The sequence below is a fragment of the Spodoptera frugiperda genome, chromosome 11 (assembly GCF_023101765.2).
Source record: "Spodoptera frugiperda isolate SF20-4 chromosome 11, AGI-APGP_CSIRO_Sfru_2.0, whole genome shotgun sequence".
Taxonomy (NCBI): domain Eukaryota; kingdom Metazoa; phylum Arthropoda; class Insecta; order Lepidoptera; family Noctuidae; genus Spodoptera; species Spodoptera frugiperda.
This window is the reverse complement of record NC_064222.1, coordinates 3,909,143-4,195,570: the sequence shown is the minus strand read 5'-3', so window position 1 is coordinate 4,195,570 and position 286,428 is coordinate 3,909,143. Positions and strand designations below refer to the sequence as shown.

General features: G+C 36.8%; 35 protein-coding genes across 56 annotated transcripts in view; 19 read left to right on the top strand and 16 right to left on the bottom strand.

The window, feature by feature from the left end:
- Positions 1-2,456, bottom strand: part of LOC118275060 (pupal cuticle protein) — an 8,652-nt gene extending 6,196 nt beyond the window's left edge. The window contains exon 1 of the mRNA XM_035592910.2: positions 2,291-2,456. Coding sequence (XP_035448803.1) covers positions 2,291-2,302 — 12 coding nt within the window. The 5' untranslated portion in view covers positions 2,303-2,456. The remainder of the gene's footprint in view (positions 1-2,290) is intronic.
- A 42,924-nt stretch (positions 2,457-45,380) lies between these two features.
- Positions 45,381-68,945, top strand: LOC118274604 (uncharacterized). Its single transcript, XM_035592219.2, has 2 exons — positions 45,381-45,432; positions 65,269-68,945. The coding sequence occupies exon 2, from the start codon at positions 65,278-65,280 to the stop codon at positions 68,818-68,820; it is 3,543 nt and encodes a 1,180-aa protein (XP_035448112.2). The 5' UTR covers positions 45,381-45,432; positions 65,269-65,277; the 3' UTR covers positions 68,821-68,945.
- Positions 46,693-64,991, top strand: LOC118274608 (uncharacterized). The gene is made up of 2 exons (XM_035592224.2): positions 46,693-46,964; positions 58,501-64,991. Exon 2 carries the CDS (start codon positions 58,510-58,512, stop codon positions 61,885-61,887), a length of 3,378 nt encoding a protein of 1,125 aa, XP_035448117.2. The 5' UTR covers positions 46,693-46,964; positions 58,501-58,509; the 3' UTR covers positions 61,888-64,991.
- Positions 51,016-54,414, top strand: LOC126911214 (uncharacterized). Its single transcript, XM_050696921.1, has one exon. It carries the CDS (start codon positions 51,199-51,201, stop codon positions 54,004-54,006), a length of 2,808 nt encoding a protein of 935 aa, XP_050552878.1. The 5' UTR covers positions 51,016-51,198; the 3' UTR covers positions 54,007-54,414.
- Positions 54,264-57,923, top strand: LOC126911240 (uncharacterized). Its single transcript, XM_050697111.1, has 3 exons — positions 54,264-54,341; positions 54,421-54,716; positions 55,881-57,923. The coding sequence occupies exons 1-3, from the start codon at positions 54,264-54,266 to the stop codon at positions 57,823-57,825; spliced, it is 2,319 nt and encodes a 772-aa protein (XP_050553068.1). The 3' UTR covers positions 57,826-57,923.
- A 2,692-nt stretch (positions 68,946-71,637) lies between the features above and the next one.
- On the top strand, positions 71,638-87,610 carry LOC118274606 (uncharacterized). Its single transcript, XM_035592222.2, has 2 exons — positions 71,638-71,789; positions 83,872-87,610. The coding sequence occupies exon 2, from the start codon at positions 83,880-83,882 to the stop codon at positions 87,333-87,335; it is 3,456 nt and encodes a 1,151-aa protein (XP_035448115.2). The 5' UTR covers positions 71,638-71,789; positions 83,872-83,879; the 3' UTR covers positions 87,336-87,610.
- Positions 71,753-82,385, top strand: LOC118274605 (uncharacterized). Its single transcript, XM_035592221.2, has 2 exons — positions 71,753-71,915; positions 78,604-82,385. The coding sequence occupies exon 2, from the start codon at positions 78,613-78,615 to the stop codon at positions 82,099-82,101; it is 3,489 nt and encodes a 1,162-aa protein (XP_035448114.2). The 5' UTR covers positions 71,753-71,915; positions 78,604-78,612; the 3' UTR covers positions 82,102-82,385.
- On the top strand, positions 71,788-77,672 carry LOC118274607 (uncharacterized). The gene is made up of 2 exons (XM_035592223.2): positions 71,788-71,919; positions 74,048-77,672. The coding sequence occupies exon 2, from the start codon at positions 74,057-74,059 to the stop codon at positions 77,471-77,473; it is 3,417 nt and encodes a 1,138-aa protein (XP_035448116.2). The 5' UTR covers positions 71,788-71,919; positions 74,048-74,056; the 3' UTR covers positions 77,474-77,672.
- An 854-nt stretch (positions 87,611-88,464) lies between the features above and the next one.
- LOC118274465 (uncharacterized) lies at positions 88,465-93,595 on the top strand. 3 transcript variants are annotated; one of them, XM_035591946.2, is made up of 2 exons: positions 88,465-88,922; positions 89,868-93,595. In XM_035591946.2, the coding sequence occupies exon 2, from the start codon at positions 89,881-89,883 to the stop codon at positions 93,394-93,396; it is 3,516 nt and encodes a 1,171-aa protein (XP_035447839.2). In that variant the 5' UTR covers positions 88,465-88,922; positions 89,868-89,880; the 3' UTR covers positions 93,397-93,595. The 3 variants fall into 3 exon arrangements, with proteins under 3 accessions (XP_035447839.2, XP_050552876.1, XP_035447840.2); XM_050696919.1 differs by having other exon boundaries at positions 88,493-88,647; XM_035591947.2 differs by having other exon boundaries at positions 88,501-88,748.
- A 336-nt stretch (positions 93,596-93,931) lies between these two features.
- Positions 93,932-98,789, bottom strand: LOC118274466 (chromobox protein homolog 1). Its single transcript, XM_035591948.2, has 6 exons — positions 98,631-98,789; positions 98,029-98,138; positions 97,757-97,880; positions 97,467-97,613; positions 95,642-95,871; positions 93,932-95,425 (listed from the first exon to the last, which is right to left on the bottom strand). Exons 2-5 carry the CDS (start codon positions 98,116-98,118, stop codon positions 95,693-95,695), a joined length of 540 nt encoding a protein of 179 aa, XP_035447841.1. The 5' UTR covers positions 98,119-98,138; positions 98,631-98,789; the 3' UTR covers positions 93,932-95,425; positions 95,642-95,692.
- Positions 98,790-99,891: 1,102 nt separating this feature from the next.
- Positions 99,892-116,355, top strand: LOC118274521 (serine/threonine-protein kinase Tao). 6 transcript variants are annotated; one of them, XM_050696802.1, is made up of 21 exons: positions 99,892-100,127; positions 100,488-100,574; positions 101,526-101,755; positions 102,357-102,474; positions 105,944-106,207; positions 106,343-106,465; positions 106,636-106,876; positions 107,168-107,304; positions 107,815-107,909; positions 108,584-108,861; positions 108,992-109,107; positions 109,243-109,413; positions 109,751-109,962; positions 110,155-110,305; positions 110,504-110,616; positions 110,841-110,967; positions 111,083-111,184; positions 111,320-111,454; positions 111,622-111,780; positions 111,860-111,978; positions 112,148-116,355. In XM_050696802.1, exons 3-21 carry the CDS (start codon positions 101,532-101,534, stop codon positions 112,269-112,271), a joined length of 3,009 nt encoding a protein of 1,002 aa, XP_050552759.1. In that variant the 5' UTR covers positions 99,892-100,127; positions 100,488-100,574; positions 101,526-101,531; the 3' UTR covers positions 112,272-116,355. The 6 variants fall into 6 exon arrangements, with proteins under 6 accessions (XP_050552759.1, XP_035447935.1, XP_035447934.1 ...); XM_035592042.2 differs by having other exon boundaries at positions 108,539-108,861; XM_035592041.2 differs by having other exon boundaries at positions 106,624-106,876; positions 108,539-108,861; positions 109,246-109,413.
- A 63-nt stretch (positions 116,356-116,418) lies between these two features.
- Positions 116,419-119,520, bottom strand: LOC118274524 (protein NipSnap). The gene is made up of 6 exons (XM_035592045.2): positions 119,371-119,520; positions 119,109-119,291; positions 118,464-118,632; positions 117,652-117,785; positions 117,432-117,565; positions 116,419-117,336 (listed from the first exon to the last, which is right to left on the bottom strand). The coding sequence occupies exons 1-6, from the start codon at positions 119,424-119,426 to the stop codon at positions 117,188-117,190; spliced, it is 825 nt and encodes a 274-aa protein (XP_035447938.1). The 5' UTR covers positions 119,427-119,520; the 3' UTR covers positions 116,419-117,187.
- Positions 119,514-164,746, top strand: LOC118274520 (rabankyrin-5). The gene is made up of 21 exons (XM_035592038.2): positions 119,514-120,136; positions 120,243-120,548; positions 120,698-120,878; positions 121,186-121,286; positions 122,276-122,412; positions 152,554-152,780; positions 152,971-153,114; positions 153,334-153,703; positions 153,798-153,982; positions 154,135-154,322; positions 154,661-154,814; positions 155,257-155,419; positions 155,836-155,912; positions 156,284-156,452; positions 156,950-157,186; positions 157,413-157,630; positions 157,981-158,180; positions 162,436-162,548; positions 162,659-162,781; positions 162,858-162,982; positions 163,089-164,746. The coding sequence occupies exons 1-21, from the start codon at positions 120,133-120,135 to the stop codon at positions 163,216-163,218; spliced, it is 3,552 nt and encodes a 1,183-aa protein (XP_035447931.2). The 5' UTR covers positions 119,514-120,132; the 3' UTR covers positions 163,219-164,746.
- On the bottom strand, positions 124,657-131,847 carry LOC118274526 (uncharacterized). Its single transcript, XM_035592048.2, has 3 exons — positions 131,509-131,847; positions 128,893-129,042; positions 124,657-126,282 (listed from the first exon to the last, which is right to left on the bottom strand). Exons 1-3 carry the CDS (start codon positions 131,552-131,554, stop codon positions 126,023-126,025), a joined length of 456 nt encoding a protein of 151 aa, XP_035447941.2. The 5' UTR covers positions 131,555-131,847; the 3' UTR covers positions 124,657-126,022.
- On the bottom strand, positions 135,548-149,792 carry LOC118274525 (uncharacterized). The gene is made up of 5 exons (XM_035592047.2): positions 149,540-149,792; positions 144,512-144,683; positions 137,479-137,652; positions 136,439-136,595; positions 135,548-135,964 (listed from the first exon to the last, which is right to left on the bottom strand). Exons 2-5 carry the CDS (start codon positions 144,564-144,566, stop codon positions 135,841-135,843), a joined length of 510 nt encoding a protein of 169 aa, XP_035447940.1. The 5' UTR covers positions 144,567-144,683; positions 149,540-149,792; the 3' UTR covers positions 135,548-135,840.
- LOC118274523 (uncharacterized) lies at positions 137,856-143,256 on the top strand. Its single transcript, XM_035592044.2, has 2 exons — positions 137,856-141,101; positions 141,181-143,256. The coding sequence occupies exons 1-2, from the start codon at positions 139,840-139,842 to the stop codon at positions 141,947-141,949; spliced, it is 2,031 nt and encodes a 676-aa protein (XP_035447937.2). The 5' UTR covers positions 137,856-139,839; the 3' UTR covers positions 141,950-143,256.
- A 62-nt stretch (positions 164,747-164,808) lies between the features above and the next one.
- On the bottom strand, positions 164,809-166,626 carry LOC118274527 (cytochrome b-c1 complex subunit 6, mitochondrial). Its single transcript, XM_035592050.2, has 3 exons — positions 166,545-166,626; positions 166,344-166,432; positions 164,809-165,176 (listed from the first exon to the last, which is right to left on the bottom strand). Exons 2-3 carry the CDS (start codon positions 166,425-166,427, stop codon positions 165,003-165,005), a joined length of 258 nt encoding a protein of 85 aa, XP_035447943.1. The 5' UTR covers positions 166,428-166,432; positions 166,545-166,626; the 3' UTR covers positions 164,809-165,002.
- A 294-nt stretch (positions 166,627-166,920) lies between these two features.
- Positions 166,921-182,757, top strand: LOC118274518 (histone-lysine N-methyltransferase SETD1). Of its 9 annotated transcripts, none has more exons than XM_050696795.1 (30): positions 166,921-167,049; positions 167,539-167,778; positions 168,238-168,487; positions 168,840-169,034; positions 169,325-169,473; positions 170,247-170,405; positions 170,817-170,916; positions 171,650-171,760; positions 172,474-172,607; positions 172,983-173,134; positions 173,381-173,520; positions 173,651-173,815; positions 173,978-174,125; positions 174,425-174,549; positions 174,809-175,039; positions 175,240-175,449; positions 175,540-175,655; positions 175,911-176,025; positions 176,410-176,454; positions 177,539-177,620; positions 177,872-178,020; positions 178,252-178,370; positions 178,532-178,796; positions 179,124-179,274; positions 179,530-179,656; positions 179,744-180,035; positions 180,202-180,397; positions 180,600-180,706; positions 180,991-181,185; positions 181,387-182,757. In XM_050696795.1, exons 2-30 carry the CDS (start codon positions 167,540-167,542, stop codon positions 181,558-181,560), a joined length of 4,641 nt encoding a protein of 1,546 aa, XP_050552752.1. In that variant the 5' UTR covers positions 166,921-167,049; position 167,539; the 3' UTR covers positions 181,561-182,757. The 9 variants fall into 9 exon arrangements, with proteins under 9 accessions (XP_050552752.1, XP_035447926.2, XP_050552753.1 ...); XM_035592033.2 differs by having other exon boundaries at positions 166,923-167,119; positions 174,824-175,039; XM_050696796.1 differs by having other exon boundaries at positions 166,923-167,119; positions 174,809-175,024.
- A 281-nt stretch (positions 182,758-183,038) lies between these two features.
- Positions 183,039-201,374, bottom strand: LOC118274719 (citron rho-interacting kinase). 4 transcript variants are annotated; one of them, XM_035592396.2, is made up of 31 exons: positions 200,998-201,374; positions 200,306-200,403; positions 200,074-200,217; positions 199,660-199,856; positions 199,393-199,570; positions 198,498-198,613; positions 198,140-198,320; positions 197,810-197,945; positions 197,356-197,449; positions 196,998-197,180; positions 196,520-196,784; positions 196,238-196,303; positions 194,968-195,189; positions 194,732-194,848; positions 194,195-194,347; positions 193,701-193,952; positions 193,488-193,556; positions 193,000-193,247; positions 191,732-191,888; positions 189,317-189,418; positions 188,986-189,153; positions 188,240-188,449; positions 188,055-188,171; positions 187,748-187,854; positions 187,024-187,104; positions 186,901-186,948; positions 186,753-186,812; positions 186,398-186,542; positions 185,939-186,128; positions 185,361-185,632; positions 183,039-185,054 (listed from the first exon to the last, which is right to left on the bottom strand). In XM_035592396.2, the coding sequence occupies exons 1-31, from the start codon at positions 201,203-201,205 to the stop codon at positions 183,984-183,986; spliced, it is 5,655 nt and encodes a 1,884-aa protein (XP_035448289.2). In that variant the 5' UTR covers positions 201,206-201,374; the 3' UTR covers positions 183,039-183,983. The 4 variants fall into 4 exon arrangements, with proteins under 4 accessions (XP_035448289.2, XP_035448290.2, XP_035448291.2 ...); XM_035592397.2 differs by having other exon boundaries at positions 199,435-199,570; XM_035592398.2 differs by lacking the exon at positions 196,238-196,303 and having other exon boundaries at positions 200,998-201,373.
- Positions 201,375-203,448: 2,074 nt separating this feature from the next.
- LOC118275108 (alpha-tocopherol transfer protein-like) lies at positions 203,449-213,372 on the top strand. Its single transcript, XM_035592969.2, has 5 exons — positions 203,449-203,877; positions 211,445-211,604; positions 211,777-211,957; positions 212,033-212,224; positions 212,718-213,372. The coding sequence occupies exons 1-5, from the start codon at positions 203,730-203,732 to the stop codon at positions 212,958-212,960; spliced, it is 924 nt and encodes a 307-aa protein (XP_035448862.2). The 5' UTR covers positions 203,449-203,729; the 3' UTR covers positions 212,961-213,372.
- A 1,347-nt stretch (positions 213,373-214,719) lies between these two features.
- Positions 214,720-217,523, top strand: LOC118274459 (transmembrane emp24 domain-containing protein 2). The gene is made up of 4 exons (XM_035591938.2): positions 214,720-214,959; positions 215,514-215,695; positions 216,346-216,495; positions 216,797-217,523. The coding sequence occupies exons 1-4, from the start codon at positions 214,818-214,820 to the stop codon at positions 216,944-216,946; spliced, it is 624 nt and encodes a 207-aa protein (XP_035447831.1). The 5' UTR covers positions 214,720-214,817; the 3' UTR covers positions 216,947-217,523.
- A 227-nt stretch (positions 217,524-217,750) lies between these two features.
- On the bottom strand, positions 217,751-224,551 carry LOC118274458 (gephyrin). The gene is made up of 10 exons (XM_035591937.2): positions 224,339-224,551; positions 223,378-224,134; positions 222,493-222,647; positions 221,430-221,571; positions 221,193-221,272; positions 220,797-220,903; positions 219,697-219,856; positions 219,265-219,376; positions 218,718-218,923; positions 217,751-218,384 (listed from the first exon to the last, which is right to left on the bottom strand). Exons 2-10 carry the CDS (start codon positions 224,123-224,125, stop codon positions 218,247-218,249), a joined length of 1,848 nt encoding a protein of 615 aa, XP_035447830.2. The 5' UTR covers positions 224,126-224,134; positions 224,339-224,551; the 3' UTR covers positions 217,751-218,246.
- Positions 224,552-225,161: 610 nt separating this feature from the next.
- Positions 225,162-236,333, bottom strand: LOC118274979 (DNA replication ATP-dependent helicase/nuclease DNA2). Its single transcript, XM_050696789.1, has 23 exons — positions 236,021-236,333; positions 235,297-235,942; positions 234,742-234,905; positions 233,895-234,031; positions 233,317-233,527; positions 232,769-232,999; positions 232,370-232,508; positions 232,066-232,225; positions 231,661-231,776; positions 231,293-231,413; positions 230,740-230,928; positions 230,407-230,507; positions 229,922-230,057; positions 229,437-229,571; positions 228,956-229,122; positions 228,200-228,305; positions 227,716-227,851; positions 227,433-227,522; positions 227,249-227,352; positions 226,628-226,811; positions 226,107-226,295; positions 225,654-225,842; positions 225,162-225,496 (listed from the first exon to the last, which is right to left on the bottom strand). The coding sequence occupies exons 1-23, from the start codon at positions 236,045-236,047 to the stop codon at positions 225,296-225,298; spliced, it is 3,879 nt and encodes a 1,292-aa protein (XP_050552746.1). The 5' UTR covers positions 236,048-236,333; the 3' UTR covers positions 225,162-225,295.
- Positions 236,334-236,578: 245 nt separating this feature from the next.
- Positions 236,579-238,207, top strand: LOC118275219 (probable 18S rRNA (guanine-N(7))-methyltransferase). The gene is made up of 6 exons (XM_050696793.1): positions 236,579-236,743; positions 236,834-236,871; positions 236,954-237,132; positions 237,222-237,415; positions 237,595-237,784; positions 237,948-238,207. The coding sequence occupies exons 1-6, from the start codon at positions 236,705-236,707 to the stop codon at positions 238,136-238,138; spliced, it is 831 nt and encodes a 276-aa protein (XP_050552750.1). The 5' UTR covers positions 236,579-236,704; the 3' UTR covers positions 238,139-238,207.
- On the bottom strand, positions 238,130-238,875 carry LOC118275220 (ATP synthase subunit C lysine N-methyltransferase). Its single transcript, XM_035593116.2, has one exon. It carries the CDS (start codon positions 238,806-238,808, stop codon positions 238,215-238,217), a length of 594 nt encoding a protein of 197 aa, XP_035449009.2. The 5' UTR covers positions 238,809-238,875; the 3' UTR covers positions 238,130-238,214.
- Positions 238,876-239,146: 271 nt separating this feature from the next.
- On the top strand, positions 239,147-244,270 carry LOC118275218 (ATP-dependent RNA helicase Ddx1). The gene is made up of 13 exons (XM_050696790.1): positions 239,147-239,728; positions 240,019-240,136; positions 240,462-240,628; positions 240,776-240,907; positions 241,204-241,393; positions 241,481-241,668; positions 241,845-241,969; positions 242,153-242,290; positions 242,453-242,667; positions 242,913-243,028; positions 243,147-243,254; positions 243,589-243,723; positions 243,974-244,270. The coding sequence occupies exons 1-13, from the start codon at positions 239,279-239,281 to the stop codon at positions 244,076-244,078; spliced, it is 2,187 nt and encodes a 728-aa protein (XP_050552747.1). The 5' UTR covers positions 239,147-239,278; the 3' UTR covers positions 244,079-244,270.
- Position 244,271: 1 nt separating this feature from the next.
- LOC118275217 (histone-lysine N-methyltransferase PR-Set7) lies at positions 244,272-255,012 on the bottom strand. 2 transcript variants are annotated; one of them, XM_050696791.1, is made up of 6 exons: positions 254,658-255,012; positions 253,094-253,196; positions 252,346-252,766; positions 250,370-250,560; positions 249,582-249,830; positions 244,272-248,857 (listed from the first exon to the last, which is right to left on the bottom strand). In XM_050696791.1, exons 1-5 carry the CDS (start codon positions 254,665-254,667, stop codon positions 249,623-249,625), a joined length of 933 nt encoding a protein of 310 aa, XP_050552748.1. In that variant the 5' UTR covers positions 254,668-255,012; the 3' UTR covers positions 244,272-248,857; positions 249,582-249,622. The 2 variants fall into 2 exon arrangements, with proteins under 2 accessions (XP_050552748.1, XP_035449006.1); XM_035593113.2 differs by having other exon boundaries at positions 249,618-249,830; positions 254,658-255,010.
- Positions 255,013-255,507: 495 nt separating this feature from the next.
- LOC118274727 (histone deacetylase 8) lies at positions 255,508-258,063 on the top strand. The gene is made up of 8 exons (XM_035592410.2): positions 255,508-255,744; positions 255,828-256,017; positions 256,253-256,394; positions 256,488-256,594; positions 256,674-256,866; positions 256,951-257,123; positions 257,273-257,473; positions 257,885-258,063. Exons 1-8 carry the CDS (start codon positions 255,664-255,666, stop codon positions 257,911-257,913), a joined length of 1,116 nt encoding a protein of 371 aa, XP_035448303.2. The 5' UTR covers positions 255,508-255,663; the 3' UTR covers positions 257,914-258,063.
- Positions 258,064-258,108: 45 nt separating this feature from the next.
- On the bottom strand, positions 258,109-260,714 carry LOC118274732 (ubiquitin-conjugating enzyme E2 L3). The gene is made up of 4 exons (XM_035592416.2): positions 260,459-260,714; positions 259,912-260,007; positions 259,139-259,325; positions 258,109-259,056 (listed from the first exon to the last, which is right to left on the bottom strand). Exons 1-4 carry the CDS (start codon positions 260,483-260,485, stop codon positions 258,902-258,904), a joined length of 465 nt encoding a protein of 154 aa, XP_035448309.1. The 5' UTR covers positions 260,486-260,714; the 3' UTR covers positions 258,109-258,901.
- Positions 260,715-261,471: 757 nt separating this feature from the next.
- Positions 261,472-266,454, bottom strand: LOC118274724 (eukaryotic translation initiation factor 3 subunit C). Its single transcript, XM_035592405.2, has 7 exons — positions 266,287-266,454; positions 265,998-266,114; positions 264,832-265,249; positions 264,292-264,680; positions 262,923-264,206; positions 262,545-262,838; positions 261,472-262,332 (listed from the first exon to the last, which is right to left on the bottom strand). Exons 2-7 carry the CDS (start codon positions 266,088-266,090, stop codon positions 262,162-262,164), a joined length of 2,649 nt encoding a protein of 882 aa, XP_035448298.1. The 5' UTR covers positions 266,091-266,114; positions 266,287-266,454; the 3' UTR covers positions 261,472-262,161.
- A 260-nt stretch (positions 266,455-266,714) lies between these two features.
- LOC118274726 (gastrula zinc finger protein XlCGF26.1) lies at positions 266,715-268,209 on the top strand. Its single transcript, XM_035592409.2, has one exon. The coding sequence runs from the start codon at positions 266,874-266,876 to the stop codon at positions 268,098-268,100; it is 1,227 nt and encodes a 408-aa protein (XP_035448302.1). The 5' UTR covers positions 266,715-266,873; the 3' UTR covers positions 268,101-268,209.
- A 332-nt stretch (positions 268,210-268,541) lies between these two features.
- LOC118274728 (synaptosomal-associated protein 29) lies at positions 268,542-270,496 on the bottom strand. Its single transcript, XM_035592412.2, has one exon. The coding sequence runs from the start codon at positions 270,284-270,286 to the stop codon at positions 269,480-269,482; it is 807 nt and encodes a 268-aa protein (XP_035448305.2). The 5' UTR covers positions 270,287-270,496; the 3' UTR covers positions 268,542-269,479.
- A 258-nt stretch (positions 270,497-270,754) lies between these two features.
- Positions 270,755-272,411, top strand: LOC118274731 (mediator of RNA polymerase II transcription subunit 31). The gene is made up of 4 exons (XM_035592415.2): positions 270,755-270,959; positions 271,048-271,137; positions 271,219-271,388; positions 271,559-272,411. The coding sequence occupies exons 1-4, from the start codon at positions 270,944-270,946 to the stop codon at positions 271,703-271,705; spliced, it is 423 nt and encodes a 140-aa protein (XP_035448308.2). The 5' UTR covers positions 270,755-270,943; the 3' UTR covers positions 271,706-272,411.
- Positions 272,412-272,571: 160 nt separating this feature from the next.
- Positions 272,572-277,540, bottom strand: LOC118274725 (pickpocket protein 28-like). 3 transcript variants are annotated; one of them, XM_035592408.2, is made up of 14 exons: positions 276,678-277,540; positions 276,469-276,552; positions 276,250-276,389; positions 275,845-276,045; positions 275,223-275,343; positions 274,828-274,976; positions 274,568-274,680; positions 274,395-274,483; positions 274,128-274,312; positions 273,789-273,874; positions 273,450-273,524; positions 273,212-273,353; positions 273,045-273,136; positions 272,572-272,719 (listed from the first exon to the last, which is right to left on the bottom strand). In XM_035592408.2, the coding sequence occupies exons 1-14, from the start codon at positions 276,747-276,749 to the stop codon at positions 272,586-272,588; spliced, it is 1,683 nt and encodes a 560-aa protein (XP_035448301.2). In that variant the 5' UTR covers positions 276,750-277,540; the 3' UTR covers positions 272,572-272,585. The 3 variants fall into 3 exon arrangements, with proteins under 3 accessions (XP_035448301.2, XP_035448300.2, XP_035448299.2); XM_035592407.2 differs by having other exon boundaries at positions 275,839-276,045; positions 276,469-276,549; XM_035592406.2 differs by having other exon boundaries at positions 275,839-276,045; positions 276,678-277,539.
- A 619-nt stretch (positions 277,541-278,159) lies between these two features.
- On the bottom strand, positions 278,160-285,924 carry LOC118274730 (pupal cuticle protein). Its single transcript, XM_035592414.2, has 2 exons — positions 285,757-285,924; positions 278,160-279,173 (listed from the first exon to the last, which is right to left on the bottom strand). The coding sequence occupies exons 1-2, from the start codon at positions 285,766-285,768 to the stop codon at positions 278,442-278,444; spliced, it is 744 nt and encodes a 247-aa protein (XP_035448307.2). The 5' UTR covers positions 285,769-285,924; the 3' UTR covers positions 278,160-278,441.
- Positions 285,925-286,428: the final 504 nt, after the last annotated feature.

Here is a 286,428-nt window from a genome sequence, read left to right as displayed (position 1 = left end):
TGTGCGTCTCTGTGACATTTGTTTGGGCGCGAAAACTACTTTTACAATCTGTCAAACTATTTTTGGTGTTTTAGGATCTTTATTTCTTATTTTCTCACAACTTTGATTAAAAATATCTTATCATTCACAGTTCAAATTAATGTTACGGAAATATGCATTAATGATGCACCTACACTTTAACTTGATGCTCATTGTTTTTACGCGTTACCAGATTGTAACATGAGATTAGTTAATCAAGCATTGAACAACAAAATAATATTCAAATATTTAACGTAGGCGAGTTTAGAAAATGGTTACACTGTATTAATCATCATTTACATTGTCTTACACGGTCCTTGACATAATGAAACTATGTTCTGCACCTCTTTGGTATCGACTATAAGCCTGGCCGCAAATGTAATTTGAACATTTCACATTCGATATTTAAACAAATTGACTTATGTCACTTTATTTTTTATTTTTCTAGTAACAACCAAGACCCATTTTTTTCTTTCGAATTTTCTATGTGAATGTTTTAACAGATTAAAGACTTGTTTCACAATGACGCTATGTATCAGATAACTTTAATTTAAGAACGTAATTTGTATGTAGTATCTGTCACATAAGTTTATCGGGCACTTGTATGAAGGTGGTGAAACGGGTGCTAAATTTTCAATAGTAGTAATGAGTTTACTTGTTGGTAAAAAAAGAAAAAAAATAGATGTCATTATAGAACTATTTTTGGTACATAACATGGGTTTCGTTCTCTTGCATTAAATGTTGTATCGATCAAATTAATGTTATTCAAATAAAGGATGTATTTTCAGAGGGACAAGGTTTAATATCTATTGTTTTACTGTACTCCATTTTTAAACATAATGCTTTACCAATGTTTATGCAAATTAATGTGCAGTTCGACAAGCTATGAATTAAATTTACTATAAAAGATTAAGAGAACTATGAAAATGAAAAAATGAAATCCAGCTATCACATTTCATTTTTAATACCACGACAAATTATGTTATTATTGTTGTTCCAATTTTTTACATAAGAAATCATTATTGAGAATTCAGTTTCAATTTAGTACACCATTTTTTTGTCTACACGCCAAATTGAAAGCAATTGCACTTTTTTTAGGTAATAGCAAAAACTGTTTCAGTTTCTCATATTTGTTATATAACCGAATCATTTCAGTTTGCCTTATTATTTGTTAATTTACACTGAAAGACACTTTTTTAGGAGCTAAGATGGCTTTTTATATTTGCTGATTTTAACGACTTTGGTAATTTTAGTGACGATATAATCCCAATCTATAGTCATGCGTATTTCTTTTTTACAAATTAGCAGTTTATGAAGCTCTTTTTTTGAGGGGCAATAAACATCAACGTCAGACTCTTACTGACTAAAAACCACCCCGTTCCTATTCCTGATTTAAACCGGAGCCCCGGTAAAACCCTTAGGTTGCTTATGTGGAAGTTTATGAAGCTTAGGATTCAAACATAATACTACACCTCACTAGGTATACTAGCGATATAAACAAATTAAAAAACAAAGATTAGCCACACTTAATCTTGGAATTTCAAGGCATCGAAATGTACTTTCCAATACACTAACAAAACAATAGCTTATCCTTGTTTGGATAGTCCTTCAATGCAAATAAAAAACAATTGAATGTCTAATGAGATGTTCCACCAATTTTACTCTCTAGTAAATTAACTATACATGGTGGAAGTTTACAAAGGAAATGTTTGAAGTGCCGGGCTATTGTATAGCTACTGGTACACAGTAGTGTTATAAATATGTCTTATTTGTTGTGAAACGAAGGAAGTTAGACTTGGACTTATTTAAATGATCTAAAAGGTGAAAGTGCTAAGAAATAGTTTCCTTCAAATGAATTTATTAGTGTTTTTGTTAAGAGATTTATTACTGTTCGTTTAGTTAAAGGGAAAAGGGATTTATGGAGAGAGAAATGGGATATTGATATATGTAGTTTTTAGATATTTTAGGTTAATTTTACTATGTTGTTGTAAAACAAATACTTTTTTGGATTCAATTATTAGTAATAAATAAGATTAAGCGACAAAGTAGGGCTTTGAAAAAAGGAAAATTATATTATAATTTTGGATTAGGTTCTGACAAATTTTAAGTAAATAAATTATATTAAATTTTGAAAATGCACTCGAGATATTAGAATATTATTGAAAATATGAATTTGAAATAGGCACGAAAATCTAAAAACGAATTTTGAAAAAACCAAAACGATTATTTTTCAAAAATGATAAAACAAAAAAAAAGAAAACAAAAGACTCACCATAGACTGCATGATTACTGTGTGTATATCTAAGGTATAGAGATCTCAAACGAACTAACTTAAGCGCTACTGCTGAACAGAACTCGCTTAGAAATTTTCGCCTAAGCGACGTGTGAATGCAACCACCTTCCGAGTCGGAATGCCGATTGGCTACAGCACGCCCCCTTATATATCGAACACCCCGCTTTAGCGGTTCGTAATTGGAAACAATTAAGTTGCGAGCAAGTGCAATGCTGTAATTTTTAATTGTAAGATGCGCATACGTTTTTCCGGCGGAACGCGTTTCGAAGAATATTAGATGGCGTTTAGTCCCGAATTTTTTCACAAATGTTGGCCCAAATGTTGGTCATTAAGTCGGTATTTCGATACATTTGTTCTGTCAATATATAACATAATGGAGATAAAGGACAGCTTAAGCACCCGTTGAGTAAGATAATGGAGCGCCCCTATTATATTGCCATTTGTTACTCGTGTTTATATTGTCGTTGCTACACACAACTAGATACGTTTTGTGGTTAGGAAATGTATAGTTAAAACCAATATTGTACATTAAGTGTTGGCCTATTTGCCACGAATAGAAATTCGATCAAACACACTATTAATGTTTGATGAAAAAAAATGTGAAATTTAGCAATTGTTGTTATCATGGTATCGCGAGTTCTATTTAAGGAAATTATCAGTGGAATTTATCGGCATTAGGCTATTTTACTAGTTGGCAAGGCAAGGTAAACGCGGTAACAATGTAGACGGTAATCGACACATACCTTAAATTAACGGCTAACATTTCGGTCGAGTCTTTATCTCGATAACACGTTTATGAAGTCGAAATTTCGAGAAATTATGTCGGAAAGATGATAATTATGATTTGTCGAGTTTCGTTATTAAATAGGATAGTTAAACTAAGAACATTTTTGTTTTACAAATATTTTATAAAACGTCACAGCTTAAGTAAAACCGGAAATTTCGAGATCCGGATTGAACTACTTGAACTTGAATACTCGGCCAATTACGTGTTTGTATTGTCATATTTGTTACGTTAATGGAACGTTGATACTTCGCGGAAGAATTCTATTAATTCTATTAGCGACATTTATTATTATAAAGTTTCTTGTAAAAAAGCATATAGGTTGTGTATTATACACAACTTTATTTAAGGTGAGAACAAAAATCCATACAAGTTTGAAAAATGAATTCAATCGTGTTACGCGTTGATGTCTTTTGTATGAAGATTTTTAGTTTGTTTTTTTTTTTATTATAGTTGAAATGGATGGGAATGAGACGCTTCCAAGTGGCTGATCTGGAAATCATTGGAGAAGCCCTATATTTATCAGTAGACGACATGTGGCTGTTATGATGATGATGATACCATATTTGATTTTTGCGAAAATTCGGTAATTAAGAGAAACTACAGTAATAGTTTATTACGTTTTCAAAATAATATGATTCTATTGAGAACCGGTTTCAATTAATATCCGTCTTGGTTTGTACCATTAAAGTTTTGATCTGAAACCTGAGATTTATAAAAAAATCTGGTCTAGACAAAGTCAGATACCTATTTTCAAAATGAGGTTACTTATGCGGAAAGAAGTAATTTACGAAACAAGTTAGGTACGGTACCCACTACCTGGATATTTTACTTTGAGACAAAGATGGAAATAAGTAAAAAAAACATACCAGCCGAATTGAGAAACTCCTCCTTTTTGGGAAGTCGGTTAAAAAATAGCACAGGACTATTATTATAAGAGGTTTCCTTTTAAAATGGTGGTGTCTATGAACTTATCCTCTGCGCGTGGAAAACACGATTATATTCTACTACTTCTTCTGTTACTGAGTGACTGAGTGACTAACTTTAACGGGAATCTTCCAGCAAGAAGCTCATCATCATCATATCAGCCACAAGACGTCCACTGCTGAACATAGGCAGAGGCCAGTTTTATATAATGTGAGACTCATCACATAACTGACGAAAACAGATGCCTAACACTTTCGGGAATAAAAGGCTTAATGCAGTATCACTACATAGTACAAAACAACGTCGCATTCTCTGTTCCTATGTCCCTTTATATGCTTAAATCTTTAAAACTACGCAACGGATTTTGATGCGGTCTTTTTTAATAGATAGATTAATTCAAGAGGAAGGTTTATATGTATAATACATGCATTATATATCACCATTTCACCCATACGAAGCTGGGGCGGGTCGCTAGTTATTTAATATGCCATTCAACTTCTTTTTCTTTACACTAAACTGTCCGTAGTTAATTAGCATCGCGTCAGTTAGCAAAAGATAGTTTGAGATAGTACCGAGTGCCACACGCTGAACATTGCATGTACTTCACCCAATTACACTTTCTATTCATTATTAGATAACAAACTCTTTAATCACCGCCTCTTATTGTCTTTGGTGCCTACATTTTAATTAAAAACTAGTAAGTTACATAGACAATATATTATTGCTTTTTTTTTAATTATTATACTCGTTATTATTGTGATGACAAGCGTGTCTAATGTATTGTACTGGATTTATTGGCGGACTTAACTTATAAAACAGTGTTTCGACGACAGAGTGAAATACAGTTTTGTCTCCACCTCTACTCTTACCGCGGCTATGGTGAGACATATTTGACTTAAACATTCTATACTCCGATCTCAACCTGCCAGCTAAGGGTGGTAAATATTGTGAATCGTTTTATTCTTTATCTTATATACGCCCGTAAACGAGCATACGGATAACCTGATGGTAAGCAATCGCCGCCGCCCATGGACACCCGAAACACCAGAGGCGTTTCAAGTACGTTGCCGGCATTTTAGGGATTAGGAATTTAAGAAATTTGGGTTATTGGAGAAATCGGGTTTGGGAAGATTAGGAAGGGAGGTAATTGGGCCTCCGGTAACCTTACTCACACACCGCAAGCGTTGTTTCACGTCGGTTTTCTGTGAGTTCTGTCTCGTACAAAGGAGATTTATAGTCCAACGGTGGACTGCCATTGGTAGTTTTATGTAACATAATTATTTTCAGAGATAACGACTACCTATATGAAAAGAATGACACAGTTGTACCATGGTGACACTTACCTAGTAAATAGTCATCAATGCACTTGTTATGCCTGTGATGTATCAGGTATATTTAGGCTACAATTGATATATTGGAAAACATAAAAGAATCACTAATCTAAGTTACAAGAGACACTGTTTAACATTAAACTTAATCCACACTTAAACTAAGTTAAGCTATAACCCAATGCTTAAGTTATGGCGAGAATAATAAGCTATTGCTTGATCTGCTTAAATTCAATAACATACACATTTACATTCATTCGATAAATGAATTCACTAACTTACTTGCAATATTCACTTAAATCAACTGAATTATTATATTAATAACTAGCTTACTGCATGCGACTTTACTCGCCAGGAATTTTGATGATTCCTATGAATTTTGTTATATGTCCTCCTAGTTAAGAGAGATCTTTTTTTTAAGGGAGGAAAATCATCCAATGATTTCTCCCACCTTGGGCGAGGCGAGAGGGAATGTCAGACTCTTACTGACTAAAAACCACCCCGTTCCTACTCCTGTCTTTTAAGCCGGAGCCCCGGTAAACCGCTAGGTAGTCCGCAGCTCCGGTAGTTAGGAGAGATCTAGAAAATGATCATAACTAATAAACCCAAACTCGTTTCATAATGAAACAACAATGAAAAAGGTGTGTTATTCAGATTCTTATATTTTAATACAACGTCGTACAAAGTAAAATTAAATAAAGCGTATTAAAAAGCAGCTTACATCACTCTCTCTAAAAAAAAGAATCCTAATAATGAAAGAATATTTCAAATCAATTCAATATTCAATGCAAACAAACAGATAATCAAATCTTTTCTTATTATAATATTAGTATAGAGGTATTGTATGACATAAATATTGTAATGCATACAGTCTCAATACGAAATTTTACAAAAAATATGAATAATTCATACAATAATGATGAATGCTAGCTACGCCGTGAATTCATTGCATTATATTAGCAGGTTCTTATGGTAATTATAGAAAAATGTAACTTTGATATTTTGTTGTGCCAATTTTTTTATTAGCTATTTATTATAACGTTTCTACATACTATATTATTAGTAGTATTCTCTTCAAAACGCAAATACAATACACTCCACGCCCGCAATAATTCAAATCTATAATTATATCATAGTGATCCAAACGAAAATCGAATCCACTACCATGCTCTGCGCTACAACCATCTAACCACGAAATCGTACACCAATTTTATACAATATAACGAAATCTTCATTGTGATTAGTTTTTTATTCAATAACTAGCTTCCACCAGCGTCTTTCCGCATTCCCGTGGGAGAAAAAGTGTCCTATCACCCAAGTCAGCTCATAACCTGTCTATATACCAAATTTCATTAACATCCGTTCGTTAGTTTTAGCGTGATTGACGGACAACACAAACAAACTTTCACATTTATAATATTAGTGTAATACCTCTTAGGTATAAGAATAAATACTGTTATGCTAAGTATAACAGTATGTAACTAAATTAAATTTAGTTCGTTTACTCTCCCCAGCTTGCACCGGACGCACATTTAATTGCTGTCACCCAGCAGGGGCTCACTCCATTTCCTCTTCTATTACATACATACTTACATAGCAGACAGAAATATACCTAAATGAATATACAACGTCACGTTTTATCCCCGAAGGGGTAGGCAGAGGTGCACATTACGGCATGCCGCTATACAATGTACACCCACTTTTCACCATTTGTGTTATAAGTCCCATGTAATAATGTATGAGCCTATTGTCATATACTGGGACATGGGACATGTAGCGGATTCATCCACAAAATCATCGTGATCCACAAATTGTTGTTTCGAGTCTGGATATCATGTGTATGTGAAATTGTATGTTAGTAAACGCACCGGGAGGAAATCCTAGTGGGATCATGACTTTTTATTTTTTTTAAACTAACGATACTAATGTCATAGTGGCATTAGGGTTAAAGTACCCGCTTCTGAAGCATAATAGTGCGACTGCAAAGATGGAAGTGTCTACAGAAAACTTTAAAACAATGATTTGTTTAACCCTTTGTGCCGAAACACGTAACAGGAGACACAATGTGTTTTCCAGTGTTGTCTTAAATACCGATTACGATACGAGAGGTTAAATCTTGCTATTAATATTTTATCATCACAAATCTACAACATCTTTAGCTAACATAGCCTTCATCAGAGTTATTCCCAACGACTACATCAGAGAGCCACGCCCCAAAGGTACCTTCGGCGAGTGACAGCGCGACCGATACGTATCAAGAGTGGGTGGCCCCAAATATTTAGTCTAATTGTGCTGCGCGTGCGCCGATATTCCGCTCTATTGTGGCGCGGGACTCGCTGACGTAGGATCTATCTCGCTATCTATTGTGTATCACTCAACAATGATTACAATTGATTAAATAAAAATATGAAATGCAAAATTGTTTATACGATCAGAAATCATTATCGACTGCACTTATTTTGATTGTGTTTTTATATTGGGTTGATTTTACTGCTTTTATTTGGCTGGAAAGTGCAGGTTCGATTTCCGGGTCGGGCTAAGAGTGATTGGGTATTTTTTTGGTTTTTCGAAAAAATCTCAAAAATAGCACGGTGTCTGGAATAAAATTGTGCCCAGTATATATGACAACAGGCTCACTCTGATTACATGGGACTTTTAACACAAAGGGTAAAAGAGGGTGTACATTGTATAGCAACATTACGTTTCATAATGTGCACCTCTGCCTACTCCTTCGGGAATAGACTAGAGGTGGCAGTTTGGTTTTGATAAAAATTATATGAAAGAAAAAATGTATTTACTGGGTGAGGAAAGTTGTTAAGTCAGTTCTGGGCTGGTTTATAGAGCGGCTTATTCCAGTACCCCGCTGGCTTATTATTTGCAATGCACGACCTACTTGTTTAAGTATTTCAATTATATGTTTAGCAGTTTCATAACGTTCCTGACACGTTATCAATAATCTAAAAAAAACATTGGTCAAATATTCTAGGTATTAAAAAATCTTATTATACAAAATTAATTATTATATTATCGGCTTACTCACGTAACTGTTTGACGAGGAACTCGACTAATTTCAAGCCATGCTAGAGGTTCATATTCATGAGCAACATTCCGCGATAGAGCGATTGTTGCTCTGTTATACTGCTAGTAGAAGTCGAGTTCCTTATCAAACAGTTACGTGAGTAAGCCGATAACATAATAATTAATTTAGTATGTCTCACGAAAGTTATAATAAGATTTTTAATACCTAGAATATTTAAACAATGTTTTTTTAGATTATCGATAACCATTATAAGTATTAAAAATCGTCAAAGGTTCTAACAGATTGTTTTTCGTCTATATCGATTTAAAGCCTAGATACCTTCAAAGACGAAAATCTTTACCTAATGAAATAGAATCATAAAATCTACCTAATCTCCGACCTTTAAGACCACACCAAAAATGCAAACAACCGCAGACACACAACAAAAAGTGTTACATTTAATTTATTTTGAACTTCGGCAATTACACACAAACCCGGAAGATTACCCGGAAAGATCATACAAGCACATCAAGCTACACAAAACCAGTATATCATGGTCTCTCGTTGTATGATCTTCTCGCACTTTCCACGGTCAGTTTATACTGGCTGTGTATACCTCCATATGCAGCCGCATGTACAGATACGTATTTATTCGGAATACTGGTTATTTTTGACAGTCCCACGTAATTGGAACAAATGTCAAATGATTACAAATTAACATATAATTCACATTAAATTGTATTACAAGTATTTCTGAGTAATTATTCTCGTCTAATTGATTGGCCCTAAGGCGGTAGTTTAAGGATTTGGTGCGAGTGTCGCACCATCTTTAAAGTTGATAAATTATGTAAAAATATTGATGATCTTGGTTTTAGACGTCGAATAGATAAATCGGTTTATATTTTGCCCTTTAACTATAACCTTGAAGTATCTTTTTAAAATAATTCAAATAATTCTTCGTCAGCTACTGTTTTTGTTTGATTTTATAATCATTCGCTATTTAGGTATTCATCGATATCCATTCATTAATCCAGGAGTGGTCAGAAGACCATTACAGATGGGGCCCATCAGGTCTAATACCGACCCGGAGTTGCGGACTGCCTAGCAGGTTACCGGGACTTCAGCTCGAAAGGCAGGAACAGGAACAGGGGGTTTTTAGTCAATAACAATCTAGCATTCACCTCGCCTCGCCCAATGCGGGAAACGTCATTGGATGGATTTTCCCCCTCAAAAAAGTGGACAAAAAAGATGGTGATAAATTGATACATTCGTTTTTTTTTTTTATGGTAGTATAGGTAAGCACTTCACTATCTTGTTTGATGGTAAGCGACGACAGCTTGCAATGGTACTCCATTGTCAATAGAATTCACATTGAATAATTTTGGTTTATATTCAAAAGATCCCCTGAAGATTTTAAACAGCTCTATGTTATGTTTTATATATAAATAAAATGTTTTTTTGATTCATTTGCATACTTCGCTAGCTTAGCACAACCTCTTTCCGCTAACCATGTCAGAACACCCATGATACAGACAATTCAATAAACAAAAAACTAACAAATGTACATGGTTAACATGATAACAAAAAATCGATTGTATAATACAAACAGACCTGCCGGTCATTAGACACGAGCAAACTGACACGCCCTTGATTTTTCCATTGCATTACAACTACACACATACGAATGTTCTAGATCTCCACGCAACTAAAATGGCTGCCAAATGTCAAATGTTTTCTTGCAAATCGTGACTGTTTTGCGTCTGATTGTCTACGCTAGATAATCTTGGATTGTGTCTGTGTCAATGGTTGAGTGCTCGCAAGTGCCACTGCCGAGAACGACGTCTCCGGTCCGAATGTCCGAATCCCAGGTCGGGTAGAGTATTATTTGGTTTTTATTTTCCGCAAGTAAGGAGTTTCTGGTTCGATTTCCAGGTTGACTTAAGTTAAGGGCTTTTACTTTCAGTGACAGCAGAGAGTCTGTGTGTCTGTGTAATTGTGCCGTGAGATATGGCAATAGGCTCGATCCCTATTATATAAATCTCAAAATCGATTTTGATCACGGTGGCCAAACTATTGTAGTGCACAAATACAGGTGCAATCTCTGAACCCGATGGAACGGCAGACTGACACTATGGCTTTACATGCTTTCCGAGGTGGTAAAAAACGACCGGACTTCCTGACTCCGAGCTAATAATGGTGATTTTACTCAGAAAATAACGTTAATACTTTTTGGCTGGCGGGAGAATCGAACTCACGACACGTTGCTTAGCAGGCGGTCATCCAACCACTGCGCCAATGGTGCAGTTCCCTGTTACGTGGGATAACATAAATGGTGAAAAGTGGGTGTTATATTATGTACTATGTATGTGCAACTTTAGTCTACTCCTTTGTAGATTTAATAGCTCCATTATCTATATGTATTAACAGGCAACTTTAACTAAAAATATTACAAGAATAAATAGTTTAAGTTTAGTTACCTAATTTTACGCGTTGTTGAAATTAACGCGTTGTTTAGTGTTGCGAAAGTTACACGAGTTAATAAGTTTTTTTTTTGTAATCTGTAGAATGTCTAAATAAAATAATGTATTAGCGTTGTTGTAATTTTACAATATGAGTGTTTGTGTGTGTGTGTATTTTTGTAAGTATACCAATTGTAAAATTATATTCTGTCTTAATAGATATTTTTCGCTTAATATGTGAGTGACGACCAGTCAAGCAGAAAATTAGATTTTAGGGAGATATATGTACCTAAATAAGCTTTAAGCATGTAATAAGATTTCTTTCAAAAACACTTTTATTACAAAAATGTAGAACAATGGTTGACAATGGTAACAATTCAGATAAAAGACAAATGACCCCACCTTTGACCAGATTTAGAACTTAATCAAAGACAGAATAATATTATTCATATACTAATAGTATGTACTTTATTTTATATATCTACTCAATAAATTAATAGTTTACGATAGAAGACCTTAATTATGCCACTAAAAATTTAAATATAAATTACTACTTCGTATTGATGTCGTCAATTTGCACTGATTGCGCGTGAATGAGGTTCATAGAGATATAAAAATAAGATTTAAATATTAAAATAAAAAATATATTATTTCATGCGACAGTTTTCATCTAACATCTAATCTACATGTCGTCCTAGTTCCAACAGTTTCGTAGTTCAAACTAATACATTGTTACTAGTTACACAATCACCTGATATAATTATTCTAGGCAGCTAAACATAATGTATCATTAAAAATATAATATATACCTAGTCGTAATATTTCGATTGTTATCTAAACCGTAGTTTTACGAAAATAGAATAAATATAAACAATTACGTACGCTATGGTGTATAATAGAGTTGGTACAGTTAGCGACGAAAACGTTAGACATTCCTTTACAATTTATTTGTGAACTAGTTTCTGCCTACTGTTTCGCCCGCGTTTTTGTGGGATAAAAAGTTGCCTATGTGTTATTCCAGACCATAATCTAGCCCTATTCCAAATTTCATCCCAATCCCTTCAGCCGTTTTGACGTGATTGAGTAACAAACGTACACACAAACACACCAACACATAAACTCACCAACTCGCATTTATAATAACTAGTAAGTCACCTAGTGGCACGATAGATTCGACCATATATGATGTGCTAAGTTACAATACCACTTAGACGTACGTTGACAGGACTAATTCTTACCTTAATTCAAACTCTTGGATATAACTTTTTCATATGAGACGCGAGAATTAGTTCGCTCTATAACTTTTGTCATACGACTTCATCTAGATTTTTTTTTTATATATTGTGCTCTTTTGTAGCCCATTTTTATAGAAATAAATTTATGTTTCATTGTTTAACTAGAACGTTCGACAAATATTTTGTCGCCGACTGTACAAAACAGCAAACTAATTCGTTCATTCAACTTTTCTTTTTTGATAGCTCTAGCAAAGTGGTTTTGTCAGTCCATTGATCGATTACTGTGTCGCCAGTCGGTCAGCTAATTTGCCGAACAATTATCTGCATTATCAATAGAGACAGATCGACTATTCGTATTTGATCGATCGTGTGAACAATGTTATTAGTTAAGGGCATTATAAAACCTTGAAGGCGTTGGGAGTGGAAACTACTGTTTGTAGCCAAGGACTGTCGCTAGCTGATGTGAAGATAAAGGGATCTGCGCCTTTGGATGTTTATCCGTCTTTTAAAGGGCGTCATGCGTCATTAAACAAATTTTAGTATGAATGAAAGTAATTGGTAAGATTACGAAATGTTTCTATTTTTCCTGAGAAATACAACCCGGGTCTGTTCAAGGTCAGAGTAAATAGGTACTTTCTAAGTCTGTGTGCTCCATCTTCGGCCACATCTTCGCTTCGCCGTCCTGGCAGTAAGCGGGTTGGTGGCCAAACGCAGACTTATTAACGTTAAAAAAATATATATAGAAATGCTGTTTTTTTTATGGAATAGGCGCAAACGGGCAGACGGATCACCTGATGGTAAGCGATCAGTAAGTACCGCTCATAGACACCCGCAACACCAAAGGAATCGCAGGTGCGTTGACGGCCTTTTAAAAAAAGGAGTACTCTTTGTCTTGTTGCTGGTGGATCTGATCTTGATTGATAGTATTTCATCAAAGGAATTCTAAAGAATTTAACCAATTATGACTAAAAAAATATAGGGAAAAAGTAAGTATATGATAATGTAATGAAATAATGATTTCTGTGTAACCATAAGGAAAATAAAAACCGTTGGTAATATACTTAAATGCACCCAATGTAAAGCTTCACATAAAAAAAACATTAATTAATTATCTGTAAGCAATCAAATTAACATAATTAAAATTACATACTTGTAATCACATCATTTCTTTCCTACCAGTACCTTACCTACTTTTTTAAACAGTTGTAAGAGTAAATAAGGTAGTATGTAGTAGGTAGTTTATTTTATTGCTACTCCTTAACGATCCAATAAAATCGTTCGTCTTACTACGAAGCATTGAGAAACAAAAGACAACTTCATCAATTTAAATGCAAAGGCATTCCGATTACGATCGATAAGAATTGTGAATTAAATTCTTTATTTTAAAATGGAACGTTTAATTTTTTTTAAACTAGCTGTTGATTACCGTGCTTGCCTGTGTATAGTGACGTGATTTTTCTTGTTTTTTTTTATAATATACATATAGGCACTGATATGGGATTTAGACAACTGTATATGTCGTCCATAAGGATAGGATCCGACGTATGTAAGTCCTATTCGCAAATAACTGGTTTTATTTATATTCTATACTATGTTATATCTATGGTAGTGTGAATATTTATACTTTTACTATTTTTCCAAACCATTTTTTAACCATTAATTCATGACAACTATATAAAAACTTATTCTAAAGTTTAAAATATATGACCGGAGCTATGGACTGCCTAGCGGGTTACCGGGGCTCCGGCTCGAAAAGCAGTAGTAGAAATGGGATGGTTTTTAGTCATTAGGGGTCTGCCAATTCTTCTCGCCTCGCCCGAGGCCGAAGAAGTCATAGGATAATATTACCCCCTTAAAAAAATATAGAGTAGTTGTAACCTGCTTCACAACGCGACGATCTGCCTTACTACAAAGAATAATAAAACAAAAGACAACTTCCACTATCAAAACCACTACCCATTAAAAGCATCCCAGACAGACAGACAGCCAGACAGATTTACAACTACTAACATAACGAATACGGTCGACATAACAATTGACCGTATACACGTTTACAGTTTCGCCTTCGATGCGGAGAATGCGCCAATCGCCATGACTGTTGACATTCAGAGCACCTGCCCATCGTGAGATAGTCTGAAATGGATGCAAAGTGTCAAGGGTCGCCCTCTACCGACCACTGACCGGTCCGATATAGGGCTTTAATAATTCTGAGAAGTAATGAGCAAGGAGGCTTATCAAGTGTTTATTGTACCAGGAAAAATATAAAAAACCTTTATCTTAGGTTGGTACTTAAGTGGGTATATGTTTCTACTCAATGTGTGATAAAGTTTCAGAATACACATCAATAGTCTATAAGTGGCCACTGCTGACTAAAGGCCTCTTCTCGCACGGAGAAGGTTTGAGCATTAATCACCACGCTTGCTCAATGCGTGTTGGCGATTACAAACTTATAATTAGAAATTATAAACTCAATTTACTTCACACAATTGTTTACTTCACCGTTTTTTTGCACTCAGCGGGCAAACGAGGAATCTGATGTTAAGCGGTCAGCGTCGCCCATGGACACCAGCAACACCAGAGGAGTCACAGGTGCGTTGGTGACCTTTTAAAAGGAGTACACAATACGTGCGTTTATCAGTGGTGTCCAACAAACTTAGAAAAAGTGACATTGCCGTTAGTAGGTTTTGAACCCTCCGAACTATACCAGTAAGTATCTGGTACAATTTTAATATGATTAATAAGTACCTCTTACATGTATGTTCCTGTATAATTTTCACGCGTTGTAACAATGCCGACGTCCATCGCAACTTATTAAATTAAAGACTGGAAACCGCCGCGACCATCGCTCTGTTATCTCAATTAAATGTAATCAGACATTTCTCGAAATTTTAATCTTGTTACTCTTGATGAGGATGGCCTTACATTTGCGGGTAAATCTCATAATTAAAGAGCAGTTTTAACTGTTAATGAAGTGAGATGATTTACGAATTTCTTGCACGCCCTTTGTTTCCTTGACATTTTTCTTTGTCTTAATTTCGTGTTCTTTCCTTCTTATATCACACAGACAGACAGACAGATTTTCTTTTCAGCAGCCTTTTTATATTTTTATGGCATCTAAGTCTCCAATGCAATTTTGTCGACTTTACTCCCAATGTCGAGATGTGATGACAGATGAATGAACCATTGAACTTAACTATATGGTAGTTAGAACTTACCTATTTAGTTGTAGTTTGTTAATAGGTCAAAGTAGTACTTTTGGTGACATTCGACAAATCGTATCAAAACTTGTGTACATATGTATAAGTGTGGGAGAACCATGCACAGGCTCACAGAAAACCAACGTGAAACGACGCGTGCGTTGTATTTCGTTATGTGAGTACCGTTACTGGAGTCCCAATTACGCCACTTCCCAATCCCCGATTTCCTAACAACCCTTAAATTCCTATCCCCACAAAAGTCTGCACTTATTTGCAACGTCTCTGATGTTTCGGTTGTCCATGGGACGATTGCTTACCATCAGGTGAAGCGTCTGCTTATTTACCGACTTATACCATAAAAAAAACCTTTAAAAAAATATACACAATGTTAGTGTAATTACTTCTAAAGGCTAGCTCTCACGATTTGAATCACAGCAACTATAGCACTATAGTGCCACGCGGATATAAAGCTGATTGCACACGTAATAAGCGCTGCTTACGTCACAACAATGTCCTATTACTGAGAGGAAGTGCTCGTTTGTAACCAGCTTAAAAAACCGTAGCGTTTACTCCATTGCATAGGTTTTTACGCAACTGTTGACGCATGTAAGATAAAACATCTCATGGCTTTGTAGAGCAGAAAGTGCAATGGATGTTGTGCATTTAAATTAAATGTATTTATAAATAGATATTATGTTTCATCAGTACTATTTTGTTAATTGATAAATAATCCCTATGTTAAGACAAATAACTGAAGTAAAAAACAAAGCGTTTATTTCAATTTATATCATAAATTAGGCACTTTTGAAACGTCAAATAGAATTGTCTGACAGTTTGTCTGTTAGTGAAGCTAGGAAGCTAGCTAATTTTTTTAAAGAAAATCTCGCCATTGGAAAACCTAAACCTAAATACTTAGTGACCTCATTATTGACTCCTGTTTCCCAATCCATTCGAAGCAAGTCAACACTTTTACCACTTTTTAAAAACCATAGCTCGCAATAAAAAGTGCTATCTTTATGTACAAGTCGTTGTCATTTTAATATTTTTCACAAAATTTCACGGAGCGATGAAAACACGCTAACACGAAACACTCGTTTTTCTTTAAACTCTTTTAACCCTGAAACATAAAACAGCATACATACATATCATATAATATTACGAAATTCACATTCCAATATTCATACGTCTAATCGGTTTTAATTAAAAATCTTAATTATAAAGGAATGGTAATTGTATCCATAGGCCACTTGTTGCATATTCCACTTACATGCACTTTGGCAACGGTGGCATTGCGTCCGAACTACGTCACTATTATTTACCAACCCATTTACTTATAACACATGCGATTTTCAGCCTTATACCCTTGAAATAAAGTGTATATGAACCGCAAGTTAAGTTTGTCTATCGGTCTAGCCGTTGTATCAAGTTGTATGCGTGTGAGAGCTCTTTGATTTCTCGCTCCATTTATTAAAGAGCCATTAATCAGTTTTAAGCGTTACAACAGTTTTTTTGTTACGTTTTGCAAATAATTTTCCTGTCGTTCGATCGAAAGTGAAGTTTTCTTCCGATTTTTCTTGTCAACCTGAGTTTAAGTATATTATCCATGCAATTATGTGCAGAACAAAAGTACTTAAAAGAATACGAACCGCCAATTTTTGTGTATAATAAAAAATATTATATAAATTACTTTACATTTAAAAAGTACCAGCTTTTGCCAGCGGCTTCATCCTCGTTTCCATGGAATAAAAAGTATCCTATCACCCAAGTCAGCTCATACCCTGTCTGTCTACCAAATTTCAACAAAATCCGTTCAGTAGTTTCAGCATGATAGATAAACAAACTTTTACGTTTATGACGATTAAAACACTTTTACACAGATACAAAACCAAAACATGCGAAAAACTCCTACACCAAACCAATAAACCAAACCCACCATTAGAAGTAAAAAAAGCACAACTAAAAACAAAAATAAAACGCGACTACCAGTTGTCATTATTTAATACCGGAACCGCCAATCACGAAGCTCGAACCGGCTACGGATAACACTTAAAATAACAGATGATAATTACTATGCACTTACTGAAATTAAAACGTTGGTGATAATTATGTACGTAGCAGCTTATCTCTTTCAATAATCGACTGTAATTAGGCAATTTTGCTAACTAGACCACAAATATAATTGACTGAACGTAAAAAGTTCGGATACCTATACCGAATGGTCTTGCCACACCCTTATGTCGAAATGCTGACAAAAAAGTGTTTAGGTATAAAAAAAAATTGGGTCACAACCTAATAAGTTTGTAGCAAGGTCATGGTTAGTGAAGTTTACGTAAGATTTCTAATTAACGCGGATTTGAAGCGTGATTATAGTGCGAGTTCATTATTAACTACATATCTATTTACAGTACTGAATAAGATAGGAAAAAAATGTAGCATAAATATTCATGTTAAGTTAGGAAGTGTATGCAACTAAAAAAACTTAATTATGCTTATTACTTTTATTAGTAAAAATAGCAATGATTAAAGTACTAAAAATATAGCTATCTATGTTGCTTGCTATACATATTTATATGTATTGTCCACCGAGTCACATGATGAAAACCAAAACTCTGAAGAAAAGTAGACAAATAAATAATGTGGATACATTACCTAGTAATTTTTTTAGGGTCCTTTCAAAGATTTTCTATGAGGAATATTTTCCTAGCGAAAATAAAACCCTTTACAGTTTCTTTCATTATGAAGGGACCAAACCATCATCGTTTAGACTGCAGCGTTTTCTAGTACTTTTTTATTTTCCTGTTACTAATTCCTAGTAACTTACTTAGTCCGACCATAGCCGCCTCTGAACAGTAGTTGCGCCACAGTTCTTACTCTAATTCAATTTTACCGGATCTCAACGTATCCTTATAGGAGCGATTATGCAGATATCTATATAATTATAAAACACCGAGTAACATGCTAATTGTATACGTTCGCGTACATTGCTTACTGGTCAGAATTTATTTGTAGGTATTGCTTTTATTTGAACTTTCGTTAGGTATTTAATATGTTGCAAATTTCTAATCATGTTCATTGTTCTGAGAGCTAATATCGAATAGTTACAAGTTGTTCTTTAGGCACCTATATTTAATCAAATGTTGTGATTCTTCCAAACACAAATTCTCCATGAAAAGCGTCATAAGCCGAGAGAATATGTTATTATAGTTTCGAATTAATTATTATGATATTGTGCATTTTTATTAAGCTTATTTTTATTGAAAACAGTTACTTTTTGTCTCAGTTGTAGATATAGACATGCTCACCATTTATTTTTACAGGTATACGAAACAACGATATTAACGCCTCTACCGGCAAGATCTTTAGGTATCTCCATCTGACAAAAAGTAACCGTTTCACTTTACTTTCAATCAATAAACTATATTAAAACAAAAAAGGAGTAACTACACTAGAATAGACTTTAAGTAAAATGATTACTTAAAGACTTTAAGTAAAGTGATTACTTAAAATCTATTCTAGAAATGTCTCTAAGTACGGCAGTTAGGTTTTTATGAAAAGTGAACATACATACTGAAAATTAGTTAGACATCTTCTGATCCAGGTTTTAATAGTCTTTAAGTTACGTTGGATCCTTGTTTTTGAGATACAAATGCAAATATCTAGGACATGGAAAACAGAAGCAAGAAATGCAATTGTGGAGTGGAGCGACCTTCCATGCGTCTGTAATTGTGTGTAATTATGATATTTACTGGAGCTGTGGGTGTGGCAGTAATAACATCTGCGATAGTGTGTCGGTGACTAATATGATCTAATTATTGCAGTACTTGTATCCAGTATCGCGAGATTTGAATAGTGAAGTATTTTCAATAGTAAAGAACAATTTATTTTTCAACGTAGTTACCTTTTAATCATCCAATGACTTCTCTCGCGAGGGCAAAGCGAGAAGGAGTGTCAGACTCTTACTGACTAAAACCACGACGTTCCTACTCCTGCTTGTCGAGCCAGAGCTCCGATAAACTCGCTAGGTAGTTTGCAGCTCCGGATCAAGCATCAGCCCTACTGGGCCCCATCTGTGGTGGTCTGATGGCTCTTTTTTTGTTTTTCTTCCCATCTTTCTACCCTAGAAAGCTAGGTGCCTTTTGTTGGTTTCCCCTTATCATAAAATAAAGGTACTGGTTTTTCTTGTGTAGCAATTTTTCGCGGTGCTAAAATATTTTGGCAGGCAGAAGCTTGCTCTCATGTAATACCTATAGACAAATAATAGTTGGATGCATGTTGCTTCCAACCGGCCTATGTTCAGCAGTGGACGTGTTGTGACTGATATGATGATAATGAATAACAGTGCGCAACATAACTTAAACTTCTATTACACCCATCTATGCATTTCTTCCGAGCATCTCTTTAAAACAGATCAGAAAAATCGTATTATTATGTTCTCCCAGAGTGTTACAAAGATTAGATACATTTTTCACTTCAAAACATACCATTATTAGCCTTAGGATTAGAACTAGACAAATTACCGAGTGACAATAATCTAGATCACAGTCGACATTGTTCTTATCCCTGCATTAGTGACTAAATTATTCCTTCTAGATAATATTTGGAAATGTCAATCAATAAAAGTGAGACAGGCGTGACCCAACACTATAAGGTATCTATAACTACAGGCAAATGAAGTACTGTCATTAAATGTAGCCCAGAGGCTACATTAGTTACAAAATGTTAAACGAAACACTATTTAGTTATTTGTGGTTTATTTAAGCTAATATCGACCTCATTAAATTTTAAATTATTATAATTTTTTGCTGTAGTTTTATTTGCTGTCTTGTTAGTTTTGATTTAAAGTTATTCTTATTAAAAAAATTACAACATTACTTGTGTTATCTAAACACAAAATTGAAGTTTAGGACAAATTATAAATATCAAAAGTCTAAACGTTTATTTAGTTATAAGAAATAAAGAAAAGTTTTAATGCGAAGAATTCAGTAAAAAATGTCTGTAGGCCCTTTAGTGAAGCTACCCCTTTCCAGATACTGAAAGACTTGTAAGCTTGGTAGTCTGCAGCTTCGAATCAAGCATCAGCTCTACTGGGCCTGCTTGTGATGCAGCCCTACTGGGCCTGCCAGCCTATCTGTGATGGTCAGATGTCTCATTGTGGCGCGCGTAGATCGCGTTCGCACGGATCTGGTTCTGGTCGGGCCGAGCTCAGATTAGGCTGCACCTGCAATGCTTCCGAATCGATGAGACTTACAACCCTTCAAGAAAAGAGGCCGCCAACAAACTCCTTGACTTTGTTGTTGCGAGTGTCCATTTACTTGTTTGTCACCTGTCGTAAAATAGAATAGTTCTTACATTATTGTTAAAATGGGTAGCATAAATAGGTACCTAGAGATCACAGCGTCAGTCAATGACAAATTCCCAACATTACCTTTACCTACAATCAAATTACAAGATTGTAATGAAGCATTAATTCTTTGTCACTCGTGCGAAAATACTAACGACCATAAATAAACGCTATCTCAAAGATCAGGTGTTTATCACAACATGAATATATAATTATTTAGTTATTTATTTAATGTATAACGAAGTGGATAATCAGTTTAGTACGCCCAGCGTCGAATGAGACGTGCTGCCCAGTAGCATGTTGTCCATACTTGTTCTCATGTTAGAGCAGTTTATATTATCCGGGCTCTTGTTCCATTGGCAAATTGTAATTTATTATTATAATACATGATAGATAGTCCTACTTTAAGTAAATAATCAATGTGAATTTTAATAGAATATGAATGTTAAGTCTGCATTTATTTGTAACGTAATTCGGGTGTACAGGATGAGAGAGTGAATGAGTTTGGCAATAGACATAATTCTTTATTGAATTTTCTGCTATCATTCAATGACGACCAACCACCTATATAATAATTTGCATCATACTAGAAAATAAAGGATTTAATTTAAGTAAAAATATAGGTAAATATGTACTAACATTAGAACTTAAGACGGGATATTTACCGGTTTATTTATATCTATGAGTTTCCGATATTTCGGCACTGTTGCAAGCGCCATGATCACGGATGACATGATATCGGAAACTCATAGACATAAATAAACAAGGTAAATATCCCGTCTTAAGTTCTAATATTAGTGACCGTGTCAGTTTTAAAACAGGTAAATATGTACTTTATTAATCACAAATCACAATTACTATAATATTTTCGTTATCTAATATCTAATACTATTTTGAAATATTTATTCAGCAGAATGACATCGCTCCACAAACTAACGACTAACTATAAAAAAATGGCCGCACATTTTTACTGCACACTGCAATGTCTTGAGTTCCGTGTGTCAAATTTAAATGAGTGTGTTTAGAAATTGTCGCAACAGCAATAAAAGTAATAACTGTAATGAGTGCAAGGTGAACTGCTAAATATTTAATTAGCTTTTTAGGATTTGATTTAGTACTAGTATAATTGTGACACGGACACTACATCAATTTACTTGGCTGCTGATTGGCAGGCATGGACATCGTAAAGCTTAACAGGACTAGACATTTAACAGAGACCTAGAAACAGCTGCTGCTACCCGTCCCTTGATTCCTTGTTTCATACTGATAATGATCATAATGATGACTCCTTCAATGTTCCACATTATAATATAGTCTCGGATAGTCTCTGGATAAAATATAGGTAATGATCAATGACTTCCTTGACGAAGACCTTCGAGTTTCTGATATAAGATCATTTAATAATGTTTTTAAGGGAGGGAAATCATCCACTAGCTTCTCTTGCCTTGGGCGAAGCGAGAGGGAGTGTCAGACTCTAACTGACTAAAAGCCACCCCGTTCCTACTCCTGCTTTTTGAGACGGAGCCCCGGTAAACCCGCTAGATAGTCCGCAGCTCCGAATTTAATAATGTATGTACCTGCATTGTGCTTGTATAATTTAGTCCTCAATTTAATTCGAAGTTTAGCATATACATATAATAATCTTGAAGCCTGCATCACAGACTGTGGGAACACCTAGATACTGCCTTACATACTACATTTCCTAGAAGACAATGCGAGTCACTTGTCAAACGCTGAGCGGGCCACATACCGCGCAGTTACCCCACTTATGTGTTACATAATACATTTTATTAGCAGACCAATGAAATGCCGACGTATTGTAATGTTTAATTAGATAGTAATTTGTTTCCTGATGGTGGCCAACTATGAGTTTTGATGGCAGGGTCGCGATTTCACCTAATATATTAAGGTGAACTTCCAATGTATATAGAATGTCTTACACAAAAGCACTTTTACCCTTGTACTTAATAGCTACTTATAAAAGTGTTCTCTCTGGCTATACAAGAGTACGTTCAAATTGTATTAATTTTATTAAATTAATGTTTGATGGAGCAATTATAACAATGTCTGCAGACCGTTTTCTATCTTGGCAGTTCGGACTATGTAACTTCTGCCTTTACAACTAGCTAGAAATCTATTCATGTGGAACAGTCATTATACTAGTCTTATATTAAGAAATAAATCAGTATTATACGTTAGACAGCCCATAATTTTTTGTCCTAGAGATTTGTATTGATATATAATGGATGATTCCAAAATGATAATAATGAGTTCTCATACAAATTTCCTTTGAAAATTACAAGGATCGTATCGTTTCAACATGCCAATAATGACCACCGTTGACCGCTCAGAGCTTAGAAAGTACATATAATTTGGTAAAAGTCATATGTCTGCAGACCGTTTTCTATCTTGACAGTCCCCCACTATGTAACTTCTGCCTTTAGAATTAGCCTAGAAGTCCCATCTACTAGTCTCATCTTAAGAAATAAATAAGTATTACACGCTAGACAGTCCGTAATACGAGTCCTTTCTCTATATTATGAATAATTCGAAAACATTTGTACATATGAAGTATTCTTTCTGAAAATTTCCAAAATCATGCAACTTTATCACCCGGGAACCCTTCTTCATCACGTTATTACCATTTATGGTCAGTATTTACATTAGATATACAAGTACACGGCATATAAAGCATAATTAATGAGTGTAATGATAAAGGGCATGCTCCGATTGTTCGTGTGCCAACCTCGGAGGAAGCAGTGGCGAAACGGAACTATTTTAACATGCGAAATAGGAAATAACTAACTAATATCAAGATCTAATGGAATTTTGGATTGAGAAATTAATAGTTTGTGTTTCATACCTAAAGCTGTTGCTTCTAGACTTGACCTCTCTCCAGTGATAACTTAAGTATCGGGTTACGTAACTAAGGGTTGAAAGAAAGGTGAGTTGCATCTTTTTGGAGAGGTAAAACAAACAATAGTAATACATTTACTCTTCAGGGTGAAAAATCCTCGCCTGGCCCTACAAACCTAAGAATGACGAAAAAGATTGTTAGAATTTTTGTGACTAAAGTCCAGTTGCTCTGTCTTAATTTGATGCTTAGATTTCAAAGTATTTACATTATTCTGCAACACATGTAATTTAATTACTCTTATTAAAATTAGTTCTCGTTGTTGGCTATTGGGTTATCATATTAAAAAGAGAAAACACATATTATAATACTATATCTGTATTTTTACATGGAATTTTGTTACATACTCGTATATCGTTATCGTATCGCCTCCGTGTCTCCACATATAAACACTAGACACTAAGCTATGCGTGCGACAACCTACGTCAGTCCGACACAGGATCGATTGAGCCGTGCTGCGTTCAAACGCCCTAATAACTCGCCCGCCACTTGTAAGAACACTCGAACGGTATGCGATACAAAAGGTTCCCTCTGATTATCTTGTATTACGTTTTAAATGCCCCAATTTACTTGACCACTTAAATTATAGAGAATACAACATTAAAGTTCGCCTGAGGTTACCGTTTATTGCTTTTTAGCAAATCTGATTCGTATTAAACAATGAGAATGTTGAATGTTGTTCTGTTCTCAATAGTAGTAGACTAGTAATACGTATTTGAGTAACATTTTATGTGGGTTCGGTTTTCGTTTTGATATTTTACCATGTCTTGGCAAACGTACCTATTGTGGTGGGGCGTTCTCCAATTAGGTAGGCTGACGATGTCCTCAAATCTCGTGCATTAATCAGATATTGATAATCAAAGATAAAGATATTGATAACGTCAGATACCAGACCAATACCAGTTAGAATGAAACACAATATGAATTGAAGATATCATAACTCCAGTCCCAGATGTTTTAAAATTTACAGAGCTTACTAAGATGACTGTCGTTTTCTGGAAGCAGGTTAAAACAAAGTAAATACTATGGAATATAAACAATAGCTATCATAGTTGGCCTGTAAATATAACAATCTAATCAAACCTTAATTAAATTAAAGTACTTCTGAATTAATTGAATCCAAGAAGTAGGTATATTACCTTACGCAATAGGCGTTCCGTAATAAATTGTATAATTATAATTGGTCGAAATACCACCAATGTAACAAGGTACTAACTCACACACTGTCATTTTCACGTAAATAATATTCAGTTCAAAGGGACACAATAATTTTTACTACATTTTAATATTCATTAGGTCTTTTATTATTGAATTGTTAACCCGCCGACACACAACAGGCTTGCCTTTAGTAAAAGGGACTATAAATAGATACTGTTAACAATCGATTACAAGGAAATCAATTAGTTCATTGACTTCGGCTATCAATATTACTAACTACGAAAACATTCGCGAAAGTATGGGCAGAATCTTACCGATCAGACTGGCGATTATCACCTACTCTAGTAAACTTAACATTGTATCAATTATTACACAATACTAATTAGTAAAAAAACCCCAAAAGAAAGTTCCATACTCTGTGACACTGCTGATAAAAGATGAAATTGCGAAACGTACAATAAAACACGTCTTAATAGTTTGTCCCATTGCAGAAACGAAAACCACAGATCAACTAACAGCCCTTCTAGATACTTCTTTAGCTTCTATCGCATTCATACTCCCACCCTTACAGTAGAACGCCATTGTGTCCTAACAGAACAATTCGCAAAACACTGCTTAGAATTTGAGACAAAATTTCTAGAACCGAGAGTCAATCAGCATGTAAAGACAGGCGCTTAGATATCAGTCATTGATAACCAAATTGATTACAACCATTAGCTGGAGGCTGTTCCAAGTCCGTTGATCGATTATTATGATTGATAGCAGGCCATAACACTGTGTTATTAACTCACTGATAATGTATCTGGGGTAACTATTTCACTAATTTATTGTCTTGACGCTGCATCGACAGCTAATTGTTTGGAGTTTAACATTCTTAGCATAAGTGTATGTATAACGTAGGATTTTCGGTAACTAAAATTGAATTGAAAATCATACTGCCTATAAAATATACTTATTTATAGATAAACGATAGAGAGAGAGAGAGAGGTAACTCGATACGGGTTACTTCTATCTTCCGAGTTAGAGAGGGCATTATGATAGTCATTCGAGCATAAAATGTCAATAGAGGTTAATATCGAATGCAGAACCGAATTAAGCTAGTTAGGAAAGATCTGGAGTAAGAAAAAAGGAATAGGGGGATAAGTACGTAACACGATTACTATTCTGTGCTACGAAAATGAAAAAATATATCCCCTCTCCTAAGAGATCGATTCTAAAATCGATTACTGAAATAAGTACTGAATCACTGCCGGTGATCCAAAGTTATAAAAACTGCAACACTGTCTTTATGAAACGTGTGGTGTAAGTAGGTTATCAATACAGGACGTCTCTAGACAACTTGGATAAATAAAGCACACATAGCTGCAAGATCCAGAAAACTTCAGAAAGTTTTAATAAGTGGTACTTACTTTTTTGAGGAGGGAAAATCATCCAAAGACTTCTCACGCCTAGGGTGAGGCTCAGGCTCTTACTGACTAAAAACCACCCCTTTCTTCTACTGCTTTGAGCCAGAGCCCTGGTAATCTGTTACGTTGTCCCCAGCTCCGGAGAATAGGTGGTACTAAAGGCTCTTATCAAGATAAGTTGATCTAAAGTTATTTTTCCAATGTCCAAACAACACAGGTTTGTCAAAACACCTTATAGAATACAAGTCACAACGAAAATTCTGGTTCCAATTATTTGACAAGTGACAATGTAATTTGTAGATTGTATGGCACGATAACAGAGTAAAGTAATTCCTACCTATTTGTATTTAGGTAGCGTTTGTTTTGACATGTGTATGTGATAATGACTGTTTAATAGTGTCACTGTCAAAGTTAATTGTTAGGGAACTTGTCTTGTAAATAGGACAGGGTTTCGCCTGTATGACACACCGTAGATTTAACCTCTACTGATGTCGTAAAGAGAAAAGATTTGATTGTTTGTAGTTTTGTATAGAATAAGTTCTGAAATTACTGGACCTGGACTGGATAAGTATTATTTACTATAAAACTGTAACTAATTGTATGACAAAGGCACGGACTCGAGTCTTGGAAAACAAAACTATTTTAATACATAAAAAAACTGTTAGATCGATAAAAAATACACTATCAAAATGTTTGTTTTTCAGAGAGACTAATGTAGAGTCCCGTCCGTCCCGAGTCTATCCCGACATTCTTTTTTATCCCTAAGAATCTCACAGGATTGGTATTGGTAAAAGTCTTCTAAATTCTACACGAGTTAAACCACAAACGGATTTAATGATAATGAGATAACTCAATAAGGTACTAAACAAAATACCTAACATTGATTGAAAAGGTGTTGCCGCCACTAAATAGATTTAAGTGTAAAACAAATAAAGCAAGTCATGACGCGTTCCTTTGTAAACACCAACTTACGTAATCAATCTTTAAACAGTTTCTCAGCAAATAATCGTAACTCCCAGCTAATCTGTAGCTTAGACATTTTTCGCGGCTCCAGACTCCGAGACAGATAAAATAATGATAATACCTAATCAATGGTGTCGGGCGAACACTTGAAGTATTTATTACCCAACAGTTTCGTTTCAATTGGAGAATATTAGCCATTGTGAAATACAGGGCAATCATTTACATTTTGACTGCTTTAATAAATTTATATTCTGGCTTACTAAGTTATTAGTTTGACATTGACATAGTAATGGCATCCTTTTGGGTGCATAGCTTTAAGATGCAATATTTGTTTTTATTTTGTACAAATCTGCATGATTCACTAAGATGTAACAAGATTTGTACGCGCAAAGTGTTACACTAGCATTTTTTTTATTTTTAGAAGGGAAAATTAAATCATCTTTAAAGGTAAGCGTTTACAGGCCCGCGAGGTACGCATCAAACGCAAAGGATTTTACTTTGTCTAGTATAAAAACCCATACAACTGCGTCCATTAATCCGCATTGCACGGACCGCATCATCGGCAATGCCTACATGCGATGCGTACTAATAACGACATATGAAATGCGTACGATGCGTAAGATGCGTGCCTCTGAACCCTTACCTTTAATCATCCCTCCCGCACAGGGTGAGGCGAGAGGGAATATCAGATTCTTATTTATTAAAAACCACCTCGTTCCTACTCCTGCTTCGAGCCGGGATCATGGAAACTCTAGTGGTTCTCTACAGCCCTGGTATGTTACACTTACCATCAGGTGATCAGGTGATGAGTTTATTTGTTTGCGATATCCCATGAAAAGCATATCCTTTTAAAAACTAAACACAATATGATGAATACTTAAACTAAATAAGTTAGGCGTCATTAACACACTTCTATCAGTTGTAGAACTACTGCAAATAAATCAATATACATTTGTCAAAATCAATCAGTTTGATAATGAACAGCCACGAGGCAACGTCCATATATCATTCAATTCACACATTGCGGACAGTTGTAAAGTACTTCGGATAGATACGAGTGTTGCAATGTATGTGTAGTTACATGCCGAAAGGTACCTATCTCAAATATGTTACAAATAAACTGTTAATGCTTCTAAAATGGTTTAACGAGAGAGAAAAAGCTTTCGATACACTGTAATATAGGTAAAATAATTAACCCTAACCTAACTCACGCAAAATCTCTTTAAATGGTGTGGACGATAACCTCCAGACATCTAAACATGTTTACATATTGCAGGCTACTATTTTTGAGACGAAAAAGAGGGTATAAATTAAGATGGCACAAATTCATCACATATACATATATATTGAAAAAATGAATTACATATATTACAATTTACAATTACATATATTGAAAAAATGTATGCCAATGTGAGTTTCGATCTAATAAATATCCGCATAACACTAGTTTTTCTAACAAACAAATATAAAAACTAGAGCACTAACAAACCCAATACAATAACTTACATAATAGATGTTTAAAATTAACAAGTCGCCAACTATTAACGAGGGAATAAATAGCAGCAGCCATTACTGCGTACGGATAGCGCATAAAATAGCAATATCATAATTTAAACTTTTAAGAGTCTCATTAAAATCCGATTGGCCGCAGGCGCAGTATTCAACATGATCTAACGTTCTACTGCTACAATTACGACAAATATAAGGCAATTCTTCAATCATACATTTCACAAATACCAATCAAATATCAATTATATTACAAGTATCGAAAGATACAAATATAGTCTATAGCATGATGTATTTTCAAATTGCGTAGGTATACGTAGTGTGTCGTTGAAATTTTAGCCGTTTTATTATTTTTATGGTATAAGCCAGTAAACAAGCAAACGGATCACCTCATCATCATTATCAGACGAGAGACGTCCACTGCTGAACTGCTGAAATCGAAAATCCGAAAAAAAGCCCAGTAATACTTTGCCCGACCCGGGAATCGAACCCGAGACCCCTTGCCCGGCAATCGCACTTGCGACCACTCGACCAACGAGGCAGTCATAATCTAAAAATAACCTTTCACAAAAATAGTTTTATTTCCAGATTTTATCAAGTTGTTCATAATTTGATTCAACCTCTAGATTATTATCTTTTTAATTGCAGACTGTTTCAACAAGTAATTAAACACATATGTACTAACTAATGTAGATTCACTTATTAATATAAGATAGTAAATATTACACCAGTTAAAAAAGAAGCAAGAAACATACATTTTTCATTTGTTATAAAAAAAAAACAACTGAATTAATTACACCAGTTAAAAAAGAAGCAAGAAACAGCATTTTTTCAATAAAATTAAAATAAATTTAAAGAGGTAGGTACCTACAAACATTCGTAATTATAAGAACTTTAATAGCTCCAATTTTAAAGTTGACCTAAGAGTCGACAAGCAAACAAACAAGAATGCTCCTCATAAAATAACCCTAGTCAGCTTTCAATACCCATAGGAAGAACTGAGGTAGAGACTGATGATATTGTCTCTATCGTGGTCGTCACACAGGGTACTTGGCATGTAAAATTGTTTGTTTGGATGTTTGTCTGTCAATCACGCTGAAACTATCGAAAGGAATTTGACTATGGTATACAGATTGGGTGATAGGATACTTTTTATCCTCCGAGATAACAAGCGAAATCGCTAGCAGAAGCTAGAACATAAATAATACTATGACAATTACTAATTGATACTTAATCAATGATATTTGCGTTGTTCCGTAGACAACTTCCGAAAATGCCTCGTTGAGCGCCGTATAGGTAATGCTTATTAACGTTTTTACTAATTACGTCTAAGTCTAAACTAAGTGAAGCAGAACAATGCATTAAATATTGCAGCTTGTAGCTGCTTAGTTCAGGTATAATTAGCCACTTCAGTTAGTACGGTTTTCAGGCCATTAGGAAATGTCTAAAATTCACTCAAACTTAGTCTATTTCTGACACGATTATTGGTGTCTAATTACTTTTAAATTGGTTTATAAAAGAGCGTACAATATTCAGTAAAATAGAACGCTAGTTGCCTGATATATAGGTAGAAAAGTTTATAAGGACAAGTGTTAATTTTCCATACATATAATTGGCAAGCGTAAATAATTAATTAAAATAGTTTGTGAAAGAATGACGTACTAACATTAAAGTTGCATAGCATGAAATCTGTTTTTTTTTTTTTGATAATCCAAATTAGATCTAATGACTTCTCCCACCTTGGGCGAGACGAGAGGGAATGTATCCCACTAGGCAATCCGCAATTCCGGGTCAGCATCAGCCATAATGGACCCCATCTGTGGTGGTCTGAGTTCTCAGGTCGGGCGGTGAGCTACCCTTGCTTGCCATCCGCAGGCCCGCACTTACGGTGGCCGGAAATCATCCCGCGATCCCCAACACCCGGAGTGTCGCGACTGCTGAGGCGCAACCCGTGTAATCACTAGGACTCATAACATGCTGCATTATAGATAGGTATATCCGCACCTCTGCCAACCCCTTTGGAGATAAAATAGCGTAATGTTATGTTATTAAACTTAACCTACTTAGACAAAACCTTGAATACTTACATATAGAATAAAAAATATTAGACATTAATTAAAAATTAAGATTACAGCACATCTCAACATGGCTGAGCTCAGTGCGCGAAACAGCCTCGACGGCTGTGTCGAGGTCGCCGGATCAATTCCCGGATGCGCATAAAACAAGAGCGCGAGTATCGAGCTGGTTGTCCATAGGGCTGAACGAGGTTTTAATGTGTAATAAATAATAATTTATTCATATAGGTATATAAGGATGTGTGTCCATTGTAACTGAAAATAAAATCATAAAAAAAAACTAGGTATAATTTATCAAAAAATTACGCTTACACATTTCAAACCAGAAACCTACAAAATATAGCCGATAGGTAGAGTTTTTCTTTTAATAAGAGAACAATTCAACAAAATGGATAAATTATATAAAAATAACAGACATTAATTACCTTTTCTGAAAGCAGCAGTGTCAGCCCTGTAAAGGCGTGTACCTACTTATACTTCTGTAAATACCTAATAACATGTTTACATGCACATAACTGTAATGTTGTATGGCTTTACAATGCAATATACATACTATTGTTTTTCTATTATCAGAACAACACGGAAAACATTTAACTTTAGTCGCGAGATAAAACTATTTGTACAAATTAAAGTCACTGTTACATTATTTATTCATTAATAAAGGACTGAACAGTGTCATTATAATTTTATTCTGTACCTTTATGTTAAATGTTAAATAGATTATAAGAAATAATACAATGTAATCCAAAATATTCCAACTATACCAATAAAAGTTGACATCTCAAACAGAAATATTTTGAAAAAGTTTATATGCAAATAATGTAAAAAATGCAAGCCGACAATAAAGAAAATAAATCTTGGATGCCTTTTTGCTATGAAGAAAAATAAAAGGAAAAAATCTATATGGCATCCGAAGATTTTCTATAAAAATTGCCAGTAACTGAATATTGTTCTAAAAAGGTTAGATTATTTATAAAAAAGTACCAGTTTTGCAGAAAAAAATAATAAATGCCATTTGCGCAAATAAAACAATAATTAAAAAGAAAACTTTAATGGCCTTTGTCATTTTTTTATTGTGATATGGCCAGTACCTACCTAATATAAGAAAAAAGGTTTTATAGCAAAATAAAAATTTGGAATATTTAACTGATTTTTATAAAATCGTTGTAAATGAGTATGTTGTTTATAACATAAATATAAATGCTACAAAAAATATAATAAAAACCAGTCGAGTATAAAAAATCTGGGCGCAGTCAAAGTATGTGATAAATGCAGTAGTCAAGTTCAATTACTACACTTAAATTCAAATCAATCTTAATGACTTTAAAACGTATAATTTTTCACACTTTTAATCACATAGGTACATGTGCTAAGTTATTTTTACGACATACGTGATTGATACTTGTACGTACAATAATTATTCATTAAATACTACTTCTAATTCTAATGCTGTAAGGGCGTGGTTGCCACTAAAACCAAGGTGATGGACAACTTCTCAATATGTTGTAAATCTTGTTAAATTAAGTGTTTCAAGTTTAGCTTTAGCTGCGTATCTTAATAGATTCTAGTCTTTGAATTAATTACAATATTAAACATGCTTCGTACTCTTTGTTTCTTTGGGAGAAACTATAAACTAAAACTTCATTGGTGGGCGAACATAAAATATCATTATTAAATACGAAATCAATTCTTTAATAAATAAAACTGATATAAGTCAATCGATCGACAATTTTCATTAAAAGATAACACTACGGATCACCTGATGGTAAGCAATCGGCGCCGCCCATAGACACCCGAAACACCAGAAGAGTTACAAGTGCGTTGCCAGCTTTTTGAGGGTTAGGAATTTAAGGATTGTTTGGGAAACGGGGTTTGGGAAGATTAGGAAGCGGAGTAATTGCACCTCTAGTATGAATGGAAGTGCGTGCCTCATCGAGTCGTAAGATGATACACTGCGCTACGCACTGCGTATGCGCTTATAGGCAATAGGCTTATAGGTAAAATGTTATACGATTGGTTCGCGTGTTCAATTAGTCATTGCATACTCGTTCTAGTAAGACAATAAAATTTTATTTACTAATTAGTAACAATATAAGTGCACTTATACATATAAGTTATACACATAAGTGCACTTATATTGCCCTGTATATAGCTGTATATAGGTGCACTTACCTATATACATATATTATGTAGGTACTGGGAATATACAACAGTCGTAATGTTTGACTTAGTTTTGTAATCCTTTTAGTACATTGTTACTAATGTATTTTAGAAACTCCTAAGTATTTTACAGGATCCGGAAGGAATAAGTAGGAAAATGCATTATAAACCATTGCACACTTCCTGACTTTCATAGACTTTGGTAATGATTGACTTACCATCAGCAGATCCGTGAAATTGTTTGGTAAACCAATGATATGAAAAAAAACTATCATCCGAACATGGTACATAAGTCGGTAAAAATTTGAATACCGTATTTATAGACATATCGTCATTATAAAAAGCTCCGTATTGAATACGTATTGACAAGGAAAACTACCTTCATAGGACAATAATAATCCAGAAATCGTTTAATATTCTTCCCGCTTTGGAAATTTATTCTTATTAGAAAGGTATTTATTACTAGGTAATTATGTAGCTCAAGCTACAGCTAGAAGTCCGGAGCTGCAGACATCGTAGCAGGTTACCGAGGCTCCGTCTCAAAGCAGGAGAAGGAACGGGGTGGTATTCAGCCAGTAAGAGGAGAAGCTGTCACTCCCTCTTGCCTCACCCAAGGCAGGAGAAGTAATTCGATGACCTCTCAAAAAAAATAAGCTATAACAAAAAAGTAATTAATAAGAAAAAGCCTAGTTTTTAAACTGACATGGTCACTAACACTATCATTAGAACTTAGACGGGATATTAAATTAAACATAGTAAATATCCCGTCTTAAGTTCTAATTATAAGAAAAACCTAGTAACAATCTGAACAGCTGTTAGATACATTACATTTCTCTCTAGTTACGGAAACACATTTATTATACGCTACACACACGCATTTTTATATAATAAAAAGTAAAAGTTATTATCAAATATCATGCAACATATGGTCGAGAGTTTTCACTAATCTCAGATCAACACTTCCGAATTTCGTAGCTCATAAAACTTTTAATATACTTTATATCAGTTTTATTAATTGGCCTCACAAATTATAATTGAACTATAAAGTTTGTTTATAGACTGTATGTATGAAGTGCTTGCTCACCACCAAATAAAAAAAATAGGGATGCCTCTACGTAAGCACATAATATGTATCTACTTGATCTGAATTGGGGATCTTAATTCCTAATGTTTGAGACGTTCCCACTCATCAGTGATCCAGAAAAGCAGGAGTAGGAACGGGGTGGTTTTTAGTCAGTAAGAGTCTGACTCTCTCGCGGCCAAGGCGCGAGAAGTCATTGGATGATTTCCCCCCCTAAAAAAACCCCCCACTCAACAGTCTCGATTGTTTGTAATCTAGAATTATAAAACCTAGCTACTAACGTCATCTAATGTCATTGTCAACGTTAATCAAGCTTTGACGGGCAATTTATTTAGCTCGACATGTAGCCAGATATAATAGACACATTAACAAGATAAATTAAAGTAACACATGACTGTGATATCTCATTTAGTTGCGTATGTCTCGAACTAACTGTTTCCGCATACCGACCAACTTCTACTGAATGTTACGCCTCCATTAAACAAGGTAAAACCGCGGGCTTAGTGCCGCCAACTTATCATTGCAGGTGGACAAAATTGGAACTAATGAATCTGTACTAATATATAACCCTTTTTTTTTGAGGGGGAAGAACGCATCCTATGACTTCTCCCACACTGGACGACTGGAGGGAGTGTCAAACTCTTACTGCCTAAAATACCACCCGTTCCTACTCCTGCTTGTCGAGCCAGAACCCCGGTAAACCCGCTAGGTAGTCCGCAGCTCCGGAATATATAACCATAAACCCTAAAGAACATGCTATCTCCGAAACTACTGGTTCAAATTATATTTTTATAATAACTATCGTGAAACAGACTCGAAACTAGTAGAGCTTTTCTCCATTAATGTACGTAAGTAAACCGTGATTTTTTAGTTAATTGAATAATTACTTTTGTGTTGCATAGTACCTTCATCGAGGAAGGCTACCTATATGCTATAAAAAATCACGCTATGTTTACATACCTTTACAAAACTATAACTTGCAGTTGTGACAAGGAAACTAGCGCCATTTAAAACTGTAAATTGAAGTTGGTTTTAGGTACTACTACAAAGGTTAGTTCTAAATAGAAATGTTAGCGGAATTGTGACAAAATGCTAACCCGATTAGTCAATAATGCAGTGTTGAATATTCATGGGGTTGTCGTAAATTGAAAGATTGCTTTGGACAACAGAGGTGTGATATTCGACTTAAATACTAAATGTTACTGTTTTTCTTAAACCATAGTTAAATAACATTCTACCTGTTCTATTCTTGACATACATATCTATTAAACATCAGATGTCTACTGAGTTCATTAATATCGTAAAATCGTTTATAGGGTCGCTTTTCAATGATATGTTATAATAATTCCCTTTGTAAATGCAGTATCTTATACATATATGAAATATACTCCCGCGCGATGTCAGCTGCATTGACAGCTCAGCTTTTATAGATTGTAGCGTGATGTTTTATAGCCTTCTTCGATAAATGGACAATGTAACACAAAAATTTTTAAAGATTTTTTTGTGCATATAGTACATATAGTCTAATTATTTTTGTCACGCGATCACGCGATTTTGTACAAAATCTAGCGAAAAAGGTACCAAGCTACCTCCCAGTTAATTGAAATAGGTATTAGCATTATATAGACAAATCAATTAAATTAATATCGGCCTCACAAAACTTGGACCACCTTTTTTTTGAGGGGCACTCACGACTTCTGCCGCCCTGTGTGAGGCGAGAGAGAGTATCAGACACTTACTGACTAAACACCACCCCGTGCCTTCTCCTGCGATCAGCCAGACCTGAGTAGACTTGTAATTTGTAGGCGGCAAGTCACAACATCCTCAAATATAAAACCTTTTATGTTTAGTTATTTAATTAATTTTCATAGGTAAGTTTAATATCCTCGCTAGCATTGCGTGCGCCGTGCATCAGTGCGCATGCTCGTATTTTTGTTAATTGGCTTATGACATCAACTTTATTTGAAGTCAATAAAAACGTCTTCCTTAAACATTACTGTTATCTGATCATGGCCGATAAATGTCGACTCAATACTAATATCTACATAATTGGACCAATGAAACATTGTAACCAAGAATTGTATTGTGAACCTGGTTGAAAAAAAAACTCCATAGGTATATACTCCATTTCTTGGTCGTTCTTCCTGAACGAATATATTCGCTTTGACGTTCAAAGCTGCCTTCCCGGTCTATTTGAAATAAATAATTTTGACTTTGACTACTTAAGAGAGACGAAGAGAAGAGCACAAAGTTACATTTTAAGTCATTTTCCGCGGAAAGAGTACTGAAAACAAAGTCCACCTGTCTCGGTCAATTAGTCAAGAAATATTCAATGAATCAGATAAAAGTATTGCGTACACCTTGCAGTACTTATTGTTGCGACATTGTAAATGGACATTAGTATAAATAAGTATAAGTGTGCAGTTCTTCGATCCGAGCCGCGCCCACTGCGCCGCTTGCGTACAATCGTGGGCGAAAGTGTTCCACAATGAACAAATATTTCGCCCGGCCAAATTGACAGCTTTTGAATTATGTTGTTGCTTGAATATGCACCCGGTGGTAGCTTAATTGACAGTCTAAATATTAAATATGCGCATATTCACACCTTGTTATGGAATTGACTAATTCAATTTGGACTGCACTAGCACTGTAGTCTCAGCAATTAAGTTACGTGCGTTTAATTAAGCAGAAACTGTAATTATAAATTAATATGATTTATCGAGTGTTAAATTTTACCAACGTAAACAAAAAACTGAACCAACGTTAATTCTTTAATAAAGAACAGCAATCTAAATAATTAACTTATAAAAAATGTATCAGCAATATCCTTTTTGTGCGGATCAATTATAAACCGAATTATAACATAAGTAATTTTGTTGTCTGAACTAACTGAGTTGCGAGGCATAGTTTTTTTAAAGAATGTTTTTGATGGGATCCTTCTCTCTTCCTAAAGAGATAAGAAAGCAGTTTTACCAGTTCGCCCTTTATATATCATTATGTGCTGTCATTTATAACCGGTATCTCATAAGTACTACCATTGGGGAGGTTAGAATCCCACACTTCTTAATCTTTCTCCCCTAGAGCTAGACGCCCTTATTCCCTCAAGTTGTCGCTCCAATTTCTTTATTGAAATACTGGCTTCCGCCAGCGGCTTCGTCCGTATTCCCGTGGGGTAAAAAGTATCCTAAGTTTTATTCCAGACCATAATCTCCCCCCAAATGTTGGTCCCATTAGCCATTTTGACATGATTGAATAACAAACATATACACAAATACATAAACACACTCATAAAAATTCGCATTTATAATATTAAATTAGTACCTAAAGATGAAAAATGATAAAAAAAAACTAATTAAAAAAGGTCTATACAATATTGTTGACATTTCCCATAAATAGTTAAAACATTTTCGTGTGCGACGTTACGTTGTCCGATATCAAACACAAAGCGTTATTGTAACTCGGCTGGCGGGCGGCTAGATAAGGGTTATGTAACGCACGCAAGGTAGCTCCACTTTCATTCTCCAGCTGATACAATTTCACTGCTATTTGTATACAAATACATATTTATATACGTATCACGGCGTAGGTCTGTTACTTTCATGGTCTTTTGATTACAATTATGTATAAATAGCTTCTGCCAGCGGCTTTACTCCCGTTCCCGTGTGATAAAAAGTGTCCCCAAGTCAGCTCATACCCTGTCTGTATACCTGTAACTTTCATCAAAATCCGTTCAATAGTTTCAGCGTGATTAACGGACAAACATCCACACAACTATCACAATTAATAATATAAGTGTATACTTCTCTTTTTACTTTCAGGGGTCTGTCTGAAAAGGTAGATATAATAAATCTTCCTTGAAAAGATGTAAAGTTTTAACTAAAAATATGGAGAGATTGTGAAAAGATAGTTGTGTGTAGTATGTGTCAAGAAGAAAAATTAATTTCAAATGGAAAAAGTAAAATAACCCGCTGGTCTATATTAATATCCGCGATTATACCTCCAAGCCAATTCACCTATGCATTTGGCTATTATCATTCTTCATTCTGTACTATCACCACATACCAAAGCTTATAACTACAGCTTTTAAATATCAGGACTGTCATCTTAATCACAAATACTTATCATTCTCTATCACTAATCCAACAACGTATAGGGCAGGTCAACCAATAAACAGTGACACTGTGACACGTAGCGTTTAATTCTCTAAATATCATAAATTCCGACAGCCAGAGATACAGGCACACTTGTCGGTGGCCGGTGCGTGATACCCCGGTATAAATTACCAAATAGCCCCCTTGCCGGCGGTCGGTCAAGACTATCCGACAGATATTAGGGCAAGAACGCGGTGTATGGGCGTGGAGCCTGCTACTGAGGTAAAGTGAAAACTTTAAGTTGTTACTCGTACATTGCTTCGTGACAATAGATGGTTGGTAAATAACGTAATATAAATTAGAATATCGTTTTTTTACTCTCACCTTTCTGTCTATCAATCTAATAAATTCTGGCAATCTGAAAATATGGCCACACAGGCCCACAGCCGTTATAGGATTGCCTGTAATGAGTCCATTTCAAAAACACAAAAATGCGACTAAGTGCAAAATACCAACTAAGTTAGTCAAATTACGACGTAATTCGTCCTATTAATTATATTGACGAAAGGATTATCTTAAGTATTAAGCAACTTTTTTTATTATAACTTTCGTGAGATATACTAAATTAATTATTATGTTATAGGTTTACTCACGCAAATGTTTGAATATGAGCCTCATGGTTCCTACCATGGCTAGAAACCAGACGAGTTTCTCGTCAAGCAGTTACGTGATTAAGCCGATAACATAATAAATATAGGGTAACAGTTAAATATGGACATGTATCTCATTTAGGTTGGCTGCGTCAACCAATTTTTATCCAAATTGTACGTTACCATTAACTATGTGATATCCAACAATACATCATTCGAACTGCGGTAGCCGCCGAGTCAACACCTCATAAAGATGGTCCGTAAAGGAGCGAAACGGATGCGTGTGTGATTTGTGTTGCACCTCTGCTGCATGAGCATTTAATTGCGGGCGGGAGGGTGGTGCTGCACACCGCATGCTGAAAATACATCTACAAGCGGAATGAAAACTAAAAATTTATTGTATTGTTAGTCTTAGCTCTTACTTATGTTTTAGTTTATCCTTGTTACAGCAACGACGATACCAACTGGCAATGTATACAACACATCGTTTAATACTCGTATTACTTCACAAATACTTACTGTCCACTAATACCAACTGCTGAGGTTAATATCGACGCAATTTGTCCCAATATAACTAATAAATATCATTTGCTTTACTTTATCTTAAATACCTAGCCCGTACCAGAACTTTTTACTCTTATCTTCCACAGCAGGATATAGTCAGGTTTGCATTCATTATTATAAATAAATAATTACGCCTTATACCTAATGTGCAAATTATTTTACAGAATTTTTTTTCATTGCATGAAGTTTGATGTTGTGCCCAGTAGGGGGCAGTAGATATATAACTAAAAGTCTGCCTCTATTAAATGGAACTTAAAAGTAACTAATGAAAATAGGTTATAATACATGTACTAGCAGTGTGCACCTCTATCTACCCGTTCGGGTATCAAAAGGGGCCTACATTATGCATCCTCGGATTCCCATCCAATTTGATTGATAATTTGACTCCTTCCACAGCAGTAACATTACTTATTTTATGTTAAATGGGCCGACGTTTGGCCGCTATCTCGCCTGATGGTAAGTGATGATGCGGCCTAAGGTGGAGTATGTCTCCCCATAAGCAACCTATTCACTCGGGCTTTGACAAAAAGACATTTATGTATTTACTGAATATAATGTTGTTCTCCTTCATACATTACATAGGTAGACTATCAACAATTTATAGGAAATATTCTAGTTCATTTATAAAACTGTACAGCATTAATTTACAATAAAAAATGGTAATTAAAACATGCTTAAGATTGTTCCAATTGTGATTATTATCTCGAGATAGCTTAATTAAATATAGGAATTGAGTATTATTAAGTAAAGGGTGTCCCAACAAGATTTAAATTTTAAATAAAACGCAGATATTTTTAAAAAAATCGTGAAAGCTTTATAATATCGTAAAGTAGACAGTATGAGGTTATCTATGGAACAATATATCGGGCAGATGGCTGCCGCTGGTTTGCTGAAACATACGCGATCTTTCAATGAAATTTTCAATGACCGTTTTGCATTAATGTTGCGGTATTTCATTAATACAGCGTCTAATTTCCTTTTAAGGCTTGAGTCGTCGTCGGCTTATTCGCATAAACCATCGACTTTAAGAAATCCCAAAGAAAAAAGTCTAATGGTGATAAATCACATGATCTAGGCGGCCAATTCTGGTCTCCAAAACGTAAAATAACACGACCGGGACATGACTGATGCAGCAATTCAATTGTTTCTCTGGTTGTATGACATGTGGCGCCATCTTGTGGAAACCACATGCCTTCCAAATCCATTTCTTCAATTCGAGGTACGAAAAGACTGGTTATCATTTTACGATACCGAACACCATGATTGACTGTTTGCGCTTGACCTGCCTCATTTTCAATCGTGTAGCGCTCCATTTTTACTAACCTCGTACCTTATACTAACAAAAAATAACACGTGTTCAAATGTCAAACAATGATACTTCGAATGCCGCCAAATTTAAATCTTGCGTTCTTATTGGGACACCCGTTATATATGTCTGTCGTTATATTCTTTGATGTCTATTTCAATTGTATCAACTTTTCTGTTAGTTTTTTATTTGTACTTTATCAGGAAGTTTTTCGAATATGATGTATAAACATAAGCTTACACTTTTATTCCCCTAAATCGTCTTTTATAGCGTCCATGCGAAAATCTAAATACAGAATCATACTTATTTACCGACTAGAAACCTTATCTCTTAACGAACACTAAAGTCTGATGTGCAAAAAAGTTTATTAGTAAAACTATCTTTTGCCAGCAGCTTCACCCGCGTCCGCATAAGATAACAAGTAGAAAAGTAGCTTGGAGACACCTATTCCAGACATTAATATACTTCTGATCCAAATTTCATCCCGATCCCATATTGACGTGATTGAGAAAGAAACATACACACAAACACATACACTTTCGCATTTATAATATTAGTAAGATAATAAGACTAGGTAGTAATCGTATCTAAGACAATTTTAATTATATTTACACCTGCAAAAAGTACGTGGATATACAATAATATACATACAGGGTTAAAGGGTAAGTCGACCTAAATCCTTTAAGACGTGATAGTTTACATCATTCCTGACTGATTTGACCATGGGACCCCATATCCCAAACTTAACTGTTTTCAAATTATCGGCATTTTTAACTTTTTTGATAAAATTTCCCATTTTTCTGGCTATTTCTCCCTTGTTTTGTCTTTGGTGGCTAAATTTTGTTTTGTTTTTGCTTTTTTGTGTAATAGATTAGTTGCTTTATTATTTAGAAAACTAAAACTGTAAATAACTGTACCAACTGAGTCGTAGCAGACGATCGAATGTAAAAAAGTAAATAAATTTGTGATAAGTTGTTTTTCTTTGTAAGATATTTAAAAAAAAGTCTATGACAACTGTTCTGCAAATGTGCGTTAAAATATCTACAATTCTTCAGCTTTCTGATAAGGTATAACATGATAGGGAATAATTTGAATTCTTTGCCAAAACATCGATGAAGTACTACAAGGTAGTAATAAGAATATCGATATTTAAGCTTCAAATTTAACTTGAGTCAGATAAAAAAATAAAACAAACTGGTTCAGTTCACTTCAGAAGGAGTGTCAGGGAGTGGCTTTTTTTTTGAGTGGAGAAAATCATCCAATGTCTTCTCCCACCTTGGGCGAGGCGAGAGGGAGTGTCAGACTCTTACTGACTAAAAACCACCCTGTTCCTTCTCCTGCTTTTCGAGCCGGAGCCCCGGTAAACCCGCTAGGTAGTCCGCTCCGGATCAGGCATCAGCCCTACTGGGCCCCATCTGTGGTCTGATGGCTCTTTGAGGCGCACACATAAAAATCCATAGGGGTCAGGTCTAAACTTCTAGCTGGCCACGGTACAGGTCCGCCTCTCCCGATCCACTTATTGGGATAATTAGTGTCCAGTGCGGGTCTGCGGACGGCGAGCAAGGGTAGCTCACCGCCCGAACAGAACCAGACCCGTGCGTGCGGCGCGTAGCGTTCCGCGCGCGCCTCAAAGAGCCATCAGACCACCACAGATGGAGCCCAGTAGAACTGATGCCTGATCCGGAGCTGCGGACTACCTAGCGGGTTTACCGGGGCTCCGGCTCGAAAAGCAGGAGAAGGAACAGGGTGGTTTTTAGTCAGTAAGAGTCTGACACTCCCTCTCGCCTCGCCCAAGGTGGGAGAAGACATTGGATGATTTTCTCCACTCAAAAAAAGCCACTCCCTGACACTCCTTCTGAAGTGAAGTGAACCAGTTTGTTTTATTTTGTTATCTGACTCAAGTTAAATTTGAAGCTTAAATATCGATATTCTTATTACTACCTTGTAGTACTTCATCGATGTTTTGGCAAAGAATTCAAATTATTCCCTATCATGTTATACCTTATCAGAAAGCTGAAGAATTGTAGATATTTTAACGCACATTTGCAGAACAGTTGTCATAGACTTTTTTTTAAATATCTTACAAAGAAAAACAACTTATCACAAATTTATTTACTTTTTTTATCATTCGATCGTCTGCTACGACTCAGTTGGTACAGTTATTTACAGTTTTAGTTTTCTAAATAATAAAGCAACTAATCTACTACACAAAAAAGCAAAAACAAAACAAAATTTAGCCACCAAAGACAAAACAAGGGAGAAATAGCCAAAAAAATGGGAAATTTTATCAAAAAAGTTAAAATGCCGATAATTTGAAAACGGTTAAGTTTGGGATATGGGGTCCCATGGTCAAATCAGTCAGGAATGATGTAAACTATCACGTCTTAAAGGATTTAGGTCGACTTACCCTTTAACCCTGTATACCTACGTTTATCAATCCCGGAACTTCTTTAGTTCCAATATGACTTTGACTAAATCGCCCTTAATTCGTTTGAAAGGCATTTATTTACCTACAATTTGATCGATATCAGTAGACTCGAGTTATTGTACCAAATTCAATAGAAAGGTACTTCATTAATTATTATGTTATCGGCTTACTCACGTAGTGTTTTGACGATTAACTCGACTAGTTTCAAGCCATGCAAGAGGCTCATATTCATGAGGAGCATTTCGCGACACACGACGCGGCGATTGTCACGATGCTACTGAAGCATCGTGACAAGCCGATAACATAATAATTAATTTAGTATGTCTCACGAAAGTTACAATAAAATCAGGTACTTCATTATAAAGCCCAGTAGGTAGCTCAGCATTCAACAACGACTGTTCAGTCGCAACAACGACTGTTTAGACGCAATAACGACTGTTCAGATGTAACAACGACTGTTCAGTCGCAACAACGACTGTTCAGTCGCAACAACGACTGTTCAGTCGCAACTACGACTGTTCAGTCGCAACAACGACTGTTCAGTCGCAACAACGACTGTTCCACTGAACAGTTGCCACTGCAACAACGACTGTTCAGTCGCAACTACGACTATTCAGTCGCAACAATGACTGTTCAGTGACAACAACGACTGTTCAGTCGCAACTACGACTGTTCATTCGCAACTACGACTGTTCAGTGACAACAACGACTGTTCAGTCGCAACTACGACTGTTCAGTCGCTACTACGACTGTTCAATCGCAACTACGACTGTTCCACTGAACAGTTGCCACTGCAACAACGACTGTTCAGTCGCAACTACGATTTTTCAGTCGCAACTACGATTGTTCAGACGCAACAACTGTTCAGTCGCAACTACGACTGTTCAGTCGCAATAATGACAGTTCAGTCGCAACTACGACTGTTCAGTCGTAACAACGACTGTTCAGTCGCAACAACGACTGTTTAGACGCAATAACGACTGTTCAGATGTAACAACGACTGTTCAGTCGCAACAACGACTGTTTAGACGCAATAACGACTGTTCAGATGTAACAACGACTGTTCAGTCGCAACAACGACTGTTTAGACGCAATAACGACTGTTCAGATGTAACAACGACTGTTCAGTCGAAAAATCCTTTTTAGTAAAACTAAAATCTTTTTTTTCTAATTTAAGAATGACGCAGGCGAGTGTAACCACGGTACAGAGTTATAGAACATTTAGGACCAGCATTCGGCCTTTAGACGAGACTGGCCTACATTTTGACCTTTTACACCACACCCTGAACTATTGATGGTGATTGCCTGATTGGTGTAACCTTTGTACCTACTTATTAATCTGGTTAACGCGATCGTATTCAAGCAACGTTTCCCGAATGGTGAATCGAGATCTGTAATAGCCAAATTCTAAAAATGACGTAGGTACGAATAAATATTCCTCTACCATTAGTTTGATGCAATAATATTTGTCGATAGTCGTTAACGACGAAATTTTACAACGCCTCTACCGGTCACCGGTGGAACTAAAATTTGCCATACAAAAAATTACGTCGTCGCTAGCGACTATCGACAAAAACTCATATTGCTATTGCTTTAAACTCATGGTAGAGGTACTGGTCCGTTTTCTTTTAATTACATTATTAGACAATGGATTGTTCCCATACTCCTTAGTTTATAGAATAATTATCTACCTCATTGTTATTTACTAGTAGGTATCAATCAATAAGTTCTAAAGAATAATTTCACATTAGAACGCAAGTCTGTGAATATTATATGAAAAAAGTACAAGCTATCTTTTGTAGATAGAACACGCGTTGCTATGAGAATTTTAAACAATCAGTCAAAGTTTTCAAATCAGATACCTACTTAGTAGGTGCTTAGATATCCACGGGTGAGTTGCGTAGTAAGAACTAGGTACCTAGGTACTTTGACATCTTCTTCTTCTTAATATAAAAATCAATTGCTGTTCGTTAGTCCCTATAAAACTCGAGAATGGCTGGATCGATTTGGCTAATTTTGGTCTTGAATTATTTGTGGAAGTCAAACCTTCCCAGAGGTTTAAAGGTGATAACAAAATGTTTGATGCGGTACGAAGTTTGCCGGGTCAGCTAATTTGTCAATTTTTATTGTCTTATCTTCATAATCTTATCTTCCTTTGGCTTAAACAATCTTCAATGAAAATAAAATTATGTATGAATCATAATCAGTAAAATTACCTATCATTTGGTAATCACTTAGCAACTTCTTTATTACACAATATTTATTTTCCTTTTGGAAAAAATAGCTAAATAACTTAACAGTATCTATAGGGCCAACAAAACAAATGTGTATCATTGTAATCAATAATCTTGAAAAGGTTTTGTAATTTATTTCACGTTGCCTACACCAGGTATAGGCATACAATATCGGCATGACAGGCCTTTTTTACGGTAAATGAATCACATCGGATCGATAAATGTCTAAAAATAACATTCGTTCATCATTTGTTTAGTAGTTAGTTATGTACATAGAAACAAGCGAAGTCTGAAGGTATGTACCTAGCTACAAAACTAACTATGTTCCAGTCCGTCTCACGATATTTTTTCTTCTGAGTGATGTGATGGTAATCACACTTGTGTTTTTTAAGTCAAAAGCTGTTTTTTGTATCATTTTATGGTGTGGTGTTCCAACTTCAAATAGCCGGTCATTCGTAATACATTTTGTTGTCGAAAATTGAAACTTAGCAACTGTTACCTACTCGTAAATAAAGAGTAGTGTGTAACATAAAAACCGTCACTAACCGTTTAATAACCGTTGTTGAAATTGGTTGTATACTACTTTGATAGCTCCATTAAGGCAAATTATCTCTGCGTTGTTGTCGGTTTCTATTATTATTGCTCAGAGTCGTAGGATCCCGATAACTTACGACTAGGACACATAGTGGGGACGTAGTTATTCTATGTTTACCAAATAACCACGTCTAACATAGCTACCGTCATTGGTGCGATGCTCTGTCCAGTGTATTCCGAGCATTTTCCTCCAACACCACATTTCAAAGGCAACTTCACCTGGCAACGGTCAGCCTGCTGCCAGAGAATATGAGGGTGGTGACGAGCTTTCTTTTGGTCTTGCGAGATATGTTCCTGTCGGCTCAAACGCGGTTCAGCTGTGACATAGCGCTCTTTGCAATGCATCTTGTTATGTCCTGCTCACATGACCCATTGTTGGTTATGGTCGAATCTAGGTAGACAAACTCATTTACTGTATCCAGGTTTAGTGTGCCAGACATAGTGAGACTTGCTACGGTCTTGTAGCAAGCCTCGAGTGGTCTTGTCTTGAGTCGGTCTAAAACCAATCTATATGGAGCCCTAACTCCATACTGACCCGCTCCAGTCCCGCCAGCAACACCGATATCTCCTCCTAGCGGCAAAAAAAAATTGTTATTGATATGTCAAATTTATTCTAAGAAACACTGTATTTACTTAAAGAATTTCATGGCTTAAAAATAAATTATATTTGTGTTATGTTTGCATCATTTATATTTTCTATATTTATGACAGATGCCTGTATCACCATGCAAATGTAAGAGGTATAAAACACCTCATAATGACATAATACTGTATTTAATAATAAAAATAACGTTATCACAATCAATACTAAACAGATAAATAAAACGGTATAACGGTTAGGCTTCCTTGTTACTCGTTGTGTTAGAACTAGTTATCGTTGCGGTTATAAATTGAACTTCCCTAGTAACGAAAATAACAACATGAAACGTCAAATGAGTCTGACAATCCGGTTGAATGAGCAACGAGCATAGTCGAAATTTGTATTCTAACTGGAGGTGATAAAGTATAAAATTGAAAAACATGTGTAATGTTTGTGTTTATCAAAACATACCGGCCACCCAGCGACCCCCTGCCGCAGAATGAGTCACTAGATTGTGTTTTGTATTTGGGATTTCACCATTTTTTGTAATCTAGCTCGCACATAGTCGGCGGCTAGTCAGGCAGTACAGCTTTGTCTGTCCTATTGATAAGTTGAGTGTAATAATATTTACAGAGGAGCATAATCAAACACCGGTAAGTACATTAGCTTTATATTTTTTATTAGAAGTTACAGACATGGCACAGATGATAAACGATGGTGATATACGGAGTAAACAAAACCTTATTTCAATGTGTTATTGACTCAAGCCTTTCTGTTCATTTACATAATATAAGTAATACTACAAAGGCCTAGAGATCCATATAAATATTCATCATTTGGTACTCAATAGGTAGGTATTAATTGCTATTTATCATCAATGGTCATAACATTGAAATGTGTGATAAATTGATTTATGTTTTATTATTTTTAAATATAGTTATTCAACAATGTGTGATGAGCACAGTAATCAAATACCTACCTATGGAATATGGATGATGTGAAATAAACATATTACATCTTTCATTGAAGATAATATTGTGAAATTGTTATCAATAACTAGGCAACATAACATAAAGCTATTAATTTAAAGATTAAGATTAATATAAATATAAATATCTTTCAGTGTTTAGCAGTATTCTAAATATAAAGTAAATAGTAAATATTCCATATCATTTCCTTAGTGGAAAAATAAACAACTGCCTGCTAGAGAATACTATAGTAAATTTGAAAAACACCAAATTATTTCTAATAATTACTTTACCCAAACCTGGTTTCAAACCTAAACTTGTCAGCTCTCCGTCACCAGTTGCATAAGTTGTGTCATCTAGTGTAAAGTGCTGCATACTTCTAAATATAATTGAGTTACTTAATCATATTTAAATAGTTACTAAAGTTAATAAATATGACCAATATTTGGTGCCATACAATAATTTAAAAAAGAAACTGGTTCCTTAGTTTGACCTGTATATATGTTTGTGTGTGATTATCTCGCGTTTGGCTGAACCGATTTTGATGAGGTTTTCAGCATAGCATTTTTCAGACTTAGGAAAGGTTTTAGTGATATTACCAGACTTAGATGGTTCCATTTTTTATTTTAAGTTTTATTTTGTGATCTATAGCCTATAGGTAAAGCTTCACCAATTGAATTATTACTTTACTTAACCCAGGAATCATATCTCAGCCAGTCAGCTCCATTACATACATACTATTATGTACCAGTGACATAAGTTGTGTAATATTTAAAACTATTATGCTTGTGTTATTATAATTCACATTGAAAGCTTAGATGGAATAAGCTTTAAAATAACTTATTTGGTTAATAGATCCAATGACTTAATAATTGAAATAATAGTGTATAATGATTTTTTACATCAAATGTCATGCTAAAATATTATGCAATGAGTTACAATTTTTGTTGTGCAATGTTTATTTATTTGCTTTTACCTAGTTTTACTTACTACTTAGGACTGCTTTTGACTCTTTGGACTCTTTTTTTTAGTAAAAATGACCTCTACTGACCTCTAGTGGCCATACAATAGGCTCTCTATGACATGTAATTCACACCCACAACACAGGTGAATATACCACTTAGTACAGGGTCAAGTCTGGCTCTAGATTGCCAAGAGGACACCAGTGCCCTCTCTCACTCACTCCTTTATAGACCTTATTACCAATAGTTAGGGACTACTTTTGTATGAACAAGGGAATAAGACAGGTTTAACCTTTTCCAATCTGTCACACCTCTTCAATAGATTTTGAACTTTACTTTGGAAGTAATAAAGTTGAAAATGCACTTAAGAAATAAGATTCCAGTTGATTGATTTCAATTTGTGCAATGTAGATCTGTAGATGCGTTTTTCACTTTAGGAAATTTCTGACTTTTATATTTTTATTCAAAATTGATACAAATATTTCCATTACATTATATTTTATTTTATTATGTAGGTAATAAGGTGCATATTGATGTTGGCTTGATAAAAATTAGATTGCAAGTTCCTGGATTATAAAGATATGCAATTAGTCACCTAATATTTAGTAGTTATGTAACTGATTGTATTTTTTTAAACGTTGCCCCACAAACATGCAATTCCACATACACATGACACCCAGAACCGCAACAACAATTTGCGGAACACAACAAAGAGTTGCTCCGTGTGGGAATCGAACCCGCTACCAGGTGCGCAGTAGCCGGTTGCCCTGCCACCGCACCAACGGTATAGTCGAATAGCAAGTTACTACTGAGTAAAGGAAGTATACTTACTTAATTAAAGTTGGAGGTTTTTCGGTAAAACAAAAAACAACTTCACGGAGCATGAAATTGTGTCCGTTGTATGGACAATAGGCTCAACCCTGTGTTACATTACATGGGCTTCATAATAATTACTTTTTAGTGAAGTGAACTGTCCTAAAATCAGGCAGGTAACATTTTTTTTAAACGTTGAAACACACTAAGATTTTCTCCTGTATCGTAGGTGCGTTTATAAACTTACAATTTCACGTACACATGACACCAAGACCCGGAACTTGTGCATCACACAGACTTGTTTGTTCTGTGCGGGCGTCGAACCTGCGACACGTTTCGCGGCATCCGGTTGCCTAGCCACCGCGTCAAATGTGCCAGTCATATTTAATAATCAGCACCTCTGTTTACTTACCTAAATATATTTTTAATGAAAGTTACCAACATACACGTACTTACTGCATTCCGCTCAGCCTACCATAATTCATACCTTCATATTATGTAAAAAATTATCGTAATGAGTAATTACTTAGGTACGAGCTATTAATATTCATAAATATACCTAACGTGGAATTTTCCTTAAACTTATCAGTTTTAAAAACATTTATCAATATTGAATCATATTTTACCTGATAGATGTAATGATAATGCGATTTACTGGTAACAACAGACAACACAATCAAATAGATTAGATATACGGCGACCCTCAATTTAATAGATACCTACCTATAGTAGGTAGGTATTTTGCATTAAATTTAAGTGTCGGAGAGCCTTATTTCGGTACGAATGGGCCGGCTCGACCGGAGTGATACCACGGCCTCACAGAAAACCAACGTGAAACAATGTTCGTCGTCGTTGTCTTTCGTTGCGTGAGTGAGATTATCGGAGGCCCAATAACCCTTAAATTCCCAACCCCCAAAAGGCTGGCAACGCCAGTCTGGTAACTGAATAAGTGTTTCGAACCATTCAGCATCATTCGCATTTTCTCAATGCGTTTCGCCGGTTTGAATCTTCCCAGCGTCAAACTTAATCCAAATATCATAAAAACTACGCGTTTAAGAGTGTGTGAGTCACAAGTTCACAAATTGTGAATTAAGGTGGCTAATCTAAGAAACTACTGAACCTACTTACCTACTTTAAAAAATCTTCGCTCTTAAAAAGCTACCTACTTTAGTTATTATTGTTTGCTATGGGGTAAATATTTAATTACTTTCGTGAACAAATTTTGTTAAAGACACGAATTGAGTATTTAATAGATAATATAAGAATCAAATTAATCTAACTCAGTGCAGACCCACGAGCTTTCCTGTCATTCCAATCGGATGACTCGTGTAGTTTATACAATTAAGCTACTAAGCTCACTAACATTCTCTATAATTCTGTATAATTAAAAAAACACAAATATAAGAACACAAGATATTACAAAGGCTCGATCCTTTATTACTTACTAAAAGTTTCAGTCGAAAACGAACTAATATAATTTTCACGAAGCAAGCACGAACTTCAAGTTAGTTCAGAAATAATAAAAAAAATATCGTTTGCAGCTGACCATCATGTCGTCAATAACGCTAGAAGGAAACACAGTCGGCGAAAAACGCCGACACTTCAACAAACTCGTCGCGGACGCAGTCGCTAGCAAACATTATGAACTAACGCCGATTGGTGACACAGACAGCGACATAGACAACCTTCTGAAAATAGAAATCGCGTGTAAAGCCAGAAATGTAGACTACGTCATCGAAGTAATGAAATCCAAAGACATGCTGTATGCGGCGACAGCTATTAAAAAGTCCACGTGGCTAATCACCGACCCGCAGTACGCACACATCATCAACCCTGAGTACCTACACACACAACTAAAACCTTACATGACCACCAAAGCATTTAACAAACTCATGCTTCACGTCAGACTCAATCTGAAAGATGAAAGTCGAGTCGAAGCCTTTTATAAATATCTTAAAGGTACTCACAGCGATTATAAATGGCTGCAGAACTGTAGTTTGTCTTTCGTTTTTGATTCCTTAACATTTGGTTACATAACAAATGATTTGGTTTTGATACGTCTGTACAAAAAATCTACTGTCAGAGATACCAATTCCGAATTTCTCAAATACTGCCGTGAGCACCATACGCGGTTATTGTTGTATATGTTAAAACCATGTACTAAAGATGTTATGAAAATAATAGAAGAGCAAACTTACCCTTATTATGAAAAAATGGGAAGACGAAAATCAGAGTTTCTAATGAAAACACACCCGCAGAGAGTTTTAGATGATTTCGAAAAGTATAAAAACACGATTGACCTGTCGGTAGTAGCAAAATATATGAACAAAAAAGATATAAAAGCGTTTCTATATAAATATTCAAACACATTAGATATTTATAAAGATTACAATTTATTGACCCATTTCATAAAAAATATGGAACAGAATGAAAGAGTAGAGTTAGTACAGAAATGTTTTATTAATCAAACTGAAATGCTATTTAATAAAAAAGATATGAAGTGGATCAATAGTTTGGTACGCACTTATGAGTGGTACGAGTTAATTCCGTATGACTTAGCATTTCTTGAAATTAAAAATCTTATACTCAAAGAGAACTCTCCGTCAGAACAATGTGACATGCTATCAGTCTTAATAACTAGTGCAAAAACGAATACAAAACATATTAAATCATTCCTCACGTTCTTAATGGAAATACACATGAATATTCCCTTCAAATACAAGATTGAATTTGTAAATAATCTACTTACAAACGTGTCTACTCACGAGTTGGATGAGGCAACTTGGAACCTTTTGGATCAAATATTTCACAGTATGGATGTATACATTGACACGGAGAACGATGTACAACTGTGTCTGGAATCTATAATTGTGCGTAAAGTTTTGAATGATGAAGCTGTGCCAGAAGTCATCGAGCAAAAGTGCTCTTTCGGTTCCTTTAAAAATATTGTATTATCTTTGAATGAGGAACAAAAAAATAAATTATTTATTTATGCTCTCAATTCCTTGGTGTCAAAAGTAAATACTGAAAACATTGTAAATAAATCTGATTTTGACGGAATTTTGGACAAGTTACAACGTGTTCTCATTTTACTAAATGATTGGAATAAACAATTATCTGATTACCCATTTATTTACGAAACAATAAAAACCCTAATTAAAACAAAAGGAGAAAACGAGTGGACCACAGACCTATCATGCTTATACAAAGTGAACAAATCGTGGCGCAAGTACATGTTTGAGGAGTCGCTGTCGCTCTCTCTGTGCGAGGAAACGTGCCTGAACGCTCTGAAGCACAAGCCACAGCTGCTGACGCGTCACGACAAACAAATACACACGTTGCGGACTGACGACGCGGTCTCACTGCGGCGTGTGCTCGCGAAGCTGCGCGTCTACTGGCCGGACTCACTCGCCCGACACTGGACAGAAGCTTACATGCAAAGTTTAAACGAACTGACAGGACATAAAGCTATCGTGGAAGGCCTTTTCATGCTATTATCACAAAGCCAAGTCATAGATTTGGCAAGGAAATATGTTAATGACAATTTTAAAATTAATTGTAACCTCACTGACCAAACTGAATTCAGTATTCGGAAAAACATAGCAAAACAATTGCACGTAGCCAGACCACTAGTTCCTTTGGATACAGTATATTGGTACACTAAAGGAGAATACGCAAAGTATGCAGTTCAGTCGCACAGTGCTATTTTATCAAATTTAGGTGAAGTTGACAGTCGCGAGTATTTACTAAAACTTCGTAATGTACCGGTGGTTTTACTCAAATTCGTACTAAATCAAGCTTTCGCGAAATTAAAAATAAGTGAAGTTAAAAATGTATTTTCGAATATATGGAAGTCTGCTAAGGATCCTACTTCCAGATCCGTTATTTACGAATATATTTTCAATCGTATTTCATATTTTTTCAATGAAAAATTCCAAGATGATGAGTATCTATGGGAAATATTAAACATTTGTCTAGATGACTTAAGTGTAGAAGGAGAAAGTACAAATATTTATGAAAAATTAATGGACATCGATAAAGTTCCTTACAGTAAACAAGCTCTGTATTACATGAAGAGTTACCGCTACCTTGCCTCGTTGCCCGATGAGCTTGGTTGTGCAAAATATGTAAATGAGTTATTTAACTGCGCAAATAAAATAATCGGTGAATTAGACAACGACTTTATCGTTAATATAGTATTGTCTTCTATAAAAATACAATTCGGTTCGAGTATGTTTTGTGATTCGCTTGCAATGTTCGTACTATATTGTGATAGTGAAGAGAATCAACTTCAGAGATATAAGAAAATTGAACCAGCAATCGAGGAAACGTTTAAAAATTGGAAAACTTTAGCTTCATACAGACAGAATTTCATATTATTTTTAGATGCTCTGGCGCATTTTTTAGTTACAGATTATAGCAAAAAAATACCAATTCCTGTTAAACTGTTTACTGAGTTACAAAATAAAATGCAAAATTGTTTATCAGTGTTAGAAAACTATGAAATGCATACAAGCTGGAAGCTTCTTATAGAGTACATCAAATTGTTAAGTGAGTTATGTGTTAGACAAAAAGATAATCGTCCATATAACTATTGGAAAGTGGCTTCATTCGGTCCAATCCTATTAGAATATTTAAAAGAAGACGTTGACAAGTACAGTCCGATGATACACAACATGTTTGCTACCGCCCTAGACAAAATGTTTAAAATGTTATGGCTACGTGACTACATAATAGTAGATCATTTGAGACTCATGTTAAATGAAGATTTTGATCCCGCATATCTCGTCGTTTCTAAAATTATGCCCCAATATACATCCCACAAAACAAAATACTTACAAACACAAATACTCAAAAAGTTTAAATCAAATCTATCTAAATCAGTACAGGTGCAATTTTACAATGAATTGTTGAAATATCCAGAAGTGCATAAACTTTTCATGTCAATTTAATTTGAATCTGTTAATATATGTTACTATAAAAACCCGTATACGAGTTAATATTAGGTTATCCCTGAAAATCTTAGGATTTACTTTAAGGATCGATAAAAATGTAAGATTATTTTCGGGCTTTTGTCATAAGAATTTAGTATAAGCGTGAAATCGCCACTGACAGCTGGTAAATATTAGTTTTGGGAATAAAATAATGAGTAATTCTTAATAATTTATGTCGGTCAAAACCTTACTTATTTTTATGTTGGCGGGGACGAATGCCGTCCGGCCTCTATCATATTTGTAGTCCCTTAGTCAGCAATTATGCCATCCGCGAGAAGAGCATGTACCATCAGGTGACTCGTTTGCTCGTTTGCCTCCTATTCCATAAAAAGAGCAAATAAACAATTATAACAAAAAATGTTACGTTTGCAGCTAACCATCATGCCGTCATTGACGCTAGAAGGAAACACACTCGGCGAGAAGCGCCGACACTTCAACAAACTCGTCGCAGACGCAGTCGCTAGCAAACATTATGAACTAACGCCGATTGGTGACACAGACAGCGACATAGACAACCTTCTGAAAATAGAAATCGCGTGTAAAGCCAGAAATGTAGACTACGTCATCGAAGTAATGAAATCCAAAGACATGCTGTATGCGGCGACAGCTATTAAAAAGTCCACGTGGCTAATCACCGACCCGCAGTACGCACACATCATCAACCCTGAGTACCTACACACACAACTAAAACCTTACATGACCACCAAAGCATTTAACAAACTCATGCTTCACGTCAGACTCAATCTGAAAGATGAAAGTCGAGTCGAAGCCTTTTATGAACACTTAAAACGAACGAGAAACGCCGATAAATGGCTGGAGAACTGTTCCATAACTTTCATTGAAAATGCCATAAGCTTTTGCGTATCTGTACGGCTTTTCAGGCGTTTGATTAAAAAGTCTGCTCATTTTCTTACATTCGACACGTTAATTGACGGCCGCAGAGCACAACGACAAGCTGCATATCTGTTCATGTTAAAATCGCGAACCGCAGACGTATTAAATATTTTGGAAGACACGTCAAGAAAATTATTTATTGTTGAAATGGGGAAAAAAAGAACGGAATTTCTTATGAAAACATGTCCTCAAAGGGTTTTAGATAATATCGAAATGTACCGCTGCACGATCGATATGTCGGTAGTAGCGAGGTATATAAACAAAAACGAAATAAAACAATTTCTTTGCGAAAAAGGACCTAATTTGGGATATTATCGAGAGTATAAAATATTGGCCGACTTCATAAAAAACATGCGGGAAAAAGAAAGAGTGGAGTTTGTACAGAAATCTTTTATTGATAGAACTGAGATGTTAGTTGATAAAAATGAACTGAGCTTTATTGATACTTCTATTCACGCTTATCAATGGTATGAATTATTGCCATTTGATATTGCATTTCCCAAAATTAATAACCTCATGCGTAAAGAAAACACACCGTCTGAACGATGTGCCATGCTTTCAATTTTGATAAGTAGTGCAAAAAACAATAAAATACATATTAAATCGTTGCTCACGTTTATAATTGAAAAACACATGAATATTCCCTTGAAATACAAGATTAAATTTGTAAATAATCTACTTTCAAACGTGTCAACCCACGAGTTGGATGAGGCAACTTGGAACCTTTTGGATCAAATATTTCACAGTATGGATGTATACACTGACACGGAGAACGATGTACAACTGTGTCTGGAATCTATAATTGTGCGTAAAGTTTTAAACGATGAAGCTGTGCCAGAAGTCGTCGAGCAAAAGTGTACTTTTAATTCTTATAAAAATGTTATCAAAACTTTAAATGAAGAGCAAAAATGTAAATTATTTAATTATATCCTAAATAGCACGATGGCGAAAATAAAGCGCACAGGGTTTGATAATGAACCTGCTTTTAGTGAAACTTTACACGTGGTAGAGAAGATGCTTATTTTGTTAAAAGATTTTAATAAAACACTCGCTGATTACCCATCCATAATCGAACAAATCCAAGAACTAATTAAAACAAAAGAAGAGAACAAATGGACCATAGACATGTCATGCTTATACAATGTGAACAAATCGTGGCGCAAGTACATGTTTGAGGAGTCGCTGTCGCTCTCTCTGTCCGAGGAAACGTGCCTGAACGCTCTGAAGCACAAGCCACAGCTGCTGACGCGTCACGACAAACAAATACACACGTTGCGGACTGACGACGCGGTCTCACTGCGGCGTGTGCTCGCGAAGCTGCGCGTCTACTGGCCGGACTCACTCGCCCGACACTGGATAGAAGCTTATATGCAAAGTTTAAATCAATCAACAGGACATGCCGCTATAATCAAAGGTCTTTTCGTGCTTTTGTCCCAAAGCCAAGTCATAGAGTTGGCAAAAAAATATGTCCCAGAATATTATAAAATAAATTGGGGTCGTACTGACCACGCCGAAATTTATATTCGAATAAATATCGCAAAATATCTACACCTAGCCAGACCACTCGTTCCTTTGGATACAGTACTATGGTATGCTAATGGTGACTACGTACAATACGCAATTCACTCGCATATTGATATTTGGTCAACTCTAAGTGAAGTAGACAGTCTGGAGAATTTACCAAAACTTTACAATGCACCAGTTACTCTATTAAAATTCGTACTTAAGCAAGCATTTTTAAAATTAAAAATAAGTGACGTCATAAACGTTTTTTGGAAAATTTGGAAATCTACTAAGATTTCAGCAATCAAATCAATTATTTTTGATCATACTTCTCATGAAATACAAAACTATTATGACAATGAAACAGTTCAAAACGAATTGTGGAAGTTACTTAACATGTTTTTAGATGACTTAAGTTCAGAGGGTGAAAATACAGACATTTGTAAACAATTAACTAATTTTGATGTAATTCCCTATGAAAAACGACCAGAATATTACACGAAGGTTTGTCCATACCTAACATCGTTACCCGATAGTGAACAATATTTAAATGAATTGTTGTACTTCACATTTCGTCATATAGAATTGTTGGATGAAGACATAGTTTTTAATTTATTATCACCCGTAGAAACCAAATTTTTTTCTTCCAGTACTTGGATGATTGATTGTTTTGTTAATTTTTTATTATATGGAAAAAGTGAGGATAATCAGCTTGAAAGATTTAAAAAGGTAGAACCAGCATTTGATAAAGTGTTTCAGAATTGGTATATCTTAAGTTCATGTAAGGAAAACTTTAATACTTTCTTACATACTTCTACTCGTCATTTCGCAACAGATTATGGTAAAGTAATACCAATACCTGCAAAACTGTTTGCAAAAATAGAATCTAAAATGGCCAATGGCTTGTCAGTGTTAGAAAACTATAAATTGCTAACTAGCTGGAAGCTTATAACAGCTTATGTTAGAACATTAAAAGATAATGAACAATGTGTTGAAGAAGCAAATGATAGTCATTATACTGATTGGGATATCTCTCTCTTATTTGGTCCAATAATCTTACAATATTTAAAAGAGGACACTAGCAAGTATGGTCCAATGATACACAATATGTTTGCGTCTGCTCTGGAACAAATGTTTCAAATGTTATTCATACGTGATCATGTAATAACGATGACTTTGAAACACATGTTGAGTGACGATGATTTCATTCCTGCATATTTAGTTGTATCTAAGATTATGCCTAAAAATGCGTGTGAAGAGACAAAACATGCACGATCAGAAATATGTCAAAAATTTAAATCGAACGGTTCGATATCAGTACAGGCCCAATTTAACTACGATTTTCGTGAGTACGTGGAAGATGAAGAGCATGATAACTAATTGTTGCGTTAAATAAGCACTAAAATAAAAATATATAACTTCTTTATAACCAAATGATGAATTGTATAATTCTTTTTATATTGAATAGTCCATTAATAGAGGAAGACTATAATAAAACACTACTGTTAATAGCAACGGATGAAACGCCGCAGGAGTACCTAGTAAATTATCTGTGGCAAGCTATTAAAACATAATTTCACATCTGATTCATTGGTTTGCAAAACTCCAACTTATTTGCCAATATCGAATTGTAACGATACTTTTCTAGGGAACAATCAATATAAACTTCATTTCCACTAATCTTATTATAGTAACTGTATTGTGTAACAGAATACTCTGCAACTTTGTTGATCTAGCAATATATTCTTGGGTTAAGTAAAGTATTATTGGTTAATTTGGTTTTAGAAATTTTAGATTCCATGTCATTAATACACTAAATATGAACGAATGCCGTAATTATGTGAATATTTACGAGTAATGAGTCGAGTGATGAAACTCGGGCCTCGTTGGTCATACATAACACAATTGGTGAAATGTAGAGCTTTATACATATTTAACAAAAATAGCCAAAATTACACATCATAATATAATATTAGTACATTTCTGTTAAACACTTTAAGGTAAAAAGACGTGATGTTATTTGTATATGTATAAGATAAAACATTACATTTACAGCTGACCATCATGTCGCCGCTAACGATAGAAGGGGACACACTCGGCGAGAAGCGCCGACACTTCAACAAACTCGTCGCAGACGCAGTCGCTAGCGAACATTATGAACTAACGCCGATTGGTGACACAGACAGCGACATAGACAACCTTCTGAAAATAGAAATCGCGTGTAAAGCCAGAAATGTAGACTACGTCATCGAAGTAATGAAATCCAAAGACATGCTGTATGCGGCGACAGCTATTAAAAAGTCCACGTGGCTAATCACCGACCCGCAGTACGCACACATCATCAACCCTGAGTACCTACACACACAACTAAAACCTTACATGACCACCAAAGCATTTAAAAAACTCATACTTCACGTCAGACTCAATCTGAAAGATGAAAGTAGAGTCGAAGCCTTTTATGATTACTTTACCGAATATAGTACTAAAGAAAAGTGGCTGCAGAACTGTTCAGCGCCTTTTATTGAAAACGCTATAAAAGATTACGTAACATTACGGCAATTCAAACGTCTATGCAAAAAGTCTAATCACTTTCTCACATGTACATCGTATGTGGACGGTAAAAGAGAAAAACGAGGGGCTGTATATTTAACGATGTTAAAATCTCGCACTACAGATATATTAAACATTATAGAGGACCAAAATTCAAAACTGTTTATAACTGAAATGGGTAAGAAAAGAACAAAGTTCCTTATGAAAACATGCCAACAAAGGGTTTTGCAAAATATCGAAATGTACCGTTGTACGATCGACATGTCGGCCGTAGCAAGATATATGAACAAAAATGAAATAAAACCGTTTCTTCAGAAAAATGCAAGCGATTTGGCATTCTCTCAGAATCACAACATTTTGTTCGACTTTATTAGAAACATGCCGGAAGAAGAAAGAGTAGACTTCATTCAAAAATCTTTTATCAATAGAACTGAAATGTTGTTTGATAAAAATGAAATGAGTTTCATTGATCCAATTCGTGCTTATCAATGGTATGAGTTTTTCCCTTTTGACATTGCATTTCCCAAAATAAGTAACTTTATACAAAATGAAAGCTCGCCATCTGAACGATGTGCTATGCTTTCAACTTTGATAAGCAGTGCAAAAACCGACCCAAAATACATTACATCGTTGCTAACGTTTGTAGCTCAAAAACACATGAATATTCCTTTCAAATTCAAGATTGAATTTGTAAATAATCTACTTACAAACGTGTCTACTCACGAGTTGGATGAGGCAACTTGGAACCTTTTGGATCAAATATTTCACAGTATGGATGTATACACTGACACGGAGAACGATGTACAACTGTGTCTGGAATCTATAATTGTGCGTAAAGTTTTGAATGATGAAGCTGTGCCAGAAGTCGTCGAGCAAAAGTGTACTTTTAATTCTTATAAAAATGTTATCAAAACTTTAAATGAAGAACAAAAAAGTAAATTATTTAATTATATACTAAATTGCATGATGGCGAAAACAAAACGCACAGGGTTTGCTGATGAACCTGCTTTTAGTGAAACTTTACACGTGGTAGAGAAGATGCTTATATTGTTAAAAGACTTTAATAAAACACTCACTGATTACCCATTCATCATCGAAAAAATCCAAGAACTAATTAAAACAAAAGAAGAGAACGAATGGACCACAGACATGTCATGCTTATACAATGTGAACAAATCGTGGCGCAAGTACATGTTTGAGGAGTCGCTGTCGCTCTCTCTGTGCGAGGAAACGTGCCTGAACGCTCTGAAGCACAAGCCACAGCTGCTGACGCGTCACGACAAACAAATACACACGTTGCGGACTGACGACGCGGTCTCACTGCGGCGTGTGCTCGCGAAGCTGCGCGTCTACTGGCCGGACTCACTCGCCCCACACTGGACGGAAGCTTACATGCAAAGCTTAAATCAACCAACAGGACATGCTGCTATCATCAAAGGTCTTTTCGTGCTTTTGCCCCAAAGCCAAGTCATAGAGTTGGCAAGAAAATATGTCCCAGAAAACTTCAAAATAAATTGGGGTCCCACTGACCACACAGAAATTAACATTCGAATAAATATCGCGAAACGTCTCCACCTTGCCAGGCCACTCATTCCATTGGACTGTATACTGTGGTATACTGAAGGTGACTACGCACAGTATGCTACCCAATCGCATATTGCTATTTGGTTCACTCAGAGTGAAGTCGACTGCCGAGAGAATTTGCCAAAACTTTACAATGCGCCATGTTTATTAAAATTCTTACTAAATCAGGTATTTTTGAAATTAAAAACTAATGAAGTCGTTGATGTTTTTTGGAATATCTGGAAATCTACTGAGAATTCAGTAATCAAGTCAATTATTTTTAAACGTACCAAGTATGAAATGCAGAAGGCTTATGACAATGAAACAGTTCAAAACGAGTTGTGGAAGTTACTAAACAAGTTTATAGACGACTTAAGTATCGAGGATGGGAGTACAAATCTTTATAAAGAATTAATTGATTTTGATGTTCTTCCCTATGAAAAACAACCAGAATATTACATGAAAATTGTCCGTTACCTAGCATCGCTACCCGATAGTCAGAAGTATATAGGTGAAGTCTTATACTTCGCACCTCGACAAATGGAATCGTTAGATGAAGACTTCGTTTTCAGTTTATTACTTTCCCCTGTAGAAAACATATTTTATTCTACAAATAATTCTGTTCTAGATTGTTTTACTCATTTCTTATTATATGGTAAAAGCGACGAAAATCAGCTTGAAAGATTAAAAAAAGTGGAACCAGCATTTGACAAAGCGTTTCAGAATTGGTCTAATGAAAATTCATGTAAAGAAAATTTTAAAAGATTTTTAATGCTCGCTACGCTTCTATTTAATGAAGGAAATTGGTATGGTAAAACAATGCTAATACCGGACAAATTGTATGCAGAAATAGGATGTAAAATGGAAAATAATTTGTCAGTGTTAGAAAACTATAAAATGCTTACCAGCTGGAAGCTTATTACAGCTTATATCAAAATATACAAATCATATAAGCAATCTGATCAAAAAGAAAACGCAGACTCCGATCTAGATCTTTCGCTTTTATTTGGTCCAGTAATATTACAATATTTAAAGGAGGACACAGACAAGTATGGTCCCATGATACACGATATGTTTGGGGCCGCTTTAAGCAAAATGTTTAAAAGGTTATTCTTACGTGATAATTTAATAACGGAGATCTTGAAATACATGTTGAGTGTCGATGATTTCGTTCCTGCATATTTAGTTGCATCTAAGATTATGCCTAAAAATTTACGTGAAGAAATAAAACAAACTCAATCAGAAATATATCAGAAACTTAAATCGATTGAATCGATGTCAGTACAGGTACAATTTAACAACGACTTTTGTAATTACGTGAAAGATTGACACACAGGTCCGCAAAGCTTGTTAATCCATTATCAATTGACGCATGTACTTCTATGATAGATTATACAGGGTGTATTTTTAAAAACGAGACGCATTCAAGGAGGTGACTCGGCTACCGATTCTGAGTCCAAATCAATAAAAAAAATGGGATTTTTTTTTTTATTTTTTTGGTAAAATTCGCAAATCCGTAAGTGAGAACTACGCCTATCACATTTCGAACGTTATGTAACTAGCTTAAAACGCGGCATTACACGCACACAAACTCAAACACGTATTTGACATTATTACCAATTCCCTAAAATTCCAATAAGAAACGCGAACGCACCACAAGCTCCGCCCCCTAGCACCCTCACCCTGTGGCGCGCACGCACACGCATTCAGTTTATGTTTTGGCACTGCCGGTGGCAGTCGCTTGCGAAATTTCTTATGCATGACCTTGAACTTCCGTCTTATTAATTATCAAAGTTTAGTGTTTATCATGATAACAGACACTTAGTCTAGGTAGTTTACTTTCCCGCCACCGGTAGAAAAATTATCCGTCGAGTTATTCAAATGTTCGTCTTAACCAGAAAATACCTACACAGGCATGACAATTACGTATGCTGACTATTACCCAGTGACTGTAAGAAGTTTAGTGCTTGAAACACATTCAAAATAAGTGTCTTAGTGTTACAATAGTCAATCAGTGACGTAGTGCATACCTATGTTACTGTGCATAGGTAGATTACGAAGACGAACAAAATCTCCGGACTCCGAGTGACACAGGTAGATATTTATGTAATTTATTTACTTGTACATTCCGTCCCTAAGGATACCCACTGGCCCATTACTAAGTTTGAAATTGTTTATTAGTTACACCAATAGGAAACGCATTTAGTATGTACTTATTACGAATCAGCTGATCAGCTGGTAACTATCGTAGGTATGTATGCGGAATATCAATGCATAAATAGGAAAGACAAATCCGCCCCTAAGGCTACCCACTGACCGACAATTTTATAATCCACCGATTTAAAACACGAATAAACATTTGGACACTTACCTACTCGTACAATGCGTATTTTGATATTAACTTTCAAATTACATTAGTAGTTTTGGCTCTCTAAATATCAATTTTTACATAACTACTGAATTCACATAACTACGTCTCACCCAGACCCGATACAACAAATTGTGGATTAGGTACTTATACAGAGTTGTTCCATGCTGGAATCGAACCCGCGACTCGTTATGGTATCGGTTGTTGCCCGCCACTGCGCTATTCTGATTAAATAGCTAGACCGCTAGCAGAAACTAGTTTATTTTAGATCGGATTAAGAATGCATCAATAGGATCGATGAATTTAAAGAAATTGTTCCAACACACAAAATGAAACAAACAGCTGAGCGATATTCAGCAGGATTGCAATAAGACGTAATAAGTAAATCATTACTTAACTAGTACCTACGATGAATCAGCTGATAACTACCGCAGGAACATACATGAAATGATAATAAGTAGGTAAGTAGTATACTAATTGTTAGAAATTAGTTAGGCAATAACAAACTAACAATAAAGTAGGTGATAAGTACGTAGTACGTACGTAGGTTATGCGGATGAAACCATTTTTAGATTTAAAACTTTGAACTGAATGTATCTAGGTAGACAGAATACGTTAGTAAACTACTTATCTAACATCACGCCCGCAAACAGCTGAGCGCTTGGACTACCTACTTACCTATGTGTGTTTATTATCCCGATCTTACGATTCTAAGTTTGAAATTGGTTGTTTTACGTATTCAGCAGGATGCCAATAAAATTTAATTAATACATCATAATTTATTACCTATTATGAATCAACTGATAAATACTGTACCTATGGCGCAGAATAATAAGTAAACTTATAGTCAGTTACTAATTAATGGTTAATAGTAACGACTTAATTCAAATAGGAAACAAAATTTTACATCATTCGATTTAAAACACGAATAAAACTTTGGGTTGAATTTACCTACGTACAATGTGTTTGTTGATATTAGTTAGTAGGTAGTGGTACCTAAGATTATGCTCGCAAACAGCTGAGCGTTTGGATTAGATCCCTACCTACCTTTTCGTAGCGATGTGTTTTCATAATTCAGACCTTAAATAACTAAGTTTTAAATTATTAGTATCCAACAGGATTGCAATAAAACGTAATAAGTAAATCATTAGGTACGTAGTGTTATGAATCAGCTGATACCTACGTTTTCTTTGAAGATACGAGTACTACTTTTTTATTGATTGTTTCTGCACTCTAAGATTATTGAAAATGTGTTAACAATCAAATCATTAATAAATGTTGGTGATTATTTTTCTTTTCGCTTTCTAACTGCCTACTCGCGCGGCGTCTCGCGTAGCCCCGCCCACTGACCTTCGACGCTGTCTTGTTACGCTGTGTGCGTGACATGTTGGGCGATTCTGAAATATTCAGAATCGCCGGTGACGAATAATTCTGAAAGACGGCCAATCTTAAATAATTTATTATAGCTGTGTTTTTAACTATTGGCCAGAAACCTTATTTTAAATTGAACATTTTTTACTTCCGTAACATGCTCCCGAGTTCTGTCATGGTTTCAAATCTGCACCCTGTATATACGGGGAAGCTAGTATACTCGTATGGAATCCAGAACACAACTTTTAATGACATATTTAAGTTTATTTGTAATTAATGTTTGTGCGCGTCTTTATAATTTATTCTCTTTCTTTTGTATTTTTTTTTTATTTGTATCCTACTCTATTGGTAAGGCCTAGTTGTCGATAAACACACTATTTTAATATTTTTCGTTACGTACTGGCTTTTATAATGTATGTATAATATAATTTAATTATAACACTACGAATGATAATGTATACCTATACTTGTTTACATTTGGTTTCTATTGATTTACAAAAGGTTTTCGACACAATCTATCCGCACCTACTAGTAGATAAATTAGAAAAATGTGTAAAAGAAGATACATTTTAGGTCTCTCGTTATTCCTTCGTTATATCTATGATTAATTATGTGATCTAAATGTAATATTAATATACCTAATCTTAGTTTAAAGAAGTGTTACTTTAGAAAAATAAATAATTGAATATTATTATGTCTGTTTATTTCATTTCATGGGACCCTTACATACTATAATTGGGCACCCTAAGGAATCCATAACAAAACATATATCACAAAAATAGTTGTGATTTTTTTACGTGGGGATCCCATATAATAAAAGTAATGTAATAAATATACGAACAGTGGTTTTATATTATATATCACATTTTTTCCCGAATTTGAGAACTTAAACTAAGGAATCGCATACTCACCACAACAAAACCAACAAAAAACAAGTTGAAAAATTCTAACACAAAACATTACGTTTCCAGTTCATCATCATGCCGGAACTGACGCTAGAGGAAGACACACTCGGCGAGAAGTGCCGACACTTCAACAAACTCGTCGCAGACGCAGTCGCTAGCAAACATTATGAACTAACGCCGATTGGTGACACAGACAGCGACATAGACAACCTTCTGAAAATAGAAATCGCGTGTAAAGCCAGAAATGTAGACTACGTCATCGAAGTAATGAAATCCAAAGACATGCTGTATGCGGCGACAGCTATTAAAAAGTCCACGTGGCTAATCACCGACCCGCAGTACGCACACATCATCAACCCTGAGTACCTACACACACAACTAAAACCTTACATGACCACCAAAGCATTTAACAAACTCATGCTTCACGTCAGACTCAATCTGAAAGATGAAAGTCGAGTCGAAGCCTTTTATGAACACTTCAAAGATACAGATAGCGGCTGTAAATGGCTGCAGAACTGTTCCATACCTTTCATTGAAAATGTCTTAAAAAACAAAGGCCTCATACCAGTGTGGCTTTTTAAACGGTTATGCGTGAGATCTGCACGATTCCTGTCATTATATGCGCATGTAGAACCGCATGAAGGCGATGCTGAACAAGCCAGTAAATATTACACATATATTGCATTTATGTTAAAGTCACATACTGAAGATGTGCTTAAAATGCTAGAAGACCAGAGGCATGAACATTTACCCAAGTTAAGTAAAAAGAAAACTGAAATCCTAATGAAAAAATATCGTCAAAAAGTTTTAGCTAATTTCGATAGGTACATTGGATCTCTTGACTTGGCCGTGTTCACAAAATATTTACAGAAAAATGAAATTAAGACATATCTTTATAAAGCAATGAAACACCTGGGTGAGGAGGATATTTGCAAGCTTGACACATGGAAGCATTTTCTAAACAACATGCCAAAAGAAGATAAAAGTAAATTTATTAAAAATACTTTAATAGATCAAATTGAAATGGACTCGTTACTTAATGGCCAACAGCAATATGAAGTTAACAATAAGATTAAAAATCATCAATGGTACGAATTTGTCCCATTTGATGAGGCGTTTTCTGATTTTAAAAACAAAATGTCTCAGAAAACCAAGCCGTCAGAACGTTGGGGCTTGTTATCAACTTTGATATTATGTGCTAAAACCAATATAGAAAACATTAAGAAATTGGTTAAATATGTTGCGGAAAACCACATTAATGAACCTTTTAAATTCAAAAAAGAGTTTGTTAATACTCTGCTATCAAATGTGTCTATCCATGAGTTCGATGTTGAACACTGGAATTACTTGGACCAACTGTTTCACAGTATGGAAGTGTACGTCGAATCAAAAAAAAGAAAGATGCAATTGTCTCTGCAAGCTGTTATTTTGTACAATGTATTGCACAATAAACCAGTACCGGAAATAGTAGAACAAAAAAATGCATCTCATGATTTCACAAACCTGCATAAAACCTTAAACGAAGAACAAAAAAGCAAATTATTCACCTACATCTTGGACACCTTATGGGTAAAGATTAAAACCGAAGATATTGAAAATCAATCTGATTTTGACGACACTTTACACAAGATAGAGAATGTGCTTATTTTGTTAAAAGATTTTAATAAAACACTCACTGATTACCCATTCGTGATTGAAAAAATCCGAGAACTAATTAAGATAAAAGAAGAGAACGAATGGACCACAGACATGTCATGCTTATACAATGTGAACAAATCGTGGCGCAAGTACATGTTTGAGGAGTCGCTGTCGCTCTCTCTGTGCGAGGAAACGTGCCTGAACGCTCTGAAGCACAAGCCACAGCTGCTGACGCGTCACGACAAACAAATACACACGTTGCGGACTGACGACGCGGTCTCACTGCGGCGTGTGCTCGCGAAGCTGCGCGTCTACTGGCCGGACTCACTCGCCCGACACTGGACGGAAGCTTACATGCAAAGTTTAAATGAAGCTACAGGACATAAAGCTGTAATTGAAGGTTTATTCGTCCTTATGTCCGAAAGCCAAATCAAAGAATTTTCAAGTAAATATGTTCCAAATAATTACAAAATAAATTGGGGCCTTACAGACCACACTGAAGTTAACATTCGGAAAAATATCGCAAAATATTTGCACATAGCCAGGCCCCTCGTACCACTGGATGTAGTGTTGTGGTACGCTAAGGAAGATTATTTACAGTTTACGGTGCCGTCCCTGAATGCTATATTATCCAATCTGAGTGAAACTGAGAGTCGAAAATATTTGCCACAATTCTTGGATGCACCTGTTTCATTACTAAAATTCGGACTTCTTCTAGTGTTTTTAAAATTTGAAGCTAGTGATCTTATCAACATATTCACAAATGTCTGGAACACCACAAAGAATCCTTCGTTGAAGTCTGTTATTTTTAAACATACTTATAGAAAAATTCGCGATGAAAAAAATATTTCTGTTGTTAAAGAGCTTTGGAACTTACTAAATACAATTTTGGATGAGTTAAGTTTTGAACAAAAAATAAATATTTATAAAAAATTTAATAACATTGAAACTGTTCCCATCAGTATACAAGCTAATATGTTCATGAAAAGTTATGAATTTTTTACTTCACTACCTGATACACATGACAATGAGTCATTTATTTACAAATTATTCCAATGTGCGCCAAAAGTAATGGGATCACTTGATGAAGATTTCGTCGCAGAAAAGTTACTATCACCAGCAGGCTCAAAATTCTGTACAAACAACAGTGTGTATATTGACTCATTTGCATGTTACGTCTTATTTGGAGATAGCGAAGAAGACCAAGTTCTGAGATTTAAAAAAGTTTTGCATCCAGCAATGGAAGAAGTTTTTAAGTGTTGGAAACAAGATTTTTATGGAACTTTTTACGTTCAAAAGCAATTAAACCAGTTGTTGAATTCCTTGGCCTGGTATTTCAGAGTATATTTTACTTTAAATAAGGTGCACATACCCACGCAACTGTTTGCAGAAATTGAAACAACATTAGAACAAGGACTTCCAGCTATAAAAAGCTATGTAGTTTACACGAGTTGGAAACTTGTGACGGAGTACATTAAATGTCTGAAAGAACATAGCAGCGTGTCTGATGCCTTTAAGATGAGCAATTTTTCTTTTTCACATCTTACTCAACGCGAAGCATCTTATTCCGAGCAACAATACATGTCACAAGAAGCGGAAAGTATTTGGAAAGATATTCATCGCAAATTGTCACCCACATTTGGACCAAAGGTCGTGAACTTTTTGAAAGAAGACTATGAACGCTACAGCCCTACTATATTCAATCTATTCACGGATGCTTTCGAAAGAATGTTTGAAATCTTGGGTTTCTATAATAGTGACTTTGTTCTAGAAACCGTAAAATATATGTTAGATGACCAAGATTTTATTCCTATTTATTTAGTTGTGTCTAAAACCATTGCTAAATATTGTGATCCATATTATAATAAACCGTATGATAAATCTATGATGACAGAAATACGTGAAAAACTCAGAGCAAATCCGTCCGAGTTAGTGAAGGTACATTATTGTAATGATTTTAGGGATAGACTAGACAAATAGTCTTATCATCTTATTGAGAGGATTGAAATTATATTTTACAATAGTAGTAGGTAATAATAACCTGTTTTACATGCCTGTTTGTTACCTATCCAATTACATTTTTATTAAAGTGTTTGAACAAGTTATTTTTTGTATTATTTGGAGTAGGTACATACATAACTTCACGCCTGTCTCCCACGAGGGTAAGAGCGGCGCCGGAGCGGTGTCGCTGCGTCGACTTACATAGAAATATCTGTGGCATGTCTCACGATGCGCTCCGGCGCCGCACTGGACTTGCAACCACCAAGACGACCCGGGGAGGGCTAAATGCATTGCGACGTCGAAGCAGCACCGCTTAATTGTTTTGCGTCACAAGGAAAGTTTCATTAATAGACTGTTCAAAGCTGGTACGGCGCCGCTGCGACATAACATCGTTGCGGCGCCGCACCGTTCGTGTGCCTACTGACACGGTGAAACGATTGCGAAGCGGAACGCATCGTGTGCCCCTGCTCTAATTCATGGTAGCCACATCCGTTAAAACACCGGAACAAGAAATCCGGCGCAAATAAGAGACATTAACAACAATCTTGGATCCCGCATCGAGTTATCATTAGGCTGATGAAGGTTAGCATTTCTCTAGGTATTTTCGCTCAATTTTTAATACCTATTTTACGCGTGTACAGCCGCGGACAGAAGCTAAAAATTTGACGCTGTTAAGCAGAAAATGATATCTGTTGATACCTATCAGAGTACTTACCTATCTAAGACCTACGTCTATCTCTTAATTATATAATTTCCTTAATTCATGAAAATTCAAAGAGTAAAATAAAATAAAAAATCGTGGGTTCGATTCTCACGTTGAACAATAGAGACGATGATTCTTTTTTGTAGGTACCTAGAGGTAATTTAAAACATTTTATATTTACGGAAACAAAACCTTGGACGATATTAGGTCCGTCATGTTTGAATGATGTCACGCGCAAGTCGCTTTTGTTTTTGAAAGGGAAAATCATCCAATGACTTTTCTCGCCTTGGGCGAGGCGAGAGGGAGTGTCAGACTCTTACTGACTAAAAACCACCCCGTTCCTTCTCCTGCCTTTCGAGCCGGAGCCCCGGTAAACCCGCTAGGTTGTCCGCAGCTCCGGATTAGGCATCAGCCCTACTGGGCCCCATCTGTGGTGGTCTGATGGCTCTTTGAGGCGCGCGCGGAACGCGACGCGCCGCACGCACGGATCTGGTTCTGGTCGGGCGGCGAACTACCCTTGCTCGCCGTCCGCAGGCCCGCACTTACGGTGGCCGGAGATGGTCGCGCGGTTCGCGACGCCCGGAGTGTCTCTCGCGACGGCTGGGGCGTGAGGAGGTTCGTTCTCTCACGCGCCCCGCCTCCTCCTTAGCTAGCATGACTGCTTCGCAGAAGGAGGAGACGGCATCCCAGTCCCCCTCGCTCCGCACCATGGCTTGTACCAATGCCGGACGCGAGAGGTCGCCGTCGCTGACTACATCCCTGAGCACATGACGATGCTCAGCCCATGCAGGGCACAGCGCCACCGTATGTTCCACTGTATCCTCAGGACGGTCCTCGCAGTGATGACACCCGGGCGTTTCCTCCCGCCCAATCAGAAACAGGAACCTACCGAAACTTCCATGTCCGGTAAGCACCTGCGTCAGGCGGTAGGTGAGGACGCCGTGGCGTCTCTCAAGCCACTCCTCAAAGAGGGGACTTATCGCTGCAATGACAGCGAGCCTAGTTCGGCCTCCGCTAGGATGCGATTCTAGTATTATACTGAGCGGTGACGTAGCCAGAGTTCCTACAATTATACTTAAATTCGTGTTATGTAAGTATTTGAACATGCAATGGCTTAGCGTGGCAACCACTTTTTACATACCTATGTGAGATTATTTAGGTACCTAATATAATTTGGAATGAAATGATTTTGAGCGTCGCTCGACCATTATTACTAGCATAACAACTTTAAACGACGAAAGATGTTCGGAACGGAATTGTTTTATGTCATCATCATCAAGAAGGTATTTCTTTATCTAAGGGTATTTATTATACATCGGGAATACGAACATTTTTTTAGTTTAGATGATATGACTGGATTCGGACACGGTAAAAAAACCTTTTGACAATTTATTTAGGTAATAGGATGCCTGCGTTCCCGTACGATAAAAAACTAACTTATGTCTTATACCAGACCATAATCCACCCCTGTTCCAAATTTCATCTAGATTCCTTCGGCTGTTGAGAAGTGAAAGAGTAACCAATAAACATAAATTTTCGCATTTATAATATTAGGAGAAAGTCCTGGTAATCTGAATATTCCGGTGAACAGCTGGTCATGGTATCTACTTATAGCTACTACGGAGGTGATATTTAGATTTTTACGTACGATTTTTACGTGCTAGTCGCTAGTCTAAACTAGTATAACCATTGTACATCCAATTTATGCCGTCTACTAAGTATCGAGGATAAAAATCGGGAGGAGAAAAGAAACAAAAGAGGAATACGTTGAAAAATTCTTCACAAGTAGTACCTACCTATTCGTTCCTCTTCTGTCTCTAATATTCCTCTCAATTTCCAGTCACTAGTTTTACCAAATTTAATAAAATTAAAAGAACCGATATTTATCAGGTGTGTAGGGAATTATTTATTTTATAATAACGCTTTAACTGAGTTTATAATGTTGTTGTCTATGAATTGGTAAATTGGTTTAGTGTAACAAATAAAAAAGCAAACGTCAAGTTGACAGAAGTAAAGTTTTGTCATTGTCATCTTCGTGGTCAAGCCGTTAACGTCAAACAATGCTGTACCAAATTGTACTCTAAACACCGAGGCACAAAGTTTATAATTGGATACCGAAACATGTAATGTTTACGGTTTTTACCGGCACGGCAACACACAGAGTGCGCTAGTCTGAGTCATGTAATGTTTTGAATTTGGATTTCATCACTTTTTGTAATATGCTGCAATCTTGTAACTATCTATGGTGAGTAATAGTGGTGCAGGCAAAAACGTTTGTCCATTGTCTTGTTCAGTTTAGCTGAGAGCGGTACACAGTAACATATTTGAGAGCTAGTGAATGTTCATGGGATCACTTCGCGCTACTTAAGCGGTAAGTACGTAAAATACTTATTTATTAAATTCTTTTACAGGTCGTTAATGTAATCACTTCTATAAATTCTATATGGGCACTATACCATGGCAATATAACTATGAATACCTTCAGTTTAGTAGGTGGAAACTATTTGTGTCCTTGAAATGAGGCTACATTTATAGTTTCCCATAGATTAGGTGATGTTATGCCATTGTGTTTAAACAAACTAACATTATCCACCTCAAGCGGTACAAATTACAGAATATAAATACCTAGTAGTTACAAATTACAATATCCAAGAACACATCCAACTGAATCATTATTTTATTCTTCAAGAATTTAATTATTCCATCAATGCAATAGAAAATCAATCATAACATCTGATTTTGATCTAAGCTATAAATCTGTCTACTTTGATCCTAAATTAGGACAACTTTAACTAAAAGTACATGATTTTTTTTTTTATATTTGGAATACAGTGATTAAGTAGTTGCTGTTTGAACTAGATACATAATATAATGTCCTCCAGATCTAATGTATTGGCTTAAGCTGTAAAATTTTGCATGTTTTTCTAAATAAATAAATCTAATGTCATGGGGTAGCCTTGATCCCTCAACTGGTGCTAGGAAGTTATGACAATAAAAGTATGTTATCTTGCTTAGAACTGCATTCTGATACTAGAGTTAAGTTTATACCAAGCTTACCAAACACCTACGGTAAGGTCTTACATTGAAAATATACAAATTTTATATGTATAAACAAAAAGTTGTGTTAAATATTTTTGTCACTATTATTTAGGTATGTTGTGTACAATGTACCTATATATTGTACTTTAAATATTTCTTTATGACAATTTTTATAAGTATCATAGCTGACCTCCCAAACTATTTTTTTCCTATCATAAGAAAATTGTCCTTATGAAAGGAAAAAAAATATTAAAAAAAAAAAGAATTAGAGAAATTGGTTCAACTGTTCTTAAGATTTGCGCTTAGATTCATTTTTATATGAAAGATTAGACTCGTCCTTTATTTCAAGAAAAAGGATTGTGTAGGACCTAGTTTAATGAGTTGCAGTGTAGATAAATAATTATTATAATTGTGGCATTTACCACAACTGATAAAGATATTCACACAAGTGGATCTGATAAGATTAAATTTTAATGATAAAGTGTAACAAACACTTGAGGAAAATATAGCAAATAAGCCATTATCCTTGAGCCTTAAAGTGAACTCAACATGTAGGTATGTAATTTACCTTGAAGCTTATTTACTTATGTACCTTATTGAAACTGAATATGACGCATATAATGCAATGAATGTTCAAAACTAAAATTTTACACAGAGACAATAGTTGTTAACTACTTCACGAGTAGACCAGTTTGACTCTGTGTATCCACACTCATATACATGGTTTCTTTTTGTTATTGTATTAACAACTTGCTTACTCTTAATGGATTTTAACTACTGGTTCCAGTATGATATTTATTTTTGTGTTGGATAATCCATTTATTAAGGAAGTCTATTAGACATCACACTGCGATCAATATGAGCAGAACAGCAAACAAAACCGCGTGGGATTAGCATTTTAAAATAATATAAAATTAAAATCTTTAATTGTTAATCTATTTTTATTGATAATATTTTTTCAATGAAATGAAATTAAACACATAACAGCCCTCTGCTTTTTACGCGCAGAAAACCTTTTCCTCTTTTCCCATTTTTCATCAGCTGTACCTTGTCTGTCTGTCACTCAATCGGTATCAGTAACATAAGAATTTTAATTAGCTTTAGAATGTAAATAAACAAGATAGCTAAATAGTAAGAATCGGATGCCACGTGTGTGTACGAACAACATAATGTTACTTACAGCTAGCGATTGATCGCAATTAAACTCAAAAAAAAACACTGAAAAAAAATGTATAAGCACCTACTTCAAACAATTTTCTTAAGATACCTTATGATTTAAGGTACCTATTTTATTTCAAGTAAATAGACTCACAACTCATTGACCAACCACCTAATCGAAAATAAGCAAAAAAGCGAACGTAATACGGTGCTATATCAAAATAGCCAATAGGTAACATACACTCGTTTATTGATTTTAGGACAAATCAAAGTGAAAATCTGTAATAGAAAATATTACGTTTGCAGCTGCCCATCATGCCGCCATTGACGCTAGAAGGGGACTCACTCGGCGAGAAGCGCCGGCACTTCAACAAACTAGTCGCGGACGCAGTCGCTAGCAAACATTATGAACTAACGCCGATTGGTGACACAGACAGCGACATAGACAACCTTCTGAAAATAGAAATCGCGTGTAAAGCCAGAAATGTAGACTACGTCATCGAAGTAATGAAATCCAAAGACATGCTGTATGCGGCGACAGCTATTAAAAAGTCCACGTGGCTAATCACCGACCCGCAGCACGCACACATCATCAACCCTGAGTACCTACACACACAACTAAAACCTTACATGACCACCAAAGCATTTAACAAACTCATGCTTCACGTCAGACTCAATCTGAAAGATGAAAGTCGAGTCGAAGCCTTTTATGAACACTTCAAAGATACAGATAGCGGCTGTAAATGGCTGCAGAACTGTTCCATACCTTTCATTGAAAATGTTATTAAGAACGAACGCTGCGTCCCAAAGTTGCTCTTCAAACGCTTATGTGAGAGATCTAGTAATTTCATTGCATATACTACACGTGTTGAGGTATACCCCCACGATCGAGGAGAGTTAGTTTTTTTTATGTTAAAGTCCCATACTGATGACGTATTAAACATATTAGAAGACAAAACAGTATCAGAATTCGGTATGCCAGAATTCGGTAAAAAGAGAACAGAATTTCTATTAAAAACATGTCCACATAGAATATTCGATAATATAAAAAAATACGGCTCATCTATCGACACCACTATGCTTATAAAACATATTAACAAAAATGAAATAAAAACATTCCTCCACAAACATGCAAATGAATTGGGATACTGGTGGGATGTCGATAAATTAAAAGATTTCATAAGAAAAATGGATGAAGAAGAAAGGGTAGACTTCATAAGAAAATCTTTTATTGACAGAACTGACATGATATTTGAGAAAGCTGACATGAACTGGTTCGAATCTATGATTCATTCTTACCAGTGGTATGAGTTCTTTCCATTCGATATGGCATTTACCAAAATCAAAAACCTTATACGAAAGCAGAACTCGCCATCAGAACGATGTGCCATGCTCTCAGTTTTGGTTAATAGTGCAAAACCTAATGCAGAACATATTAAAACTTTGCTCACATATGTGTTTGAAAAACACATAAATGTTCCTTTTAAATTCAAAATCAAATTCATAAATAATTTACTTTCAAACGTTTCTACTCACGAGTTGGATGAGGCAACTTGGAACATTTTGGATCAAATATTTCACAGTATGGATGTATACACTGACACGGAGAACGATGTACAACTGTGTCTGGAATCTATTATTGTGCGTAAAGTTTTAAACGATGAAGCTGTGCCAGAAGTCGTCGAGAAAAAGTGCACTTTTAATTCTTTTAACATTAATGTTAAGACTTTAAATGAAGAACAAAAAAAGAAGTTATTTACTTATGTGTTTGAATCCTTAATAAAAAAAATAAATCACAAAACATTTGAAAATCAATCTGATATCGAAGAAACTGTTAACAAGTTACAAAATATACTTATGTTATTAAAAGATAAGAATAAAATACTCTCTGATTATCCTATTGTGCATGAAAAAATCCAAGAACTAATTAAAAGAAAAAAGGAAATGAAATGGACTACAGATTTATCATGTTTATACAATACGAAAAAGTCGTGGCGTAAGTACATGTTTGAGGAGTCGCTGTCGCTCTCTCTGTCCGAGGAAACGTGCCTGAACGCTCTGAAGCACAAGCCACAGCTGCTGACGCGTCACGACAAACAAATACACACGTTGCGGACTGACGACGCGGTCTCACTGCGGCGTGTGCTCGCGAAGCTGCGCGTCTACTGGCCGGACTCACTCGCCCGACACTGGACAGAAGCTTACATGCAAAGTCTAAATGAACTTACTGGACAAAAAGCTGTTATTAAAGGTCTCTTTGTACTTCTTACTGCAAAACAAGTTGTAGAACTTTCAAAAAAATATATTCCTAACGATTTCAGTATAAACTGGGGCGACACCGACCAGACCGATATTATCATGCGAAAAAATATTGCAAAGCATCTATACATAGCCAGGCCACTTGTACCATTGGATACAGTATTGTGGTATGCTAAAGGTGATTATTTGCAGTATTCAGTACCGTCGCTTAACGCAATGATACCCAATTTGGATGTAGTAGAGAGTGAGGAGTATTTACCTAAATTATTAAATGCTCCAGTATCCTTACAAAAATTTGGTCTTCATCTAGCATTTCGCAAATTCAAACCCAATGAGCTAAAAAGTATTTTTTCTAACGTTTGGAACTCCTCAAATAATTCATCAATCAGAGGCGTTGTTTTTGAACACACCTACAATCAAATATGTATAGTCAAACATGAATCTACTGAAAAAGATTTATGGCAGTTATTAAGCATGTTTATAGATAACTTAAGCTCAGAGGAAAGTGCCGCAATTCATAAAAAGTTAAGTGAAGTTGCAGGTGTCCCTGTAAGTATTCGAGGAGATTATTATATGAAGAGTTACGAGTACTTAACTTCATTACCCGAAAGCGCCGACTGTAAAAAGTATGTGAATAATTTACTGTCAAATGCACATATAATAATGGAGTTTCTGGACGAGGACTTCGTAGTCAATAAATTATTGTCTCCTGCAGTATCAAAATATGATGCGTTATATGAACACCAGTATGTTAAATCACTTGCGTGTTTCATATTATGTGGTCGAAATGAGGAAAATCAAGTTCAGAGATTTAAAAAGATTATACCTGTAATAGACGATTTTTTTCAGAATTGGGACAGTATCGAATCAGACGACAGCTACCAAACAGGTTTTGACCAATTTTTATCATTTATGGTTAATGACTTCATTGATTACTTTGAAAGAAAAAAGTTATCATTCCCTATTCCTGCAAAAGTTTTTGCGGAAATACTTAGTAAAATCGAAAATGATTTGTCTGTATCTGAAAACTATGACATATTTACTAGCTGGAAGATTGTAACAACATACGTTACATTATTGAATGAATTAATATGTCATGAAACAGACAATGATTGCCAATACAATGATATGAGACTATTTCCTTCATTCGGTGTAGCTGTAACACGACATTTGAAGGAAGACTCTGATGAATACAGTCCAGTAGTACATCACCGTTTCGCAACCGCTTTTGAAAAAGCTCTTTCAATGCTACGCATACATGATGACAAAATGAAACTAGAAATTTTGAGACATATGTTAAATGACGATGACTTTGTTCCTGCATATCTAGTTGTCTCCAAGATTATGCCAAAAGATCCACAGGATGAGACAAAACATTTACAAACAGAAATACTTCAAAAACTTAAAATTAATCCATCGCCAGTGGTACAAGTACATTTTCATAACGATTTTTGGATATATCCGATAGATTAAGAATGATGTTTTCGTCTGATGTAATATTAAAGTATTTTGTATATGAATAATTAAGATAAATATAATGATTTCTTAGATGTTGACTGTATACTATGCTTAATTATGAACCTACCTATGTACATAATTTATCAATCTACCATTGTGTCATTAACTTAAGCTATAATTGTTTTTGCAATCAATAAAACTATTAATCGTTCAAGGAATTTTATTTATACTAAGGGCCAGTTTATGCGGCTGCCAAATCTAAGAGCATCTAAGCTAAAATTAAGTCACAGTGAATACATAACAGTTACATACCTCGAAAAGAAAAAGATACGAGGGAATTTCCTCGCATGCAATGCAATGTGCTCCAAAGACCACGGTTTGGATAAATTTCCGTTAAGATGCGCTTCGATCGTGCGCTTGTATAAATTGACCTTAAGCAAAAGCAGCAAAAGTGTGTAAATTATTACAAACCTATGTTGCCAAGGCATGTTGATGATAAAGAAAAATGTACCTGAAAGAACGATAGGAAATTGGTTTCTTATTAAAGGATTTTAAGCCCTCTGGTAATGGCTCTAGTGGTGTGGTATAGAATAATCGATCTGTTTAATCTAACGGTACGCACAGCAGTCACATATCCTTGACATTATATAATTTTACGTTTGCAGTAGGTACACTGCAATGCCTCTATTTAAGCTAGAAGGAGACACACTCGGCGAGAAGAGTTACTACTGCATTTAGAGACATTTAACGATTTTTTTTAAAATATTCTATAACCTTTTTTCCCAAAGAGGTTTGTAGTTTCAAATGCATATCTTTCCCAATATTTTCGTATGATGCTGATTGCTGACGTCAAGCTATGACATAGACAACGTGACAATTAATGACCCAGACATTGTCATAGATACTAACCGCTCGCGCTGTACTCAGAGTCATTTAATGGTTACTTAGCTCAGTCCAAATTGTTTTCAGAACAAAATCTGGCTGGCTGGCTATTTGCCGATGCTTTTTTACGTATAAAATATATATTTAGCTTACCCAATAAGCAGAGATGGCTTTTCAGATAAGTCGAAGCTAGGACTGGATTACAAGTTTATACATCTATTTATTTACCAATTGTTTGAAGATATATATTTTTTTAATTACAGTTGTCCATCATGCCGCCGTTAATGCTAGCAGGAGATACAGTCGGCCAAAAGCGTTGGCACTTCAACAAACTTGTCGCGGACGCAGTCGCTAGCAAACATTATGAACTAACGCCGATTGGTGACACAGACAGCGACATAGACAACCTTCTGAAAATAGAAATCGCGTGTAAAGCCAGAAATGTAGACTACGTCATCGAAGTAATGAAATCCAAAGACATGCTGTATGCGGCGACAGCTATTAAAAAGTCCACGTGGCTAATCACCGACCCGCAGTACGCACACATCATCAACCCTGAGTACCTACACACACAACTAAAACCTTACATGACCACCAAAGCATTTAACAAACTCATGCTTCACGTCAGACTCAATCTGAAAGATGAAAGTCGAGTCGAAGCCTTTTATGAACACTTCAAAGATACAGAAAGCGGCTGTAAATGGCTGCAGAACTGTTCCATACCTTTCATTGAAAATGTCATCAAAAACGAACGCCGTGTTCCAGTAGGGCAGTTCAGACGTTTGTGCAAGAGATCTGCACGTTTTCTTTTATACTATACACGTGCTGAATCTCGTTGGGGTACTACAAAAGAAGAAGTTTTATTCCTATTGAAATCACACACTGAAGAGGTAATGAACATGATTGAAGACCAGAAACATAATCACATACCTAGTTTAGGAAAAAAGAAAACAAAAATCATAATGAAAAAATTCCCACAAAAAGTCTTAGACAACTTTGATATGTACCATGGATCCCTTGACTTGTCTGTTTTTGTGAAATATTTACCGAAAAGTGAAATTAAAACATTTCTCTGCAAAGCAACGCAATATACCTTTAACAACATGGACACATGGCGATACTTCCTCAACAATATGGAACAAGAAGAAAGATTTAAATTCGTTAAGAAAACCTTGATCGATAAAAATGATTTTAAAATCTTATTCGCAAAAGATAAACAAAGTTTTTTAGAGGGGATAAATACTTATCAGTGGTATGAATTCCTTCCATTCGACGTAGCATTTTCTGAATTAAAAAATCTAATTCGGAAGCAAAATGTACCGGCGAAACGGTTTTCCATCCTCATAGTTTTAATTAGCTGTGCAAGAAAAAGCCCTGAGCATATTAAGTCATTACTTAAGTATTGTTATGAACAACACATCAACGAACCCTACAAATATAAGATTCAGTTCGTTAACGCTCTGTTGTCGAGTGTATCCGCTCATGAGTTCGATGTTGAAACCTGGAACTATTTGAATCAATTGTTTCATAGTATGGAAGTGTACATCGAATCAAATAACGACGTACGGCAATGTCTTGAAGCTATAATCCTGTACAATGTATTACATGATAAACCAGTACCAGAAATAGTGGAACAAAAACAATCATTTAACACTTTCCGAAACATAAGAAACAGGTTAAACGATGAACAAAAAAACAAATTGTTTACGTATCTGCTGAATTCCGCATGGTCAAAAATTAAAACTGAAAATATTGAAAATGAGTCAATATTAGAAGTAACTTTGAATGAACTGAAGAACGTGTTGATGTTGTTGAAAGATTGGAATAAAACATTCAACGATTACCCATTTATTCTAGAAAAAATTCAAGAACTAATGAAGATGAAAGAAGAGAATAAATGGACCACAGACATGTCATGCTTATACAATGTGAACAAATTGTGGCGTAAGTTCATGTTTGAGGAGTCGCTGTCACTCTCTCTGTGCGAGGAAACGTGCCTGAACGCTCTGAAGCACAAGCCACAGCTGCTGACGCGTCACGACAAACAAATACACACGTTGCGGACTGACGACGCGGTCTCACTGCGGCGTGTGCTCGCGAAGCTGCGCGTCTACTGGCCGGACTCACTCGCCCGACACTGGACAGAGGCTTACATGCAAAGTTTTAATGAACCTACTGGACAAGGAGCTGTTATTAAAGGTGTCTTTCGATTGTCTCCTGTAAACCAAGTCATAGAACTGGGAAAGAAACATGCTCCTACCAGTTTCAAAATAAATTGGAGTGAGAGCAATCAAGCCGAAATAAGCTTACAGAAAAATATTGCAAAACATCTGCACGTGGCCAGACCACCCGTTCCTTTGGATACAGTGTTATCGTATGCCAAAGGTGATTACTTACAATACGCAGTACCGTCGTTAAACACTATTCTGTTAAATCTTAGCGAAATTGAGAGTCGTGAATATTTACCAAAGTTATTGGATGCTCCAGTATCGTTACAAAAATTTGGGATACGTCAGGCATTTTTAAAATTTGAGATTAATGATTTGATAACTATAGTTTCGAATATCTGGAACACTACAAAGAATCCTTCTATTAGATCCATTATTTTCCTATGCACATATGATAAAATTTGTAAGATTAAGAATCAGTTCAAAGAAAAATGTCTTTGGAAATTGTTAAGTTTATTTTTAGACGATAAAACTTTTGAAAAAGGTGTAGGCATTTATAAAAAGTTAATTGACGTCGATACTATACCGAGCAGTCTACAGGGAGAATTTTTCATGAAAGGTTACAGTATTTTGTCTTCCTCACCTCACTCACCCGATAAGGAGTCGTATTTAAACCAACTATTACAATGCACGACAAGGGTAATGGATAGACTCGATGAAGATTTTGTCGCAGATAAACTACTATCGCCAGCAGGAACTAAACTCTGTTCGTATGACAGTCAGTATATAAACTCATTTGCATGTTACGTGTTATGTGGTAACAGTCAAGAAAATCAACTTCTAAGATTTAATAGAGTTTTGCGTCCAGCAATGGAAGAAGCTTTTCAACGTTGGGATGATAATAATTCAGGGTCTTTGTATGTAAAGAGTCAGTTTGAAAGGCTATTGGAATATTTGGGCTGGTATTTTATAGTATATTTTAGTTTGAATAAGATACCTGTGCCTACAAAACTGTTTGCAGAAATCTTAAAAACTCTGCAGAAAGGTTTGCCTGAAGTAAAAAACTATGTTTTAATCACGAGCTGGAAATTCGTGACTGAATACATACAATTAATCGGAGAACACGAAACTGTATTAAATGCATTCAAATTGTCAAATTTTACAATTTCCGATTTCGTGGAAAGTACAGACTATGTTTATATGGGCGAGGAACCGGAAAAAAATTGGCGAAACAATCATAAAAAATTATCACCATTTCTAGGTCCAAAGATAGTATTATTTTTAGAAAAAGATTGCGAGAAATACGGTCCTACAATATACAATCTGTTCGGGAGTGCTTTAAAAAATATGTTTAAGATGTTGACATTTACAAGTGATTCGTATATTGTGGACACTCTTAAGTATATGTTGGTCGATGAAAACTTCGTTGCCAGCTACTTACTCGTGTCCCTATGCTTGCCTCAACATTGCAGCTCCTCGCTTAAATCTGAGGCGTTAGAATTACGTGAAAAACTTAAATCAAATCCATCTAAAATTGCAAAGTTGCATTATTCTGACTTGCCATCATCAAAATCGTTATTAGCATGGCAATAACCAGATTTGTAAGAAATAAAATAAACAGTGTTCGTTTTAAGTGCATTATAATTAAAGAAACAATATTCATAATAGGATAAGTTAATTTTATTATAATTAGATATGATAGAAGGCAAATACCTAAGTGTTAAGTGCAGTACTATAAAATAGATTACTTTTTGTAACCATAATAAGCAAATAAATGAAGCTTTACAACTGGAGTTAATAACTAAGTTTTATATTTATAATCATTGTTTTAATATAAATATTTTTATTTTATTAAACTTTTTTCAAACAATTACATACCCAATTGTTTTATTTTTGTTTCAAAGCTTAGGTAGTAAGTTACCTATATTTAAATACCACCTAGTGCGAAGAAAAACGTGATTCTGAATATAGTAGATATTCAGAATCACGTTTTTCTTCGCACATTTTAAGCAAATAAATGGATTTTGAGTTACGACAGCCTTGTAGGTACTAAAAATAGGAATTTCAGTAAAGAAAGATAGAACTTGATCTCCTTAGGGTCAGTTTATACTAGCGCAGAGTCGAAGCGCATCGAAGCGTCTTCCAAAACTGAACGCACATATTACTTCTGAGATTTTAAAAAAGGTGCATGCGCACATTCTTCAGAATTCGCGCGTGAATGCGCCTTTTTTCCAATCCAATTTTTAAAAAGATTTATATCTCATATAAAAATTATATTAAAATATTACCTGTGAGTGTCACTCACCTTGTCAGCCATGAATACAACAACTGCACGGTTGGCGAGGTGGCAGGGCAACCGGCTGCCGCGTAACATGGCGATTCCTGTACGGAGCAACTCTTTGTGTGATCCACAAATTGTTGTCTCGGGTCTGGGTGTCATTTATATGAACTTGTATGTTTGTAAACGCACCCACGTTAGGTCCTGACGCAGGTGCTTACCGGACACGGAAGTTTCGGTAGGTACCTGTTTCGGATTCGGCGGGAGGAAACGCCCGGGTGTCGGCATTGCGTGGATCACCCGGAGGACACGGTGGAGCATACAGTAGCGGTGTGCCCTGCATGGGCTGAGCACCGCCGTGTCCTCAGGGATGTGATCAGCGACGGTGACCTCTCGCGTCCGGCTTTGGTTCAGGCCATGGTGCGGAGCGAGGGGGAATGGGACGCCGTCTCCTCCTTCTGCGATCATGCTAGCTAAGGATGAGGGAACGATCCTCCTCACAGCCGCCGCAGAAGACACTCCGGGCGTCGGGGATCGCGTGACGATCTCCGGCCAATGCGGGTCTGCGGACGGCGAGTGTAGCTCTGCGTACGGCGCGTCGCGTTCCGCGCGCGCCTCAAAGAGCCAGACCACCACAGATGGGGCCCAGTTGGGCTGATGCCTGATCCGGAGCTTAAAAGGTTGTCCGGCTCAAAGCAGGAGAAGGAACGGGGTTTTTTAGTCAGTAAGAGTCTGACACTCCCTCCCGCCTCACCCAAGGCGGGAGAAGTCATTGGATGATTTTCCCCACGTTAGGTACAGGAGAAAAGCCTAGTGTAGGGCAAAGCCTTTTTTTAAATAAAAATAAAGAAATAAATACAAGAATAATGTTCTTAATGCTCCTATATTTTGTTTTTATTGATATGTTCTTGGAAGAATACAAGAACTGGGACTGATATTTCATAGTAACTGATTTATATTTGTGGTTTGTCTCACGACAATTCAAAACAAGGTCCAGATTGTACATTTTGACAATATTGTAATTATTATACATTATATATTGTTTGAAGATAGTACCGTACTTAAATGTATTTTTTCATTTACAGGTATCACCATGCCACTAACGTTAGAAGGAGAAACACTCGGCAAGAAGCGCCGACACTTCAACAAACTCGTCGCGGACGCAGTCGCTAGCAAACATTATGAACTAACGCCGATTGGTGACACAGACAGCGACATAGACAACCTTCTGAAAATAGAAATCGCGTGTAAAGCCAGAAATGTAGACTACGTCATCGAAGTAATGAAATCCAAAGACATGCTGTATGCGGCGACAGCTATTAAAAAGTCCACGTGGCTAATCACCGACCCGCAGCACGCACACATCATCAACCCTGAGTACCTACACACACAACTAAAACCTTACATGACCACCAAAGCATTTAACAAACTCATGCTTCACGTCAGACTCAATCTGAAAGATGAAAGTCGAGTCGAAGCCTTTTATGAACACTTCAAAGATACAGATAGCGGCTGTAAATGGCTGCAGAACTGTTCCATACCTTTCATTGAAAATGTCATGAAAAGCGAACGCCCTGTACCAGTGTGGCTTTTTAAACGTTTGTGTAAGCGATCTTCCAGATTTCTTTCATATAATCACAAAATCACAAATATCAAGCCGTATTCCCGCAGCCTACAGGCTGTTCTGTTTATGTTAAAGTCGCAAACTGATCACATACTGAACATGATTGAAGATAAGAGCCGTAAGGGTTTCCGTAAAATAGGCAAACATAAAACAGAATTTTTAATGAAAAAATGCCCCCGAAGAGTTATTGAACAATTTGAAATATATGGTAATTTCGTTGACATGTCTGTGGTGGCTAAATACATAAAAGAAGAAGAAATGCAGTCATTTCTTCACAAACACGCTAACTATTTAGCATTTAAGATACACAATTGTGAATCATGGGGATATTTCATTAACAGGATACCCATACAAGAAAGATTTGATTTCGTAAAAAATACTTTTATCGACAAAAGTAATACAGGAGTTGCCCTTACAGAAGAAGTCAGAACAAAAATCGAATTTAATGTGAAAACGTATCAATGGTATGAATTTGCACCATTTGATATCGCTTTTACTGAACTGAAAAAACTGATACGCAAAGAAAGTCAACCAGCTGATCGACACGATATACTTTTGGTTTTGATCTCGTGTGGTAGCAAAAAATCACAACATATTAAAACGTTGCTTAAATATTTAAATGAAAAACACATGAATGAGCCATTCAAGTTCAAAATTAAGTTTATTTGTAAACTTCTGTTCTCCACGGCTGTTCATGAATATGATATTGACACTTGGAATTACTTGGATCAATTTTTCTACAGTATGGAAGTGTACACTGAAACAGAAAAATGCGTAGAAGCTTGTCGTGCTTATATCATATTATACAAAGTTCTACACGATGAACCAGTACCAGATATTATTACGAAACAGGTGTCAGTTGAATCTTTTCGAAACATTCAAAAGACACTAAACGCACAGCAAAAATCCAAATTGTTTACATATCTCTTAAACACTCTATGGGCCCAAACAAACAGGGCGAGTTGCGTTACAAATGAATCTGATTTCAGGAAAACTATTCTTCAAATGAGTCGTGTTATCACGTTGGTAAAAGATTGGAAACAAGAAATTACTTGCTACAGATTCATACTTGAAAGAATTCAAGAACTAATTAAGATAAAAGAAGAGAATAAATGGACCACAGACATGTCATGCTTATACAATGTGAACAAATCGTGGCGCAAGTACATGTTTGAGGAGTCGCTGTCGCTCTCTCTGTGCGAGGAAACGTGCCTGAACGCTCTGAAGCACAAGCCACAGCTGCTGACGCGTCACGACAAACAAATACACACGTTGCGGACTGACGACGCGGTCTCACTGCGGCGTGTGCTCGCGAAGCTGCGCGTCTACTGGCCGGACTCACTCGCCCCACACTGGACAGAGGCTTACATGCAAAGCTTAAATAAACCTACTGGACAAAAAGCAATAATTAATGGTATTTTCCTGATATCCCCTATTGATCAAGTCGTACAACTAGCAAAGAAACACGTTCCTTCTGATACTAAAATAAATTGGAGTGACTCTAATCAAGCCGAAATTAGCATACAGAGAAATATTGCAAAACATCTTCACGTAGCTAGACCACTCGTTCCTTTGGATACAGTGTTATGGTATGCTAAGGGTGATTACTTACAGTATGCTGTTCCGTCCCTGAGTGCTGTTTTATCCAATGTCAGTGAAGTTGAGAGTCGCGAATATTTACCTAAACTGTTGGATGCACCAGTCTCTTTACAAAAGTTCGGACTTCGCCTAACATATACAAAATTCGAAGCTAGCGAAATAAAGCACGTATTTTCAGATATTTGGAAAATTACGAAAAATGCTACTATCAGAGCCGTTATTTTTGAACAAACTTTCAATCAGTTGTGCAGTTCTAAAAACCAAAACATTGAAAATGAACTATGGGAATTATTAAGTTTATTTATGCAAGACTTAAACTCACAAGAAAGTTCAAGTCTGTATAAGATATTAAGCAAAGTCAAAAGCGTTCCTATCAGTATACGTGGAAAATATTATATGAAGAGTTACGAAATTTTAAAATCTTTGCCAGAAAGCCATAACTGTGTGTCATATTTAAAAAAAATTATTGCATATGCAACACATGTCATGGAATTACTAGACGAAGACTTTGTCGTCAATAAGTTACTTTCCCCAGTAGAATCAACATTCTGTAAACATAATGGGATGTATTTGGATGTATTTGCATGTTTCTTGCTTTGTGGTGAAAGCGAAGAAAATCAACTACAGAGATTCAGAAGGATAGAAAAAGCAATAGACGAAGCTTTTCAACGCTGGTACGATATACATTTAAATTGTTTCTACATGAAAATGCTGTTTGATAATTTTTTAAAGTCCTTAGTTAAAAACTTTGAGGAATATTTTGTTCGTAATAAAACACCCATACCCGTCAAATTGTTTCAAGAAATCCAAAGCAAAATACAGAAAGAATTGCCCCTGGTAGAAAACTACGTACTGTTTACAGTTTGGTCACTAGTGACAGAATATGTTAAATGTATGAATGAACACGCTTCTAACATCTCTAACATTCTTAAATCGTCAACATCTGAAAATGTTTGGAAATATATTCATTTGGAGGTGTCTCCCTCTTTTGGTAAAAAGGTCATTGGGTATTTAAAAGAAGATACGGAGAAATATAGCTCGGCTATACATGATTTATTTACCGAAGCTTTAAATCGAATGTTATATATATTTAATTTTGAAGATGTTAAACTCGTAGCTCTGTCACATATGCTTTATGATCGAGAGTTTATTCCCAGTTATTTAGTAGTTTGTAAATGCATGCCGGTATTATGTTTGGAAAACGATGAAACGAACGACGACGAAAAATCGAAACGATTCGAAATCCTTAACCAAATTAAATCGCATCCATCTCCCTTAGTCGGGCTGTATTACCACCACCATTTTAACATCAGACCTCAGTTCTAAATACTTTATTAAAATAAGAATCTTCCTGGAGTGTATGTGTAAACACACGGTTGCATCAAAAATTAAATAACACCGATTGATTTTTTTTCTAATCACGATATGATTTTAGGGACTTTCAAGATTAGATGTTTTGAAAACGTATTTTATTTGTAAACAAATAAATCTGTACCTTTGAGGACGTTATCATGTGATGTCGTCAAAAAAAGGGTTTAATTAAGTGGGTAAGTATGTTATTAGTATAGTTTTTTATTAAATATAATAAAATGATGTATCAATACTGGCGTTTTTATTTTATACATATGTATATGTAACCTATTTTACTACACCTCAGTTCCCTGTCTCTCTTATGGGTCCCTTCATCCCTTGTAGAAGGAAGCGAGCTTATTGCCATATACCGGGGACCAATAAAATTCTAGAATAAGTTTTTTTTAACTTCATAAGATTTACTTTGTCTGACTCTAGAATCGATATTGAGGCTCCATGCATGGTAGTCACACCTGCAACTAACTAGAGACAGCCCTTTCAGACATTTTTAAGTTTTTTTTTTATGGGATAGGTGGCAAACGCATACCATCAGGAGTCATCTGATGGTAAGCAATCGGCGCGGCGCCATGGACAATTGGACACCCGCAACACCAGAGGAGTCACAGGTGCGTTGCCGGCCTTTTAAAAAGGAGTATGCTCTTTTCTCGAAGGTCGTATCGGTTCGGAAATACCGCCGACGACAGCTCATTCCAAAGTTTTCCACATTTTCTATTACTTGTGAAAAATCTAATTCCAATAGTGGCATTACGTTAGAAATAAAGAGCTTAGAGCCTCACCTCAAATCATGAGCCAACAACATGTCATCAAAAAACGATCTGAGGTGTACCTCAGATTCTTTTCCATACACGGTGCACCTTTACTGACCCCTATGAAAATGAGACACATTTTACTCAACAGCTAATAAAAATAAAATCATTAATTATATCAAATGGGTGAAAAACAACAATTAATTAATAATTAAAACAAAACAGCATCAAACCATAATAACCGTTTTCGGTAACGTTCCAAATAAACGCAAACGTTATTCAACCGATTTTTATAGAGATACATTATCTGTGCGGTGTTTGATTCCGTCAGTTGTCAAACGCCAAATAATGTCAGAGTCAGACGCGTAAAACTTGACACTGACATTTAGGTCCGGTGCCGTGTGTGACTTTCAGCACAGAACTTTATTCTGAATACCATAAGTATTAAAATTGCTTGTCATGAATTGTTATTCATATTATAAAAATATGAATGTGTAATTGTTATCTAGATTAGACAGTAGGTACGTACCTATGTACAGAAAGTATAAAAGTATTTTGCCAGATATTTTGGCTTCCTCCTTTCCTCAAACCGGCTGGACTATTTGTGCACTTAGAGCTATAGGCAAGTATCAGTGAAGCGGGCGCGCCCCGCCTACCTATTTACTGTTGTGTCAACTTGTGTCGGCTATTTCATTCGCAAAAACACTTCTGGTAATTCGCACTAGAATAGTTTACTTCAATCGTTACAAAGGAATTACAGTAGTAACCTAAGAAAAGCTACGCATATAAAACGTAGGTAAGTAGCCTCAACATATTTTTTTTCTGTATGATGTCATGGCATAATGGCACTGCGTAAAACCTTCGATTAATGACATTTTGGTAATGTTCTAAAACATTTTGAATAATATCGTCAATTGTTATCTATTTACTAACTTGTGGGCCCCATTATTTTCATTTTAGAAAGATCGAGTTTTCAGACTGGTGTATATTCGGGTATTAGGTCATGATCATTAGCTCGAAAAAAGCTGTGAAATCCCGCTAAGAACGTATCTAATTAATTGTGATTCATTTGGTTTTCATACACCCAAATCTTACGTCACTAATCACTACCTACCTAATATAATATGTAGATATTTATATTTGCAATCATTATAATCGCAAGGAATGTTACTTCTTTACCTATGTTATCCGGTCGGTATTAACCTTTATTATTAATTAGATATACGCAGACTTATCAAAAAAATATTAATATACTTTATTTAGGTAAACACTTCTTCATGAACTCTAATACTCTAATGACCTTGACTTCCTGAACGAATTCCTGCAGGTTTTATACCTTTACAAATGCGATTGTAACCTCGGCGCAAAGAGTGCCCTCCTCCAATAGAGTAGGTACCACTACTCTGCGGAAAAACCTCTACGCAACATGCAATTTAGCCACAAGGTCTATAAATAGATTACGGCTGTTCAATATCTTCTAAAAGCTATTTCTGTCAAACAGCCTAGCCTTGGAGAAATAGGTAGACTGTATCATAGATACCTATACTGTATCAGAGAAATACACAGTTAGGTGAATAGGGTTTTTGCTTTAATTTAAGCGCAATTGTACCTACTACGTATATTGTAAGAATAGGTAATCTATTAGCACAGTATAAATTTATTTTTATACTGTGGTATTAGTAAGTACCTTATCTACAACTTTTAAGCGTATGTATTTAATTACTTTTTCCTTTAATTTCAGATACCTAAACATCATGGCGCCCCTAGACTTAGAAGGCGGGACTCTTGGGCAGAGACATAAACATTACAACAAATTACTCAAAGAAACTATCAGCAGTGGTCAACCAGTTTCAGCCTTTACATTAGGCGATAATGATGTTGAAAACTTACTGAAGATAGACCAAGCCTGCCACGCCAGAGACATCGACTTCATCGTCAGCGTGTTCAAGTCTGGTGACATGTTATGCGTGTCTCGCGCACTTGCACGGTCTCCTTGGCTAGTCACCGACTCACAGTATGCAAACATTATCAATTCTGACTACGTACATACACAGCTGTTCCCATATATGAGTACTAAAGCATTTATTAAGCTTATCAAACACATAAGACTTAACATACAGGACGAAGTGCGCGCCGAACAATTTTATCTTCATGAAAAAAAGGATACCGACGCTTTGAGATGGTTACCAAAATGCTCAGCCAGTTTTATTGAAGCCAAGATTGAGAAGCATATTGATAATATGAAAGTAAGAACATTCAAACGACTCTGTGAAAAAACTAACAAGATCTTCGAGATTGTTTTGGATAAAACTTGTTATTACGAGAGAGCGAGATATGCTCAAGTTGCAATGTTCTTATTAAAAGTCGATGTCGATAAATTCTTAGACGTCGTGGAAAAAGACAGATCTAACTACATACCGAAATTCAATGATAAAGCTACTGCTCTCATCATGAAGAAATCTCCGAAGAGAGTGATTGATAAATTTGATCGCTATGCAACATCTATCCATATACCTACATTTTCGAGATACCTCAAAACAGACGAAATTAAACCATTTTTATACGCACAAGCTAAAAAAGATAATGATAAAAACTTTGAATATTATAATTTGCGAAACTTCTTCAGATATGACACAGTAAAATACTTTATAAAAAGATTGCCGAAAAATGAACAATTTGAATTTGTGAAGAAAGTATTCATCGATAAAGAAATTGCTGAAGCCGATGAGGAAAAATTAGCAGCCGGTACCGAGCAATACGACATGAGGAAGCTGTATATTATTGTGAGAACACCTAGTTATATCTGGTATCGCTTTGCTGATTTTGAACGTGCATTTAAAGATATAACGGAAAAAATATCCAAGGATTTGGATAACTACGACATAGTTTCCATGCTGGCTGTACTAATGTCTTGTGCTCAAAATAATTTACAGCACATACAAAAGTTAATCCAATATTATCTTGACAAACATAGAACTTTAGACTCTCTCTATACTTTGAAATTCACTGCCAAACTTTTAGATCGCACAAATATTTATAAATACGACGAGAAGACGTGGAATTTAATTAACGAATTATTTAAAATTTTAAAAATATATGATGAACCGAATAGTGATTGGCAAAACACGGTAGCAATCATTGAGTCTGTAGTCGTTTACAACATTGTACACGATCAAATTGTTCCTGCAAATGTACAGCAAAAATTCTCTTTTAAAACTTTGAAAGAACATGGGAAGAAATTAAACGAAGAGCAGAAAGAAAAAGTATTTCGTTATTTATACGATTTGTTAATCAATAAATTAAAACCCATTACGAAAGAAGACGAGTTCAGTGACACACTTACAATTTTGTCGCAGATTCTAGAGTTACTTCGCGATTGGAAAAAAGAACTTACAGATTACACACTTGTAACTGACAAAATTAAAGAGTGTGTTAAAATTAAAAGGGAAAATTCTTGGAAGGGGAGTTTGTTGCATTTATACAAGTTTAAGAAGTCATGGCAAAGGCTTATGTTTGAAGAATCTGTAGCGATGAATCCGGGTGAAGAAGTGTGCTTGAATGCTCTGAAACATGACCCTCTATTGCTGGAGCGCCAAAGTAAAGAAGTACAATCTTTAAGATCTAATGACGCTGTCTCGCTGCGACGTCTACTTGCTAAGTTACGTATCTACTGGCCTCAATCTCTCGCCACACAATGGGCCAATGCATACAAGGAAAATTTAAATAAAACCGATGGTCATAAAGCTACTATCCGCGGTCTCTGCACATCATTGTCGCAGAAGCAGTTGCTTGAATTAATTGACAAATATAAGCCAACCGACGCTAAAATTGATTGGAGTGCAGTTGATGATCGTATTCTTAGTATTCAACGATTCATTGCTAAAAATATGCACATCGCACGACCACAGCCTAGTCCAGAAAGTATACTGTTTTTCGCTAGGGGTGACTACTTACAGTATGCTCTTCCATCGCTACTGGCAATATTTTATAATTTGAACATTACAGAAAGTAAAAAATATATCCCAAAACTTTTAGATGCCCCCGTATCTGTACAAAAACATGGCATTAGACTAGCATATAAAAAGTTAGATCACGAAACGATAAAGAAAATATTCTTCGATTGCTGGAAATCCTCCAAGAACGTAAGCATCAGAGCGATAATATTCAAATTTACTTTTGAATTGTTATGCAATGAAAAAGACTCCGGTAAAGCTGTGAGCCTGTGGGAAATGGTAGAATTATTTATTGACAACCTTACATTCGAAGAAGATAAGAAAATTTATGAATTAATGTGTCGCGTAGAACAAGTTCCACGAAACGTTAGAGCAAAGTACTTGATCAAGGTTTACGATTTTATGAAAAAGCTGACACAAAAAGTCAAGGAAGAAGATCGCGATAATTACAAAAGGCTAACGGCACAGTTGGCAGAACATTCACGACAAATTATGGACGACATGCCCCCAGAGTTTGTTCATGGCGTAATACAAGAATTCATCGATAAAGACTTTTTCGGATTTGAAGATAACTTTGGATCAATTCACTCTGGCGGAATAATATCGGTAATTTCAGCATATTTACTAAACGCTAAAGATGAAAACGTCCAAACAGAGAAATATGAAAAAGTATTTGTTCCCATTATGAAACGTGCTTTTGAAAAGTGGTCAGAAAAAAAGAACGGCAATTTTATAATCAGAAGCAACTTTCAATATTTACTATTAAAGCTTTCTGATGACCTAAGAGACTACGTCGTTGAAAACAAACTGTTGTTGCCTGTTAAAATGTTTTTAAATATTAAAGAAGAACTAGAAAAGTCTATATCGATCTCGGAAAATTATATGTTGTTAACTAAGTGGAAATTGACCGTAGCTATAGCTAAATTGGCCAAGAAACCGTATTCGGAAGACAAAAATTGGGCGGATATTACTGCTGAAATAGCTCCCGAATTCGGTAAAATTTCTTTGGATTATTTGAAAGAAGATGTAAAAACGCATTTCCCTTGTATTTACAAACTTTATTCTAAAGCTCTTAACACTCAGTTACAACTTATTACCGAAGAATCCAATAAAATTAAAATTTATAAATGCTTCTTGGCTGAGAATGACTTCATAGAGGGGTACTTAACTGCTATAGAAACCAGCAAAGACGCATACTTATATAACAAGGACAGCTATGCAGATTTGTGGAACCAAATATCGGAACATCCTTCTGTGGAAATAAAAATGCATTATTATTATAATACTAACAATGATTACAATGGATGTTGCTACTGATCAAGTAACATTCTTTACAAGTAACTAAACTAACGCTTGCGTTCTTTTTTGTATTTTTTATTACCTACCTAAGTGCTCGTACGTAATTTATATAATGCATAAATAATATTTGTTAATTAATTAAAAACTGAAAGTATTTTTATTTTTATGGCTTACTTATTATATTTTTAATAAAAATAAATTTTAAAGAAAAATAAAACTCGTTTTATTATTTACGCAGAACCTCTGCGGTCTGCATACTTACATAGTGCGCTTCACTACTCGCACTAAATCAATATCTCTATATACATTGCACTGATTCATTTGTTTACCAAAAATTAAACTTCTTTTTGTATTTTAAATAACGTTTTCCCGCAACACACAATTTCACATACACGTAACGACTAGGTACAATCATTTGTGGATGACACAGAGTTGCTTCGTGCGGAAATCGAACCCCGCTACAAACCTATTGCGCAGCAGCCGGTAATCCAGCCATCGCCAGTCAGAACATTCACCTTTAATGAAGTCAGTTTATGAGTAAATAAAAGTCATATTTGATTGTCCTTACATTATTTTAATGTAGACCTTTATTTTCTAAGTCGCACTTAAAATATTGCCAATCTTAGAATACCTTAAACTAAACAAAAATATAAAGTTGGCAGAAAACTTGGCCAAAAGTTAGAATATGTTACAAAACCCAATCTGACCAGAATTTTTTGGGGAGCAAATTGGCAATTTGACCTTCACTTGTTTTCTAAGTGTTTGCATTCAAATATGAACCTATCTAATAGGGTTTTGTTACATATGATATATCATTTCGCTAAAACATTATTGTACTTTTCCATAGTTAAAAAATAATAAAATTTACAAGAAATATGCACAAATAATGTTTTAGTGGTATGAACATTTTTCGGTATGACGAAAATCACAGTGGAATAGTAATGAGGACTACCGTATACAAATTCGTCGCCAGAGGCGCTAGTGAGGTTTGAGGTCTATTATGTCGTATTGTTATTGACAACACGTATTGTACCTGGAAGGTTGAAGTCTTGAAATTTAAACTAAAAAACGAGGAGAAAGGAAAACTGTTAAGAAATGAGATGTCATTGCATAGTACTGCACAAAGGCATTTCACTAGAAAATTAAAATTAACCAAATGATAAGCAATAGAATTACCATTCGGTATAAACTAGCAGTGAAGATCCACATCATAAGTGTTTGAAGAAACAGAACCTCGAACTACTTTAGCGTCATCTGGTGAGTAAAAAACGATAGTTCTCATTGAATCACATTCGTCTAAGTCAAGCTTAAAATAATTCAGTAGGCTAGCGGAAGTAAGACTAAATATGTCCCGAATTGCAAGCTACTATATTATACTGCTAGGAGTTATTTACCGGACATTTCATGACACACTTTCATACTCTTAGTATTAGTATCAAGAAATGGTCAAAAAACAAATATAACTAATGTAGCTATAATTGTACAATGGTGATTGCAATATGTATGTTCTTGTCGTAGCATTATGACCTAGCTAAATGCTTGTGAATCTGTGGTGATAGATGAATATCAAGGCCAAAAATTGTTTATGAAGTAATAGTGAACTCTACCGCAACTACTAAATAATCAGCAGTGACAATCTGTCTAGCAGTTAACATAGTCACAAACTTAAAATTTACAGATATTATTTAAGTCATTTTATGATTAATCTTACACTTTAAATTTGATTAAGTAAAATGAAGACAATATTTTCATTTAAAATATCATGACTTCACAATGGAATAATCTTATCTAACAATACATAATAATTGTTGTTTCTCCTGAAAAGTACAAAACATTATGAAGACTCCCTGTTACTTATTTATAATTAGAGAGTTATGTATCTACAACAATAACATTTAATCCTATGTCACTAAGTATTAATATTAAAACAAAAAATTAGCAATATGAGAACTAGTATGGTCTGATTCAAACTATTTTAAAGTGGATATAACAAAAATGTTTTCATTCTTTCGTGTTGAGAATAATTTCATATTTTCGGAGATAAAATCTGAAACAAATTAATAAAAATTAAATTAAAAACGACTAATAACAAATATTAAAAAGCATGAATCAAACCCTAAGCATAAGCTATTATTTTACCTATTTTTGAATACCATTATAAAGAAACTTAATCACTTCCTACTTTTATCTCTGCATTACCTAAGGTTGTCAGGGAAACAAAGCTTAAGTTGTGAGTAACAAAATTATAAAAGACATTAGTTACCTTTTCTCCATAAAGCAGTCAACCTAAGTAGAAATCATGTAGTTATTCCTTCTAGTCATCGGCGCCAGCTTCATCGGGCGCCGGCGTGTGCCACGTGAGCCTCTCCTCGTAGAATTGGATCACCACTTGAGGGCACCTTACATTAGCCTGCTTTGCTGGTACCAGGTCTGCTTCATCCGTGCCCTGCCACTTCATGAGGAACATCAGCTCTCCACTGCTATCAGTAGCACCTAAAATATTTTAATTACAGTTTGTATAATTGAATAAATATTATTTATAATATCTGTGTGAATAATCTGAAACAAGACTTTTTGGTATGAACTTAAGAATAATAACAATTTTATGCATCACTTAAATTAATTGCCACTGCCATGCAAGCTTTGAGAGTTAGTCGCCATAAGCATATAATATAGCCAATGTGCACGATACATTATATCTAGAGCCCTATAGCATCTGCAAGATAATTAGTATGTATACATGTATACATCCCCAAATGTAGGTATGCACATACCTACATTTGGGGATGTAGAATACAAAAATCAAACTCATTACAGTAAGCCACTGGATCAATGACAGAATCAAGTCAAATAAAAAAGCATGCAAACATGACAAATAATATAACCACTCTAACGTCCGGCCCGCGCGACCGTTTATCTCTCTAACGTCCAGCCGCGCACGGCATCCGAACCGCGCGCGACTCGCAAGTTCGTCGTAACAAAAAACCTATATAGCTACTGAACCGTAATGCCTAGAATAAAGAAAAGAATACCAAAAAAAGATTGAAGAATACTGATCAATCTTAACGATTTTTTTTAATCTTTAGTTAATCTTTAAAATACAATAAAACGGGTTAAACATGAAACACAGAAAAAAAACAGAATTATTTCTACCTTTTTAGAATATACGGCACAACTATTGCATATTTTATCAATAAAATATTTTTACAACAAACTAGACTCATTACCCTTTCTTTTGATGTATACATGATTATATTCGGTTAACTCTAAGTATTGTAATTAAATCGAAAGAAAACACTACTCGTAATTTTACACATCAAAAAACCTGAGGAACACATTGACATTATTATGGAATCTTCAATGAATTTAGTATATTTCTCTTTGAAAAATGTATTATTTTGCTTATTACGAAATGTATTTCGATATTTTATATACTATTGTAATGCAAAGTATGTAATATATGTATAAACAAAACTAAAAGTGGCCAACACCAGACCGGCCATTTTTTTCGAAACAACAATCGTTTGAAGTTAAAATTAGACTAGATTTATCAGCTAAAACTGTGATATTTACACATCATCGTAAAGCACAAATCTTCTAGTTTATTTTGATGTATAACACTTGCAAGATAAATTAAACAAAACTGTAGTATTTACGACATAATTGTTGGAACTCACAAAAACACTTCAAAAACGAGTCAACTAACTTTAAAAATTTATATTTTGTTTGTCAAAGCATATTATAACGCCATGTCTTATTTTTTCGTCGAACAATTTATTCAGCTGTATAGATAATCAGTCAAAACTCACCAAACAAGACCGTATTTTAAACTAGAGGGAGTTAAACAGAACTCGTCACTTTGGAAACTATAGTATCCATGGACGTATGACGCTCCTTTTTTTTGGATACCGTGCTATCCATGGACGTTAGAGTGGATAAAAATTGGAATAAAAATCAAATAAGTATATTCACTATTAGTAAAAAAGAGTTTCAAATGTGCAAAAATAATATAATAATATAAAAAAGAAACGCAAGCAGTGCTAGTAATATGCCAGTCATGCTGTTTATGAACTAAATTATATACGCACCTATAATCTTTTCAGGCTCTAGTCCACGATCAAAACCTGACGCCTTTTTGTCATCACTCTTAGCCTTCTTTGCACCTTTTAAGTCTGGAGTTGGCACAGCAGATTTACGCTTCTTTGCATCTTTATCTACTTTGACAGTTTTACCTTCTGAAAGTAGAAACAAAAAACATATTTGACTTATGTTTTAATTAGCTCTTTAACTTTTACTCAAAGCTTATGAGTCCATGTTATTATAGGATTATCAGCATAAATTAATTATGTTTGACTATACAGATTGTAACAATTCTTACCAGCTTCCTTCTTCTTTCTTGCTTCCTCAAAGGCTGATATGAGATCTGGGCAATCCAAATTCTCTTCTGGTTCCCAGGTATTGTCCTCGTCATTGTAACCTTTCCATTTTAAATAGTATTCAACCTGGAAATACAATTTTTCTTTTTTAGAAGCTTGAATAAACAATAAAATAACATGAATTTGACTTCAAGGTTCAGTAATGCATGCATAGAACGCGCGTAGGAAGCTATGGTAATACTTGACAAATTAAAACAATAAGTCACTATTTTACCTTTCCATTTCGTACTCGACGGTCTAGCACCTTCTCGACGGAGAACTCCTCCTCTCCCTCTGGTTCACCTTCCTTTTTCTTGTCAGCCATTGTTTTGAAGAACTGAGGAACTGCAATGTACGAGATATAAACATTAGAAACATGTTACAGCTTCGTTTGTTTGTTTGCTCTTCGACATTATCGCGGCACATACATGCTCAGTAACCAAGAATACAAGAAATACATACAAATGCCCAACTATGCAACTAATCCCTGTTTATACCTACAGTGCATACTTGCATAGTGCAGCAAGCGTCTGCAGATAACCTATACTGTATACCAAATGTACTTCTAAGACCATACACGCCATATTTTTGCAAAAGTATATAATATTTCACTTGTGTCTACATATCTAAGTATTTTATTTGTTATCATAGCAAAATATTTATAGTTGTATACAAATTGATGCCAACATCGTGTCCCGCCATTTTGACTAGGGTTAATACCAAATTGTTCAGTCCTTCTATTCATATTTATATACCGTAAGGTTATTATCATTAGATAATTATCATAATTAGCACGATAATAATACAAACTAAACAAAACTTCTCAAATTAACACACCTTTTCACTTTCGATCGCGATTCCCAAAAGTACCGGCGTATGTACAACTCACGTTTGATTTGAGATTTGGATTTTAGATTTGTTGTATGTATTGATTAGGGTTGCCAACTACTAGATTTACTATTTGCCTACTAGATGGACTCCTGTAAGCGATGCATAATGACGTCTATCATACAATCAAACGATCATATGCTAATTAGGCAAGTGTCAATCATTTATATTTTGTACTCACTAAAGTTGTTATTTATTTATAACAATATAAAGATATGAATAAGTAACGTCAAATAAATGATGTCACAATTCATAATCTCGTACAATATTCATAGACAACTGTAGTTCTTGACCAACCTTGATAAGCTTTCAGAACCTACTGGTTTCCAGGAGAATATGATATTTACCACTTCTTCATAAAATTGAGAAGTAAAACCAACCCTATTTATAACTCAATCGGTACCTGATCTGTTTTGTCTTTGCACCGGCGACAAGTCGACTGGCGGTACGTTGCGTCAAAGTACTGATATAGAGTATAGAGAGTATTTGTATGTATGACGATGCTGCAACTATGAGGTTCTAATGTATAATAATATTACAACTCAACTGTTAGAATTTCCAATGTTTGGGGGTATATTTTTGAAGTTTGGAACCCTGTAATTATTTTTTTGTGAAATGTCAAATTACATGTTAGCCAACTGCAGAATGAGTAAAAAACAAGGAACTATAAAAAAGAAAGTTGGACATGGAGTATAGAGACTAGAGATAAGGATTACCATGGAATAACCTATGGACATCCTATGAAATGAGAAAATTAGTAAATCATGGGGTCATGGGGTTATCGCGAGGCGCCACGGTGACGCCACTGTAGGAAATTAGGAATGAAGTGACATTATGTAGTGAAGTGAATAGGTATACAAAAATATACAATAATATGTATAAATTTTGTATATAACATGCGTGAAACAAATAACACAATATTTCATTTCTACATATTTTCTTTCAGTTTTAAAATATGAAATTATAAAATGTAAATATATATAGATCCTTTTCTGTTGTAAATTATATAATAAAATAAAGTAGACATAGTTAAATTATTATAGTATCTAAAATAAAAAATAATTGATAAATAATTTAATTATAATTTATCAACGAATTAAAACAAATTAGTAGATTTAAAACTCATTAGTATCAAAATAAAATATCGACTAAGACCTGTGGTAAAGTAATCGATACAACTAAACTCGATTTTTCAATCGTTCTACATATGTAATATATTTATCTGTATATGTCTATGTATGTCTCAATACGGGAAAGTTGTAAATAATTTTCATTAAATTTTTGACGAAGCTCCTCAATTAGAAGCCTAAGTTAAATAAAAAGTGACCTAATGATTACAAAGTGAGTTCTGAAAGTGATGGGAAACCGTAAATGGTGTGCCTTATGAAACAAAAAACTATCATTGCGCACGATCCCCCAACGCCATTTTGAAGCGAAATTTTGTATGTAAGTGCCAAGTATTTCGCAATATTTTCAATCCTCACCCTTGTTGAGGGGGTGCGTTTGATAATTTTTGATACTAGTGAATGTGAAACACACCTACGAACGTGCCAGTATGTGATCAAGTGCATTGACGGATGGTCAGAGTCAGTGGTTGCATCGAGGTGGGTTGCGGCGCCGTTTATCTGGAGCTCGCATTAATTAAATTATTAGTGGTATATTGAACTGACAAATTGTTAGCTAACGATGTTTTCAGTAGTCATCAAAGTGTGCAACATTTGTGTGATATTCGAACAAAAGTGGTGACAACAGAGTAGTGTATTTCGGCGTGGCGAGTGTTATCGGTGGCGTTTCCGACTGTTGCAGATAGCGGGTGGTGCGGAGGATGGCCCGACCCAACGGGAGCGCTCTCAATAACTGACGGACGCTGCCGGCTTCCAGCTGGCGCAAGCAGTATGTTATATACCTTAATTTTCACCAATATTACATGACAAGATACATAACTTTGACATTGATTTTTCAACAAATCACTTTAGGTCAAAATCCTTTTTTTACTGTTCAATGGGCTAAATGACTGCATACTGTGATATTCATAACAATCTGATATTCCTTTGGATATTCTTAAGTTTTGTGGCACAACAGAGTCATAACAATTAAGTTCTTGACATCTGCACTATGATATAAGTCTTGAAGTCTTGTTAAATTACCTATGTTTTGTATCCTAATAGAGATGGAACTGAATGAGCTAGTAATTATAATTTGTTTAGTATAGAATCACCAATCTGATTTGTAACTGCAATTAGGTAATCCTGCAGCTGTAAGAGAAACAGCAATTAAAACTACCAATTCATGAATCACCATAGAATGTATCTATTAGAACTTTTTAACATCCATTCAAGGATTGAGATTAAGAACAATAACAATATTTTTTTTACACTTTGTTTACTGGTTTATATGTTTAATTGTAACAATAAGCTCTGTTACAAGCTTTTGTAAATTCTATTCATTATCATTACCACAATAGTTTGTGTAAAGTATGACATTTGGATCAATAGCCTTAGAGGTTATGTCATTTGCTTATAAAGATTGTAAATGTCAAACATAATAGTGCTCACAATGAAAAAACTGAACTCATCTCATGAAAACAAACACCTAAGTTAGACAGTATGTTCAATGAGTTGACTTAAATGAAATTTCAAATTACAAATAATGATTTCCATCTTTATAAACCTTGTTAGCTGACATTGGCTTACATTGTACCAATAAACAATATCTATACATTAATAACAAAACAAGTCTTAATATCAAAACTCTTCTTATATTACTCTTCAAAAAAAAAAAATTCTATTTCACAAGAAACAGAAAAAGTATAATTTGTTTGACTTATTACATAAAATGTTGCAGATAAAAATGCCACGACCTGGCAGTCTAAAAGACCCAGACATTGCTGAATTATTCAGTAGACATGATCCGGAGAAGATCTTTGAGGACCTTCGTGAGATCGGTCATGGGTCCTTTGGGGCAGTCTACTATGCTCGCTGCAATCTCACAAAAGAGATTGTGGCAATTAAGAAAATGTCATATGTTGGTAAACAGAGTGAAGAGAAATGGCAGGATATCCTAAAAGAAATTAAGTAAGTAGTTTGTTTTGTTTATATTTGTTATCTGTTTGTCATGGTTTTGATAAGTTTCAACACTGCATTGACTTACCTGAACCAATATAACATTTAACATCTTCACAATATTGTTTTGATTGTAAATTGATGAAAATGTCACAACTGATAATGTAAAATAGGAGATATTGATCAGGTAATAACAATTTACTAAACTCTGAGTCTCATAAAGGCTGGTAATAAAAATAAAGTATAATTTTGGATAGTAGTGTATAAATATACTGTATTGTATACTTAGTACTATTCACATATAGATTGATAATGTTTTTACATGACCTTATTATACATAGATTTTTGTATTTGTAGAATACAAATATGAAAGTCTAAATTGTAAATAAGTAATGTTTATTTTTGTGAGCAGTCATTCATTTAGTAACTTCGTAATAATTTGATTTAAGCTTATTTACCTTGTAGATTTAAATGGTCTATTTAAATATAGGTATACATTGATCTAAACAAATGAATAACAATTAGGGTATGTTGTGGTTGTATATTTAATATTTATTGAGTTAGTACAAAACTTGTAGGACATTTATAAAACAATAATTCTTTCCTGTTTTAGATTCCTCAAACAGCTGGAACATCCAAACACTATAGAGTATAAAGGGTGCTACAAACGAGAACATACAGCATGGCTAGTGATGGAGTATTGTGTTGGTTCCGCATCAGACATCATAGAGGTAATGATTTCTAACTTATTAATGATTATAGTAAGCTATGAAACCTTTTAAGATATGACAAGATGGTATCTTACACTGTTATGTAAAGCTGAAGAGTTTGTTTGTTTGAACATGCTAATCACTGAAACTACTGGTTTGATATGAAAATTTGTTTTTGTGTTGGATAGTCCAGTTATCGAAGAAGGTTGGTTGAATAGGCTATAAAAAAAGTCACGCTACGATCAATAGGAGCCGAGCAGAGCGGGTGGAACCGCGCCCGATTGCCAACCCTTATGCTGAGAGCTATAAAACTTGTAGAACATTAACATTTAATCATACATTTGGCTCTGGTATTTTGATGGTATAGGTAACTCACGCCGTTATCTCAATGGGGTTAGAAGAAACTAATATATTTTTACAATGAACTATGAAAAAGACTATTAAAAAGCATTGTAAAAAAAGTGTAAGGCCTGGTCCACCTGTATTTTCTGCATTTTGTTAATATGTTAGGGGTCACTTTAGTAATAATAGGATGCACATACACAACCTAATTTTGAAATCATAAATTGTACCAATAGTAAAACAATTTACACTCATAAAATGTAAGAAGTATATGTACTTCCAATTAATTAGTTGAGACACTGCAATCATCATTCCAATAAAATGGTACTAGGAAAATGAAGGTTACATAATCAAATAGTCTTCATATTAGACACATGTGACTATTAATTGGAAGAAGTGTTTGTTATTGAACAGACAATTTATTCTTTGTTATGGTTTGATATTCATACAATTAGCAACAAGGTGTACTCAATTACTAAAGTTTATTTTAAGGAACTATGGAATGATATTACCAATAACATAATATTGAGGAAGGTTATGTGATAGGCGTCACATATTATTAGATGTCATGTTTACTACAATGTATAGGAGCATTGGGGATTGCAAGAAATTGAATAATGAGTAGGGACTGTTATTCACAGTATCTATGACATTAGGTCTCCTGTTATTGTGTGTTTAAAAACTATGGACACTAAATAGGCTGTTTTTCGCAGAGATTGGCTTTTAGTTCCTAACAGTAAATGGTCATACGGGTGTCATCTTAGCTGTTTCATAGATAGGAACGTCCTTCTCATCTCATTCACTAGGTTCACATTCGCGATTTACAAAATGATTCCAATGGTATCATTTATTATTTATTCCAGACCAATTACATGTTAATTTTCTCACAGGTTAATTTACAATCTTACTTTTATATTGTCAATATGTATTATTTAATCATTTTAATGTGAAAGAGTAATTAGTAATTCTCCATAACCGCCAATCCCTTACTCACGTTTTCGTTTATAATAATACACAGTAGGATAAATTATCTTTGAAGATAACAGTATCTTGACGAAATGTATACAATTTTGAATGTAGTATTATATGTAAACCAATTGATCCGACACAGTGATTTTGTAATAGGTGTACATTATAATCGCGATGTTTTTACGCCTGTTATTTAATCATCATCATCATATCAGCCTATCGCTGTTCGTTGCTGTTAATGTCTATAGTGATAATTCGTAATATCGAGGAATGAATGCGGGTTTTACAAATAAATAAATTAGTTATTATTAAAAATGCTGAGTTGTTGACCCTCCTAGTTAAGATCTGATATCTTGTAGGAGATTAAAACTGTAGAAAAACGTCAATGATTATGTTAATAACTAGTGTATCGTAAATTACCTAGTATTACCTTACCAAGAATAATAATAAAATTTCATGGAATTCCATTTCACTAAGTACAGTTTATCGTAGCAATGAGGAAAAATGTTGCATTATCGTGACTACAGACTTTAATTACCTTATCCTTGACCTAACGTTACCTTTTAAAAATATTTCATTGTACCGTTTGTAAAGTGGTTGTAGGCGCGCCTGTTAAAGTGAAGTCTTGAATTCGAGCAAAAGGGGCGTACCCGACTAATTACTATAAAATAACTGGTAGCTACATATTTCACTTTTATCTTATCCACGAGGAAATTAAAAACATGATATTATTTTCTATTAAATCAGTTGTTAATCTACTTTTCTTTCTATAATTTATACGGATTTGTCCATGAGGCGAGCTAACATCTTAGAATTTTGATGAGTCAGTCAGCCGAGATACTTGTCTTTATAATAAGTCAGTGACGAAATGTTTACGTATGAGTTAATGACGCGAGACGCAAGTTGTGTTGTGGTCGAACTGTTTCATCACTGTGACGTCACGCACGTCACACTCCCAACGCAGGTCACCCGTAGCGCCATACGTTTTTAAAACAGTGATAAACAGTATATTCCTAGTTATTATAGGATTTGTAGCTTAACTCTTGACGCACATCACTGGATGAAACGTCTTATGGCTGATCTAGGTCCGTCTGAATGCCAAATTCCGTTAATATCCACGTGTATCGGATTGTTCAATAGTTATACGAGAAATACAATAATCGTATCTTCACAAACACATATTTATTACAGTTTTACTAATACTGATATTAAAGTTACTCAATGAATGAAGACCTAATTCTCTCATCAGTCTGTTCAAGCAAAAATTGGTGGTTGCAACAAATGTTTTCTGACACACTCAGTGTTCTTAGAATTTGAATGACTAACTGTATTCATGTGAACAACTTACATACGAAAACTTTTATTCTAACGCTCATTTTGTTGCGTACTATCGCTTATCAGCTTAGGTATTTTAAATCTGCATTTAAAATCACCAATATTTTATCTACGGACGTATATTCAAACATATTGCCGGATTCCTTTTTTGATTTGACGTATATTACTTATCATTCTCAGAAAATAATTTATATTCACTCCGTTTCATAGAATTATCTCTAAATAAGAACTCTTATATGACTAGACAAATAATTCATTCGATTGGATACACTCAGATTCTTTATTTTTGTCAGCTTATGAGAAAATCAAAATCATACTGTAACGTACCTGTAGTATTATCGAATACTAGAAATGTGTCGGGCCGTGTCACTAGCAGAGTAATGCACGTACGCCGCATGCCGACGCGCGCCACATGCTAATTAAATAAATATGATATAATGTCATATTGTTTCCTGTTTTCGTGTTACATAACATAATACAATCTGACTTCCGACATCGTGGATCGTGCCTCACTTGATACTCATTGCTTTCGTGCAGTTGGCCATTGTTTATGGTGGATACATTTCGATATTCATTGTGGAGCATTCTTATGTAACATGACAGCAATAAATCTCTATTTATTCTCAAACACAAAATGAACGCGTCTAGCATTGAACTGATGTTTTACACAACATGAAGTCTGCCACTTGTAACATTTTGTCGTGTACGTACTAGCACTAATTAAGACAAACAATGCATTCTGTAAAGTATACATAATGTTCTCTACCGTTAGTCTAATAAATAACAACAATTACGCACTTAGTAGTTACCTACCGCATTACACAATGTTACGCTTGGTCCCCAGGTGCACAAACGGCCACTACGCGAGGAAGAGATCGCGGCGATCTGCGAAGGAGTAGTGTGTGGTCTATCGTACCTGCACAGCCTGGGTCGCATCCACCGGGACATCAAGGCGGGCAACATATTACTCACTGAGAATGGCACGGTCAAGCTCGCCGACTTCGGCAGCGCCAGCATCAAGTGTCCCGCCAACAGCTTCGTCGGCACTCCGTACTGGATGGCGCCTGAAGTTATACTCGCTATGGACGAAGGACAATATGATGGAAAGGTTGGTTCACTTGATATCTCTCATACTTACCTGTTCTTACAAGTGGCTCGTTGTTGCGGAATGTAATACCTTGTAATATCCATGAATGTTCCGATTCTATTGGAAATGTATAAAATCGTACATAACCACTTTCAGGTGGACGTTTGGTCACTGGGCATCACGTGTATCGAGCTTGCAGAGCGCAAGCCGCCGTACTTCAATATGAACGCTATGTCTGCACTCTACCACATCGCACAGAATGATTCCCCCACCTTACAGGTAACTATAGTTTAGTCATTAATAAATATAATAAATATAAAAAAAAATTAAACTTTATTATATTAATTACAATCTTTTTCATGCACACAAACTGGAAATTTATTTTGCGTACACTGTTTTTATTTGATTTCTAAAGCTAATATTTATATACAAAAAAGTACGTATTACAGGCGCCGGAATGGACGGATACGTTCCGGTACTTCGTGGAGGCGTGCCTGCAGAAGAACCCCGCGGACCGGCCGTCGTCCACCAAGCTGCTGTCGCATCCGTTCATCACGCGGCCGCGCTCACCCAACGTGCTGGTGGACCTCATCCAGCGGACCAAGGCCGCCGTGCGAGACCTCGACAATCTCAACTACAGGAAGATGAAGAAGATACTGATGGTCGACGCCGATAACGAGAGTGCTATAGGTACGTACCGATACCTTATCTCTCATACATATTTAGAAACACTTGACCGACTTTAGTGTCGCGTATTTGACCTTTTTATCGTTCACAAAAGATTGACACTTGTTACATATCTCGTGTTTAATGTTTTCGTATTGTTTCAAATGCGTAATATTACTTTTTTTTATGTTATCTTGTTTGTGCCATAGGGAAAGATAATGTCTCGAAACATATACTCGTAACAGTAAATGAAAACCGTCTGATCCAAACGGAATACCAAGTCTCAGAAGTAATGTTTGTGTTGTCTGTGTGCAGGGGACAGCGAGGAGACGGCGGAGGAGCGGTCAGGCGGCGACAGCTCGAAGTCGAACTCGGCCACGTCGGAGCACAGCGCGGCCGGCGCCTCCAGCCAGAGCTCGTCCTCCGGCAGTCTGCGCCGCCGCCCGCACGCGGTCAGTACGCTACATGCGACATTTATACAACGCTTTTATTACACCTGTAATGGCCTATCACCTATCTCCCGAATACTGAAATTCTACTCAATATTAAGTTGTACTTAAATATCGTGCTATCTCTATCATTTTATAAAGAATTGATAAGGACAGAACCAGTTTTGAGAGCGTCTTAAAATTGAGTAGCGTTTGAGTATTCGGACTTTGCTACACAATCTAGGAGTCTGAATTAGATACCCTACTAATTGTTGTATCATCATGAAACTTGGCATTTGTATGTAGATTAGATGACTATACAACATTACCGTGCCATTGACCAGCTCTGCTGGAATTAGAAGGTGGTTCATAGCACCTTGGACTGTCTGTTGGGAAACATATCGAGTTTGGGCTCTCTTCTTTAGTCCATTTCTTATAATAATGAAGTCATAGGATCGAAAGCATTAGAGTGATTATAGCTTTCAAAAATAATAATATTGTAATAGTAACAATACTGTATGTTTGTGTTAGCAGCAGGTGAACGCGAACCACCACGGCCAGGCGGCGGCGCCGGCGCAGTACAGCCATCTCAACCACCAACACTCCGCGCACTCCGCCGTGCCCGCCAGGTACACTATCATTCTGTTCACTTAAACTATGTCAATCAATAAGGAAATCAACATTACTATGCATTTACAAACTAAGTCAGCTGTTGATATTTATAGAAGAAATCTTCTTCTACTAAATTCTGCAACTGTTTTTTTTTTCACAATTTCTGCGTGTTGACAAGATGATAATATATCATAAGATTGTATATAAATATGATTATAAGTAGTATTATTGTTGCATCCAATCTGTGAAACAATGTAATGCATGCATAAAGTACAGTTCAGCTTGTATCTGTTGTAGTCAATGTTGTATGTCGTAGTTATCTTGTATGTAGTTTGCTTTAGTTTTATTCAATGGTGCAGTAGTATAAATGTAGTATATTAGCATGGCAACTTGTCTTCACTGTAGAATGTAGTCTGTATGTACATAGAAATACAGTATAAAGATTTATAGAGCTGGTCATTGCATGTTGATGTTGTTGACAAAGATGTCAACATATTTAGATGAAGGACAACAGTTTGAGTATACATATTTGAAGGCTAGCTGCATGAATGTTTAGACTGAGGGATCAAGACTTAGTAGTAAGCACGTACACGTAGAGCTTCCGTATGCACGTCCCGCACTAGATAGAGCCGCACTTGCGTTTCAGAGCACGCAAGAGCTGGCTTTTCTCATGTTGCTGTTTCGTACGCAGAGAGAGCGAGAGCCCTCTAGCGGGGGCCCACGACGACTACGTCAACAAGGACGCACTCAGGGACTACGCCAACCGCGACTCGCTGTGTGACGACTACGGCGATGACTACGCCAACCGCGACGCCATCCGCGAGGCGCGCGACCGCGACCGGGAACGGGAGCGGGAGCGCGACCGCGAGCGGGAGCGGCCGCCCAGCGACTACCGCGAGTACGTCAACGCGCCCGCCTGGCACGACGCAGACGACAACCGCAACACGCAGCGCAGGCAGACCGCGCGCAGTACGTACCACCTACTTACTACTTTATTAGCCATGCCGCACGTCAAGTAAACGTTGTTATGGCGATCATTTACTATTCATTCCAACGCCTCCAAGAAAAATCGCTTTAATTTTACCGTCTTCTCTCACAGGTATAAGCAACAATGTGTCGGCGGCCATGTCGTTGGTGTCAGAACACGGTGCCAACAACTTTGCCACGATACGAACCACCAGCATTGTCACCAAACAGCAGAAAGAGCACAACCAGGTAGACATTTAATACACAGTACACATTTGTATATTATAGAATATTGAGTTAACATCATGTGGAGAGGATGAGAAAAGATATGTTAATGTATTAGTATGTGTAAGAGGATGGATAAGCAGGAGTCCTTGGTTCCAGGAGATGCACGAGCAGATGTCGGGCTACAAGCGCATGCGGCGCGAGCACCAGGCGGCGCTGGTGAAGCTGGAGGAGCGCTGCAAGGCCGACGTGGACGCGCACAAGGCGCAGCTCGACCGCGAGTACGAGGCGCTGCTGCAGCAACTGTCGCGCGACCTCGAGCGCCTGCAGGTACGTACTGGCTTATGTTACTAGCCTCTAGCAGACTCAATATCCGATAAGGCCCCGGTCCCACTTGTCTGTTGCGCTGCATTGCCTCGCGACGACGCAACGGATAAATGGAGCATGTACGACGTTGTGACGACGCAATTATTGCGTGTTATTATGATTGAAAATTACTAGAAATCTATCTTGTACAGTTATTTATGATTAATTATACTAAGCCTTCTGTGGAATCAAGCCTAAAATTACTTAACCAATATTACTTGAAGCAGACTAACAATGTCCCCATGATTGTACTTCCATATTTGTTTACAATATGTATAATAAAATGTATATTTCCTTTCAGACCAAGCACTTGCAAGAGTTGGAACGCAAGCAGAAACAGAATGCTGCAGCCGAGAAGAAGTTAATAAAGGACATTACAGCGAGACAGGAACAGGACAGGAAGGCGTTCGAGACGCAACGCAAGCGCGAGTACAAGGCCAACAAGGAGCGGTGGAAAAAGGAACTCAGTATGGACGACGCCACGCCGAAGCGACAGCGGGATGCTACGCTACAGTATGTACCTTTTTTTTCTATTGAATTGATTGACTGACGATTTTACCTTCGTAGGTCAAAAGAGTCCAAGTTTATATCGGTGTTTCAAACTAGTCAAATCCTTATTTTTACCCAAAAAAAGCTCCACTTTAATGTTTACAAATGATAGACTGCCAAGCAGTATGGTTTAACCACAATGCGTGTGTTGTCCAGGTCTCAGAAGGACAACCTGAAGCAGGCGGAGGCGGCGGAGGAGATGCGACTGGTGCGGTCCCAGCGCGAGTACCTCGAGCTCGAGCTGCGCAGGTTCCGCCGCCGCCGCATGCTCGCGCTGCATCACAAGGAGCAGGAGCTGCTGCGGGAGGTACTGTATTGTGTCCACCTTACTCAGCCTTACAACTAAGTATATTAGTAACGAAACAGACGCTGGGCCACCCACCACCACCAAAAACATTGTATACAACTATTTCTAAAGTGGCGCATAATAATTTATGCTCCTGACGTATGAATATCTCTTCGGTATTACGCCACTGTATTCGACTATAATTTGAACGATTTGCAGGAGCTGAACAAGCGACAGAACCAGCTGGAGCAGGCGCACGCAATGCTACTACGTCACCACGAGAAGACGCAGGAACTGGAGTACAGGCAACAGAAAGGAGTACACGCGTTAAGGTAGGTCTCACCGAGTCATGTTATTGCGGAAATATGTAATTTGTTACATGTTTATTATTACTTGCTATTACTTGTATGAGAAATATTAAATTAGTGCGTTCAAACAAACAAACAATCAAACAAACTCTTCAGCTTTATAATATTAGTATAGATTATTATTTAATGTAAGTCAACTTTAAAAGGTGTACTTGTACTGGTATAATATGGTTGTATGGTTAATGCAGGGAGGAGCAGTTATCGAACCAGCACGGCACGGAGCTGGCCAACCAGCGCGACTACATGCAGCGCGCCGAGCACGAGCTGCGCAAGAAGCACGCGCTGCAGCTTAAACAACAACCCAAGAGCCTCAAGGTAAGCCCTGTACTCATGTATTTATGAAACACTTTATTGTACAAGCCTTATATCTTTAGGACTAGAACAAGTTGTACTTACTGTTCGAACTAACAATTTGTAATTTTGTTTGCAGCAAAAAGAAATGCAAATCCGCAAGCAGTTCCGTGAAACGTGCAAGATACAGACTCGTCAGTACAAGGCGCTCAAAGCGCAGATACTGCAGATGACTGCTAAGGTAACTATACCATTTCAGTAAATGTTGCCAATACTTGAAATATTGCACAATCTGTGCTCATAGTTTTTTAAAGTTGTTACATGTGATGCTCTAATTTTGTAATATTATGAAGTAACAAGTTTGTGTGCATTGTAGGAGCATCAGAAGGAAGTGATAAAAACGTTGAAGGACGAGAAGCGTCGCAAGTTGGTGCTGTTGGGCGAGCAATACGACCAGAGCATCACTGAGATGTTGCAGAAGCAGACCGTCAGGCTAGACGAGAGTCAGATGGTTAGTAACATATTTTATGTTAACTTGTTGTATACTATGAATGCTGTTTATTCCACCCTTGTAATTTGGGGGGGGGGGGGGGGATAAATGTGTGTGTTGTTTCTAATTTAAGGGAGACTTCCTTTCTTGTTTATTGACGAAAAATCGTTGTTTGTCTGTGTTTGTAGATGGAGTGCCAGCAGCTGAAGATGCAGTTGGAGCACGAGCTGGACATGCTCACTGCCTACCAGAGCAAGAGCAAGATGCAGGCCGAGGCACAACGCAACCGGGAGCGGCGCGAGCTAGAGGAACGGGTCGCCGTCAGACGCGCGCTGCTCGAACAGAAGGTACGGACCATACAAGGCCTAGCCAGCTGTTGCCGCGTGGCGAGTGTCCCCGAACTGACGGTGGCGGTGTTGTCCCCAGATGGAGTCGGAGTGCGCGCAGTTCGTGGCGGAGCGCGCCGAGCGCACGCGCCTGCTGCACGAGCGCCACGAGAGGGAGCTCGAGCACTTCGACAACGAGAGCGCACGGCTCGGCTTCAGGTACTGTCGCTATACCTTCTTTTGTATTCTTTAAACTCAATTAAAACATTTAGTATTTTCACGAAAGATCTTCGATCTTTCGGCAGTAGTTGTCGCTATATTTATTGGTACTGTAAAATGCTCTATATATGATATACTCTCAAGATTAATAATTGTTGATGGCCTGCAGTGCGATGGCGATCGCGGAAGGCAGCCGGGAGGGCTACGGCGAGGAGGAGCAGTCTCTGTCGGGCTCCATGTTGTCGCTGGCACACAGCAACTCGTCCGCCAGCTTCGCGGCCGGCTCGCTGTAGTGGCGCCGGCCCCGACCCGCGGCCGAGCCGAGCCTGCCGTTATCGCCTAATGCTGTTGCCAAACTACTCGCTTATACACGTTACGTGTACGCTTTACTAGATCATGCTTGTCGTATTCGTGATGGAAAAGTTGATTGTAATGACGCTCGGCACGCGATTCCTTCACCGTTCATCTTTGTGAGTCGAGCCACTGTGATAAGGCCGATCACTCTATGACATGATGTAGGAATCGTATTCCAACGGCGTCGTCGGTACAACGTACACTGCTGTATGACCACAGAAATATAGAAAAGGATCGAAACGTGAAAAATATTAACATCGTTTTCGCCAGTGGCGTATACACAAATACTATAATGTTTGTGTGAAGTAACAAATATTCTTGATCTGATTAACAATTACTTTATGCTGAAAAACCTTAGGTTTTATTTTGACTCGATATCTGTAGAATAAATGTTTGCTCAAAAATAGGGCGCCCCTGCCCTGACAATGTAATATTTCTATCCTTTTTTATATTTTTTGGTAATGACGTCTGCCAAATTAGTGGACCCGGGTGTAAGTATTGTAGATGGATGATTCACCGAGGATGTTGAAGTGTCACACGCTCATAGCGCTCTCTAGTATTCAGAGCGGTTACATACAATCGATTGTTGTTATTATCGTTAGCAATGTTCACGGGCTACCTCATTAGACTTGTTACGAAAATTATATGTGTTGATTGATTGAATCGTGTGAGTACATTGTGGTCCGCAGAAGTATTATTTCCGAGTATGGGCACGATACAATGTTTTGGCACCAGCATTAGAACTCCACGACCCATTCTTATTACTGAGACTGTCTGCCCTCCCGCGGTGTGTAAATTCATGTTATTTGGCAACATGTTATTATTAAAAATACTGTTGGACACTGATATTAGCCTAATTTTTATGTATTTTTGTTACGTCTTCCAAAGCGAAAGTGTAGCCGTTTCTCTAGCGGCTCGGGAGGGCATTTCCTATTTTATTACACTATTAAGTTTATTGCACTCCATATTTAATTAATTATCTCTTAGCTACAGTCGAGTCGAGAGTTATTGGAGAGTGGCAACCCGCAGTAGCGGCTGTTGCTAGTGTGGTCAATATTGCGCGTTGCGAGGAGCCATAAACATTATTCTCGACCCACTTGTTAATGCATTACCGTGTTTCTGGTGTTTTGACAAATTATGTGAACTGAACACATCTACACTTGTACATACATAACATTATGTAGGTTTCAGTTATATTTTAGTTAGATGGATCAATGTAGAAGTGAATAATAATTTATTGTATATCTTTATGTACCGCATCCTTATTTTAAAATAAAATTTATTTTGAAATCCTAGATGTTTCAGCCATCCATTGAAAAATGTGCCTAATTCTGCCTAAACGATTTATCAAAATATCGGAAACAGTAAAGTTGTAATTGTAACAAAAAGAGGTTATACGCAAGTCTGCCTGTATATGTCTGAGGTTATTTAAATGATGCATCGATGTGAGAATGAGACGCTTCTTTTCTATTAGATTTACTCACGGTACGACACTGTTCCGTTGGCTTGCCAGCCCTCACGGCCCTAGAACTTTAACGAAACATTAGTTGTAACGGAGAACTCGAGTAAACGTACGCTGTCAAAGTACTCTCACTACACTTACGCTACTACATTGTTGTCACACGATAATTAAAATTAACACTTAAATCTAAAACTTAATTTATTCGCGTCTGATATTCGATCTCTTAGACATAAGAAATTTTTATCATCTCTAGAATATTATTAGACCGTCCATCGTTGAACCGCAGCACATGTACAACAACGGAACAGTGTCCAGTAGAGGGCATGATTATATTTAAAAATGTAGTATTCCTGATCCAATCTTGTATAAATAAATATGTAGTTTATCGTAAGTTTCCACAGTGGTTCTAGCTGATTTTTCATCTTGATGCTCTGATGAAACAAGATTGAAAAATGTCACAAGTGATTACCACGAGCACGTCAAATGCTAAGTTAAGGTAAACTTTGTAGTGCATCCCAGGAATGTTGGTCCTCAAAGTGTATGCTTAAGATGTTTGACAAAAGGCATTAATTAGATGAAGTAGTCAGAGACGAGGCACCGAGCCGCGACCACCCCGCCCCACCTCACTGTTCACAGAGGATCTTATTATTTACAACATTAGATAGACAAAATTCTAATATTCATATCATTAGTTTTTACTTTAGGAACCATTTTTGCATATGTTATATTAATGTAAGTTGAATTTTTTGAAGAGCGGACTGACGGTATTTGTTTATTGGCCTAGTATTGAGTTTATTAAATGTTTAAAAAGGTTTTTTAACGAAGTCGTATATTATTATGCTTATTTTAGATCATTTTTAGATTTTAAAAGGATTGTAACACGCTTTACTAAATCATAATAACAATGTGCAGGTGCCACTGCCGGTTCGTTGTGTAAATATAAAGTGTATGTATTATTGTGAATATGTAGCGAGCACACGATTTGCCTTACGGGCGGAGGGGCGCGCCGGGCTCGGCGTTATGTATATAAAGAACAATAATTTAAATATTATAAATAATTTGTTACTTTTGTAAGGTGCGAGTGCGGTTTTGTGTACATTGGAAGTGCGACGCGGCGGCCCCCTGCGGGGCCAGACTATGTGCTATTTTCTTTATTTAGTGTCCTAATACCCTATCGTATTGTGTACTAAGCTTACCAGTCAAATATGTATAGCAAATGTATTATTTAATTTAAAATGGATTATAGTCATAAATACCCAAATTTAGTTAATACTATTTTTAAAGTATTTTTTATTATTTTTATTAATATTTTTCCTAAAGCATCACATGATGTGATCGTATTATTTGAGTTTGTTGGAAGATTCCTGACGGATTTCAAGTATCGCAGCCTAAGTCGATTAGGTATTAAAAATATTTACAAAACATTTGACAAAATTTAGCTATTTTATGTGAAGATATTTACACAATGCCATTTATCCGAATCATATAATATATAAAAGTTGCTTCGATTTCCTAGATAATGCAAGTTGTGGTAAATGGCTTTGTGGAATAGATTTCACCAATTACTAGATTCCAGATTATCCCCCTCCTAAACTGACCAAATATAAGACAATAATCTCTAGACACAGCCTAACTTGAGTTGTCACCCTGTCTCTGTACATATATGTAAAATGCGAGCGCGCGAAGTGGACCTAACCGTTGGAAGTACTAAGTGCTGTTATGTATATAATATTGATTCGGTAAACAAATCTATAAACTCTGTAAACTTCGCCTCACTGTAATGTACCTGCTAACAGTTATCTTGATACGAAACTACGCCTATCTTGGCGTGCGTTAACGAGCCATCGTTAACACAATTTTCGTATTGAATACAATTTTCGACAAAATGGCGAGCGGTATTCCGCTGCGTTACGTCCACTCTTCGATCTCATCAGTTTTGTAGCTAAAGCTCGAACCGAAGCACTAAGGAATTGAACTGTAAGCTGTAACTTCGCTTGCGTGCCACAGATGATCGGTACTTAAAGTTAGGCGCGTAGTATTTTGCTCGCTGTCTTAGTCCTCAGCCCGACTGTCGGCGGATTCTACCGCCGGCCACGCGGCACGAGTGTAGGGCGTAGGCGCGTCGTTTTCCTATTCCAACCTCCCACCACTTAGCTGTTCTAGAGTTAGATGTTATCAGTTATCTGTCACCTTTCAACGGTCACGATCTACAGATTAATTATTATGAGATAGAAGTACCAAACTCGTAGTTAGCGGTCACGTATTTTGTAAATTGTAACTATACAATTTTTATATTTTACCATTGTATAGTCTTTTATCACAGATAGGTAGTTAGCAATATTGTGACCGATGTGACAAGGTGCGCACGCGCGGCCGCCGGTTATTGATTATAGTTTGCGATTGTTTGCGGCTCGCTCGGTGCACCGTTGTTTTCTTTTATTTTTTGTTACATAATATTTAACAATGAATTTCTAGATTCTAACTATTATCACTAATAATACTGTAATATAATCTGGTTCATGAAAAATCAAACCGAAATAAATTAAATGGAAAGAAAATCACCATCTTGTATTATTGAAAACACCCCCATATCATCTCCTAAACACCCAAATAAAAGTTAGTAAAACTGTCTAAAAATCTATTTCTGAACTAACATAAAATGTGAAACAAAAACAAGGATATACAATAACAATACCAAAGTACATTATTTCAGATGATTATCTTGAATTAAGCCTTAAAATTGATCTTAAACATAAATATTACGGTTTCGTTTTTCATAAATGCTATCAAAAATAAGAAAAAATAAATCTAGTCTCTGTACTACTGTAACTAGTGCCGCGATTCCCTCGTATAGTGTTGTAGTTACTGGATAATATAACACATAGCTTAACGTATAATAAGTATAGAAAATGTTGTGCTACTATTGCAGACCAGTGCATACTAGTCTCAACACAATAAATAACAGATGATGATATCTGTCTTTTACCAATATCAACATTATAAGTTTAATTTGTAGTTGAAAATGATATAATTTTATTTAGTTTTTGATGTTAAATATACACATATCATCTATTCACATAAAATTGATCAATATTTCATATTACTTTCACTAAATTCAATCATCATCTACAAAGCTTTTCGTTTAAATCTTACAACAAATATAACGTCGTAATGAAGCATATCTGGTCATAATCTGATACTTATGAATATAATTTATGCATTCATTATTTTTTAAACATTATCATTAAAAACATCTAGCGTTTTAAAATAGGGCATTGTTTACGATTGGATAGTGACCCTCGAATTCTTTAGAAAAATATTTTTAGATAAAGGCAGTTGTTTCTAGAGGATTGTAAATGCGGTCGTCGAAGGCAGTTCGCAAAGTGTAGTGGTTTACTGCGTGGGGGAGAACTGTGTGGGCTCGAGGATACGGCAGTGCATCTCGCGGATGAGTGGCACTGTGTAGGCCACGCACTCGTCCCAGCCAGGGTTGCGCCACGTGCTCTCACGTGTCTCACGACGAGCCTGAAGGTCTTTGTAGCCTGCAAAGCACAATATTCAAGTTTCAGTTTTTCTGACCTATAAACCCCTACATCTCCCTTCCTAGCTGTTATTGCTTGAATGAAATTAAACTTACACCAAATGTGATGAACGTTGTAAAGTCGTCCAATTTGCGAGAAGTATCCAGCAAAAGCTTCGTTCTGTGAGCGACGGTAAGTGAGACCGCGAGCCCAGTTGTTGCCCCACTCGATCATAGTGCCCGGCTTCAGACTGAAGTATCACAAATTAAGATATTGTACATTAAACATTTTTACTTGAATCAAAACTCATAAACTTGAAACACATTTCAGACAAACCTGTAGGAACGAATCTCATAAATGTTGCTGGGCGCGCGAGGTTCTCCATTGGGCCAAAAGCTGAATGCCAGCAAGTATTGCAAGTGTCGGGATCTCACTAAGCTACCGCGCTCCTTTTCTAGTGCAGCATAATCCTGCATAAAACAGAAAAGAAATCTGTTCAAAACACTTTCCCAACTTTTCAGCAAGGGGTGTGAAAATACACTTTGGAAAACTCTGGAAATAGCACAAACAGCAGTAACATAAAGTTTGTAAATAAGAAGGTGCATGTTGGCAATGTGTCAAACACCTACCTAGTCAAAAGAATGTTTTGTGGAATAAAACTTTCTAAGAATTAAAATATACATTTCTGCATAAATAACTAACTAACAAATAACACTCCTAGCTGGTTTTATTAAAGAACCAGTCATAATTTTAATTTTTGGATGACTAAATACTGTCCAATCAGTAAAACTTTCACTCTCATTTGCTTCAGAGTGGGACTCACATAGATATGTTCTCCTAAAAGCTCTCTTATTAATATCCTTTTGATATTATGTATTAGGTATAGTTGAAGTCTGACATGCTGCTATGTGTAAGTTGCTATAAAACATTGATGGGGATATTATTAATAGGCACTACCAAAATGTTATAATAAAAATATGTTTTGTGGTCAGTGCCTGTCCTTTTCTACAGAATTTCTTCTTCAACTATAATAAACATTATGTTCAGTCACTATAAATTATTTTCATACCTTATCAATTTTTTATCAATATTTTTTTGTTACCAGAAGTAGATATAGTAAATATTTTACCATCAAAATAATATCTTACAGCATTTTCTTTGAACATGATCTTTGCTTTGTCAATCTTCTCGAATCCTCCAACATATCTCCAGAGGTGCAAAGCCTGGTCCATGTCCCCCACGGACACTGTCCATGATCCCACCAACTCGCATCCAAGTTCCGCTTTTTGTGAATGGACAAACTCCACTGAAGTTTTGCTAAAATAAACCAAGTTAATAATTATTTTTTACATGTTTTCATTAACTGCTACCCAACAGTTTTGCTGTACTGTAATAGATTTAATTCAATATTAATTAATTAGTGTCATGCTGTAATTTAAATTTGACTGTTTTTTTTTCTACAACTGTTTATAACTGTCATCTTAGTAACAATTTGAATTAGGCTGAAAACATAGAAATCAGCTGTTAATTAATTCAGGAGCTCTTAACTATTACAGAATTATCTTAGAAACAAGAGTGTACTTCTACATTGTTTCTGATGTAATGGGGTCAAGGTTTTATTTAGATAACATTAATTATTATTTATGTAGGAACTCTAATGACTTGTCAACTTGCAGCATTCTATTTACAGAATGTTGCATAATACTAATAACTTGCTCACTAGTTTACATACTAGTGTACATGCATCTAGTTTCAGTACTTATGTAAGAAATTATTATTATGCAAACTCATACTAATTTTGCAAGTATTTGTCCATCGAGTCGGGTCTTATGTTATGTGTGTGGAGTGCATAAATTATCTCCTTGTCACTAAGCATCCGACTGTGGGACTCCTTCGTCGGCTCTATCCTCCGCACCAGCAGCTTCGAAAACCATCCATCGTCGGCGTTCGCTAATCGTGCACTTGTTGAAATCAACCTACAAAAATAACTTCCATTTACGCAAAAGTTCCAAATTTAAAACCGGACACTGTACAAAACAACAATACGAAAAGTACCTCGTATTCTTCGGGATAGTTGTACTTAAAGTTAACACTCTATTTAGAGAATTCATTTTGAGAACAATATACGTCGAAACAAGATTCTAAACTACTAAATAATAAGTTGATAAAAAGTAATTCTTGTTATCAACAATTGACAAAATCACTTGAAGGTTATCTTGAAAATAGATTTTGCATACGTAGTGACACCTATCATGAGTGACCGAAACTACCTAGACAATATTTTGTCAAAGTCAGCCAATCAACTCGTAACCACTTTCTTTGTAAATATTGTTGTGATCTCATTGATAATTTTGATTTTTTGTTTCTGTTTAACAAGAGGAATTTGAATATAGCTATTTCACTCGTATGCTATATCTTTATCAGTGACTGGACCATTGCTGTAACTGTCAAAATATTGAGACAGATTCTTTATACGCAGCATTTTTAACAGCAAGTGACTTTAAAATGACAATAACTTGTAATTCTAACTAAATGTTACCTGTGGTAAATATACTTTCATATTTAAATGAATACATCGCAGTATATTCTTAAATCTTTGAAGCAAAATAATGTCTATAAATTCGTAAAAATCTAGATAAAATTGTTCTAGACAAGATACGGTTTTGTAAAACGTAACATCATGTTTATTGACTGATGGCCGACAATTTGCTGACAAATTGTCATTTCTTTTTAATGAATAAATATTTTTTTTACTCAGACTGAGGAGTGAATTCAAGGCTTTTTTAAGGTTCTGCATCTCTCATAAAAAACCTCGTCATGGGTGAGTAGTCTGTCTAAATTGAATATTTTTTGCGTTCAAAACTTGTTTGTAATAGTGGGCGGTGTTGTCTTGTCGGTGCGTCTTGTGACTATGTCGGTCTGTGTAGCTTCGAGCGAGGTGACGAAGCTTCAGCAGCACCTGGCGCTGCTGAAGGAAGAGTATGGGAAGCTGCAGAGCCACTGCGCTGAGGTGGAGCGCAAGTACACGCTGGCTGCTGCGTCGGCCGGTGACCTGAGCGAGACTAGCTTTGTGGCGCGCCTGCTGATGACAGTGGCTACTTTGTACGGCAGGGAGACATACTCTGACATTACTATCAAGCTGCAGAGCAAGTCCATGCCTGGCCATAAGTTCGTATTGAATGCACGCTCCGATGACTGGAACGAGGAAGCCCTTAAAGATCTAGAAGAATTAGGTAAGGTTTATTGTTGTTATTACAAATTAATCGACCATTAATAGCGCAAAACGATGTTATAATCATTTAACTAAATTGTTAAGTTAATGAGTTATTAATTTCTTTCTCCACTGATGGAATTAAAAACAAGATTGGCTTTTATTTTTCAGATTGGACTACCCTCCCCGATGAGATAGGTGCTGCTCTTCTTAAATGGTTATATACTGATGTGGTGGACTTGTCCCGGGGAGATTCCTTTGCCCTTCAATTAATGAAATCTGCAGCGAGCTTCAAGCTCCATGGTTTAGTTGGAAAGTGTGAACAAGCCCTTATAGCAACAGTCGGAGTGAGGTATGTATCACATTTTTAGAGAGCACATACTTAATGTAATGTAACATCCACAGTTTTAGCAAATGAACAAAAGCACTGATAAGGCAAGGGGATTTTGTGAGTTATCAATCACTTTGTATTTTTATACCAATGTAGGACTAAAACCTTATTACTCACCGCATTGAATTATTATTGTTTAATGACAGTTACTTATTCAACTTTTAATATAATGACTCATAATTAAAAATCTGGATGCAATTGTAAACCTCATATAAAAAATGGTTTAAATACATAAAAAAATTAACCATGCATTTTATATTGTTTTCAGATCCTGTGTAAAGTTCTATTCAGCCGCTGATGAGATTGGCGCATCAGCTCTGAAAGAGCACTGCTCCGGACTTATATCTGCTCATTGGGATGATCTCACAGGTACACTCATGTACACTTATACTGACCATGTGTAATTGTATAAACACAGACTAGACCTCTGTACAGGAAGTAAACAAAGTAACATCGCTTTTTATCCCTTAAGATGTAGGCAGAGGTGCATAATCCACACTTACTTTTTACCGTAAGTAAACAGAATCATTTCAAACAATTTTTGATTGGAGCTGCAATTGTAATTGTTTCTTCAGTTTCTACCACAAACTTATTCCTATGATTAAAATACCCTGTCATGGTAGACTGGAATTGGCCAGGGAGACAAGCAAGCCTTGCTATTGTAGTTTGCAACACTGTGTTAAACACAAGTAATTTAATTAGTAGGTCATTGCAATTGCCACAGTTGTGCAGAATGTACTTCAATGCAAGATATGTTATTCGATGTGTATTCAATACAATGCTGTATGTTGTGGTATACTTGCTATAAGTGACACTTTCTCGATCGAATCTTGTTAATATCCTTGTGCTCAGCGGTTCGGTTCATTTTTGTTTTTTGTTATTAATACAATGTCGAGGAAACTGCTTCAATTTATTGGCCTTGTTACACGATAACTACTTAACTTCCGTTTTTTGATGTAACACCGAGTTGTAGGTATTTACTAAGCAAGATTTATTTTCGTAATTTCGGTAATAACTCAGTCAGTCTGAATTCGAATACTATGTAGCAATACGCTAGCACCTTTCGTTTATAACATAATGTAATTCGATTAATCACCCATTAGGCGCAAAATTAGTACTTGAAAATTGTTTCCTTTTGCAGTATATTTTTTTTATGTCTCCCCACCCTAGTACTACTATATTCCGTGCGGAGATCGAATCAGCGACATGTTGCACAGCGGCCACTGTACCAAAATTAAGAAAATAAATTAGTTTATTTCAGTATCTTATACATGCACCATAATTTATCGAATGTAGGGGTTTCGTTTAAGCTATTAGTATAAGTAATAGAATCTTTATATTATTAATTAATATTGTAGGTGAGGACTTCGCGCACATGTCGTCGGCACTCCTGTACAGGATGCTGAAGAGTAAGACCTCACAGCCGCTGCACGGCGCTGTGCGTCTGCTGCGGGAGGACGTCGTCTTCCTCTGCCTCGTCGAGAACCACGCCAACGTGAGTATACGCATGCTTTTATAATAAAGCTTCAATCAATGAAATTGCCGCTTATACCGCGAACCTACGGTGATACATGATCATTTTACAGGCAAGTACAAGTTGATAGATATATTTCGCGTATCGCTTCCGTTCAGTATATTTTTCTATTCGTCGGTTATTTCAAACGAATGTTTACATTAATCGCTAGGAGATTCTAAGTTTGCCAAATTTTAAACTAAATACGTGTTCTGTAAGTCGTGTTTCGGAAGTTTGCGAAATATTATATATTTTATAATTTGTGTAACTCTTTCAAGTAATGCCCAAATCTGGGTTATGGTAGTGCCCAAATCTGGGTTATGGTAATGCCCAAATCTGGGTTATGGTAATGCCCATACCAAAATAACAGAACAACATACCATAAGCGTTGTCTAGTTAGTAATTTTTTTATTTAATTTTTTTTTTGTAGTCACATAGGAGTGTTACAATTTGTCCAGACACCAATCGATATTTTTTTTTTAACACTGTAGCTATTTGTGAAAACTTGTTAATGGCCTTCAAGTGTAATATTATGTCTCTCTATTGTTTCTTCTAGCTGTAAGTTTTCCGAAAATGTTAAAATAAAATAAAATAAAATAAAAATAACAAAATAACATACTACTGAGTAGTATGTTATTTTGGTGAAACTGTACAACCTGTATATGATAGTTTAGGCACATACTATTCCTGTTTAGTTTCATAGCGTCGATACATTGCTACATAGCTATGTAAAGGTATTATTTAGCTTTGCAGATGTAACTTTTAGGTATTACAAGTTAAAATTATACAATTTCACAATCTTATACCCATAACAGCACAAAATCTATCTAATAAACAAGTATATCTTGCTTAGTTAGAACTGCCAACTGGTTCAATCGGTTATCTAATCCGAGTTGACGTCGGACTACTTTCAACTTTTGATAAAATGCGATTATGCTAAACGATTAGATTTTGATATCGTCCAGGTAGCTGATTAAGTCGATAATATGCTGAACTTTATAGTACTTCGTAGATTTAATGTTAATCAACTTGTCTAAGCCTTATCCTAAACTACCTCCTTCTGTAATTTGTCAACTGTAATACATTTTCAATTCTATCAGAAACTAGTAAGGTCTAAAATTCGTTAAAAATCGGTTTAAAAATACAGATCGGTCTAGGTTGCTTAGAATATTAAAAAATCTTTTGCTTCTTACTTATTAAAATGAAAAATTCGCCTTACTAGTTATATGAATCGGTATCCTATCTCACTACTGGTCTAAGATCTCTTCTCACATCTAAAAGAACATGAATATTACTATATTAGTCAAAGGACATCAACCACTTTGTATGGCGTTTGGGCTTGAACATGAACATGAAAATATTGTACTATTTTTTACTTTATTGAGCGGCTTACAGTACAAAGAAAACGTATAGATAAGAAACTTTGTATCAAATTAATAATTAAACATAATATATGAAAAAACTTCAACACTTTAAAATAAATCGTTTATTTGTGAAACTATTCATTTTCATAATGTTAACAAATTTTTTTATAGAAACTGAGCTGGTGGAGTTACATTTTCATGGCTTGCCCAACTTAAATACCATATCACAGACATGATATGAGCGCAGCAACCACTTACACTTACTTACTTAATGACTTACCACTTGTGGTGCGATCCATTGCAGTATAACTCGCTGCACTTCCACAAGATTAACATTGTGTCTTCTCCTGTGAGTGATTTCAGTTCCACAATTGACACAATATATAGATTCACTAGGCAAAATCGGAAAGTCCAAGTTTACGGGGTCGTAGTCATGTAAAGCGGCTTCGTTGCCAGGGTTAATGTTTGAGCGGGTACTGAGTCCAAGAGTGAGCCGGGGTCATCGGATAGAAAATCACCAGAATCCATTTTGAATAGCACAGTCGTCAAAAATAGCCAAAATCGAAATAATATTTACAATATAATACGAAAAAGAACTGTCACAAAACTGTTGTCATGGCAGTGTCACCAATAATAACAATAATCAATTACAAAACTGTTTTTATTCTTATTTAATATTATTTATATTTACACTCCCGAATAGAAATCAAAATTCATTAAATATTATTATTAAATTATTTGTGAACTTCTTTTTCTCAATACAGCTGTTCAAAACTCTAGCCCATTTTGGTTGATGTCCTTTATAACTTGCTTGTTCTTGTTCAGGTTTCTTCCCCAGAAATTCGGTTTAATAAAACTAAAATTGTATAGGAATGATAATAATTATTCAATTAAAAGATTACATGTAGTTGAGTATCACATAATATAGTATTTAATCAACTGTAAGTACATCAGTGGTAATTTTCAAATAGTCTTTATTTCCTTAACAATAAGAATTACTTTCATTTGTTGCCAATGAAGTACTTATGTTGATAGATCTTAAAGTAAAATATTACAAATTATACTTAATAGTTTACTGGTATTTAGAAATGACTCAAGTATTAAATGCTAAACAGATGTTGCATAGCTTGTGTCTTAGTAGAGTTTCCGTTACTGCCGAACAATAGTCAATAAATAATTACTTTCACTTGTATTAAAATGTTCTACGTGTTTAAAGACAATCAATTAAGATGACAAACAGTATATAATATTTTATGTCCGTGCAAAATAATAAAATTGATATAACTCACTTCCAGTAATTTATGCTATAGCGTTTAAATTCTATAGAATTTAATATTCATCTTCCCTATTTTTATGTGAGGCGGAAACGGGGAAACAAAAAACACATACGAATTTAATAGTAATTTTACATTAATACAAGGAAACATTATAATAATTAAGTAAGGAAGTAAATAAGTAACTATCCAGTCTAACTACCTACCTGAAGAGAGAATCACAGGCTTGCAATCTTTACATAACTTTGACTAGCAATAATGCATATAATAGTATATAATGCACCACTGTCCGTAGGTCTTTGGGATTGTTCATAACATCGTCCGTCAACTTAAAACTATTGGCAGTATATAAAGACCCGTATAGAGGTATTAGGGATCTTATAAATAGCCTTAACTATATAAATTATTACCGTTATTTTATAGCGGTAACAAGCTATGTTCAACTACAAATTATTTATTTCTAAGGAGTTGTGATGTGACTTTAGTCATATCATTATACTTGTATCAACTTAATTTTTATTAATCTAGTTTGCAATTATATAAAATAAAAAAATACGGAAATCGCAGTGTATCTACAAAGTATTGGAATAATATTTCTATTCGGCAAATTACAAAAAAAAGTAACGGCAAATGAAAGCGAAATTTGCACCCTAATGAATAAACAAATATTTTTTGCTTTGAATAGAGTAAAATGTACACATACTTATAAATAATGCCTAAATATATTTTTCATATAAGCTCCTTTTCCCTATTTCTCACAATATACATCGATTCAAAGAAAAATACTAAGCCTAAACTTAACAGGAATTTTATTTTCGTTCGTGAAGCGTGTCTTCAAATGGCCTAGCAGAGATATACATTATTTAGTTAGTCGGTCATCTAAATCTTATACTATTCAGGCAGTGCTAGGTCAGCATTACGTGTTGTCATTATACCTAGATGCAATGTCTTCAACTAACTCAAAACACCTAAAATGATGATAGCAGCAAATGCTAACAAATTCCCTAGTACTTGTTGGCTACCATTGCAGCGGTCTCCTCGACAGTAACAGTACATGGTCTTCGGGGAGCGCTCGGAGTTGCTCGGGTCTTCCGAACAGGTTTCCTCGTACACCTCGTGTATGTCCTGGACCGCTCGCCATTTGCCATTGATCCTCCTCTGCTCCCCATTCGCTGTTTGACTCGCACATCCACGCGTTATACTCTCTGATGTCACTGCAACAAATAGATTTATGAGGAAAATAAGTAGGGAAAGCCATTTGTTTAATTTATTTATTTAATTACGAGTGGTTTCCCTTTTTAGCTGCTGACCAGGATAATGGAAATACTGGCCCACTCTATTTAGGTGTATTGTTTTCACTAATTGTCATCGTTATTGCTTTGTAAATGCCTACATTAAGCAGATACGGGTACACAAGAGGTGACAGATTTGCAACGCGTCTCACATACATTATTAAAACAAATGATGTAATTACGCGCCGCTAAGTATTCCAAACACGATTGTGAAAGTAATGACTCCACAACAATCATTGTATTAAGCGTCCCGTAAAAATTAATGTTGTTGTAATTCTGACTTGCGTGTTTTAGGGATACTTTAGCTATTTGGTACAGAAACATAGTAATATGTAATGTAAAAATTACATATCAGCAGCATTAATTCTTTTTTAAGATAATCGTACCTATCCTTTGTGTTGCGAAAATCATGGCAACATATAAATTAAAATACTCAAAAACAGATATACTCGAAAGTTCCCCTGTTCTCGTTTCACCACACAAGCCTCTTTTCTATAAATGGAAAAAGTCAAGCTGTATAAGACAGTATTGTGTTGACGCGCATAATATTGTTATGCAATGTTGTTATTAACAGTGCCACTTGTGGTAATGTAACACTTGTGTACAACGACCATTGTATTATGCAGCATGCATTTATGGTGCAAATGGTACCATCTGCTCATTTCATAGTACCTGTACCCTCTATGCGCCTTAGAAGCGTGCACTCCATAATACCGCTCTATTTTACAAGAGGAACTGATAAATTCATGACTCAAACACCATTTGTTCAACATTCACTGATTTGTTTGTAATTCCAATTATTCTATCTATTGTTTTACACTTTGTGTTTAGGGAAATACCGATGACATATGGTTCTACTTATTCGTTTAATTAGCACAAATATACTGAATAAAGGCAATCATTTTGATTTTGCTATGAAGCAAGAGTCTGTTTTTTTTTTCTTAGGTATCCATAAACATTAACGTATCCGTAAACTTTGTGGCTAATGTAACCTTATCGAAATGCTAAACCTAGCTTTAAGCGTATGCGCTTATAAGTAGCATACCTACTTCCTCACTTTTAGGAATGCAAAAAAAAGATAATCACAATAACATTAATTTAATATTGTTATTTACAGGAAGTAAATATGAATATTCACAATATTTTCCCCAAAGATAATAGTGGTACCTACTTCCTACCATATCTAAGGATATCGTTCGCAGAACGGTTGGTAATGTTATTTCATGTGGAGAAACGAGTTTTGATACGTTCATTTTGATCTGTGACATTTGAGTGTAGGCAATAAAGCTACGCTTGCGCCACGTACTGGCCACATGACACATATTCCTTGTAAAGGAGCGTTTCGTAAGGAAGCCGCGTTAACGGTACCATATTCACTATTTTATTGACCACCATTTCCTTTAAGCACATGTTTATCGCCTCTTATGAACGATTGAACGATGTATTGACCGTCCGCGTCGTCGGATAAACTACGGCTTTACATAACGCATTCTTTCAAGGAAATGTTAGATAGCAGACTTTACTTTTGTCAAATCTAGATCTACGTCTAAGTAGCAGTGGTTGAGATTCCCGGAAAGGAAATACACAAAAAGATTGTAGTGTCAAGTTCAATAAATAGTGGAAGCACCGTAGCGTGGTTTATAAATGACTGTACTATTCTAGGCAGTAAATTTGCGGTTGGTAATGTATGAGTTTTTTAATGGTTAAGGCGCGTATCGTTCAACCGCGATGAAGGTGTCGGTCAGGGGTCATTGCCACTAAGTCTCACGGGCAGCTGGTGTCTAGTCAGTCTAGCTCTATAAATATACTTACCTCAGCGAATTAACATTCGCGACTATAACCATAAACACTTATAATCCAAGTGCCTTCACCACACAAGTGATTTTCAAGTCCCTTACATAGAACTTAACATTTCTATTCAATTTACTATAATAATATCTTGTAACGGAATTCAATTCTATTGGAGATGTTAATTAAATGTACTTGTCATGTATAACACATGGTTGAATCAAATATGCCAAGCTTTCAACAGGGTCTGGAATGTGATTAAGACGCGTCTGTCTTTGAAGTATTAAGTGTGGTCAATTTACAAATGTCGATATGACATGATTCACAACTTGAAATAGAAACTACGAAAATAATCCTAGTCGGTTCTTGTGGCGCTTGTACTTGTACTGAAATATTTATTGTTTTGGGCCTGCTGCGTGTGGTAACGTTTATAAATGAAATATTAGTTATTCGTAGTTGCCTAGTTGGTCTTGAAAATATTTGTTAGATCTAATTTTGAACTGTGAAACAGACTCATCATCATTCGTATGTACGAAGTTCTAAAACTTTTTTAGACTCAAATCCATTCATAAAATATGGATCCACCTACTTTTGGTAACTTCAGAACAGACCGATTAGATATCTTTACCGCCCATTTTATTATCAGTTCCTATATAAACTCGACTTTCCAAACATGACTCCATTTGTTCATCTCAAACTTGTCTTCTTCATTGCGAATGTGTCTCTAATATCAGGTGTACTTACATCCCTGGCTGAACTCCAGCGTGGTGACCTTTTTGAAGCACATGGTAGAGTGTTCACACTCCGTCAAGTATTTGCTACTGTAGTCGAACTGCAGGCACGGGAGCGACGCCTGTTCTGGATTGCAGGTGTAGCACTGTAAACTCCACGACACTGGAAAACAAAGATAATACCTGCTTTAATGCAATCGATGCTAAAAAGTGAATGTAGTTAGGGAGTAGACCAATTCCAAAACAACACGAAAACAGAGTCATATTTAAGTCTTCGACTGCCAATAGAAAACTGTTGAAAGCAAATCCTCCGCTAACGTCGGTCAACGGTGACCCCCGTGGCGTTTAAAGTGTTAACTAACTCACTCTAGATTCCAGAACTTGAGATGTATTGTAAATCTAAAGTAACATTATATTTTTTTCTCTAAAGAGAATTTTCACCCCGAGCAGTAACCACACAAAAGTTCCGTTAGCTATTAACAACTTTAATAGTGTTAAATTAAACCTAATGACTGCGGTTTCCTAATTCTCGTGGGATCAGGAACTGTGGTTTGAAATTTTATCGTATGATGAATATATTTTTAAATCGTCAATGAATTAATGGTAGGACATGCAATGCAAACAATATTATTTTACTAATTAAATAGGTACATTGATGTTGACGTCACAGTATTTTGTATAATTACTGACTAATTGGACAAAAAACAATTTATACTTCGGACATATTCCTTCAAGGAAAACAGGTGTGTTGTTATCATTATATTTATTTTGTTCTTTACCTCTTCAACAACAACTGCAAGGTGACATTGTGTTGACCTTCGATGCTATGCATGTTGTGCTCAATTTTTGTAATAGTGTAACTGTGGATTATGTGAATTATCTTTATCTTGAATACGATGTCAAATAGATAAGGAATATTTGGAGTAGAATAATCATTTTCATACAATTTTTCACTGCAGTATCATCCGCGTAACTTCCATTGCTAAACACCTACCCATCGTAGTCAATAGTCTGAGTTAAATTTATCTTTTTATCCTCTTCGAGATTGTACCTGTTAACTTCAAAAATAATTTTGCAAATGATAATTTGTCACTCTTTTCAACTACATTTTTGTTAAGATTTCTATGGCCGTACACAGTCAGGCCGAGTCGCTAGCTATATAATGTTTTCATGCACGAGGATGTGGTGACACAAATATCTAGAGTATTTACGTCTAAGTTCGTCATATCCAACTCTCACAATAGTCACAATACCGGAATACTTACAAATCTTCACGCGAAACTAAGAAGTCCAGCTCTTAATTAACGAACATCGTCTTAAACAATTAAAAAGCAATTTAAAGATATATTTTTATTACTCTGTCTGTACGTATTGTTATCGGCATTATCTTGTTCATTCAGCTCGTTAAACAACTAGATTGGCTAATGTGTGTTACACCTCACAGTTGTAAACGGCATAATACGATTTACATTAAAAGATGGTCGTGGTCTCTAGAGTCGTGATAAAGGATTACCATGTGCTGTCGAATATGTACATCAACAGAGAATGTTGTTTGCACTTGACCTACTCTACTATTTCTATTGGCGGTGCATGTCGAACTTCATTTGTGATGACCTTTTATATTTTCCTCTTGTTTGATAAAATTAATTAAATGCCTTTATTATCAATGGTTAATTAGAAACCAGTTGCATGTTGGCATATTTTCATAATTGATTTAGGTATTTTTTCCTTGTTCGGTCTGTTTTGTTGCATTAAATAAATTAATTTGTTATATATTTTAAAATAACCAATTAACCGTATTAACACTATTATCGTTTACGGTAAACACGCTATTTTATGTTGTCTCTACCATTAAATTAAACATCAACTCGATGTCATTGACCTCTGAACCCCTAAGCCACCCAGTCATTAATTTAAGATCCCTTATAAAGACCGTGCATAAAACGTCATGTTAAGGAACACAAAGAGTAATTCAGAATCTTACTGTTGAGTAAAAGGAGACATCTTTCCTTATTGAAATGAAGTATTGGATTCCGTTTGATTCAGCCTTCATTACGCCTACCGCGATGTGACAAACTGAACCATATGGGAATGGATAATGAGGTTCGATGCCCACACGATATTAATTTACTGATAAACATGCCCGCCTAGTATTTTATTACCTATTGTTTTTACTTTACATGTCAGGAATATAATTAACAAATATTTTTTATCAATGTTTTCGTACTTGTACAAAGTTTTATTGAACTTTTCAAGGTTTTATTCAGCTTATATCGACGTACGATAGATAAACCTACCGAATAAAAATAAAATATATTAAAATTCTTATATGTTAATTATATGTATCTTTTTACGTTTTGCGTTTTTAAAGTATTGCAACAAATTCAGGGTTAGGCACAATGAGTGCTGTGACAAAATTTTCTTAAATAGCAGAAAAGAACATATAAAAACAGTTTGTTTTGAAATTGGCTGAATATATAACACTGGATGGATATATTACTACAATAACAACGTTAAATAACTCGACAATTTCATTGAAAATGATAAGATTATAAATAAATAAAAAAACAGCCTTGCTCGAAAAATAAATTTCGTATCAAAGTTTAAACAAATAAACACTTTCACTTACATTTCCAAAACATTGTAAATGTTAATAACGACGCGGTCAAATCCATGTTTATTAATATAGCACCACTTAGAATTACGACTAAAACTACGGACTGTTAATTTTTAATTACATTTATGTTATGTATTTACAATGTTGCGATTGCGGCGCATGTGGCCGGCAGGGCTTTACACTGAACTGAAATTGGCACCTCCGTACTCAACTTCATGATTCACAGGAAGGAAGCCCAGTGGCAAAACGGGGCATGTCCAAATACTAACAAATAACACTCTTATATTCACGGTACTAACGCTGATTCATGCGATCGATTCTGGCGCCGGCGCGACACTGACCAACATTTGGCTGTTGGCTGCTCCACTCCGTGTCGGTTCATTCCGTTTGTCGTCTTTGTCCCCGGATTCCGGTGTTTAGTTTTTATTTTTGATCTTCATTTTGCGAAAAATTATTCAACACACGATCCCAAGCTATTATTAAACACTAAAAATAATTAATGGGTCTCTACATTCTTTGACGTTGTTTTTACAGATGGACAAAGTGTTGACAGAGATTTTTAGCATCTCGATAACCACATCAACCACTAAAAGGTGTTTGTTTGTCTAATAAATTAATATACATAGATACTCTGAGTATGTGGTACAGAAGTAATGGGCTAGTTTGTCTACTATTCGGTCGGCAACAATAGCTTTGTTTTCAGTGATTTATTTAGTTGAGGGTAATTGTGACATTGACGTGAACGTATAATTAACGCGATGAGAGATTTATCCTCAATTACATTAATTTTCATAAACAAATACTTAGCTTTTTCTTTTGTCCTTTGAGTTCTTAACGAAAGAGATATTATGTAATCGACGAACGGAATGAAATATTTTCACTACGTTTTACAAATTAAGAAAATACCGTTGCATACAAAAGCGTGTGCTATGAACTACACACCGATGTTTGTTATTCTTTGCTAAAAATGTATATTCAGCCTGCTTTCTGTATTTTTAGGTAGATAAATATCTAATGATTTGTTTAGATCCGCTGAGTGGTTAATTTCTGTTACGTACGCAGGTGCGTACCTTTCTTTCAGTATAGGTACGTATTTTGCAGAAGCCACTTGTTATGTCTAGTGGAAATTTGGTATATATCGTGCATATATTATATTATTATATGTACGTATATGAAATATGAATTTTATGACTTACCACATTTTGCTTTCCGCCCAGTTGTGAAACAGTTTACGTTGATATACTTGGCTCGCAACATCCTTTGTTATTGGCGATAAAAATTATATATTTTATTATGTTAGCAATTTGTATAAGAATAACTGATGTCAATGTATTTACTTACAGGTTTTATCTTAGTTATAATAAGTACTTGACAACTAAGAACTTTGAGTAAAAACAAAATGTTCTTCCATAAATAAGAAGTTAGTTCTATCTGATGTTGACTTGCATTAGGTTTACTTACCAGATTTTCTTTTGACGATAAATTTTTAAGACTATCGTATAAGTAGTGAAATAAATAAATACAGTAAGAATTATCACCATTATGCTGCGCATCAAAATATCGTGACTCGACTACTAGAGCAGTTTTCGAGGTTATCATGAATAATGTTCCCATTTAGGTCGACGATAGTACGGACACGCGACAGTTAGCAACATTTACATCTATTGATTGTATTAGGATCGAGACGTGGGTGTGTCTCGTGCCGTGTTCCTCACTATTTGCCACACCAGTCTAGTCTAGACTGAATTTTATATTTAGTTCGTGGGAAGACTATAATCCACTTAATGGATATTATGAACTATGTCCTAGGTTGAGTTCATAGCCAACTGGCGCCAATTTTTCTGTGCAGTTGGGTACCCAGGTCCACTGATGATTTAAGTTACTTTATATCTTCTTAAGTAAACTTTATATCTCCAACTCCATCAAATTTTGCCATAGTGAGAGGCCCACACTGTAGGAATTTCCGGCTGCCAAATAAATTCACATTAGTTAGTAAATATTTGTAATATAGGAAGGCAATATGCGGTTAGGAATTGTGTTATCTGGCGACAATTCAGCGAGAGAACCATGTGCATATCGATGTGCGACTTCATTCCATGTACCTATTTATCATGTTCCAGCAAAATTTTTTTATCTCAATTATACTGATACGTATGTGTGTTTTGTTGCTTGCCAAAGAGGTGCACCAAAACGGAGGCCAGTGTTAATAACACATTGCATTCCAGCCACTGGCGTCATCAATGTTTTTATGTTATCTGTTATCACAGGCTATTTTTGTGTAAACGCCAGCATTATTCATTCATGCAACACATACCTACCTTATTGTCTCTTTTGTTGGAAATGTGATTCATTGCATACAAAGTTTTTTTTTGGTATCACATTAATTCAATATTTATTCCATTTATGCGACATACTTCATAAATCATAATAATATAATTTAAGGTGGCATTTAAAATATTGTGATAGATAATGAAATCAACATTAAATGATATTTAAATTAATTTTATACAAAGAATATAAACTTAGAATTTGATGATAAATCATTTATTTATTTTAAAGTATTCAAAGCTCCTTCAGACTATATCTGAGCAACAAAATGTCTACTTACATATCTTAAATACTATGTATATTACACCAGTTTATATCACAGCATTCGATTATATCTGTACAAGGAATGCTACATATTTCTTCGTTGTGCACTTTAAAGTTACATACAGTCATATTTACAATACAAGCTTGATTAATTTATAATTGATTTATTACTCTACAACTTTAATACCTATATGTAATTTGTAAAGAGTGCAAGTAAATAAATATTAGATAACTACCTGTCCGATAAATATATCTAATCTATCCTTCATAAGACCTTAAGTTCATCTTCATGATTGATCTCCAGCTACAGAATTTTCGGGGTTATCTACCAATGTCACTACGGGGGCGACCACTGTTGTATGAACTTGATTTGACTATCGGCGCTATAGTAGTTCGTTTTGTCAATAATCTATAAATGAAGAACATTCTCATAATGACGACCATTTTCGCTAGTGGCGCCAACTAGTGAGCAACAAAATAAACTTAACTTAAAAAACGATCTGATTTTATTTAAAACTTAATTAATATTATCTTATTGATTTAACCGTCTTGGCGATCTACTGATCTATTTAGTTAGACAGTTATCTAGAAGAGCATAGATCCGGAAAAAAATATCAGTTACAATATAGTTTTGGTAACGTGATGGGCTATTACACTATTAACCAACATGGCACTATGCACTAATAACATAACTAAAGAAAATTAGGTGTGCTTGTTATACATATTATTATAACAGCCATATTTAACCTGATGGACAATAACAGATGTTATGATCATCGTATTAAGTATTATCCTGTTATTCCTTGTTTAGAATTGTTGTATAGCTTGATAACTATACATAGGCGAACAAGGTTAATTATTACCTTTGCCGCAAATATCTTGTGCGCGTCCATTTCAATAACAAGTTATTTTTACTAATGTTGTTTATAAAGTAGAAATACAAAGAAGGTATAATGATTGTGTATATATTCTAATTCTTTTTGTTATTCACAAATTGATCTCCGTATTATTGATTGGATAAAAAACTGTTAACAGTATTTCATAGTATTTATCATTTGCTAGGTACATTATTTAATTCCGTAACTTTAATTTGCATATTCAGAAACCGTTAGTCATCTAATTGCAGTGTATCTATGTAAAATATATTTTTATGGTTTTCTATAATATTTAATGCAACACGTGCCAAAAACTAAAACAGCACGTTAGATTTTTTTAAAGTAGATTCGTATATTCATGAAAGTTAAGAAGATTAAAGCTGTCTTCAGAGGTCAATTGACATCGTTAGCATTTCTTACTTTTCAAATAAAATATCTAATTTATCAGCACTAGACGTTGCTCAACATGTCCGCGCAAACATCCTACTCATATACTTCTTTGACATTTTACACGAAACAAATATTCTATGTACACTATGTACAGTAATTAAAGTCATTTATTAGGTAAGTAAATAAAAATAATATTACAATATTATATTAATTATATTAATGTCTTAAATTATAAATCACTATACCCTTCTATTTATCACAAAGTATTGCGAGTAGTTGTGGCGTGGAGTAGTTTTGGGTCTTCCAACATTTTTCGATGAGATACCTCTCATGTGAACACCATATTTTTCTTCGCACTGCATTGTTTCACAGCTGATGAGTTTCCATCTTCAGTCTCATCTATCGGCAGTTGCGTGCCTACTACTCAATTGCGTAACAACATTTCGTAACAATTAACATAATTAAGGCCTACACGTTCCTACGACAACTACCTAAGGCTGTTGATGTATTTCATGAGGTTAAACACTACTATAACGCCCATGATGTCCGTGTAGCCTTCATGGCTGGAACTCGGAGAGGCATTACAAAGGTTGTTGCGGCAATAGCAGTATCTGCAAATAAATAATAGTTTATTAACATAAATCTGTGATAGAGTGGGAGGTGCGGCCGTTTATGGACACTATGACATCATTTCTGATCATCTTCGTGCAATTTTAATGTACGTCTATTGAATTTAAATTTAAATTGGCGTAAGAAGACAATACTCAATTTCTGTAAAGCATTGCTAAAGAATATAATTCAATGAAATAATGCATTTTAATTCTAAGAGAATAGACGGAAAGTGGCAAATAATGGCATTACGTTATTACTGCACATATAGTCGATCAAGTTATTGCTGTTGGCTTGAATTTCTTTTAGTTTAAGTATGTTCGTAACACCAGTTAACTTTCCATCTATTACTGTTCTTCGTGTTTTCTATTTCGAGTCAGTAAAACTCTTTGAAAGAAAAATAATCTGTCTTCGAACCACAAGACAAATTCAGGAATGAACTGTTAATTTGTCAACTGTGATAGTGGATGTGTTACCTTGTAGGTGTACTTCTCTGTCCTTTATCTTCTTCGTTGATACAGCCTTCCTTGTAAGGTTCCAATATCTCCATCTTCGGCGACCACTTGCCATTCTTGTAGTCCTGGTACTCGTGCTTCTGTGGCGCGCAGTCACGGAGGACACCGTTTATCCTCACTGAAAAATATTATAATTGCATTTAATTAAAACTCATTTTATCATAAATACGTTTTATACCTACATAAAATTGTTCAGGAAGAAATTGACATCAGACATCAGCCGATAATTTACTTGCAGCTGAACAAATTGTCGATAACTTGTGTTGAATAATGCTGTGGACACAGACTCTTCATGTAATACTGGATCCATTGTGTACTCGTAATAACTACCAACGGAACTGGTTACTTCAGTATTGCTATTGATGTGATACTTATTACGAAGTTTTTCGCAATTTCTTTGTCCGTAATCGGTCTATTTAAGTCAAATGCTTTAAAAAGTAATTAAAACACACGACACGTCTGCTGTCATGGTCTGTGGCTTTTTAATCGTTCACGCCATTTTATTATGATTTGCACTGATTACTGGTTAGTTTAACTCCTAAAAACCTTGGAAGTGAAACTTTTATACTTAAAATATTACATAAGTTGCATAAGTTAAGTTGCATTATTATAATTTATTTTGATTTTTTAATAATTTTGTCCGTTGTAATTCATTCATGTAGAGGTGTTGTTTTTGCTGGTAAGCGAATTGACTCCTTCTCATTGCCTTGGACCGTTTGTCGCCAAGCACAATCATATTTGGCCACCTTGACCGCATGGCATTCTTTGTCATCAATTGAATTGAACCCTCGCCGTGCGTTGATAGAGGATCGCTAATGGTGTATGCACGTACGTTAGTCATTCGAGTTCTCATGACTTCGGCGTTATCTTCAATGTCTTTAGATTCTATTATTTACTTTACTTAATTGCCCAATTCTCCATGCTTATCAAAATGTCAATATTTTGTACTTCTATTAACAAAGTGTAATTTGTATAATACATACTACGGTTTTAATACATACCTCCATTTTGTATATCCAGGTGGAATTCCTGCTTCATGCACATGGTAGAGTAGGGGCATTCCACTATGAACTTGTCAGAGTGGTCGAAGTGTACGCAGAGTCTCTTCGTAGTGTTGTAGTACTGCCCCGGCGGAGGGTTGATGAGGCACTGGTAGCACTGTAACGATGATACTCCTGGAATCAACAACGATGCAACATCATTAACAATGGCCATGAAAGTAAAATGTGATGACTACCAATAACGTCTCAGTATTTTGAGTTCCACTGCTACAATTTTTTATGTCTTTGACACTACGACAGACAGTCCCTAAAGAATACCTTTGTAAGTGACCTTTACACATCGCGTGTCCACTAAGTACCTATATCCTGTTTTGTCAAGAAATAAACTGGTACTATACTCGTGACACACGCAGCTCCCACTAATACTAGTTCTTATGTATAGAATAGCTCTGTGAAGCCAGTCATTTATTTTTTCCTCGTTTTCTTCACACCTACCAAGTAATCGGTGTTTTATATAGAGTCGTAGTCATAGATCCTTGCAAATATGCTGCAGTTATTTGCAGTGGACATTGTTTACTGAAATGTTTATTTAATATATCGTCAAGGTTTACCCGCCTACTGCAGTCTGCAATTACGGATGGTCGCCTGGCTTATTGCCTGGCATTACAAAGCGTTTTTTAACACTTAATATGTTGTATCATCAACGTAGTGACTAGTTCATTCGGTACTATTCGATTGGTGATTTTTTTCAGCATTCAATATTGACCGGTCATTTGTATTCACCGTCACTAACGACGTTGACCATTACAGTCAACAGTGTTTGACGTTTTGTTATGAGGATAAACTCGCGTAAAGTATCAGATTTGTTTGTCGCAAACATCGTTTAAGTGCTCACGTTATTGACGTTAATTGTATGATTTGTTTGCAGAGTCGATAACTTAATTATTGTACAGAGATTGCCCAAAACCCTGATATTCTTCATGAAAGGAAACATTACAAATAGTCGCTAATTTGAAGTCGCTACTAAACAAGTGTTTAGAAAACATCGATAGATATCGCAATAATGTGCTAAACAAGCTTGGCACAGTGTGCACATTGTGTCGCCTGCTTAGGAATGCACTTATGCAGGGCATTCGGCAAATATGTTGCGTCACTGCGGGTGGTTCGCGCCCGTTCTAGAGGTCGTGACTCATCTTCATACGTTTCTCGCGATACATTTACTTATCCACCAATACTTCCATTAGTACAAGTCTATACTTAAATTCATCGGAACTCTATCCAGTATTAATTTTTCCTTAACCTAATACCGACTTCCAGTAGTTATTTTTTACTCGATCAAAGTGCTTTTATGTGTTTTTTAATAAATAATAAGCTAGTTTTTCGTCAAATCAATGAAGCTATTTTTTATTCTAGATTCTCATAAACCATTGCAATATTTATTCATACAGACAAATGACGAAATAATTACAGCAACTTAATTAAGTTAATATTGCAACGTGTCTCAATCAGGTTGGTAAATAATAGCAAGAGTTCAGACACTTGTTGGTCGGAACATGCTAGTCACGACGTTAATACTGATCTGCTCAGGTCATTGACACCAACACATGCATGGATTCGGAAATTACGCCTGAAATTATAGCTTGTTAGAATTCGCATCAAACTACACGTTGTCATTGAGCTCAAGCTATAGACGCGTGTCCATAATTAGGTACTTCAAACATAAAAATTGGTATATATTTAGATGTTTTTGATTTAAATATTGTACATGTACATGTCATTATGTTTGTAATTTGTACTTAGAATGAGTCACAGTTTTGTTGTGTCAACTCCCACGCAGGTTCGCATTACGCATGCGCCGACGGTGAACGCTCATTCTTGGAATCGAACCTTGCTTGGATTGGCCCGTGGCCGTCAACTGTCTAACGACTTTTTGCGTTTTCAAAATCTTAGTCGATGTTTCCATAATGTTATTGCTTGTCATTATCTTATCATAACATTGTTTTTAGTCCTTTTAGAAATAAAATACATACATTATAAAATCTTTCTAACTGTAATTCCAAAATAGGTATGCATTAACCAGTTTCGAGGCAATGAACTGCTGACTTGTTATAATAATTTATATATAATTTGAAACAGACAAACATTCATTAAGTGTGATCTTATATTATGTAAATTCAGGTAACAACATAAAGGCTACATCGGTTTTGCATATTCGATAACGAGGCTTTACTTATCATTATTTGTATAAATATGAAAACTCACTGAAAAATTAATGATAAAAGTTTAGCTATGATGTAAGTACTAAATAAAGAAATGTATTTGCTAGATTGATAGTTGATCTAGTAGGCTTAACATTTCATTATGGTCGCAACGATTAGATCAACGTTAATTTTTATTTTTATAGTTATTGTAGCTTGTCATAGTGTAAGTGTGGACTATTACTTAGGAAATAAAGAAAATGACGAAGATTATAAGACGCATGTTATTTACGACAAACATAATCATTCAAACTCATTACGTGGTAATAAAGACTCTAACATTTCTTTAGAAAACACAGACACTACATCAGAGATTGAAGACAGTAAAGAAGATGCTGAAGAATATGATGAACTCACCGACATAGAAGAGCAAATGTCACAAAAATCTCTTAAAATAAAAACTTCTACAGACCAAAATGTTTTGGACTCCGATTCGGAACAGATCGAAATCGGTCACGATCCTGCTGTATTGCGACTAGGGAATGACTATGAATCAGGATATGAGACTAAAATTAATAAGACTATAAAAGACATTTTTGAAGAATATGAATACCAAGGTGCTAGTGAACAATTAGGAACAGGACTTCCAGTATTACGTGATGATCAAGATAAAACCACTGAAAACCATTCAAATTCTGAGTCGAGTACTATTTTAATCAAAAATGCCTCTGAAGTAGAGAGTGATACAGAAAAACTTCCAATTGACTTTTATAACTTAATACCAGCGGTAAGTGCGTTAAATGACACAGATTCAAATTTTAGTACCTTCAATATTCCTGAAAACGTTTGGTACGTTCCTGAAAATTGCCCCTGTTGGGAATTACCTATATTGTACGCTGAACCTGGGCAAAGTATGTCATCTACAGATGTTTTTCTTATGTATCAAGGGACTTTAAAGAACGTTGAAGAGAAGGTAGAAAACCATAGTCATACAAACAAACCACTGTATGTGCCTGTGTCTCAAACTATGAATAAGTGGTGTGCTGTGGGTCCTTGTTATGGCGACCACACGCTCTGTCTCTTTCCGGAAAGAATTAATTCCAAGTTATGCAGAAATGATTATATAGTTTCTACTCCTACAATGATTGAGCAGATAGGGTTAGTAAATACTGTAAATTCAATGAGAAATCGTGTCGCTAATGGAGAAACAGCACAATACAAACATTTACCAAAAGCAGCTGATATGAATCAGATAATATACGATCTCGATTTAGAAAGTATGGCGGAGAATTGGCTTCATCAGTGCTTGCCAGGTCCTGCTGCATGCTCTGCTCTCGATGAAAAATATGTAACGCAGCTGGAATGCACTAAACACGCAAGACACTGTTGTTTTGACTCATTTAAATCCGAGATGGCATCAAAGTGGTAATTTTTTTTCATAATTGTAATAATTTTACGCAACGCAAGAAACGGTGAATTAATCATTTAAAAATATTTTTTACAGCATACCTCAATACGAATGTTACTTAGACGCTATTATTGGTTGCATTCATCTGTGGTTCTCAAAAGCTGGTAGCGCTCTTACAACGACAGACGTAAAATGTGGCCATATAACATCAGCCACATATCATACAGCCCAGTTGCTGTGGGCAGAAACCAATAAAATAGGCTGTGCATATGGAAAAAAAACAGATGGTGATGTACGAGTCGTATGTAATTTTGCTCCTGGTGCTCCATTCTTTATAGACACGAAATATTACTGTGGTTTCATTGCTCAACCTAGAATTAAAGAAGACTTTGCAAAAGAAAATATAAATTTAACTTCTCCAAATTTTTTGGCAGCGCTCGGTATATCATTAAGTCCGGTGGTCAAGTGTTTCTATAAGAGACAGGAATACACTAGTCATCTAAGTAATTACTCAATAAGGTTTTCTGATATCGACATCCTTGGTAAGATTTATAAGAGAAAATGGATTCGTTCGAAATATAACGAAACCGTAAACGACACTATTGGTTTAGTTGCTCGGCTGGTGACAAAATACTCATTTGGTGTAGATGATAGCTCGCAATGCGACTCGAATGTAGCTATCTACGAGAGCGGGAAGCCTGGCTCAAAGTGCGTCGAGCGAGGCAGGCGCTTCCACGCTTTGTGTTATGATTTCCGCGATCCTACTCCCGGGTACAGGCTAGTGGCTGTCGTGGCGCCAATAGCATTATTTTCTCTTATTCTGTATGACCTATTTAGTGGTGTAGTGCGTCAAACCAACTATTAACATGACATCATTGCGAAGCCCACTTTTTTATCTATAATTTCATAAATAAATAATTTATCTCAAAACTTTCTTATTATTGTTAACAAATTCTGAGTCGTAAGAATCTGCACATTACCATGTACATACTAAGTGATATTGTAGTAGTTAGATAAAAATGTTCTTAATAAGTCGTTATAAATTCATGTCGTGTAGGAAATACTCCGTTTAAATGTAAATTAAACTGTTTCTCTCGATGACTCATTGTACTTTATTATAAACCTTTGCTCTACAATATAATGTTATTTTCATAGTATCATGTCATATGGTATCCTCCTGTGGGGAAATGCTGCTGACATTCAGTCTGTCTTTGTGCTGCAGAAAAGAGCCATTCGATCAATTTATAATCTTAGTCCGAGGCACTCTCTTAGGGAACTATTTAAAGAAATTAATATATTGACTGTTCCTTCTCAATACATTTATGAAAATGTAGTGTATGCTCACAAAAACATTAATTTATTCAAAAAGTATTGTGATATACATAATATAAACACTAGAAGTAAAAACAAATATATTGTTCCCACTACTAGACTTAAGAAAATAAGTGGTTCGTTCAGATGTCAATGCATACGCTTTTACAATAAAATTCCCAGCGATATTCAAAGTTTGAGCCTGAATAAATTTAAAAATATTATAGAAGAAAAACTGTATAGTAAAGCTTTTTATAAAATTAAAGACTACTTAGATGATAGTCAGGCTTGGGAGTGAGCCGCTATAATGTCCACACAGGTCATGTTGACATGTTTGTAACACAAGTTACATTTTTATACAATTTGACATGATATACATTAATATCATTAGATATTTTTTTGTTTTCACATATTATTTTTAAAATTGTTAGTTTGAGGACCGTGCGAGAGTTTGCCTAGTCATTTCACTTTTAGTTAATTATATTCTGACAGTGTGAGCATTTGTGTGGCCTACCCAAATGTTCTTTTGGTAGGTATTGTTCGTCGGATCATTCAGCAACAGCCGTCAGCTGAGCTCATTGTAAACTGACACATGCGTGCTGCCATCTGAACAGGTCCGCTCAAACTGCTGTGGTTCTTTCCTCAAAAGACCACTACAGAATAAACTTGCACGGTTCTCCGACATCTTTAATTGATTTTGTCTGGACTTTAAAAGAGACTATGACCTCTGAGTTTGTTTCGGCATTTCTTCTCAGAGTAGTCGGATAGGAAATGCCGGCCTCATCTAGCTATTTGAAATATTGACGTGTAAAAGTGTTATTTTATAATCTATTTACAGAAATAAATATCATTTATCATTTATTTATCATTTATCATTTAATACATAGGGATTTTGTTAAGAGGAGTCAATTCGGATATTTTACTTAATTTCAGTGTGAAATATTATATTTTTGTACTAGGAATTGACTAGTTTGTATTTTTAAATATGTTTTTGTCTTTGATTGTTGCATTTACAGCTGATTCGTTTGATTAAACAATATACAACCCTTACCTATCAGAACATTCTTGTAGTTCAATGACGTGTTGTTCATGCCAAGCAGTCTGATACGTTTATACATCAATTGAACTGCAGTTCAAGAACCAATTGTCGATATTACTGCTCTTATCAGTACATATTGATTTAGAATCAAATGTCACCTCTAAAAGTGGAAAGTCGTAGTGCGAAAACAAGAAATAAATATGATAATACATAATATGATAAGTACTACGAATATAATGTGTGGACCCAGTGGTGTGCACAGGTTTTTGAGACAGGGCACCCAACATACTCATGTACCTACTATATTCAAACGTGAATGTTTTGTGGCTAGACGATGACTGACATAAAGATGCACAATAGACCATCATATGCATATTTGAAAGCAGTTCGTTAATGTGTAGATATATAATTTATTTACAGTTGTCCAAATAAATTGCAAGAGAAGTTCTGGTGTTGATTAAAATTCCGTAACCTCGGACTTATAAGATTCACTGGAGCATTTCACTTATCGCGTAACTATACAGCAGTGAACTCACGCATATCCGTGAATATCCGAATATTTCTTTTTATTTCCTGTATATTGCGTACCCAGAAAATATTGTGTAGAACTTGTGAATAGCATTCGGAACCTATAGAGTTAGGCAGCAGAGATTTCGCTTAGTGTGTCTAAATAGAAATATTTGTATAATAAAAACTACCGTTCGAGAAAATGTTAACGGTATTACAAAGATAATCTTGTTAATCAATCAAAAATATGAAATCAGGACCACTTACTTAAGAATAATAAATAATATGATAAAATGATGTAACCTTCAAAAACACCAAATTACATACAACTCAATCATTTACCAATGAACCCATTCCGATAAACACTTGACCGTTTAATTGATTCAATAGACCCAGATAAATGCGTAATAGATTACTCTACAACATGAGACATTCATTTGAATAGTTGGGATACAACGAGGTTACTATAATTATTGCGTTAATGAAATTCTATCAGAAGATTTCGTTGCATAACTTTTCATATCGCTTATGTAAAACATGTAATACATAGAAGATTAATATGTTACAAACCTGTTGTTATCAAGGACAGGATAGTGTATACCACGGCTAACATGCAATACTCCATACTCGTACTTTTCGCAGCTCTACTGAAGCGGTTTATCTTCAAATCGCACGTGCATCCGAACTCGTGATTCTGCTTCTGTGTTCCTTCTTGACTTTACCCGTGCTCCCATTAAAAGATCTGAAAACAGTAAATGTTTTTTTAAATAGTTTGTTTAACAAATACAATGATTAGTTTAAATCTAAATTATCATTTTTGCTTTGCATTTCTCAATATATCGTGATCTTTAACATCATATCGATTACTCCGAAACGAATTTATTAATGTAGCAATTGTAATGATGAAATACTGGAGTAGTACCTATATTTTAATTCTAACAGCCAGATTAAGTATCTGACAGCACGTTTAGTAGGTACTGTTACTGTTACAGTGAATTGGCGCACTTGTGTTATGTTCAAGGTCCTGACACGCTTGCTTAAGGCCTTTCCCCAGTCTGGCTTTCAACCAAAAACTTAGGTACAACAATTATGTAAGCTCAACATAATAATATTTGCTTGTCATATTCCTACATTATACTCAATCTTGTTTGTACACGCAAAGAAAATCGTTTTCCGCGCTGCATTTTTCAGATTTGCTCAACAAATTATAGCAAGTTGACTGAAACATAGGAATTTAATTTATTAAAATATGTGTCGTAGATTTTTCTTACTTGATTGATTGCTTTCTTAGTTGATTGATTGAAGATTGTATGCTTTTTGTTAAATTGTTGAAAATTAGACTTACAGCTGTTTATGTCGCATATAATAAAATACGTTGCAGAAACTAAGATCCCTATATTTAATTATCTGTACTTAGCCATACACTGTAATGATACGTGAACTTACATAATTAGAGTAGTACAGTTAGGTACATAAACGAGTTCACTTGGTGGTAAAGAAACTCGGTACAAAAGAGCAAAGAGTTACAACACGCGGCCGACTATTGCGTGTGGGCACTGGCTCAGTATTGAACCATGAAATAGATTATTTGAACATTTGTCTCAGCATTGCAGAATGCTTAACATAAATTGTCCAACGAGTTTTTGTTGCTTTTATTCTGCTGACAATGGTGTTTGAAACGATTGTGTTCCATCTTGTGGAACATCGTGATGATCACAAATACATGATGATGTTAAAAATAAGAGAGGATAAAATGTTGCCAACTTCTTATTTTTATCCGATCGGTATTAGGAGGTAAACCTTTTTCAACAAATCCAGTATCTGCATCGGTTTACGGTCGACGTTTCTAGTAAATACTTAATTCAACGGTGTTGCAGAAGTTAATAGGTACCTAGATCGACAAGTTGATACAAATTATGTTAATATTATTTGCCTACCGTACTTTCCGTACTAAAATTAAGTGGACATTTTGTCGACATAAATAAAATCATGGCAAGCACTTTTCATTTTACAAGGTGACCAAGAATGTCAAGTGGTTGTCTCGTATGCCTGCCACTCAATGAAGTTTAAAATTATTGTGACTCGTGACAGTTTGGTATTTCAGACCAGTTTTCATAACATTTTGGTCTTAAATGGATGAGTAGAGTACAGACAAATACTACAAGCAATAAGCAATTTATTTATACGAATCATCGATCCTATTTTTATATTTATTTATCTTGCTATCAATAAAATAGCTTGTTTAATTAATAATAATGCCGTTACTTATATACTTATCTTTTTTTGAAAATATTCACTCTCCGTAAATTATTTTGGTGTTTGACTGTACTTTTAAATCAGCAAAGTGGAGCAAGGTCGATAAAATTGATCAAAAAATCTTAATTATATTAATGAAACACTTTACACGTAATATCTGTTACAGCTTAAAGGTTTTAAATATAATTTTGGCAACAGTATTTTTGTAGGCTTTATTGTTTTTTAAACCAGTTTGGACAACGTAACTTTCAACACTACACCGCGGCACTGGTGTGGCTGTTACATCATTTATTTTATTATAGCAGGTTAAGGACGTTAAAATGTGTTCCAATTCATGAATTCAACATTTTTCCGTTTAATTTTCCTTAGTTAACCATTATATTTACGCTTCGAAATTCCAACAATATGTACTTTTGCATTGACGATGAATAATAACAATTGAAACAAATGAACTTGTTCCAGTACACCGAAACACGTGAAAAATCACTACATTTTAACATAATTTAGGTACGCTAATTATTGAATGCGTATCGTGATTCCTTGAATACGGAGTGTTATTTGTTTGAATGTGCTAACTAAATAAGTTGCACAACAAATTCCACATACTTGTTAAGTTATATTTGGCAGGTTCGAGTTCAATCGTATGAATAAATAGTGTTGAAACAAAATTGGCATATATGCACATTTTGCAGAATCACGTAGTCTACAAATATCGAATAACGATGAAAATGTTTGTGCAGAAGGTCAGAATGTTAAGCAATTGATTCCATTGTACCGATGCGATGCATAGAATTGTTGACAATCGTTATTGTTGAGCTAGCTACCTTGAACTGACATAATGAGTCCTGGCATTATCTTAGTGACATAAGAAAATAAACACACGAAAAGCATGCATACGAAAAATAATTTACCAAATTGTTATCAAAGTATTAAATCCTATATTGTGATTATCAATTTATAAAGTCTCTTGATAGACTGGACACACCACATGAGTACCCACCTAAGCGCGGACCTGATCAAAGTTGTGTAACTTAATATTTATGCAAATCCAACGAATGAGGTAAATCAATTAATATACTCATTGCATTGCATTGCATACAAATTAAATATATTTCACATATTACGTGCTTTAATCTCCGTGATCAAGCGCCAAGTATGAACAAGCAGCTTACTTCAACCGATTACTACATTAAAATATATCAAATATATTTCAGATTGCAACTTCTTATTGTCATGTATATGAATCATGTCATACAAAATTCTCCATATCATCATATAAAATGCAGTGCGCCCTTCCTCAAACTTAGTCAATAACTAATGATGACGACATTTAGATTTTTATTGTTATTGGAAAATTAGAAGAAAATTGCGTGGCAGCAGAAAAGCCAGTAGTGGTCAGTGATTGGAAACAACTTAGATAGGTACATTTATAGACAGAACGCAATTAGGGTTAAAGTTCCTGAGTGCTGTTATGTTAATAACACGGCTATTATTAGATGCAAATATGTAACACGTGTAGTAATTATCCAGAATACATTAAGTACCCTGTAAGAATGTGTTCTAGTATTGCTTCATGAGCCGTCGCGTCGGCGTCGTTCGTATTGTCAAGTTCAGCCGTATTGTATTGGATAATACAGAACAATAATATATTTATTATAGTATGCATTAGTGTTACATCAATGTTGACTTAAAAGGAAATTCCTACTTCTATGTCCCGCCCATATGATACCAAGGTCCCGCCTCACTATTTCCCCAGGAAACGATCCAGACTGATTGTAGCAAATATCGTAACAGAAGTGCTAAGTCATTCGTTTTGATACCAATCGAAGGTTTTTCTAATTATACTGCATGTATGAGCAATTTAACCGTCGCGGTCTTAAAAGTGAGGTCGTATATTACAAATCTATCGCCAAAAATTCTGTTTAAAATTTTTGATAACGCAATAACAATCTTGCTTATCGAATCACTCGTCGTACACGTTTTGGAGGGACGCAAACTGGAAATCAAAGTTATTTGCATAATACTGGCAGACTCAAGAATAACTTAAGCTGACGATGTTTTGATTATTCCGATTAGGCACGGCCAACGACAGTGTCAAGGACTACACAAACAGAATAGGTTATGGAAAAAATATTTAGCAAATATTACATCACCACTTATTGTAATTATACAGCCGTTCTAAATTACGACAACACACCCAGACGAATTTGTGTTAATGGCAACATAAGATGTATCGATAATAACTGATATGTACAAATTATTATTTTTATATTAAGAAATAGAAAGACTAGGATATTGTAGCTAAACAGTTATAATCCATACAAGGGCACAACACAGCTACGTTTGATTGTAATCATAAACATTAAACGTGTCCCTACTTCATTCGCTTTAATACTTCAAGTTTCTCAGATTCAGACGTGAAACGATGTTGAATCACAAAGAAACTCGTTTGTTAAGTAATATTGTTTTAAGCAAACGACACTGGAATAACAATAACATTACACACCGGGAGACATATCGACACATTTTGACAAGGTTGTTTACAAATTGAATGTGGACGTAAATTAATTAATTCAGGTCTTAGAACTTGTTAACAATGAACCTATTCGAACAAGTACTAATTGAATATGTAATGTGTAAGTTCATGGAAATCCAGTTCAATATCGCTCAATGATGACGTTTGTTTACAAAATTAATAGAATTCAATAAAGGTGCATAGCATGCAGTAAATAATTACATTTATACGTATACAACTACTTGTATCAATTAAAAGCATTATCATGTCTGATTCGTATTTTATAATAAGTCCCAAGGTAGCAATACCAATGAATGACATTGTAATCGTACATAATACTAGTAACTATCAAACACATACATAATAGTCCGGTAAGATTTATGTAAGGCAATCCCTGACCTTCTGTGCGTACTCTCTATATGATCATTATTTACGTTTTCAATTACAAGTTTTGCAACACTTGGCATTGACTTTAATTCTTCAATGAAATCATTGTCAGTTTAATGTTCTAGCTGTGTACACTTTTCTCTCAAGGTTACATTCTGAAATTGTATTGTATTCATATCCATTCAGTTATTTGGTGAAAATACAGCACAGCTATAACTGGTGATTGTAGCAAATTGTAACAAATTGCAGTGTGTATTTGTAAACACGCTGAAGTTAACAAAGCACTCTATAATACGCCGAAAATCATTTGCACGGACTAATATCCTAATTTTAGATTTTGTTACGAGTTTTCATCTTAACAAACCGGCTTGGACCGCAGTGGAAGGCTGTTCAAAAATTAAAAAATAAATTATTTTGCATTATGTTCACTCAATACTTACTGTTCACTGTGTACACCTTTACATGAATTTAACACAGAGCAGTTTTTGCTACATAACAAAAAACATTAATATTTCACACAAGTTTTCACAGCCTAGATTTCGTAATTAAACACGTGTGCTCGTTATGTTCCGAGCTTGATTAAATATCTGCACGTGTGCCCCCGTGCAGAGTCGACGGCTGACTGACCAGCCAATGCCAAGACAATAGTTCAGACATTTCTCGCGCAAGGACTTGTGTCATAGAACGCAGCGTAGGGCGCTGACTGCGCAGACGCACGACTAATCAGATCCAAGCTTGTCGCGTGGTCGCGTCCGCGCCTGCTCTTGTTAAGCAAGAGCTACGGAAACTTAAGTATCTCGAAACGTGCTCACTGTATTGTTAAACAATCATTGCATACTAAATTATCTAAACATATTTTTTCTCTTTATCACAAATTGAATCGAGATGCGTCATAGTCAACTGGGAAATTATACTACTTAGGCATCCACTCGCTTATCTTCTATTATTATAAATTCTTAAATGTAAAAAAATAATATGCAAGTATCGGTGTTATTTTTGAAATCAATAATTCGTATTTAGCTATTAGGTATCTGCGATAATACCTACCATTTATTTAATAATATTAAAGGATGAGTTGGAAATAAAATTGAGACAAACAGGTTAAGTAGTGAAGCTAACCAGTTTTCGTATGACAAATTCGACCATAATAAACAGATTGAAGGCAAATGGGTTTAAGTTAAACTAATCCAACTCATAATATAAGACACCGAGAAATAAAGATGATGTGTTAAACAAAACAGCACTTGAAAAAGTAACAATAATTGAATAGTAAATAAATCCCACTGAATCAGATGCTATGCTGACGGAATGCACGCTGACACGACACGCTATTAGATCATTACACTAAGCGAAGCCATCCGGCCGGCATTGACAATCGACCAATTGACTCGTGAACCGTCCGTAATACCATCACTGCACTCCTATCCCCCAAGAGACATGGCAATAGGAGATAGAAGAAGAATATAGAAGTTAAATCTTTAAACGTTAACATTAGAAAGCAAATTACTCTATTTTGTAAGAAATTCACTTTATCCAATTTCGAGTTTCCACAAATAAGCGTTTCATTTTGATTGTGCTTGTGAATTCTTGTCATGATCGCAAGCTATCTATTTGCTTTGAGTAACAGTCTTACAGAGGATTCTTTCCATAGCCTTATCATGGCTTGGCTTTGTAATGATAGTTGATGTCACATTGATAACGCGTATAATAAATGGGTGATGGTGGGTTTACTGAGGTGATCTAGCAAGATTTAGTCCTTGTGGAGGAAAAACATAGTATAGTAGTAATATTTGTGCTTCCCTTTTTATCTGACCAAGGAAAGAGTAACTTTACTTGGTTTATTAGTTAAACCCCTTGAAAGATTTCTCGGTATTTCCACATCATGTAATGCTTTCCGAATAATTTTGGTAGTTGTGAAGAAGTAATTGTTTTGTATGGACACTTCACTGGTATTTCCGATGATGCGGTCGATCCTAAAGATAACGACCCACGTTCGCTGTCCATAGACGCTCTTTGAATGTAATTACATTGAGTGGGTTTATTTATTTTGCGATAAAAAAGCAAATATACATGTAATTATTATATATCAAACTAAAATAAAATTAGACTTTTAAGTAATTTGTGAATATAAATGCCTTTAAAATAAAACTTAATTACACTGTTCACATCAAGCTTCGGCGAAGTTGGAAACAATTGAAAACGTCGCTTAAGTTTTGGTAGTCATTGACTATAACAATACAATAGTGTGGGAAAATCTGCTAACTGCTGCTTCATTTTCCATTCATGATACGGCAATTCTCGTCTCTAATGTATTCATCGCGACATTTGCAAACAAATTCGGTTTTACATTGACAATGACAGATTGTTACATAAAACAGTATTATTAAAAAATATGTATGCTTCTGGACACAAATATTTTCGGAACGTCTTATCCGTCTACAACAAACTTCATTGGTATCTTGATATGCGATCGGACAATAATGACATTTAAAAAATAAAGTCTATCAATATTGGTCATCACAGATAGTTAAGTTATTAACTTTTTCGCCAGTTTCAAGTATTTGATCCTTTTTATTAGGCGCGTGTTAAATTTTCAGCCTACTCTGTACTCATTACAGAATCGAACGTTGTACAATGTAACGAATTGGCACGGGTTATGTAACCGTGAAAGTGTATTGTAATTCATCAAGTTATATTAACGCGTGGATATGTGCCGCGCATCACTAGCGAGCCACACTCGTCGTATTATAATTCTGCTCCTCGCATGTGAAGGTTGGCTCAGATTCTGATTCGTTGGAAGGTGAAGGCCTCACAGTGAGCGGATTAAGGATTTAGTGCACAGGTGTTCAGCTGCACCAGTCTGTTACTTATTTACTGCTTTGCATACATTATGTTTTGTATTACCAGCACACAGTTATACCGGTGGCTATAGGCCAATAATATTAAACTGACTCACTATTTACAGCTAATAGTTCATTAATATTTTGAATAATAAATGACACATGAAGTACAGATTTCCTGGATTTGGTCTCATTAATAAAAACATTGTTTTCCTTGTTACATAAAATTGAATCACAGCAATTGTTACTCTTAATTGAATACGAGTCATAATCCATACATATGTAGGTATCTACAGTTAATAATACTGTTTGTCCTAGTGAATCATATATGTATTGTCCTGATCCTACACCCGCTGGCTTCGTGGCCCGACTGCAGCTTACAAATTAGTAATGATGACAATTCATTTAGATGCTTCCGCTACGTGATTGTTTTCCTTCGCCGTTTGTTACTTAACACGTTAAATCATAGTTATAGGTCGATGTTACAGAATGTTCTAGAAATAGAGTGGTATCATAATAATATGTTAGGAATAATTTTATTCCCTTTTCACCTCGGGTCTTATATTGATTCAGACGCCATCAATTTTCTTACAAATAAAATGCTGTTGTTACAGTTAACAGACATAGTGAATGCTATGTCGGCGCGCGGCGAACTGCCTCTAGAGCTGGCGCTCCGAGGGCGGAGTTCCTCGATAGCCACGACATTGCTGCAGCACTGCGCGGACGCCGACGCGAGGGGCCCGCGCGGCCGTACCCTGCTGCACCGCGCCGTCGACTCCAGAGACGCCTTCTCCGCCAAGTTCCTCGTCGATAATGGCGCTGACCCTAATCTAACCACCAAGTTAGTGGCTGGCATTTAATTTCTCTTGTACTTAGAATAAGCGCTGTCACATACTTGTGATCTGCTTTAAATAAACTTGTCATCATAACTTAATGTGCATTCAAGTTTATGACAGCTATAGATGCACACTGCCTATTAACTACGTGATTGATATCGAGTATGATTTCATCTTACGTTTTTCTCTGTTCAGAGAAGAGGGTGACACTGCGCTACATTTGATAGCATCACTCACGTCCACCTCGTGTGATGAGGAAACCATGGAGCAGATGGCTGAGATCGCTGAAGTGATGGTACAAAAAGGAGCTGATATCAACAGACAAAATAGAAAGGGATAGTAAGTACCGTGCAAACGTATTCTTCTTTATGGCCTTCCAGACAATCTCCCGCATGCGTTGCGCGTACATCAATTACGCGCATATTTAGTGAACGTGCCACATATACCTTGAGTAATGGTCGCCCTTTTTGAACTTGATTTAATGTCCTTCGACCAAATCGGTTTGAATAGTAGCCCTTATATCAACTTAAGTGTTGTAAACTAACAACTCTGTTACAGCACTCCCCTCCACCAAGCAGTGATAGCTAGAAACCAAAGGATATTCGACATACTTCTCAAGCAGCCGACGTTAGATACCAATTTACGGACTTTGAGTGACGAGCATCCACCTCTGTACTACGCTCTAGTGGACGACAGGCGAGCGTCGATATCCTCCAGCGAGACTTTAGTAATGAATGGGTCCAACCCCTTCGATACGCCGGTGACGAACAAAAACGCCTTCACCGAAGACCCTGTTGAAGGCAAGACAGAGAGTGTGGTAGAAAGAGGGTTCGCTGCCAAACTGCTGGAGAAAGGTTGTCAGCCGAACCCGCTGTATTCGGGGGCTGGAGACAGTCTATTACACATTCTTGCTCAAGGATGGTTCGAGGTAAGCCAGAATCTATCTTAACTAGATGTTTCATAACGAAGTGCTACTACATATTCTTAGAGCGATTTATATACAAATGGATTATTGTTGCAAGGAATCAGCAGTGTTCCTGGTGTCGCACCTGAACGGCGAGCTGAACCACAGTAACGAGGCAGGCATGAGTGCGCTACACGCGGCCTGTGCCAACGGACTCGCACGACTCACTGCCGCTCTGCTGGAACACGGCGCCAGACCTAACTTGCAGACGGCGTATGGGGAGCAAGAAGACACTGTTTATAGGTAACATTGTAATCTTTGTGTAACTCTCATGAGATATATGAAATTAACAATCATTACGGCTTGCTCATGTAATTGGTTTACAAGGTAATCAATTACTTACACATAAGTAAAGGACGACGTGATAATTCATTTCATTGTAAACTTGTCTCTAGACAAACGCCACTGCATCTGGCAGTATTGAACAACCACGAAGGCGCAGTACTGGCCATCATAGAACACAAGAAGCTGATAGAGAAGGGCGACATGCCCGCCACAGACCGCAGCAACACCAGCCTTACTCCCAACCTCAATTTGAAGAACTCCGAGGGTGACACGCCAGTCAGCTTGGCGCTCACTGAAGGTAATTTTGCTGATACGTAGGAACTATTACTTGTCTTTTTACTGACCTTTTGATCTGTCTTCTCTTAGTTGATGTGGTGAGATAGTTAGGTAGTATTTAATTCGGATGAAATAATATTTATTACCCAACGGACAATAAAGATGAAATAATTTACTATTCATCCTGCTTTTAATTTTCTTTAAAATTCGTGACTTAAATACGAATTATTGTGTGAAATATTCACACTAACCTCACCAAGCCACAAAATACACCACGTGCAGGAAGTCCTATGACTAAACTTTATATCAATAGAAATAATGTATGTAATTTGTAATCAAACTGTAATATCGATGTTTCAGGTCACAAAAACTTAGTGGCGCCGTTGATAGAGGGCGGTGCGGACCCTAACATTAGGAATGGCAAAGGATTCACATTGTTACACCAAGCTATCGTGGAAGAGGACTCTAGGACGGCCATATACCTGCTCGACCATGGAGCTGATATGAATGCACTGTAAGTGTAGTACAACATTCTAAGTTGATTAATACAAAATGTAATATAGTATTACTACTCACTGTTTATAAAAAAGAAATTGTTTGGAAACTTTGTAATTATTTCTTAAAAAAAAAACTAGTTCGAAAGTAAACTAAGAGCACTCCATGACTTAGTTTTAACCATGGGGAAATGTATATTGTTCTTTAGGTCCACTAAGTCGACAAAAGTATTTTTGGGGCAAGTATACGGGGCGGGAGATGTAGTATTTTTGACCGCAAATCAATAAATAAGTAGTGTGTATCAGGGCGGTCATTTGGTCTTCTATGTGCTTTGGTATATTCTCTTCTTCCGGTCAAATAAGCACCCCACCTCGCTCCAGCCGTTTTCTTTAGGTGATATGCGACCTAAGATAAGCAAAACAAAATGAGCTCTTATGTAATGTCTATACGGTTTGTATCAGCACGGAGGCAGGCGAGACTCCCCTGCAGCTGGCGATCCACTGCCGGCTGGGGCTGGTGGTGGAGGCGCTGTGCGTGCGCGGCGTGGACATGAGCCGCCTCGACGCCAACGGAGTGCCGCCGCTGTGGGCCGCGCTCGACTCCGGACAGGAGGAGGTCGCTAGCGTAAGTACTGTGTCTAATTGTTCATTACTCTAGGTAAAACTCGAGAAGAAATTTAGCAGATGAGAAAGTATGGAAATGTCTGATGTTATACGTGCGCAAAGCTGTGTGCACGATTAGTGTAAACTGATACTCTTAACATGTAACAGAAAAAAAAATTATATCCCAATGCCAACAACAGATTCATACATTAATAACAGTGATCACTGCAGTCCCTGAAACAAGTTGAACGGGTCAACTTGTTTTAACAAGTCAAATATTTTGGATAGATGATACAAATAAATTAATAATGGTTTTATTTTAAATCAAAGGTGACTTTTATAAAAGTCTGGTTGATGCCTTTTGTATTGGAGATTCTAAAATGCAGTAGGTATATGAATTAATTTGCAAAGATTTCTAAATTATTTGTTATGGTTTAGATCCTGGTCAGAAATGGCGCGGACGCAGACTGTTGGGGACCTGGGCCTGACGGCTGCATACAGACTTTGTTACACAAGTAAGATCCTATCATTATAATGAACTGCGACAGTCGCTAAGCTATGTTTATTCCTTTTGAGCTACCTGTACTAGTGTATCGGATAATGCTAATAAGAATGCGTATCCTGTAGTGAAATTATTCTATAAAAATAACGATTTTTGTTCATTAAAGGGGTTACCTTAGAGACGTAGCCAGTTACGTTATAAGTCCCTTGTGAACAAAACTCAATAATACTTTGTCCGACTCGGGTGAATGCTAAACCCCTCGATACAACCTACAAGGCAGCATCTCTAATTAATACAACGAAACTTTATTGCAAACCCCAAGAAGCATTCTATGTAAAAAAAATATATAAATTTATCTAAGATCCTACTGATTTATTTGAACAGGGCAATAGACGAGAACAAGGAGTCGCTGGCGATGTTCCTGATCCGGTCCGGCTGCGACGTGGAGTCCCCGCGCCGCCTCGGCCCGTCCGGCGAGGGCGCCGAGGTCGCCAACGAGAAACATTCCCCGCTGCATCTCTGTTGTACCTGGGGACTTACTGACGTTATACAGGTATACCATCACTGTGTATATTCTACATCTACGTCCTTTCTGCTTGATAATATTTACAAATCACGAATGTCAATTTTAATTCCTAAATATACAGGTGTCCCTGAAATTGACGTCCAATAGACACCAGATGATCGACAAGGTTCCCAACGATTATTAGAAAAATATTTAAAAATATCTAGGTCCTACGGTTTTAAATTACAGTGACTTATGTTTTATCCACGAAAAAGTACACCCTGTGCCAGTCTTTTGACTCTGCCGATCATTTGGTGCCTATTGGACGTCGACTTCAGGGACATCCTGTACATACCCTAAGTACAATCCTAGACACACCATTACCGAGAATTTTCTTAGCACTTAAACAACGACTCTAGTAACGATGTAGGCCAAGATTTTAGTGCAATTCACGTCATACACACGTCATATGCCTAATTATCTACCAACATTCAACATTGCCAATATATTAAATCCTTACTCAATAAGCGTACTTTTATCTACAGACCCTCTTAGAACACGGTGCAAACATAAACTCTAAGGACGCGGAAGGCAAGACGCCCCTCCACATAGCGATAGAGAACCAGCACGCCGGTATCATCACGCTACTGCTGTCACAACCGGGCATCGAACTGTCCGCGAGGGATAACAAGGGAGTGTCGCCCTTCGCAGCCGCGCTCACAGCTAGAAACAACAAGGCAGCTCAAGCTATATTGGAGAAGAATCCTTCAGCTGCTGAACAGGTGAGTTACTTGAGAAACTTTCGTGTAGGGTTTTGCTTCCAATGCTGTAGTTATACAGAGAAATATACCATCCTAGTTTTTTCTTCTTCCGCGTTCCCAGGGTAAAAACTAAAAAGTACCCCATGTATTTTTCCAGACTAAACATTAAAATCTGTTTGCTAGTTTTTGTAAAAGACATTTCCTAATTTGATTGTGTATATTTTTCTGAAATTGTTATTTTCCTTAGGTGGACAAGAAAGGGCGTAACTTCCTGCACGTGGCGATCCAGACGTGCGACGTGGAGAGCGTGATGTTCCTGCTGTCGGTGGAGGTGGACGTGAACTCGCGCGTGCAGGACGCCACGCTGGCGCCGCCGCTACACCTCGCCGCCGCTACCGGGCACGAGGTGCTGCTCCGGAGTCTGTTGCTGGCCGGGGCCAGGCCCAACGACAGGGACGCACACAAGTATGATACTTTGTTTCTCTTTTGATAAGTACGGTTTTTATGGATTCAATGTACTTTAGCTTAAAGTTCGAAAGTAGTCTCAATCACTACATTTTTGTCTGTTTGTCTGTATGCTTAAATCTTTAAAATTACGCAACGGATTTTGATGACGGTTTTTTGTAATAGGTAGAGTTATTCAAGAGGAAGCTTTATATGTATACTACAGGCATAATATATCACCAATGCACCCATGCGAAGCTGGGGCGGGTCGCTAGTAGATTATAAGTCACAGATAGACACTCAATTACTCCTCAAGCGTTTAACTTACTACTTGGGATACATGTAAAAATGAATGTTTGTCCGTCGTGCAGACGCACGGCGCTGCACGTGGCGGCGGGCGCGGGGCACGAGTCCATCGTGTCTGCGCTGGTGTCGGGCGGCGCGGAGTGGGCCGCCGTGGACGCGGCCGGGGACAACGCGCTGCACGTCGCCGCCCGCGACGGACACGCCGCCGCCGCGCGCGCCTTGCTCGCCGACACCGACATCGATGCCGCCGCTACCAACCTCAAGGGTATGCTCATTCATTGCCATCTACAGCCGGAATAATACTACTGCTGAATAAAAACCTCTTCCTCTTTATGTTAAAAGACGATTTAAGAAAAGTTTGCTATAACCCCACTTAAGGACGCGTTCTCATAATTGACAGGTATCGAATCGCATCACTACATTGACACGACTCTCGACAATACACACATACGCACGGATAGCTGCGGAAATTATGACAAAATGAACTTGATACTTTGAAAGTTTGAATATTTTCTTACTTTCTTTTTTAATATTTTTATTTTGTTTAGTGCGTGCGTAGACTCAAATGTTTTGTGTTATCTGTTGTTCAATTCCGTTCAGTGCCGAATTTGGGCTCGGATTATTCGATTGGTGTCATTTTCATAGTTTTCGGAAAGTAAGCGTTCGAAATCAAAAATCAAATGGTGCCAACGCAAAACTAACTTTTTACATGCTTTTATTTAGTTTCATATGTAAAGAATGTATATATGTGTGTTTGTTAGTTTGTATGTTTCTATGTAACCAACCTCTTCCAACTCGATTTTTACCCATTTTAAACGGACCGATTTCGTTCAAACTTTGTAGACTTATCAAGGACCGGTGGCAAATTAATACCTCGTAGAAATTAATCAAGGGTCAGGAATCCCTGACGTGGACACTTAACAGCCCAGATGAACCTGAAGAGATATGAATATACTATCTTAAGAAAAGTTGTTCAGCGTGATGAGCACATTTTAGCGCCATACGAAAATCGAGGATGTAGAATCTCTGACATGGACTCCAGCCCAGCCGAACCTGAAGAGATTTGAATATACTTTCAAGAAAAGATATTTAGCGTGATGAGCACTTTTTCGCCATATCTTTTATACTAATTATTCTCATAACAATACTAAATTTTCCGCCTACTGTTAGTATTAATATTAAAATTATTTTGTTCGGTTCATCACAAAAACATGTTTTTAAGTTTTTTTAATCTACAATGTGATAGGGGTGGAACTTCTAACCCGTTAAGGCTGAGTACTACATCTAATTTTATCGACAAAAAAAATAATATGGGGGTTGAACCCCTAATTGAAAATATTGAAAAATTGTGATTTTTTCGGTAAAAATAATTCACAAATGATTTTTTTCTCACCAAAACATTATCAAACATTTGAAAAAAGTAATGAATTAGTTAGCCAAGGTTATTAGCTACCGTTTGTCGTTTTTTTTTTGTTTCTACGACGCATACAACCTTTGATATAAAAAAAGTAAAAATATTAAAATTGCCATAATTTTAAGGGGGAGGGGATTCGACCCCTTCGACCCCCGACTTTTGTCGATAAAATTAGATGTAGAACTCAGCCCGGGTTAGAAGTCTCACCCCTATCACATTGTATATTTTATTATGGTTTTATATCAATGGTTTTCGGGGTCGCCAAGATAAAAAAAAACAATTATGGTAACGAACGTGACAAGACCTGGGTGGAACAAACAAAGAAAATACATAAAATAAATTAAACATCAATTCTTTATTTTCACGATATTTGTTTGAATATGCGAGGAATGAGCCCGTAAATTCATATTTCTTGCCTGTCTTGGGTCAATTAATTCCGGAAGAAGACAATTTTTATAAAATCGAATGATTCACTCCGTATTCGATATTAGCGACCCCAAAAACCACAACAATGACACTCATGTCGAAAAATTACAATGCCAGAATCTCTATAGAGCTTTGTCCCACCAAAAAAATATAGTGTACAGACATGCCAAATGTAGCATTCTATTGCTGCTCTATTAGTGATAACTAAAAACATGATTAAAAGCCTTTAGATCTTGCGGTTTCTATATGAATCTTAGTACAAAATATTACATTTAGGTTAGGTTAATTGCAGTTATAATGGTAGAAATAATTAAATTACAATGCTATCATAGGGTGTTTAGCTATGAAAGGAAGGAATGTCATCACTCATCACCAATATCACCTTTAGTAATCCTACTTTAATTCATAATCATAACGAAACAACAATGTAAACAGAACAGACAGAGCGAATGTCAAATAATGACTTTTTGGACATAATGACACACGCACGCCAATGAGGTTTCGTTACATCTAATCACTAACGTTCAAACACGAAATCATAATTATAATATGCATTCATTATAATATATATTATAAAAAAAAATTAACTAGCAGTATGTATTAAAACCAAATTCATATTAAAATTCGTACACATTACATTAATAAATCTTTTTTTTTATTGAATTACTCGTTTTGTTCCTTGTGCAAGCGTACTAAGAAACGCAGAGGGTCGCGATAAATACAGGAAATAGGCCTTGGGTTTTTAAAATTCTTTTTATTTCCTAATTTTTATAAGCAAGTTTATCAGAATAATAATTAAGTAACCAAGGGTCTTATTTTCATTGCATAATTTGATTAATTTACATTTTTTGTACATTGATGAAATTAAGTGGGGCAGGATCTGGCATGGTCATTTATATATTTATGTCGGCGCCATCTTGAACTTAGATTTTCACTTTATATTCGTTATAAGCGACCCCAAAAACCATGAAAATGACACCCATGATGGAAAGTTGGCAAATCTAGTCGGCGCCATCTTGGATTTTGATTTTGACTCCATATACGCTATAAGCGACCCCAAAAACCATGAAAATGACACCCATGTTGGAAAGTTGGCAAATCTTGTCGGCGCCATCTTGGATTTTGATTTTGACTCCATATTCGTAATAAGCGACCCCAAAAGCCATGAAAATGACACCCATGATGGAAAGTTGGCAAATCTAGTCGGCGCCATCTTGGATTTTGATTTTGACTCCATATTCGCTATAAGCGACCCCAAAAACCATGAAAATGACACCCATGTTGGAAAGTTGGCAAATCTTGTCGGCGCCATCTTGGATTTTGATTTTGACTCCATATTCGTTATAAGCGACCCCAAAAACCATGAAAATGACACCCATGATGGAAAGTTGGCAAATCCAGTCGGCGCCATCTTGGATTTTGATTTTGACTCCATATTCGCTATAAGCGACCCCAAAAACCATGAAAATGACACCCATGATGGAAAGTTGGCAAATCTTGTCGGCGCCATCTTGGATTTTGATTTTGACTCCATATTCGTTATAAGCGACCCCAAAAACCATGAAAATGACACCCATGATGGAAAGTTGGCAAATCTAGTCGGCGCCATCTTGGATTTTGATTTTGACTCCATATTCGCTATAAGCGACTCCAAAAACCATGAAAATGACACCCATGATGGAAAGTTGGCAAATCTTGTCGGCGCCATCTTGGATTTTGATTTAACCTCATGTTCAAAATAATATAACGAAACATTCTATATTCAGTAAAGTGTTGCTCGTACAGAATGTGTAAAAAAAAACATACAAACAGCCGAACATAGTACCTCCTCCTTTTTGTGAAGTCGGTAAAAATATCAAGATTGGTTTGTGAAGTATAATATCAAATATTTTGTACTCGTACAGCGATCTTTTTCAAGGCCATTTTTTGTAACAGGCGACGCAGCGTCCACCCACGACAGCGCTCGAGCGCAGACTGAAATTTCATTTGACATTTTCTATCCAATAAATCTAAATAGTAAACAAATAAAATAACCCTTATTGCTACGCTTTAAAGTTGATGTCTGACAGCAAAATAGGAGAAAAAATTAAACGGGAACTTTTATTTATTTCCGAGACAATTTGAAATATTTTCGTAATTTTTTCCCATAGTATAATTTTTGATTATGTCTGCTTCCCGGGATATTTTTTGAGATTCAGAATTATGCGTGTAGTAGCAGTAAAATGTTCCTAAACTCAACCCTTTTTTGTCAATTTTGTGTGAAGAGGTAAAGAAAAATCGTGTTTGCAATAATAAAATATAACTTTTTTCACATTACAAATCAACATTTTGGAGATAAAGAAGTGATCTATCTATTGTAATTGTTAGTTATGTTCAGTTAAGTTTCTTTTGGTCGTAATATGTACTGAAAAATAGCTTATTTACGTCAGATTTGAGAACGCGTCCTTAACAGGCTTGGAAATTGTCATTCAATTCTCGAAACTTTGGAATCAATCCGACGGACTTGGAGATTGTCATTCAGTTCTCGAAATTTTGGAATCACTCGATAGGCGATCTCAATTTTAGAATGAGTTACGAATTCTTACTTACTATTTTATAGTCTGCCAGTAGTTTGGCTCGCGTGCTAAATGAAAATGACGTTTTCGAATAAACAATAATTTACCCTGAATTATCTCTTCAGGAAGAAATCCATTACACGAGTTGTGCTGGTGTAAAAAAGACAACGCGGCGACAATCTGCGAAATATTCCTAGAATTCATGCCTGACTACCCGATCAACAGGACTGACTTACAGGTATGTTACTATTGTCGCACTTTCATGTCGTTAGAGACACTAAACGAACGCTGGTCAATAGAATTGTTACAAAATATGTACTTGTATGTTAACGATATGTTATTTTTCAGGGTAACACTCCACTTCTTTTAGCATACATGAATGGTCAGGGCGCGATGTGCCGAGTTTTAGTGCGAGCTGGCGCATGTCTAGCTCAAGAGAATAAAGACGGAATATCTATTTTTAATTATCAAGTAAGTGGCACATAATATTAGTAAAAACGTAATACCGTAATAGCAGAATAAGCTACATATATGTTATATTGTTCAGGTGGCTACGAAACAGTTACTGCATCGCCTTCTAGACGTGTTGCCAGCCGAGGCGCCCTGGGCGGAGAGCGATCTGTGCCAGGAGTGCGGCACTAAGTTCACACTCACCATGAGGAAACACCACTGGTATGATATAATACACAGCTAATGTTCTTTAAAATTGTTCATCTATCTCTTCCGAAAAATATCTAAACCCAACTTGACTTCTAATAATATGTTGTGTTTCCCCCAGTCGTCACTGCGGCCGCATGCTCTGCAACAAGTGTTCCAGTCAAGACGTACCGATCCTCAAGTTCGGTATGAACAAACCTCAGCGAGTCTGCGAGATCTGCTTCAACGTGCTGCAGGTCGGCGCGAGTTAGTGACTGGAGCTTACGGCAGCCGAACATTTCGTACAGCGTTTGTACGCTGATCCGATCTCTATTCCTCCCCTCGACTTACTAGCGCGTGTCCATTGGCCACATCTCATATCGAGAACATATGTACTCAATGTAACACGTGCGAACACGTCGGCTACGCCGGCGCAACCGGGCTCTACAAGAACCCACATCATACACAATCAGCGGTATATAGTACTCTTCAATCTACTTAGTCATCTGACTAGATAAGGATTTTGTAAATTTTATTGCAATAAAATATAAGTAATATTCCAGTGACTAGAACAATAGCTCTTATATCGTTAGTCTACAGAGGCTAGACCATTTCTCCTTGCTTCTTATAGTTGGTAACTTGTATAATTTCCCAGTATAAATCTTAATATGTAACTGTATGTGTATATTTACATAATGCCTACGCCTTTTGACTCGATAATGACATTTAACATAAGTCACAGACAGCGTGATTTCTTGTCTGTTAAGGGTTAGATAGCAATATGTCATTTTGTACTAAAGCATTGATACAAAGTTCAATGCGATTTAGTTAAGCTTGTAAGGTCACAGTTAAAGTTTGGAGTATACTATTTAATGCCTAGAATGTAATTTTTACAAGCCAAGAGCGCGTCCATTAGGTGATAATATAACGAGATCATAAAATTGCTTATACTAGTGCCTCTACACTTATTACACGACACATGTTTAGGCTTCTTTTACTAAATTATACCAAAGTTTTCTATGCTTTCGTTTCCAACATGTCTAGCTTTAAAATATAATTATAATATTGGTTTATATTATATTGTTAAATATTATTGTTCAAATTTTATAATCTATATCACACATGAGATTTTTGGTTATTTATTTAAGAAATATAATTATCTATCAGAAAATCAATTTTCAGAAAATAAAATACTACGTACGTCGCAGTCGCTGTTTCGTGACTAGCACGATGTTAATTCGTTCCGTATACGTGTGATCATTATAAACTTACGATCTTGTTCATAAACACAAAACTTTAAACCAACTTTAGTTTAGTCATAGAATATTTTAGTTGTCATTGTTAATTCCAATGTAACTGACAAAATATTCTGCAACTAATGGGATTATTGATTGTTTATGAGTAGGATGGTTTTACTTTATAAAAACGTAAGCATTTCATACTTTTTAAAGTCAATTTTAATTACTTTAGCTGTAGGGATTTTATAGAAACTGAAATGTATTCTTTTATTGCATAGAATAAGATAAGTACGTAATATACATTTACATTTTGTAAAGGTCATATTTGATAATATTTGGCATTTGTATTGACATTCCGATTATTGTGCACAGGTTTATGGAAATACACTCTGTATAAATGTTATTAAAATACTTTTTTATTTTATTGAGTGCCATTTTACTTGTGATGTTCCAAAACTAAAATTCTTATTGAGATTTATTTTTTTATTGCGTTTTTACGAAATTATTATTTCTTGTTCAAAATTTTATATTTGCATTAATAAAAATTATATATAATTATGCAGCACGCTTTTTATTGCTTATAGTAGAAAACAAATACTTGGCATGCTAAATAAAAGGCAAGTATTAACGGCAATTATTTATTTACAAATAAACAATAAACTTTATCTCTGCGATCTCCACACTTGGTACATAAATAAACTGCTAAAACTACATCTACCCTTTGTACCAAAGTATACTATGACAGCACATAATAATTATGTTATGTAACATAAGAATGGTAGTTTGGGTGGCAGTCAGGGTAGGAAATTAAAATTAATTTACTTTAGCCTTTTGAAGAGGTCTTTTGTCACACAGTGATCTAGGACATGCAGATAGTCGATCAGTTCCTCCTCACAAGTCTCTGTGGTCTGGGAGCGGGAGTTGACACGGTCATTGCACTCCTGGTACTTTGACCACAGGTTCTGTGCATCAGACTTCTGTGCGCACACCTCCTGTAATGACAAAAAACATGTTAATATATACTTGCAAAACCATTGCACTATTCTAAATGAGATTATTCTATTGTTACTAAAAATTGTTCTATTATTATATTACATGTTTGATTTGATGAATGTATGATGTTAACATTTACAGTGTAAAAATGTAGCTAACTTACATTTATTAACACTGATATTTTAAAGGTACATAATATAGCAACAGCTAACCAAATTACATACTAGCAGTAACAACTTGAAATGAAAATAAAGAAAAAATAAACCTTGTCTTTTTATACAATAAAAAGGTTTCTTGGAAACATATGCAGTTTCTAAAAAAAGGAAAAAAGAAATATTAGATGTCTGAGAGGAAATTGATAGATATAGCGTTGGAATTTAATGAAGATAAACAGTAGAAAAAAGATTGATTATGTTTTGAACCTAAACCATTGAAGAAAAATTCTCCACTAATTTAGGCCATATTGTCAGTGCAGGTGATGTGTGTTAAAGATGTCACATATTATTAAAATCACTCATGACGCAACCCTTCACAACTGCCATGGGGCGATAAGAAGTGCCATTTTTTACTATGTATTATGTATCCAGACTCAGGTGCAAAATAACAGATGGACAGCTGATATCCTGTGTTTTAGTATGGATTTAATTTTCCCACATTGAAAAACATGTCTTGATATAAAATCAAACTGTTGCGTTGGGTTAGTGGGTTTATAAATGCCTATGTACTCTAGAATTAAAGACTTTATCCAGTTCACAATTTAATATAGTCTGTGGTGTTTCCATAATCAGTAGAACCTAGATTTCATCTAATGATTAACTAAAATAGTGTAATTAGAGTATTTTAGGATTATTTTCCACAAATTAACCACAATAAATAAAATGGTCACATCAATGTGACAATGATCTTGTGCATTTGGTGTATGCTCTAATATTTTAGTGGATGATTAAAGGTCACATTAGTGTGTATCTATAACCCATGTTATTGTCTAGAATAGGACCACACCATGGCTATGATAAAAACTAAAAAAAAATAATATAGGCTATTTAGGTTTAGGTTTGGTTATTTTACAAAACGAGGTTGTTATTAATTTGGAGAAGAAATTTAACATTGCTAGTTTGATGTATCTTGCGATAATTGTAAGCAACTATGGTTTAATAAAATAGTACCCTTAGCTGAGTCTGGGGATCAACCATTTCTTCTTCCTCAGCCTCCTCGGCCTTGACTACAGGGATGATTTTTTTCTCGGACATCTTGCCTGGAAATGAAATTCACTATATGTCACAACTTTTAACTGATAATATTTTCGAACTTTTAACGACAGATCACTAATTTCTAGTCAAGAAATGTTACTTTTCACAAAATTTTACCTAAATCGATGATGCAACGACCGATAGCAAGTAAGCAATGTTGCTATGTACAAAAAAAGCCTCTAACCAAACGCGATTACACAGAATATAAAATATTTTTAACATTACATATTTCATTTTTTATTTAATTTAAAAAGAGACAGTTAAAATATATTTTCATTCTCTTATTAAATCACATCTAATATTAAATAAATTACGATTGTTATATCGTAATTTGCTGATTATTCGACACATGATTCGGTTTTTCTCAAAAGAATCTAAAAGGCCTTGTTACCAATATTAATTGAATATGGCAATATCAAAGTTTAAAAAAATACGACAATGACATTATGCAAGGTAACAACCTAACAGTACAAAAATTTGTCCATGAAGTATTGAAATTTTGACGTAAAAAGTCCTGACACTTTGGTAGCTTCAAAATGTATACTTTATGAATAAACATTGTGGTAGAAGAGTCAACTGAAGATTTTATAATAATGTTTGATAAAATATAAATAAAAATACAGTTAGTAATGTTTTCAATATACTTCAAGTTATTAAATGTGCTGATTGTATTTTAAGTAAAAGGATAGAATGTGAGTATGATTTTAATCCACTCGACAGCTTCGAACTGGTCGTCACCATGGAGAGAGCTTGCTGTAGAAAATTATTTTATATTTCAGTTTTGTGGTGTTAAAGTAGCATAAATCTAATTGCAGCAATGGCCATGGAAATTAAGGAGTTGTAAATTTATACAAGGTTTAAAAAGATATTGCATCTTGTAACTACAACTCTGGCACAAATTGAAAACTGTATGATTTTCTAACATATTGTTTTATAAACATTTCAGGTTCGTTATTATGGAAAATCGGTACATTTGTATACTAAAACGTTTTATTACAGACCTTGGGACCCTCAAATAACACCAGCCCTCGTTATTTGAGAACATTTGTTGATTTATTGGCATTGGGTGAGGTTATGTTTTATAAAACAATATTACTATTTTATGTTGCAGAATGAATGGAGGAATGGAGCATAAAACTCCAGGTCACAATGTGGTGCCCCATAAAGCGCCTAAAAACTATAAATTGCTTATGGACCCTTTCCTTGTGAAGGGAGTTACAGCAAAAGTTTATAGATATGATGGCACTGTTCCTGGCGACACAACTTATCCACCGGTGCAGTGCAGAGACCCTCGGTCGCAGCTTTCAAGGATATGGAATCGACTAGAGCCAGCAGATCTCCCAGTCCCTAGGTACACATGCTGATTTGTTGTAACATTTTGACAAAAATTTGATATATTTAAAACGAATGTTAATTGCATGTATTGATAGTGAATAACAATTAAATCAGTTAAATTTAATAAAATACAATCAGAAGAAGTTAGTTTTGTCAACCTAGTAAGGTACTGTCTTGCAATAATAAGCTAAAAATTATGTTTCTATCTCGGTGACATAACCAAATTAAGAATTGCAGTATACAAACTATTCCAGCATTCACCATGCTTTTTAACTTAAAATTAATGTAGAAATAAGATTATAACTGGAATCAATGCTAAATTATTGGAGAAAATGTAATTTTGGTTATAAACTTCTTTGTTTTTATTATAGGTTTAGTGACAGTGGTACCAACATAACATTTTGTTTTGACATCTTGTGTATTAGCGCGAATTTTAAAATTTCTGTCCTAATGATTAATTTTATTTTATTTTCAGGTTCAAAATAGATAAAAATTATGTAGGAATACCTCCCCAATTAGAAATCACTATAGGAAATTTAAATGACAATATTGATAAAGCATTTCTGGCAGATATGATGAATAAAGTTGGTCCCTATGAAGAATTAACAATATTCTACCATCCAATCACAAACAGACATTTGGGATTTGCAAGAGTAGTGTTTCAAGATGTAAAATATTCTAAGCTATGTGTAGAAAAATATAATGGAAAATCTGTCATGGGTCAGGTATGTATGAAAATCTTTTGATATTTTTAAGTTAAAGTAATTTTAATAAATATATAAACAAAATTTAAATTATAAATGGTGTGTATTAAAAGTTACTATTATAACTATAGACTTATTACAAGCTGTCTGGAGTTTATTAAGTTGTCAGGTCGAGCATTGATATGTGCTTCACTTTCAACTTATAGACTGCAGTTATACCTCATGCAGAATAGCTTTACTAACTGTGCTTGTGAAAATTGTTTGATATTATTTACTTTTCTGTGATTTATTTCAATGGCTTCCTTGCCAATTCATTGCAAATCCCGCAATTCATTGCATATAATAAAATTACTAATTTAATTTCTATTTGCAGGTGCTTGAAGTCTTCCATGATGCTTTTGGTAAGAAATGCCAAGAAATGTTTGAAAATAAGACTGTTGAGAAGAAGCCCCAGCTGGTGGCACCTCCTATTGTCACCAAGCCTCCAGTCATTGTTGAGGAAGTCAGACCAACTAAGATAGACCCCACACTCAGCAAGAGATTAGAGGAAGCTAAAATAACAGAAAAAGTGAGTTATATTTTCTGCCATTTTCTTAACAAATAATATTTGATTTAGAAGAGGATACAAATACTGAAAGTCTTGTGCAACAAATAGCTCCTAGAAATTAGACTTTGAAATCAAGTAACATATTGTCAGGTTTTGAATGATTGAAAGAATTCTTAACACTTAAAATGCCATGTCAGCTATTGGTGATTGACTGATTTAAATGGAAATTTAACTTTCACTAATTTTAAAACTACAATATCATTGTTAATATCATGGACGAACCATACTGTTTTTTTTTTGCTATTTATCAGGAACCATACTCCCGCTACAAGGATAGCATAGATCATGCGAGTGACAGTAACACGCGGTGGTCGGACGAAGAGAGAGAGTACCGACATCGACACCGTAGCCGCGGCGAGCGAGACAGAGACAAGGATAGGGACCGAGGAGATCGAGACCGGTAAGTGTTTACTTATAATATGTTAATTACAGTAAATAGCACTTAAATTATGGTGGAAGTAATATTGTTTCAAAAGAATGACTATATTGGTTGTGTAAATTTGATCCTGTTTGTTATCACTTCTGGTTAAGTTTCAATTTGTCTAACTGGTGGATAACTTCAAATATGTGTAGTAAAATATTTGTTGGTGAACTTAAAGAGAAACTTAATCAGCAGTGACTGTTTAACATTTAATAAAATAATCATCCAAAATGATTCATTGTCTTGAGGAAATAATATTTGAACATTATAACAATAGGATTGTTCTAAAATTCTCATTAATATTTCTTACAAGCAAAAAATGCAAGAGGAAATGTCGGCGAAGGTACTAACATTTTGAATAATAATTGTGATTTCTTTTCTGTGCATTTTTTTAGTTAATTTTTTGCCTGATTGTAGTGTCTATGGATTTAATTTTTTATATTGTTTTTATGTAAACAGATTTATTTATGCATATTTTTTATCAATTGGCTTTAGACTTTAGATATATCAACTGGTTTGATTTATTATGTATCTTGTTTCGTTTCCCGAATTGCTCCACACAAAACTGTCTTTTTTTCCAAGCTTTTACTTCCTGATGGTATAAAAACATAATTTCAGTTGAAATATGCATTTTTATTTTGCATCGTACAAATTTAATCGATATTAATTGTAAACGAGTGCTTGAGATTGTGTTTTTCTTTGTTATTTAATAGTGTAAGGTTATGTAAACTACTACGTAATAATATTTGCAGAGAGCGATACCGCGAGCGTTACGGACGCGGTACGAGCGAGACGAGCGAAGCGACGTACGCGTCCGGGCACGCGCCCGAGGTGCCGTACACGCCCCACGCGCCGCACCCCACGCACCCGCCCCCTGCCGCCATGCCGTACGAACCCTACTACCAACAGAGGTGACACTTTTTTGTAACTGCATAGACCAAAATACTCATTTTTTATCCTCATTGATAAAAGATTGTGAGCAAAGCAATGTAGTAACATTTTTATTATTACTTGAGAACCATAAAGTACTTAGGAAAATGTTTGATGCCTGTTAACTTTGTGTTAAAGAGTCTTTTAGTGCACTCGAAAAGTACTTCAAATAAATATCATCATTCATCAGTGACATGTTTTGCAATCTATTTAGCAATGATAGAGCTTGATCACATGAGATGTTTTAAGTTTAAGCCATCGTGGGTTGGAACGTAGGTCCACGCGAGACAATTTATTTTCTATTGTGTCCTATATACTGGCAGCCAACATAAGATTGTTAGTTGTATATAAATAATGTATAGTATCAATATATTTTTATTTGTTACCAACAGCTATGGGTACGGCTACACGCCGGGCAGCGCGGCGGGTGGGAGTAGTATGTGGTGGGGTGACTGGAGACATCCACATCACACCTCACATCACCACTCACACGTGAGTCATACCATACCAATACTACTCTACTACATAATATATTATAGAGACCGGCAACATACTTGTAACTCAAGTAGTACTGCTGGTGACCATGGTCAACACTGATCACTACCATCAAGTGTTTGCTTGTTTGTCCCTTTTCCCATAAAAAAACTAAACAAGCCGTATAGTTGAGTTTAGCTAAAGCTGGCATTGGATCTAATGACTAGATTTCAGTAACTAGTTAATTTGAAAATAAAATCAGTGCAGAACTGTACATAAAATAACAACCTCTTTTATAATGTTTTTATTTTAAAAATAATTTGAGTGGTTTTATGTGTTTGATGTCCTTATAATAGCGTGTACAAATACTAACAGCAGTTACTGCGTCCCCATCAATTCATTACATGCCACTTGGACAATCTTACATTATTGCTTATCCATCTTGCGTCGCATTCCATAAGTCATTCATACTACTGCGTTGTAAAAATTGCAATATTTCCGATTCATTAATTTCTTCAAGGGTGTTGGCTATTGTGTAAAATTATGTGTTTTCTTGCATAATCTTTTTTCAAATATAATGCAAACTCTTCAATATCATTTAAGCTCAGAAAAGCTTTAAGATTTAATGGCAAATGTTACACTTTTAACTGCCAATCTCAGATGCATTATTATAGCAATAAATCACTCTGTTATCTATATTATTGGTGTAAAAATGGGCGTAAATAAAGTAGAAGTTGTAACGAATGTGAAGCTGGAGCGTCGTTCGTCGGCGACGCCGGGGTGGGTGGCACCCGCTACACCGGTCAACAAGGACATGCACTCGCCCGACCTCAGGGACAAGGAGCGACCGCACAAGGAGAAGGTCTGCTTACACCGTATTACATAATACACGGCTATAACAACAAAGAATAAATTATTATAATAATTGTATAAAAGAATCCCTTCTCGTATATAAAAATATTTTAAAGTTTCTAATTAATACTTATATGTGTTAGTGATGTATCCGTGTATTACGTAATCTGTGGTCTTTCTGTAGTGGGCGTAGGTGTACACGATATGTATTACTTGTAGCTTGATGTAGCTGTGAAATGCTACTGAATATTATTTTTGAATTTTTCAATACCTACCCATTATAGAGATTGAAGTCTTCTCTATTGATGAATGTAATTTAAGCCAAAGTCAATGAATGTTAATGCACCCTTATATTAGGTTATGTTAGATGTAAGTTATGTAAACACACCACTTTCACTTAGCATGAAGCATGTTCACAGTTTTCATCAATTCATGTCACTTGCACCTTTAGTGTTCATTAGATGTAAATTGCATGGCTTTGCGTAAAAAGAACACAAGTAAACTGTTCAAGGATGCTCAACTAATTTCAAGTCATACCGGGACTCATAATTATGAGCTTCGAGGACGGTTGTGTCACCACTTCCAACATTGGGTTGGGTATAATGCTGTATTTATCTATGTATGAGCTTACTACTAACATTATCATCTGTGCATGTATTTATAGTTCAGTTATAAAAGACCATTACCCAGCACAGTTGAGTATAACAGTACTGTTGACTACAGGAAGTGCCCGTGGACCCTAAGTCTGCGGAGGTAGTGGAGCCCCGCCCGCCCGAAGACATCACGGACAGCAAGGAACCAGAGCCCAAGCCACCGCCACCCGCTGAAGAACCCAAGAATGTCGATCTCGATACTAGGTAACAATAATAGCTGTTTTATGGTGTTAGATGGTTAAAATAAAGTCGAATATTGATATGGCATTTAAATGAGACCTCTGAATTGCTTTCGATGTTTGTTTTTTTTTCTCAGAGTAGTCAGTATATGGGCATTAACTAGCTGTATTAAACAATATACGAAACTAGCAAACCCGGCGAACCTGCTTTTGTCTTGAAATTTTTCCTGAATTTTCTTTCCTATCAAAACTAAACTAAACCTCACGGAGCCCGACACCTTTCCAACGAATACAAAACCGTGGAAATCGGTTCGTGCGTTCTGGACTTATAGGGTCAGGAAGGAAACCCGACTTATTTTTATATTATAGATTATACTAAAGTAATGTAAAATGTTTACAGAATAGCGATGTTGCTGAAGGGTGTCAGTACAGGCGGCGGCATGGCGCCACCATTCCTTGCTCTCGGTATTTCTTCAGAAGAGGAGGACGAGGACCGCCTACCTCCTAACATACCTGACATCGACACACATAACCCGCCCTCGGATGACGATGGTAAAATATTCATTTCTTTCTCATAATTAAGCTAATAGTTTTTTATTGATTTGAGGCGTGATTGCTTCACGCAGTTTGTCCAAACATTACCTATAATAGCCCGTTTGCGCAATGTTAGCGCCCTTTTTGCACAAGTTTAATGCCATGTTTGCGCTAAGTCATCGCTGTTTTCATACTGAGCCTTCGTTCAATTCTATTTGAGCTATATTTTTGTAAGATTTTTTATTTCTTTTTATTGATTTGCAGGTTCAATAAGCGAAGACCGAGAGAGTATAATCTCATTATGTTCGATGAAGAATGTGGATCCTGAACCGCTGTCTACGACTCCGTCACCTTTCCTAGAACGCCAAAACTACCTCGATTGTTTACACAATACTATAGAAAGAGTAAGTTTGTTACTTTACTTTTACTTATCGTAAAAAATACAAAATCTTTACTTGATTTAGAATAAAATACCGCTGGATTTTATAGGGGCTAAAAAGAGCTTGTCTTAAAAATACAGTTGATTTTGTATAGGATGCACAAAAGCCAGCCCCCGCTCCTAGAAAGAAGTTTCCTCCTATTGACAAGATTGGGTCGGACATCTCGTCCTCGGAGGATGAGCTACTAACGGGAGAGGACCCGCGACGCTCACCCGCCGAGGAACAAAACCGGGACCAAGATAACTTGGACGATGATCAGGTATGAACGAAATTGCAGGTTTTAGTGATGCTATTTAAACTGGTTCTCTAAATATATATAGGACTTTATTACTAAGCCATAAGTTTCAAAATCTTTTGTCAATATTTGACAAACAATATGATGTGTAAGTATGTACTAATAAATATTTTTTTTACTTGATAGATGTCGTTATCATCGCTATCGTCGACGGAGGCTAAGATAGAGGAGCAAGTCCCCGCGGAGGCGTACTACCCGACGTATCCCCCCACTACCGCGCCCCCACCACACCCACACCCTCACTACTACCACCAACCTATGTGGCCACCTACTGGTAAACATTGATTGAATTACTAATTTATTTGCTAACTAGATAGTGACGTCATTTGACATTGATTGGAAACCTAGTATTTTGAGCAAGATTTTTGTTTCTTTTACAGAAACTAAAACTTTTACTGAATACTTGTTAGTGCTTGGTCGTGTGTTCCCATTTTCTTTATAGGAATGGATATTTGATATCTTTACGTTATGGTCATCTGTACTCCTATCTTCAACCCGTCTGCCGAGCGTGTACATTATTGCAAATCCTGATATGTAGAGGAGCTATAGTTAACAATACGTTTATGTGTGCAGCGTACCCCCCGCCCGGGTACGGTCCGGAGCTGGCGGGCGTGATGCCGTACGGCGCGACGTTCGCGGCGCCGCCCATACTGCCGCACCACTACCCTGCATACACCGAGCCCGCGCAGCCTGCACAGGTAACCGGATGCATACTTTATGTTCACTAGTTTAAACTGGATTTACACTTACCAAAATATGTTTGATTTTAGTTCCGTAAGCACGTTACAAAAATGTTTAGTCATTCATACCTTTGATTGTGTATTACATTACAGTAATTTCAAAATCGAAATGCTTGAACTCCTTGCCTCGAAGATAACACTTGTATTAACCTCTGTGTATTTATATTTCTTAGCAACAAAATACTAACCGAAAAAATAACTGTGTATAACATCACAGTCTGAATATTCTCAGGAGCTGGACAACCCTTACTACCCGACTATAAACAGTGTAATAGAACGCGTCACTGCCGAGCTCAAACAAATTCTAAAGAAGGACTTCAACAAGAAGATGATTGAGAGCACCGCATTCAAGAGCTTCGAAGTCTGGTGGGATGAGCAGAGTCGGAAGAACAGACAACCCAAGCCCAAGGAGGAAGCTGGACAACCTTTACAGGTACAAAACCCTCCTGTAAGTGTTTTTTTTTTTCATTTTGATTCGTGTACTTTTTTTTTAAACAACTAGTAACTCATTTCTAAACTCATACACAGAACAATGAAGAAACTTCATTTAATATATAGAATTTACAAAGTTTAATTTAATTTTTTTTCATACAATTAAGTTTGGGAACAATAATGTACTGTTTTATGTGATCATTATAAAATTTCCAGGATATCTCCAACAAGAAGGAAGAAGCAGTGGACTCGATAAAGTGTATCATGGAGTCCCGAGAGATCGGGCTTGAGCTGGGCGGGTACGGAGTGGGCATAGGCCTAGGGCTCCGTGCCACTATACCTAAGATGCCCAGCTTCAGACGGAAACGGAAAATACCGTCACCTGTCTTCATGGATGATGACTCTTCTAAGAGGTTAAGTGACCAGGTACTAAACATTTTCTTATACACTCACTATCTCTTATTAATAGTATTTTAAACGCAAAAGTTGTTATACAAAATTATACTGTGTCCTTAGGAGGAAATGGTGCAAAATTCAGACGAAGAGAAGGAGGTGCCGACGAGTCCGCGGAACAGAACGACTGGTTCGTACCTATCCAGGAGTCGTCGGCGGCAGTCCAGCAGCTCATCCAGGTAAGACTATCATCTATTACACAATGAAAATATCAAACCAATGAAGGCTAGGCTAGGCTGTTATTGATGTCCAATGAAAAAGTGAAATGCCACTTTAGTGTCACCTGAGGCTCTGGTGCCATAAGCAAATTTATTAGCCACCATGCCACCCGTGGTAACAGATTGACTTAAAGGGGGAAGGAGTTTATTTTTAAAAAGAGAGTGACGCTTTTATTAAATACAACAAATAAATCATAGCGACGTAATTTTTCTTAGATCGTCATCGTCATCATCAAGTAGATCATCGTCTTCCACTGGGTCGGAGCGCAAGGGTCCCGCGCCGCGGATATACTCCGACACCGAGGACGACTCGGAACTCGACGAGGCAGAGGTACGTGTCTACTGCTCGTTTATACAGGCTGGGGGTTTATATGAGTCACCTAATGTGTTACAAACTTATGATTTATACTTAAAAGTGTAATAGATACAAGGATCGTTTGACTGGAAAAGTTTGGGCTAAATTAAAAAGAGTACGTGAGTTTTCCAAGTATATTCTAAAATATAAATTCAACCCCATACGCACTAGCCATTGACAGCCTAAGCAGTTCGACGATTACCATAGCGATTGTATCACGGTTGCATATAAAATTTAAAAAGTGGTCAACCGCGGTTAACCGCTAGAGCTTATCGAATACGCAATGACTCATATATAGCTGCAGCCTACCACTCTTTCCACTAACCCCTAACTGTTTAAAAATATGACGTTACGTTGCAGCCCTCCCAGGCGGTTGAGAACGATAAGCCGCTTTGGAGAAAAATGGTAACCGACATACTAACTACACCTTTATGTTATTAGATGTTTGTAGTGTTGGAGTTTGTAGAAACTTTTGGTTCAGTACTTTTATGGTCTTGTCCAGATGTACGGCGAAAATATCTGTGGATTTCACTGGTTTTTGGAAATTTTGTGTTCGAAACTATCCAATGTAAAGCATGTATAATTAAATCAAGGCAGTAGTGTAAGCATGGAATGTGGAATACCTACCGTTAATTCGAATCCAGGAAATTAGATTAGAGGAAATGTGAAACCAAACCTTTAAATAAATACGCATGACTTGAGGGAGTGATTCAAGTCAAAACTTCACGTTTTTTTTGCATGACCAGTTGAGAATTTCAATACTTAAAGAATCATTGAGAGAAAAGGAGTTTTTAATGAAGTAGACTAGACTTAGGCGAAATTTTGGATGTTGTCTTGTATCATGCACGAGATAAATATTGCACGACGAAGTAAAAATTGTCTTAGCAACGAGTTTATTCAACGGACTTGTTGTTGGAACATGTATGTGTTCGTTTCTATCCACCTAAATACCAACATTCTTTCCTGTCCTTAATCCCATGTACTGACCCTCGGTATTCGGTATATTATCTAGTACTAAGTAGCACAGTTTGTTGAGCAATCCACAGATAGCTTCGCCCCTATACTAACGGCCAGTCTCAGTAACTTATCTATTGATAGATTTAGCCAAGTAAAATACAATACATAGATGGGTATGCATTATCCAAAACCATCTGCTTTTCGTAGAATACAACTCCCTGAAAGTTATGACATTAATTTATAAATTCCAATGTGATTGGCAATACACTCTTGATTCCTCTGCCATTGCACGTTACTTGGGCTACGGTAACCGATATTATTATCATGAGGGAGACTATAACCTTTGTTTTTACTGATCGTAATATAAAAAAGTAATTTATTAAACTTCAAAAAAATTTGCAAAAATTGTATCTGTAGTTGCCAAATCTACGAACAGATAGGAGTGATAGGTTACTGTGACCGACTGACTGTTAGTAAGTAGTTGAGCAATGCACGCAGTGGTACTTTACATGCGAGTTTACTTTGTTTGCAGCTCAAAGTGGTGTCGAACAAGGAGCGGCTGCGGCGAGTGTACTCGTCCTCGTCAGACAGCGAGGAGGAACAGAGTCGGAGAGGTAATACTATTGCTACTTCCCTATTACCTTTATATATCTGACAACTGTGTAGTAGTCATATTATGTCTAATGACTTACTTTTGTAACTCAACTAGTTTCGAGTTACCCTAGGGGCTCATAGTAATGAGCGGCATTGTGTGGCACACGACGTAGTAAACGTCCCGCAGTTAACTTACCTATCTAACTCAATCGAATTGTGCCTATATCATGTATGTATGATTAAAATATTTACACCTTTTTTGCATCCTCAGAAAAAACCCCAATACCTACAATGGAAGCGTGGGGAGGCGAGGGCGAGGGTGAGGTCTCAGGGGGCGAAGCTCCCGCCGCAGCCAGTCCTCCACGGGACTTGTTGCTGGACAGAGTATACTCAGACTCCGAAGAAGAGAGGGAGTACCAGGTAAGAAATTACAGATCACATTTTTTGTATGGTCGGTCATATTACTTGCTATTGGTTGCTAAACGAAGTGTACAATTTTTGTGTTATCTATAAATCTTTGTCCTAGACCTAAGTATGATTTGTATTTGTAAACGCAATGGTTATAATATGTTATGCAGAAGAAAACAGTTTTAAAGTCTATTATATTACATGTTTGAAAATATTCAATGGTGTGAATTTCTATTTTTGCAGGAGAGACGGCGTCGCAACACGGAGTATATGGAACAAATCGAGCGAGAGTTCCTGGAGGAACAGAGACGGAAGATGGAGACGGATACGCACCCGCTGCCTGAGAAACCACCTGATGACAGGTATATAATATAATAGTTCTTTATATTTTCCCAAAGTAATATTGATACAATATTTTGCGTTAAAAGATCGTAGGAATTATTTTCGTTTGCGTTTTTTATTACAATTTAGACTGAAACTCAAGTACATTATTATTCATACTAATCATTCGAATTAATTTCAGTAAACCGGAGACGCAGCCAGAAGAACCTCACAGTAGTCCAATCAAGAAGGCGGCGAAGTCTCCGGAGCGTGCGCCGGCGCCGGACGACGGCTCCCAGAGCGACGACTCGGCCCCCCGGCGCGGGCGGCCCAGCGCCGGGCCCGGGTCGGGCGCCGCGTCCGGGCGCGGGGAGCCCGGCTCCGGCCCGGCCGCCCGGCAGCGCATCGTGTCCTTCAGCGACCACAGCACCACCGAGACCGCCGGCAGTGTCAACGGGATCAAAGATGTAACTACACATCATGTACTCCATCTCCACAAACTATTTCATCCACACAGACAGCACAATTATAGCTTTCGGACTGCATGGTTAGCGCAGCGACTGGCCAACCAGTCACTGTGCAATGTGGCATATTTTCGATTCCCACGCGTAACAATTATTTGTGTGATTCTCAAATTATTGTTTCCGGTTTGGGTGTCATGTGTATATGAAATTGTATGTTTGTAAAGTCACGCACGACATAAAACTAAATTTCAGACTAGATTGCATCCAATTCTAGTTTAGGTTAAATTTAAATTATTTGTAAAACTAATATCTTAAATGTAATAATTGCAGGCAAGCAGCGCGTTATCAGAAACGTCATCGCCTCAGTCGCAGGCTTCCCAGGCGTCGCAGGCGTCACAAGTGGCCCTGGACCACTCGTACTGCCGCCCGCCGCCTGAACACGCCGAGAGGAGGCCTTCCAACCATCTGCAACATGATCACGGTACGTATCTGGACTTACATACTATATGTAATGGTCATTATGGTAATTCACATAGTGGCCAACCGTTGCAGTCTCGATTCCCACGCGCAACAAGAAATAGTGTTTTGTGATAAACAAATTGTTGTTCTGGGTCTGGGTGTGCAGACCTATTTGAATTGGTTTGTTATACAAATTTATAGTAAATTTGTTTGTAAAATATTAGTGTGGGTTAATTTTAAATAAAGATAATACTTACTCGTTACGTTATACTTCCAGGTTACACATGGATGGCGGAACCGGAGAGCGCGGTGTCACCCGTGGAGGAACCCGTCAGTAAGAAGGATGCCAAGCGGCCGTACAAGAGGAAACACGAGCCGAAGAAACTCGCTGAGATACAAAACAAGTATGTAGAGCTTTCAGTACAGAAAAATGTGTGTATGTATGTTGAGTTTAATGTACTCAATATAATGATACAATGCTTGATTTCCAGACTGTACGAGCCTCGCGAGGCGGACTACGACAAGGTTCCGTATCCTAGGGTGACATTCAAGGCGCGGGACTTGATGGCGGAGATGCAAGTGATGTACGAGTTCCTGACGCGCGGCATCGACCGCGAGGACGTGGAGTACCTGCGCCGCGCGTACGACGCGCTACTGGCGGAGGACGCGCACGGGTACTGGCTCAACGACACGCACTGGGTCGACCACCCACCCACTGACGTCTGCTACTCGCCGCCCAAGAAGAAGTCCAAGAGACACAACAACATTTACGAGGATTTACAGGTGCGTTTGTATACTTAGTTTAAATTTCGGGCGATTATTCGGTCGGTTAAAAGAATTATTCTTTATTCGGACATAAGTCTACCGAAGCTTGTGTTGTGACAAGATGAGCATTGTAAAAATACCGGCATAATGAAGTTCGTATTAAGTAATTTTGAATAAACTGCAGGGTCATTCGAGCGGCTCAGCGCGCACCGAAGGCTACTACAAGATGGACGCGCGGCTGAAGGCGAAGTACAAGTACCACCACGGACGTAGCTCTGCGGCCGCCCTGCACGCCCACACTGATGACAAGAAGGCCTCCAAGATGCAAGGCCTGTCCAGGGAAGCTCGCTCCAACCAGAGGAGACTACTCACCGCTTTTGGTATGTAATCATTTTGTAAATAAGTATATATCTGTTTAAAACGCCCAGCAGATTAACCTACTCTTATCTGTACATGTTTTCATTGGATTTCCTAGTTTATATTTAAAACAATAGAGTTAAAAATAGGTTGACCTGTTGGTCTTTGCGATAAATAAGTTATTAAGTCTATACTGTTACATAATGTTCTCTCTTGCACCACCAGGTACAGACACAGATTCTGACTTGTTGAAGTTCAATCAGCTCAAGTTCAGGAAGAAGCAGCTCAAGTTCGCCAAGTCTGGCATCCACGACTGGGGTTTGTTCGCACAAGTAAGTAATCATTGATTCTTTTATGCCACAAAATCGTATAATAGTTACCTTTCCTCTATGAATTATGGTCTAATGTCTGTCCACCAAACTACGAGTTATTAACCCTCCCAGTCTTTAGCAGTTGTTTTCGAACAAAACAGTTACTACGAAATAGTTTATGTAATCATTAAGTGAGAGTACGATAGTTAGAGACTTGAACTTAGTGAATTAGTATGTATTTAAGTATAATCTTATCTTCTTTGTACTTGTCAAGATCATCATAACTAACGAATATTAATTCACAGGAGCCGATAGCAGCGGACGAGATGGTGATAGAGTACGTGGGACAGATGGTGCGGCCCATAGTGGCCGATGTACGGGAGGCTCAGTACGAGGCCACCGGCATCGGCAGCTCGTACTTGTTCCGGATAGACCTCGACACCATCATCGACGCCACCAAGTGCGGGAACCTCGCCAGGTTCATCAACCACAGCTGCAATGTGAGTATAACACATTATTGATTACTTTATATTGTATAGGTAAAACTACTCAATTTAGCTCAATTATACCCCGGCCGCACTAGAGCGGAATCGTGACGGTTTTTAACGGAACAAAATCGCAATGATAATGCAAAATTATAAAAATGTGAAACAATTTAGTAAAACAATTTAAACACTTAAATATATCGTATCTCTTTCCAGCCGAACTGCTACGCGAAGATTATAACAATAGAGTCTCAGAAGAAAATCGTGATATACTCAAAGCAGCCGATAGGAGTAGACGAGGAGATTACCTACGACTACAAATTCCCTCTAGAGGACGAGAAGATCCCCTGCCTGTGCGGCGCGCCGCAGTGCCGAGGCTTCCTCAACTGAACGCACGCTCACTGTGACCCGCGCAATGTTGTTCGAATACTACTAACGTATAATCTACTGTCGGACTGTCTCTCAGTGTCCTCGATAAGTCTGAACCTAGCCCGCAGCCGTCACCGTGAGCGAGAAAATGAATTTAGTTACATTATTAATCGATCTGAAATCTTTGAATGTGTTCATGCTCGCTCCTGTGACGGTAAATGGCTGTTAAACAAATTATTTTTATGTCGCTGCAATAATATGTTTAAGCAAGGTAATAGATAATCGCAATGTAACATCAACAATGAACTGATAAGTATATAATTAGGCTATACAATCAATTAACTCGTACTTTGTATGTGAAGGCGCGATGGCAACGATTGGAATTAATCTTTAGTGTTGTGATTTAGGCAAGGTAAGTAAATAGAATATATTCGATTCTGTCCTTACCTACCTCTCAGTATAGATCTAAACAGATGTAATTACAGATATATTATGACGTGTTCAGTTTCATCTTGTTTTCTTTTCTTTTTCTTCTTCTTATACTATACTCTCGTATCTTCCATAATGTATAAGTATCCAATAGTATAATGGACAGTTACTGAGTAGCTTCCATTACTGTAACACAACAGACTAAAGCCGGCGCCGCGCTGTGAAGGCTTTGTGACCTCGGTAGTTTTGATATCTGCCTCAAATAATTACAATATTGTCCTTTTTATGTATTTATATAATTATATTGTGAGTGTCTGTGTGACTCTGAAGTGTTTGTCAATGTATTTAATGTGAAGACCCAGTGAACATATGATGTAATTATTAAATTAGCCGCAGCAAATGATTCTTGTATTATATTATGATATTTCGACTGAGTCTAAATATATGATTCACTAGGCATAGAATGTCTGATGTAGCGAGCTGTATAATTATTTGTGTTGTACATTATTTACGTGTAAAGAGATCTCTGCTATTACGTCAGATTTGTGTAGTACACTTTTTAAGTACATCATCTTGTTAATAATTTCGAAGGCAATTCGTAACCAAATAATATGGGGTGTTAACCGAGTATTGTTTTCGATAACGTGACTATCAAGTAAACGAATGCGAGGAGTGTTGGTGACGAATATTAACTGAGTAACGATAGTATTGATGGCTGCTCGCATGAACTTTCCACTTCATATTATGTAAATGTAATAAGATTGTAAATAAAAAATTCCAACAATTTTACTACTTGTTTTATTCCACTTAACACCATGTAGAGAGGATCAGTTAGAACTAGAGGTGTATTCTAATCTGGTCGACTTGCAAATCCTTCCATATCTCGAAATGTATAGGCACTAGCTAACAAACTATTAATAATTTTCATCCACCTTTAGTATTAACTCAATGATATTGCTACAAGAATGGTTGCTAAGGTTCAATTGGATTAGAACTAGGAGTTTTGATGAGATTGAGATTTTCTTAGAAATAAAAAAGGGTAAAATCACGCAAAATAAAATACCATGAAATACATTACAAAAATATATATTTTAACATGTCAAAGAACGTAAACAAAGATCACTTACATTAAAACTATTCTAAACAGAAATCAAGTCAGTTTATAAAATCACAGTAAAAATAAGTAGACAATCCAGTAGTTATCGTAAAATACATTTCCATACTTATTATAAAACCATACAAAACTTCGACATTCAATTACAACAACCACCTGACGGAGCTGATACTCTAGTACTTCAACTACGTATGGATTTTTATTTCAGTTGTTACCGTCAGCTTACTAACACTATTACAGTACCCTTAGTACGAGTTTGTTTTACGGTGAACGAGATCGAAACGAGACCGCGTTCGGCGCTCTGATTGACCAGCTCCTATGAACCAACCAGAGCGCCAAACGCCGTCTCGTTCTCTACTACAAGTCCTCTGAATAGTACATCAACAATGTAAATGTTGCTCACGACTGAGATATAAGTTTTTAAATCTAGAAATGTCATAAGTACATAATAAGTAGAATATAAAGATAACTTACATTCTAGCAGTGACTCGAGTCATAATCGGTAAAGAGAGTTATAGATTAGTTGGTGTACAAGAGAATCAGCACCCTGTATACCTGAATATACAAAATCAATTTAAATTACGTAATAAATAAAATGTACATACTATTAGTACGACATCACTAATATGCTAATACGGTTATCGCTCCAAAGTAAAACTAAGCTGCTAAGGCATGGTATAAATAATATTACCTATCAAACTTATAACGCCTAACAATACGAAATACTATTAAAAATACAAACATTAGATCTACTAATCTGACTACTCCCCTGCACTGGAACGTCCTATCACTCAGGTACTAGAAATGTCCTCTGTATCATACATGTAACATATTATATAGCTAATACACGACTGTATAATCAGACTCACTACTCTCTGAAGTCAGCAGACTGGCAACATAGTTATGACTGGAACCGTACTTGTCTCGTGAACATTTCAGCGCACAAGTCCGCCGGCCCTTTCGGGGAATCCGACTTCGCCTCGCTGTTTTCTGATTCTGTGTCAGAGTCAAACTCTGATATAGTGGCGGGAGATTTCCTTCCGTTCGTTGTACGTTTCAGATCGACCTCCGTTGTCAATATCTCTTTGATGACGTCATCGGGTGTCTGTTCCTTGCGATGCTTGTTCCGCAGTTGCCTCGCTCGTTTCCTGATGTCCGCGAGGAAGCCCGTGGTGACCTCGACGCTCTCTTGCGACACGTCCTGCAGCGCGCCGTCCGTCAGCGACTGCGCCAGGTCCGTGGTGGAGCCGCGCGTGTCCGATATACTGGCGAGGGACTCCACGGACGCGCCGACGCTCCTGAATGCCGTCATGCCCTCTATAATGGATACATTGTACCCGTTGTCTGTTTTGGAGCGTATTATGATACCATTGGGTGCAGTGCCCAGCAACATGGGCTCCTTAAGCTTCAATGTGAATATTTCAGGCAAGTAACAGTCGGACGCCGTCGAGGCAAGGGAGGCAGTATCACAGGTGCAGGGCGGCGTCCTGTACGCGTCGTCGTTCAAGTACACTATAGTCACTTTGTCGTCTCCTATCACATACAGGAAGGGGTTCACGAACTCCCAGCTGTACACGGCTGTGCTCCACTTGGGATCCTCGTTCCGAGTTCGCTTTCCATTTTCGTCGACAAACACTCCACACTCTGCATAGCAGAGGAGGATCTCAGTAGGTTTCTCCTTGATAAGTAAGAAAGCTTTCGGTGGAGAGTGTTTCTTAGCAGCAGCGGCGATAGTGGGTTCGTCCATACCGAACGCCTCCAGGGCGCCGGACGGTAGGTTCAGTTTGAGCGGCTTCTCTCCCGCGATGTATAGAGTCTTGGCAGTGAGCAGCAAGGAGTTGGCCGGCCGGTCCACAGTGAGGGAGCGCGCGATCTTGAACTCGGAGGACGCCGCCTCGTACCGCAGCAGGAACACGCGCCGCCCGCACGCCACCGCCGCGCACGGACCCTCGATGGAGTCGTTGTTGATGCCCTGGACACAAATTATTAATTTGGTGAAATCAGAGAAGTAAGGTTTGGTTCATGACGCGTCATTTGATGAATGCATGCAACCTATGAATGACAATAGGCGGCTTACAAATGATAAAATGCTTGCATCTTGCTTAGAAACAATGAAAACTGTTCACGACGTGGCAACGTTGCGTTCGTCCATCGTCAATTTTGTATTATTGCATGCATTCGTTAAATGACGCGTCGGTCTAAAGACTCTAAAGTTTTAATTATTATTATTTTTGAATGAGTTGTCATATTACGTGTAGAAGTGTACGAGATTGGTTACCTTGAGTAGATGCGGCGGCGCGGAGTCTGGCAGCGGCACGGGCGTGGCGGGCAGCGCGGCGCGCAGGTCGGGCGCGCGGCGCAGCGCCGAGCCCAGCGCCAGCAGCCCCGCCTGCAGCAGCACGCCGCCCCGCGCCAGCAGCGCGCGCCCGCCCGCCGCCAGCACGCCGCCCACGCCCGCCGCCATCACGCCGGACCCGCGCCCGCTCGCCAGCGTCCCGCCTACTTCTATCCGCACTGCGCCGCGCAGCGAGTACAGTCCGTCCTCGCAACCTGCCACATGACACGTCTTGAATCTACATTTTCATTAACATTATAAAGGTCCCTAGCCTAGGGTAAGCTTAAAAGTCAAGCATCAATATACATTGAGAGAGTCACGTTTGGACACGAATGGGCCGGCTTGGGTAGCATAGCACAGCCATAAAAACCAATAAATAAGCATGAAACGACATTAGTATTGTTTTCCCCCATCGCCAATCATCAAATATTTAACCCCTAAAGGGCGCCAACACATTTGTAACTCCGCGGTGTAGTATGCCAGCACATGAGCAGGTTAGAATTGCAATGAGCAGTAGTTACCAATGGCGACGGCGTTGGGCGCGACGTAGAGCGCGGCGTGCGGCGCGGCGTGCAGCGCGGCGAGATGTAAGGGGACGTACCCGCGCGCGGCGGGCGCGGCGGCCTGCAGGCGCGCCAGCCACGCGCCGCGCTCCGCCAGGCTGCCGCACACCACCGCCACGCTGCCGCGCTCCATACACTCCAACTTCACCTGCACGGCACGCAACACGTCATACTCTGTTCGGGGAGACCTTTATTCAGCAGTAATTTGTAATAATGGTGATCTTATCTTTAATATCCAATTCTTACATGAAGATGCGATGAAAAAATTAGAAACTGCAACTCATGATATCGTAACTTACTACATGACAAGTTACAAGTCCGAGAATAAAAGAAGCGACGGCAAATGTGACGTAGAGAAAATCATAATACATTAAAGAATATATAGGTGCATAATATATAATGGTAGTAGTCACTGACCACAAACGCCCTGTTGGCCTCGTTGTGCGGCAGGTTCTTGGGCTCGGCAGTGAGCAGCTTCCCGCGCAGCTCCCTGCTACCGCTGCACAGTACGAGCCAGTCCTCCACCACGCGCGCACGCATGCGCTCGCGACTGCCGTCCGACCTGCGTCATGCAAACATTTACAGCTTACTCCCATAACTGTTTGACGAGGTAGACTCCTAGTGTAGCTTGAAATTAGTCCAGTTCCCTCGATAAAAAGTTACGCGAATAAACCGTAAAACATAATTCAACAGTTTTTATGTTATGGTTAGTTCAAATTTATTTTATTGTAATTATTTGAAGAAGTTTACAATAAATATGGGCTTAACTTACCATACAATCAGCAATCCTTTGTCTTGAGATCCATCGGGTGAGTCAATACTTTTCTTCGCCCTGAAATATACACATTATTTAACAGGAGTTCCTTCTCAAAATTAACGTTTTTTTGTTTTAATCTTTCTTAAATTATATTATCACTTACCCATTAACTACAGGCTTTGGTTTCTCTCGCTTAGGCGTTGAGGGATAACTGAAAAGAATATTTGTAATTAATACAAAGTAATTAAAGCTTTATTACCATACACAATAAGGGTGATGTAATTACCTGGCATCCCCACCCCCGCCACCGCCAGAATTGCAAGCTGCCAGTTTAGCGCGCAACCTTTCTACTTCTTCACGTAATTCTCTGTGAAAAGGTACATTCATATTAAATTTATTTTTTAATTATAATGAGGGCTAGCGTTTTACAGATCATCAGATGGAACGTGAGACGATGTTTGTTCTAATCACCGTAGCTGTTAAACATTCAATGTCCAACAAACAACTTCATTAGCAAATGATAAAATACAGTTTATTGGAAAAATAGACTCCACGCTACAGTAATGCTTTTGGTGGTAAAATCATTCAGTTCAATTGAATCATTACCTAACTCAAATATTTTGCAACAGACGGCATTATACCACACATGCCCTCCGTCTAAGATAAATCTGAGATAAACAGATTAGATTGCGATATAAACCCAAACATTCCCACTGCATCCGTTCTAAAAATATCAAAGATTGTATCTTATCTTAATATGTAGTTGTTGATCGAATATGTCTATATGTACTACTACACTTTCTAATCTATGAACGGCTGGACCGATGTTCTAATTCTTTTTTGTTTTGTTTCTTATTATTGGGAGAACATTCTTATAAAAGAAAAGTAGGAATCTCTCATGTGAAGCAGGTGGGAGCCGCAAGTTCTAAGTAAATGTTAAGAAAATAAGAATAATATGAGATTTAAATGAATATTTATCTTCAATAGCTTATTCAGATAGAGGAACGTACCTGTTAGCTCTCCGCAGCGGCGGCGAGGCTGCCGGCCTGCGTCCCGACCGGCCGAACAACTTGTTGCTCAGTGAACACTTCTTGCGACCTGCTTCCTCTACTTTAGCCTGCAATACAAGGAGGTTGCTACTTTAGACCTTCTTCTTGTCAATAGTTGTGTCAGAATATGTGAACAGTAAGATGTGTGACGGAAAGACACACTAACACATTAAGCTTTTATATAATAAACGTTTAAATTCTTTCAGCAATAATTTGAAACTTTATCGTGTTATAATAAAGTTGAAGGTGTGTCTACAGGTGTGCGTACCTGTAGGAAGTCGATGAGCTTGGCCTGCTGGCGCAGCGTGGCGTCTGCCTTGGTCTCCCTGGTGCGCCACCACGCCTCGGCCGCCTCCGCAGCCTCGCGCGCCGCCGCCAGCTCCTCCTGTACACGGGGCGTTGTATATACTTGTTGATGGGGATGGTTGCCGCAGTGGTATGTCGGGGCTGTACCTGCACGTCGTGCAGCGTGGCCTGCAGCTGCAGCGCGTGCGCGTGGTGGTGGTGCGCGCGCGTGCGCAGCGCGGCGCACTCCTCCTGCAGGTCGCGCACGCGGCGCGCGGCGGCGGCCAGCGCGGCGTCGGCGGCCGCGCGCCCCGACTCCAGCGCCGCCGCGCGCGCCTCCAGCTCCGCCACGCGCGTCTCGCGCGCCTCCAGCCGCTCCTGTACACAACCATACGACTTACTCGGGGCTCTCAGCGCACTGACTGCATACGTTCTAAAATACGACAAATTAGGGAAACCAGTGCGTTATGTACACTTCTATGAATAGACGCAAAGTTACACTGAAAACTTTGAATATGATCCGCGGCGTCGCTTGCTTTCACTGAGATTAGTCGCTTATGAAACCAAGTCTTGATTTTACTATTCCAAACTGCAGGTCTCTGGTCAAGTGCTTGAACAACATCCTCCGCACGGACATCCATTTAGAGTAGAGCGCTATATCCACGACCATGTTCATGCGGGTGCGTCTAGCCATCGACTGCGGATGTAACAATGTGTGCTCGTGTAACCGATGACGTGAGCGTGACGCCATACCGTCAACAATAACAACCTGATACAATGGCTCGGATGACGTAAAAATTCGGGGTAAGTTTCATGTTTGTATACAATTGTTCTTGTGTAAATAAATACATACTTATCGGTGATACATATCAAATTTCGGTATGTTGAATTGTGTGCATATATAAACAACGTACCCTGAGCAGCTGCAGCTCGGAGTGCGCGGTGCGCGCCTGGTCGCGGGCCTCGCAGTGCAGCGAGGCGGCGCGGTCGGCCGCGGCGCCGCGCTCGCTGGCCGCCGCCTCCGCCGCGCCCAACCGCGACCGGCACGACTCCAGCTCCAGCCGCACGCTCGACAGCTGCGTCTGGGGGGGAGACAGTATTGTCACCCGAGAGATAAAGGTCACATCACCCACGATACATCTACTGCCGAACATAGTTTCGCCCCAAAAGAGGAAACCCATAATCCCTCTGTTTAGCGGATTTTCTTTGACACGACGTGATTGTATCATGCTATGTACGACTTACCTCGAGATCTTTGTTCTTGATTTCGTGTATATCAGCTAACTTCTCTAGGTCCGTCAATTGCTCCTCTAGCATGCCACACGCCTCCTGCAGCGCTTTGTTGTTCTGTCAAATGAAACATATACGGTAACACAGAGTACTATCAATAATATGACGAAAGAACACTGTAATGCGACGCAACGCAGATAGTAACCATGGTACCCATTTTGTTCTCGATTACCTTCCTAAATCTCTTAAAGGTTAGAACAGCAAAAACGATGCTAACCGTCAATTTAATAAGACAGTGCCTGTAAATGTACCAATGACATAGTATATAATGTACAACAATCACAAATTGCCATGATACGTTATGCAACGCCAAAGAAGATTATGATGCGTTCGTTATAATCAGTTTTACACCCAAATCAAATATGTATAGTTGTATTGTCGACACAGCCACAGAGGCAGTATAGTCTTATTATTATTTTTTTAATAAAAACGAAGAATACGAAATTATAATTATTAATCACATAACACAGATATCTCGCATGCTTAAAATACATGGACTAGGTATGCATCTCTGCATTTCATTTCTAGATTCCACAAGGCCGTATAATAAACTATGACTGATGAAACAATTAGATTATCTTACATGGTGTTACGTTCAAATTGCCAGAGACTACATTCCCAGATATGCCACGGCCAGTATGAAATTGGGCAACACAGTGATTCATCTCCAACTCTGTCCTCTCCAGCCGTTCATGCACGGATGGAGAACTGATAAAGTTTATTGCCCTTGATAGAAGATTCCCATTTCTACTGCCATTTAGTTACTAGTTCATCCCAGACGTCCGTTAATGGTTTAAGCAATCTAACAATTTATTATTAAACTATACTATATACATTAAAGAAACTTAATATATTAAAGATGTGATGGTAACGCAGATATATAAAATGTTATCGGTGATAAGTTATAAGATGAAGTTGGCTGCTAGGCCCCCTGGCAAGGAACTTGGATTATGCGGCCGACAAGTTTCGGTATGGGGATACGCTATGGTATGAGTATGGGCGCGGGGCGCGGTACCGTGACGAAGTGCCTGTTGATGGCGGTGATGGCGGTGTCGGCGGCGCGGCAGCGGCCCTGCAGCAGGTCCGCGGCCAGCGCCAGGCGCACGCGGCGCGCCCAGCCGCCCTCGCGCCCCCGCCGCGCCGCGCCCCCGCCTGCGCCCCCAAACAAAGTGCGCAGGTACGCCGGCTTGGGGCGCACGGGCGGCTTCTCGATACTCTTGCGCTTGTACCGCGGCGGCAGGGACTCCATCGCGCGGCCCGGCACTATCCTCGCACACCACAACCCCGGCACTACCCTCGTATGACACGACCCCGTCACTACCGTCGTACACTACGACCCCGTCACTACCGTCGTACACTACGACCCCGGCACTGACACTGGACGCCACGTAACTTCCACACTTCAAGGAACACACTGCTCTATTCCAATCGACATTCACAGGTCCACCGCACGAAATCGAACAACAAGCACAAAGTGCACCGCGAAAGGTCAGCAATATGTGGCAGGAAATTAATCGATGGTGAAAAATAAGCTGCCCTTGTAACCGTGAGGACGAATGTGGAGACTATGACTCGCGCACAGATCATCGGGCGGCGAAACAATGATGTTTACACGATGGGCTCAGCTGTGGCATTCAGACAAACACAACAACCGCTACGTTCGGGACACCCGATTGTGAAATATTAAACAAAACCTTTGAGACTCGTCAATGGCCAAACATTGATCAACTATTGTTCCTATGCTAGCGCCGAACAATCGCCGCAACTATTGTCATTAACGCCTAAATTTTAAGTAACCGTACTGTAACATGTCTGACTGCTTCAAATATTCTCATAGAAATGGAAAACAATAAAATATAAACAGTAAACATGCTTTTCTTTCACATATTATCTATAGAATACAAGCGTATGCGATAGCCATTATTGAGGTATTAAAGAAAATTTCTCAATGGACTGTCGCTCCCGTTACTACATGTATAAACACTTATTATCATCGTTACATAAACATGACTAGCCGCATGCTACGACAGCAGTATTGTAGACCACCGTAAGATATATAACTTACTAGCAAACTCGGCGAACTCCGTTTCGCCACTAATGATTTTCCCTGTTTTCCTACTTTTCTTTTTAATTTTTCCTGATTTTTTTTTGCTATAAACCTCACGGAGCCGGAGACCTTTCCAAAGAATGCAAAACCGTGGAAATCGGTTCGTGCGTTCTGGAGTTATAGCGTCAGGAAGGAAAACCCGACTTATTTTTATATAATAGATAACATGAGTTCTCTCAACTACCAACAGTCCCGTATATGTGCACCACACTTCTTCCTTATGCAATAAGCACAGCAATGTAAGCAAGCAATAATACACGAACCTGTGCGAGCTCCTCGTTATGTCCCCGGAGTCCCTGCAGTTCGTCCCTGAGCTGCGCGCGCTCGCGAGAGGAGAGTTCCTCCTGTTCCTCGGCGTGTAGCCTGCGTCGCTCGCTGTACTGTAGCTCGCTCTTCAACTTGCGGATGTCGTTGCGGGACCTACGGGGACAACACGCCTTCAGCATAGCAACATGACGACAGACGACTAAACACTTACAAGTATTTACTTTTAGAGCACAACATTATTGTGACACACACATGATTCAGTTGCGATACGAACGCCCATGATAACTAAATAAATGTAATACAGAAATGTTCAAGTACGGCGCATTTACTTGCGTCGTATGACATGAAAGCCACTCGGTACTCAAAGTCGCGACACTCGACACTACATCCCAAAGTGTACATAAATATAGGACTCTACACTGCAGGTAGGTAGTCAGTGGGACATAAAGTCGCCACGCACCGATTCCTACACTCTCTGTACAATACGAAAATCGTAATTTCTGTATCTTTTATACATATAAACCACAAAAATATAAAACATGTTTTATCTAAGAGCTTGTTTGATACACACAGTTGGCATCGCTTCACCGGTGCCATCGCGACGTCCCAAAGATTTACTTCGTCTTCAGGCACTTGAAACTCACTCGAGTTTATCGCGATACATAAATTCATATTAAACTTGACATATATTTGTTTTAAAAATAATCACGGTTACACGCATTCTTACGATAGTCCTCAAATAACTGGGTTAAATGTTTGTCATCTCGCAGTTATCGAAATGTTATCAGAAATCTTTCAATGAAAACTTATGACACAATATGCGACACTTTCGCGAGTTAGATGACGCGAGACTAGTATAAAGGCTATTATTGTACTGAAATAAATTCAAATATACGCGAATAATGAAACTGCAGTTTGGAGGCTGAAGGTGTTTAGTGCGAGGTGGCGAGTTTGTATGTGTCGTAACTAATTGTTACGGAGAGAATCGGCTGTATTATATTGTTCGGCATCATTATTGTATTACAGACACAGGGAGGATACACATAATGCAAGTACATAATTACACGAAATATTATATTGCATTGTGAGGTTTGGGATCGGAGCGAAATGATCTAACTACATACTATAGATCTCTACGATGAGTGGTTGTGAACGCAACAGTGGAGCAATGTATGAGTGAACTAGTCTCGGATTCGATTCCCGGATCGGAAATAATTTTCTCAACAAATTATAACATTAGAAGATAACAATTTTGGTAACATACCTGTCTACTTCAGCCTGTACCACTTCATGTGTCTTTGTAAGCTTCTCGAGTTGTATCTTCAGTCGCTCCGCCTCCTTGGTGGCGAGCTCGTGTTCAGGCCGCAGTTTGGCGAGCTCGGTGGCGATCTCGCCGGCTTTCTGCTCCGCGGTCTTACGTGCCTCGATGGCGTTAGCCAAACGTTCCTCCGCGCGCTTTAAGTCGCGCGCCGTCGATTTCGTTTCTACTGATAATTCGTTGTACTCGCGTTCCTGGTAGGTACATTATTTATTATAAGAGTTTTACATTGTCTTCTGTGAATAGTAACTTTAACTTTTAGAATAGGGAGTTCATCATTTGGTTGAGGGGTGAAAGAGAAACAAACATTTTGTTTATATTGTGATCGATTTCGATAAAATTTGCCAAAAACATATTAAAGATTGTAATGGAATGAGTTAATATTTAGTTGCAAAACAATGTGACACTATTGTAAGTTAGTGCACAATAATTACCTTTCTCCATCTCGCTAGATTAGCAGCTCTCGCCTCTTGGCGTAAAGTTGCTATTTCTTCGGCACGCGCCTGGAAACAAACGATCAGATTAAAATCACAACAAACAAAAGTGCTAACACAAAACCATTATATTAAGTGAAAATATTATTGTTAGTTTGTAATCTAAGTTACAATGACCTTTCGCATATTATTATTAAAAGCATCTGTATTCACCTGTAATTGTGCTTCGGCCTTTTCCAGTTGTTCCTTGAGCAATGAGAGTTGTGCCTGAGCCTGTGCGTCCCCGACGCTCTCGGTGTCGCTGTGCGCGTCCTTCCTGGCGTCGCTCGTGTGGCCGGGTGCGTGGTGCCCGGCCTCCCCGTCCTGCGAGCCCGACGCCGCGGCCGCGCACGTCACACAGGACCTCTTCTCTAACGCACTCACTTCCCTTTCGAGCTGTCTCACTAACTGCTCCAGGGTGTTCACCTGTTGTATTGTTTACATGTTACATATGATAGGTGAATATTCTTAATGAGAATCCACGATTTATAACCTAAATAGGTATTAATTATCCATTTCAAATGAATCTTTAGTAAGTTATTTGATTATTTCAATAAAATTGTCTGCCAAGTAAATTGTTCATCAGTGAGTGCGGACTGATGGGTACGGACTACGGGTACTAGGGAGTGTTTGTTATGTGGTAAATAAGAGGCAGTAGAATGGTGTACCTTCTCCCGATGGCGGGCGTCGTCATGCAGCGCGGCGGCGGCGCGTCCCTCGGCGTCCCGCAGTCGCTCCGTGAGCCTGGCCTCGGTGCGCGCGCACTGCTCCTCCACGGCCGCCTCGCGACGGACCGACTCCTCCACGCCGCGCTCCAACTCCTGCATAACATGCTCGTATATTGTACTCACTTCAATACCCTATAACTATTATAATGCTGAGAAAAGACCTCTCCACCCACGAAGAAGGAATCGGCAATAATGACCACGCTTACTTAATACGGATCGACGATTTCAATCTACTATAATTTAAAGTTGACATATCTCTATATATAAAAATCAATTGCTATTTGTTAGTCTCGCTAAAACTCGAGAACAGCTGGACTGATTTGGCTAATTTTGGTCTTGAATTATTTGTAGAAGTCCAGGGAAGGTTTAAAAGGTGAGAAAAAAATGTTTGAGGCGATACGAAGTTTGCCGGGTCAGCTAGTTATTAATAAATAATGATATAATTATAAGTCCAGTAAGACAGAACTGCTCTTGTACCTGTACTTGCGCGAGTAGCGTGGAGGCCCGCACTCGTTCCTGTGCGAGCTGTACTTGTAGCTCCTGCAACTGCTCCGAGGATGTACAGGCCATACGTTGCTTCTCACATAGACGGTCCTGCGATACATCAATATTATATATTATAAGCCATATAACGTCTACTGCTACTAGACGACCCTGTCTGTATAGAATAGCAGCTTTAAGCTATACCGAAGATTTCTCATCGTTTTCCTTACCTGTGTATCAGCGAGGTTCCTGTTGGCCTCGTCGAGTGCATCCTTGAGTTCTCTGTTCTCATGTTCCATTTTCTCCAGCTTGGCCTCCATGGCCTGCCTGGCGCGCAGTTCCTTGGCAGCATTAGCCTCGGCGGTGGCGATACGTGCCGCCGCCTCACGAGACTCCGCCTCACCACCGCTCAATGTCTGGCGACGAATTGCTCGCTCTTTCGCTATCGAGTCCTGCCAAATATTATACGAATAACATTAACTATTCGAATTAAGATGTTTTAATATGTATAGACCTTTACTAAAACTAGCTTACTAGCAAACTTCTACATTAACAATACTAGATGCTGTTAAATTTTACTTTTCTCAATAAAATAAACATGTCAAAATATTATATTGTGATGCTGTGGCAGATTAAACATATGTGGGCCCTTAGTAAAGTTTAATTTGTTGTCATTGAACTCAAAAATAAGTGTTACACCAAAAACATTGTAATGTGGAGGTGCATTTGGTTATACAATCTCCTTGCTATTGTTTAATCCGCTACACCTTGATACCTGCACCTACACACAGCAATCTCTTTAATCTAGTAATTACAAGTGCTACAACCTTTAAATATGATGCAAACAAACAACAATACAATATTAATTACTACTACCCATCAAGAAAATTACAGACAAAAGTAATGTATTGTTTAATGATCTAAACAAATACAATTAATCAATTTCAACTACTACTAATCTACTTCTACACACAATACCGGACCCCTAGGTATAATTGCTAGTTGGGAAAAAGAGTAAGTAAGGGTTTACACTAAGATTGGTATTGGGACCATTGAGAATGCAACAGCTGATGTCCCCTGTCCCGCAGCGCATATACCTAAGGTACGGCACCAAGTATTATGGTATTAATCCCACTATAGTCAGCTAAACTGTGCTAAACAATATCTATCTAATTATCCTGGATGTGTCCATGTCGTCACCGACCGTTCAAATATGGTTCAAATAGACAGGTCGCAAGTGCCCGTTTTCCATGTAATGACGGAAAGTTACCAATTCATCGCAAATAATTGACTTTTAAACCGATGCTTAATTATTCGAAAATGCTATGGTATCGTTTCACGGCGTATGTAAGTTATGTATCACATTAGACCGGTCGGACGAACACAGTTGTAAGTCTTTGCACATGAAGTTTATGTAAGAACGCAAGGAGACGCGTAATAGTACGTCTTGTGCAAAGGCCTTGCGATGTGAGAGTTTAGGAGTGTGAGGAGTGCACTCACTAGAGGGCGCACGTTGAGCTCCGTGAGCCTGCGGTGACGCAGTTCATGCGCCTGCGCAACTATCTCCTGCCATACATTTTACAACTCATTTTTTATGCATTTAGATCAATTAAATTTAAAAGTTAAAATAATTATGATAGTTTAAAAGTTTTTACACACATCTTGGTGTATCAATCAAACTGCGATGTACACTCACTATACAACTTTAAGGGAGTTATTGTTTCTACAATAACAGATGAAGTCTTCAAATATGAATGATGAGTAAGTAAGGTGTATGTATACCTTGTAGTGTTGTTGCTGCGCCCTAGCAGCGTCGGCGTCAGCTGCGCTGCGCTGGCAGTCCGCCTGCAGCTGCAGCACGCGCGCCTCCAGCCGCTGCAGCTGCTGATGCAGCAGGTCCCGCTCGGCCTGCAGCGCGGCCGCGGCGTCCCGCGCGCTGCGCAGCTCTGCGTTGCCGCGCTCGGTGTTGGCGGCCGCTAGAGTTTGGTTGGAGCGCTGCAGGGACATGCGCTCCTCGCGCTCCACCTCCACCTGCCGCTCCAGGCGTCTGCCGAATTGTGCATGGGGTTATACTTCATACAGGACTAAAGTAATACATCAGCAGCATCTTTCCATTCACTACTGAACAAATGCCTGTCCAGAAGCACGTCACTAAGATTTATTCTCTTCACATACAACCACTGCCAACTTATAGCTGAAAGATTAGAGCTTTGTAACGTCACGCAACTGAAAGATATTAGGTTGTAGTATTAGTACTAACTTGTTCTGTAAGCTGAGCGCAGTGATCTCGGCCTGCAGCCGCACGCGTTGCCTCTCGGCCTCCGCCTCGGCCTCGTGTCGGATGCGCTCGGCGTTGGCCCCAGCCAGTGCCTCGGCCTCCGCCAGCTTCGTCTGCAACGACGAGATCTCACGACTACGCATCGCCGCAAGCTTCTCTGCTGATCTACGTTACAAAGATATATTTTCGATATTTTGTTAAAATGTTATTAATATTAAATACTTACTGACATTTCACATAGTGACCCACGTTATATCCATGGCTCTATAGATTGTACCGTAAACACTTGAGAAAAACATTAAATCACGCATTTTAGACAAACAAGACTGGCGGTACTCACTTGAACGTAGCGAGATCGATGGCTGTACAGTCATGGGACGCGTTGAACCCGCCGCTATGATCTTCGTTCTCCTCGGGAGCCACGAACGAGTACCCTGCAGTGAACGCCAACTATTACAACTAATACTAAAACACATGTACCTACGTCCAATCTGATTTAGCGGCCAACAATGTCGCCTATGTACAAATAACATCGACTCAACGGTTACATGAGCGTATTTGTAAACTGGATCGCGTAAACATTGTTTTCAGTTGTAACTACAGGCGAAATTGCTTGACCTTTTATGTTTAATCGTTTAAAACTTGTCAGAATTATGTATTTAATTTGAATCATATTGTGTACAGGTACAAAGAACTTACGAAACGTAATTATAAAATGTTATACAACAATATACATTAAGTATTGCTTAACACTGAAGAAGTCGATAAAGATAGCTATGTCAAATAATACTAACCGACAAAAGGCAGTTGTCCCGCGAAGGGTGGTCGAGTTCTGAAGGGCGCAGCACTGGGGGGCTGCGGGCCGCGCGCCGGCGCGCTGAAGTACGACGAGTCCTCCGCGCCACGCACGCACGGCACCCACGGGGGCGCCTGAACACAAACATATAGTATTTTACATACCTATACAGGACTACAAGAGCAATTTATTAGGAACATTAAAGATAGACAATAATTCCTTTATTAACCACATCTTTGTCGGTATATGAGACACAATAGTTCCGACATACAACGGATTAATGAACTGTTTCACGTTTGACCCAAGTGATGTAAACAATACTCGGTACCTGGTCCCTGATGTTGTGCGCGGGCATGTGTGCCAGCGCGGCGTGCTGCAGCGTGTCGAGGTAGGAGTACCGCTTGGCCGGCAGGACCCGCAGCAGCCCCGCCACCAGGCCCCGCCACTCGCGGCTGGGGCCCGCCGGCGCAGGGGCCCAGGGGAGAGACGGACTCGAGTCGCGCTCGTATCTAAAATCACAAAAGAAAAGAAACATTATCAGTGTTACTTCATCTATAATTATAGATATTATAATATTAATGGTCACCACAAAATACTATACGAATTATGTCCAAGTACAGTCAAATTAATAATAAAAAAAATTAATTTATAAAGTAAACTTATAAAAAAAATAGAACAATTCTTACTTTTGTATATTGCTAAGTATTTCCGCAATGGAGTCTTCCTCTCCCGTGGAGAACGGGCGCCGCAACGTGACCAGCTCGAACGCGATCACGCCGAGCGACCAGTAGTCACACGATGACTGGACAACACACAAACACACACGTTACTACATGGTATGTATCACTACATTACACTAGTAAATAAGGACAGACTACGTTACTGAAATATATCACTGCCAAATGAAGATCAACAGGTAACTACTATGTTAGTCACTAATCACCAGTTTTCAGTATTGTATATGCAACCAATCCATCAAATTCAATTTTGTTAACTTAATTTATTCAATACTCCATATCACTGGTCTACTCTAGCATGCTATCTACAAGTTCTACAACATGTCAATCCTTGCTACCTGCTACAATATTATGAAATAAAAAGAGTTACATCTAATCACCAACAGGTTTACATTTTGTTTACAAATATTCTCAAAGTTTAAAGTTCATTGTCATGTCAAGTTGAAACAGTTTAGGTCCCTGCCACACTTGGTGCCACACCAAGTGTCTGTCAACACTTTTGTCTTTGATTTTTTTTTAAATTTAATATTTAAATATCTGTTCTAGGAGTTTTTTCTATTCACTCTATTTGTGTAAATATGAAGTGCTAATAAAGAAAAGTAAACAAGTACTTTTAACTCAGTATTGCGGATTTCGTCAAAAAGGATTTTTTGTGTTCGAGTATCTTTTATATTTGAACTTTGTACAAGACATTAGTGTGTGTACTTCCATATTTGGGCAAACTAAGTGATGCCGCCAAAGTAAATAGACTACACCAAGTGTGGCAGGCAAGTGTAAGAGTAAGAGTGTAACAAGATGCGTGGTGGTGTAAGTATAAGCACATGCGTGTGTGAGCGCGACCCACAATGGCAGTGGTAACGAGCCTGGCGCAGTACTGTTGACACACAGTATGGGCCGCGCAGTCCGCCGCCGCCAGCAGCTCCGGCGCCATGTAGTCCGCCGTGCCCACCGCCACGCCTGAACACCCCCCCTCGGACAGACGCGCTGATGAACCGAAGTCGCCCAGCTTTACATGACCACATCTACAAACAAGACAACACCTTTTGTTACATCTGCTCACTACACAATTAATAAAACAATATTCCACTGACAATCAGCAATCTGTGCTCACCTATCAAGCAGTATGTTGTGTGGTTTGACATCTCTGTGCACGTATCCCATGCCGTGCAGAGCTTTGAGTGCGTGCGCGACCTCCGCGATGTAGAAGGCGGCGTCTCGCTCGGGCAGCGGGTGCGCTCGCCGCGCCATCAGCCCCGCCAGGTCGCCGCCACAACACAGCTCCATCACTAAGTACAGGTTGCTACTGTCCTGTACAACAAACAAAAAATCATGCAACTCATTCTGACAACTGGACACGTACTTGACTAACGGGCAAATGGTGAGATGTTTTTTCAGGTAACAATTGCATGTGAGTTTGTGAAATCACCATATTATGCAATATTTACTGACATCAGGAGCTTTTGAATTGAGAATTCTCTATACAACACAATTTTAAAACTATCAGTTCTTTCCGATTGCCACTTACTTGAAAAGCATACTGCAGCTTTGGTAGCCATGGTCCAGTGGCTGTCGCAAGCACGTCTCGTTCCTCATCAGCCCGCTTACGAGATTGTTCCTTGCGGAGTGTCTTCATAGCATACACATCTCCTGTTTGCTTCTCTCGGACCATCTTGAATTATGAAAACAAACAATAAATAATAAGTCCTTTCAAAAAGTTTAAACAAACATAATATCACAGTATAAGCATGAAACCTTACATGAACCTCTCCAAAGTGTCCTCGTCCAATAGTCTGCAGCATATCAAAGTCTGATATGCATACTCGAGTTCTTCGCAGTTCTGCCAATGTACTCCGATCTAGGACAAGATAATATATATTGGTTTAAAAGTTACCTAACTTATGTATTTCCAATATCATTTATATTTCTGGCAGTAAACAATTATTTGAAACTATTGTTTTGGTAAGAAATTTGGCCTATATGTACCAGAAAATACAGTTCTTATTTCAAATTTTAATGTCTGTTACCCCCTGCACAGCTTTAACCTACTCTCTTATCTTAATCATGTTATTAATAACTTAATTTGAGATAACAAATTAATGAATTAAACTTATCTTAAACTAGCCAAGCCAGGTGGAGCTGCTTATTTATCTCTAAAAAGTAATGAAATCTATACAAAGTCGTGCCAAGTCAAAGGTTCCTTATTGCGATTTCTTTATTGGCTTCAGATCTTCTTAAGAAAAATCCTTTTTTTTCTAATCAATCAATATCTAAATAAATGCTTTGAACTGGTTACTTCTCTCTTATTACACATAAAAAAATTGCATCACAACGCATACACCATTTATCTGTTTTAAAATGCTAATTCTTAAAGGTCAAAAGGTAGCCTTAGGGCAGCAGACCGTTGTAGTTTCAATTTAAGTACTTTAGGGATATTACAAAAGCAACTTACACTTGTCCAAAAAGGCTTTAACCAAGTCATCACTCTTCTTGACTGGGTCATCATTACACTCATCGTAGAGAACTGTGAGGGCATCCAATAGGGCTTCGCGATCTATTGTCTTTTTACTGAACCTCGTAGTCCCACCTGTCACCTTTCCCAGAATCAGACGGTTTAACCGCGTGATGCGAACCGCTATCGCTTCTTTTGAAGGCTCCATTGTAAATTAACTGAACCAAAATCCACTTCACTTATACACATGCATATTTCTTTTATTTATTTATATTACAAATCGTAATCAACATCAGTAATGCACCGAACCCGGTATTTCGTCGTTATTATTTGAAAATTGAATTTGTCGACCTTCAGTCAGTGCCATTGACAGTATTAACTAGTGTTGCCATTACTAAAATAATACGCTGCGCCATCTAGTGTTGAATGGACTAAAACTTCTAACTGATATTCTCGATGATCTTAACGATAACCATAGACAAAGTTTTAATTTTAGTCAGTGCTGCTATTCGAAAATAGATGGCGCTTATATATTATTATGAATAGCAATAAGCGTTATCACTATACTTTGATTTTATTACTATTAATTTGTTTCGTAAAATTAAATGTAACATAACATACTCAATATACTTTTCATATATTCGCACTATCCCATCGTTTCAAGTTTAGCAAGGAACAATAACGTACGTACCTACGTACGACATTATTGTTCCTTACAACGCGCGACGGACGGACGACGTCCTAGCCTAGTATTTTTATAAATATGGGCAACGGATAAAACTCAATATCCTATATTAAATTAATTTATTTAGACCTAGGTACTTTTTTATCTTAAGTTTTACTTTTATTATTTAAATTTTACGCTATCTAATCTAATCTGTACCAATACATGGCTGATCGCTTACCATCAATGGATGGGTGTGTTCGTTGTCTCCTATACTATTAAAAAAAAACATATAAACAAAACACAATCTCCGAAATAGTCCGGAACTCCTGGTAGGAATTGAATAATTATTTTTGTGTTGGCGTGTTGGGTAGTCCACTTATCGAGGAACGCTATACTTATATGAAAAATCAATAGGAGCAAAGCAGCAGTTGAAACCGCCGTAGGTTTTCTCCCACAATAACTAAAGCCAATGCATTAATGACAGACTTATCAAGTTATGTTACGATTGTACTTAAGTAGGTACCTGACTACCTACTTACTTATTTTATATACAAGTACTTACATAAGTACCTATTAAGGACTTACTTAACAATAGTGGTTGGTGTCATGCCCTCATGATAAGCATAAATCACCAGTCATGGTCATATCGCGATTCGCGAAGTAGGTATCTATGATCTTCAACATTTTTTTAACAACGGTAGGTTGCCTACTGCAGACAAATACTAATTAAGGCATTAGCTATTAAAAGAACATAATTGTTATATTAATCATATCGCAAAAAAACCTGACAATCTAACGCCTGCGATTATGTGTTAGGTATCTATTATCGTACCTATTTATGATCTGAGTTTGTTTCGGCTTTTCTTCTCATAGTAGTCTGATAGGAAATGCCGATGCCGGCCTTATCTAGTTATTTAAGAGATTGACGTGTAAAAGAGTTACATTGTAACCTATTTGCAAAATAAATATCATTTATCATTTATGATTTTTCACACAAATAAAGTAGGCTTTTAAATCGGTTCAACGTTCACATAAAAACGTTCCGAACGGCTAACAAATGAACAAACAAAACATTTTCGCGTTTATACATTACTTAAATACTTTTTGCTAGTTGCCTATGTCCAGAGTTCAGTGTCCAGTGCCTGATTTTCTGAATTGCTTCTTCAAGGAAGTAAAATGTACCTACAGAAAACGTTAGCTTTTTTTAAGGGTTGAAAATCATTCAATGACTTCTTCCGCATTGGGCGACGAGAGGTGTCAGACTCTTACTGACTAAAAACCACCCAGTTCCTACTTCTGTCCTTCGAGTTGGAGCCCGAGTAAGCCCGCTAGGTAGTCCACAGCTCTGGATAGTAAACATTAGCTAGGCTAGGTTGGTATACCCTACCTTGAATAGCATTAATAGGATTTATCCTACATGGAATAACAAAGATCAGAAAATATTGTTACGTAATAACTATGAAAAGTATTTCCCACACTTTCACAAGTTTTACTTAACATATAATTATCTAATTATTCATTACACTAACGAACAGTGACAACGTAGTAAATGTGCGGCTCACGTGCCGCGGTGGATGAGTAAGTAAACTCATCACATTTCGACGCTCTTGACTTTATATTGACACACTTTCCGAACAATTTTAGCAGAAACTGTATAAAATCTCACGTCTCTAATAATACGTGAAACAAAACAAAGATTCATTAGGTACTTGTAGACACGGCTTGTCGTTAATTTGCAACTTTAATTAAGTGTTGTATGTACTCACGTTGTATATTATTTACTTAAAACCTTATGAGAACGTATCGAATTAATATTCTTTAAAGGGCGATAATGATTAAAGTTGATGTTAGTGACGTAGAGCCGGTGCTCGCTCGCTAGTGTCTGGCGGTGAGCAGTCCTCCTCGTCCTTATGTTCTGCAGTGGCCGCGGAGTTTATAAAAGGCAGTGAGCGCTATGCGGTCACAGTTTTGTCCTTACTCAGCTGGAGTGCGCAATCTCGCAGCTCGGAATTAGAGCATCGAGTCAGCGATACAAATTACGAGTAGACGCGTGTTGTGAAGTGCGATGGCGGTTCTGCACGGCCCGTCCCTGAAGCAGGCGGAGATCATCGCGCAGGAGCTGGGCGAGACCCCCGGGGACATCGCGCGCGGGGTGCAGGACCTGCGCAGCATGCTCGCCGCCTCGCCGCACCTGCCGCAGCCGGAGAACGTCGGTAAGTCCTGCGTACTGGTCTTTATACACAGTCATAAATCACAATATGCATTAAATTTTATTTACATACACGTTATATACTAAGATGCTATTATTTTATGAAGTACATTCCTTCCTTCATCAAACCATTCATAATTAACATTGTGTGTAAAAAATAGTCATACAGTTTTTTAAGTTCAATTTAAGTTTAACAACAAAATTTAAGTCTATTTCTGTACTGACTTCAAAAAAAGTTTCATTCATATTTTTAAAAGACCCTTTGGTAAGATAAGTAACCTAATATAAACAGTCAGAAAATGCCAGAAACAGGATATGTGTTATCGAAAAATTAAAGCTACTGTTTTTGCTGGAACTTTTACTGGGTTCTTAGATAGCTTTTCGCAGCAGAATACAAGCTATTGCGCAATGTCGTGGGTTCAGTTAATATTCTGGGCGTTACAATTTCGTGTGTGATCCACTAATTATTCCGGGTCTGGGTGTTTAGGTACAAAATAGTACAGGTAAAGAAAATAGTACTTTTTGTTTTTTGTCTTAATTTCAATTCCTAGGACCTAGCTCAACCGCAACTTTGTAGGTATGGTACGTAGGGCCAGGTTTGGGTAACTTAGAACAGAAATAGTAAATTAAGTCTTGCGACAAGGGCTTATGTGGCAAGTGTCTAGCGGGGGCATTGACCGCTGCGCTAATTATTTTGTGTCTGATACGAGTATTGCAAGTTGCGGTTACTAATTGCATCGGTATTTAATGCTTTAATCCATAACTAAATAATAAGTTGATGTAATGGAGAAGCCACGGTTCTTTTGCTAAAATTGAGCATAAGAGACTAATTTTTTTTTAAAGAAATTCAAGCAAAATTGATATAGGCAATGTAAATAAAAAGTAGTAGGCTTAATTCCCAAAGCGAAAAGGTAGGATTGTTTCTAATTATTACTAATCATCAGTATTTTAGGTGAAAGCACAGCCACCTTCTTTCCGTGAATAGATGATATATTAGAATATCTATTTCTATAGATGTTTCGATCTCTCTACAGATTTTGTGATGACGCCAATTCCATACTTTCTGCTTTCCAACACGCGGAAGGTTCTCGAGTTATTTTATTGCCCTTTCACGGATCGATCGATCGCGGAAAACTTGACCTCGAGATAGATCTCCATAATTAACTGTAACTTAACCACACGTTGTTGTTTATATAAACAAGCTACATCTGTGCCATACTTCGAGAACACACCTTAAAGGCAGACTGACTTTGACCGTATACGACTGTAGTTGTTTAGATTAATTAACATTTTGGTAGCTAATTATACTTATTGATTAAATGAAATGTACCGTTTCATCGACTAGCCTAGGCAATAGACATCTTCTACAATGACCGACAGTAACCCCCCAGTAGGTATACTCATAAGTCCCGGGTCCAGGGTTTCCCAAACTATGGGTCGCGACCCATTAGTGGGTCGTAAGCGAATTTTTAGTGGGCCTTGTCTGTAGAAAGAAATACTAACCAACCATTCTGTATTTAATTTTTCATATTGATAACAGTTTAGTTCCCTGAAGGTGGGTCCTAAATCCAAACCAATTTGGGACCACTGCCTTAGTCAGTTGGACGTACCTATAGTAGATACCTCGGTAGGATATTTATGAAATCGTTAATGAAGTAGAATCAAAGAATAAATCTTAATCTTTGACCGCGTAGGAATAGTGAATCATCAAGTCGTATTCTGCCACCTGCAATGCGATATCAAGTGTCCACTTGATAACTTTTTGTGAATTTATTTGCCAGTCAGGGTAATGTCCAATAATGATGACTTACCATTTTCGTAATGTGACATAATAGACTATTGACTCTTATATACACTTTGTCTTACTGAATCTAGGCAATATGTACATACCTTGCACCCTTAACTTTAGATTAAAATTAGCGTTAAGCCGCAAAAATAGTGTCCTCTAAATTAATGTGTAACTTTCCCTTTCCGCACATATTTTTCGCCCGCCATCTCATGGAGTAGGTACGTCAAGTTCTATACAAAGGTCTATTGACTTCTTCTATTGTAAAATTAAAAAGTGTTCTAATAAATTCTACCTACTATATACCTTTTTAGGGAACAGAGAGTAAAGTTCCCTAAACAAAGGAGGATCCTCCGACCAGGCGAGGTGATCAGCCTGGCGGGCTTTCTGCCCAACTGTTGTTCGTTGGGATTTTCTATCCGTCTTAATTCGCATGTAAACTTCGTATGTGTGATGCAGGATATTTGTGACGTCATCCGTTGATTTGCTCGTCGATAGTCTATGTGCGACTTCGTGCTGTGCCTAGACGCTGATGAGGCCGTAGGGAAGAACCAGGCTGCATATCTTCGATGTAGCGTGTGGTGGTCCCTGATGAGGCCGAGGATGCTGGTTGGCTGCGACTTGATTACCGCTCAGCGGAGAAGTGATGGGTGAGGGAGATGGCGATAAGGATGACGGTGCTGATCTGCTCCGTGAAGGTTGGTTTCAATCACGTCGGGGTCACCACTTTAGGGAACAGAGAGTAAAGTTCCCTAAGCAAAGGAGGATCCTCCGACCAGGCGAGGTGATCAGCCTGGCGGGCTTTCTGCCCAACTGTTGTTCGTTGGGATTTTCTATCCGTCTTAATTCGCATGTAAACTTCGTATCGTAAGTGACCCGGTTGTGGCCACTTTAAGAATTTTGTTGACTTTGAGGCTTTCTTAACTTATAGATTTTGTTATCACGAACATATTTCTTGTAAAAAGTCATTTAACATGTATTAACCTTGCCTATGAAAACCCTTTTTTTAAAGAACGTTCAATAGAAAAATAACTGTATATAAAAGAAAAAAAAAGGGAGTTTGTGCCATTTTTGGCCAGATTCGTGCCATTTCTGGCCACGGTCGTGTGCCAGTTCTGGCCATCAAAAAATACAATAAAAGTAATCAAAATTTAATAATTAAATTTGACATTTTAGAAACAATGGTTTTCATTTGGTTTGGAAAATATGTAATATTATTACTTCACTTGAATTTAACTTACAAATAAAGAGATCAACATTTATATGACGTTGGTAAAAGCTGCAAAGTAAACTGACCTCCCCTTTGTGTGAAGGCAATTTATTGCATCTCTGAAAATGAAAAATATGTATTTGTTGATATGTAAAGTCAAGGAAAAAAAAGCCACGATAAAATAAAGGGGAAGAAGTGGGGTGTCTATGTACACTAGTTATGGCCAGCCATGTGGCCAAAGATGGAGAAATTCATAATTTTGTCTCCATTAGTGGCCACCTTCTAATAACCTCACTTCAGAAACATATGGCGACAAAATTACTTTAGTTTCACTTAGACAATATATTCTTCATGTTGTATTAACATAAACATCCAAACAATAAGCAAAGGTTTGAAAAATAAAACCCAAATCCTCACCCGCTCGCCTTAGCCTTTTTGTTAAGATCTTAACAATTTCACCCCCAACTAAAAAGAATGACTTGTTGCATCGAAGTGAAGTTTGACACATCAAAGCTGCCAACGGTATCAGGGTCTCCAATATTCAATATTTTAAGTACTGTACATCACAGAGTAATTTATTTGTCCATGCCTTAGTTATAAATATTTGAAGGTCCAAATGGCCACAAAGGGGTCGGTGGCCACAACCGGGTCACTTGCCCTATGTGTGATGCAGGATATTTGTGACGTCATCCGTTGATTTACTCGTAGATAGTCTATGTGCGACTTCTGTCAACTGTCACTTGTCAGAGTGTCGCCACACCTTTATACCAGGACACTTCATAATCACTAGCGCAGAGCTTGTTGTTCTAAGCTATGACGTAGACAGTTGGTACAGGGTGTACAGTTTGTGTACATAAATACTTCAACGTCAAGAATAAAATAAGTAATCCAAGTAATAAAAACGAACATTTATTTGCACAGTTCTCAAGTGTACACTAAAGTGTAACTTAGCTAATGGAGGATTAAGTATTTGTAAGTACCGACGGTTGTAACAAGGTACTACAACAAACGTCACTTAAAATTGCTTATTTAATATGATACAGCAATACATAAGGCTTTAAGTTTAAAAAGAGGTTGAAATATCTGCTCTTCTATTCACTTAAAACCTGTTATTATGTATAAAAATATTATTTATTATAATTTTGCTTAGAACTTGGCTAAAGCGTTCAGCCGGACCCGCGAGTCTTAAATGAAATTTTATCTATTTCCTTCATTCAACACCTCTGTTCATGAATAAGTATTGGAGGTGTGTGTAATAACAGGTACCTACAGATAATTTGCTTAAAGGTATGGTAATTGGGTAGGTATTACCAACAGGTACCTAGACTAGGTACATAAAATGCATTATGCAATGGAATATAATTAAAATAAATATATTATAAAAGCTATAATAATTGTTAGTAAACAAATGTTTTATGCGAACACTATATACATACGTAGATATACATAAATTATGCGTACCTACTACTACATACTGTTACTGTTAACAATAAATATGTTTTTGTTAAGGAATTAAATTTATAGTAAAAGAACACTATTATTACATCTCTTCTCATCTCCGTGATTTAACTGCCTGATGTCTCAATTTAGATTAATTATGACGAAAACAAATAAACACAAGAATTTACACGCTACTCGTTTGGAAATGGTATTTACTATTTAGACACAGAAAATGAAATTGCAGAACTGCAAGTGGCATTCTGCAACGCAATTAAATGGCACAAGAATGTCTATCTCACAAACCTGTATAAACGTAGTTACGTAACAAGGATTGAAATAAGTAGGTTCAGACGCAAACCGATTGTAAATAAAATACTAACTCATTTGTAATTATTCAACGTAAATCAATCTATGAGGAAAAGGCGTTGAAGTTTTCATGAGAAAATAACCTTTGTACCTACTTTGATTTAAGGTTACGCACGTCAATAGTCACAAAGGGACAAGATTACCTCTAGATAACAATTCAAAGTTAAATACAGAACCTATTTAACATAGATTCAATGTAGATAATTTTTTTAAGGTGGGAAAATCATCCAATTACTTCTCCTGCCTTAACGAGGCGAGAGGGACTCAGACTCTTACTGATTAAAAACCACCCCGTTCCTACTCCTGCTTTTCGAGCCGGAGACCCGGTAATCCGCTAGGTAGTCCGCAGCAGAATGTAAAGGATAATATTAATATTCTGTTGTTAAATAGATACCTACTCGTTTATTGCTTCCCCGTAAATGAATGTAATAAACAGTCCCTTTAAATGTCCGTAATAAAAAAATATTAATAGCCGCATAATAACTTATTCAATAAGACGTAATGACTCATAATAAGCAATAACTAAACGATCGTGTGCCCTAAGCGTATGCAAAGAATCGTGCGCCGTACGCAATAGTGACCGAATTCACGCAGCTCCAGCTGGCTCATCAATAAATCCAATCACGCGCCGCACAGTTCCAAGTTAAGCGAAGTGAAATGACATAATTTATCCCCGCCAGTGTTTTGAACAATAGCAGTTCATCACTAGAATGTTTCCTCACGCTCACAGCGCCCAAACGTCGAGTGCATTATAATACAGCCATGCGCTAACGCACGTTGTTCTACGCAAAATTACGTGCGCAGGCGACGCTCCTTGACCAAGTTAGTTAAAAAGTATAATTGCAAAACTATTAACACTGATACTCATGTAATTATATGTAAGTAGCCTGTTATGGTGTATGGCAGTCGGAGACTGAGTGTCTCATTATCTTGGAACTGGTAGCGGGAGTAATGAGCTCCTGTGGAAGTGTACAGTGTACACTGCACTGCACACAATAACCAAAGTTAAGAGTTAGTGTCAGTACCTATCTACAGTCTTCTAGGACTAATAATAAGCTTAAGATTTAGAAGGGACATAGAAATGAGGCCACGCCACTTATTTAAAATAATGCCTGTAGGTTACGGGGCTGGTGTTCTAAAGAACGCCAGGTATCCGAGTACTTAATAGCGAATACGTGTTTTCCAATGAAATTAGAATAGATCAGACGGATTATCAGGGAAGTTCTGAGAAAGATGAAATCAGAGTGTGATGTGTCAGACCCTCAATGTTTGTGTATAACTCAGAAATTCCAGTTTCGGGAAATTGTTTTTATCGAGGACATTAGTATTGTTATTTTTTTAATGGGACAAGCCCACCACAACCTCCCATACCGCTGCAACTCCTGTAAGCCAGGATATTCAGTAGATACGACGATGAAAACACCGGAACACTGAAGTCCGGTCGTCGCAGGGAAATGAATGACTGTCTTGGATCCCGCAACGAAACAAATCAGAAGTTGTTATTAGAAGAGAAGAAATAGAAAAAAGTATTGGTATACTACTCATGTATATAATGACAACTACCTATGTAATACACGTAATATACGTAATACAAGTTACACAACTTTGTAAACGTAAACAGAAGGTACCGATAGTTACAGTTAAAATTATAGTAATTACACAAAATTGATGGAAAATTTTAAACTTGTTTTTAAGTGAGATGTTCCAGAAGATTTAGTCGCGGTAACCGGTGTAACAAGTTGTGTGGGACAATAGGCGATGATGATGAACAGTTGTTTTGTTAAAAACGGAAATAATGGAGAACAAAGCGCGGTGGTTGAACTGGTTCGAAATATTTCCCGGCGTTATTATGTCATTACATTGATTAACCTTGGTTGGAACCTTGTATTACGTATTATAAGATAGGATTTTCATAATGTTTCAAGATAACCAAATAATCTTGTTTTCCTTACCGCATTTTTGGCTTTAAAGTAGGCAAATGTGCGAGATTTTGTGTTTAATTAAATTTAAAAAATGAACTTAAATTGATAAAGTGCCTTGTCATAGTTAGAAATATGCATCTTCGGGGTATAAGTACGCAGAAAGCTTAGCCTTGAATATGTAGGAAATGTCTATTGATTTCTATCTTTTATTTAATATCCTGTTTCTCACTATGTACTATTACTACGTACCTACAAGTAAGCATATTTTACACCTATTAGTCCGGTCGGGTTTATTTTCCTCAATATGCTACAATTACGGAAGTAAAAATAAATAGCTGATTTAAGTAGATTATGACGCAAGTGTCAACAGTGTGACTACCGGAGATATTAGTGAAAATAAAGCATAGAGATAGATAATCTAAAATCTATATTTAATTTGGACAGTCAGTCCAAACAGAGGCGTGGCATTTGTGAAATGGTTGAGTAGCTACAGCAAGTAGGCATGTTCGTCACGTCACGCATTCATTTTTATGTACACTGTCAATAAAAATCTTCCATGTATCGTGACTTGTTACATAGATTATTGGAAAAAGTAAATATTGTCTTATAATTCTTATATGATTGTGAAAATATATTTGGGCCTAAAATACATCCTTGAGGAACGCCACATATACGGGAATATACTTCATCATAATTCTCCAATTTTATCAACGAAAGTATTTACTTATTAGCTAGTTCTTTTATTGAATTGGAAGTACATATTAAAATATGTATTTTTTTCGAATTTGAAACTGAATACATATTCTTTTCGAGTAAGAATATTATTCAATTTTGTCTTTGTTTACAGACAAGCGAGTCCTGGAACTGTTTGTACGAGGTTGTCGCATGGACCTGGACCGCGCTCGCTCCAAGCTGGAGGCGTACTGCCTGGCACGCGCCCGCTTCCGAGACCTGTACGAACATCGCTCCCTCACCTGTCCACCTCTCAACGATGTTTGCAAGTTCATGTAAGACCATTTTGGACATTGGATTTTTCGTACACTAGATTAAGCTTGTTCTTTCTATATGGATTGGCACAAGAAAATCTCACTATCCATTTATTATCAGCAAAGAACAACCTCAGTTCAAAGTTGAACATATTAATAGAACCCCAAGTATAATCCAATTATCTTCACACAGGGATATCGTAGTACTTCCGAAACTGACAGACGAAGGTTACCGGATCACGATATTCAGAATTCGAGCGGAGTACCCTGAGAGCTCGGCAGACATCGCCAACACGGTGCGAGCGGTGCTCCTCACCAGTGACGTCAGAATGTACGACGAACATCAGATTGCTGGAGACGTATTTATTTATGAGGTCAGTAAAGATCCTAAAAGTACTAACTAGGCTAAAGGTAAAGGAGGCAAAATAATCTTATATGGTTTATTTCAGGTATCAAATGTCCGTGGCTCGATCGTGGCTCACGTAGCAGCTGCAGCAAACGCGGTGAGACGGTCCATCCAGCTGGCACAGGCTGCGTACCCTCAAAGGTTGAAGAGGATCCACGTGGTGGGCTCCCCACCATTCCTTGCCTCCTCCCTCGCACTCATGCGGAACTGTGTGAACGAGAAGATCAAAAGACGGGTAAGTGGATGCACATTTCAATATCAAACTGAATCTATATGATTATTGTAACATTAATGTTTCCTCCTAGACCTACATAGTCCTAGCCCTTCTAGTTCTAACAAGAACATAGATATAATAAGTAATTATCATTTTAATCTAGACGACATTTCCATTTAGACTATCCTATGATGTAATAATTACTAGTCGTGTACATACGGAAACTGCCGCCTACACATAAGGAAACAGCTGAATATGGAGTGTTATCTTAGAATCTGTTGATAATCTCATTGTTAAAGTCGCATATTACCATCAAGTAAATAATTATGTATGTGTCTCATAGTTAACTAAAATAATGTTGACGAAGCGTAGAGAGCTATTAATACTGGCTATGGCAACAGTGGCTATGTACAAATAATATGTCTGCCTCATCTGTGTAGAATGTAGCTTAGTTTTACTACATTATGCATGTGTATCATAGGTATTCAATGACTAATTTTACGTTCTTCCGCAGTATTACTTACATCCGAAAGTAGAAGAACTACTGGAACACATTCCCGCACAAGTGTTGCCGAGAGAATGGGGAGGGGATGAAGAAAACATTGATATTCTTGCGAAGAAGTGGAGGCGTCGTATCGACGAGGTCAGCCCCTACCTGCGGATCTTCAACGAAGCCTGCAGCACTGCGAAGGTTCCCAGCAACGACGTCGATATTTACGGCACAGTAGGAGCTTTCAGGAAACTCGATATCGATTAAAATTGTACGGTACGGCACTAGGAATTTTAGGAGCTGACAACCTATTCTACAGATATTCATTATACCGTTGTGTGTCGGAACGCAGATCTACGCGAGACACAATGTGTTTTCTATTGTGTCTTATACCTATACCGACAGACAAGGGGTTATTGAATGAAAGTTCGTTAAAGTAGAGTTAGATTGCATATGGACTCTTCACCACTAAAGAATTTCTAGACTTACTTTATATGGGTGGAATACGTCGCGTCAGCCTGAAAGCCAGTGTGACATTTGATTGTTTAGTTTAGTAAATAAATAGGAGTTTATTATTTAAGTTATCGATAGATTAAGGTGTTCTACTTTAATACTTTTGTAATTGTGATATTTTGGGATTAAATACTTATATACCCTTAGATGTGGGGGCTATATGTTATTTATTTGTCTTTTATTTTAAATATTCCATACTAAATTAATTAATTCAAAAAATTTACGCAGCAGGTGTACTTCATAAATCACAATTCAACTATAATAACAATTACATACTTTGATAGATTTTAATGTCCAGTTTAAGTTTTAGCATGTTAAAAAACGTGAAGTTTGTTGAATGTCACACCTGCGATCCAAGTTACATATTTAAACTAACGGTTACAGTTATGTTAATTAGGTAATGTAGTATGTACCTATGTACTAATGGGTGCTTATATATGGTAACTGGACATTCGCATTTTTTAACATAAGTTACAAATCTATTAATTTATGCATAAATAAATCATAAATATAGGTAAGTAGGTATATTTATTTGCTAAAAAAAGAATTAAGTGTGTCAGATAACTCGTGAATTTAAATTTGTGAATTATTTTATTGAAATTGAATGTTTATTAGGTTTGTGAATGAAGGTATCCGCTGACCGTCCTTGATCTTATGATAATGAGAAGTGAACTTAGATGATTGAAAATAGCGAAAATTGAAGATAATACTTAAGTACTTACCTATCTTCTGATTCATGACATTAGATTAAGGGTACTTTATTTAAACCCGTTTATTTTTAAATCCCTTTTCAAGTTAAAATTAATCTAGTTATCATACACCCGGACGTCACATTTAGCACCTCCTTCATATAGCTAACACATTAACGCTTTTTTGTTTACCTTGAGTAGGCAGGTACCAGCAGTACCAGGTACACCAAGTTTGGTAAAATTGAGGAATAAATTGTTTAGATAACCAATTGAGTAAGTATAGCAATATGACGTCATTTGCAAAAAAAACTCGTGTGTATAAATCAGAATAAATACGATATACCCGCTAACTGCTTCCTTGGTAGAGGGCCACAAGCGGGTCTGACGCTCAAGGGATCCTGGGTAAGATAGGTAAGTTCTCAGTTAAAACAGGGGCCAACTATCGAGATGTTTTGTTTCGAAAATTCTCCTATTCCTCTACGTCGAAACAGCTGAAAAGAAACGTTGTTAAATTAATAAGGATTAATGAAAGTTTTTTTTGAGCCCAAAACCACACATTTTTAAAGGGCAAGTAGCGACATCTGTCGCAGAGTAGCAAAAACGAATAGATTAGTTTTAGTAATAAATAAAATAACCTGCCAAGCCAATGAAATACGATTAGCAAAAACTATTTATAAAAAGTATAGATAATTACTTCACCCAAACACTTTGAATAAACTTTTGATTTTTGTTATAATTTTGAGAATTTAGTTTTGCAATTTCCTTAAGTATCTTGAACGCAACATTACAGCTGTCAAAAAAATATCAAGTTGTCATGTTGTGAGTTGTCAAATTACGTGGCTTTCACGTAGGGAAAACAAGCGTATGTTCTGCTTTTGAGTTAAAGTTATATTTTAGGGCAAATTATTTTCTATTTAACAAAATGAAAAGTTCGTGGAGATCGCTTGGTTTCACCGTATTATTAGCGGCAACAATACTGCACACAGGAAACTGTTATACCATCACAGTCGATGCCCATGCCGAGGAGTGCTTTTTCGAAAATGTTGAGGCAGATACTAAAATGGGTAAGGTTTTGTTAATTTAGTACCGTTTGGCACTAATTAAGAACAAGCGTTTTCCTGATTTTTCACTGCAGCTATAATTTAATTAATATGAGCTTGTTCTTTGAAGTTCTTATACAATGTTTCTGTGCGATGTACAACGCCGGTGATAAAGAATCTATATTACAATGACAAGTCGTGATATCAGTTATCTATAACAGAATCGCCTTCTTGTACATATCATTGGTTAGATAAATCTTACGATTGATTTTGCTTATAACCTAATTCTTAGTAGACTTACAATTCCCAATAAGAGAATGCAGCTGATACTCCTTGCTCCACTTTGGGAATGGTATTAATCGATATGATTCTATAAAAAATAATATGCTACATAATTTTAGGTCAGTGGGTTGTTTTAGTGTTTTTCTCGAGCCAAAGTTTTTATAAAATAAAGACTAATTTTATTTACTATTAATTGACTGTTTAGTTATAAAGTTTTACTTCTCAACATATAAGCATAACAAGCTTGTAACATAGAAAAATGTGGAATACCTATACTTACTCTTCTTATTTTTCAGGTCTGACATTTGAAATAGCAGAAGGTGGTTTCCTAGACATAGACGTAACAATCACAGGGCCTGATGGTGCCGTGATATACAAGGGAGAGAGGGAATCATCAGGAATGTACACATTCTCAGCCCCCACTTCTGGCAGATACACCTACTGCTTCAGTAATAAGATGTCCACCATGACACCTAAGGTTTGTTGTTTTATCATGTTTTTTAGGAACATTTTAATATTTTGATAAGACCAGGCTACATTTTAATATAGACTGATCTTGTATACTTATTAAAGAAAAAAAAACACTTTTCAAAGTGTCTGGGCTATTTATAAAATATAATTAAAAAATGACATTTTATGAACTTGATAAGTTACTAATATCAAAAAGGTATAAAACCAAATATTTTCCAGCAACAGTAATGCAAGAAAAATTAATACATAGCATCAAATATTAATTGCTTACCTGAGAAGTTTCAAGTGTTATAATTGTCTAGCATTAATTGCCACTTGTATTATTATTATTCAACCATTTACTTAGTAAATGCATATTGTAGAGTTAGGCAGCTATAAAGCTAAATGACTTTAAAAGTCATCCATGTAATATGTAATGAAAACAGTTGGATAAATATGTCAATTTACCATTTAAGTTGAAAACTAGCATATTAAATACATAATACAACAAACATGCACTGCAAAGCATTAACCATATTATCATTTTTATTTCTATTTATAATTTTTTATCCTACAAATGCAAAACAAGAGTCACATCAAAATGGCATTCGAAATTCAGCCTTAAGACATCAATCACAGAGTTTTCTATTGTCTAAACGTCAAGGTGTATCTCCGCAGGTTGTGATGTTCAACTTGGAGATAGGAGTGGCTCCTCAAGGCCAGCCCGCCGGCAAGGAGGAGGATGTGAACCACAACAAGCTGGAGGACATGATCAAGGAGCTGGCCACCACACTCAAAACTGTCAAACATGAACAAGAGTACATGCAGGTATGTGCAATACATCATTTGTTCTCATATTTCATTATTAAAATATAAGTATTTGTATTGGTAATGAGACTGTCTCATTACCTAGGAACTTGTTAATCTAAATGTAAGGCATCACAGCATAATGTTTGATAAATTAGACGCTAGAAAATTCATTATATTGTGAATAATTTATTCAATTAAAACATAAGTGCTATAATAAACTTTATGCTGTAATAGGTTAAAGGCCTAGCTAGTCAACTAGCAAAAAGCAGGTGTCTTGTTATGATGTTTTACTCAAGTCTACCTTTCTTCTCCAAACTAGGTCCGCGACCGCATTCACCGCGCGATCAACGAAAGCACAAACTCCAGAGTTGTGATGTGGTCCATATTCGAGGCTTCCGTCCTCCTCGTCATGACCCTAGGACAGGTTTACTACCTCAAGAGGTTCTTTGAAGTCCAGCGCGTGGTGTAACAAGTTCACTGTTTCTACAAGTTTCTACCAAACTATAGAAATTTGTAGTTACAGACAGGTTCAGAAAGGATATATTTCATCTATAAGTCAGTATCACGCTCCATCACATCAAACCAGTTACAATAAATATTTCATGTTAATTATACTTATTGAGAAATATATCCAATATTTTATTTAAGTCTCACTCCCAGATGTTTGCTTTATGTGTCTGTTATTAAAATGTGATATAGATTCATCTGTACAAATAATATATTGTCATATGCTGAATATTATAATGAATTATTGTTGTTAATACTTTGAATCGAAATAAAAATGACTATTAGTTCGTGTCGACGGGTGCGCGATGCGCCCACGTCCCGTTGGCGCGGACTATGGTTGCCCCACGTAACATTACATGTCATGTCCACATAACACTCGTCACCCGTGCTCACATACACGCGCGATCTATTTATAAAGCACATATGATGGGAGAGAGACTGAGAGTGGATTCTTCGCGATCTGAGTGTGATTGGGTCAGTGTGCAGTGTTGTATGTAGTTACGCATTTGGTGACTAAATAAATTAATATTGTTTGTAAACTTGGCTTTTTATTTTGTTGTTCTATGTTTGAAACAACGTGTTTTTTGGATCCGCAACACTCCTCATTATAAAATATACGGTAAACTGACAGTGTATTTGTTGCAACCTTCATGAGTAATGAAAAATTTGTAAGTTGGCAATTGTTTTTCTAAGAATCCTTATCAATTATTGTACCATATTAACAATGGAAATAACTGGTTATATCTAAATAATAAACTCAAAGAACCGTAATTAAAACAATTTATTGATAAAAGTAATACATATTTCTAACAAACAGCACCGAGAATAATTACCACATAGGTAAATATTCTTTTACTCAACAGTCTGAAGCTATGTATTATATATCATATTCATATAAAACTATATTAATTGCTAATCAGATTAACACTTCATTCATACTTACAAAATAAAATTTCCAAAAATAGTGTAGACATTCTTTCCTTACATCTATCTACATATTTTGTACGTTATATTCGCATGTTTTGAGATTCATAAAGCACAAAAACATGCCTTATGTGTAAGACTTAAGTACGATAATGTATTGAGATTTTTGAGAGATGATGGCAATATAGCGGCATTTCAAACTTCAATAATTAAAATGGGCACAAAGAATTATCTTCCTTGTAAGCTAAGGTTGAATTTTGGGTGGCAATCTTCATAGTAGGTAATGAAAAAGGAACCTTATCTCCATGCAATAGAGTTGATGATAGTAAAGCACGAGCCTAGGAATAGACGTCGAGCCTGCCAGTGACGAGTGCGGGTACGACGGCCCCGGCGGGCAGTCGCTGCAGCGCGGGCGTCGCCGCCGGCAGCTCCAGCAGTACGTTAGCTCCGCACGCACTCAGTAACCGACTGCTGCACTGTTTAGGGAATACACACTTTATTGCTAGGATCTTAAGGCATATTTTGGCTTGTTTCAATTAAAGTTGTTGGTAATCATAGTAAAAAGTATAAAAGAAGTAAATCTTTGCCACCATATATCTAGCGGACATGCAGCTCGCTTCCTGTGTGATTTTCAAGTAAAAAGTTTCGATTCTATTTATATTCAGGTGGGTTAAAGATTTATTAGTAGTATGAAAAGGTTAACATCCCACTTTCATTTCTGCCCGCTCAGTAGTGTAATTACTTTTAGAAAGACCTATACTAGCACTGGATGGAGAAAATGATGAAGACTCATAGATAAGTATAGTTACCTGGCTGCCAAGCATAGTGGCGTAAGGCATGTCCTTATCAGCGTGTAGTTCGAGCGCCGCGCGCGCATACTCGGGTCGTGGGTCGAGTTGCGCGGCGTGCGCGAGTCGCACGCGCAGACGCGGCCAGTCCGCGCGCACGCCCAGGCACACGCGCAGCGCGCGCACCACGAACACTAGCGCGCACACGTACGCTGATACTGGGTTACCTGAGGATGTACACAAGGTGCTGTAATGGTACTTATTCGTACTTAAAGATTTTCAGACGTGTGACCGTGACTAGGACGAGTAGCTACCTAATTTCCTATAGAAACTAAAAATACAAGGAAATGTAGACATTGCAAGTGGACAGCATAATATGAAGAATACAATTTTTTTCTTCAACATGTCCTAAATGCTTTCTACCAAGAAGAACATGCTAGTTTCTAACCTATTCGAAGCATCAGGACAAAGTTCGATCCCTTCTAAATTTAATCGCACGCACACTACTATATTCACTCAAGAGCATACCACTGAAGTTAGCCAAACAAACTAATACTAAATGACTAACCAGGTAAAGCAAAAATGTACTTCTTCTTGCCCTCGAACTCGCAGGTGGCGAAGGTGCACGGCTTGCCCGGCTTCATGCGCACGCGACCGTAGTGCAGGGTCGCGTTGAAGTCCTAGGGACAAAAAAATGTGGATATTTTAAAGAACATGAGGTAAGGTAGGTAACATTTGGAAGTTGCAACCAGCCATCAGTGGCGAAGCCTTTAAGCGACCCTAATCTCGAATGACAACTGACGCTATCAGAAACAACTCAGTGGTAGCAGCTAGACGCTATCAGAAACAGCTCAGTGGACAGAAGCACTTTCAAGAGAAGATTCTTATTCATTAACCCGTCGTATGCTGAAGCACTGATCAGTGCGAGACACAATGTGTATTCCATTATTGTCTCATATACCCGCAGACGAAAGGTTAAGCAATGAAAGAGAAGCATTACCTTGAGCAGTACAGGTTTGAGCAGATCCTTCTCGCCCATGGAGACGCCGCCGGTGCAGACGAGCACGTCGGCCAGCTTCAGCGCGGCCGCGATGCCGGCCACGATCTCCGGCGGGGAGTCGCGCGCGATGCCGCAGTCGATACTGTCGTAGCCGTGCTCTCTGATACAATTAACACACACAAACATTATGCTTTAATCAGCGAAATACTCATAACATTTTCATCTATACTAATATTATAAAGCTGAAGAGTTTGTTTGTTTGACTGTTTGTTTGTTTGTTTGAACGCGCTAATCTCCGGAACTACTGGTCCGAATTGAATAATTATTTTTGTGTTGGATAGTCTATTTATCGAGGAAGGCTATAGGCTATAACACATCACGCTATGACCAATAGGAGCCGAGCAGGGCGGGTGAAACCGCGCGGAAGTAGCTAGTTTTGTATATTAGCGATAATCGAATCGAAAATAGAAGAAAAGTCATTGACCGCTTTAGATCGAGCAAGTACACAGAATAAAATGTAGAGCTAACAGAAGTGAAAGGTGCCGTGCACGACGAATAGTATATTTTCTGATATTGCAGCCTTGCAGGCGTCCGCGGCCTAAAGTAACTAAAAAGATTTCCATCGAGTAAACAGATAGTTTGCCTTGTACCTAGGTACGTAGATAGTGAATGTTCTAAGAAGTTGCAGTATTTGTATGCATTATCAAAATTGAAAGAGAAAGAAGTGTTGTCCAAGCAGTTTTCAATTAGACACGGTGCATCTGAAAATAGAACATTATCGCACTTATACCGCTCTCCTATTTACTTGTCGTCATGGCGAATACTTGGCACTGAGCGAGTTGCATACAAGTTGTTATTGTTTACTACGAGATAAGTACAGAATGATAGAAAACTAGTAAGAGGTATATTAGACTCCACTATCACATACAAAACATGTGCAGACATCAAACAGATATGTGTTTTCTTATGTGCATATGCTAAATAAAACATTCCTACTCCCAATTTACTTGATAAAACTAACAAAAATAATCAATAGTTGTGACAAAATTAATTTAAAATAGGATAGCTAATAATTAGACTGTTACATTAGGAATACTTACTTCAGCAATACTCTGAGCATAGTTCTATTGGAGTCACGAATATGCGCTGGCTTGAGTTTCACTTCCGATGGCTCTTGCAGCTCATTACCGGTCGATAGTAACGCCACCTATAAAATGGTTCGTAAGTTGTAAACGTGATAAATACAATAAAAACATGCAGAATAGATTTTTAAGAGACATATGTCCGAATCCGAATACTCAAACGTTACCTACTCAATTATAAGTCGCTCTCAAAACTAGTTCTGTCCCTATCAATTCTTTATAATATGACAGAGATAGCACGATATTTAAGTACAACTTAAAATTGAGTAGCCTTTCAGTATTCGGGCGATAGAGAAACAAAATGAAAGAGTATGGCATCTGTAGGTTCTATATATTCCTGACTTTAGGACCTACCTTAGGAGGCACTCGCACGGTGACATTTTGATAACCAGCGCCAGCCAGTATTCCTATTTTAGCTGAATCCAGTATTTGACCTGCAATCAACATTCATTAAAATCAATTCAGCTGTTTATTCAAAATTTGTAGCAAAAACAAACCATCATTCATTTAAATCGATAGTGAGTTACCGATAATGTTATTTTTCAACAAATACTTTTAACTTAGGTAGGGTAGAGCGAGGTTCAAACAAACCTTTGTCAACGAGTACAGTTCCCATGGGGATGTCGAAGCCGACATTCCTCACATCTTGCTGCGGCTCCGGCGCCTTCAGGATCTCTACCTCCAGCTCTGTCTGTCCGTCTTCAGATGCTGACACTAGTTTAGTGTCCTCCACCTGGTAGGTACAAGATATAAGTATTAGTAATAGCATTATATATAACTCTAGATAAAATTATTTTGACGTTCATGTATGTCTGCGTTCTCAGCCTGGTCACTTACACTTGGCGAGATATACGATGGCAGGCGCCAAAACAAATTGAGACGTCTATTAGCATGAACTTAGGAATTAAAACATCATTGAAGTATTAGGGTCGGTTCATATCTGACGGAATATGCGTCGCGTATGATCGATCGCGTAACGCCAGAACAGACAAATGTAAGTATGTATAGAAAAATACTTGACCGTTCACACTCAACCGATGATACGTTAGTGCAACAGATGATACGCTCGACGTATTTTATTTACGTCAGATATGAACCGACCCTTATATTACCTATGTACCTACAGGAATTTACTCAATAACATTGTTCCCAAATTAAATATGCAAATGTGGAACTTAACCATTATTTAGATTAGTGTATAATCTAGATATTGTCACGAGCATTACCTACTCCCTGTGATGTTAATTGTGTAAATCTACACGAGCGACCTTAACAACAATGCGCTACATTTATCATAATCATTAGCATAAACAATGACAACAAATAGATTAAGATTAGTGGGAACATAACACTAGTTTATCCATTACCTACTTTTTCTCGGAGTCAATACACAGCTGCGAAATACTGAGTTCCGGCTCGAAAAACAGGAGCAGAAAGGGTATGGTTTTTAGTCAGTAAGTCTAAACCTTTCTCTGGCCAGACAAGGCGGGAGAAGTCATTGGATTTGGATGATTTTCCCAACTAAAAAAAAAACGGTGGAAGTGGGTGCTAGGGATCATAAAGATCAGATGGAATGTGTTTTCCGCCATCAGGTACCATATTTGGATACGTGTTGCGTTCTTAAAATGAGTACCTGTAGTAATTAGAATAGTACCTGCACAACACAGTCGGCTCCCGCGGGTAATGCGGCGCCGGTGTTAACTCGCGCACACTCGCCCGCGCACAGCGGCGCAGTGGGTGCATCCCCCGCCGTAACCGCCGTGCGTACGCGACGCACCCCCGCGCCGTCTATACTTAGACACGCGTACCCTAAACACAGACGATTAAGATATTATGATATAGTATTTTTAGAAAATTATCTTGATACTGTAGTTATCTAACGATGACTAAGTACTATCAAAATATTGTGTAGATTATAGGGAAAATCAGGAAAATTCCATGGAACTTTTCTGAGTGATTATTGATGTTGTGACATGGAAGACTTTGATAGGTGATTATTATCTTGTAAAAAAAAAATAGATTGCAAATAAGCAATTTTTTCCATAGAATTATCAAAAAATTAATAATGGTCTATTTTAGAAATATTTTTGCTCTTTAGCATAGATTATGGCAACAAGTATGATGGGTATTCCACAGAGGTAAAATAGTTAGCAAGTAATAAAAAATTTAACTAACCATCCTTAAATTTCCAGGTAATCACTTTCCATATTTACAAAGGTGTATCTTTTATAACAAACACACATGTGTTATCACATAAGTTGCCAAGTCACATAAAATTGCATACTAATTACAGTTTCAAGGTTGCGTAAATAACTTCATGAAAACCTCTTTTACGGTATTTTGTAGTACATTACTGTGTACAACAAGCGGAACTAATTGCTTTCCTTCCAACTGCTATTGATTGTGAATTTGGTTTTAATATTGTGTTTACTGATACTTCAAAATACACAATGACTGTGCAATATAAAATTCTATTTGGGCAATGAGTTACACTGAACTAAATAATATTTAGGTACATAAAAATTTTCCAATCACTTACCATCTTTCACTGATGCTGGGAATGGTGGCATTGGCTCCTTAGCATGAAGAGTTTGTGCCACAACTCTGCCGAGTCCCTCTTCAATAGTCACTATCTCCAGCCTCTCCGTCCACTCAGACATCACATCATCAATCATCTTACAAGCTTCTGCCATTTCCACCATGGGGAATGGAGACTCTCTAGGTCTTAGAGCAACCTTAGATATGTCTACATTACTGCTGTGCTTGCAAGTGTGGTTGAACTGCATAGAGTTGTGGATGTAGCTGACTTCCGCCACTTCATTGTGTATCAAGGATATGGCGTGAGGTAGGATTGGCTTTACTACCTCAAAGCATTCTGTGACTGCTTTCTTACTACCAGGGAAGTTAACGATTAGGGTTTTTTCTCTGACTCCAGCAACAGCTCTAGATAGTTGAGCCATGGGTGTCTTCTTCAAACTAGCGAGTGTTATTGCCATAGTGATCCCTGGCACTTCTCTCTGTATGATAGCTTTTGTTGCCTCAGGGGTCACATCTCTAGGGGTCAACCCTGTGCCTCCTGTAGTCAACACCAGATCTAGATTTGTTTCACAAAAGTATTTGAGCTCCCTTTCTATAATTTCCTTTTCATCAGGAATGATGATTGTGTGGAGATTGGCCTCAGGAAATAATTCCCTGACATAGTCTGCCAATGCTGGTCCCGATGTGTCCTTAGAGTTGTCTTTGAAACATGTGTCGCTAATAGTGATCACTGCTACCGCTTTCACCATCTTGAAGATCTACAAGTTGTTCATAAATGATATATAAAAACATTCTGCAGGTAGTAATCAAATAACAATTATTGTGTCAGTTTGATATACCAATGTAAACATGCAACTTTCGAATAAAGTTTTTAAATACAAGGTTACAAAGTATGTACCTATACATGTTTATTAGAACAAAAATATAATAATATCTTAATAAATAATTTAAAAAGTCTTTACCTCTAATATCCCCTTCGCTTTAATAAATTGTATTATTTTTAACTGATATGTTGGTGAATGAACGACAGTTCAAGACCTTTATTACATCACACTGATAGAGTGATGCGTTAATAAAAACACAAGAAAAAATATAACAGGTCCAAAGCCGGCTAATAACACTGACAAACTAATTATTTTTTTATCTATCCAAGTTATCAGCTGTTTACCATTGACATATTGGCAGTTTGGGTAACACCAAGACAAAAAAAGGCGCGTTCAATTTAATTAGATAGTTTTGACTAAATTTAGTCGATTTTGAAAGAAGCCTACTATCTCTACTATTCGTCAACAAATTCATAACTTTTGGCTGTATAGATTTTTCGGATAAATACTAATAAAATTATTCCCTATGCATGGACTTTTATGATACACCTGGAGTGTATCATAAGAGTCCATATATATTATATACACGCCGGTGTGTTATTAAAGGCAAGCAATCAAAATATGTCGTTTATGGCCCGTTGGTTTGAGAGTGAGACGCTCGCTTCTTATAAGAGTGCTGATTCGAAACCTACCAACGGCAAGTCCCAATGTGACTTTTTCCAAGTTGTATGTATGTACTTCTAAGGTTATTTAGACACCACTACCAAACGGTGAAGGAAAACATCGTGAGGAAACCTGGACTTACAATTTCAAATTTTAAGTTTGAAATCGCCAACCAGCATTGCTCAAACATTCTCGATGTGAGAAGAGGCCTTTGGTCAGCAGTGGCCACTTATAGGCTGATGTGTGTGATGAAAATAGGTACACGACGAAACATTGCATAAATAAAAAACGAACACGATTCATGAATTAAGTTAAAATATTTAATACCAAAAAACAAATTAAAACAATAAACATGATATGTAACTTAAAATTGAGATTCACCATTTAATCATTTAAAAATAAGGCATGATTACATTACAATTCTTTTCACTGTCATGATACATACATTTTATATTGATTACATAATTTGTTTACAATATTAGTGTCTAGTTGGACAGAGGTGCAGGTTTGTATGAGTTTCTGTAGCGGCGCATATCGACGCAAAGCTATGGAGTTGCCAACTATTATTAGTTTGTGCTTTGCTCTGGTCACACTTACGGCTAGACGGCGCTGATCGTTGAGAACTTCGCCCTCCTGTAACACAAACGTTTTTATATTTTAATGAAACTAATTTGAATATAATAAAAAAAAAGAAATTAACTGAAGCATTACAAAATTTGTACTTTTTATTATGAACAGCTAAATAATAAAATATTTTAAAACTTGTTTCATTACCCTGTTCACAGCTTACCTTAACCTTCTTGTCGTCATGTTTGTCGGAACGCTTTGTACACGAGTATATGATGACGGGTTTGTCTCTTCCCTGGAACTGGTCGACAGTGCTGGCCTCTACAGCGAGGTGTTGGAGGGCGCGGCGCAGGAGTGACACTTGGTCTCGGTACGGCGCTATCACACCTATGTCTGAGGGCTTGATATTACCCTGTTGCAAAAGTTGGTTGATATTAATTAAATACAATTATGTCTGCAAGTATAAATGTGATAAACTCAATATTACTACTGTACGAATTTATTATACGGTTTTCACCAATAGATGGTGTGTTTATCTGATAATGGTTAGGTACTGTACAAATTTATTGTACAGCTTTCACCAATAGATGGTGTGATTACCTGAGAATGGTTTAGATAAATAATTTATTACATTTCTGACCAAGTATTGAAGAAACATTAACAAAATTCCACCAACCTGTTTCAAAGCTTCCACCAATGATATGACCACGCAAGCTTCTGTAGGGTTTGCGCAGGAGTTCTTGACCGGTCCATCGGCTGCATCTCCAATATTGTTTGACGTCACATCCAAGAACAACGCTGCGTACTGCGGCTCGGGACTACAAGCCATTGATAGCCACGGCGAGGATGATAATTGATGTATTTTCTGAAAATCAAGAGAAATAATAAGTTACGAGTGGAGAAAGAAAATAAAGAAGGGTGGTGAAAGAAATGAAATATAAATTTTGAATAGTACATTTTTTTTTGGAATAGTTGGCAAACGGGCAGACGAGTCACCTCCGCCCATGACACCCATAACACCAGAGGAGTCACAGGTGCGTTGCTGACCTTTTAAAAATGAGTATGCTCTTTTTTTTTGAAGGTTTGGAAGTCGTATCGGTTCGGAAATACCGCCGACATTTATTAGTACATTAATTAAAGAGCTGTACTTTAATACAAAACATTCTGTACATTTTCACACTGGCAATACTAAAGCACCTGTACATCTATCTTCAGACGGGCTTCAGCGACGTTACTGTCGGCGCACTGGAGTCGGTTGTCGTACGCCACGCGGTTGGCGACGTCCGCCAACGCTTGGTTCATGCGGTACTGCAGTTGTAACGTCGACGTCGCCTCCTCGCACATCAGTCTGTGGAATAAACTCTCTTCCATGCCTAGGCGCCTAGAATATCATTAAGAAATTACTACACAATGTTGTAGACAAGATCATCAGAAAGTATAAAACTTCAAATTAAAAAAAGAAAGTTGTCCCACGTTAAGATTTTCTCCTGTGTTAAGGGTGCGTTTACAAACACACAATTTCACATACACATGACACCCAGACCCGAAACAACAATTTGTGGAGCACACAAAGAATTGCTCCGTGCGGGAATCGAACTCGCTACACTTTGCACGGCAACCGGTCGCCCAGCCACCGCACAACCGTGCAGTCTGAAATAAAGCGCAACCCACACACTTTCAAAAGCGAAAACGTGGTTCGATCATATCAAGACATTTTACGGTGCATTCTTATTTATTTTAAAGTTTCTAAAGATATTGCTTATTGTTTCTTTAGACTAATTATGTTATCACATAAAATAATAACATTTAGCATCCTACCTCGCAGCTCTACTCCTGACTACCGGCGGTAACTGGTCAGGGTCTCCCACTAAAACGAACTTCTTCGCTGCGAACAATGGTCGCAACACAGTACACTGTAACACCTGAAATACAGAAATAGCATTTATAACTTCGGCACATAAGGTCGTATTTTCTATGACGCATTAAATGCTGATAGTGTTACCTGTGTAGCTTCATCAACTATGCAGAGATCAAACGTAGTTCGTGCTAACATCGCGTGCGCAGCGCCCAAACACGTCACTCCGACTACTTCCTGCAACAAAAGAATAACATTATACATAAATAATATATTTTGTGAAAAAATTAAAAAAAAACAGTAAAAATGGATAGTAGAGACTGTAGAATGATCTGTATGTAGCTAAAGCAGGATCATCGATTGTTTAAGAACGACTAAACGACAAAAAACCAGTGTGTATGTTAGTAAAAATTACACATTTCCAAGTTACCATAGAATCATACAGCGCAGCTAGTTTATCGGGAGTGTCGCAGGAGGCGGCGAGTGCGTGTTCACTCCGCGCCTGTACCGCGGCCGCGATGCGGGACCCCGACCCCAGCCGCATCACTCGGAGCGACGCCGGTAACCTGGTGGAACACAAATATTTGATTTAGGAAAATAGATCTTTTTACAAATGTGTGTAAACAGATGAAATCCCACTAATAGTTTGTCTGTTATTCCTACATCAACATAATCCACATTTTAAATACAGCCAGCTGTCGAACCTATCCCAGCCAATGTGTCAATTTATTGGATTTTCGACTTTATATCCAGATAGTAAAGTGGAAAATGTACTAAAGAAATTTGACAGAAAGGAGGAAGTTACCCTGCTGGTATTTCTACAAAAAAAGTGTCTAATAAAAATGAAATGTTTACTGTAGACACATTTAATTTTATAATAAGCCATAATCACAAGTAAAACAATATAAGTGTACCTGCTGAGTACAGTATCGACCGCGGAGTGCGTGTGCGCAGTGACGAGGACGCGTTGCTTCAACGCCACCAACATCTGTATCAGTACACTTATTGTCTGCGTCTTGCCTGCAAACATGTTTATTATTAACTTTCGATATAAACAGCTCGTGCTGATCCACTACTAGACTATGGGCTTCCTATACATGACAAGGTTTACTGGTTAAAGGACACAGTTTAAATGGTTCAGGCAAATCAGATGCGCTGCTGCCCAGTCCGACAAATGTGTTATCTCTTAATAGCTCTTATAAAACTCTCTGAAAAAGTAGTAACAGTAGTGTCCGCTCTTTTATCATTCTACATAGTTCTTTTTTCTTTCTTATAAAGATATATTATTAGTTCTATAATTTTATTATAACTTTCGTGAGACAAAGTCAATAAGCAGCAACGCGACAGTCGCTGCTTCGTGTCGCAGAATGTTACTCATGAATATGAGCCTCTAGCATGGCTTGAAACTAGTCGAGTTCCTCATCAAACAGTTACGTGAGTAAGCCGATAACATAATAATTAATCTATACTAATATTATAAAGCTGAAGAGTTTATTTGTTTGAACGCGCTAATATCAGGAACTGCTGGTCCGATTTGAATAATTATTTTCGTGTTGAATAGTGCATTTATCGATGAAGGTTTTCATAGGCTATAAAATCACGCTACATCTAATAGGAGCCGAACAGAGCGGGTGGAACCGCGCGGAAGTAGCTAGTTAGTTATATTTTACCAGTGCCAGGCAGCCCCTTCATCAGCGCATAGTCCTTGGCAGCGATAGCCTTGAGCACGGCGCGCTGTTGTTGCACGTTCAGAGACTTCATCAGTCGCGCGCCCAGCCGACCCACGTCGCGAGGCAACTTAACTTCGAATTCAGGAAGCTCTTTATCTATTATTAACCTGAAAATTGTGTTGTTATCATATTAAATTAGCAATTTAAAAATCGATACTTGCCTGTTTCGAGGGTTAAACTGTGAACTTACTTCTACACAATGTTTGTTTTAGCGATTTTTTTTTATTATTTGAAAAACAAAATAATAACATATTTTGACTATTAAGAAAGTCTGTAGTATATGTATAACTACAGTTTCAGTTCAAATACTCATAACAAACAAACTTTCCAACCCTTAAATCACACATCCAACAATGAATCGAAAATAATTGAATAGCAACCCTATGCCTAAACACTTAAAGTATAATTTAGCGTAACATACCTTCGGAGTCGGTCAGCTCGATCGCTGTCTTCGAGTAGGACGCCCAGATTGGTGAGATTCTGTACTGTAGTCGCGTAAGACTCGTATGTGTCAATGTGGTATAGTGTTTGTTTGGACAAACGGCTACTTAGGTCTCTGAAATATATAATTAAGGTTTAATGTATCAAATGTCCAATGGTCCTAAGTTAAGGCAGATAGTATCAGAGATATTGTAAAAAAAAAAAAACTTTTTTTTAAAGAGTAACGATGGAGTTTCTTGCTCGTTCTTTTCCATTCGAAGCTACACATTGGAACGAGGACCTAGCTTCACTGACAGACAGACTGACGAACAAAACAATTTGACGTTTCAAAAGTGCCTAATTGAGGATTAATTGTAATAAATGCTTTGACTTTGACTTTGATAGATAATTTTACTGCTATACATGTGACTTACCAGCTATTGAATTGAATTTGGCACAAAAAATAATTTATAATATATATTTTACCTTTCCAAATATATCTGTATTTCTTTGGCATTAGCGACAGTAACAACTCCAGCCGCGATCCACGGTCGGTTCTCAATGCTCACTATTGAAAACTCTCCCTCTTGTGGACCTTTTGGTACCTTTACATCTACATCACCTGAAATTGAGGATTTTTAACGAAAATAGCTCTTATTGACAATGAAATAGAGACTTATTTAAATTGTTTTATTTACGTATCCATTTGGGATTCAATTTATCTACCAGTGCTCCTATTAGACTTCTACAAATCCATTGAAAAGGTATTATTTTCCCATGTCACATACATTAGAACATAGTCCGAGACTATGTATAATATTATCATAATTTTATGCAAACGAGCAGATGGATCACTTAATGGTAAGCGATCAGCGCTACCCATAGACGTCCGCAACATCGCGGCAAATATAGCGCTGATCGTTACAAGTTGCCTTTCTTTTAAAAAGGAGTTAAATTAGAGTTACATTTACCATTACTGCCATTATTTCGTTGAAACACATGTAGATATCTATCTTCTAGATGCGTGACTGTGACTAGCCTCAGATTCGCGGCACAGGTACCACGCTTCTCTCTGTAATAAGTAAGGAACATTCTAGTAAGGTAAGGAGCACACTCTACATCATTTAGTAGTACATATATGGTAGAGGATACCAACCAGTCTTGACAGACAGAAGCCTATCCTAATGTAGTGATAGCTAAGTACAATCGACCAATTTCAATAATAACCATGAAGACTGAGATTGTTACTAAGGATATGTCTATTTACTATAAAGTTAAGAAAAAAAGCTCTAATACATTCTTACCTCTTTTCAACACTATCAGTCCAGAGCGCGTGTAGAGGTGACGTCACCATCTGTCCTCTCTCCTCCATCCGCAGTAGCGCCGTCCAATGTAGGAAGTACTGAATGTGCTTCGGGGAGAGGTGGCCCAGTGCCTCGGCTTGCAAATTCGACAGGGGATGGGACTCTGACACGGTGGGGCCGTCTGTGTGCCTGGAGTTGAAGCATAAATTAGTAAATAAAAAGTGTTTTGTTGTTAGAAACATAAATAGGAATCAAAGTCATCCCAACTTCTTACTTACAACTACAGGCAACGCACTTGTAACGCCTCTGGTGTTTCAAGTATTCATGGGCGGCGGCGATTGCTTACCATCAGGTGATACGTCAGCTCGATTACCGGCGTGTTTCATAAAAAATAAACTAATCTTATATGCGCATACGCAAGTTTTTTTGTTTGTTTATTTTATTAGCCCTTTACGATTTATCTACTGTACTCAAATAATTTCCTTATAATTTTGCAACATGCTTAAATAATGTTAACAGTATGAAGTACTAGTCAATCACAAAATGTAGTTACCATAGATGCAATGAGCAGAGTGTGAGGTAGGGACACTTGGCGCAGGCGCTGTGGTGGTCTACTGGCTCCGGGAGCTTCTGATGCAGCATGATAGCCGCTTCCTCTATGTCCACTAGATTCTCTGAACAAAATTACATAGAATTTATTTCTTACTAATATTATAAATGCGACATAGGTTACTTTTATCCTATGGGAACGCAAGTATACCGTAGGCAGAAGTTACTGAGTTAGAGCTAATCGAATCTAGAAGACGGCATGCATATTAAGCCCTTTTGATCGAGATTAAATTTGGAAGAGGGATAGATTGTGGTCTGAAATAACACATAGGCTACCTATTTATCCTACGGGAGACCAAGCGAAGTAAATACCTGGATCGATGTCCTGAGGCGATGCTGTGACGTATTGTACGAGTTGGTTGCGCAACATGATCAGATCTCGACGCTCCGGGTACCCACAGCTTACTTCACGAATGTCAACGCGGTCCCTGCACAAACGAAAATATTTCTTAAACTTACTGTTAATTGGGTCTAAAATTTTATGAACTGTAATTGTATTTGCAACAACTAGGTCATGAATTGAGTGCCAGATGATACATTCTACGCAAATGAGAAACTTATACCTCCTGATTCTTGAATTTGAAATTCTAAAATTATAATATAAATAAAATATAATAATAAAAGTTTAAATTACATATATCTCGAACACTGTAACATTTCATGCGCGTGCGCAACGGACCTATTTTATAATATTGAACGAATTAATAGCATATTTACTTGAGGTAGAGCAGTAGGCCTCGCTGCGCGGCCTGCGTGGGGTCCTCACTGGCCTGCAGGTTGAGCATCATGCCGTACAGCACCAACTGGCCGCGGTGCTCCGCCGACATGGACGCCTTGCCACTCTTCAGCTCCAGGGGAACCACTGCCTTCTTACGACCTGAACGAAGTAATAAAGTTTAGCAAAGCAGGTTAGGTTTATTTTTGAATGATATACATAATTATTTATTAGTTTTTAGCATCAATTAAAACTAGACCTTATTCCACAGCAATAAAATTCATATTTGTATATTTTTGTTCTTACCATTTCTCTCATGTATGGTGACTTGTACAGTGGCGTCGATTTTCCCTTTAAGTCCCAGTTTGGGGCAGCACAGGTTCTCTTCAATGTCCAATATCTTATCAATGTGTCCTGACCAATTGTTTTTATCTGTTTTCACATTCTGGAATTGCGATATAAAATTATTTATAAGGAGATTAACAATTTTGCTATTTAGAAAATGCAAGAACCAATAAGCAAACACATTTTAATACCTAAATATTCTGGACAGCTGCTGGTTTATGGTTTGTGACCACATAAATGGGATTGAAACAAAATAATAATACCTGAATCTATATCTATTCATTTGTGACAACCCCTACCGACACAGGGGCAAACATTTGCTTATAAGTGGAATAAAACAACTTGGCAAACACAACATACCGCAACAGTGGGTGGTTTATCAGCTACATAAGTGTTCATGAAGTCAGCTAGCGGCGGAATGTACTTGTACACGGCATTCCTCGCCTCCTCCTCACTCAGTCCGGCATCGAACAGCCGCTCAACCGACTCCTTTATAATGTCGTCCGTCACTGAACGAAGGCGATCTGTCGCCGTAATCTTTTCAGTCAGAGCTTTCTGCACCAGTTCGTGTATTAATATTCCTGTTGTCATCTGTAATCAAGTGTTATCCGTGTTTGAAAATTACTGCTTCAATGCAGGCCTGGGCACCATAGCGGATGAAAAGATGTCATATTTGTTTTCAAAACTATACTAAGTATTCTGCTGCTATTCAAACGTGGAAGAGAGACATGTTCAATCAAGTCTACATACGAAGCATATCGTTTTAGATAAAATCCTTGACAATGTCGATAAGCCTACGATACGTATGACGATAATACGCGCTGAACAAACGTTACAAAGATATTAATTTACGAAAAGTGAGTGCTACACTTGTGTAGGTATCTCATCTTCGTTTTTCAAACACTTACAGCCATATTAGCTGAATCGATTCCTCTCCATCGTTCCTGCAGTACAGCTTTCCGTTTGCAGAAGACTCCGGCAACAACACTAGTGCTGGACATCAAGTGGTCTGGGCGTAATACGAGCAGACCTGATGTGTTGGTCACAGTGTAGTGCCCTGAGGAATCCCGCGCGGCTAGTACACTGACTATATCGCCGGGAACTAATGGGGTGTCTATCCTGCAACATAGTATAAAAATAGGTAGTATGTTTTATTTCCGGTAGGCTATTACAAAGAGTGATTATTTTCAAGGGAAAACTGTAGAAGTTTTAAGATATGTTGTAACAAAATAAAATGTCTAATCATTTAATTATAATTGTGATAAGTGGGTGTACACAGTGGCAATACATGCCATAATGTGCACCTCTGCCTACCCCTTCGGGGATTAAAGGCGTGACGATATGTATGTATGTATGTATGTATAATTGTGATAATGAAAAGACCTACATACATCCTACACAGAAACTACTACAGAGGATGATGATAAAGCAAAACATAGGAATTTATTAAAAGTACAGAACATAAAGGTAAAATCAATTTCCTCACCAGTGTCCTTCCACAAAACATGTAGCTCTCTTGTCATCAACACTCTTCAGTCTCAGTTCTATTCTATTAGTGATACTCTTAGCACTCAGTATCTCACAGCGCTGCATTGTACTTAGATCTAGGTTTTCTATGACATCCTGTAACATTTTACACCTTAAAAAATAACATATTGTAGATAAGACATGCAAACAACCGTTTGTAATACTTCATTTCAAATAAACCTTATTCTTGAGACAGGACATGTGGATTTATATGTATGATATAAATAAAAGGATCAACAACTTTATTTCAACAGCATAAAGGTCAAAATTGTTTGTTTTCAACTAAGACAATTTGCATCAAATAATAATCAACTTGGGTTGTATGTATACTATGAGTCACTGCAATTTCAAACATTATGACGTTATACTTAACAGTATGAGTTATTCAGTTTTTGTTACACATTTTAAACAGGACAGAACATGCAATGTCTTGACCATTGTTTCAATGTATCAATGACAATTTTTTTTTAAGTTCTTCTTGTTACTACAATGTGTCTCCTTTGTTGAAAATTTAGCAGTATGCTAATGCTGACACTCTCCATGTGACCTTAGTCATATCCTTAAAGTTTAAACAGTTTACTGTTCTTGAATTAAATCTTGAGATATTTTCAATTTAAATGACAAAATTAAATAAACATTTTTATAAAGGAAGAATTGCACATGCTTCAAGAAAAAAATTATAAACCACAATACATTTTAAAAATACATAAATCTACTTACAACTCTTCTACGTCGGTACATAAATAAAAAGTGTGATGTTAAGTTATATAGTACTTCAAAAAATTAAAACATAATTATTATCATACCTCCTCCACATCATTAAGGTCCCATTCATCTCCAAAGTCATCACAGAGCTCCTCTGTGCCAAAATCCAGCACTTTGACAGTGGAACCACTTTTGGAAGGAGATAATATCTCCGTGAGAGTCTTCTCTGGAGTTGCCAGTATGTTTATTGGGGAGCAAAAGAACTCTGAAAGATAGAAAGAAGAAATAAGAAAGATAGATATTGTTTTTTAATTTTAAGTCATTGGTGTAATAGTGTGCCAGTGTATCTTGCTTTATATTATTAACTATCTACTTTCACATGGTTTCACTTGCAGTGTTTGGCTCCTAATTATAGTAGCATGATGTTTTATTGCCAGCCTTCTTTGATAATTGTACAATCCAATATAAAAACATTTATTCAATTCAAATCAGTAGTTCTGGAGATTACTGCAGACAAACATAAACTCTTATATAATTAGTATATAGATTTACTAGAATTTATCCGTTCTATTATCCCTCTGTGGCAATGTGACAAACAAACACACTTTTATATTTAGATAAATAGTAAGAAGAAAACATTAAATGGCAGTACATACCTTGCAGAGGACTTTTCTTGGGTGTTTTACTCCTTCTTAACTTAGGGCTGGGTACATGACCATTACTGGTAGTTGGTGACAATTTGTTCGGGGTAACAACCCTTGTTTTATGGTCTACTTTATTTCCATTTTCAAATATACATGATTCATCTTTAACACTATGATTAACTTTATCAGGTACATGATTTTCTACATTATTCTTGGCATTCGGTGGGGTGGTACAAATTTTACCCAGTTTGGGTGATGATTTATCAGACTCTTGACTATTCTTACTGGATCCATCAAAATCTTTTAAGAGATTCTTCTTAGGAGATATTTTCTTCGTAAAAATGTTTTCTTTATTAGGTGATCTCTTCTTAGGACTATTTTTAAAGAATGGTGACACAATTTTATTTTCAGTTTTAATTTTTTTTGGTGTACTTTTGGAACTTCCATTATTCACATTTGGTTTTACTTCAAATTCTTCCAACTCATTATCTTCTATAATCGGAGACGATGCCTTCCTCTTGGTGGGTTTATTATCAGTAGCCTTTTCTTGTACGGAATTTATTTTATCAGCTGCAAGCGGCTTCTGACTCTGGCTGGTACCATTATTAGCACTTTTAAGGAAGTCCGTAATAGATTTTTGATTTTTTGAAGGACCTGCCTAATAGAAATAAAATGGTAATGTAAAATAAATGTTCTATTAAATTAAAAAAGCTTAAGAAATATCTGAAGATTGTACCTTCTTAAGACTTAATGTTTTCCTCATATTGCTATCATAATCAGCCGCCGTGCACAGCCAGGCTCAAAGGAGACTCATGTCTCTCTAAGGATATGCCGTAACAAGTGATGTACTGTGGCTCCGGAGAAATTAGAGGACCTAGTGCCCCTTATAGCGGTTGAAGGCGGCTAGCACTTCGTTTTCCCAAACTACTAGGCGCCTTTTAAAGATTTCCCTTCGTCATTAAAAAAAGGAAAGCGCCGAAGAAATGAAACCCGGACTGTCCATAATATTATAATCTTAAATTATCGAAAGTTTAACGAAAAAAGATAAATAAATGGATCATCAACTTGGAAGTAAATAAAGATAAACCTTAATTACTCCCGCGCTATTATGACATTGACAGTTAATAACAGACTGTAGAACTGCGGCATACCATAGTAAAAAAAATATTTGTCTATCATAAAACTAGAGGTGCTCCTGTCAACGAATCGACTAACATAATTTTTTTTCATTTAGAACGCAGTTTTTACACAGTCTACCAACATAACGGGAAATCATTTTGTTTCTGACAGAACCCAAACTGTCAATGTCAATTGTCAAGCTAACTATTGACTGACGTCTCAAGTTTTAGGTTAAGTCTCGTGTGAATTTGTTTTTATTATTGAAAACTTACATCTTTGCCATTAAAACTAACTTAGAATCATGTCTAAAAGACCGGAACATCAAGCACCACCTGAAGTGGTAAGATATTGTTTAGCTATAGAATTTCAGTTATAAAACTAAACATTATTTAGTAATATTTGTTTACCTAAATAATCTTGTTATTTTCAGTTCTACAATGAAGATGAAGCCCGAAAATACACACAAAAGTGAGTTCTATTCAGTAATTAACTCAGACGATTATAAATTATATTTGGTAACGTACTTAACACTGTTAATTTTTATTTTTAGTTCGCGTATTATGGACATCCAGGCACAGATGACAGAGAGATGTTTAGAGTTGCTTCTATTGCCTGAGGATACTCCATGTCTGCTATTGGACATAGGATGTGGATCGGGTTTGTCTGGTGCAGTGCTGGAGGAAAGTGGACATATGTGGATTGGCATGGATATTTCTCCAGCTATGCTGGGTAAGTGATACTTTCATAAAATCTAAGTTTAAATCGATTTAGATATCGAAGGATACAACTGACCAATATTTCTACTTGTTTACTTCCAGATGTGGCTAAAGAAAGAGAAACAGAAGGTGACTTGGTACTCTCAGACATGGGGGAAGGAGTGCCATTCAGAGCAGGGTGCTTTGATGGAGCGGTCTCAGTGTCAGCCCTGCAGTGGCTCTTCAATGCTGACAAGAAGTCACACAACCCTGTCAAGAGGCTACATCAGTTCTTTAGTACATTATATGCATGTCTGGTAAGCAAATTCATTTATTTATTGATTTTTTTAACTAATGTTATGTCATTCTTGTCTCCCATTTATCTAGGCACAGAGAATGGACTGCCAAATGGCCTCTACTTAAAGTTTCTTTTAAATTTTCAATATACTAAACTAACATCTATAAAAATATGTGCCTTATTTGTTTTTTTCTTCAGTCCAGGTCAGCCAGAGCAGTGTTTCAGTTCTACCCGGAGAATGAAAGTCAGATGGACCTTGTAACCTCCCAAGCAATGAAAGCTGGTTTCTATGGTGGTGTGGTTGTAGATTTCCCAAATTCTGCCAAAGCAAAGAAGTTCTTTTTGGTACTAATGACTGGTGGATCTGCTCCACTACCTCAAGCTCTAGGTAATTTAATTTCTATCTTAAATCTTGCTATGTGAATTGATTTATATTATATCATTATTATTATATTGATTTATATCATAATATTCATTTTCATAGTTATTTTAGTGTTATTTATATGTTTAATAAACACTTGTTATTCATTATTTGTCTCCTTTTATCTCAGGTACTGAAGAAACTGACAATAGCCTTCAAGTGAAATATGCTAAAAGAGAAGCCACAAGGAATATCAGAGGCAAGCCAGTCAAAAACACAAGAGCTTGGATCATGGAGAAAAAAGAAAGAAGGAGAAAGCAAGGCAAAGATACTAAACCTGATACAAAATATACAGGAAGGAAAAGAAGTGGCCGCTTCTAGATATTAATAATTTATTTATAAAACTACAGTGTATATAACTAAACTAATCATTAAAGCTTAAGTTTATAATTTGTTGTTATCTCTTCACAACATACTTCCAGACAGTGTCCACACCACTACCTATTGTTTCTACAGGTACCATATTTGGTAAAGGGAACCTGCAAGCCACCACTACAGTGCCCTTGTTGGTCTCTGTTATTAACTTCTTCTCAAAGTCATTCATCATTTGTTCCACACCAAATATCACTATGTTATTGTATGGCTTCAGGTCAAACTTCCACAAGTCACGCCTGTAGAACTTGCTGCCTCTATACGCGGGGTTCATTAAAGCTGCAATCCGTGAATAGTACACCAGCCATGGGTTTAGTTCTACTCCATCGGCTTGAAACCCTAGTTTGGCTGCAGTAAACACGATCCTCCCATCTCCTGAACCGACGTCTAATAGTCTTCCACTACGACCTGCTAATGCTTTACTAACTCCCAGAAGTTGTTCAGTGGTTGCAGGAACGTATGGTAAACATATTTTCCTGAGTGCTGGTACCACAAAAGGTACACAAATAACACTCACTCCGACCGCTAGACCGCCAGTGACGTAAATTAAAGCTTTTCCTGTAGATGACAGTTTTGTAGGCTTTTTTGTTTCGGAACTTTGAAGTAATTCCAATTCCATTTTTTCTTATAAACTAAAAATAATTTCATTCCTCTAACCGGGAAGTTAGGTTATTTTGTGCTAATCTAGTAATCTGTCAACTTGACAGCGAAAATGTCAGTGACATCTGTTTTAAAATTTTTTTTTTAGCACTAAGCACTGACAAATTCTCAGAATATGAACCTTAGGGCCTTAGTACGAAATAGAAACTCCGCTACATTATTTTACATGAATAAATTTAATTCTTGCAGAATTTCTTGCAAAACGTATTCGTGTATTTAATTTCAACAAATATTTTAAATTTTTTTATACTTTCACTGACGGTTAACTTTAACTGTCAGTGTCAGGTTCAACAAATGTCAAATATTGCATTGTCAAAGCTAATACATTTCGTATTGGAATTTGCTTTATACATTTTTCCCATTGCTCCGGTAATAAGTATTTGTGTAAGTTCAAGCTTTATTTGTAAGGTTGTAGGAAAACCTTGACAAATGACTGCGTTCGAAGAGTTTGGTGTCCTCCCCGAATTGGGGAAGGCTATTGAGGAGATGGACTGGACACTGCCAACAGATGTTCAAGCCGAAGCCGTACCGCTGATCTTAGGCGGTGGAGATGTGCTCATGGCTGCTGAGACAGGTAGCGGTAAGACTGGAGCTTTCTGCTTACCTATCCTGCAGATAGTTTGGGAGACGTTGAAAGATATACAAGAGGGGAAGACGAGTAAGATAATACAGACAATATCAACGGAGTTGACGATGTCATTTTTCGACCGTAATGATGCTCTGGCGGTCACACCAGACGGCCTGAGGTGTCAGTCCCGCGACCCGAAAGGTTGGCATGGGTGTAGGGCAACCAAAGGTGTACATAGCAAGGGTGCTTACTACTATGAGGCCACTGTCACTGATGAGGGTCTCTGCCGGGTCGGCTGGTCCACACAGGCTGTAAGTTATTTCAGAAACTACTATAAAAATCCTCACACTAACTTAAAACCTATAAAAGTATCAATTCTTCCGTAAAGTATTAATTCTTCTGTATTAATTCCTTATTTACAAATAATTTCAGGCAAATTGCACAATATTTTGTTTTTCTGAATCACACATAGATCATTGTATTAGTTATTATAATTAATTGTAGTTAGTAATTAAAATAATATTTTTATAAACAAATATCATTATTTGGTGCATTTTACATTTGAGGGGTAGCAAAAATAAGTTTATTTGCATAATTTCAGGCAAGACTGGATCTTGGTACCGACAGGATGGGATTTGGTTTTGGAGGCACAGGCAAGAAGTCAAATAACAAAAACTTTAATGACTATGGTGAACCTTACGGAATGCATGATGTTATAGGTAAGTTCAAATTTATATATTACAAAGTTAGCCTATATTATTATTCAAGATTATAATCTACCCTTGTTGCAAATTTCATCTCAATCCCTTCAGTCATTTTGATGTGAAGGAGTCACAAACAAACATTTGCATTTATAATATAGTAAGATTATAAATATTGTCAACATTAATTAAAAATATTAATAAAACAGTTGCTGTATAAGGTAAAACTGTTATTGATCAAATTAAAAAAATATTTGTGTTGATATTCCACTGGCTCACATTTGTTATACTGAAATAACTACTTAATAGAGATTTTATAACATTACTTTATGTATTTGTCCAGGATGTCTACTAAATCTGAACACTGGTGAAATTAGTTACACTAAGAATGGAGTGAACCTTGGAGTGGCTTTCAACCTGGATCCCAACAGGCGTGGAGAGTGCTACTTCCCAGCTGTTGTACTTAAAAATGCTGAGATGAGCTTCAATTTTGGAAAGACACCATTTAAGGTATTTTTTTTCCTGGTATTTATTCCTTTTTGTTGAAATAATATATAAATTATTATTTGTTTTCTAATTAGGACATTTAAGCAACTATTCAACAATTGCTCAAAAATATTTCAATTTAATGTTAATATTGAATTTATTTCTGTCCAGTATCCACCACCTGCAGAGTATGTAGCCGTTGCAGCAGCCCCCAAAGAATGTATGAAAGTTAATGTAGTGTCATCAGACAGTACTGCAGAAGCCGCACCAGCCAACAACGCACCGAGGTGTATCATTATTGAGGTATGTGATCACTGTAATTGAATTAAATGTTTTTAAATCAACCACCAGAGGCTCTGCACTCACTGGCTATGGAACTAGTTTGGGAATTGTATCCTACATCGTAAGGGAAAAATGTAATTTACAAAATACTTCATTTACAAAAAACATAATATATTGTCATATTTTGTATTAGGACCAGAATGGGAGCAGAGGCTTATTTATTAATTAATCTGACTCATGGATTTTTTTATCTGTGCCTAAAAACTGTAAAATTCCAGAATGCTAACTATATCAAGGTAAATATTTTGTCTCCACAGCCTTCTAGAGAGTTAGCGGAGCAGACATGCACCCAGATAACTAAATTCAAGAAGTATTTAGAGAATCCAAAGATTCGCGAGTTATTGGTAGTAGGAGGCATCAATGTTAAGGACCAGATCAATGCACTCAATGCTGGTATAGACATCGTTGTCGGCACACCGGGACGACTGGAAGATCTGATCCAAGGAGGTAATCATCACTTGATAGTTATGATATTAATTTCATAATTTTTAATGATGTAGACTTAAACTTTAAAAAACTATGATGTTTCCACAGGTTATTTAGCACTGACTCACTGTCGATTCTTTGTGCTGGACGAGGCTGATGGTCTGCTGAAGGCAGGCTATGGTGAACTGATTGAGCGACTTCACAGACAAATACCCAAGATCACATCAGATGGACGTCGATTGCAAATGGTTGTTTGTTCAGCTACTCTACACGCCTTTGAAGTTAAGAAGATGGCGGTAAGGACATTTATTTAATATAAAACTTTTTTTAATATCTCCAAGGGATCTACCTAGTGTACATTGTGTAGATACTTGACTTAATGAAATATTATATGAAAGATGTTAAGAAGAGATAAAAATTACTTGGTAAATTAAAAGGTTCCGTTTTTTAAATTGATTGATCAATTTCCCAGGAGAAATTGATGCACTTCCCGACGTGGGTAGACCTTAAAGGCGAGGATTCGGTGCCAGAGACCGTGCACCACGTGGTCGTCAATGTGGACCCACAGAAGGACCGCTCGTGGGAGACTCTGCACAAGTAAGTTTATTGTTGACGTGTTGATCTTATTAAAAATGTCTTGCATTAAGGTATCCGTAGGGAGAGCGGTACCTTTGCATGGCATGATATGGTATAAAGTTATTAACTATTTTAAACAATTTTGTTAACCATCATAATTATGATGTTTGAATGACTGTGACTACATAAGTTGTTCCCCAACAGACACGTGCAAACAGACGGCGTCCACTCGAAGGACAACATCCGCAGCGGCAATACAACTCCAGAGACGCTGTCGGAGGCCGTCAAGATCCTCAAGGGAGAGTACTGCGTACGTGCCATAAAGGAACATAAGATGGATAGGTAAGGATAGCTACACAAAATGTTATCATAGACCCATCTTAAACTAATTTTGTTCAGTGACCTTAAGTGGCTTAAGACCATATAGCAAATCCAACACTAAACTCGTTCTTCGCCAATCGCGCTTTTCACAGCATTCCATGAAGGAGTTATTTTTGTTTACAGAGCTATAATCTTCTGCCGCACAAAGTTAGACTGTGATAACATGGAAAGGTACCTAAAGTCGTACGGTAGCGACTTCAGCTGTGTCTGCCTGCACGGAGACCGCAAGCCGGCTGAACGTAAGGGCAACTTGGAGAAGTTCAAGTCGAGCCAAGTCAAATTCCTGATCTGTACTGATGTTGCTGCCAGGGGTATTGATATATCTGGACTGCCATTCAGTAAGTGGATTTTAATTAGTATTGCACACATTACTACGTATGCACGCACACGCGTACGCACGTACGCACATTGTTGACTTATTTCTTTTTATGTGGATAGCGTTGTGGGTTACATTATGACCACAACAAGTCATTGTTATATTAGTTGTAAGATTTTATAATGTAACTGTTTGCTGTTCCTTAAAATGAAAAATAAATATATGAATTAAAAATTATAGATATGAATTAGAAATGTGTTTGAACAGTGATCAACGTGACGCTGCCGGACGAGAAGTCCAACTACGTGCACCGCATCGGTCGTGTCGGTCGTGCGGAACGTATGGGTCTCGCGATCAGTCTCGTATCAACCGTACCTGAGAAGGTAAATACATACTACATAGTTTTTATCAAATATTTTTTAGTCTCTATCGTCTATCGTTCATCATCAATATTTCTCTTTGATTAGAAGAACTTGATGTATCAACTTACCTGTTTCGTAGGTGTGGTACCACGGCGAGTGGTGCTCGTCGCGCGGCCGTAACTGTTGGAACACGAACCTCAAGGACGATCATCCCAGGGGATGCTGCATGTGGTATAATGAACCACAGGTAATCATTTTGTTTGGCTACTTTTCAATAATCGTGTTTACATTATTACACAAGAAATTTGTCTTTTCTCTTTACAGTAACTGCGTAGATCATTTATTTAGTTTAAAAAGCTTCATGTACAAGATGATAAGATGGATTTAATGCAATGAGCTTTAGTCTAATCTAATAATTAACTTTTTTATTTTACAACCTCCACAAAATTAAAATGTTTATACTGAAACCAATACCGACGTCAGCATCAACGTGACGTCATATCATGCTATATTGTCAAATAATATACCTATTTCTTTAAAAAAAAACCTTTCTAAATTCTGTAATTTTATATTTGTTCCAGTACTTGGCCGACATTGAAGACCACCTGACGATCACGATCCAGCAGATCGCGACCGACATGAAGGTGCCCGCTAACGAGTTCGACGGTAAAGTCGTGTACGGACAGAAGAAGAGGCAAACTGGCACTGGATACCAGGTCAGCGCTTTTTTACTTTTTATTATAGACAAAGATGAGTATCTATGTATTAATAAAACACCATGCTGACAAATTCAAACTCACAAATGATAACATTTTAGATACCTTTTCTTGAATTGAAACTACCTATTTCTCACATAATCTCTTTTTAAGAAATAAGATTTTGTTTACGTTATTGATAATTCATTGTCCTTTATATTATTGGTTTATATAAGATATATTGTGTCCTCAACACTTGTATAATTTACAGGACCACGTGACCCAGATGGCGCCAGTGGTGAAATCTCTGCAGGAACTAGAGTCGCAAGCACAGCTCTACTATCTTAAAATGCATCATAACGTAACCATCGGATAATATCACTCACTATTCTATTGTTAAGTATTTATATAATTATTTTAAATGCATAGACTGCTCATTTAAATATAATACTTTCTAATATTTATGGCTAAAGAACAGTTTATGTCAAAACAAGTTTATTCCTAATAAATAATGAATACCTAAGGCTACTTATCGTTTTTACCAGAGTAATAAATAATTGAAACACAAGTTACAGTTCATTTTTTATATTTCACCCAATTCTCGATCACTACTGATTAATATTAGGGCAGTGTGGCGGCCCGCATTTATTTAAAATAAATTATTAAGTCTCATAACACCGCTACTTAGGAAAATAGCCGTTAACAATACTGTCATAATAATCATAGTTCCAATCCTTTGCAATCCCATCGCTTCATATTTCACAAGGAATATAAAATGTGTCCTATAAAAGTATTCGGAAAATTAACGACGGTTTTATAAAAATATATCTTTGTATTCAAAACTTTATTCGGTCACTATCGGCATTCATATACTTATATACATCATTGTGTAATATGAAGAGAATAAAATTTAACATGAAATTTAAATTGACGTCCACTGCACAACTGCTACTTAGGTATTACAACTTACGTATAAAGCACATTTTGTAATATAACACCCTAATGTACTCAACTAGACAGCAGTTACGAAAGCAGTGGAGAATGTCTAACAATAACTTCATTTACATCATAAATTCATTATTTATAAATAATAACTTATCTATCTAAGAATTATATTAGTTATTCATCAACAATATAAGCGCTAAATAAAAACACGGCCCGTCGGGCGCGGTGCACAATTATTAATGATCGCGGCACTAGATATTTTTTACATTACATCATATTTCATTACAAATGGATAATTCGTCTAGCCTCTACAGAAGAGGTAGCTAGGGAATAGAGGGCACGAGGACACAAGTTCGTCACTTTCTTTGGTTTACCTGGCTGGTTACCTCATTATTAACCTTGACCGACAATGACATAGTTTTATGTCATGTGTCCTTTAGCTTGTGTCGGATGTAGTTACTTCTTTTGCTTATCTTCAAATAACTAATTTTTTATATAGATTTAAATAATATCATAATGTCTATAATCCATTTTAATCAGTAGATTCTTTGTTCTAGTCATCAAATATCTACAAGGCAGATATACAAACATAACAAGAATATCAATACTACAGCCATCACCATGATATAATTAGGTAAAAATGATGACAGCATTTCGTAAATACAGTTATGTTACCGCAACATGTAAACAGGCAAAAAAATCTGCCGAGAAAACTGATTAAAATAGCAACATCAAACATTATTTGAATGAAACAAAACGCATTAAAATAGTAATATTCAAATAAATGATTTGTTTATCCTAGTTCCTAATATTTGAAAAATAAGGTAGATTATTGTATACCTAAGGAAGTTTGCAATGAACGAGTTTTACGTAAGCGTCACTAGTCAACGTCAGATATTGAAATATAAGAAGTACCTAGCAGCGCGGTACACAACAATATAGAGTAGGTAGGTTAGGTTTAGGAAGTCACTTAGTAACAGTTAGAGGGAGTAGGAACTACGAAGCAACACTAACGTATAACGCAGTAATGTGGCTGGATTCGGGGAAGGCTATCGACTGCACCACTACACTCATTCTTTCACTTTGTGATCTCTTATTTGGCATCATAATGCGGCAAGCGTATCATTATATACTGACTACGTTTACGATCCAGCTACATTAACCTATGTCAAGTAGAAAAAATGAAGTGCACGATCGGTACAATAACATTATTCTTATAAGGGTCGCCAGCCATAACATTCATTTGCTACACGTTAATTTTGATAATCTTATAATATAAATTAACATATTGAATTTTGGCCGGCCGAAACTAATAAACAACGCTGAATTTTACAAAGCTACAAGGGCCGGCTACCCCAGACTACAATATTATCATTAACAATAATTATTTATTTAATTTATTTACTCTTTTGGTGACCACTGCTGCCCACCAGCTGCATAACTTACAATCATAGACTACGATACATATAAAAATTACAAATTCCCTTCAAATTTTGACATGACATGTATCAAACTCGCGTCCCTGACAGGTCAGACGATAAGGCGCTTGCACCGAGGTCGGGCGCATGTTCCCCTGCTTCAACACTCCATATTTGTATCGTATTTACTTACTATCGAGGATACATTCTCTATCACACATACGCTTATAATCACCTACACAAGTCTCGTAGACATTACACATTCAAGAAACTGTATGATTTAATTCATAGTAAAATATTTAAATTTATTACTTTAATTACCTAACTCTTTACTTATGCCCAATATAGTTTGGCTAATTTATTCATGCCATTTTGGACTTACGAGCTAAGGTAAGCGTATCACCTGATGTACTCAATACGCGACTTGATAATATAGTTGCTTCATTCATGGATTATTATATTAGGGTATCTTTTTGCACTCAACGCGTTTAATACGATTATTTTATAAAATTATCTCTATATGTATGTGTATTGTTTGGTGTATTTGTTATACAATTACTTACTACCGAAACTGGTTCAAATATCTAATATTAAAAAATAATTGTTCTCTGTCATGTCTGGAGTGTTCGTATTCATCACATATTAAATAGTGAAATGGAGCCTAATATTCTAGAAGTATTAAAGTACCTATGTTATTGCTATAGTGGTGTTCTGTGATGTAACAATGGATGGAAGCCTAATTTCTCACTTCGGTGGGCAATCGCAGCATCATTTGATAAATGAATACAACACTATTTCCAAATGATATTGAATTATAATCAAAATGAAGGAATTAAATAAAATGTAGTACATATTCTGACTTTGGACAAATTTAGGAATCAATATTTAAAAAATATCTTTAATACAATGAGCAACTCTTACAACCTCACCGTCTTTCTGAAAACATTTCACTTATCTTAAAAATTAAAACTAATTATAAATACGAAAACTATTCGAGTTTGTGTCGTGACCGAGTTTGTATCGTGGCTGCTAGCAAGTCTGACATTGGAACAGTCTGCAACCAGCATTATGTCTTGGTCAATTTGTACCTTATAGGCATCATTCATCAATGCTAAAGAAACATTTTAGTAATTAACGCGACATGGAAGAGATCGACAACTAGGAACTGACATTAATCAAAGTCATATTTCCTAGAAACATTGAAATTATATTCAAACCACGGTCAACCCACTGGTTACATGTTATATCGCTCGTAAAGTACGGATATTTTGAGAGCATACTCTGCAATCAAAGCATTTGCATATCCCAACTACTGAGAGCTTGTCTCACCTCGACATCGTCGATTAAATACAATCGTACCGTGCTTAGCCGTGTCAATCGTTGCTTCCGTTTACCAAGTACTTGGCTGGTACTGGCCAGTACTTGAGGCACACTGCAACATTCTCCTATCAATTGAACTATCTACTTGATATCTCTAACAATGGACTTAGTCTACCCAAAATAGCTCATATAAAATTGGAACAATTTGGTTTAACAATATATCCCTGTTTTAAGATACCTAGTTGAAAGTGTCATTTTTACTCAGTGGATGTAAACTGTATCGCTAATATAGCAATACATAATATATCGTTTAGAAACTTTTACTTAGATAAGACAACCTCAGTACTATCCAACATAACGTTTGCAGAACTTTACATCCACTGAGCATTTTACATAAATTCCACATTTTTTCTCAACCCCCAAATAACATTCGTATAGGTCATTATACATTTCTATTTTCTACAGGGGGTGTTGTTTATATAACTCAAACCTGTCCACACTTTAAACCCGAGAATTAAAACTAAGCAGTAAACATTAGTTGTCTATGAGTCTGAGATTATTCCCATCACAAAACAAACATGAAATACTGTTGCACACTTTAATACTACAAAACGACAACACATAATAAACTCAACATCCTTATTACAAAAATTCTGACAGCTCTTGGTTCTCAGAGATCGTCAATCCAGTTGTTTAGTTATGTTGTTATTTTTGTCTTTCTCATTTTTGAGGTATTATGCAAAAATAGCTTTAATTTCAGTCACCTGGATATATTTTTAATAATATGGCCAATGCCAACAGCACTGAACATAGCCAGCTGCCAAGGCTCGGAACCGGTTTAAAAAATACCGGTTAATACCGGTTTATATCGGTTTTCCTCCGAACTTTTCTTAAGAACGTGAACATTAAAGAACTTTATTTTAACCTAAATTAACCGGTTTATTCGACGAGGGGCATGTCGGTACACGCGTTGAAATATTATTATTGAAATAAGCTGAACAGCGCGCGGCGTTTCTTTGATGTGCGTCGTATTAACCGGTTTTTATTGCTCTAAACCGGTTAATCCGAAAAAACCTTTATGAAAATACTGTTCCAAATACCGGTTTAAAAAAACCGGTTTCGCGAACGAAACCCAATGTAAAGGTTTTGCGTACAAGTACATAATAACGGTTTGAAAATTTAACCGGTATCCGAGCCTTGACAGCTGCAACTGCTTTGACGCAACCTCTTTACATAGTTGTCTTTATTTATTTCCATATCTTAGTCACATAACCACGAGTGGTTTAAGGCAGTTTAATTATCGTGATCCGACCACTCCGTCATAGCGTCCAAAGTGTTAGGCCACTTGTCTCACTACTAAACACATCAATGTCCAATCAACATAAAACTTTATAACAAACAAACTTCATAGTATCTAAGGCTAAATTAATAAATAATTCTTAGTAGTCCAATGAGATTTTTGTCGACCATACCTGAAAAAGAATTGAATGTGTGAGCATTTTGTTATTTCAAAGTTAAATTGACTTTCAATATTTCTTGAAGAGCCGGCGCCATTATACGGTAACCAGTTGGAAAAGCTGATCTATCCCATTGTGAACAATTTAGATTTCTGACTTACTATAGTCAGAGTTGTGCCACTAAGGTATTTTTCTGGTAAATACAGATTACCTTGCCGCCGAGCGCCAGCTCTTAAACGGCGTACCTTGTTTCCCTTTTTTCATGTTACTTCTCGCCTCAAAGACATGTGGTGACAAATACGCACAATAACATTAATTCAAATAACAAGTCAATTTAAGTACAAGTCACCAGAATTTGTTGTTAAAATAATATTACTTGATATAAACATTATACTATGACTGTATTCAAATTGTTTTAAAGCTATAATCAGATTTGACAAATTCTGCATTCTTGGCACTATAATGGCTGATAATCTGACTAATTAGATTTCTCATACAAGTCAACAGAAATCATATTATGTACTGAAAGTAAATTACCCCAGCAGCTTCTTTTCAATTTTAATTTCCAAATCCCCACAGAATCAAATTACATATTTTATTGCATGTTTGTAATTTTGACTTAATGGTGTCTAATTGACATAAATGTGAATCTAATTTGTTTGATTGAAATTGGTTGAGGAAATTGTTAAGGTCCAGCTCATTCTTTTAAATCTGAATATTGTATATTAGGTCTACATACTTCTTAGTAATTATTATTAAAGTGTGTATGGCTCACCCAGGTCAGAGTGCGAGCCAGGGATGATGCTGTAGTGACTCTTTGGAGCGGTCCCCGTAGTCGTAGGTGAGCTCCTCGCCCGGCGCAATATCCTGCGCCGCCAGCAACACCAGCCGCGGCCCGTCCACCCACACCGCCTTGGTCGACAGGTTGCCATTGCGCGAGTGATTCACCAGCCGACCTAGCCGACCTGACTCTGCTGTCGCGTCGATACTGCAAACGAACATGTTATTTAGATATTAGTAATAGACTAGCTTGAGTTGAAACAAAATAGTGTCAACTTCGTGATTTATGACATAACTTTGCATAAGACAAATACACTCCAACTGGACTGTTTACAGTGCATGTTAAACATGAGTTTAAGAACAATAATCATTGTGTAACTATAGTAGCGCATAATTATACCGTAAATAATAGTGTATAATTATAAGCATTAATATACTTTTCTGACATTTCAAACTACAGGTTTATGTTTGCAATAAATAATATGTGTGCATGAAAGTAAATTGAGACTGCTCGTAGCAGCAAAATACATGAGGATACAAGATGATATAAGAGATTTTAACAACTTGAATATGCAATCATCACTTAAATAAACCATCAAGCAGGTTGCTAATTTCTGTCACAAACAGAATTATGGAGATTGTCCAATATGCAAATGAGCCTAAAGCCTTATTCGCGAGGCTCGAATAATGTATACAGGTCTATGTACAAATACGTAGTACTGTTACACATTTGTAGTGAGTACTCACCAATACTGTTGGTCTCCGTGTCTGAAGTAGTACATGTAGCAGCCGGCCTCGGGGTCCTGTGCGTACTTGTGCTCCCGCTCCCTCGCCTCCGCCACGCCCACCAGTTCGCCAGCGTACTCCACCACGAACTGTCCGCGACCGAACGGACGGGTCGCTATCACACCGCGCCCTTTGCCATCGAAATATGCCACCTGTGAAAATAAAAGGAATATTATTAACATTACGACGCTCAGGACATATTATATTGGTAGTGAAAAATCCTAACGATACAGGTAATAATAATGTACAAGATATTATAAAAGTTAACAGATCTCTATGTCTTGTCACTTGTACAAATGATTATGCATATGGCGTACAAAGATGTGCATTAGCTATTACATACGAGGATACGGGTGTATTGAGTAAGATATATTTCAGATCGATATGGATCCGTATTGACTATGCAAAAGTATGAATTGACTTTATGTCGAGATAATATAGTCCAACACAATCAACTTATTTTAAATTGCTATATTTTTTATCACATACAATACAAGTATGACCGACGATGACCCAAATCAACATAAGCTGAGTACAGGGGTCGCCAGCCAACCAGAAAATCTAGACAGTGTTACGAAAGCTATAGAAGACAATACACATTTAAACTTGATGCAGAATTTTATAAACATACCTTTTTACGTTCATTTATATAATAGTGCATTGATTACGAAACTAATATTGTGTAACATTAATAGAATACTCTAGTAAGGTTAATCTGTAAACAATAACTCATTACTCGGTAGATAGTTTTAACGGCCGGCCTTGCCGTTGCACTGATAACTAAGGCTTATCTATCTATTTTGTAACCTGCAGTGTTCGGAAAGGAAGTTAGATATTGACTGAGTAACGCCAGACCTACTGAGATTAGGTCACGATGTAATTAGCTTGAAACATAAAATGAGGATGATGCGGAAGTAACGAAAATATTATTCAATAGCCATTTGTCATGATTGTTATAACGTTAACGTAATGGATATTATTTTGCTTTAAAGCCTTTGACTGCCATCAGAAAACTATTGAAGGTGAATCCTCCGCTAAATCCGGTCACCGGTGACCTACGCGACGGTTAACGTGAACATTAAAATATGTTTTTTTTTAGACAACTGAGCGTTTCATATACGGAAGTCAATTATGTACTTATTTAAAAAAGTGGTAACCTAAGTCATCTGGAGCATTTTGTAGATCAACACGTGTAATTATAAATTTAGTTCGTCTTATTTCTAGCAATTTTGTAGATTTTTTGTTGTTTACTTTTGGTCATGCATTGCTTCAGCTGCAAAACCACAAAATGCAGGGATTTCAGCATCAATTAGACAAAACTTAAGTTTCGTTGAAGTAATTAGCAGCAACTAATGGACCAATTTGATCGATCAATATACTCGTTAAAGTAGTTGCACGTATAATTACACGAATACATTTTTTTTGTTATTATTGTCTTTCTCATGAAGTATTTAACGTTTGCAGGAAGTACATAGTGTACCTATCATATGTAGGTGTACGTAATTCACATCATGTGTAAGTAGCTAATTGGAATTAGAAGTAGATACCTATTACCTACACTTCACTTGATACTGACTAATGAGGAGGAAAATTTTGATACTTGTGACGTGTTAGCTCTGGCTGATTACGTTATTTTATTACGTAGAGTTTATGAGTCACATTGAAATGAATCTATTTTAATTATAATGCACATAATATACGATTATGAAAGAACATGATGGATAAGAAACGTCGTTGATCGTCAATCAAATAGGGAGATTTGTAAAAACGAAATGAGTGATTGCTTTCAGTAATTCATGTCCTTTTCACATATTAGAGTAGCTGTAGCTGTTCGCACCACACGTTTAGTTTAAGTATTTAGCGAAGTTTCCTTCCAAAAAACGGTCATTACTTCTTCGTATAATGTATTAGCATAAAGTTTTACAAATGTAACTTACTTGCAGTCCATCTTCCCTCTGTTCTCTCACAGCCCGCTCTAAGTCCCGCATCTTCTCTGCCATGACACATTTCGATGTCTTCCTTACACTACGTCTAACTGGGAAGTATTCTGTTAACTTGTGGTTGGAATCACCATTCACAACTTTTTCCAATTTGGTTATGGTTTTCTCTATCGGTGGCGGCGACGGTGGAGGTTCCACTTTAGGACTCTTCAGCTCTTCCTTGAAGTATTCAGTAAGTTTATGACTCTCGGCAGCTCGGGCGGCTGCGCGCGCCGCTCTCGACCTCAGCGTGTGCCCGTTCGTCATATTTGTAATACCGTTGCTAGTCTTCAGTGGCTTAGACCTTAATTCAACCTTCTTCACTGGAGGTTCTGAATTTACTGCATTCTCAGTCTTTGGCTGTACTGCAGATATTATCCTAAGAGAAATAACATTAGTTAAATAAGACATAGACATATTTTTAATTCTTTGAGTTATTCCAGTTATTTATTTTACCTTATAACCACAACCAGAACTAACATAAGCTCCCAAAGCGTTTTACAGTTATTTAGTAATGACAAATGACATTATACAGGAGTACTTTGGAAGTTCTTTCATTAAATGTGTTCAATATTGTGCAGTAGTATGAAAAACCCATCATACATTTAGTGTTCATGATTTCATAGCTAGGTGAATTATTGACAGGGTATATGATATAGTAAATGGAGATGTATAGAATATGAAATAGAAACAATGCCTCAGTTACCTGCGCTTTCTATAGTTGCGCGTAGGTCTGACAGGCTTCTCTTCGCATAGTTCAATGCGGTGGGGGGTCTTCACACCCTCCTGGGCTGCCATCAAGCTATTGGCTGGAAACCATACCAACAACTGTATTATACAACACTTATAATCATCACTTATAGGAATGATTGCACTATCACTACTGCTTTGTATAACATTCAGAATAGAATAATAATATGATACTTTGAGTTATGATCGAAAGAATATTGTTTCTACAAGACTTTTACTACCAAATGCACACAAAAAATACAACAAATAATTACAAAAAGAACAATATACACAAGATTATATTAATATAGACAAGCAGGAGTAAGAATAAAAGTTAACTGTGGGATATGGTCTGGTCACTATAGAAATCGTAACAATTTCAAATAGGTACCTATTTAATAGATATTTATTTACAATATTAATCTAATTTAATTTAATTATTAATTCTCTATAAGCAATCATTGTATTTTAATTATTATAAATAATTATCATAAAAAGAAATGTCTTAAAGTTTCAATGAATGTGTAAAAATGGTTTGTGGTAAAACTAGCGAAGAATGAAGAGTGTTTGCGGTAACATTTTTCTAATGATTATAATAAGTAACAAAATAATAATAATTATTGACGTCAATCAATGCCATGGAAATAGAAGGGTTATACCAGGAACCATAATTATTACATAAATATTTGTAAGACCAGAAAAAAAAATTTAAGTAAAAGTGACGTCACAATGATAAAATGCATGTGGGAGGTACAAAGTCCAATGGGAATCATGACGATGCTAATAAAATTAATAATTTATGGTAAATTTTGTAAATTCTGTCCAAGGTTCTCAGAGACATGGCAAGTGAAAATATAAACGATGAAACCAACCCAAAGATGTAAAAACTATAGGAACCAGGTTTCTCTTATCTATGCCAACTTTTGCCAACTCATCAAGGAATTTCAGGATGAGAAATATAGAAAAAAAGACTTGAGTAATATGGAACCAAAATAAAATGTATCCTGAAAAATTTACTGACTTAACACTAAAATGATATTATTACAATTTTATGTGGTTATAACTTTGATAATATGAGTGGTCTTATCACATGGCCTATTTTACAGACATTAAATTTAGAATAGAAATTTCATTTTACAATTAATATTTTTTATAGTCAAATAACAGGTGATAAGAGAAATAAATAAAAAGCAATCATATATCACTACACCATATTAAATTTATAATTTAAATAAATAATGTGCTTTATTTAATTAAATAGGTTAGTTTACAGCATTTTCTTCAGAAATATTGTAGCATCCAGAATTTACTAATAGTGTGTTCATTCCTAGAGTGCACATGTGATAACAATTACAAAAATTAACGCTATTAATAAGTAAGACATGCTGATGCGACCCATATTTCGTGAAGAAATGTGACTGTAAACGCATGCATTAAAACATAGAAATACAGAAGCGGGTACCGCGAACAAAGGACGTCTAGAACATAACATGGGCATCATCACAATTTTATGTATAGTTATGTAAATATTAAATACTAACCTCGAACCATCTCCACTTGAACTTGATAATCGATGTTATAAAATCACTAAACACCATCGAAGAAGTGGTTTAACTAGACAAAAACAATGCCAGACTGGCTCGAGTTACCAATATTTTGTAACAGACCTTGTCATATTAGGATCGCAAGAACTTATCATGTGATTTATATATTTGATGTCACGTATTTTTCATTTTATTGCAGTTTTTTCGATTACCTTAATAATAAACGGTCAAATATTAACCACTTCAACATGTATTTCAGTAAAAAATATGAGTAATTCATGCAATTTCTTTGATAATGTCAAAATGTCAAGACAGAGACTGATTTCTGTAGAAAATGGACGCTTGTTTTTCCTAGGCAGCTTTCTTCTGATTGGTCATCCAAAAATATTTGAGCCAATGAAATTAAAAAGTTTAGCCATAAACTATCTCATTTTTATCATTTGAATTTGAAAGGCATCATTAGTCTATGATAGAGAATGACGCGTTCATATATTTTTGTTGAAGTGTTACTAGTTAAATTAACAATACGTTCAAGATTATCACTAATTCATTTAATATTATTCTTTCTTTCCAAACTCAATACCTTATTTTCGACCTATTCCGTCTATGAATGTTTTTATTTTTTTCTTACTGGATGTTTCCGACAATTTATTCAAAAATTAATCAGTATAATAATTGTTAGATCCATATTCTTTCCGATGTTAACAAAAATAAATAACAATTATGTATATTTATAATCAGTTATAACACCTTCTAATACTAATCATCATTCACACTAATTATAAATGATTGTTTATAATACAAAACTACTATCTCTATCAAGTTCAGTAACACTTTGACAGTTCTAGGTTAAATCTGTCAATGTCAACAAAAGGAAATCCTCGATGCGCGCCAAGCAAATCAAATAATGGTATGCCGGAAGAGTGCTATATAGCCTAGTTCTAGTTGTCAACAAGTTCCATAACTTTAAAAGTTTATCATTATCGAAAGAATATTTGATGCCATGAATAAAAAAAAGCCTTGTTACATTTGGGACGAGAAATTAATAGAAGAATGCGATCGACTGCCAGCTGTAGGCGGAAGGGTAATAACAAAAACAATATTCCTACGATGTATTTACAAACATGTTCTTCAATGAAATAAATAAATTGGTTTAATTTGTTTTAGGCTAGTATGGTCCATGATTTAATAGAGGCGTACGATATCTTGAAGCATGTAACTGTTGTGAAATCGTCTCCCGCGACTTACAATGACTTGAAAGAGTTCCATTCAGAATTGTATCTGGATCATTTGAAGAAGTTTACCGACGTTCAGGATGATTACATGGCTACTGCGGAGGATGAGGAGTGTGGTATAGGTATGGTTTGATGGTTGCGTGATGATAATTAGAAAATGTTTCTTGGCATATTAGGTAAATAGTATTTGCATGTAGGTATATAATAGCTAGGTAGCTATAAAATGCCCTATAAATCTAAACCTGACACTAAATTTTTACTGAAACTTAAATTTGTGCGTATTTTGAATGCAGTAATGTTAAGTGCTGTACATGCTAACATAAAATGTTAGTTCTTTATTAAAGAAAATGTTCCCAGGCTATGACTGTCCTCCCGTGTCCAACATGTATGGGTTGGTGTCAACCATAGCAGGTGGTTCTATTACTGCAGCCAGGTGTTTGCTGCTGGGCATTACTGATGTCGCCATGAATTGGTGCGGAGGCTGGCATCATGCACATAGGTACTTACTAAATTGCTGGTTTTGGGCTCATGTTACACAGTTCTATAATTCCTCAAAAAATAACTAAAACAAAGTCAACAAATATTTTTTTAGGTTTGGTGCAGAAGGCTTCTGTTATGTAAATGACATAGTGATAGCTATTGAAAAGTTAAGGAGGAAGTTCCCTAAAGTATTATACATTGATCTGGATGCACATCATGGTACCTGTTTTTCGTATAGTATGTTCAGTTATTTTATTAATAATGCATATTTTAATATTATTTTTCTCTTTTATTTCAGGCAATGGAGTACAAGATGCCTATAATTTGAGTAAATCTGTGTTTACTCTATCGTTTCACAAGTTTGAGCCTGGGTTTTACCCTGGCACGGGAAGTATAGATGATATTGGGACTCAGGGGGGGACGGGCTACAGCTGCAACTTTCCTCTGCATGCAGGTTATGGTAATAATACTCTGGAGTATGCCTTCGAGAGGTCAGAGTGGTGTAAACAATAGTTTTTGAACTAAAATTAATTGTTATAAATGTGTTATTACTAATTCAACATCTAATTTTTCAGGGTGTTCAGCTGTGTTTACAGTCAGTTTGCTCCCGACGTAATTGTCGTTCAGTGCGGCGCTGATTCGTGTGCACAGGACCCTAGTGGCGGCGCAAACCTAACACAGGAGGGTTACAGTAATTGTATACGCAAAGTGCTTGACAAACGGAAACCCACTCTTTTGTTAGGGGGAGGTAAGTTTTGATTTATTTATTTCAAGTATAAATATTACAAGGTATTTAACCCATGGTGTGCTGGAACTTAGATCTATGCGAGACACAATGTATTTTCTATTGTCTTATATACTGGCAGACAAGAGGTTAAAGAAAAGTATTTTTTTCAGGTGGATACAGGCATGACAACACAGCACGTTTGTGGACATTCCTAACAGCTTTAGTTGCTGGAGTAGACTTAGATGAGTTGATACCAGACCATAGTTATTGGCCTGAGTATGGTCCCGATTATACTCTACCTATGGATGCTACCCTGGTTAAAGACACCAATAAAAGTGCCTATATAGAAGAATGTATTGAAAAAATCAATGGTAAGATTTATTATGCATTGCTAACTACTTTCTTCTATATTATTGTTAAAAATTACAATTATTATAATATTCAATTTTTTATGTTCATTCATTTATTTCTTTTACTTGTTTGATACATTTTTAAATATTAAATTAAAAAGAAAAATAAATAAAACATTTAAAAATATAAAAAGCAGTAGCCCACCAGTAACGGGATAAATCCAAGCTACCGGTGGTCAGGGCTCAAGAGAGAGGAATTTCCGGACAATACGCGCCGTGTCCAGAAGTACTGCCTTCTGCATCAGGCTCTTGATCCAACCATCTAACGTTAGCCTACTCAGGTGTTGGTCGAGGCTTTTGGCTATAAGGCCATTGGCAGATACGACTATCGGCACAATGATTGCTGATATTCAATTTTATTTTTATTTACAGCTAATCTAACGAAATATTTAGCAAAATAAATATTAAATGTTACTTCAGAACATCATCATATCAGTCAGTTACTTCAATCAGTATGTTATGAAGCACAAACTGCAACTTCAAACTTATAAATCTCCACATCAATGCAATTGTTTGTATTTAAAATATGAAATAAAGTGCCTATTACATTATTTTACGATTTCATATTTTGCTTGTTTTGAAATAAAACAATATAATAATTCGAAAAAAATATATTTTTAAAGTTCGCACTGAACTGTTCAGCACACAGAAGTTACCAAGTAACATTGAGATGTAGATGTAGTTAGACAAGTGTCTTGTGTATACAGGTTTCTTTTGTGTAGTGCAACCCAGTAACCAGTCAATAGTTGGATGAATTATATTAGCTGATAAGTATTTTTACACAACACAATGTAACACTGACAGTGTTTAAATAAAAAAAAGCACACACTAAGGTCTGAATTTATAGACAATTTGTTCAAAAAGTTAACTTGTGGCTTGGGGTCAGTTAACACAGGTTCTTCATTTATTTACATAGCAAAGTTTACATACAACATTACATAGATAAAAGCTACCTGTCTTCAGGAACAACATAAGCAGATAATAAATTCCTTTGCAAGACTATAATTTCTGGGAATATTGAATGCTAATTATTTATTTAAAATATAAAATATTACTCATTCTAATGCGCATAGGCATTTAACATTTTCGATTTCTATTTATTTAATAATCTAATTCTTTATAGTGCTTATGTATTTATTGCAAGCAAGGTGATTCCAAAGCTAGTACCAGTGTAAAATCAAATGCAACATTAGTTTGAATCTACAGCAGTGGATGTGATTCCAATGTATAACACAGTGCACCCTCTACCGCTTTAAAAGATCTTACAAATACTGTCTTGGGAAAATAAATGCATTCTTAAATAACTTATTCACACATTGCTACAAAATCGGCAGATTGGCTCCACTACTGTGAATTCAAGCTAAACAGTGATGGATTGAATTAACTATTTTAGTCCGTGGGCCGCTTTTCACTATGTTTTTTAGTGAATTCCTCTGCATTTTTTGTGAACTTCTTTCTGTCCTTAAGAAATTCTTCAGCAAGTTCTGCACGCAGTGGGTGCTCTGGTTCAGGGTCATTGACAAGGGCCACTAGAGCTTGAATAACTGAAATTGTTTACAGAAAATAATAATATATATTACACTTTCTCATTAGAATTATTGATTGAAACAAAAAATAAGTGCGTACCTTGGTCAGTCTTAGTGGCAGGCTTCCAGTTCTCAGCACTTATGATTGGCAGACAGACTTGACCTTTCTCATCAATATTTGGATGATAAATCTTGGTTTTAAAACTTATCTTAGGAGGTTTGAATGGATATTCTGCAGGGAAGTTAATCTCAATGCGGAAAGCACCCTTGTTGTAAGGAGGATTGTCCTGAAAATTGAGAATACAGATATTAAAACCTTAGTCATACCATTTTGTTTCTGATTTATAATGCCAAACTTTGATAACATGGATGTGATAGTGTATATAAATATATACATTAAACACTATCAAATTTGATACTAATAAGATTGTGCAGGTACCAATTACAACATACCTACATGAAAAAACCAAGATAAGGTCATTACTACTTGTATAATTATTGACTAATTTAGGTTTCAGCTTGTGGTAATGATTGGTCTTTGGTTTATTTTATTTGTCTGTCTGGTAACTAAAAATAAATGGCTGCAGATAACAAAACCAGCAAAAAATATTTGCTAAACTCAATGTAAGTGACTTACACAACATAATAAGATAAATGAATATGCTCTTACAAAAAAAAAATCATACAAAAAACCACTATAGTGACTAAACTACTAAAAAACTACAATAATATTTATGGAGGTCACTTCCAATAGGTCTATCAGGAACTTATTGGGAAAGGCCTCAGCAGTAAACATCTTATGGCTGATAGAATGTGTATACTATTCATAACTTTCAGAATATAATGGTAAATGATTTTGAAAGGTACACTTACAGGTACAATTAATCCTTGCCATGTCAGTATATTAGATTCATCTACTTGTATGTCCCTGAAGGATTTCAAGCCTGATTGCCTGATATCATTTAATTCCTGGAAAAGTTGAGAAACAATTATTAGTAAAGTATTTGAATATATGCAGTTGGTAGATATGTTTATTTTGCTTAAAAGGGATAGGTTTTTTAATATAGAAAACGCCTAGTTCTATAAATAATCAGTGTTTATATAAAGATTCAGGGTTCAATCTACACCAACACAAAACTGGCGTTTATTGATTGTATAAAATATAACCCAGTCATCTGAAACTTCCATAGCTTCGTATTTTTAATAGGATACTACTGGGTCATTGATTTCACATGTATCAATAAATAAATAGGTTTTAAGTTGATGTTTCTTGCAATCAATTTGCCATCATTACAACAATTTCATGTATTATTATCGTATTAAATAACGTTATATGTATTTTAAGACGATACCGCCTGAATAACATGTATATTAGAAGTGTGAGATGAAGAAATGATCTGGTAAAAAAATGATGTATCACCTTCTGTAGTCTCCTCGTTGCAGCCATTGTATTAGAAACTGTCAAACTCCCAACCTAAGATTTTATATAGCGATTCTTGAAAAACTCAAGTATTATTTTATATACAGTTCCACACAAACACCATAATTATTGGGTACAACCAGATTATAATAGGATTTTTCGCAAAATGCTGGAATATTAACTGCAAAATGCGACGAACACCAACAAAATTTCACTACCTACGTTATGTTGTCTCACTCAGCTATTTGACATGTCATATTGTCATGTCATTAGTTATCAGAGAAACAAAAATATTGGATAGGGTTATTACAAAATGTCTTACAATTTTAACTTTATTTGTAAATAAAAATTAAGATAAATATTACTATAAAGTTAAAAATAAAACAACTGGTACAAGTTTTTATATTATATTATTGATCACGAAACAATAACAAAACGTTTTGAGCTAGGAAAAGAAAAAAAAACCAGCAATAATAACATTGCCAGATGAGAAAATGATTGTTTTTGATTGCCACATTTATTACGATTACGTCATCGTATGTCTATCTACTTTTTCTATCAACCAAAGACTACATACTGGCTAATATCGACTAGAGAATGGATTTTGCTCTATCTCATAGTTTTTTCTACTTTCTCTTACCTCTAAACCTTTCGGGTATGACACATTTTCTGAAGTTTCATTCTAATTATTTTTACCTACTTAAAAAAAAAGGTTCTCAGTTTAACCCTAGTTTTTTGTAATTCATGGTTTGACCTGTATGTACACGGATGGATGTTTCCCCACAATATCTCGTTAATAAATTTATTGTTTTTACACCATGTTAACATTGTTATGTTACTTACTTACTGCACTTTGTACTTCATGGGTTATGCTAATTACTTCTTATTGCAAGTCAGAAATGGGACCTACGACCCATCGTTTCCCGCGCCCTTTTAAATGCTGAAGAAATTGGTTTATTATTTTTTTACAACAAAAACCATTGGACATGAAACATACAAATAAAAGACTTGGATACAGAGATATAGTCTCTTTATTAAAACGACCGGATTGTGGGGAGACTACACAAAAAGTAACAATGCAACTGGAGATATTATAAGTTTCATAAGTTTGAACGATTTCTTTTATTAATATTCTATTTTCTATTACTGCTGTTCTAAGTAAATAGAGTTTACATTATATTCATAAAATTGTCATCGACATAAAATGAAAGCTAACCTTTTCTCTCCACTTACATAGTTTAAAATATTTATAACCTCCTATAAAATATTGGACAGAACTAAATGTTGTTCCAAATACTATAAACTTATAAAAACCGCATACAAATGAAGTTGCAATTGGATTGTTGTGACAGATTATAATGAAAACCAGTAGAGTTCGTCTGCTTTAACTTGTCTATAACTGTGCGAAAATATCTGACAATATCAATCGAAAAACTTTTAAATTTATGGTAAATTTTAATTCCTGGGCATCACCAGAACAAAAAGATTGCAGAATTCAAACGTTGATTTTTTTATTTATAGAAACGAAAACAATAATATACAGATGTCGAAAAAAGAAGAAGCCGACGATCAAGTTTAGTCAGATATTCCCGCAAGATTTATTTTTTATAGACTTAACAGTCATGTACAAGATACTTGAAAGTACCATTGTATTGCATTTATAAGACAAATCGACTGGTTTTCTTTAAATCCCTATAGTAATGCTAGTCGTCCCCACGTTCGTCGTCACGGCGCCGGTTGCGCGTGCGCCGATTCCAACCTTCACGCGGCCGCTCGCGCTGGCGCCCCTCGCCGCGCCCGCCCGCTCCGCCGCGCTGGAAGAACGAGCCTTGCTTCTCGAAGATACGCTCGTTCGAATCCACTAGATTGCCAACCTGTGAATATTCAAAATCGTATTATTTATTTGTACAGATACAGATTGTAATAGCATTTTACTTTCTAATTTAGTTGTCTCACGATAGTTATTATAAAAAGAAACTAAATTGGGATCAGAATAGATAATGAATGATCTATTTCGATCAAGTTTGTTTACGACAGATGGGAAGGTTTCAATTCGTATATAAGTTTGCATGCATGTATAATTTACCTTGTCAGCCAGCTGCAATGCCAAAGCTTGCATTCTAGTTGGCTCTGAACGATGTAAGATGGCGCATTCGCTGGGGTCGTCAAGTGATGCCAGCAGCTCCTCATTGATGATCATCTTGGAGACGAGTGAGTGCACGCGCTGGCGCGGCAGCTCAAACATATCCGCCAGGGAACGCAACGAGAGTGAAGCGTACACGTGGGCGTAAGTGAACAAGTAGGTGCGGAGTGATTCCTCGCGGATCAGACGACCAAGCATAGCACGCACGTTGTCAGCACCCACCATCAGGTCCCAAACCTACAGATATCAAAAATAATTAATTGTATCAGTCGAAAGTTTTAACATTCAATGTATTTTTTTAATAAATATGGTAATACATACCTTGGCATTCATTTTTTCATTTACAATAAAATTGAGACAAGCACGCCAGTCTCCGCGGCGCATCGCCCTGGCGGCAGCCACAGCATGCTCACGCATGGATTCGGGCGGGCCTACCAAAGCCTGACGCTCACTTGCGCGCAAATTCTGGTAGAAAGTCTTACTAATCATGCGCCGGCGAGCATCGAATTCGTGGGCGGCCATGTATGGAATTTCAATCAGCATGGCAGACACTAAATACACACATTCAAGCAGTTCCAAGTTGATGTGCATGTGGAACGGCATTTGGCGTTGCTTCTCTATCTTTTCCTGTTCCTTAGAACGCTCGTGTTGACGCTGAGGTAGCAGACCTTGAGCTAACAGTTCCTTGGGTTTACCGGTCATCATAAGTTCAGCTAGGCAGCCATGGGCTTCTTTAACATTGCCCCTTCGAAAAGCGCACAAACCTAGATTGGCCATAGTACGATTGTACAGAATCTGAGTGCTCGGGTCTGAATGTTGAACAGTCTCTTGCAAGTGTGACATCAAGAGCAAGTCTCGAGCTTGGAACCAGTTATCGTGCAGGGCGTGGTGGTAGATGTGTGACAGGATGGCACGAGTTCGAAGTCGGTCAGTCTCGTCGTGAGCGTAAATATATTTGCAGAATTTTTCCATCTTTTTGATGGTAGTTTCCTCACCAGGAGGAAGGTCCTTGCGCACTGCGCGAGGATCAAACTTGTAGTACAAGTGGTCAATTTTACGGAGATACGCACGACAAATTTCTTGTGGAGTGCCGTCACGTTCGACCACTTGGCACACACGGTCAATTAGTGTAGAAACGCGAACTTCGTCCTTCAATCTTTCAACATATTCATTAGAATGAGGATCGCACTCCTTAAGCAGCTTAGTGAACTCGTCATCAAGTCGTTCTAAAGCAGTTAACAGGCAACCCCGAACGAGGAAGGGTGCAGTCACTAGTGATTCATTTTCCTCAGTGATACTTTCACTCAATTGCATATCTTCGTGAGCTAAAAGTAGGGTGACCATGTGGTCCACATTTTCGACGAGTTTTGACCAATACTCGGGTTTCATGGCATCTGACACTTTAGGATTGTAGTCGAAGAGAGCAGCAACGGTGGCGGCGCGCAGCTTGAGTTGGAGAGCATCACCCAAGTTGTGGGCTGCAGCCACAGTACGCAACTCATGCAACAGCTCCAGTTGGGCACGGCGATCAGTACGTTTGCGACCACGGGCTGCGCTGATTTCACCCAGTTTCTTTACTACCAGAGCTGCATCAATGTCACTATCCTACAGCAGAAATAAAAAAATATTAATAATGATAAATAAACGTTATCATGTATACATGTACAATTAATAAATCACAATTTGTTACCTTGGCAAACATCTTAGGTTTATCCGAGGTGGCAGCACCCTTCCTGACAGTTTCCCATTCGCCTCCATCATCAGCTTGGTCTTTCTTAACCTTACCAATCCTGGCATCACGTCTGTCCTCACGACGCTTGGCCTTGCGCCTGTCTCTTTCTTCATCCTCATCCCTTTCGGTGTTTCTCTTCAAGAATCGTTCTCGGATGGTGGTGGCTCCACGGTTTTCGTCATCCGAGCTAGAGCTGGAATCAGAGGAGCTGGAGCCCCAGTCCATAGAGTCTGAGGACTCGTCATCTTGTGGAGGAGGACGGCGTGGTGGTTCCGGCTGCACCGACCGCACTCGCGGCTTCTCCTTCACCTTCTCTTCGTCATCAGACTCGTCGGAGGATGACGTGTCTAAATAACAATACGATAATAGAATTAGATTAATTTACACAACTTCCTAATAAAACAAAATATTAAAAGTATGTTCCTTTAACAATGCATATTGTTATTGAAAAGTATCTATTATGTATATTATGAATTAATTAGATAAGACAATACATACCTTTACGCTCTTCATCATCATCAGGAAGATCTGGATCCTCACGGAACTTAGACATCTCAGTGTCAAAGTCTTTTGCATATTTCCTTAATTTTTGCCTCAACGATGTCAGTGCCTTGCTGTTGCCTTTAGACAAGGCCTTTCTGCTATCACGGTCATTCCATGCTCCAGTCACCCAGTCATCCAACTCGGCAAGTGCTCTAATGAAGAATCTCGGAGCAACTCCATTTTCTTCTTTGAGTACAACAGGTGCAGCACGAGTATAAGCTCGTTGGAGCTCTTCAAAAGAAGCAAGAGCTGAAGAAAAGTCCTTGATCTTGCGGTGATTACGCAGGGAATGGATAATGGCCTCCAATTCCTCATACCGCTTCTCCTTCATGGAGCGCACAACGCGCTTCGTTTCCTCCTCATCGTCACTGAACTGAGGATAGAAATTATAATTTCAAACACCTAAACCAAAGATGAATGATCTCAAATCTTAGAGTCTGGAGGACAAATAAATACCATGCCATTAGAAAATTATAATACAAACTCAATTCAAAATTTTATTTCTTTATATGTACGTAATATTTGTAAATTGGTATGAAGAAAATAACAAATCATCAAAATTGGGATTAGCTAACAAATGATGATTGTGTTTGACATAATGCTGAAATTGTAGTTCACCACAATATATTGAAATGCTAGGAATATAAAACATAAGCATTTGTATAGAAGAAATTGTTGCATACAAATTCCAATGTGATGATAATTTTAAGCTTATTTTGTAACTTTTTATTAGAAAAGCAATTGGTGTGTACATTATTACAGTAGTAATTAATTTATGTATTTATTTATTAATATAATAAACCTATTAGTTTGCTGAAACAGACTTATTAGTTTACCTATTACATTTATACATTTATATCTGGAGCCATCAGATGGAGTCAAGGTCATTAAATAATGTAGACACTACTTGTTTACACATATTCATTAACATTTGTTCACTATGTCAGGCATTATTTAACATGTTTCGTTCGATGCAAGGTATTTATTAATAATCACCAGATCTCAGTGATGACACATGAAGATGTGTTATGTTAAATTGTTTCTTCATACAAATCAAATCATGTTTGAAAGAATTTTGTACTGGCAATTGATATATCAATTAATATGGAGGATAAACTCACCGTGTAGACGGGTGCGGGGGCGCGTACTACTGGCTCGTCCTCGCTCGAGCTTTCAGACTCGGAGTCAGTACCAGTCGCAAAGAAACGACTCATGTTTACGTTGTTATACTGATTTACCTACAAAACAGAGCAGTCGTATTAATACTCACTCACACTCACGAATATATACGGTAAAATATAAAGAATATTTAATATTTTAGTAGAAATATGGTTCATAAAAGGTGTTGTCCGGTTGGTAGAGGTTAGAACTTTCACATTACGTATTTCCACAGTAAGAGCTTTTACTAACCTTCTACAGAAAGTATTATAAATTACTTTGATCTTAACAATGGATATTGGTGACCAAATCATGAAAATATTTTATAATATTGATAAAACTGGAGAATCTCCAGTCTGCCCACGACGCACCACACACGTCAAAAGAACGTCACAGACTATAAAATAAATGGTAGTTTCTTTTTTTAATGCTCCATTCCATAGAGTATAGTTATTAGAGATGCCTTGTTTCTTTGTTAATGAATTTTAGTAAAAATAACCAATGTTGCAAATTAAGTTAGTTAGATAATTATAGATTACATACACATACGTATACGTACGCCAAAGTGATTTTATTTTGATTTGAAATTATTAGGATATTTAATCAAAGTAAAGCTTAAAGCATTTCTCCAAAAGAACCTAGTGCCAATTATATCAGAAAGTGAAAAAGCTATCGTTAAAAAAAAACTAATGTCACTATGACATCACTGAATAGGTACTGAATTGTCAATATTTTTTTATGAAAACGAGCGAGCGTGGATCCATGTGGTGATTGTGATGTCATGTTTTTCACATCGTTGAAAGTAACACTGATTATAAATGAAATCTTAGCGATTAAAAATGGAGTTTACAGGTTTAATTTTGCCTTTGACAAAAAACATTTGTCGTACTTGTCTCTCGGAATCGGATACAGCGATGTTTATGAACGTACAAGACTTGATTGAACATGAGATGATTAAAGTCAAATTAATTGATATATTGGTCTTCCTTAACTGTTTGGAGAATAATGACGAAGAAAACTGGCCACAAGGGATATGTTCTTCATGTGTATCTACAGCTTTAGTTGCATACGATTTCAAGTTGAACTGTCTAAAAGCAAATTCTACTTTATCACAAATACTTATGATTCAATCTCCTACTCATTTGCAAAGGACTGAGATAGATTCAATTGACATAAATGTTGTTTATCAGGACCATGAATATGATGTTCCACTGTTCAGCAACCATCCTACATTAGACTTTGATAGCACATTATCTGATAACAAATTGACGCCTTTACCTCCTGTAACCGAAATAACATCTGCAGAGCAGCCCCCTCGAATGGAAGGTGAGAAGCGTTACAGCTGCACTATATGCAACAAGTCTTTTACTCGCTTATATGGTTTGCAGTATCATATGGCGAGGCATAATGATGCTATAAGAAATTATCTCTGTGCTAAATGTGGAAAGAGCTTCCACACTTCTGGTGGACTAAGGCAGCATCTAAAGTCACACAGAGATATTGCACAGTTTAAATGTGGTTTCTGCCACAAGACCTACAAGTCCAGGCAATCATTGAAGGAACATTTCCGTGTAGCACATTCCAGCAATCGCAAGTTGTATGTCTGCGTAACATGTGGGAAGAGATTCACTGCTAGATCAACTTTAAACATGCATGTCAAGACCCACAATGGAGAAAAATATGCATGTCCACATTGTCCAAAGACATACACAAGAGCAGCTTATTTGAAAGCCCACAGCTTGGTTCACACAGGAGTGGGTAAGCCCCGGCCCTTTGTATGTACCTACAAAGGATGTGAAAGAAGCTACCCATCCAAGTATTCCTTAATGGTGCATACTGCACATGCTCATACCAAAGATAGACCTTACAAATGTGATTTTTGCTTCAAAGGTTTTGCTACAGCCACTGGTTTGAAAATACATTTAGAATGCCATGAGTACAAAGAGTTGCCATGTAACATTTGTGGGAAGAAACTGAAAAACCAGAGAGTGTTACAAAAGCACATGAAAACTCATGATGTGGATGCCAATGATATGATTTTGGAGACTGTAGATCAAGCATATTAATTTGATTGTATTCTTTGTTATAAATTATATACCAGCAGCATTATAGTGATTTCTTTACATAGTTGCTGTCCTTCCATTATTTCTTTAATAAATACAATGAGTATAAATACAGAGTTGTTTTCATTGAAATAACATACCTTTTATCTTTTCTAGTCAAGGTAATGTACTTTAAGTATCTAGTACATACATAGGTCAAATTAATTAAGGTCTTTGTCATTAATTTAACTTCTTTTACAACTCACCTCTTTGTCTGCTAATTTTTTAAGACAAATTATAATCAGGTGATCCTTGTACTTGTTACATTACCGGCTCAGACCATAAAAAAATGATTTTTTGCCTGTAGATCTAATAATGTAGTTAGAATTATTTATGGGTATGTTGTTAGTATGACCTTGTGTATACTAATAGAATTTTATTTATTATCCAAATGAAATAACATGGTTTTGTAAGAACCTCTTTATTTCCACATCCATACATATACACTGTACACAGCAACATTTCATGCATGCAAATATTTTTGTAGATAATGAATATGAGTTACACATGCTCTCTAGTTTTTTTGATAAAAATGTATGAATTAATTGGCAGATAAGGCTCAATGGTAATTCAGACTGATTATAGTAATTGTTTGTTAAAAAATAAATGAGAAGTCTCTTGATAAAGATTCTAAATTCACATCACAAAAATAAACACAATCATAGCACAATAATAGTAATAAACTCTATAAAAGTATGTACATTATAATAGAATAATTATTGCTTACAACAACAAATAACACATTGAAAATAATTTAATGGTTATTTCAGGAAGTACAAAATCCCATTTCCATTTTGTAGTCAAGTCTATAGGTCTGGTTATTGTAAGGCTAAAAAACTACATTTAATTCCAATATTTGACTACTTTAAACATATTGAAATATAAAACTATTTCTAGTGCAGACATATTTCCCAGTAATTTAACTAATAGTAACAGTGCCTATTTATTATATAAAACATAACAGGATAAAATCTAAATGATTTGCTTTGCTGTGAAGCTTTATTGTTAATTATAACTAGGCAACTGCAAAATTTTATGCACATGTTTGTTTATAGAAATACATTAGCATTATAATAGGAGTATACCAACACTCCTTAATTTTTATTGTGTTTACATTACTATGGGCTAGTGTTTCCAACTGGAAATATTATACTTATAGACATATGTATAGCAATAATATACAATACATTTCCAAAGATCAGTTTATACTCTAGTCTATACAAATATGGGGCTATGCTGATACTATTAAATATTGCACTTGAGCACCCCTCCATGTGATAAGTTTGACTGAAATTTCAGCTGGTGCATTTAGTTCAATATTAACAAAAAAGGAATGTGAACTATTATTTACCAAGTATTTTATTCATCAGTTTGTTTTGCTTGCTCATCTTAATGTCAGCATCTTCAACTTTATCTTGGATTGTGTCTATGAGGTCATTTTGCTGTTCAATTTCTTCACCAAGAGCAATTCCAAGGCCTTTAAGTCTAGAGATGGTGTGTACCATTTCATCTAGGTTAGCATCCAGTACTTGGTTAAAGCGCTGGCTGTCACTTATAGGGGCATTCATCTGAGCACTGCCATCTAATTCACGCAACCTTGTGGCCGGATGTGATCTGAAGTGGTCATCACCAGTGGCTTGTGACGTCAGATTATCTATTGTATCATTCAGTTTACTGCTAGGTCCTGCATTTCGAGTGCTCGGAGAAGGCCTAGGTGTTTGGTCTGGTTTACCAGATAAGTAATTCTTGAAACTGTAGAAAACTGATTTGATACCATTTAGATGTTTTTGACTGTGGTTTAAATTTGTATTAATTTCGTCGAGACGGCTGTTCGTATTTTGTAGTTGCTCTCGCTGGCGGCTGAGTTCTTCAGCAGTGGCGATGCCTATTTGTTCGGACTCGCGCAATATGCCTATGCTGCGTGAGGATGAATCCAAGGTCCGTTGCTCGATTTCTCTTTGTCTTTGTAGCATGGCTTGTCTTTGTTGTTCTAATGCGGAAAGTTGACTTCCGTACGCAGAAGGTGCAGGTCTGCTTTGTTGTGGAGGTGGAATTCTTGATCTAAAACTGTTAACGAATGTGTCATCGTCAACATCGTCATCCTCGAACAATTTGTTAGGGTTCACGTAAGTGGGGCCTGGACGAGACATTTTTTGTAACTGTTTTTAATTCGAAGCTTATCTAAAATACACTTTACTTCAAACACTTTAACACACAAACATGCGCTCGACCCAAATTAATATAAATTCTTCACACTGGAGGTATTTATATTATTTAACTAATTAGAATAGAATAACATCAACTGAGATAATGACAATACGACATAATCGCGATGACGTGACTTACCATAAACTATAATTAAATTGACAGACTTTCTAGAAGGGGCGGGTAGCTCCATAGACTAGTGGTAGAAAGTAGGTGGATGAGGGTTGAGGAACTTGAGGACAACATGAGGACATTGAGGACAATTACGTTAACATCCTTGATTGAGGTCATTTAAACTTTTAAATAATAGATTGTAATTGTAATGGTTATAATAACAGTATAATTCTGTCTTTGGTGAAGAAAGGTAGAATTTGACAGACTGAGTGTTGACTTTGACCACTTGACGTTGACATCCATCGCTCATCGTTGTTTGACGTTTGTTTGTTGGAGTTGGTGAAGTGAAGACTATTATTTGCTCATAATAAATTTGCTATGCGTGTACCTAGCTATAAATTAAACATAAACGGTCAGCTAACAGAAAGCATCACAGTCAGATAATTGAATTTTGATGGGTGCACGCTTAATACACAAAAACTTTCAAGATGATGGCTGGAAAAGGTATTTATGGTGATTTTACTTTCCTCACCATTACTTTCATGTTATTAGTTTGATAAAGAAACTTATCAAAAGGTTGTATGTATTTCAGCAATGCCAGAAACAGAAGAACAAAACAGGATAAGGTTTCAAGTTGAACTAGAATTTGTGCAATGTTTGGCCAACCCTAACTACATACATTGTAAGTGTGCACAACTTATTATTTACAGTTATATACTTACGTTGCGTTAGAAATAATACTTGAATATGAAATATGTTTCAGTCTTGGCACAGCGTGGTTATTTGAAAGAAGCTACATTCATTAACTACCTCCGCTACTTGCAATACTGGCGGGAGCCAGAATATGCTCGCTATCTAAAGTACCCAATGTGCCTCCACTTCCTAGAGCTGCTACAACATGAAGCATTTAGAAGAGAATGTGTATCAGCACAGGTATGTGGCTTTTATATTATCTTTACAAATAACTTGGTAACTAGGTCTCTGTGTTTGTAATATATTTGTAATAGTACCTATGGATCTTTTATTGTGTTGACTTTGACATAGCTTAACCCGGATTTTTACTTCAAGCAGTATTACAATAAATGTATGTCAATCGTTTTCAGGTTTGCAAATTTATGGATGATCAAGCGATTTTGTTGTGGCAACATTACACACGGCGGCGTACGCGCACGCTGCAGCCGCCGGACGCGCCGGCGCCGCCTGCTCCCCCCGCACCGCCACAACAGGGACCACCTCGACAACAGACATAGACATATCACAGATAATATAGAAAATAATGGTAAAGCTCCTTCACTGCAAGAAGTATAGCCTGTTGTAAAAAAAAGTTGAATTGCCACCACAAATATAACTCCAATATAAATGTGGATGACAGTAGTACATTATATACCAAGTCAAGATATTGACTGTTCATGTTCATACATATTTCAAGCAAGTAAGTCATCTGCCAGCTGCATGATTCTTTTGTATAACACAATAAGTAAAAAGTTCTATGTTATTTGTGTTTAAAAATAACATTATTTTAGACAAAATGTTGTTTTTGAAATACTAAAGAACTTTTCAATGATCATATAGGAATTTTGGTGAAAAATTGGATCTGTAATACTTTTGTATTTATTTTGTTCTAGTGGATTATTTTTTTTTGTCAGTGTAAAGTATTATTAGTATTCGGGTTTTCGAAAATTCTCAGTAAGTCACTGAATACCTTACTAGGTTTTAAGTGGATTTTACATTGTATAAGTACACATTTGCTTATACTTCTTTAATAAAAGGTTGGATGTTATCCATATTGATCACTATCTGGTTTGTGGTAATAGCTATTTTCAAGAAAATCAGCAGTTGGCACCATGACACCTCTCTATAATATAAACAAATTCATAGCGAATAGGGAATGTCTTTGAAAGTTTGAACAGACTGAGTTATTGTATAACTTTTAGATAAGTATAATAAAAGTTTTTTAGTTAAAGCAAATGTGTTCTTAATTATATCGTCGTTGTCATCTGGTTACATTATATTAAGATAGATATCAGTTATTAATGACAGCTGTAAGCTAGCTCTCACGAGACCCGTTGGAAGACTAGAACAATTGGAGTCTACTTATGATATAAACAAAAGAGGGTTGTTATTCAAAGTTTATTTAACGAATGGCTGTGTGTGCGGGCGGCGGCGCATCATGCAGAGCGCGCGCAGCGTGAGGTAGTACAGCAGCTCCACTGCGCTCATCATGCTGAACCCCATGCACAGCCCCAGCAAGCCGCCCGTGTTGGCTGGAACACATACAAGTTAACTATACACTACTTATTATAATTTACCATTTAAAACGTATTTAACTTTAGGATTTGCTCAATTTACCCAACCTAGAACTCGAACCCGCGGCCCTTGTTCTGCTGTCATTCTTGCGACAATTTGTCCAAAGAAAAGAAAAAACTATGTTTAGGTATTTTTATGTATGTACTTAGATACTAGTACAAAATGCTCACATGGCCTGGCCATCTGGATCGTCCTTCAGCTAGGTAGGTAGGTAGGTTAGGTAGGTACCTACCTGCTTACCTATATGTAACAAAAGGTTGAAAATGCCTTTCGCTGACTTACATAAGAATTCAGTGAGTCCAAATATTTCTCCTTTAGTGAATCTCATGAATGTGTTCTCTTCAAAATAAAAGTGCACAACCAGCATGTTTTCCCTGAAAATAATAAATGGATTAGTAATATGATTAGACACCAGGTACAGGTACCTATATAGCTTAGTAAGAAGTTACGTGAAGTATTCAGGAGTCCTGTTGCCGAGGGTCTTGGCAAGCTGTGCCACGAGCATCTCTTTCAGCGGCGCGTCACTCAGTTTCTCCATGTAGGCGATCTCCGTGCATGCTGGCAGACACTCCATGCATGTGATGTCGCGTCCTGATTCCAATAAACATGAATAAGTAAGTCAGACCGCAATATAATTCCTCGTTCAGCGAATTAATTTATAGGCATGCCTAGGTACGTTATACCAACCTTCAGGCATGATGAGGCTCATGTTTGTATAACATTTCGCATCTGCCTTGCCACAAATACGAGTGGATTTGTTTTCTGAAAACGTTTAACATTAAGTTTAGTGGGAGTAAAGATACCGGAGACCCCAATTACCCCCCCACCGTCCCTCATTGCCAAAATCCCCTGAGGATCGGCAACGTACTTGTAACTCATCACAATTTAAAGATCATAAGATTAAGTGTTGCCCCCTGCTTTAGAGGTAAGAATAAAGAAGTTAGTACTTAGTATGTGTTTTCAAGTACTTAATGTAACCATTTAACTTTAGTATGAGGATAATTTTTAATTCGTAAACTTACTTACTGGGCATATAATAGTAGACACATTTGCATACGTCCAACATAGCTTGCGCTTCACACTCCATTTCACAGTTCTTCAAAGTGTAAGTTCTGTGGAAATATCGAACAGTTTGATGTAATCGATATAAATCTGTGCCTATGCAATGATTTTTTAATGACTGTTACGTCATGTGAAGTTTTACAATGAAGAAGGAATGCTATGGTTAAATGACTAGCAAACCACAGTCATGTTGTTGCAGCAGACGTTATCTAGATGCATGTACATAGTACATATATAGGTACAATATCCAAATCGTGATGATTTCACTTTACAGGTAAGTTCACTTGTCTTAGGAATGCCTACCTGAAAAATACCAATTCCTTTTCATTTGAGAACAAACAAAGCCTTTTTTTAATATCGATAGATCTAAGAGAGGGTTGTGCATCTGATATCCTTGGCCAAATCGCAATTCTCGCCTCTCTACCCGGACCGTATATACCTCCTAGATTTCTTATTTTAGGTGTTTCGGTAGGATTATGGAGAAGAATCTAAAAAAATATGAATAACATTAGAATTTACAATTATCCATATTTTGATCTAGGTCATCTGTGTATTGAAATAAGACCAAACCTTGAAGCCAGCACTTTTCGTAGAAGCGCAATAATATTCCGCGAGATTAGCGTCCAATACCAGGGAGAGACCATGGTGGGTGCCAATTCCTTGAAGCGAAAAAGCAAGAAGTTACAGATAAGTTTGTAAGGTATAGAATAGCATCAATAGTTATACTAATGTGTTATTTTTGCCTTTGGGTCTCCAAGGAAAGCCATCAGGTGGAGCATCAGCCGGGTATCCGTCCTCGGGTGTCCAGTCTACGGCTGGTGATGGAAATGTTATGTTCAGATCATTCAGAGAACGACTGTGAACAAGAAGATTAATTACTTTTTACTTTGATTAACCTCAATGTGGCCAAGACGTTACTTACACAATACAAAATGGCTCTATTAGATGGAAAACCAATTCAAGACAAGTGACAGGAAAACGCTAGGCTACTGCAGTTACTTACGGGTTCCTAAACATTTTATTTCGGTGTACCACGTTGAAGGTGCAGCAGAGTCCCTCGTCCGTCAGTTGAGCGTTGAACAAGTCCTCGCAGTTCATAACAGAGGAGTCCCAGATACACTGCGCCAGCATTTCACTGCACGGTTGAGTCACCTGAAGCGAACAGGACAAAACTACTCTAAAACGAATTACAAAACGCCAGGAAAAATAACAAAGTTTGAGTCATTATGGGATGTTATAGAGGTAGAGTTTTATGGTGGCATTTAATAGGTTTGATTTGGTAGACATTAGACTTATTTCATACTAGACTTTTGCAAGAGAAGAGATAAAAGGTGAAATCTGGTGATGTCGTGGAGTTTTGGCCACAAATTAACAAGCAATATTTATTATTAAACAAACATTTATTAGAAACGATCTGGTATGGTCCCAGTCAGCCCTGCCCGCTATTCCATCCTCGAATATTTCAGAATCGTCCTTCGTGGTGCACAAACTCTGAAGCAGCTTCTTGTCGACAGGATTCCTGTAATGTATCAAGGACTTCAGGTCTTTATAGATATTAAGTTAATTTTCCTTAATATTTTCAATGGAACAGGGATAACGAAACAGTTTGGTTTTGAACACAATTGAACGCTTGGTTTCTCACTGAAGCAATTTGTAACAATTATGTTAACAAGGCAACAGTGTTATGGATGAATAAGCTAAATAGCAAATAAGCCAATTATTCAAATAGTATTTTCAGTCATCATTTCCAAGATGATAAGTTGTCAGTAGTTTAATTTAATTAAATTTTGTTTCATTAAGTAAGACACACCAAACCACATTGTGCTTAGACGTAAAGCGTACTACTTTACTGCACACTAAACATAACCGAACACTAAAATAATACAAACACTAAACTACAATATGTTTTATTTCACTTTTGTGAAAGTCTCGTGAATCACGACAGTAATGAGCTATAAAATGGTAAAAAAGAAATTCTAGCAAGCATGAAGGTGCTGCCTAGAGAAACAGTTACCCATACGCCCAATATCTTTCAGCGACGGTCTTCTTCGCCTGGTTGACGTTACAGACTGTGAGGGCGGGGAACGGCAGGTTGCTGAGAGGCATGTTCTCCGGGTTGATGCTGACTATCATCGGAGACGAGCGCCACTTCGCGTATATGTTTAATATGAAAAATCCTGCACTTACTAAAGAACAGCCAAATGCTGTTAGCCAGAAGAATCTGAAAATGTTAGGAATTAAATTGCTTTTATAATAGTATGCGTAAATAAATGAAATTGATGAGTGAGGAAATAATCATAAAATAGCATGACAATGCATCGTTTACCAGGAAAAAAAAGATGAAAGAAGTACGACGTATGAGTACGCATTATCATGGAAGGTACTTATAACATAGGATCAAAACGTAGAGGCGTTGGCATCGCACCTTTCAAACCAAGTCAGTTTTCGTTCCCCAATGTATCGGAGTCCGTGGAGCGTGGATGTCATGAGATAATCTCTAAGGTCGTTGCTAAAACTGCTGGGCTCATCCTCCAATCTTTGTGCAGTTCTTAGAGGTGGCCTTTCCTAATAATTTGAAAAATAAAATAAAACTATACGTACATGCATTATTCTGAGATATACAAGTATATAAATGGTGACTCACTTCGCTCTTGCTCCTGTTGGCCGGTAATTTTGAATCCCACACATACCAAGGCGTTGGTTCTTTACCTTGAGCCCAATAGTTCTGCTGTCAGATGAATTGTATTTATTACGATATGCAGTTATGTAACTTCCTCTTTCAGAGATATTATCTCTTGAACAATAATAATTGGAAATAAAAAACACCTATATTGCAGTGTTTAAATTGCTTACCTTTCTAAATATTATGTCCTTTGGTGATTTCCGAGGACGCATTCCGAATTCCCTGCTCGGGTAGACCAGCATTGTCTGCAGAGTCTCCTGTTGCTGTTAGCAATGTACCGCTGCGGCACGTGCGACCACAATGAAACCGCTTCAGTGGACATCAAATTGGTGCTTGTAACCTAATTTTCCAAAGCAAATGTTTGCGGTCTAATCGTTTGATTGCGTCTATCATTTGATAGATCGACCTTGCACCGCCTCCATCGCTAGCTTTCGATGGCAAAATTATACATTTTCCAGTTATTTGTCGTCCTGTCTCACGTTCGTAATTATTGTCAGTCTTAGCTTTATCGTTACTTACCGAACTTAACTTTGCTACTCTGTAATTTATTTTAAATTAGATTTGTATCGAGAGCTTTGGTATCGTAAATGATAAGCGGGTTTTTGTTTGATTAAATTGAAATTACTTTGGCTCGTTTTTTACAATGTTGGATCAACAATAGCTTTTTGTTTTTCATTATGTTAATGTTTTAAATAAATGATGGCGGCAGTAGTCGTTAGTTTGACATTATTAATTGTTTGTTTTGCTCCGTTAATTACTATTGCGTTTTTATAATTTAAACATAGAGAATTACTTCAACCGTTGCATTATCTATTTAGAGATCTATGTGGTTTCGTCATAGCGTGTCACGTTATAGTTACGAGTCTACTAACTTTAGTTTCATTTTTTCGATTTAATAACCAGAGTACATGCATGAGTTGGTCATAAAATGTAGTTGCTGGTGGTAGTGTTGTTGTGACCTCTCGAATCATTAACATTGTATCGAAAGTTACGAATTAAATCCAATTAAGGTGTAACTAATTTAGATTGATTGGTTTCCGAAGTTACCTATTTAGATTTATTATCTATGTGTTGTTAATGTATAGTGCTTACCGTAATCGGTATCTGTAAATAATGTGACATCTGGAAATAAATAATAATGTGACATCTGGAATATAATTATTCCAGATGTCACATTATTTACAGTAGCACGAGATTACGTAGAGTTTGTATACGAGTACCTACATTAAGTTGACCGTGCACTTTTATTGGAAGCCGGCTATCCTCAACAGTTGAGAGAATAGCGGACGGACAGCTTGTTGGTATTTGTATCTAAGTCTGCTATTGATATCCTACATAGGTACTTATTCATAATATTGTGATGATTTAGTTATTTCCGCAACGATTTATTCATCTTGAATTAAGGGTTCTAAGTTGAATATAATTGATCTTGACTTTGAATTGTGGGAGCATCCAGACCACATATTAATCTCTGTATCGATATATGAATGCGATCACAACTTGTTTGATGTAAACGTCACTTGACGTAATTTGCAATTCTTCGTTGCGGGCTATTATCGTCATTTATTAGATCGCTATGTTACTCGCTCGCCTTGTCGGCGAATGTTACTCAGGTACAACAGCTATCGATTATAATGAATTAAACTCCATAGTATATTCCGTTCTATATAATTCGTTATTAACGCATACATACAAATTATTTATTATGTACAAAAAGTTCGTTCAATAGAAATTTCTTATAAAAGTAACAAAAAAGCCACAGGAAAGAATAGGCTGACGCACTTGCACTTTGTATAATTCCTAAAAGAAGAAGAGATCGGAGGAAGAACAAGAGAGACACCTCAACAGAAAACTAGCACACGACACGCGGTCACTGGGCACGCGTCACGGGCCAGCTCATAGTCCAGGAATCCAGAGGAAGGGAGTCAATCAGTTCACCAGTGCTGCTGGGGGTGGGCGGGCGCGGCGTGCGCGACCTGCGCGTGGGCTGCTAAGTGGGCGGCGCGGGCGGCGGCGACCTCGGGGGTGTCCAGGATGCCGGAGCCGTCGTTGGCTAGCCTGATGTTAGCGGGCTGGTGCTGGGCCTGGCCAGACTGCCATGAGGGAGCACCGTTCCACTGGTTGTGAGCGGGAGCGGCGTTCCACTGGTTGTGGGCGGGAGCAGCGTTCCACTGGTTGTGGGCGGGAGCGTTCCATTGGGGCTGAGCGGGAACAGCCTTGGCGGCGTTGAGGGCGGCGAGGTGGGCAGCACGAGCCTGGGCTACTTCAGGGGTTTCAGCGACGGGAGCGGGCGCAGGGCCAGCGGCGTTCCAGGCGGGGGCAGCGGGAGCAGCGTTCCACTGGTTGTGAGCGGGGGCAGCGTTCCATTGTCCGTGAGCCTGAGCACCGTTCCATTGGCCAGCGGGGGCAGCGTTCCACTTGTTCTGTTCAGCTCCTTGCCAGTACTCTTCGTTGTCCCAGCGAGGGTCGTAGGAGCCATCGTCCTGGGGGTTGGGGTTGTTCTGGTTAGCCTGCGACAGCGCGGCGAGGTGGGCGGCACGCGCTTGCGCTACTTCGGGGGTGTCGAGGATGTTGCGTCCGTCTTGTGACAGAGCAATGTTGGCGGGAGGACCAGTCCATCCGGACGCATGCGCGCCACACGCCAACGCCAAGCAAGCAACAACGATCTGTGGACGAGAGAGAGTTGTGTGATTAGTGTTAAGTTATGGCATAGCTTGACGGGAGCACAATTGGTATTGTAGTGGAACAGCTAGTTTCGTTTACAAAGATCGTTATCTAGCTTTGTGCGCGAGTCTATCTGATCTGGAGTTATAGCGGCGCGCAGTGCTCGAGCTACTATATCCTTTATTAACGAGATAATATTCAAAGTTATTGCCGCTGTACACCGAATCTAATTGCAAGCCGCGGTGCTTGTTCCCTGCCCTCTCATTATGCCTTGGACAAGTTGATACAATATTTATATAATTCGAGTAGTCGATGATAAGTCGCCCCCGTTCTGGTCAGGTGTCGGGGACTGCGCAACGTTTACTTGACTTTATGACCGGCACAATCATAAGTACAGCATGCAAAGCATTGACCGACATTTAGAGCAGAGATTGTCTCAGGTTGACTGCCATTCGTCTTTGGGCATAATGTCTGTTATTGTTGATTCGCTTCAAAGATACGAAACGTGATATTATCTGTGTGATGTCGGTTTTGTTATGTTATATGATATTCGTTTTCAAATGTCTACACATGCCGACAAAGAATATTTATGGATGAATATTACTGTAGCACGAGTTTATTGAATATTCCGTTAGCAAAATATAAAATGTATTATCAATAGGAATATATGAATGATAAAATTCGCACGTAAACAAACAATGCGACAATTTGAATGTGTCTGAGCAGAGTCGTGCGAAGGCTTGGCCCAGTGGGCGGGCCCTGGTCTGGCTCGGGCTGTCTCCGTGGTAACTGGCAGTGTTGTCTGCAGCCAGGTACACTACCGATTGGTGCAACAATCGCTAAGGGCCATGTTTCAAAATGTGGCAAGTGCATTTCTTAACTGGACATGTACCCGTATCAAGAAATCGTTTATTGAAAAACTGTGTTTCCCGTAAATATGGCAAACACGCAGAAACTTTATTTTGTTTTAAAGTTCATTGTTTAAGGTGTAATAATATATTCACAGTGAGCCGTAAGCCCACACATTACATGCATTTCAACTTGTCACTTTATTGTAGTGGTCGGTGTGAGTAAAGGTCATTGTAAATTATGGCAATGCTACGGACCAAGTTTAACAAGAAGTGGTGACAGCATGGACGAAGAATGCCATTATATGCGATCGAGTTTCCATTCATTGCCACCGATTAGGGCCCGAGAGATCATTACATAAAGTCTCTGATTATAGAAAGCAAATCCGAAGATAGTGTGATTTGTGGAGCTTTTAAGTGTTGTTCTTTTGAATTGAAAATGAAATAGTAAAAAAATATTCGTATTTTCATTATTACTCGAACAAACAATTAAACGCAACTAAATCTTTTATGTTAATGTATTTAAATTCCAGTAGTTTATGTGCCATTTATGTTGCCAACTAAACGATTTGTGTCCATTTTAATAGCGTGACTTTATTTTAATAATAATGCGTCTTTGTTTCTCTATGCAATAGAATTAAGATATTATTTTTATTCCTTGTCTAAGTTCAACTTTATGTTAATGGCGGCGATAAATGTTCCAAGCTGCAGGTCTAGCTGTTTCGGCCTGTTGAACATGGCACTAATTCAATTTGTTAAACGATTGTTAAGCCTGTCGGCCAGAACACTGAGCTTATTATTATATTCCGAAAATAATCCTGTTCTTGTATCAGTTTCTAGGTATTACTTGTGCCAGATCGTAGTTCGATCTTAAACCTACAAGTTGTAGGTAAAATTGCATAATGACTTCATAGATCTAGTTAGTATTCAAATAGTTCGAAATTAGTAACAAACAAGGCTCATCTAATTACTGCTTTTGATCTAGAAATATAACGACATGATGGGAAATTTGCGATACAGAGCTAATTTTATTGTATCAAGGCTTGATAGACAAACAAAAAATCTTTTGTAAGTAAATTGGAGCCACGTTGTGCGGGCGTGACGTTACTGTAGCTATGCAAATGTAATTAATTACTTCAGCCTAATTGTCACCTGAGGCGTGTTAAAATTGATGTAGATTGAACGAGATGAGTGCGTGAGTGAGGAATTTGTGGCGGGCGCTGGGATAACTTCACGTAATGCACGTAACGATGTCAGGGCTTGCGGTCTGCCGTGCTCGTGGGCAGCACTGCATGTGACCGGCTGACCGCCGCCAGACAGGTCATATCGATGCAATTTAAAGTAATTCATGATACCAACATGATCGATATTAATACAACTGTATTTTAAATCTTTCTGTGTATCTATATACTAAACATTGGTTTACTAAACTTCGTAACATTTATTACATTTTTATGTAATGATTTTAAACATTACGTCATGTAAACAAAGCGAAGTGTGCCAGGTTAGTATCGAGCCAAAAGTTTGCAGTCACGACAAAGTTTGAATTTCAAAACACGTCCGCGGTACACGATGTGCTTTACTTCATAGCAATCACATAAAATCTTATTGTGGGTAGATAGATCTGGAGAAAATGTGCCGCCCTTGAAAACACGCTTTCTTACGAAATTAATATTTTTATCTGATCAATTCCGTAACGTAACTATACCTTTGTGGCTTAAGAAGTTTAGAGGTTTAACAAAAAACATTTAGATATTGTTCCGTGTCAACGACTTGCGATTGCAGTCACGTGTCCTACCTATTACCTACACTGAGGTTTTTAAATAAACTAGCGCGCGCTGCAACTAGGTATTGTTCATTACTGACAAGGAATTAGCATTTCATGGAATGCAAAAGTTTTAATTCATAATTTTAAGAAGCCGATATTGATCCGAGTGGCCTGATTACTTTCGATTTCGATGTAAAACACGTATGAATGAAAGAATTATTAAAGAAAACGGAGAGTTCGCGGAAACAGATTGCTACCGAAGCTTCCGCCCGTGTGTCAACGCATGTGTCAACATTGTCGCCTACGCTTTCGCTCTTGATCCATTCCAAATAAAAGTAAGTACATTGAGTGAATGGCGTCAAGGTCTGAAGGCCAGCTGAAGGTCGAGGAGCAGGAAGCACGCCTTCCGGACCTGCCCAGAGCCGTCACATTCAGCAACTGGTTACCCTCGCTTGTCACACAGCCTGTTGCATTTTTTACCATTACATGTATATTATTTGCCCTTTTAAATGTTATGTGACGATTAAATTTATACTGAACTGGTTTTATGCTTGTCATTTGATCTGTTTCATATTATACTACCTCATACCTAGTTGAATAGAGTTACATGAAGAATCGAACTTTAGTAATGCATAATAATATCTGGTGATTCGAATTTTGCGAATAATTTAATGTTGATGAACGGAATAGTCAATAAAAATTAAGATGTGAATTAGGCAGGCTACAATTTACAATCGGCGGCGACTAGTTTATTGGGCTCTAAATCATATTAAATAGACATGTGGACAACTTTGGTGAATGGTAATTAATATCCTAAATATTCAACGCGTGCACTCTTGGATTATTGATGGATTTATTGTATGCTGTCATAAAATAAATAATTTGTTCATATTGAATTCAAATATTAAAACTAAGAGGACATTATTACTCCCTCTTACAGTTTTTAATTCCGAATGGACGTGACGTTACAGTCCAAGGGTGCATTCTGATGTCCAGATATCGGTGGGCGTTTTATAACATAATTAGGATATTGATTATATAGCAGTGGGGCGTTGCGTGGGCTTGCCCTTCTAAATTGGTGCGCGAAGGAATGCCGGCAAAAAGCAGCGGTGAGCGGCGAGGCTAGCGACACTGCTCAGGCGCGCCTACCGACATCGACAATTAAACGAACCAACAGAACATGCTAAGTGGCCGTCACGCTTGAACACCCTCCGAGACCAAAGATGAGAAGGCGCGTGGCGCTGCGCATGTATAACACTGATCCACTTAGATAACTACTCCGACAAAAACATATTGCGAAGCTCGATTATGAACTGAACATTGTTCAAAAGGCAAACTCATAAGTTAAGGACCAAAGCAAAAGCTCGCAGACAATTAACTCGACGATCCTATCATCAGGCTACGTTTAAGATGCTGCTCCAGATACTATAATCGGTGATGGCAAGATGAAATGAAAATTGATCGATCTACATAATGAAATGTTACGTAAAGTCGGTGGGTGGTCCTAGGGCGAGTCGTGGGATTATAGAGCTGACTGCTTTAGTGCTGTTGTGGGAGAGACCGTATCGACCGAGATTATTCAAGCAATAGTTTCTTACGACGGAAAGGTCGATTTATCAAAAGCAGATTGAAATAAATGGACAGAGATATGAAAATTGAATTTTAGTTTTGTAAGAGTACAATAAGACGCAAATATTTATGTTCAACTAAATATTGTGGATTAGGAGTGCCTAGTAAGTTTAATCATAAAAGATAGAAATCAATAGTCTTTTGAAATTACATTGCTAGACGAAGAACATAAAATATAACACATAAAGAGTCGGATGAAAACATAGGAAACATTCAGAGATAGGTACACAAGATAGATAGATTATTGTTGTTGAAAGAATGCAAAGAAGAGCGAGAGAAGAGAGAGAGGAGCAATGTGTCGCCATGACAAGAAAATGCGAATATCGCTAAACAAGGTGAATGAGAAGGTGGAAGGTGGAATAGTAAAAGCTGGTTGACATTGTGGACTCAAATGGAGCATGAACCGATGAAACTCGGCCCTCGACAAACACTTGCATTGTTTTGTTTACAAGCCTGCCCTTTTGTTTGTGGAGATTTCACTCGACATTTTTTTCTTTGTCTTTAAATAAACTAATGCATATTTTCTTATCAGTTAATGACGGATAAATCTATTATTTCCAGGTTTGTACTACTGTCACGAAGTTTGGATATGTCTCGACTATTTTTTTGGGCAGTTGCATGACTTGCCTCTTTCAAAAATACCTACGCTTAATTGATTTTCCAGTGTTGAATGATATGAATAGCAACTGAATTTGCGACTCAGATATTGTGCGTTTTTATGAGACGTTTATTCAACTAGTTATTTGTGGCCATTCAGGTGTCATTCGGTTTAAAGCTTTAATATAAGTTAGTTTAGTATGGACAAAGGTATCATCGTGGGGCAGTCTTGTATTGCGTCTGTAGTCGGATGAATTTCATTGACGTCAGTTTTAATTGGTTCAAGTGCTTTTACACTACGGATTATCTAGGCTAAGGACTACCAGCTAAGCGTTAGAATGAGATTTGTATGTAGAATTGGTAAAGTGAGTGACATTGACAGGGGCAGGGAGCCACGGCGAGCTATTTGTGCTCTGATTCACTTTGCGAGCCACGGGCGACGGTACGGAACCTTAACCGCATTGCGTTGCTAAAATATGCACTCACAGATACTGCGCAAGTTCACAAACTCTACTATGTCACGTGATCTCACACGTTTACGTAAACAACCCGAAAATTAAGCGGTTTAGGTAACTCACTCTACCGTATCAACTATTATGGAAATTGGATCAAAATTGTGAAAAACTTGCATCAAAATTAGAATACCAAAATAATTGTTGGCATGAAAAGTAGATATGAAAATTTTACGATGCTATTGAATACCCAAGATTGCGTGGAGGAAATGATTTGACGTGTCCAATTAAATTAACACAATAACTTTTGTCTGTTAGATAGTTAGGAATTTGTAACAATGAGGAAATATAATTTCTACGTGCGTGTGTGGCACAGAAAGAAATCGGAAAAATTACGTTTTAAAAATTAAAATCCTTTAAAAGACAATTGAAAGAAAGAGGATTTAAAAGAGACGTAGATTTTCTAGTAGACATAAACACATATGAAACAATTGAAATATGTAACAAGTAAAATGCGTATGAATTTGAAGTTTGCATAGTTTTGCAAGCAGGATGTGCATTATGAGCGCTAATAAGGTGTTTAGTAGCGGATCTGGACATAATTATATTTGTTTATGATGTTAAAGACATTGCTAACACGAGGTGTGTATGAAATAGAGCGCGACGTGTGTGTCTGACACTGACCCGCAGCGCGCAGTCGCGTGCGCCGCCTGGTTTTCGACACAAGCGTACTTGTTCACTTTTATGTGCCGTATGAACACTATTACTAGATCAATTTAGAAATTACTCACTTAGCGGTTCGTTAGATTTATAGCTATGTTAATTTGTATTAGCTTTACTAACTTAATTTTTTAATGCACTTTTTATGCTATATTTGAATAGTGTTATTTTGTTGTTAAGTTTCGATTACATCATGTTTGGCTATTATAAACATTATTAGAACTAGTTGTGCGGTATAGAGGTCAGGTATCCTGACTCGGCCGACCGCTCGGATGTTGGGCAAGGCGCTAAGCTAATAACAAAGTGCGCCGACTTGTCCTGATATCAGATGCAACAATAATAAATTAAGCTATCGCAAGCCCCATGGGCGCACTATCATTCGATCAGAACCGTATCATTTGCATAAGTGATCAATGGTACATAATTGAATTGATGCTGATAAGTTCTTTGATTATGATGTCAAGCACCCCGAACAATGGGGCAGAATGAAGTGCTCGCTGTCACACCACCGTGACTGGGTTGATTAATGGTCAGTTAATGGAAATGATGTCGTCAGAAAAAAAGTACTCACCATGGATTTCATTTTGATTTGTAGTTAGCACAGAAGTGAAAGAGAAAGAGTTAGAAATAGATATTTTTTGAGTCTAGATTAATTAATAGCGCTGATGGAAGACTAGTATCTTCCAGGAATCGCTATGTTGGAGTGCAACTTGCGTCTGTGCGAAATGAGGGCGGGAGCGTGCTTTTATAGTTCGACGCGTGCGCAGAGGGGGTGCGCGCGCACCGCGGGCCGAACCGCGCCGCGCGTGAAAGTATTGGGACATGCCATTGATAATAGGCGAATATCATACACATTTCAATGGCAATCGCCGGTGTATTCGGCTGCTTATGATTTAGTGTGTGAACTTGGAACATCATGGCTTACTGCGTTACTTCAATAACTTAGTGTTTCGTTTAGCAGTGCTCATTTGTAAGGTTTGAGGTTGAAACGTTCAAGTGTTTTGGTGATAATTTCTTCGTTTTCCTTAACAGTATCTTTGGATTTACGAAAGCTTTAGCCAGGTCTAAGAAATTTTACAGATAAAAGTACGCTATTGTACTCGTTTCATATTGGTGTGATTAAGATTTATAAATTCCGTCTGTCAAGTAATTTGTCGCGATTAGCAGAACATGTGTTTTCGCATTTTATTACAAACGCGTTTGTTATTCATTCTGTTTGTCTTGTGTGGTGGTAATTAACGGC

Coding starts and splice junctions, on each gene's coding strand:
- LOC118274607 (XM_035592223.2), top strand. CDS start 74,057: ATGCCGCCATTGACGCTAGAAGGGGACTCACTCGGCGAGAAGCGCCGG.
- LOC118274732 (XM_035592416.2), bottom strand. CDS start 260,485: ATGGCTGCAACGAGGAGACTACAGAAG. Junction 260,008..260,458: donor CAACGAGGAGACTACAGAAG/GTGATACATCAT, acceptor CAACTTTTCCAG/GAATTAAATGATATCAGGCA. Junction 259,057..259,138: donor TGCCACTAAGACTGACCAAG/GTACGCACTTAT, acceptor AAACAATTTCAG/TTATTCAAGCTCTAGTGGCC.
- LOC118274727 (XM_035592410.2), top strand. CDS start 255,664: ATGAATAAAAAAAAGCCTTGTTACATTTGGGACGAGAAATTAATAGAA. Junction 256,018..256,252: donor GGATGAGGAGTGTGGTATAG/GTATGGTTTGAT, acceptor AAATGTTCCCAG/GCTATGACTGTCCTCCCGTG. Junction 256,395..256,487: donor GGCTGGCATCATGCACATAG/GTACTTACTAAA, acceptor ATATTTTTTTAG/GTTTGGTGCAGAAGGCTTCT.
- LOC118274725 (XM_035592406.2), bottom strand. CDS start 276,749: ATGCTGGTCTACCCGAGCAGGGAATTCGGAATGCGTCCTCGGAAATCA. Junction 275,344..275,838: donor GAAAGATATTGGGCGTATGG/GTAACTGTTTCT, acceptor GATACATTACAG/GAATCCTGTCGACAAGAAGC. Junction 273,137..273,211: donor AGGACTCCTGAATACTTCAC/GTAACTTCTTAC, acceptor TATTATTTTCAG/GGAAAACATGCTGGTTGTGC.
- LOC118275108 (XM_035592969.2), top strand. CDS start 203,730: ATGGCGGTTCTGCACGGCCCGTCCCTGAAGCAGGCGGAGATCATCGCG. Junction 211,605..211,776: donor AACGATGTTTGCAAGTTCAT/GTAAGACCATTT, acceptor ATCTTCACACAG/GGATATCGTAGTACTTCCGA. Junction 211,958..212,032: donor GAGACGTATTTATTTATGAG/GTCAGTAAAGAT, acceptor GGTTTATTTCAG/GTATCAAATGTCCGTGGCTC.
- LOC118274524 (XM_035592045.2), bottom strand. CDS start 119,426: ATGAATTCTCTAAATAGAGTGTTAACTTTAAGTACAACTATCCCGAAG. Junction 118,633..119,108: donor GACAAATACTTGCAAAATTA/GTATGAGTTTGC, acceptor GGTTTATTTTAG/CAAAACTTCAGTGGAGTTTG. Junction 117,566..117,651: donor TATGAGATTCGTTCCTACAG/GTTTGTCTGAAA, acceptor GTGATACTTCAG/TCTGAAGCCGGGCACTATGA.
- LOC118274523 (XM_035592044.2), top strand. CDS start 139,840: ATGGTCGCAACGATTAGATCAACGTTAATTTTTATTTTTATAGTTATT. Junction 141,102..141,180: donor TCCGAGATGGCATCAAAGTG/GTAATTTTTTTT, acceptor TATTTTTTACAG/CATACCTCAATACGAATGTT.
- LOC118274527 (XM_035592050.2), bottom strand. CDS start 166,427: ATGTCCGAGAAAAAAATCATCCCTGTAGTCAAGGCCGAGGAGGCTGAG. Junction 165,177..166,343: donor ATCCCCAGACTCAGCTAAGG/GTACTATTTTAT, acceptor TTGTCATTACAG/GAGGTGTGCGCACAGAAGTC.
- LOC118274731 (XM_035592415.2), top strand. Junction 271,138..271,218: donor CAACCCTAACTACATACATT/GTAAGTGTGCAC, acceptor AATATGTTTCAG/TCTTGGCACAGCGTGGTTAT. Junction 271,389..271,558: donor GAGAATGTGTATCAGCACAG/GTATGTGGCTTT, acceptor AATCGTTTTCAG/GTTTGCAAATTTATGGATGA.
- LOC118274604 (XM_035592219.2), top strand. CDS start 65,278: ATGCCGGAACTGACGCTAGAGGAAGACACACTCGGCGAGAAGTGCCGA.
- LOC118274526 (XM_035592048.2), bottom strand. CDS start 131,554: ATGGATTTGACCGCGTCGTTATTAACATTTACAATGTTTTGGAAAT. Junction 129,043..131,508: donor ATTTACAATGTTTTGGAAAT/GTAAGTGAAAGT, acceptor TTTGTTTTCCAG/TGTCGTGGAGTTTACAGTGC. Junction 126,283..128,892: donor GCTGGAGTTCAGCCAGGGAT/GTAAGTACACCT, acceptor TATTTGTTGCAG/TGACATCAGAGAGTATAACG.
- LOC118274605 (XM_035592221.2), top strand. CDS start 78,613: ATGCCGCCGTTAATGCTAGCAGGAGATACAGTCGGCCAAAAGCGTTGG.
- LOC118274465 (XM_035591946.2), top strand. CDS start 89,881: ATGGCGCCCCTAGACTTAGAAGGCGGGACTCTTGGGCAGAGACATAAA.
- LOC126911240 (XM_050697111.1), top strand. CDS start 54,264: ATGCCGTCCGGCCTCTATCATATTTGTAGTCCCTTAGTCAGCAATTAT. Junction 54,342..54,420: donor AGAAGAGCATGTACCATCAG/GTGACTCGTTTG, acceptor TTACGTTTGCAG/CTAACCATCATGCCGTCATT. Junction 54,717..55,880: donor GCACACATCATCAACCCTGA/GTACCTACACAC, acceptor TATCCTAAATAG/CACGATGGCGAAAATAAAGC.
- LOC118274459 (XM_035591938.2), top strand. CDS start 214,818: ATGAAAAGTTCGTGGAGATCGCTTGGTTTCACCGTATTATTAGCGGCA. Junction 215,696..216,345: donor TGTCCACCATGACACCTAAG/GTTTGTTGTTTT, acceptor GTATCTCCGCAG/GTTGTGATGTTCAACTTGGA. Junction 216,496..216,796: donor ATGAACAAGAGTACATGCAG/GTATGTGCAATA, acceptor TCTCCAAACTAG/GTCCGCGACCGCATTCACCG.
- LOC118274719 (XM_035592396.2), bottom strand. CDS start 201,205: ATGGAGCCTTCAAAAGAAGCGATAGCGGTTCGCATCACGCGGTTAAAC. Junction 200,218..200,305: donor GACACTTTGGAGAGGTTCAT/GTAAGGTTTCAT, acceptor TCATAATTCAAG/ATGGTCCGAGAGAAGCAAAC. Junction 197,450..197,809: donor GGGACAACTGCCTTTTGTCG/GTTAGTATTATT, acceptor CGTTCACTGCAG/GGTACTCGTTCGTGGCTCCC.
- LOC118274606 (XM_035592222.2), top strand. CDS start 83,880: ATGCCACTAACGTTAGAAGGAGAAACACTCGGCAAGAAGCGCCGACAC.
- LOC118274520 (XM_035592038.2), top strand. Junction 120,879..121,185: donor ATAGCAACAGTCGGAGTGAG/GTATGTATCACA, acceptor TATTGTTTTCAG/ATCCTGTGTAAAGTTCTATT. Junction 154,323..154,660: donor CAGCTTGGCGCTCACTGAAG/GTAATTTTGCTG, acceptor TCGATGTTTCAG/GTCACAAAAACTTAGTGGCG.
- LOC118274726 (XM_035592409.2), top strand. CDS start 266,874: ATGGAGTTTACAGGTTTAATTTTGCCTTTGACAAAAAACATTTGTCGT.
- LOC118274466 (XM_035591948.2), bottom strand. CDS start 98,118: ATGGCTGACAAGAAAAAGGAAGGTGAACCAGAGGGAGAGGAGGAGTTC. Junction 97,881..98,028: donor GTCGAGTACGAAATGGAAAG/GTAAAATAGTGA, acceptor TTGTATTTCCAG/GTTGAATACTATTTAAAATG. Junction 95,872..97,466: donor AGAGCCTGAAAAGATTATAG/GTGCGTATATAA, acceptor AAAATATTTTAG/GTGCTACTGATAGCAGTGGA.
- LOC118274518 (XM_050696795.1), top strand. CDS start 167,540: ATGAATGGAGGAATGGAGCATAAAACTCCAGGTCACAATGTGGTGCCC. Junction 169,474..170,246: donor GACCGAGGAGATCGAGACCG/GTAAGTGTTTAC, acceptor TAATATTTGCAG/AGAGCGATACCGCGAGCGTT. Junction 179,657..179,743: donor CTCGCTGAGATACAAAACAA/GTATGTAGAGCT, acceptor CTTGATTTCCAG/ACTGTACGAGCCTCGCGAGG.
- LOC118275220 (XM_035593116.2), bottom strand. CDS start 238,808: ATGGAATTGGAATTACTTCAAAGTTCCGAAACAAAAAAGCCTACAAAA.
- LOC118274608 (XM_035592224.2), top strand. CDS start 58,510: ATGTCGCCGCTAACGATAGAAGGGGACACACTCGGCGAGAAGCGCCGA.
- LOC118274525 (XM_035592047.2), bottom strand. CDS start 144,566: ATGGAGTATTGCATGTTAGCCGTGGTATACACTATCCTGTCCTTGATA. Junction 136,596..137,478: donor CCTGGATATACAAAATGGAG/GTATGTATTAAA, acceptor AATATTTTTCAG/TGAGGATAAACGGTGTCCTC. Junction 135,965..136,438: donor CAGAGAAGTACACCTACAAG/GTAACACATCCA, acceptor ATTTATTTGCAG/ATACTGCTATTGCCGCAACA.
- LOC126911214 (XM_050696921.1), top strand. CDS start 51,199: ATGTTAAAACCATGTACTAAAGATGTTATGAAAATAATAGAAGAGCAA.
- LOC118274728 (XM_035592412.2), bottom strand. CDS start 270,286: ATGTCTCGTCCAGGCCCCACTTACGTGAACCCTAACAAATTGTTCGAG.
- LOC118274458 (XM_035591937.2), bottom strand. CDS start 224,125: ATGGTGAAAGCGGTAGCAGTGATCACTATTAGCGACACATGTTTCAAA. Junction 220,904..221,192: donor CCGTGCGAGTGCCTCCTAAG/GTAGGTCCTAAA, acceptor ACCATTTTATAG/GTGGCGTTACTATCGACCGG. Junction 218,924..219,264: donor GTACATTTTTGCTTTACCTG/GTTAGTCATTTA, acceptor GTACATCCTCAG/GTAACCCAGTATCAGCGTAC.
- LOC118275217 (XM_050696791.1), bottom strand. Junction 252,767..253,093: donor CGCAACTATAGAAAGCGCAG/GTAACTGAGGCA, acceptor TATTTCTCTTAG/GATAATATCTGCAGTACAGC. Junction 249,831..250,369: donor CACGGAGACCAACAGTATTG/GTGAGTACTCAC, acceptor GTTCGTTTGCAG/TATCGACGCGACAGCAGAGT.
- LOC118274724 (XM_035592405.2), bottom strand. CDS start 266,090: ATGAGTCGTTTCTTTGCGACTGGTACTGACTCCGAGTCTGAAAGCTCG. Junction 264,207..264,291: donor AACCTAAGATGTTTGCCAAG/GTAACAAATTGT, acceptor TTTCTGCTGTAG/GATAGTGACATTGATGCAGC. Junction 262,839..262,922: donor ATGAAAAAATGAATGCCAAG/GTATGTATTACC, acceptor TGATATCTGTAG/GTTTGGGACCTGATGGTGGG.
- LOC118274979 (XM_050696789.1), bottom strand. CDS start 236,047: ATGAGGAAAACATTAAGTCTTAAGAAG. Junction 234,032..234,741: donor ACCTTAATGATGTGGAGGAG/GTATGATAATAA, acceptor AAAATGTTACAG/GATGTCATAGAAAACCTAGA. Junction 227,852..228,199: donor GTCGATACTGTACTCAGCAG/GTACACTTATAT, acceptor GTGTTCCACCAG/GTTACCGGCGTCGCTCCGAG.
- LOC118275218 (XM_050696790.1), top strand. CDS start 239,279: ATGACTGCGTTCGAAGAGTTTGGTGTCCTCCCCGAATTGGGGAAGGCT. Junction 241,970..242,152: donor TCGTGGGAGACTCTGCACAA/GTAAGTTTATTG, acceptor GTTCCCCAACAG/ACACGTGCAAACAGACGGCG. Junction 243,029..243,146: donor TATCAACCGTACCTGAGAAG/GTAAATACATAC, acceptor CCTGTTTCGTAG/GTGTGGTACCACGGCGAGTG.
- LOC118274521 (XM_035592039.2), top strand. CDS start 101,532: ATGCCACGACCTGGCAGTCTAAAAGACCCAGACATTGCTGAATTATTC. Junction 110,617..110,840: donor AAAGGAGTACACGCGTTAAG/GTAGGTCTCACC, acceptor TGGTTAATGCAG/GGAGGAGCAGTTATCGAACC. Junction 110,968..111,082: donor AACAACCCAAGAGCCTCAAG/GTAAGCCCTGTA, acceptor TTTTGTTTGCAG/CAAAAAGAAATGCAAATCCG.
- LOC118275219 (XM_050696793.1), top strand. CDS start 236,705: ATGTCTAAAAGACCGGAACATCAAGCACCACCTGAAGTG. Junction 237,133..237,221: donor TATTTCTCCAGCTATGCTGG/GTAAGTGATACT, acceptor GTTTACTTCCAG/ATGTGGCTAAAGAAAGAGAA. Junction 237,416..237,594: donor GTACATTATATGCATGTCTG/GTAAGCAAATTC, acceptor TTTTTTCTTCAG/TCCAGGTCAGCCAGAGCAGT.